The sequence below is a fragment of the Notamacropus eugenii genome, chromosome 2 (assembly GCF_028372415.1).
Source record: "Notamacropus eugenii isolate mMacEug1 chromosome 2, mMacEug1.pri_v2, whole genome shotgun sequence".
NCBI classification, from domain to species: domain Eukaryota; kingdom Metazoa; phylum Chordata; class Mammalia; order Diprotodontia; family Macropodidae; genus Notamacropus; species Notamacropus eugenii.
Window position 1 is genome coordinate 300,776,151 of NC_092873.1, and position 286,495 is coordinate 301,062,645.

Sequence of the window (286,495 nt, forward strand, 5' to 3'; positions counted from 1 at the left end):
CTTTTGCTTAAATACTGTTAAAAAAATTTCCTCCTTCGGAGAATAATCAGTTATCCTTGTAAAGTAATCACAAGGTGTTGTATTTTTATTTTTTTATAGGAAACAACAGTTTAAAATCCATCAAAATATTTTAGTTGGAAGATTTTTAAACACATTAGAAAATTCTGTTTCCTAGTTTTGTAAGTATGACCATATAAGAGTTTTAATGAATGATACAGTTTTGTCTTAAGAGACAAAGGAAGACCTGAGTTCAAATCCATCCTCAGACACTTCTTAGCTGTGTGACCCTAGGCAAGTCACTTAGCCTTGACTGCCTCGCCCCAATCCCCAAAAAGCAAAGTCTAATTATATCGTCATCGTTGCAGTTCTGTTTTGGTTTTTCTTTTGCTTTCTATATAGCTAAAGGGCTGAAATTTGGAGTAGGAGTTCTACCATTCACATTATTAGTATTGTCTTTCATTTAGTATTTCTTGATAGGAATCTTTTCAAGTCATTGGACGTTGTTGAGAAAATTCATTGCTGAGAAGATTCATTTAATTAAATTTAGATAACATATTCCATAAATCCACTTGACCCGGCATGTTAACTTCTATGCATAATATTCCTCTGAAAGCAAGTGATTAGTGAGGGTTGTTACAATGTTAATGTCTCCACATTGAGGCGCTTTCTTTCCTCTGGATGATCCATGGCATATGGCCCACAATTGTCCAACAGATGGGATTAATGAGGGCATTGGTTTCAATCTACACATTCTTATTAGTCAAGCTGAATTTCTTTCTTTAGATAATACAAGATAGAAACAGCAGTTCTGTTTTCTTCCAGCACATTGGTGGATTCTCTTTTGTACCCAGAAGGGCGTGCGCACTCCACTTTGGAGGCCAGTGCCCTAGGTGGCCATGGGTTTCTAGTTGTGTGTGTTTCTAATTTTGTTTCTTCCTTCCTTCAGTCTATAACTCCTTCTTGCTGTAACTGGGTCTCTTGCTTCCCTTTGACAGCCTAACTTTATGTATATTGTTTCATCAAAAGCCTGATGTTAGCTTCACCTCGATACAGGTTGTATGACACCTGTTTTCTTCACAGCAACTCAGACTTTTTTAATAGCTCTGTTCTAGATTATTATATCTTCCCGATATTTTTCCAATCCTTTTGTAGTACAGTGGATTTGGTGTCTGACCTCTCCCCATTCCCCTTTCCTGTTCCCTTCTTTTTTCTCTTTGGGTTGTCTCAATCCTACAAGCTACCCTCATCCTGGCAGGTCAGAAGTTCCAGAGTGAATGTGCGCACTGCTATAACTCACTCTCTGAGGGTTTTAGGGGACACTCTGCAATGCAGGAGCTAGTCTTATACTGCTCATAACTGGGGATCCCAAGCCCACACTGATATACTTCCCACTTAACATATCAGCCAAAATGAGCTCAATTAACTCAGAAACTTTTACTAAACAGAGGGCACATTCTAAGCTCAATGTACAAGTATCCACAGAGGGAGGTAAGTAGACACAAACTTACAGAAAGACAGCAGGGAGGTGCATCTCCTCCCTAGGAATGCCTGGACCTGCAACAATTTACAACTCTGGACTAAGGGCTTTTAATGTCCTTTATCCAAGGTAATGAGCACAAAAATTTAATAATGGGTGTTCATTTCTCTTCAGATTTAAAGTTTTTTTTGTAGTTATTGAAAGGGTTTCCTCCAATAAAATAACAAGTGTAGCTTAAGTATATGCAGCATCCCTCTGGATTCACTCTCCTAACTCCCACTCCAATAGACAGGTTGGGTCCTTAGAAAGCAGTGACTACTTCTTCCTTCAGGATTGTATCAGTAATCCTGAGGAGTTGTGTTGTCCTATACTACATATGTAAATCAGCTGTCATATTTCTGGTGTTCTTCCAACCACTTAAAGCTCCTTAGGTCATAACCTGTTCTGTTCTGTCTCTGATGTTTATTTACCTAAGATAAGGAAATAGACACAAAAAGAGAACAAAAACCCCATAAACCTCAATCTACTGTGCAATGAATTCATGACCATGTGGTGACTGGGTGTGGAGGTAGGGCACCTCTCCATGTGCCACTTTTCCTTAAAGGATCAGAACAATTCTTCCTTTCCACAATGCTGCCAGGAAGAGAGAGGGTTTTGTTCATTTAAGTCTTAAAAAAAACCCCAAAACAAGCATGTACATGACCTGGGAAAGGGCACTATCCTCATCTATTTCTAGAAATGGGCCCACCAAATACCCATGTGGATTGGCATGAGAAGAGCAAAGTGCACGTGCTCAAAGAACTGGGACTTTGTTGGCTAGCCCCCATGTTAGGGTAAGGAGGGGAAAACGCTCATGGGAAGTTGGGGCTCAGTAAAAGTTTTAAGGTTTCTGGAAATAATCCAGCCTGCTCTCTTCCTTTTCAACTCGGGGCCCAAATTAATGTCCCATTTGTACCATCTGAAGTGTGCGTGCGTGTGCGTGTGTGTGTGTGTGTGTTGTTGTTGTTGTTGTTGTTGTTGCTCAAAAAATCTATAGGACGTTCATTCAGATGCATGTTGAAACTCTAGGCAATAGACATTTTCAGCCATTTGGTCTTCCCTATGTGGATAGGTTAAATTCCTTTGAGTGATTTAAAATTTTTCAGGAGGCTCTGCAATGTTTTGGAGATTGATAAATCAATAAAATATCATCTGCAGACAAATATTTCTGGAGGATTTTACCCCCCTCATACTTTTGGAGAGTAAGCATCTCTGATGCCTCATCTGATGCGTATTTTCAAAGGGTCACCAAATCATAATTTCTGTTGTGACCTCTTCCAAGGGATTCTGAAAGATCTTGATGGATGGATGGGAAACTCCTTGTAAAAAGAGCTGGTTCTATTGAACCAAATGCTTTTCATAATCAGCAATAATAATTGTAGTTTGCATTTATATAGTGTTTCAGGGTTTGCAAAGTGCTTTACAAATGGGATGTAGGTGCTATTATTATCCCCACTTTATAGATGAGGAAGCTGAGGCAGACAAATGTTAGGTGACTTGCTCAGGGTCACATAGTTTGTATCTGAAGCTGGATTTGAATTCAAGTTTTCCTGACTCCAGGTTCAGTGCTCTATCTGCTGTCTTACATTCTACATCTTTCACTCAATTTTGATATTGATGTCAATTGTGCACATTGTTGAACATTGCTATAGAAAGTCTGCTTATTCCCTATTGTGTGTGTGTGTGTGTGTGTGTGTGTGTGTGTGTTCGTTCTTCGTTGCTGAAGAAGACCATGCCATCAGAGAAGTGATGACATGACTTGCACTTGACTTTGTTTGGAGTGAGAGAGGGCTGTGCAGGTCACCAGCCTCACTTCTCCTCCAGAGCCATCTGAATCCAGTGACCTGATGTTCATCAGGATGACTGGAGATGACCCAGGATGAGGCAATTGAGGTTAAGTGACTTGCCCAAGGTCACACAGCTAGTGAGTGTCAAGTGTCTAAGGTGAGATTTGAACTCACGTCCTCCTGACTCCTGCACTGCTGCTCTGTTCACTGCACCATCTAGCTGCCCCTATTAGTATCACCATCAAGGATAACCTCAATTCATGCTAATGATCTTCATAAAATTTTATATAGAGATAAGAGAGAATCAACATTTCTTTCTGCACTTTTGGTATCTTTTCCTCCTGCAGATACTTTGTACATCAATCCCTTAATGTCTTCACAATTGTATAATCTCCACAACAGATTTCTATATTTATGGAGTTAAATCCTGCTGCTTTTCCTATGTTTTGTTTTCTTTAGTGCCATTTTTACCTCAGGGACTATGATTTTAGGGTTGAAATACAGTACTAGGTTTAGAGGTCTGTTGAAATGACTTTTTGGTAAATCATTTCCATTTCTCTTTTATTTGTAATCTTCTTTTCCTTTTCATCCTTGAATGCCATTGGGATGACTTTGTTTAATTGGCTATCTTGCTAAGTTTTCTTTTAACTCCTTTGAGCCTCCCTTGCTTTTCACTGCTTTATGAGAAGGTATTCTTCATAATCACTTATAATTCTTCTTTATAACATTTTTATAGAGTTCATATTCTAGCCTTGTATTATCTTTGACAGATACTTCTCTGGCAAATCAAATGAGCATCAATGAGCAAGGCATTTTTATGGAGTCCTTCATTCTCTGTGTGGGAATTAATTCACATTGGATGAATGAATTGAATGAATTTCTGGATGAAATTATGTCAATGTCAGTCATTATTTTCCATGAAGAGGTTATAATACCCTTTTCTAAGTTGTCTTGCCTTTTGAAATGTAGACACTTTAATTTTTACTATGTTATTTGGTGCTCATCATATGCTGCTCCCACGAATTCTGAGGAAAGAGTTCATGAGAGAGAAGCTTATGGCTTCTGTAAAGTCTACAAGTCCGTGGGCTGGGCCATCTCTAGTTGTCTTGATTGTCTCTAGTTGTCTGCCCCTATACCCAGATGGTTCTGGAGAAGAAAGTGAGTCTGATGACTTTTCTCAGCCTTTTCTCACTCAAATCAAAGTCAATTGCAAGTCATATCATGATCTACCTGATGTCTTGGTGCTTTTTGAGAATGAAAGACAAACCACAATTCTCTGGATTTCCTCAGTTCTTTCTTTAAAACCATACTTGACCCCATATATCTCTCCTTTCTCATTTTGTCCCAAATTTGAATTAAAATCAACATTCACTCTGGCACTTGATGAATGCAAAGCTGGGAAAAAAGGTGAAAAAAGAGAGATGGATATAGTCAATTTTGGTTCAGAAAAAAGAACTGAGAAAGTTCAAAGACTTGTAGATTTTATAGAAGCCATAAGCTTCTGTATCATGAACACTTTCTTCAGAATTGTTGGGTGGAGGATATGGTGAGCCGCATAAATATAATAAAGAAGGAAACTCTACATTTCTTTAGGCAAGAAAGCTTATTATTGAAGTGGGAGCTATTCCCCAGTTAGCTGTCTGTGCACAGACTGTGAATTCTTCACAGTCTGATCAGAATTTATAATATACAAGAAAATTCATGAGAGATATTGCCTAAAAGAGAAGTCAGCAGAACCAGGAAAGCATTGTATAAAATAACAAGAAGACTGTATGAGGAGCAGCCATGAAGGACTTAGCTCAGAATGGCAATACAATGATCTAAGACAATGCCAAAGACTGTTTGTGAAAAATGCTCTCCATCTCCAGAGACAGAACTGATGAACTGAGTGCAGATAAAAGGAGACTTTTTAAGTTTCTTCGGTTTTTGCTTTTTGTTGTTATTATTATCTTTTTTTTTTTTACATCCAATCAACAATTTATTTAGCAGTGCTTCCAGTTGCAGAAATAAACTGGCATCAAAGTTCTCAGTAGTCAAGGATGCAGAACTTTGGTTTATACACAGTTAAAATACAATTTAGAGGGAATCACAAACAAGAAAAACAGAATTATAGGGCTTGAGACACCTGGGTTCCTATTGATGGAGTGGATCAGGTGAGAAGGCAAAGGGTAGTTTTGTGACATTCCTTAAGCTGGTAACCTTTGGGAGAGGGAGTAATCTTGTAACTTCTGGAAAATCAGGTAAAACTTAGTTTCACCAAGTGGTGGATAAAGGCAAAATGAAGTTACTAATGTTATTTTTGAAGTCATGCTGAGTATTTTCCTAGTATTATCTCATTTGATTCTCACAACAACCATATTTTTATCCCCATTTTACAGATGAGGGAACTGAGACAAACAAGCATTTGCCCAAGGTCATATAGTGTCTGAGGCTGAATTTGAACTCAGGTCTCCCTCACTCTAGGTCCAGAGCTCCATCCACAGCAGCACCACCTACCTGCCTTAAAGGGAATCTCCCTTTTCAGCATTTCTTTCAGTATTCTGTTGCATTCATAGGCCATCTTTGTTCTTCCATTCCCTAGTTAATGGTCACCCCCTTTGTTTCTATTCAATAAAAATGCTGTTCTGAATATTTTTGTAACCATGAACCTCGCCCTCCTCATTTTTTACCTAATAAGAAAATGAGCCCCGGAAAGATTCATTGATATGCACTGGGTCATATAGGTAGTAAGTGGACAAGTTGGAATTATAACCCAGGTCCTCCCAACTCCAAATCCAGGCTCCTAAATCTGTTGCCTCTGAGATAAAATGCAAACTCCTCAGATTCCCATTTAAAGCACTTCCTAGTCTGGCTTTATCATTCCATATGACTCTTCTTCCTAAATGCTGCATTGTAGTCCAAAGTGGCCCATTAGCCGTTCTGTAACCTCAACTTCCCATCTCCCATTATGTGCTACTGGGGCTATTCTCACCCCCTAGCATTACCTCCTTTCCTTCAGGTCTTAAAATCCAAGGCTCAGCTCAGTTAGTGGTCACCTCTTCCATGAAGCCCTTATGGATTTCCTCATGTCTTCTCTCCCTCCACTGCTCTCCCTTCCCCCAAAAAATCTTTCTCTATTTACACATTGTGTGCCCTAAGAATATAGAAACCTCTCCAGAAGAGGGACTTTTAAAAAATTCTTGTCTCTCTACATTCTCAGCAGCCAGCATGCCTTGCAGGCCAGCAATGCTGAAATGGATGCTGAATTGGCAGGCATCTAGTCTTCATGTTCAACCTCTTCTGGTTACACTTTGTAATAGCAGGACCCCGTATACATCGCAGGTGTTGTTTTTATTTTTTGCTACGTGGCTAATATGCAAATGTAAAATGCAAATCAGTACCACATTGCTTGCTTTCTTAAAGTAATGGGAAGGAGAGATCTTGGAAGTCAGTTGTTTTAAAAAAATGAATGGTAAAAATATTTTTAAAATGTAATTGGGAAGCAGTTAAGGAAATAAAAGTAGCAGTAGTTCATAAGATATAGCTTGAATTATTTAAGCAAGATCAGAAAACACAAACTGGGACACAGATAACACAGCTGCCACCGACTTTCCCCTCCCCAGGTCCTCACCTTCTCCCTCTGTCCAAGGGGAAGGCTAGACCCTAAGACCTCACCTGGCTCCATACTCAGAAGGTGAGGCTCGGGAGCAGGGAGGTCGCCCCACCCTTCCGCGGGCTCCGCCCCCAGGACCACGCCCACCGAGCCGCCTCCAGGATCATGGAGAAGAAGCCCTTCAGCCTGGAGCGTTACGAGCTGGGCAGGGACCCCGGCGGGGCCGCCGTTTTAGGAGGAGACGCGAACCCCCAACCCTTCTATTTCAGGACGCTGCGCTGCCCAGGAGAATGGGGCGGCTTCTTGCCGGGGGGCCGGCAGTCCCGGGGGTTTCTCGAAGAGCAGTGGGAGTAAGGCAGGGGATCCCGGGCTCCTGCTCGCCGTCTTCCCGGAGGGGCGGCGGCGGAGGAGGACAACCCCCCCCCACACACCACCCCAGGGCCCCCCGAGCCGTCATGGGCACACCACGAGCCAGCGGGTGCCAGGGGAACGCCACGGCTCCAAGTCCCACCGCGCCGATGGCGCCGTTGGCCAGGCGCACGCCAAGAGCACCCGCACAGTATGGTCGTGGGCAGCACGGAGGACCCGAGCGTGTTCAGCGTGTCCGACTCTGCGGTGTGGGCGCGCGCGTCGGGGGTTAGGGTGCCCTCGCCCCCTCCGCTGCCCCGGCCGTCTGCTGGTCAGTTTCTAGCCTGGTCAGTTGCAGCAGAACGCCTGGGCGCGCTGCCCTCCCGCGCTGTGCTAGACCTGGGTGTCTGACCAGGCTTCCGTGGGAGCCGCCTTTTAGGGTCTGAAGAGCTGTCATGGGTGGAAAATGGGTTAGAGCGAGACCTGGCAGGCTAGTGCAGCGGGGCAGATGAGGTCGGCTTAAGCCAGCGCGGAGGGGCCATCCTGGAAGGCCAAAGCAGGCCTTGGGCTCTAGGAGCATCCATTCTAGTGGAAGAGGATGTGGCCAAGGTTTGTAGGGACCAGAAATGAAAAGTGAAGGAGTTGTCTTGTCAGAGGAGTGGGGGAGGGGTTGAAGGCTTTTTGCAAATGTTAGGTTTTGATCTGAATCTGAAAGGAGGTGGAAAGGAGTAGGGACAGCCAGGTCAGAAGATGGGAGTATCCTGTTGGAGGACCAGCAAGCAGGTCAGTGTCACTAGATCAGAGAATGGGTGGAAGGGAGTGAAGTGTAGGAAGACTGCAGATGTAGGGAGGGGCAGGGTATGGAGGGGTTTAAAAGCCAACAGGAGCACACGTGTGTGTGTGTATATATGTATATATATGTATATTTATATATACATATATATACACACATATATATTATACACATATATCCTGGAAGTAATAGGGAACATTAATTTTTTTTTTAATTAATATACTTGTTGCATAGTCTTTTCTTACAGTTAGAAGAAGAGTACTAAGTAGGGGAGGGCTTTAGAAAGGTTGCTTTGGCTGCAGATTTAGGGGGAAATAGTGGAGAGAGCAAACAGCAGGTTGTTGAAGTAGTCCAGGCATGAGTTGATGAGCCAGGTGGTGACCGTTGGAGGAGAGAAGGGCACATATAGGAGAGTTGATTCTAAGGTAGAAACAAGCAGTCTTAGCTCCAGATTGGATGGATGTGTGGGCTGAGTGGAAATGCTGAATTTCAGTTGAAGGTTAGTGAAAAGTCAGAAGTGATTCTGTTCCCTTCCCCTCTAACAAGTTTATTGATTTTCTGAAATCCAGGGGGTAGAGGGGGAGGGGCTAGGGTCTCCCCAAAGGTCAGATATAAAGGTTACTCTTGAGATCCTTCTACAGTGACTGACTTGACAAGTAGAAGCTTTGGGGGAAACATTGACTTTTTTATTTGAAAAAGACCTGAGGGTTTTATTGGATCACAAACTCAGTATGAGAACAGTGTTACATAGCCTCAACAGGGATGGGGAATCTGTGGCCTCAAGGACACATATGGCCCTCTAGACCCTCAAGTGTGGATCTTTGACTGAATCCAAACTTTACAGAACAAATTCTTTTCACCATTTAATCCTTTAAGGGGATCTGTCTTTTCTCAAGTTCACAAAGCTATGATTTTCCCCCAGTACCACACTCTTCATTCTTGCTGATCCCTTCCCCAGCTCCCATTCCTCACTCATTTCATTTCAGGACAAAAGTTAGGGACACAGGTGAGGGTCCCTGTGAAGGGCAGTGGGTGTGGAGACCTTGTTTCCTGCCTTAGGCATAGGATTATCCAGAGATACCCTTTCTCTTTAGACCATGTGCCAAGATGCTCTCTTGGCTTGCCTTAGTTCTGAGTGAAGAAACACATTCAGAAGGTCCTGAAAATGTCAGGGTTTCTAAAGTGTGTTCTGTCTCATTGGAGATTCTCTCTCAGCTCCCTGTGGCAGACAAGAGAAAGCTCTCAAAGGGAGATCTTGTTGTTGAGCCTAGCTTCCTCAGTACTTATATTTGGAAAGCGTTCCCTGGCTTACCATTATAATATATGTATGTGTGTAGGGGTGGATGGGTGGGTTTAATATATATAATGTCATTATATAATTGACATTTCTGTAGTGCTTCAGAATTTATAGAACATTTTACATACCTCATCTTATTTGACTCTTATAAGTTGATGAAGCATGTATTGTATATATTTACCTCGTTGTACAGATGAGGAAAAACAAGTCTGAGAGCAGTTAAAGTGACTTACCCATGGTTACAAAGCTAATAAGTGTCAAAGGTAGGATTTGAACCCAGGTCTTCCTAACCCTTAAGTCCAGTCCTCTGACCATTGTGCCAGGCAGCTCTGGATGTAAGTTCACTCTGTCTTCCTTGGGTAGAGAAGGGAATTTCTTTATCCCCAAGTCTCTTGCCCTGAAGCTAAGACACAAGATGGCACTGTTGGTTCCTTAAGAACAGTGCACTGAACTCTTTATAAGATTTTTTTTTTTAATCCTCATTGCAAAAGTAACTTGACTTTGGCTTAGCATAAATCGTGGAGCCAATTTCACAGGAGATTGTTGAGGCTTGAAATTTTGCCAGGTATTAGTGGTCCTTTCCTTTTTACAGAGACATGCAGGTCATCTATCTAGCATTGAAGGAGACCAAAGCTGTTGCTGACTCAGAGGCTCCCAGACTGCCCAGGATGAACCCTTTCACACTAATAGGGCACCCATCAGGTCACTTTGGCTACCTCCTACTTATCCTGAGCTGAGCTTGGAAAAGACCTGTTGTCTTGGGAGTGTAGCCTTATTCATTCCCAGCATGCTGGCCAGGGTGAATCTGAGCTTGGTGGGGAGGGCAGGTATGGCCTGGTAATGGAGGGAGTGAGTGAAACTCACTAGGGACTTGGCTAATTATTGAGCTTAATTTGTGCTGTGTTGGGCACTTGAAAACATTTCCACCTTTGCACCAAAAATCTTGTATGGACACCCTAGTTTGGGCCCAGATGCCCTTTGCCTAGAGTGATATTGTTTAAACAGATGAAATTTTGGAATTTTGTTTGATGATATATGACATAAATTGAGTATTTCACAGGTCAGAAAAACAAAACTCGGATTTTTTTTTTCTATTACACAGTGATGTCTATTGCCAGGTTATTTGTTGCGATAGGATTGAACAAAGTTGTTGTCCTATCTAATGATCTCCGTATTCATGTTTTACATTTTTCATTCCTAACAAGTCTTAAGAGCACTGAAATGAGGAAGGGAAGGGGATATTCATGTTCTCTCTCAGGTCAGAGGCCTGAGGCTCAGTAATAGTGGGTTGTGGTGGTATCCTCTCTTCAGAATTCTCTACTCTGGCTGATGTGTGTGCTACCACTTTGCCAAGCTTGGAGGAAATAAATCTATGTTCAGCAACAAGGAAGATGGAAGCCAGCCATCTAGTCAGAATGGAATTGGTAAGGAGGGGCATGGTCATTATCTTTACACGTCTTTACTCTCTTCTCCATGGTTAGAACACTTTACCTGAATCTGAGAAGTATGCACAAAAATGGTTTTGGCCATCTGAGAGGAAGGGTCTAGAGCATGACCTCTTCTGATTTTTAAATGATGCCTTTATCTTCTGCCTTAGAGATTCTGATAAAGGTTTGGAAATGAGTGGCAAAGGCAAGGAATGGTTCTTTTAAGCTTTTTTGTTAGTCGTTTCCACAGAATTTCTGAGGGAAAACTGGCACATTAATAGAATGGGTTGTCTCAAGGAGTAAGGACTGTGAAAATGCCAGAACATGGTATGGGAACAGTGGGGGAAAGGGAGAGCAGAAAAGTTTGGTGTTCCTCTTGTGTACAACCTAAGGTCATGAGAGAGGTTCGAGGGTGGGTGGAGCTTTAGCCAATCTTAGAAACCTTGCCTCAGCCGTGGGTTTGCCAAACCAAGGCCAGATCTTAGGGATACCCAGGAGAAGGCATTCTCTTCCATTGTGTGTGCAGTGACCTCACTTTTAGGGTTTCCTATAGATACCCATTTCCTGGAGACAGGGTCACTCAAATTCAAATATCACTTAGAAGATGGCTCCTTGTAATTTGGTGAAATGTGTTTGACCATCTGCCTTCATTAACATAGACCTAGCTAGGCATTAGCTCTCCATCCCCATTTCAAAGAATTTAGACGTTTCCAGATGGAAACTTAGGAAGGAAGCATGTTTCTTAGGAGGTTCTTTAGTCTCTTTCCTACTCTCAACATTCCCAAATTTCTCCCTTCTTAGCAGACTGGTGTCTAGGAGACTAAGTTATAACCTCTGTAAACCATTTCTTGCTTCCTGCATGAGAGAATCTGCTGCTGCTGAGTTAAGATTGACATTTAGAAAGAGTCAAATCAGGGGAATGAAATGAATGCATTGGTTTAGGAAGCCTCTTTCAGTCATCTTTTCCTTGGGGGAAACTGATGCTGGACACAGGTGTTTATGAACCATTCAGTATTCTAGCACCTTCTCTAAATCTGAATCCTCAGTGGCTTGGATAGTACAAACCAACAAGGATACGAGCCTGAGTAGGTCATGAGTTTATTCTTAGTTATAACTTAAGAGCTAAATGCCTGCAATTGTTTATCAGCTGCTGCTAACTAGCTATTCACAGTATCAAAGTGGTATGTGATGGGTCAGGGCATTTGCTTCAGAGTGGACAGTTGCATAATTCAAGGCAGGAGGGTATGGGCCCTCTGTAAGAAAAAGACACCTTTTGGAGCATGAGGACCTAAGTTAACATTGAAAGAGACTTTCTGGGACTTGGATTTGGGACTTTCAGTCCTGAGTAGGTCCTTAGAAATCTTTGATACATTGGACTGAATTTAGTTGCTGTGCTAGTGTGCTACAGTAGGGGAAGGAAGAGTTGGGTTTTGTTTTTGTTTTTTTTTTTTTAATTAATAAATTTTTAGTTTTCAACATTCATTTCCACAAGATTTTGAGTTGCAAATTTTCACCCCATCTCTCCTTTCCCCCCACCCCAAGACACCATGCATTCTGATTGTCCCTTCCCCCAATCTGCCCTCCCTTCTATCACACATATCTTTTCCATTATCCCCATCTTCTCTCTTTTCTTGTAGGGCAAGATAGATTTCTATACCCCATTATCTTGTATTTCGTATTTCCTACTTGCATGCAAAAACAATTTTTGACATTTGTTCCTATTCTCTCTCTTCCTCCCACCCCACCCATCCCCACTGAGAAGGCAAGTAATTCAATATAGGCTCTAAATGTGTAGTTGTGCAAAGGACTTCCATAATAGTCATGTGAAAAACTAACGATGTCTCCTTCTATCCTATCCTGCCCCCCATTTATGCTGTTCTCTCTTTTGACCTTGTCCCTCCCCAGAAGTGTTTACTTTTAATTACTCCTTCCTCCCATTTGCCCTCCCTTCTGTCATCTCCCCCCTCACCCCACTTATCCTCTTGCTCCCCTACTTTCCTGTAGTGTAAAATAATTTTTCATACCAAATTGAGTGTGCATGTTATTTCCTCCTTAAGCCAAATATGATGCGAGTAAGCTTCAGTTTTTCTCTTACTGCTCCCCTTTTCCCCTCCTTTGGAAAAGCTTTTCTTGCCTCTTTTATGAGCGATAATTTGCCCCCTTCCATTTCTCCCTTTCTCCTCCCAATATATTCCTCTCTCACCTCTTAATTTTTCTTTTAGATATCATCGCTTTCTATTCAACTCACCCTGTGCCCTTTGTCTATACTTATGGGGAGGGGGTGTGTGTATATGTATGTAATCCCTCCAACTACCTAAATACTGAGAAAATCTAAAGAGTTACAAATATTATCTTTCCATGTAGGAATGTAAACAGTTCAACTTTAGTAAGGCCCTTATGATTTCTCTTTGCTGTTTACCTTTTCCTGCTTCTCTTGATTCTTGTGTTTGAAAATCAGATTTTGTATTCAGCTCTGGTCTTTTCATCAAGAATGCTTGAAAGTCCTCTATTTCATTGAATGACCATATTTTTGCCTATAGTATTACTCAGTTTAGCTGGGTGGGTGACTTTTGGTTTTAATCCTAATTCCTTTGACTTCTGGAATATAATATTCTAAGCCCTTCCATCCCTTAATGTAGAAGCTGCTAGATCTTATGTTATGCTGATTGTATTTCCACAATATTCGAATTGTTTCTTTCTAGCTGCTTGCAATATTTTCTCCTTGACCTGGGAACTCTGAAATTTGGTTACAATATTCTGAGGAGTTTTTCTTTTCATATATCTTTCAGGAGGTGATCTGTGGGTTCTTTTAAGATTTGTTTTACCCCCTTGTTCTAGAATATTAGGGCAATTTTCCTTGAGAATTTCATACAAGATGATGTCTAGACTCTTTTATTCTTCATGACTTTCAGGTAACCCCATAATTTTTAAATAGTGTCGTCTGGATCTGTTTTCCAGGTCAGTTGTTTTCCTCCACCTCTCTTACTTGATTTTCAAAATCATCTTTGAGCTCTTCCATGGCATGAGACCATTGCATATTTATTTTGGAGATTTTGGATGCAGATGCCTTGACTTTGATGTCTTCTTCTGATGGTATCCTTTGTTCTTCCTCATCTGAAAGGATGGAGGAAAATACCTGTTCACCCAGAAAGTAGCCTTCTGTAGTCTTATTTTTTCCCCTTTTTTGGGCATTGTCCTAGCATGTTACTTGTCTTTTGATTTCCTTCTCAAGTGGAAGGTCTCCTCTAGGGACTTGTAAGTTCTCCTTTCCTCCAAGGTGGCACCATCTACGGAGAGGATTTTGCTCCTCTCCTGGCCTGCAGTCTGGTCTGGGAGCAGCCAGAAGCTTTTCTGCCCAGCATCTGTGAGTAGAGTTCCCTCTCCATAACTGCTTCCACCTCCACCAAGCCAGTGCTCTTCCTCACCCCAGCGCTGCTACTTGATTCCCCCTGGAGCTTTAGGCAAAGGGCTTCTAAAATGGATGCTGCTGCCTCAGCAATGGCTCCTACCCTGGGCCCAGGGCCAAACCTTGTTCCCTTCTAACCCAGGTGAAAGCTTTCTCACTGACTTTTGAAGCTGTCCTTGGCATTTGTGGGTTGAGAAATCTGGGAGCTGCAGCTGCTGTCCAGGATTCCACACCCTAAAGCCTACTCCAGTCCTGTCCCTGGCGGTGTCACTCTGCCAAGGCTGTGCTATGCTCTGTTCTGAGGCTGGTGCGATATACCTTTCCTGTCAGCCTTCCACGCTGTCTTGGGCTGGAAATGTCTTTCATGCTGTTATTTTGTGACATCTGCTGCTCTAGAATTTATTTAGATTCATATTTTAAAGGTATTTTATGGGCTTTGGGGGGAGAGCTAGAGTAGGTCTGTTTTTCTACTCCACCCCTTAGATATATTGTTTTCTGACAAGGTTCTGTTTCACTTAGAGAAGATCTTTTCTTTAGCCATGGTTTCTTTGGCCATGGTTTTAAAGTTATTCCCTTTCCTTCTTTTAGAGGCTTCAAATGGCTCATTGGAGAAGGGGCTTCTCCCAGGTAATTCTCATACCTTCATGCCTTTTGCTTCAAACAGTATGTATGTGTTTAGAATTCTTTTCCCTAAGCCACTCCCTATTTTAGGTTTCATGTACTATCTCAGTCTCTTCAGAATAAGATTGAAGAGATCCCATTCTGACATTGTCATGAGGAAATTTAGAGAAAATCTCTCTGTTACTCCTTAAAGGAAAAGGTTAGAAGTATATGGGACCCAGGTAATGTTATCTTGTGCCTGTTGCTTTTTTTTGTTGTAGTCATCTCAAGCTTTTACTATTCAGAAATCAAGTTAGAAGAAATGGAAAACTCCTGATATGAAAGCTATTTGCCAATACAGCTGGTATAGTATAGACCTGTCAGATATCTCAGCCCCTCTGTATTTCCCTTTTCCTGAGTTGCATTCTCTATGGCTAGATGACCTAGTCTCTACCCATGCCACCCCAGAGGTTCCTAGCCACCAGGCTTGACAAACATCAGCCACTCTTCCGAAAGAAAAGAGTCAGGAGGGTCCTGGTGTTTCTTTAAGTCCCTCCCTCTCTTCTCCCTGTGGTAGGCACACAGCCATGATGGCTTACTTTCCCTGTTCTTCCAGGTTGGAACTGAATGGCATTTCTTCAGATATCAAGCTTAAAGTAAAAAGAGGGTGATGGAAATGAATAGAGAAGAGCATGAGTGAGGTTAACTACATAGGAGAGGGCACAGAGGTGACAAAGAAGCAGAATCCACATGTTATTTTAAACCTCAGCTCAAGCACCACTTCCTCTGTGGCGCTTATCCTCAACTTCCTCCCCCAGCTGCTAGTACCTTCCCCTCCAATGCTATTCTATTTACTTTTTATATATTATATATCTAATCTATGGGCACATTATGTTTTCTGTGATTGAATCTAAGCTCCCTGATGGCAGGAACATTTTTTTCTCCCTTTGTATCCCCAGTATTTAGCATACTGTATGACATATGGTAAATGCATATTGCTTGATAAGCCATAATGCATAGGAGGCATGGGGACATCATGGACACATTCATGTGATGGAACCTTTCGGTCTCCTTGCTCACTGGACATCTATCAGAAGGACAGGGACACGTAGAAACAGCTTCTTTTTTCCACCTTACTTCCCCAACTCCCTCTGATCTCCTGCAGTGCTTGCTGGAAACACCTAGATTGGTGGAATATGAACCTCTCCAAGTTCTTCTTCTCAAGCTTGGTGCTGTTTAGGCTTTCCTTGGTGTTCTTCAGGAGATTCTCTTGTTCGAATAATTTTTCTTTCAAGATGAGAATTTCTCCTTCTATTGACTCCTGCTAAATCAAAGATCAGGTTCTTGGTTAGAATGCCTAATAAAGCCCAAAGCAGGATTCCACACCCCTCTCAGCTGTAATTCTGGGATGATCTCCCTGCATTCTGCTAACCCAAGTAGTCTGGTCAGGCAGATAGAACTTCACAGGAATGGGCTTTTAAAATATCTGTAGCAGACATACAGATAAACTGGGAGCCTGAATGAAATAGGAAATGTCAGAATTTTAATTAAGAAAAACCACCTATTATCTTTTCCTTCTTTACTATTACCAGGGTTTTTTGGCATCCTTTGCAAAGTTACTGTGCCATTATATGAAGGGTAGGCATTCATTAAATGTGTGGTAATTTATTCAGCAATGGGACAATGAATGGACTGGGGAAAATTTGCTAATTGGCTGATATCAATTGGTCACATTCCTTAAAAACAGCAAACAGGCATTGAGCATGATGCACCTATCTGTAGCTGGATCTAGGACATTAATCCAATATCTAACCCCTACTAGCAGGAGAAAGAGGTACTGAACTCAATCTAGAGATTTTCTAGCTCAGGAACCCTTAAACTTTTGGGGGGCATGAACCCCTCTGGCAATCTGGTGAAGTTGATGAACCCTTTTCTCAAATTACATGTCACCTACATTCATATTTGAAAGGCATGATAAATTTCAGTTAGAAGTTAGTGGAAATAAAGGAGTAAATTATACTTCCATCCATTTCATGCATGCCTTGAAATATGTCCACTAACTCTGTTGTCCCCTGAAAGCCAGGCTTGAGCTCAGAGACAAGTCCTTGGAATGACTCAATTTCTTAGACCTTTCCTACCTCCTCCCCCAGAATCCTAAGATTCTAAAGCCATCCCAGGCTTTTGGTGTCTGTGCCTGGAAAGCCTTATGACTTAATGGGACCAGTTTGTGATCATGTCAGACTGCTTGTGTAGTACTGATGGCTATAATAGAAGAATTTAATTGAAGCCAAGTGGTGTAGCAGAGATGATGTCAGATCTGTAGTCAGGCAGACCTGAGTTCAGATAACTTACTAGCTGTGCTTAGTCAAGTCAATTAAACTGTCTGCCTCAGTTTTGTCTTCTGCTAAAGGCAGGGATAATAGCACTTACCTCCCAGGGCTATTGTGAGGATCAAATGATGTAATATTTGTAAGTGCTGTAGAGAAATGATGGCTGTTGTTATCATTAAAGGAGAAAGATGAATGGTGAATATTTGGCTCTTTCACTCTAGAAATCTCCAATGGAAAAAAATAGTAGCACATTTGTAATACTTCCAGGGGGTGTGTCCTTTCAATATTTCTCAAATCCTTTCTGTTTCTCTGGTTGAGTAGCTCATCCCAGGGGAAGAGGAAATCCATATGGAGTTACATATGGGGAACACAAGCTAGAAAGCCCTGTCTTGCATTAATTCTTCACATTCATACTCCCTGTCTCCAAAGCCTACCTCCTGGAAGTTCCCTTTCCCTGTTACTCAATCCCAGCTTTTCTTGTGGGAACACTTCAGTTTGTCCTAAAACATGTGCTACACATCCCTCCCACCTCTTACCACTTTCTTCTGGTGTGTAGGGCTGTTGGTACTGGGCAGGGCTTCTCTCCAGATCATGGTGATGGAGAGTCAGACTCCTTCCAGATCTGGTGCAGGGTTTTGGTGTTACCTCAGAGTTGGTAGCTGCTTCCAGAGGTCAGAACCTAGCAAAAGAGAGAAAGTAAACATGCTTCTAAGGTCTCAATATGTTCTCCATGGGAGAGTTGTGGCTGAGAGAAAAGGATCTTGGACCCCTAAATCCTTTTCTGATTGGATAACCCAGAATATGCAACCTTGAGTAATGACTTCCCTTATGGGAGAGTGTTGAACTGCTTCTAGCTCTCTAACCCTGACAGAGATTTTCCTCTATGTTTAAAGGCAGGTAGTGGCACAGGGGAGAGAGTGCTGAGATTGGAGTCAGGAAGACCCAAATTCAAATCCAGCCTCAAGGCACTTACTAGCTGTGCTACCCTGGGCTAGTCAACCTCTGTTTGCCTCAGTTTCCTCATCTGTCAAATGAGAGCAATCTAGCACCTACCTGATTGTTTTGTTGTATAGATCAAAGGAGATGTTTGTAAAAATAAATTGTAAAAGTGTCTAACGGTACGTGGCATATCTTAAGCGCTATATAAACACTTGCTTTCTTCTGTTCTTGTCCAGTTATGTCTCCTTCATCTGTCCTTGTGTCTCCTCTCCCCTCCTACTTCCATATTGTAACTGGTTATTGGGGCTCCATTGCCTCAGGACATAATCACCCCTCTGGTCAGTGAGGATGAGTTATGTGCATTTCAGGGTTTACAGGGACTACAAATTTAGGAACCCTGAGTTTTATTCTTGGCTTGTCATCACCTACTTCATTGACAACTTGGATTTGATCATAAAGTTGAATCTCTTTGTCATTCTAGGTCCGTAAAATAGATATTAGGCAAGTATTCCCCACCTCAAGCTCTCATACCACAGTCAATGATTGCTAAATAACATTTCCTCCATTCTCCTTTCCTGCCTTCCTCCATCTCCCCTTTTCCTTCCTTCCTTTTTCCTCCTCTTCTCCTCCCTTCCTGCTTTCTTTGATACATCCTCATTGGTATTTTGTGAGTTATGTTAATCCTCTACAAAATATCTACCTCTGACCTCTATGGTCAATTCACTTCAAGGCATGAGGCAAACTGCCTCAGTTTCCTCCTCTGCAAAATGGGGTGATAATAGCACTCATAATAGACTCATACCATAGACCTCACTTGCCGTTGTAGCAGTTCCCAGCCCAGGATTATTTCCTGCTACCCTTCTCCATCAACTACTTCTAATTAATATTGAGTATTTCACAGGAAGACCTTTCAGTCTCTGTCTCTCTGTCTCCATGTCTCTCTTTGTTTCTCTGTCTCTCTTGTTTTTATTAACGACCTTTGTCTTTTACAACATGTTGACTTCTGGATGCCATCATACTCACCAGTATCCCTGTGAACTCTCAGCCTTTGAAGTGGAAAAGAAAGGGAATTAAACAGAAACACCTGTACTGCAACTGTTCCTGAAAGAGTATGCAACATTCCACAATCATAATCCCCCACCTCTTCAACTCTATTTTCCCCAGAGACAATACTGTCCATCATAACTACTGTATTTGAGGTTTCATTTTAATTTTTAAGTTTGCATTTACTATAGTCTTTGTGTTGGTTTCCTGTTTCTACTTACTTCTCTCTGCATCAGTGCAAACAGTTCTTTCCATTTTTCTCTCAATATCTTACGGTCATCCTTTTTTTAGTTAAAAAATACTCCATTGTCTTCATATGTCAGGTAAACTATTCTCAATTAATGGACACCTTCCAGATTTTTGGTAAGATAAAAATTGCTATAACAAATAGAATAATAGTGTATTTGGCGCGTTAGTCTCCTTGGGGTTACATGCCCATAGGTGGGAATTTGGGCATAAAAAGGGATAAGCAGTTTAGCCATTTTTCTCACAATACACTAAATTGATTTCCATAATGATTGGTCCAATATGAACAATGTATTTTTGTGTCTGTCTTCCTAAATCCCTTCCAATGCTATCTCCACTTGTCAAAATCTATAATTTGATAGCTGTATGGTGAAACCCTAGATTTGTTTTAATGTGTATTTCTCTTATTTTTAGTCATTTGATGGTTATTATTAGTTTTAAGTTCTTATTTTGAAAGCTGATTACATCTTTTCACAGCTTCTTTTATGAACCTTTGCTCATAAATGCCTGTTATTTCTTTATATGTCAGACTTTTCTCTGATATATGTGCTGCAGAGATTCTTTCCCCCCCCCCAATTAACAGTTTTTTTGTTTATCCTAACTGCATTGCCTTTATTTATGCAAAAACTTTTTAAATTTTACGTAATCAAATAGGCCCGTTTTCTCTTTTATGGTCACTGCTCTCCATTGTTTAAGAGTCCCCTCCCTCTTTCCATTTTCCTCCAATTTTTTAATGATAGGATCTTTTACATTTAAGTTAAGTATTGGTTTGTAACTTACTGTACTATGTGGTATAAGATGCTAGTCTAAACCTAAACTGAACTGCTTTTCCAGTTTTCATGGTAGTTCTTTTCAGTTATGGAATCCTTGCCTCTAAAATTTGTGTTCCTGGAGTTATTGAACACGGTACTATCAAGTTTCTTTCAGATTCTTGCTTATCTTAATCAGTCCTGCTGAGCTATTTTTCCATTTTTTAACTAGCACCAAATAGTTTTGATGATTATTTCGCTGGAAGTACCACTCCCCTTATGTACCTAATTATTACTACTATTTCTCTTGAGATTCTGAATGTGTCTCTGAATGTAAATTTTATTATTTTCTCTAGTTCTGTAAAAGCCACACCTTTGTAGATTGATTGCCATGGTATTAAGTCTGTAACTGAATTCAGATAGTACCATATTTTTTATTAGGTTGATGGAGCCCTACTGTGGAGCAATGAATCTCTCTCCAAATGTTTATTTTTTTTTTATTTTTTATTTTTAGAAAGAGTGGCTGGTAATTGTGTGTATAGATATCGATAGGTATCTATATATAAATGTGTATGTGTCTTGGTAGGTTGACTCCAGAATATTTTATTCATTTTGTCATTATTTTTAGTAAGATTTCTCTATCAATTCTTTCTGGTATTTATTATTGTTCTACATAGAAGTATTGGAGAGGAGTGGATTTTGTATTCTGCTGCCTTACTGAAGCTACTGATCACTTCAGTTAATTTGCTGATTTGCCCCAGTCTTTACATTAGCTACCGTACACTCTGTAAATAAGAATACTTGCGTCTCTTCTTGATAAATATATATGCCTTTATTTCTAATGTCTTATTGCTAATTATTAGAATTTATAAAACTGTGTCAAATAATATAGCCTGTGCTTTTATCCCTGCATATATTAGGGAAGCTAATGTTTCTCCACTGTAACAATGTTAGCTTTTGATATTAGATATATACTTTAGTCATATTTTGGAAGGACCTATACTATGTTTTTGAGATTTTTGCACAAGCAGATGCTTTATTTTTTTCAAAGGCTTTTGCTGTATCTATTGATAGAATCATTTGCTTTCTGTTTTTATTTATTTTTATTTATGTTTGTTTATTTATTTTCAGTGTTCCACAATCACTACCATACAACCTAGATGTTTTCTTTCACTCCCTCCTGCTCTGTCCCCCCACACCTCTCCCCTCCCTTCCTGAGACGGCATACAATTTTGTGTAGGTTCTACACTTACATTCCTGTTAAATATATTTTCACCATAGTCATGTTGTATAGAAGAATGAAAATGAATGGGATAAATCCTATAACATACCAGTGTTTGCATCTAACATATACCCATCCTTATGTTAAGCACTTCAGAATCAGAAATGCCAAATAACAATATCTTTTCTCTTTAATCCTGATAGGAAGAGCATTCTCAGAGGCTGCTTGTTATTCCTTCAGGACAGATTTTAATTTGATATATCAAACCTGGATTTGCAATCATTAATGATAAACCTTTTAGCTGTCCTCTTTGTTTTTCAAATATTCTTGCTACTGAAAGAAGATGTTATTTATAACTTCTCACCATCTCTTTTTACTCTAATTCCTTCAAGAGGTGAAACCCCATCTTCCAGCTCCCCTCCCCGCTCCAAGGTCGACCAGACCAGGAGCTTTCCCAATTGACTCAGATTGGGAGGGGGCAGGGGTAACCTCTCCTGAGCACATGGTATAGGCACATCCATACTGCAGTCTCATCCATATTCTTTTGCCTTGGTAGTTTCAGGCTCTAGAAAGAGTTGAAATTCCACCTGCTCTCCTTAGGTTAGCATAAAATCCAGACAGATACCTGAGGAATCTCCATACTCACCCTCCTTGTGTTCATCCAGAATCTGGAGAGATTCAGTGCCTCCCAATGAAGTCACCAAAATTCCAAAGTGAACTTGCAATTTTAAACACACTGTTTGGGATCAGATACATTGACCCAATTCAAACCTAAAGTACAGATTTTAGCTTTGAAATCTCATCAGATCAAAACTCAACTTTGCCCTGCAGACTGCCTGAGGTTCATTTTCCCTTCTCTTTCTTTTCACATTTGAAAACGTGGCCTGGTGTTAAGAATGCAGAAAGAAAGATTTTCTTTTTAACAACTTTCAAAAAGTTTTCAAGTTCTCTATTAACACCATTCATGGGATAGAACAAGCAAAACAGTTTCCTACAAATTGGCCTGCCTCCAGCAGCCATAGGGCTGCATAAGAGACTTCTTCCTAGTTAAGAGGCTTCTTGGCTATCACCATCAGATTTAACTGCTGGCACACCCTGTTCTTGGAGGACCCTTACCTTGACCAATTTACATTTCCTCCCAGCAGGATCCCTGCCTAAACAAAACAAAAATACTTAATATTTCCCTCTATATTTTGGTTTTTCATCTCAGTTGCTAAGTCTGTTCCCCCAGGGACCATCCTCCAGAATGTCTGGAAATGAATTTTTGTGACCAGCCACCTTTAGTTGTTCCCTTCCCATGGCTAACAAGATCTTGCCTCCAAAGAAAAGAAGGCTCACTCAATCTTGCTATGAGAAGTCTGGAGGGAGTGGTGGAATTTACATCCAACCCCTTCTCCAACAGTCACCAAGAGGTCCTCACTTGATCTTGCCTGAGTTATCTGCTCAAGCTCACAAGATCTTGCTTGCCTGGGTTGTGCACACAACCCACGTGACTGAAATTCTAGCTGGTCTTCCCAGCTGAATTAATCAGCCCTGTCTTTGCTCCCAGAGTCTCCTTATTTTGCTCTTTATTTTCGTTTTTGCCTCTTCCTTCTTCCTCTCCTCAGGTGGTTACCTGATCAGAGTTGGATCTCACAAAACAATTCCAAGGAGCTCCAAGAAAAACCTTTTTCCCGTGTTAATGGTCTGGGAGACCCCTCATGAAGGGGAATACTCCCGGTCGAGCCCGCAAAACTTTGTGGGATACAGTAACCCTTACTCAAATTAAATTCAGAGGTTTCTCAAGGAAGAAGCCAAAAAGGAGTTTATTACAACTGGGAGACCATGGGTGGTATCAGCAAGGGAGTGCACCTGAGAGGAGCAGAGTACAATATTATATAGTCCCTAATGTGGAAGCCCACTAACCTCTCTTCCCATTGACTGGGAATCCAGGTGTACAGTCTCAGTGCAGGAATCTACCCCAGAGACAAATAACACGGAAAGGATTGTTGCTCAGCAATGAGGTTTTTGTTACCAAATGTGGAACTTAAGAGAAGAATGCTGATGTGGCATTAAGGGGGTGGTGAAGGGGAGGTACACCAGGTTACGTGACTGGAGGGGACTCCATACTGGAGCATTTTATTTTCCTAAGGGGAATACTTAGTTATTTTAGCTTTGGCAGGAAGGGTGGGGTTTTGGGGAATTCATGCCTGAGGGATCTTCACTTAACCTGATTTTCCTCATATCAAAAAGAAAAAAGGGGATGAGAAGAAAACCTGTGATTGAGTAACTATTGATTCCAAGGAGTTATATAAATCCACACTCCCTTATTATCCTGTAGAGGATGATTCCTCCACTGGACGGTTTTGGGTGTGAGTGGAAAAGATTTAGTGAAGACTTCTCAGATTGTAATTCTTCTCCCAGGGGTGAGGTAAGACCGAGAGGCTCAAGCTTACAATATTTTTAGAGTGGAATAATTCCATATAAGGATATAAAACTGTGTAGTACATTAGTGTCTCAGTGATTGGATGAAACTTACATAATTCTTCGATGTCTTCATTTCAAAAGGGATTGGTTAGATTTCGCGTCTAGAATGTAAGATCTTATTCTCAGCCAATGAGGATAATGGTCAGTGGAGGGAGGTGGGTCTTGCGTTAGGGTCTATAAATATCACTGCTTCTCCTTTGTCTTCAGCTTTCCTACTCCAGGTGAACTGGTATAGGATTGTCCTGCTTCTCCAGAATCAAATAAATAATCTTTCTGTCATCACTTTGAGAGACCTCTGAGTAATTAATTTAAGTAGGGATCTGAGCCATCCCACATAGTTTGGGGGCACGTACCGGGATCTGTGGCTTTTCAGAGAGACGGCTGGCAACTCAGTTCAAGGACAGGCGTGCCCGTGGGGAGATTTCCCGCCCCCGCCATGGTCCTTGAAACGGGGCACCAGGCCTCCCTCTCTACAAAGTAACGACCCGAAGCAGAGGAACTCAGTGAGAACAGAAAGAAAAGAGATAAGGACTCCAAAGACTCCGAAGCTGCGAAGTGTGTGAAAATGCCAACCAGTTGGTGTGGAAGGTTGCAGTCAGGCAACTTGTATGCCTATGACCCAGCGGTAAGCGCGGGGAGGGGGTCTGCGGGGGGGGGGGGGGTCTGGGGATCACTTTGTTGAGTCTTCAATAGACTTAGGGAGAAGGTGACAACTTCCAACCAAATTAGTAGACTGCAGGACCCCAGGGTGAAGGGCCCCCCCAAAAAACGTTTGCTGGGTGACTGCTAGTGAGTAGGCGACCCCCACTGAGAGCTGGCAAGAGAGCTAGCAAGGGAGCTAGCATAATTTGTTGAGTCTTAGACTCGGAGGTGTTGGTGACAACCCTCGTGCAAAAAAATGGTAAAAAAAAAAAAAAAAAAAGCAGTCCAAGAACCAAGCTTCAGAGTGGAGTCAGGAAGGGATACCAGTAAATAATCCTTTGGGAAATCAGTTACAGAATTGGCACAAATTACCAAATTATAGAGGAAAGGACAAGAAGAAGATGCTTAAATATTGTTGTTTCATATGGGATGAAAAGACATAGGAGGAGGAGGCACAATTTGGCCCAAATATGGTTCCTCTGAGGACTGGGTTTGCCAAAAATTTAAACCTACATGTACTATTCTATTCTGTTAAATGTTTTGTGTGCATATGTTGTGTTGGTATTTCTGTGTGAATGAAAGTCTGTGTCTCTGTTTTATCTGAGAAGGTTGTAAATTTAGCCAGCCAGCCAGCAGGAGCAGAAAGGCTGAGCTGAACTGTCCTTGAAATTCCTGTTACTCCTCTTCTTCAACCCCTCCAGATCAGTTTCAGAGGAGTGGAGGGAAAAGTAGGGAGAGAAAGGGAGAGAAAAATTATTTTACTGTTCAGTTTAGATGGTTGGTAACAGCAAGTAAAAGAATGTAGAAGTGTCAGGTTAGGAGTAGAAAGAAATTTTATGTGCAGTTTCAAAGGGGCTTGAGGGAAAAGCAAGAGAATTTAAGCAGGTAGAGATGATGAGAGGAGCAGGGGTACTGTGTAATCAGAAGGCTTGAAAGAAGTACAAACGGGAAGGAGGGAATTTATCTTTTTCCCTCAGACCAAAGAGGCATGCTAGCAAGCATTTAACCACTTCCTGTCTCACCCAAAAGAAGAAATTTTAGTGTAATGGGAAATAAGAGATGGTTAATTGAATTCATTCTGGTCATATTTGGAATTGTGAATGGGTGAAATGTGTCATTCTCAATTTAATGTTTAAGATAGGTTAGAATTTATTAAAATTTGGTGGAAGTAAGCAGAAGATTAGAAAGTAAAAAAAAAAAATCTCAAGTAAGCAACTTAGAGCTGAGAGTTTTGAATTTAGGTTTAATTAGGTCAATATATTTGATGCCAGACAATGTATTTAAAGTAAAAAAAAAAATAAGTTTAGGTTTTTCTTTTTCTTTGCAGAGTGGGAGAGCCAGAAGGGGGTGGCCTTGGGACTGGCATGAATAAGAGGAGGGCAGAGACACCCAGTGGCATTTCTGCCAAAAATGTTAGATCCACTAACAAAGGGATAGGTATTTGTTAGATGCAACATTAATCTAATGTAATTGTTACACGATTTTAAATTTGTAATTTATTACTTATAAATTGGGGTTTTAAAAGGATGTGATAGAAATTTGATAATTTGAAACTTATATTTGGTTATAAAAAAGGAGCTGAATAGGTTAATGGCTTCTTTTAAATTTTAAGTAAACTTAAATAAGTTTAAATTTTTAGGTAATCCATGTAAATATTGTATTAGGAATTACATTATTAAGTTAACTAATGAATTGGTTAAAAAGAGCTGTTATGAACTTTTTTGTAAGTTTCCTTGTTGTAGCATTCTTATTGAGAAAATGAGAACACTTTAAAAATGTACATGTATATATATATATATATATATATATATATATATATATATATATATATATATATATATATATATATATATATATATATATATATATATATATGTGTGTGTGATTTTCAAGCCTGTTCCATCTGAGGATGTATTATGTTAAAAGTTTATTTCTGCTGTTGAAAAGGAAATTTTAGCTAAAATTGTTTTTGCCATGAATCAAGCATTTACTCTAAAGTTATGTTTGTAAAAGAAAGTTTATGGGGAAATGTGAAAAGGCTTTGGGTTTAGGTCTTTTCTTGTGATTTCTGTCACTTAGTTTCAAGGGGATTGTGATAAATTGTAAACTGTTCATAAGAGAGGAAATATTTGTTGTATTAAGAAATATTTTGTAAACCCCTTTCTATGGTTTTTGGAAGGCCTACCTATCCAATTTGTATTTGTAAGTTACAAAAGTGGGAAGAATTTAGTTTCTCTAATAGGATATGAAAATGCAATTGATGTCATCTGAAATTTATTGTTTGGGTTCATAGCTAAAACAATTTGTTATCACTTATGAAAGTTATGTTTGCCATTGGTAATTCTAATGCTAAAACCTAAAGCTGGTACACTGTGTGTATATGTGGGGGAAAGAAGCAGTCCTCAGGCTAGTAACAAGTACAGCCCCAGTAGCTGAGGAGATTGTATATAGAACTTGCTTTGGTGAGAATTTGAAAATGTATAAGAAATGATCTTCAGTGATTGGCTTTTTAGGGCAAATTTAAGATCTAAGATGTAAATAAAATCCCTGGGAACATTCTTTCTAAAATTTAATGGGAATAAATAGATGTTGTATCATTGTTCCATAGAACAAGATTGGGATTTAAAGTTAACTGTAATTGTATTTTATTTACAGAGGGATTCAGGGAAAGGAGTCCCTTACAAAAAAAAAAGGGTGGTCCCAGGTGGTCTAGGAGCTCCAGGAATGGTCTTGATGGGAGTGGCCAGTAAACTGGAGATTTGGACTGATAGAATTAAGAGTGGGAAGTAGAATAGACTTGGGCATAGATAGAGTGGGCCTTAAGAGAACCAGTTCACGTGGGAAAAACAAGGAGTTTTCAAGGTGAGGTTTTCCAGGGCCTTTAGACAAATGGGACTAAAACTCTTTTGGGGTAATGGACAAAGGTCCCAACTTGGAATGAGATCTCTATGTGTTACAAAATGATGTAAAAGCAATTAGAATTAAAACAATTGACTGAATTAATTACTGAGACTAAATCAGAGACATCTTCAGTTTGGGGAAAAGAATTTCAGTCTAATTTTCTTAAGAGGTAGGTAGCCTCTGGTAATATTTGGCATTGAAAGTTAAATGATTGTTTTGATTTGAATTCATTACATGAACATAAAAATTCAAGTTAGTGTTTGAGCTTATCACATGTGTAGCTCATTCTTTTAGACTGAGCAGGGTTAGAAAGGGATAAAGTAGTTTGGGAAACAGATATAAATCTGTTAGAGCAATGACTTATGATTGCTATTCAATCAGGAACGAGAACATGTATAGAAAGTCTTGTAAGCTACTTAAGACTTGCTTCAAAAGATGTTCCTTGACCAATGTGAAATTAGTCATGTCTGAAACTGATTATTGGAACTTGCTATTTTAAGATTTTTGTGGGACTATTAACTGACTATTCTTCTGAGTCTAACTCCAGGTGTGGATAGCAAGAGAGGCGGTCTGAGCCACTGATCCATGATGCCAGTAAGCCTGTGAGATGCTGATATGAACTGCTAAAAGGTGATCTCATGGGAAGGTCGGGAGAGCGGCTGTTCAGCCTGGGCTGAGGTAGGATTCTCCTGACTCAATTTCCCCACTGACACCCTGGTAGACTTTAAGCCTGGCTGAATGCCAGTTGACAATCTGCTCCTGCCTGGAACTGACATGAAGTAAGGGAGATGTTGTTTCCCTGCAATGTCCCTACTCTTAATGGCAAATTCCTAAAATCAAAAGTTTTCTAAGTAATAATACCAGATCTATCGAATAATAGATTGTTGGTAGGGGAACATCTGAGGTTAAGTCTAAAATTAAGCTAATAGGTTTAGGACTTTAGACCAACAACAATAAGTTAGGGTCCTTTAATTCTTAATAATAGTGTGGAGATAATTAGGTCAAGGGCTTGTGAGACTAGCATACATAGTTATTATTTTGTCTCAGTTGGTTAATGTTAAATGAAAAATGGTTTGTGGTCTATGTTGTAAATGCTTTTAAAGAAGCATCACATGATCAGAAGTTGGAATTGTTTTATGATGTGATATGCACTGTGTTAAAAATGATTATTTATTGTATTTATGTAAGTACTGGAGCCTGGTATTGACTCCTTAGTGAAATCTCATCTTCCTAATGAGGGAATGAATAATGAATTACTGTGAAATGTAGAAGCTGCATTTTAATGTGAATTTCCTTTTTTTAAAAAAAAAATGACAATTTGTCCAAGTTTCAATTTTCATTTTTGTAAGAGTGATAGGAATGGTAATCTAAGATGGTATTAAGTTCAGTTTTGTAGGACAGTGGACATCTGGATTTCTACAAGAAGATAAAGAGAAGAAGATGCTGAGATGCTGTGCTGAAGATTGTTAGAAGGAACATCCAGACCAGAAAACTGCATAAGATAATACTTCTCCCCAGACTGCTGTATGAGATGGAACCTCTAAATGGACAGTTCATTAATTTACCTTTCCCTTTGAATCTCTGTATGAAGGGAAGGATTCATAAGGGAAAGAATGTGAAGAGGTATTTATTGATTGCATTTAGGTGTGCAAACAAGAATAAAATAAGAGGAGGGGAGGAATATGGGTGGGATGAGCTTGAATCTTGAACTATCTATTCCCCCATCCCAATTCAGAAAATGTTTAGCATGATTGGGAAACCAGTAGAGAAAGTTATGGAAGGTTATTGCATTTTTTAAAAAAATTTAAAGTTGTTTACTGTCATTTATAATTATTACTATTAGTTATTAAACTCCCAAGCCTCACGCTTGGAAGACATACTTTGTCAGTATTAAAAGCTCCGTTTAAAGCGTGTGTAAGAACACACAAAATTTGGAAAGGGATAGCCAAGGAGGCCTGTATATAAATTCATCGTATGTTTTGTTGTTTGGGGAACTATACTAGGATTATTATTGTTTGTTCCAAACAGAGCAGTACTACAACACAGATTGGTCTCAGATTATTTAATTGCAGAAGAAAAGGAAGTTTGTGGAAAACTCAATCTGTCCACATGTTGTTTGAAAATTCATGATAATGAAAGGATAGTGAAAGAGATCACCAGGAATATCAGGAAATTTTCCCACGTTCCTGTACAAACTTGGAACTCCCTTTTCAATACGTCCTGGTGGTCTTGGTTTGAAGGGAGCTGGTGGAAGAGACTACTGTGGTTTGGCCTCATAGCAATTAGTGGTATTATATTACTTCCTATTTGTTTACCTTGTTTGATTTCACTTATTACTAGAATAGTTAGAAATCCTCTACTAAGGCTTGCTAGAGTAGGAGAGAGAACCGAAGGAGCCATTTGGTTGATGATACTAAAGAAGGAAGGATGGGCACCTGTGGAGACAAAAACACAGGAGTGACCCTGATGAGAATGAAGAAAGCAATAGATAGTGTGAGATCATGTTACAGAACTTTGGTTGAAATATCCATGAGAAGTCTTCAGGTTAATAAATAAGAGGAGGGATTGAGTGGAATAGGTTTAATGAAGACTTCTCAGATTGTAATTCTTCTCCCAGGGGTGAGGTGAGACCGAGAGGTTCAAGGTTACAATATTTTTAGAGTGGAATGATTCCATATAAGGATATAAAACTGTGTAATATATTAGGGTCTCAGTGATTGGATGAAACTTACAGAATTCTTCGATGTCTTCATTTCAAAAGGGATTGGTTAGATTTCACGTCTAGAGTGTAAGATCATATTCTCACTCAATGAGGATAATGGTCAGTGGAGGGAGGTGGGTCTTGCATTAGGGTCTATAAATATCACTGCTTCTCCTTTGTCTTAGGCTTTCCTACTCGAGGTGAACTGGTATAGGATTGTCCTGCTACTGGAGAATTGAATAAATAAACTTTCTGTCATCACTTTGAGAGACCTCTGAGTAATTAATTTAAGTAGGGATCTGAGCCATCCCACATAGGTGTGACTCTCTGCAGCCCCCTCCTGTCCACCTGGTGCTCCTTCTAATTTTTCTTATTGATGAGGTTCATTTTGCAGTTAAGTTTTGCTCCCATGGGTAAGGCTCTTGTTCAGGGGCCCCCCAGTTGTCTGTTGACCTAGAAGCTCAAAAACTGCTTTCTGAAGAGTTCAAAATTCTCATTGTCATTGGGTCTAGAAACTCCCAAGTTCCTTGTCCATCAGGAAATCTTCCTTACAGTTCTAAATATGCAGGGCTTGGGACATGTGACATCCAAGTATAATGGGAAAATTAGGCACAGATAAGAATTGCAGAGAGGTGGGCAGTTAGTTCTCTTTTGAAAATAGGGATATCCAGTCCAAGATATCGGGCACTTTATAACACTAAATGGAGAGAATCCTCTGGGAATGAATGAGTAGATTTTTACATTATCCACTTTGTTCAGGCCCTACTCTGTTGTTTCATGATGTGTTGTGGTGGAACAATCTCAAAGAATGCAGAGTCAGACACTTTTAATATAAGAATAGGCATTTATTGAGATTGACGCCTCTCATGAAGCAGGCTAAGTTTCAAGAGGAAAGAACAACTTCAGAGAAGATAGATTTTTACAGGGCAAAGATACAGTTGCATAACAGAAATCATGAGTATTAAAAAGGCAGGAGAAGTTTGATAAGGGATTAGGTAATAGGGGAGGCATCCTAGCCACAGTGGAAAAGCACATTACCCACATTGCATATGGAAAAGCCATCTTGGGGGGTATGTATGTATGATAATGATATTATAAGAAGACTCTCTATGTCATAAGTTAATCTAAAAGATAGCTTTTGCTATTAATGTGCAGGTGCTTACTTAGGGAAAGTCCCTTCTATTGTTTTGGAGTCCACATCTTGCTCAGGCCTCCTGGTGGTTCTGCTTTCTGATTGGCTGGGTCTTGTGGTCCTGTTGGAGGCATGACTGTAGTTGTGGTTGAATGCATGGACACACCTGCTGTTTTGGTAAGAAATAGGACTTCATGGACACACCTGTTGTCCTAGTGATCAGTGAGATATATATGAAGTTAGTCCGTTGTTCATGAGGCTTATGAAGAAATTAGAATGTTGGGCCTGGGAGCAGCTTTATTAGAATTCCATCACTCTTGAATCATTTTCAGTTGTCTCTAACTCTTTGTGACCCCATCTGTGGTTTTCTTGGCAAAGATACTAGAGTGGTTTCCATCTCCAGCTCATTTTACAGATGATAAAACTGAGGAAAATGGGATTAAGTACTTTCCCCAGGGTCACACAGCTAGTAAGTGTCTGAAGCTGGATTTGAACTTAGGAAGATGAGTCTTTCTGACTCTATGACCTGCACTCTGTCCATTATGCAACCTAGCTGTCCCAATACAACTAATGAATATTGACGCAAAAAGAAAATTAAACAAAAGTCTAACATAAAGGCTTTAACAAAATAGTGAAAAAGGTTATTCACTGTGACCAAGCTGTGTTTCCATTAGAAATGCAATGGTGTTTTAACATTAGGAAACCAATGAACATAATCACTTCATACACCATAATTAACTGAAAATATGTGTAATCCATTTTTTACTTTGTCTGTATTTGTTTGGTTCTTGGGAAAATTTGATAAATATCTAATAGTGAAAATGATAAAATCCATCAAAGTACGTGTAAGTTTGGGGATCTTTGTAAAAATGCAGCAATTTATACTAGTTAAGTCATATTTTAAGAAAAATTAAAAGCAAGAATATTTGATGTAAAGCCCAATCTTTTGTTACATGATTCACAATATGGCAGAATAGGATTCACCAGATGGCAGAATAGTTGTTTTTAATCATAATTTCTTAGGCCCAAGCACTTGAAATCAAGGCAAAAACATGCATTATCAGTGGAAATTTAATCTTCCTGCAACTGGGAAGCCAGAAAAACCAACTGCAGGGGCTAAAAAGCTTTCTAAAATGACACAGGAGAACTGAGATATTTGAAGCTCCCACACAGCCTACACATCTCCAGTTCACCCTAGGTGCTGAGCTCAGTCAGCAGAAGCTCCCTCATAGGTTTTGGCCTTGAGTTTCTAGCTCTGCCTAGGATGACAACCCTCTCCCCTCACAGTACTGAACACAGTGGAAACCATTCAGGCCCACAAGTGGTAGGATACTTGATGGAAAGCAGGTCGCAATTATGGACAGGAGTTGCAGGAGATAATGTACCATGGAGTCACTTAGAGGGGAAGGGGTTTCATGACTATGGAAAGTAAGACGAGAGGACCACCTATCCTTTCCCTATAGAATTCATATCAATTTAGCTGTCCCTCATAACGACCAATATAGCATTAGGGTTTTGTGTTGGAGAAAATAGGGGGTATCACTGCAGTGGAAGAAGGAGAGGGGGACCTAGAATAGCAAAGAGATTAAACTTTGTGACCAGATCCAAGCTGTCAATCAAGTAGGTGATGACAAGCCAAGAATAAAACTCAGGGTTCCTAAATTTATGGTCCCTGTAAACCTTGAAATATATATAACTCATCTTCACTGACCAGAGAGGTGATCATGTCCTGAGGCATCTGAGCCCCAATAACCAGTGAGGAACTAGGAGGAGAAAGGTGATACAAGGACAGATGAAGGAGACATAAGTGGAGCAGAACGGAAGAGAATAAATGTTTATATAGGGCCTAAGATATGCCAGGCACTGTGTTAAGCAATTTTAAAATTTATTTTTACAAATATCTCCTTTGATCTTTACAACAAGACTATCAGGTAGATGCTAGATTGCTGTCATTTTATAGATGGGGAAAATGAGGCAAATAGAGGTTAAGTGACAAGCCCAGGGTCACAAGCTACTAAGTGTCTTGAGGCTGGATTTCAAATTGGGTCTTCCTGACCCCAGTCTCAGCACTCTCCCCCCTGCTCCACCAGCTGCCTTTAAAAATAGAGAAAAATCTCCATCAGAGTTAGAAGCAGATCAGTACCCTCCCAAAGGGAAGTCATTGCTCAAGCTTGGGTTATGCAATGAGAAATGGATTTAGGGGTCCAAGATAGTCTCCTCTCTCAGCCAGAACTCTCCCATGGAGGACATGTTCAGAACTTAGAAGTATGTTTCCCTTCTCTCCTTTACTAGGTTCCACCAACTCCAGTGTAACACCAAAACCCTGCACCAGATCTTGGAGGAGTCTGATGCTCTCCTCACCATGTTCTGGAGAGAAGCCCTGCCCAGTACCAACAGCGCTACATGGCAAATGAAAGCAGTAAATGGTGGGAGGGATGTGTAGCACATGTTTCAGGGCAGATTGAAGTGTTTTCACAAGAGAAGCTGGGACTGAGTAACAGACAAAGGGAACTGCCAGGAGATAGCCTTTGGAGAGAGGGAGTATGAATATGAAGGATTAATGCAAGACAGGGCTTTCTGGCTTGTGTTCCCCATATGCAATTCCATACGTATTTCCTCTTCCCCTGGGATGAGCTACTCAACCGGAAAAACAGAAAGGGTTTGAGAAATACTGAAATGACAAAACCCCCTGGAGATATTAAAAAATGTGGTACTATTATTTTTCCACTGGAGATTTCTAGAGTGAAAGAGTCAAATACTCACCATTCGTCTTTCTCCTTTAGTGATAACAATAGCCAACTCTTATCTGTAGCACTTTAAAGTTTAGCAAGTGTTTTATAAATGTTATCTCATTTGATCCTCACAATAGCCCTGGAAGGTAAGTGCTATTATCAAGCCCATTTTGCAGATGAGGAAACTGAGACAGTTTAAGTGACTTGACTAAGCCCAGATAGTAAGTGTCTAAACTCAGGTCTTCCTGATTACAGATCTAACATCATCTCTGCTATACCATCTGGTTTCCATTAAACTCTTCTATTACAACCATCAGTACTATACAAGTATTCTGACGTACTCAGAAACTGGTCCCACCAGGCACAGACATCGAAATGCTGGCATGGCTTTAGAATCAGGATTCTGGGGGAAGAGGTGGGGATGGTCTGAGAAATTGACAGTCATTCCAAGGACTATTCTCTGAGCTCAAGCCTGGCTTTCAGGTTAGAACAGAGTTGGTGGACATATTTGAAGGGGTCCATGAACTTTGATGGAAAAAAATTTACACCTTTATTTCCACTAACTTCTTTCTGAAATCTAACATACCCTTCAATTATGAATGTAGGTGACATGTAAGCTGAGAAAGGGGTCCATCAGTTTCACCAGATTGCCAGAGGTATTCATGCCCCCCCAAAGTTTAAGAGTACCTGAGCTAGAAAATCTCTAGATTGAGTTCAGTACCTCTTTCTCCTGCTAGTAGGGGTTAGATATTGGATTAATATCCTAGATCCAGCTACAGGTAGTCACATCAGGCTCAATGACTGCTTGCTGTTTTTAAGGGATTTGACCAACTTATGTCAGGGACTTGACAAATTTTTTTCAGTCTAAACATGCAAATTTTTCCCAGTCCATTCATTTTCCCAGTTGCTGAATAAATTAACACACATTTGATGAATGTCCACCCTTAATACAATGGCACCGCATCCATGCAATTAGGTCAAAGGACCCTGGTAATTGCAAATAAGGAAAAGATTATAGGAGTTTTTTTTTTTTAATTAAAATTTTGACATGTCCCATTTCATTCATACTCCCAGTTTATCTGTATGCCTGCTTTAGATGTTTTAAGCCCCCATTCCTGTGAATTCCTATCTGTAGAACCAGATTATCTTTGGTTACCAGAATGGTATTGGCTGTAATGGAGGGAAGTCATCCCAGAATTACAGCTGAGAAAGGTGTGGAATCCTGCTTTGGGCTTTATTAGGCATTCTAACCAAGAGCCTCATCTTTTATTTAGGAAGAGTGAATGAAAGGAGAAATTCGAGCTCTGAAAGAATGTCTAAAGACAACCAAATGGGAGAAGGAGAATTTGGAGCAGTTCATCGTCAAGCAATGTAGGTGTTTCCAGCCAGCACTGCTTGAGATCATGGGGGTTGGGGAAATAAGGTAGAATGAAGAAGGTGTTTATACATATCCCTGCCCTTCTGATAGATATCCAGCTACAATGGAGACCAAAGAGGGTCCATCACATGAATGTGTCCATGAATGGAGCTTTCTTGACACCTCCTATACATTATGTCCAATCAATCAATATGCATTTACTATGTGTCATACAATATGCTACATACTGGGGGAACAAAGAGAGAAATAAATGTTCCTACCCTAAGGGAGCTCAGATTCTATCATAGAAAAATGCACCCATATAATAGATACATAATATATAAAAAGGAAATAGAAAACAATTGCAGGGGAGCATACTAGCAGCTGAGGGAGGAAGATCAGGAAAAGCCCCATAGAGGAAGTGGGACTTGAGCTGAGGTTTGAAGTAAGATATGGATTCTATAACATGTAAGTGAAGAGGAGTCCAAGTATAAGGAAAACATACAACACACACACACACACACACACACACACACACACACACACAAAGACAAAATGGATGACACCAGCAGGAATGTCTGCTTGAATCATAATAGTATGTGAAGAGGAAAAAATATGTAATGGGACTGGAAAGTATAGGTTTGGGTCAGGTTGAGAAGAGCTTCAAGTGCTAAGAGAATTTGTATTCTATTCTATAAGTAATACAGAGTGATGGGAGCTTTTGAGCAGGGGAGGGACATAGTCAGACCTGTGCTTTAGGAATATCACTTTGGGAGCTGTGTGTTAAGATGGATTGGAAAAGGAAGAGACCAGAGGTAGGAAGAACCAAATAGGAGGCTATTATAATTGTTCTGGAAAGAGGTAATAAGGTTTGAAATTAACAGTGTGGTCACGTAAATGAAGAGAAGAGGTAGACTTGATATTGGTGATAGGGAATGAGGGTGATGTAAGAGTCAAAGATGGCATTGAGATTGTGAACCTGGATAAGTGAAAAGATGGTCTAGTATTCTCAACAGAAGAAGTAAGGCAGAGAGAGGTAGGTTGTTATGGAAGTATAATGAGTTCTGTTTTGGACATGTTGAGTTTGAGACTCCTTTAGTTTATCCAATGTAAAATTTCTTGTAGGTAGTTGGTGATGAATCTCAAGAACTGTATATATTAGAGTTCTATAGAGAGACATGTAAATTGAACCTAGAGGAGTTAGTGAATTCACATAGAGAGTAAACAGAGGGAAGAGGAGAGGATCCAGGACTGATCTTTTAGGTTTATCCATGATTACGGGATGGAACATACCTAACGATCCATCAAAAGAGACTAAGTAAATGTCAGATAAGGAGAAATGAGAGAATGGTATCTCAAAAAACTCCCCCAAACCCAAAGAGGACAGAGTAATCAGGAAAAGACAAATATCAAATGCTACTGAAAGGTCAAGATAGATGAGGACTGAGAAAAGATCTTTGGATATAGCAGTTAAGAGACCATTGTGAACTTTGGAGTGTACGTTCTCAGTTGAATGGTAAGGTCAGAATGTAGGTTTCAAAGGATGAGGAGTGAGACAAGAGGTGGTGGAAGCAAAAGGTAAAGACACTGGTGGTTTTCTCCCTTGAAGTTGGCTGTGAAAAGGAGGAAAGAACATAAAAGTGATAGATTGAAAGGGATGTTAGGTGACTTCTTTTAATGGATTCAGGCTACTGCCTGCTTTGGGAGTCCCTTCTGCTGCTGCCTCTACTGATGCCACCTGAGGAGGCCTGCGTTATGGGGACACCCAACTCCCCTCTTGGCCAGCCAAAAAGACCCTCTCACTGACCTTTAGCACCTATGGGTTGAGGGATCTGTGCTGCCACTGGAGATTCTGTCCCTGAAGCCTGCTGGGATCTGCTCCTTATGGTGCCACATGGCCAAGGCAGGGCTGGGCTCTATTCTGCCTCCCATGTGAGACAGACCTTTCCTGTCAGTCTTTCAGGTCTCTCTGGGACAGAAGTCTCCTCCACTCCATTGTTCTGTGGCTTCTGTTGCTCTAGAATTTGTTGAGAGGTCTTCTTTACAGGTATTTTATGGGCTGTGGGGTAAGAGCTAAGCATATGTGCTTCTTTCTACTGTGCCATCTTGGCCCCTTCCCCTTGATTGCAGATTAGAAAGACAGGATGACTGCTAGGAATTAGGAGTGAATGGGGTGAAGGTATGGATTCTTTAGTAGAATGGTCATGTCTCATCAAAGACTTGAATAAAGGAGGAAATAAGAGAAGTAAGTCCATGGGGATTTTGATGTGAAGAGTAGTGGTGAATGTTTTCTTTTATTAGCAAGGTGAGTTGAGAGGGAAGGATTCTGTGAGAGGCTGAGGAAGAGAAGTTTCAAAGAGTCTCCATGGAGAGTCTCTCTTGTAATGGAAAGCTGATTGGGGAAGAATGAAGAGACTTCCTTGCATTATCAAGGCCCCATTGAGATTAGATAGAATCACTGTTGCCCAGAGTCAGCATGGTTTCACGACTTCCTAAAGTACCATTCACCAGTGGAAGTGGATGAAATGACCAAGGTGAATATTCTGAGGTTGGGGATAGTCAGGCAAAAACAGTGATAGGATAAGGGGGCAAGGGATTTGGATAAACAGAAATCATGAATGAGGCAAGGTTGAGCCAAGATGGTGGGGTAGAAAGACAGACCTGTAGAAGCTCCCCCACATTGCCCATAAAATATCTCTGAAAAATGACTCTAAACAAATTATAGAGCAGCAGAAGCCACAAGACAACAGAGTGAAAGAGATTTCCAACCCAAGACAGCCTGGAAGGCTGACAGGAAAGGTATATCACACTGGGTTCAGAGCAGAGCACAGTCCAGCATGGGCCAAATGGTGAGGCGGGGACAGGACTTGGAAGAGACTTCGGAGAGACACCAGTAGCAGCAGTTCCCAGATTGCTCAACCCACAAATGCCACAGACAACTTGAAAGGCCAGTGAGAAAACTCCTTCACCCAGGAGAAGGGAACACATTCTGGACCACCAGCACCAGCCACTGCAGAGGCAGCATCCATTTTTGTAGCCTTCTGCCTAAATCCCCTGGGGGAAGTAAGCAGCTGATCTGAATCTCAGCCCTGAGCATGGCCCTGGGGTGAGGAGGAGTACTGAGTGGTGGAGCTGGAGGTGGTGGTGAGAGGGAATTATACTCTCAGACTCTGGACAGAATAGTTATTGGTTGCTCCCAGACCAGTGCTCAGGCCAGGAGAGGAGTAAATTCCTCTCCCTTGATTGTGCCACCTTGAAGGAACTGAGAACTTACAGGTCCCCAGAGTATACCCTCCTCTTGACAAAGAACTCAAAAGTCAAGTAACTGGCTGAGAAAATGCTCAAAAAAGGGACAAAATAAGACCATAGAAGGTTACTTTCTTGGTGAACAGGTATTTTCTTCCATCCTTTCGAATGAGGAAGAACAATGTATGCCGTCAGAGGAAATCAAGACTTCTGTACCCAAAACCTTCAAAATAAATATGCAGTAGTCTCAGGTCATGGAAGAGCTCACAAAGGATTTTGAGAATCAAGTAAAAGAGGTGGAGGAAAAAATGAGAAAAGAATGAGAGTGATGCAAGAAAATCATGAAAAGCAAGTCAACAAATTGCTAAAGGAGATCCCAAAAAATGCTGAAGAAAATAACACTTTTAAAAATAAGCTAATTCAATTAGCAAAAGATGCCCCAAAATTCAATGACTGGAAGAATGCTTTAAAGAGCAGAATTAGTCAAATTAGTCCAAAGGAGGTTCGAAAGTTCACTGAAGAAAATAGTTCTTTAAAAATTAGAATGGAGCAGATGGAAGCTAATGACTTTATGAGAAACCAAGAAATTACAAAACAAAAACAAAAGAGTGAAAAAATAGACGACAGTGTGAAATATATCATTAGAAAAACAACTGACCGGGAAGATAGATTCAGGAGAGACAATTCAAAAATTAAGGGACTACTTGAAAGCCATGGTCAAAAAAAGAGCCTGGACATCACCTCTCATGAAATTAACAAGGAAAACTGCCCTGATATTGTAGAACCAGAGGACAAAATAAATATTGAAAGAATCCACAGATCACTTCCTGAAATGGATCCAGAAAGAGAAAGTCCTAGAAATGTTGTAGCTAAATTTCAGTTTTCCCAGGTCAAGGAGAAAATACTACAAGTAGTTCGAAAGAAACAATTTCAGTATTGTGGAAACACAATCAGGATAACACAGGATCTAGCAGCTTCTACATTAAGGGACTGAAGGGCTTGGAATATGATATTCCAGAACTCAAAGGAACTAGGATAAAACCAAGAATCACCTACCCAGCAAAACTGAGCATAATACTTCAGGGGAAAAATTGGTCATTCAATGAAATAGAGGACTTTCAAGCATTCTTGATGAAAAGGCCAGAAATGAATAGAAAATTTGGCTTTCAAATACAAGAATGAAGAGAAGCATGAAAAGGTGAACAGCAAAGAGAAGTCATAAGGGACTTTACTAAAGTTGAACTGTTTACATTTCTACATGGAAAGATAATATCTGTTACTCTTGAGAGTTATCTCAGTATTTGGGTTGTGGGAGGGATTATGCATATATACACACACACACATACACACACGCATATATAGACAGAGATCGCAGGGTGAGTTGAATAAGAGGGAATGATATCTAAAAAAATAAAATTAAGCGGTGAGGGAGGAATATATTTGGAGAAGAAAGGGAGAAATGGAATGGGGCAAATTATCTCTCATAAAAGAGGCAAGAAAAGAGGTTTTCCATGGAGGAGAAAAGGGAGGAGATGAGAGGAGAAAAAGTGAAGCTTATTCTCTTCACATTTGTCTTAAGCAGAGAATAACATGCTCATTCAATTTGGTACGAAAATCTATATTACACTACAAGAAGGTAGGGGAAAAGAGGACAAATGGAATGGGGGAATGATAGAAGGGAGGGCAAATGGGAGGAAGGAATAATTAGAAGTAAACACTTTGGGGGAGGGACAAGATCAAAAGAGAGAACAGAATAAATGAGGGAGAGGATAAGATGGAGGAAATATAGTTAGTCTTATACAACATGACTATTATGGAAATCTTTTGCAAAACTACACATATATAGCCCTTCTCCGTGGGGATGAGTGGGGAGGAAGGAAGGGAAAGAAGTTGGAATTCAAAGTATTAGGAATGAATGTTGAGTATTGTTTTTGCATACAACTGGGAAATAAAAAATACAGGTAATGGGGTATAGAAGTCTATCTTGCCGTACAAAAAAAGAGGGAAGATGGGGATAAGGGAAGGAAGGGGTATGATAGAAGAGAGGGCATATTGATGGAAAGGGTAATCAGAATGCAAGGCATTATTGGATGGGGGGAGGGGAGGGATGGGGAGTAAATTTGGAACTCAAAATTTTGTGGAAATGAATGTTGAAAACTAAAAATAAATAAATAAACCATAAAAAAAAAAAACCAGAAATCATGAATGAGAGAAATGGAATTGACCAAACAAGGTAAGCCAAAGGAGCAAGTTTACAAAGCACCTATACTTTGTATGCTAAGGCAAGTGAGTCATTAGCAGACTTCTAATTTTGCCTTCCTATTGTTTCAGTAACTAGGTCACATGGGGTTTTGAAGAAGGCAAGAATAAATATTAAGGTAAGAGAACTGGCAGTGACCAGCTTAACCAGCTAATCATGGGACCCACTACCACCTCATCCCCCATTCTTTACACTTGTAACCAGGTGGCCACTAAAGCTGCAGTTTAACTTTGAAGGAAACCATGATCTTTCCACCACTTGCAATCATTATAGTGGGGCTGCTGTTCTGCTTCCCATTTCTTTGTCATCCCTTTGCCCTCTCTTATGATGTTAACCTCACTCATGCTCTTCTTTATTCATTTCCATCACCCCCTTTATGCTTTAGGCTTGGTATCTGAAGAAATGCCATTCAGTTACAACCTGGAGATATAGAGAAAGTAAACAGTCATGGCTGTGTGGCTACCAAAGGGAGAAGAGAGGGAAGGACCTAAAGAAACACCAGGACTCTCCTGACTCTTTTCTTTGGAAAGAGTGGCTGATGTTTGTCCAGCTTGCTGGGTAGGAATTAGGGGGTGGCATGGCTAGAGATTAGGCTGGCTAGCCATCCAACCAGCTAGGCTCAACAACAAGATCTCCCTGTAAGAGCTTTCTCCTGTTTGCCACAGGGAGCTGAGAACGTGACCCCATGAGGCAGAACACGAGTTAGGAACCCTTCCATTGTAAGGACCTTCTGAATGTTCTTCTTTACTCGGAAGCCTTCTTTACTTTAAAGCAAGCCAGAGAGCATCTTGGCACATGGTCTAAAGAAAAAGTGTATCTCTGGACAATACTATGCGTAAGGCAGGAAACAAGGTCTCCACATCCACTGCCCTTCACAGGTACCCTCACCTGTATCCCTAAATTTGTCCTGAAGTGAATAGAATGAGGAATGGAAACAAATCACCTTAAATGACTAAGTGATTAAGAGAATTTGTTCTGTGAAGTTTGGATTCAGTCAAAGTACCACACTTGAGAATCTAGAGGACCACATGTGTTCCTGAGGCCGCAGAATTCCCAGACCTGTTGAGGCTATGTAATACTGTTCTCTTACTGAGTTTGTGGTCCAATAAAACCCTCAGGTCATTTTCAAATAAAAAAGTCAATGTTCTCCCCAAAGCTTCTACTTGTCAAGTCAGTCACTGTAGAAGGATCCCAAGAGTAGCCTTTATATCTGGCCTTCTAGGAGACCCTAACCCCTCCCCCTCTATCCCCTCGATTTCAGAAGATCAACAAACTTTTTTGAGGGTAGGATACAAGAATCACTTTTGACTTTTCACTAACCTTTAACTGCAATTCAGCGTTTCCTTCAATTATTTGAAAACATTATTTTCAGGCAAGAGATCCATAGGCTTGCTTGGCAAAGAGGTTCATGACACACACAAAAATAAGAATCCCTGATTTAGACAGGCATTTCTAACTGGTGCATAGTTTCCTTTGCAATCCTCCCAGTCATCCAGGCTTCCAAGTTATCCTTAGCTCCTCACTTCCACTCAGCACATGTATCCATCCAATCTGGAGCTAAGGCTGCTTTTATCTACCTTAGAATCTACCCTCCTGTATGTGCCCTTCTCTCCTGCAACAGTCACCACCTGGCTCATCAACTCATGTCTGGACTATTTCAACATCTTGCTGTCTGCTCTTCCCCCTATTTCCCCCTAAATCTGCAGCCAAAGCAACCTTTCTAAATCCCTCCCCTACTTATTAAAGTATTCTTCTTCTCACTGTAAGAAAAGACTATCCAATAAGCAGAATAATTTAAAAAAAAAATTAATGCTCCCTATTACTTCTGGGATATATGTGTGTATATATATAATAAATATTATGTGTGTGTATATATATGCACACACACATATACACACACATATGTACTCCTGTTTGGCTTTTAAACCCCTCCATAGCCTGCCCTTCCCTACATCTCCAGGCTTCTTACACTTTACTCTCTTCCACCCATTCTCTGATCTAGTGACACTGGCCTTCTGGCTGGTCCTTGAACAGGATAATCGCATCTTCTGACCTGGCTGTCCCTATTCCTTTCCACCTCCTTCAAGATTCAGGTCAAAACCTACCTTTTGCAAAAAGCCTTTCCTCCTCATTACCTCCCCCCATGCCGCCCCGTCCCACCTCTGATGAGATATCCTGTTCGCTTTTCATATCTTGTCAGTACATAACTGTGGGCACATACTGTTCCATTACAATGGATGCTCCTAGAGACCAAGACCTACTTTGGGCTTCAAGGTTGGCCCCTCTGGGTGCTTGGCTTAAGTGAGCCAGCTGAGCTGACCTCAGCTGCCAGGCTGCATTAGCTTTCCAGTTCTTGCTCTAATTCATTTTCCACCCATAACAGCTCTTCAGACACTAAAAGATGGCTCCCAGAGAAGCCTCAGAAGACACCTAGGTCTAGCACACCGCGGGAGGACAGCGTGCCCAGGTATTGGGCTGCAACTGACCAGCTTAGAATCTGACCAGCCTAGAGACACCGATTAGCCTAGAAACCGACCAGCCTAGAATCTGACCAGCCTAGAGACACCGACTAGCCTAGAAACTGACCAGCCTAGAAAACCTGCAGCCTCCAAGGCAGAAGGACAGGGGAGCAGAGAAGAGGGGCGTGGAGCTGGGCTGAGGGGCGCATTTATGATGAGCACCAAATAACATAGTAAAAAATGAAAGTGTCTACATTTCAAAAGGCAAGACAACTTAGAAAAGGGTTTTATAACCTCTTCATGGAAAAAACAATGACTTTGACATTGACATAATTTCATCCAGAAGTTAAACCAATGTAACTTAATTCCCACACAGAGAATGAAGGAATCCAGAAAATGCGTTGGCCAACAAATGCTCATTTGATTTACCAGAGAAATATCTGTCAAAGGTAATACCAAGCTAGAATATGAACTCTATAAAAATATTATAAAGAAGATTTATAAATGATTGTGAGGAATACCTTCTCATAAAGCAGTGAAAAGCAAGAGAGGCTCAAAGGTGTTAAAAGCAAGTGTGGCAAGATAGCCAACTAAACAAAGTCATCCCAATGGCATTCAAGGATGAAAAGGAAAAGAAGATTACAAATAAAAGAAAAATGGAAACGATTTACCAAAAAAACATTTCAACAGACCTCTAAACCTAGTGGAATCACTGTATTTCAACCCTAAAATCATAGTCCCTCTGGTTGAAATGGCACTAAAAAAACAAAACATAGGAAAAGCAGCAGGATTTGACCAAGTAAATATAGAAATCTGTTCTGGAGATTATACAATTGTGAAGACATTAAGGGATTGATGTATAAAGTATCTGCAGGAGGAAAACATACCAAAAGTGCAGAAGGAAATGTTGATGGAGAGAACATCAGGGACCACTAACTCATATAGCTTCCTTCCTATCTATATATTAAATTTTATGAAGACCACTAGCATGAAATGAGGGTATCCTTGATGGTGATACTAATAGGGAATATGCAGATTTTCTATAACAATATTCAACAGTGTGCACAATTGACAACAATATCAAAATGGACTGAAATATGTAGAATATAAAATCCCAATGTGCTCATTGTTTGAGATAATGAGTTGGCTCAGCAGATAGAGCACTTGACCTGGAGCCACGAACACCTGAATTCCAATCCAGCTTCAGATATGAACTATGTGACCCTGAGCAAGCCACCTAACATCTGTCTGCCTCAGCTTCCTCATCTGTAAAGTGGGGTAATAATAGCATGTACATCTCATTTGTAAAGTACTTTGCAAAACTTAAAACACTATATAAATGTGAACCTTACTTATTATTGCTGATTATGAAAAGCATTTGGCTCAATAGAACCAGCTCTTTTTACAAGTTGTTTCCCTTCCATCCATCAAGATCTTTCAGGATCCCTTGGAAGAGGTTACAAAAGAAATTACTGTTTAGGAAACCTTTGAAAATAATCATCAGTTGAGGCATCAGAGATGCTTGCTCTCCAAAAGTATTTGCTATTGTAATAGAGATCTAGCACAGAGTCCAAGCTAAGGAGGGTAAAATCCTCCAGAAGTTCTCTTTTGCAGATGCTACTTTATTGATTTAATCAATCCCCCAAACATTGCAGAGCCTCCTGAAAGATTTTTAATCACCCAAGGAATTTAACCTGTCTGTAAACATAGGGAAGACCAAATGAAGGAAAACGTCTATTGCCTAGTGTTTCAACATGCATCTGAATGAACATCCTATGGATTTTTCCAACAACAACAAAAACTACACACACACACACGCACACACACACACACACACACTTCAAACGGTACAACTGGAACAATAACTTTGGCCCTGCATTGAAAAGGAAGAGAGCAGGCTGGATGACTTTCCAGAAGATGTCAAACTTTTCCTGAGCCCAAACTTCCCATGAGAGTTTTCCCCTCCTTACCAGAACTAGCTAGCCAACCAAGCCTCACCTCTTTGAGCATGTACAATATGCTGTGCTTGATGCCAATCAGCGTGGATATTTGCTGAACCTGTTTCTAGAAATATGTGAGGATAGTGCCTTTTCCCAGGTCATATGCAGGATTTTTTTCTTTTTTAAAAGTCTCCAATAAACAAACTCTTTCTTCGTGGCAGCAGTGTGAAAAGGAGGACATGCTCTGAGCCTTTAAGGAAAAGTGGCACAGGGACAGGTTCACTACCTCCACACCCAGTCACCACATGGCCATGAATTCAATGCACTGTGGATTGGGGTTTTGGGAGGGGGTTTGTCTTTTTGTGTCTATTTCTTTCTCTGAGATGAATAAGTATGGGAGACAGACCTAGGGAATTTGAAGTGATTGGAAGAACACCAGAAATCTGAGGGCTGATTTCCATATGTAGGATAAGAAGACACAATCCCTCAAGGTAACTACTACAATCGTGAAGGGAGAAATAGTCATTGCTTTCTGGGGACCCAACCTGTCTATTGGAGTGGGAGTTGGAAGAGTGAATCCAGAGAGATGCTGCATAAATTTAAACAATGTTTATCACTTCATGGGAGGAAACCCTTTCTATAACTACAATAAAACTTTAAATCTGAAGAGAAAATGACATACCCATTAGTAAATTTTTGTGCAGATTGTCTTTGATAAAGGACATGAAAAGCCCATAGTCCAGAGTTGCAAATTGTTGAAGGCCCAGGCATTCCTAGGGAGGAGATGTACCTCCTGCTATCTTTCTTTCAATTTGTCTATTTCCCATCCTTTGTGGATACTTGTACATTGAGCTTAGAATGTGCCCTCACTTTGCCTTCTGTTTTAGCAAAAGTTTCTGAGTTAATTGAGCTCATTTTGGTTGATTTGTTAAGTGAGAAGTATATTACTGTGGGCTAAGGAGCCCCAGTTATGAGTATCATAAGACTAGTTCCTGCACTGTAGGGTGGGAAATCCCCTAATACCCTCAGAGAGCAAGTTACAGTAGTGTGTACTCTCACTCTGGAACACCTGACCTGCCAGTATGAGGGTAGCTTGTATGATCTAACCAGCCCAAAGAAATAAAGAAGGGAACAGGAAAGGGGAATGGGGAGGGGTCAGAAACCACATCCACTCTGCCACATAAGAACTGGAAAAATATCAGGAAGATAGAATAATCCTGAACACAGCTATTTAGAAAGTCTGAGTTGCTTTGAAGAAAGCACCTGTCAGAGAATCCATCTCCAGGTGAAGTTGACATCAGGCTTTTGCTGAAATAATATACGTAAAGTTAGGCTGTCAAATGCAAGCAAGAGACCCAGTTACAGCAAGAAAGAGTGATAGCCTGAAGGAAGAAACAAAACTACAAATATACAGAACTAGAAAACCATGGCCACCTAGGGCACGGGTCTCCAAAGTGGAGTGTGCACACCCTTCCGGGTACAAAAGAGAATCCACCAATGTATTGGAAGAAAACAGAACTGCCATTTCTATTTTGTTTCATCTAAACAAAGAAATTAAGGTTTGCAAATAGGATTGTGTAGATTGAAACTGATGCCCTCATTCATCCCATATCTTAGAGAGTTGTGAGGCCATATGCCATGGGTCATCCAGAGGAAAGAGAGTGCCTCAAAGCAGAGACGTTAACTCTGTAACAACCCTCGTTCATTATTTGCTTTCAGAGGAATATTATGCATAGATGTTTATGTGCCTGGTTAAGTGGATTCATGGAATATATTATCTAGCTTTAATTAAATTAATCTTCCCAACAATGTTCTACATTCATATACAACTTGTTCAGTCATTTCTCTATTGATGTAAAAAGTTGCTATAAATATTTTTGTACATGTGGGTCCTTTTCCCTTTTTCATGATTTCTTTAGTATAAACACCTGGTAGTGATATCGCTGGATCAAAGTGTATGCACAGCTTTATAGCCCTTCAGACATGGTTCCAAATTGCTCTCCAGAATGTTTGGATCAGTTCACAACTGCACCAACAATGCATTAGCATCCCCATTTACCCACATCTTCTCCAACATTTACCATTTCTTCCTGTCAGTCATATCAGCCAGTCTAAGAGATGTGAAGTAACACCTCAGAGTTATTTTAGCAGGCATAGAATTTAAAAATAAATATTCATATATTGCGATTGCATGCTAAATTTTGTTTCAGTGATGGATGTGTGCTATTAGACAAATTTGTAGAAGCTGTCCTCCATGCATTCAGATAAGGGCAGCCAATCCCTAAACATATGAAGAAGCCTGGAGAATATCACTGAATTGTAACAGGAAGCTAACTAAAGATCCTGATGATGGCCCCAAGTCATTGAGAAAGCTGTGAATAATATTCAAAGGTCAGGAAATGAGTTTGCATTTCAATAAAATATTGATTTATTGCCTGTTGCATACAGATCCTGTTTGGGGAGTGGTCAAGTAGGAAGAAAAGCCTTGATTCCTGCCTTCACAGTGTTTACAACCTGTTAAGATTTTCTTTAGGAAGACTTAAAATAAATTTTTTTTTTAAAGTTTGGTGCATTGCAAGATCATAGACCCACAGCTGAAAGTACAGTATCAGCCACATGGTAGATATTTTTAAAAATTCTTGATGATTGATGGATGACAGGAGGAAAACTCAGAAGTCATTTAGTACAAAGCCCTTCACCCACCCCCATTTTTCAGGTAAGGAAACTGAGGCCATGAAGGGAAAATTAAGGACTTGCTTAAGCTAATAAATTTATGAAGTCCATCTTGTGACATAGACATGTACCTATCACCAACCAGTGTGTCAGAAGTTCTCCTCTGAACTCAATCTCTTAGCCTGTCAGTTAAAAACCAGAAATTCACAACATTATAGAAGGAAATTTTACTGACAAAAAAAAAAAATTGGGGGAAGATGAACAAGTCTGATTACTATGAATTCATATTAATTAGTTCCAAAGATTTAAATCACTCTCTACCATTTTTAAAAAAGTTTAATAGTTTTCCAGAACCAGATTTGCAAATAGGATGGGTCTTCTAATGTTGTGGTAGCCAGGGGATGGTCTGGTGTGGGCAGAGGCCCATAGCTCTCTGTTGCCTTCCACCTGTTCTGACACAGCTCGAGTCAAGTGGTTCTTCTTCAGTTCCTCAGGCTCCTCCACGTAAGCCCTCTCTCTCATTTGGTTGTTCTTTAGTTCAAAAGGTTTAAAAACATTTCTCTGTGGAGCAGAGCTTTTGATGTTCTTAGGCATGGTCTTAGCTACCAAGGGTGTAAAACCAAAAAAAAAATTTACAGGAGAGACAGTGTATCCATTAGTCTAGTCAGCCTCTGGTTACATGCCACTATCCCCAGAACCACAACTTAACTTGTTCTCCAGCTTTGAGAGAGTCCTTATCACTTTGAGAGGGTCAGGAATCAGTTCTACCTTCTGATATGATAACCACAAATCTTGATGTCTTTTCCACCTCCAACATCTGGGAGGAGCATCTTCCACCCAAGGCAACATTCCTGGATGATTTAGCAGCCAATGAAAGTAGCTCATTTTCTCTCTAGTAATCTTTCTTAAAGGACCTGGGTGAGATTATTCTGATTATCTATAGTGATCCAAAGTCATGGCCAGTTGCCACTGCTGCTTAGGGTGAAGTCTGGGTTTCTGAGAGTCCTCAGGGAGGCCTACCATCTGATTTGCCCTTTTGATTTTCCCAAGCAGTTCTGTAAGAAAAGAGAAAGGGGAGAAGAGCCCAGCACCTGCAATACCTGTTAAACTAGGTAACAAATTGATAATCTCTGCAAATTATACCAGACACACAGAGAGGCAGCTGTGGTATCAAGCTCAAACAAAAATGGGGGACCACTTAGGCCTAAAGATCCCTGAGAGCCACATGTAGACTTGGTTTTCCAGTTTAACATTATCTGTGTTTTATTGGATTTGAATCTATTTTGTTAAATCTTTCCCAATTACATTTGAATCTAGTTCAGACTGCACTTAGATGTGTGGTGAGCCTGCTGAGGTCTCTGCCTTCAGCTCTAAGCAACCTTCTAAGATCAGAAGGTGCCATTCTATACTGGTAGAAGTTCTCTCATCTGGAAGTTTACCTTTCCTTTTGTCCCCAGTGTAGCACAGTGCCTGGCACATGAGAGGATTTAATAGATGCTAACTGACTGTCAAAACTATCCATATTACATTCATACTAACAAGACCACAGGTCCAGTCCCTATCCATGTCCTACTGTTCATCATAAAAATCATAATAATGAGAATTTGCATAGCACTTGAGCTTTACAATGAAGTTTTACAAATGTTATCTCATTTTATCATATTCATACAAAACATGTTTATCTACATGTACATATATATATGTATGTATATGTATTATAGTCTGTAGGCAACTAAGTGGTGCTGTGGATAGTGCACCAGTTCAAATCCCCAGTTTAACAGGGTTAAAATTGTTCAAATCTCACCTTAGACACTTGACATTCACTAGCTGTGTAACCTTGGGCAAGTCACTTAACCCCACTTGCCTCATTCTGGGTCATCTCCAGTCATCCCGATGGATATCTGGTCACTGGATGCAGATGACTCTGCAGGAGAAATGAGGCTGGTGACCTGCACAGTCTTCCCTCACTCAAAACAAAGTCAAGTGCAAGTCATAGTCCTTATTTCTCTGATGCCATGGTCTTCTTCAGCAATGAAGGACAAACACACATACTTTATAGTCTGTGATACATATGAAATAAAGAATATATGAAACAACAATATTGTTGTAAGAATGATTTTGAATGAATGGGTCATTTTGACTATTATAAATCTCTGAATTAACCATAAAGGACATATGAAAAAGGATGCTATCTGCATCCAGATAAAGAACTGATTAAAAAAAAGAACCATATATAGAAAAGTTTTACATATATGTACCCATTTGTGGCTAATGGATACCATGTCTAGGGTGGGGGGCAGGAAGAAAGAAAGAGGATAAAAAGAAAAAAATTACATGAGAACTTTATCATATATTTAAAAGGAATAGTAAGTTGTACAAAATCAATTTTTGGTTTCATGTAAAATCATCCTTTTTTATTCTACTATGTTAGGGAAATGCTTGTTTTATTCCATGAATTAAAAAAATAAATGTGGGGAAAAAAGAATATATGATGTTTGTGCCTAGTATAATCCTACCTAGTAAACTTTATTCACACTCTCTTAGGTATCTGCCATTCTCCACAGGATGCAGTCTGCTCTCAGGGTCAGGCATCCCCTACTTGCTACATCTGTGACATCACTTCAATGGGCAGAGTTTCAGAGGCTACCCATAGAATCCAGGCACTAACTTGCTGCCACTACGTCCTGGTTTTCAGTCGTTAGGGGAGAAAAGTTTTGACCACCGTCAGTCACTCAGTAAGTATTTATTAAGCCCTACTATGTGCCAGGCCTGTACCACACCAGGAATACAAAGAAAGAAGTTCTTGAGGAGCCCTGTGCAGGCTAAGTAGAATATAATTGACTAGAATGAAGAGGGGATGGGAAAGGCTTCCAGTAAAAGGTAGGAATTTAGCTGGAACTTAAAGGCAGCTGGGGCAGCCAGGAGGCAGAGATTAGGAAGCAGAGCATTCTGGGAATTGGGGACAACCCATCAACATTCCCAGAGCTAAGAAATGAATTGTCTTGTGTGGGGAAGGCAGTGACGAGTAGACAAGCTGTGAATGTTCTGGATACTTGAGGATTCTCAGGTGTGTCTTCTGTAGAGAATCACATATTCACAGCATCTGTCTCACCAGGCAGGTGACATCCATCCATCTGCCTGTCGCTTAGCAGTCATGGTGGTGATGAGGGAATAGCCTCAGGGGGAGGGGGAGGAGAGCAACAAGGATTTAATAGGTGCCTACTGTGTGCCTGGCACGGCACTAAATGCTTTGCAGTTATTTCTGTTTATGCATACAACAATTTTAACCCTGTTAGTTAGGTGCTGCCATTATTCCCGTCTGGTGGTTGAGGAAATAGTTAAATGACTTGCCCTGATGTAGGTGTCTGAGGCTGGATTTGAACTGAGGTCTTCCTGACCCTAGGTCCAGTGCTTTATCTATTGCCTTAGGGAAATATGTGTGAATGTACATGTGTACATGCAAACACATATAGATACATACATATACACGTATGTGAGTATATATATGTGTATACATATATATTATATATGTGTATATATATATGTACACATATCATTTGAGGCTTGAGAGAGGCTGTTCTTAGTTTAATATCTTTCCTCAATTCAATTTAAAAAACATGTGTTAAATTCATACTACGTAGAAATCTTAGGAATGCAGAGATGACAGTGAGAGCATACTGAGGGGATAAGATACATACACAGGAAAATAAAACAAATACAGAGTAACACAAAGTTGCTGGATGAGGGCCTAGAGCCACTCCCTGGGGAGATCAGGATAGGCCACCTCTGGGAGGTGTCACCTGAAGGCTGAGCATTCTACAAGGCAGAGGTGAGGCACAAATTCCAGATCCTGCTAGTTACGGAAGGAGCGATCCACCTGTGCTAAGGAGGGGCAGGGAAATGTCACATGCAGAGAACAGGTAACTGGTTAGCTTGTAACAGAGAGTGTGAAGGGGAAAGATGGGAAATTAAAATGAAAAGGTAGGTGGGAATCAGACAGTGGACATGTGCAGGTGGTAGGCTAAGTATTCCTGTACCCTGTTGCTTGAGAGAATAGGGAGCCACAGTTTTTGAGTGTGGACACATGGATCTGATCGAGACATTCTTAGATCTGTGTTTCAAGAATGATTATTTGGAAGCTTTGTGGAGAATACATTTGATAGGAAAGAGGCTGGGGGTGAGGGGAGAGAGGGTAATCACGGGTTCTAGCTAGAATCCAAATGAGAGATGATGACATACTGAATAGGGTGGAGGTTATGAAACTGGAGAGAAGAGAGATTGGTTGGATAGAAAGGAAGAGATTTTGCAACTACTGGGGCCTGGGAGCTGAGGAGGAAGAGTTAGGAAAAAGGACAGGGGCAGTTTTCCTTTTGTCTCTGTACTGCCAGCACCCAGTATGGCATCTGGCATACAGTAGGAGAGCACATGGGGAATGGCCCTATGATTTCATTAGTACAGGAAATTCTTGTGCTCTCCTTCCTTTTAGTCCACCTAATTCCCCTATGATGCATCTAGGTGGTGCACTAGATAGAGCACTGGATCTGCAGTCAGGAGGACCTGAGTTCAAATCCTGCCTCAGATACTTACTGACTGTGTGACCTTAGGCAAGTCACTTGGCCCAGTCTGCCTCAGTTTTCTCATCTGTAAAATGAGCTGGAGAAGGAAATGGCAAACCATTCTAGTATCTTTGCCAAGAAAACCCCAAAAGGAGTCACAAAGAGTGGGATATGACTGAACAATGTTCTTTCCCAGGCAGTAAGTTAATGCACTGCATTGTCTTTGGAGAACCTGTCCCTTGCATTTGTTGTTTGATAGAATGACAGACTTCCTGACAACAGCAGCACCATGTCTTTTAAAAATACTTATTATGTGCAGGGCAGTGTGCTAAGCAATGGGGATGGGGGTGGGGAATATCAAGTTTAAAGAATATATAGTCACCACCCTCTCAGAGATCTGACAGAGCACTGCTTCTCAGCAATCCCCTGGCTTGTGTTTTCTAGTGACACTAAGATGATTTAACAGGACCTCCACTTACCTGGAATTCCTGACAACCTGATCATAAAAAGGCAGGTGAGTCCTATCAATATTCAATGCTAAAGCTATGGCTATCTTTCTGGGTGTCAGTTAGCCCAGTTACAAATCCAAGGCTGAGATCATTGAGAAGTTTTGCAATGTTGATACAATTTTTCCAAAGATTTTAGTAACCAATTAAAACTTAGTCACTCTTTCACCTCATGATAGTTCTTTGAGGGTGTCCAGTGCTTCTTTTTTCCCCCCAAGGTCAGTACTTACTGATTGAGTCAGTATATGCAATACCACTCATTCCAAGATGTTGGACAAAACTGAAGCTTCTCAGTGGATAGATAACTTTAGACTGGTCACCTCCAGTCTGCCTTATGGAGTCTTGCCTCTGGCTCTAACAACTTCTTTTCATCCAGGTAGGGCAGCCCTTCTAAGAAATTCATATTGCCAATCACTTTTCCCCGTGAATTGTTGAAAACAAAAAAATTGTTCGGTGTCTGAGAAATCTTTTACTTGAAGCCTTCACTGAAGTCAGAGGTTCTTAAACTGGGGTCCAAGAATCCCTATGGGGTCTTTGGATGGATTTCAGGAGATCCATGAATTTGGATGGGAAAATAATTACATCCTGATTTTTACCAACCTTTAGCTGAAGAAATTTCCTTTTTTTCCCACTGTGAATATAAGCAACAAAATATTCTGAGAAAGGCTTCATAGGCTTTAGGATCCTGCCAAAGGGCTAAAAGCCTTTGACTTAGATAAGTAGAGCTCTACTGGGTCAACATAGCCTTCATGTCACAGGGATCTGAAGGCTTTCTCTTTGGAATTATAAAATGGAGAATCACTGAATACCCAACAAGCAAGCCAAGGCAAACAGAACTCCTTGGCACAGTGGCTGGTCCATCTCCTCACAAGGTATTGTTCTTAACCCTACTATGGCTCATTTCTACGAAGGTCATGACCCTTTTCATCAATAGCATATTTATTTTCTAATCTTTCCATACAACTGGAAGACTTTTTACTCACCTCTTACCTGTAGTTTAGAATTAAACACAGATGTCTTTAGCATGGCCTCTGGCCCCAAGAGGCAGCTCAGGATCTTCAAGCAATCATGTGCCATACCAGAATAAGTGGTTTTCCATTTGAAGCATGAAATACATCAAATCTAGGTCTTCGGAGAATCTCCAGATGTTGTCTTAGTTTCTACTTTTGACACCTATGATTTCCATAACTTGGTAATTCAAGTTTCTCCACTCCTTCTAGGACAATAGTATCTCTAAATAGAATGACCACTTCCTGGGCCTATCCATTCAGGGTATAAATATCTCCCTCTATGTCTGCTCGAGGACCTTTCTATGCCACACTGAGAAGCGCAGTAAGTATGACATGCCTCACACCTCTCTCTTTCAAAAATATTGTGAAAGCATTTTCATGGGATCCTAGATCAGAGTCTCTGGATCAATCAGCATGAGAAACCTTCTCTCTCTTTAACTATCAATCCCTAAAAAAATGCAAATCCCTTTTCCTCCTAGTCAAAGTCCTAATCCTTTCCTTTGAAGAAATTGAATAATAAGATCAGAAATTCTGTTCTCCAGAATGACAAAAATCAGGCCCTTTATAACCTTTCCAATCTTCTGAGGCCCTTCTCCCTGTCCATGTTCTATGCAATCCAGTGACACTGTGGCCATACCCCATTCCTGGGCTTCCTGGGTTTCCTTTCCTCCTCATCTCTGTCTCTGAACTTCAATCATTTCCTCTCATCATTAGGAAGCTGTTCTTGACATTAAGCTTCAATGTGTTTCTTTATGATTTCCCTTCTCATTATTCCTGATTCTATTTTCCATGGCTTAACAGTTTCAGCTCTCTTCTGCACAAAATTCCTTTCAGTACTTGAAGACAGTTCCCATATTCTTTGGGTCTTCTCTTCCCCAGGCTAACTATTCTCAATTCCTTTAAGTGAGACTAATATGACAGATTCAAGGTCCTTCCTTATCCTGGTTATCATCCCTCACATAGCCCATCTCATCAATGTCCTTTTTCTACTTTGGTGATCAGACTGAACACAGTACTCTAGGGGTGGTATTACTGTCACTGTCTTGTTCTGGGAAATGTTTTTGCCTTGTATATCATAATGCTGACTCATACTGAGCCTGCGATCTACTGAGTCTCCAAGGTCATTTTCCGGCAAATTCTTGTTTCAGCTTTGACTCCTATACTTACATTTCAGTTTTTGATCTCAGGTAGAAGACTTTACATTTATCCCTATTGAATTTTATCATGTTGTTGCTGCTCAGTAGGGCCTGACCCTTTGTGACCCTGTGGGCACGCCAATGCTGTCCAGGAGGTTTTTTTGCAAAAATACTGGAGTGGTTTGCCATTTTCTTCTCCAGTGTATTAGGGCAAACAGTGGTTAAGTGACTTGTCCAGGTTCGCACAGTTAGTAAATGTTTGAGGCAGGGTTTGAATTCAGATCTTTTTGATCCACCTAGCTGCACCTTTATCTTATTAGATGTAACTTTTCAAGATTTCTATAGATAGTGACTGTCATTAAAATATGTTATGTATACCTTGCCATTTTGTATCATCTGTAGATCTAATGAACATTCATTTCATCTATGCCTTTCTCCAAGGCATTGATAAAAATACTCCACAGGACTCTCTCTCTGGAGGTCTCTACTGGTCACCTCCTGTGAAAGCAACAATAAAGTATTAATGACAACTCAGAGTCTGGCAAATCAATCAGCTTCACATCCATTGAATCGTATTACTGTCTAGTTCATGTTGATATTCTTGACTCATATCCCTACTTAGGAAACCTTACGAAAATCTGCATGCCTGACTTTCCAGTAATCTGAAACCAATTCCCCACTTGCGGGTATTCAGTTTATAACTTTGGGACAGAATCACCACTTGTAGGAGATATTGTAGGACTGTGTGTTCAGATAGGGATTACGTTCTGAGATATGGACCATCTTGGAAGCCCTTTCCAACTCAGAGATTCAATGACAGTATTTTTCTCATCATATTGTTACCTTTTGTTATCTGTGTATGTGCCATGGCCTCCTCTTAGAGGAGAGACTTCCCAGCATGTGTGATCTGATTTTAGTGTATATCTATTCCATTAGCACCATTCTGCAGTAATATTTGACTAAATATATACCTGTTTTTTAATGACCTAGTACTGAAGAAATCAGGGACAGTGAGTAGTCTGGTTTGGGGAAGGCTGCTCCATCTCTATTTATTCTGGCATTAACTAACACTGTTAATCAAGTTCAAGAAGAAAGATTTTCTAAAATGAATATCTGCTTACAAATCAAAAGTACAACTTTTTTTGCTTTGAACACTTAAACAAATTAAGATAATTGAAGAAAGTAAGATTGACTTCTAAGTGATGTAGTTATTCTTTTAGTTAACAAATGAGAAGATACTCGTCTCTCCAGGATATCTTAAATTTAGTTAGACATTCACCACATACAGCATCCTATCAATATCACTACATGAAACCAAAGAGCAGCTGAACATGTTTACAGAAGTTCAGGTCCAGCTTTATGTAGAGGTCTGCTTTTAATGTATTTTTACATATGTAGTAAAATAGCAACAGAAATGGTCATTGCCGTTTTAAAAACAGTAAGAAATGGTTACTTGGATTTTGTTTCCATAAGGTGGCTGATTTTGACCATGTTTACAGTATCACCTGTTAGATCATCAAACCCTTGGGATTTCTACACACTAATCTCTAAAGGAAACATGTGAAGGGCATAGTGTTGGGATTTCTAATTTGCTAGGACCTAAAAATTGACAATGTCCTGCGGATGTCTACTGTTTACATTTTTGCCTAGATCACAGAATCAAAATTTGCCATCAAAACACATGCAGAGCATATGTTATTTCACTCTAAGGTGGTATGAAATTCATAACATTTTTGCATTTGCCAGATTAAGGACCATATCAAATACTTCATTGTGATTTTTTAAAATATGTAAAAATAAAACATGTTCCATAATATTTAGATTTATGTAGTTTTCAAACTAAATTCTAAATAAGATTTTAAAAGTTCCTATTTTTCTAAAGACTGCATCTTACATTATTATATTGTTTTGCATACAGAGGCAAAGAACTGTATTTAAGTCTCTATGGATCCTACAGAGCCATGAAATATGTCAAGTTTATTATATTTGTATATGCTTGCAGATGAGACTGTTCCTACTTAAAGGAAAACATGACCACTTGTAATATTTTGAAATGATTTTTAAAGAAATATTTTTTATATTATATTTTTATAAGAATATTTTAAATGAAAAAAGAATCCAAATAAACCAATATCATATTCCAGAAGTGAAATACCCATGCAGTATGTGATGATGCTGATGATGCTACAAGACTCACAGGGACTGTGATAGAAACAATCATTCTCTCTCCTTGGCCAGGTGAGCAAGGGCTGAAAAAAGGAGAGCAAGCAGGTCCAGGCAGATCTTCAGGTCTTGGGATATGAGACATGTGGCCAAAGTGAGAATGACGCTGAAAGAGAAGCAATCACCAACCCTGGTAAAAAAAAAAAAAAAAAGAAAGAAAGAAAAGAAAAGAAAAATAAAGAATTTTATAGAGAGGAGATGGAGGAAGAGATTGAGAGTGAGAGTGAGAGAGAGAAAGAGAAAGAGTGAGAGATAGATAGTCAGATGGTAATGAGAGCACTTACCAAACTAAAAAAAAAAAAAAAACAGCTGCCAATCAAACTCCCAGGCTTAACCTTTACAAGGTATCATTCCACCTTTTTCCTACCCTGACCAAACCTCCCTTCAATTATCATATGCAATCCTGTTAATACATTGCAATTTCACACAAAGAAGTGAACTTTTCATTTCACTCTTTCAGGAATCACAGCCTGTAATATGATGACGGAACTTCATTTTTCACTTACAATCCCAAAATTATCAACTTTCTAAACAAAACAAAAGGACCTCCTTCTAAAGGTAGTTTTAGGAATTGAAAAAAATACACAAGAACTATTAAGGATGCAAAATATTTTGAGACCAAATCTATCACTGAATTATTTCTCTCTTTATAGTCTCCAGTGACTGATCATTGAAAAAAACTATAATCTTTCTGCCAGATTTCCCCACAAGTTCCCTCCAGGAAAGCACAAAATTACCTTGTATTTTATGCCAATATACCCTATTCCTTCATTGTGACATATGTATACTCTGTAAGAGTTGAAATGAGAGGCAGATGATCTGGGAGCAGTTTATGTGAGTGAGGCTCTCTTCCAAGCCAGATCAGAGTTTTCTGTTTCACCAAAAGAATCACATCAAATAGGTCTTTTTTGCAATTAACAGTTAGTTCTGCTTGTTACTCAAAGCATTGACTTTCTTCTATTACTCCACTTTCTTTTAAAGAGATGTATTCAGAGATTTAGTTATTGGATTTTCTAAGCTTAAGTGAGAGAGCCCTGGTCCCTTGTGTCAAGATGATAAACATTTTTTCCAGCCTTCATGGCTTTTTGCACAGAAAATCTTCCATTTGTCACAAAATTAAAAAAAACAAACACACCTTAATTGCTTGAAAAAATCATTCCCCCACCCTGTTCCATGGAGGTAATTCCAAAATTCATGAAAACAGCAGTTTTCTAAGTCAAACCTCCATTAAGGCATTCTAATAGTGCCAGTGAATGACCTTTTTCCAGGGCTGAGTTAAGTGAAAGTTCATGGATGGTTTTCTCATATCATCTAGTGCAGAGGTGTCAAATACATGGCCCACACTCAGGCTCCTCAGGGAGGCCTGAACCAGATTAAAATGTAATTGGTGAATATTTAACAAAATAAGTTCAAATTCAATAAATGATAGATGATGCTAGGTTATGGTTTTCTAAGCCAATATGTGATTTTTATGCCCTACTTGTGGCTCCTGTTTTGAGTTTGAGTTTGACACCAATTGACCTGCAGAGAGATCTCAAGGGAGCATTCCTCCTTTTGTTCAATCCTATGTAATATGTAGGTGCTGGGTTACTGTCCTTAGGACTAGGAGAAAAAATCCCTAAGGGTATGGTGCCAGTTCAGGTAACCTTGTAGTCTGAAAGATGTTGCATTGAGGGATCATCTTGGGGTAATGGTCTGAGTCCTTAGCTCATCTCTGAAATGAGTTTTCATCCCATTCCCCAGACACTCACAGGGATGACTTTCTCAGAGCATTTTACCATGGGCAAGAGACAACTGAGTCCCCCCATGGGAAATGGTCTGAATGTAACTGGAGATAAGTCCTCAACTCCCATTTATCACATCAACATTAAGCTACCAGAGTGACTTTTCTATGTGACAAAGTGGCCTTTATTTCTATTTTTCCTGCAGGAAATAGTGAAGTGAAGGGAAAAAAAAATTGGTAGGGTGGAAATTAAAATATCAGAGTTGTGTCCCATTTCAGTTGATGGAAGAGACTGCAGTGGGGAGGGTGGGGGCGGGGCTGTGAAAACAAAATGCATACAGCTATAGAAAATTCCCAAAGGAAACAACTCCAAAGTAGGCTTTGTTCCATTCTTCCTTTGGAATCTGCAAAATGGGATTCCAGAAATCACAATCTACATTCCACTGTTGTCTTTCTACTGTACCTACAATGCTAAGGGGGTCCATCAAACATAAAATGAGTATCTGCAAATGTTTGATTTCAATGAGTAATGCCAAGAGCAGGGATTTTGGCTGTGCAGCCCTCCTGACTGCCTGGGTAGATTCGGCTTCCCAATTCCTTTGGAAGAAGGAAATTGTTCAGGCAAATGAATGTGAACAGCCTCTGGTTGCCTTTTGTGTTTGCCTAATAATACAGCACTTGCTTTTCTAACTAATCATTGATGCTTCTTGGTCTGACAAAAACTTTCAATTGTTCTCTTAAGCTGTGGGCCTCAGAGGTGTGTTTGTATAAATTTGCAAAAGTGTGTTTGTATGAAATTTGACTTTTTTCCATCTCAGATTGCTCACTTTTGCTAGAAGTTTGTTGTTTCACTAACTTTTAACTTAAAACACTTTCCTGGGAATGCAGCATTGTATAGAGAACAGGAAAAGGTTTCTTGGTTTTTCTAGGCAAAAAGGAAGTGACATTTTATTGAACAATCAAGAAACTTGACCCATGTGTCTTTCCAGGATTTCCCCATCCCTGCCCCTTTTCCCAGGACATTTTCTTTTTCTTTTCTTTTCCTTTTTCTTCCCTTTTCTTTTCTTTTCTTTTCTTTTCTTTTCTTTTCTTTTCTTTTCTTTTCTTTCTCTCTCATTCAATTAATTTTTTTGGTGGCCATAGTGCTTTTTGGTCTGTTACATTCTCCATTTCAGGACATATGTTGTATTAGTTGTTATGTCTTTCAGCAGCTTCAAGTGATGCATAAACGTTCTTTCTATTGGCTCAATCAAAGCTGACAAGGATCAACACTAATGATTTGTTTTCATTGTGTTTAGGGAAAGTTCAGTTGTTGAGCATGTCAATAAAATTCCAAGCTAAAAACCTTTTAAAGTAAGAAACAGAGTGAGTTCGCGAGTATGTTTTTATTTCAAGGAGAAGGGGAAAGGATCTGATAGGATCATCTTGGAAGCCTCTAGCTGGAAAGTAGTGATGAAGAAGAAATTATGCGATGTCTTCTTCACACAGTTTGAAATGGGTGTCTTCAGCCCTGCTCTTCCTTAATGAAATAGATAAAAAAACAGGAAAGACTGAGAGAATCAGCTGTGAGGGAGTAGGATCTGCTTGAGAGAGATGTCTTGGTGCAGGGCAAAGACAGCTGGACTCAAAGTCAGTCATTAAGTCTTTATCAAGCAACAGACATTGTGCTAAGTTCAAAGGATACAAAGAGAGGCAAAAGTCATCCCCTGTTCTCATGGAGTCCACCTTCTAGTCAAGGACCATAGAAACAAAATATATACAGAATAAATTAGAAATAATTTAATTTATTAAATAAGTTAACTAACATTAAAGGGGATCAGCAAATACTTCTTGTTTAAAATTGGAGTTTAACTAAGACCTGATAGAAGCTGGGGAGGCCAGAGGATAGATCAGGAGGAAGAAATTTCCTGCTATGGGGGAACAGGTAGTAGGAATAGCTGGGGTTAAGAAATAAGAGTGTCTTGTGTGAGAAACAACAAAGAGGTCAATTGCACTGGATGATAGAGTACATTGGGGATGAAATAGGTGTAAGAAGACTGGAAAGGTAGGAAGGGATCAACTAAAATATAAAGGGGTTCAAAAGCCAAACCAGGGTCAAAGTTGACCCTGGAGGTCACATGATAGAGAAATAGTCCCATCTATGCTTTTTGGACAGAACCAGAAGTCCCAGATTTGTACCACTGTTCTTACTAGCTATGAAATAATTTCTCCTCTGTGAACTTTGGATTCCTCTGCAAAACATAATACTTGTTCTACTGTGTTGTACATAACACGCTATATAAACATGAGGGGGAAACATGGAAAACACTGCTTGTTTCCTGCTTTATGGAGAAAGACCAATATGCAGAATGAGAAATTTGGGAGAAACTGGAGTCTGGCTGATTGTGATTTATTTAAAATTAAGTTATTTCAATTACACTTTTGGAAAGGTGATCATCTTTCTGGCAAGTTTTCCAGGATTTCAAGTCTCCCAAAGTCTACTAAGATTGTGAATGGGTGGGCCAAGGAAGGATGGTGGAGTAAAAAGATACACATATGCCCCACACAGCCCATAAAATACCTGTAGAGAGGGACTCTCAACAAATTTTGGAGCAGCAGAAGTGGAGAACAACAGAGTGGAGGAGATTTCCAGCCCAGGGTGACTTGAAAGGCTCAAGGGAAACATCTGTTGCACCAGATGTGGAGCAGAGCCCAGTCCAGCCTTGGCCTCACTGCTTGACTAGGCTCTGGGAGGAGGACGCCTCGGAGACAGAATCTCCAGTCTCAGCAGTTCACAGATCCCTCAACCCACAGGCACCAAATGTTAGTGACAGGGTTTTTTCAGCTGGTCAGGAAGGGAGAAGAGCCATCCTATAGCTCTGGCCTCAGGCAGCAGCTACAGAGGCCACATCAAGCAGGCATCAACAGTTCCCAACACAGTCCCTACAGCAGCCAGATCATAAAAATCCTGGAGGCACTGAGGACCTGATTATTACCTCACCCCTGTGTAGAGGTCCTGAGGGAGCTGATGTTTATCTCACACTAATCTCAGCCCCCAGTGCTGGCTTGGTGAAACTGGAGGCCAGATGTCTGTGGAGAGGAAACTCTGCTAAGATTCTGGGTACAAAAATCTCTTCCTGCTCCCAGACCAGTGTACATGCTTTATTGTGCCACCTTGGAGGAACTGAGATCTTACAGATCTCCAGAGCATACCCTACTTTTGACAATGGACCCCAAAGTCAAGTAACTGGTTGGAAAAATGCTCAAAAAAGGGGAAAAGGTGATAACCTATAGAAGGTTACTTTCTTAGTGAACAGATATCTTCTCCCATCCTTTCTGATGAGGAAGAACAATACTTACCACCAGGGAAAGACATAAAAGTCAAGGCTTCTCTATCCTAAACATCCACAAGAAATATTCAGTGGTCTCAGGCCATGGAAGAGCCCAAAAAGGATTTTGAAAATCAAGTAAGAGAAGTGGGGGAAAATTGGGAAGAGAAATGACGGAGATGCAAGAAAAGTGTGAAAAGTGGGTCAACACCTTGCTAAAGGAGACCCAAAAAAAGTACCAAAGAAAATAACACTCTTAAAAACAGGCTACCTTAATTGGCAAAAGAGGTTCAAAAATCCAATGAGGAGAAGAAAGCTTTAAAAAGCAGAATTAGCCAAATGGAAAAGGAGATTCAAAAGCTCACTGAAGAAAATAGTTCTTTCAAAATTAGAATGGAACAGATGGAGGCTAATGACTTTATGAGAAACCAAGAAATCACAAAACAAAACCAAAAGAATGAAAAAATGGAAGATAATGTGAAATATCTCATTGGAAAAACAACTAAATTGGAAAATAGATCCAGGAGAGACAATATAAAAATTATGGGACTACCTGAAAGTAATGATAATAAAAAAGAGCCTAGACATCATCTTTCATGAAATTATCAAAGAAAACTGCCCTGATATTCTAGAACCAGGGGGTAAAATAAATATTGAAAGAATACACCAGTCACCTCCTGAAAGAGATCCAAAAAAAGAAACTCATAGAGACATTGTGGCCAAATTCCAGAGTTCCCAGGTCAAGGAGAAAATATTGAAGGCAGCTAGAAAGAAACAATTCCAGTATTGTGGAAATACAATCAGGATAACACAAAATCTAGCAGCTTCTACATTAAGGGATTGAAGGGCATGGGATATGATACTCCAGAAGTCAAAGGAACTAGGACTAAAACCAAGAATCACCTATCCAACAAAACTGGGTGTAATATTTCCAGGGAAAAAATGGTCTTTCAATGAAATAGAGGACTTTCAAGCATTCTTGATGAAAAGACCAGAGCTGAAAAGAAAATTTGACTTTCAAACAAAAGAATCAAGAGAAGCATGAAAAGGTAAACAGTAAAGAGAAATCATAAGGGACTTACTAAAGTTGAACTGTTTACATTCCTACATGGAAAGACAACATTTGTAACTCTTGAAACTTTTTCAGTATCTGGGTAGTTGGTGGGATTACACACACACACACACACACACACACACACACACACACACACAAACATAGAGAAAGAGAGACAGACAGCACAGTGTGAGTTGAATAGGATGGGATCACATCTTAAAAAAATGAAATTAAGGGGTAAGAGAGAAATATATTGGGAGGAGAAAGGGAGAAATGGAATAGGGGAAATTATCTCTCATAAAAGAGGCAAGTTAAAGACTTTTCAGTGGAGGGAAAAAGGGGAAAGGTGAGAGAAAAAACATGAAGCTTACTCTAATCACAATCAACTAAAGGAAGGAAAAAAATGCACACTCGTATTGGTATGAAAACTTATCTAACAATACAGGAAAGTTGGGGAGAAGGGGATAAGCGGGGGGGGGGGATGATGAAAGTAAGGGCAATGGGAGGAGGAAGCAATTAGAAGTCAACCCTCTTGGGGAAGGACAGGGTCAAAAGAGAGAATAGAATGAATGGGGGGCAGGATAGGATGGAGGGAAATATAGTTAGTCTTACACAACATGAATATTATGGAAGTCATATGCAAAACTACACAGATATGGCCTGTATTGAATTGTTTGCCTTCCCAATGGGGATGGGTGGGGAGGGAGGGCGGAAGGAAAGTTGGAACTCAAAGCTTCAGGAACAACTGTTGAGTATTGTTCTTCCATACAACAAGGAAATAAGAAATCCTGGTAATGGGGTATAGAACTTAATCTTGCCCTACAGGACAAAAGAGGAGATGGCGATAAGGGAAGAGAAGGATGATAGAAGGGAGGGCAGATTGGTGATGGGAGTAATTAGAATGCTTGGTGTTTTGGAGTGGGGGCAGGGGAGAAATAGGGAGAAAATTTGGAACTCAAAATTTTGTGGAAATGACTGTTGAAAACTTAAATAAATAAATAAATTTGAAAAAAAAGATTGTGAATGATAATAAATTAACCAGTGCTACAGAAGAGCAGAGGAAGGCAGTCATGGAAAGATGTCTTTAAGTAATTTACAATCTTAAGACTCCCAGGTTACTAGGGGAAGCAATTAGAGAGACTCGGGAAGTAACCGAGAACTCAAAGGGACTATATTGAGTCCCAGTTTGCTTGTGACACTCTTCCTTCTTGAGGAACTGATCTACCAACATCATCAGGGTAACTAGATAATGATGCTATCCTCCCAGTGGGGTCATTATAGGGCAACATGAAGAAGCCCATAGAAGGTTTCCTGATATTTTGGTAGGGAATGGGAGCAGGTGATGGTGCAGCTGTTTGGAGGAGGGCCACTCTAGCTTAGAGCAATCACTTACCAAGGATAGGAGAGTGTGGAAATGCAAGGTCCTTTTCCCCTTTGGACAGTAGTCAAAGTGTTGCTTGAGAATGGAATTCAAGTCCAGCTTTTCTGAGCTGTGCTAGAATAAGAGGATAGTAATTCAGGAAGAGATAAACTTTGGGATTCATACTGAGTGGGCTGGCCAAGAAAATGTATTGGGGAAGTGATTACTTTATTAGGAAGTGAATACTTTATTATTATTTAATTTGGAGCCTAGGACCTCCTTATAGGTAGCTAGAAGTTAGAGTAGATAGAGTGCTGGGCTTGGAGTCAGGAAGACTTCTCTTTCCAAGTTCAAATCTGGCCTCAGACACCTACAAGCTGTGTGACTCTGGGCAAGTCACTTAATCCTGTTTGCCTCAATTTCCTCATCTTTCAAATATGCTGGGCAAGGAAATGGCAAACCAGTCCAGTATCTTTGCCAAGAAAACCCTAAAATGACACAACATAAAAGTGCTCAGGCCTTCTAGTTTAATCTCATTTTATAGAGAAGGAAACTGACTTGCTCAAGGTCACATAAGCCTTAAGCATTAGTGGTGGGATTTGAACATAGATCTTCTGGCTCCAGAAGCCTTTCCCCCAATATCTTGTCAGTTCATAACATGGAATCCCCCCAACAGTCTTCAGTCATCATGTGGGAAATATCCATTACCTTCAGTTGGCATCTTTTATCAGTGGTCTAAAGTTTTTAAAATGACCCTGAGTGAAAGAGCCCTAAGGAAAGCATCACATAGGAACTTTAGTGTCAAGCAGAATTTGGTAAAGATAGTCTGAGACCTGATTCAAGGATGTATAGAAGTATGACTTGGTGCTTTTTATAAAATGACTAAGCCAATAGCACAGTCCCCTAGCCTGGAGTTAAGATACATGTTAGAGGTTACAGTTCAGCAAGGCTCAATCAGGCATCTGCAAAGTGCTTATTCTGCGCTAGGAACTAGCTCGATACTTTTTATACATTCTACTTAAAAAGCACCTACTCAGGAGAAATCCATCTTCTCTTCCTGATACCCCAACAAGCCTCCAGCCTCTTTGTAACACAAGAAGGGGAAAGTGTAGCATCTCAGGTAAACAATGGTACTTACTGACAAGTGAAAGAACTTAAATAAGATTCATCAAGTACAGAAGGCTCCTCCTTTCTCTCTGGTCCCTAGTGTTGTTCAGTTGTTTCAGACATGTCTGATTCTTTATGACCCCACTGGGATTCTCTTGGCAGTGTTACTGGAGTGGTTTGCCATATCCTTCTCCAGCTCATCTGACAGATGAGCAAACTGAGGTATACAAGGTTAAGTGACTTGCCCAGAATCACGCAGCCAGTAAGTGTCTGAGACTAGATTTGAACTCAGGAAGATGAGTCTTCTTGACTCCAGGCCTGACAATCTATGCACTATGGGACTACGAAGATTCTCCTCTCTGGCTTCTGAGGAAACGCACTGCCTGTACTTATTTGTGTCCAGTAGTAGCCATCTCTAGGGCGAGGCAAGGAAGGGGAAGGAAAAAAATTGTATGACAACTTTATTATATATTTAAAAGGAATTGCAAATTGTACACAAGAGATTTGCATTTTCATATGCAATCATCTTTTTATTATACTACATTATGGGATTGAAAGTTTTAGTCCATAAATTTAAAATTACATAACTTTAAATTAATTTAAAAAAAAAGACACTTCTAAGTAAAGGGATTTAAACAGGATTAATGGAGATCATAAAGTACAGAAAGTTTCTCCTTCCTCTCTGGAGGAAGTTTCAGCCCTAATTTAACAGTCACTCTTGAAACTTTCTAGTAAGTGCATCACTAATTATGAGGCCCTATTGAGAAAGAATAATAATTGGGGACTTCTTGTCTAAGTCATACTAATATGACTCTTTCTTCTTACAAAATGCTTGAAACTTTTAAAAACATTTTCACATCTTTCTATTTACATAACCAAACGTGTGTGCGTGTGCATGCATGAGCTTTGCATGTATGTTCAAATAGGTGAGGGAATAACATACTTCAAAAGATCCATAGTTTCCTAAGTTCTGATCTTCCCTCTACCAATGCAAATAGCAACCCTTAATAGATGATCTTTATAACTTGTTTTGTCAAAATAAAATCCTTCACTTAGTGGTCAACCTTCTTGTGATGAGTAAGCTTCTCCAAAATAGACACGTCTTCTAATGTTGACAAGACCTTCCATAAATGAAACCTTTCCAGTCTGGGGTTCAAACGACTAGCCAGCACTTGGACTATTTTGACTTAGCCTTCAAGGTCACCTTCATCCCAGGACAAGAAAGTAGAAGAGAGCCAGATTTCAATAGAACAGAAAATTGCCCTAGAATAACATTGGATAGACACTATGGCCTGGATTTGATGCTGCTGCATACCAAGTGTTAACACTTCCCATGGGTTATCTCATGTGATCCTCACCGAAACTCCAAGAAGTAGGTGTTATTTATTAGCTTCATTTTTCAAATGAGGATATTGAGGCTGGAGAGGTCAAGTGAATAGCCTAGGGTCACAGTGAATTCCTGAGAAGGATTTAAGCTCAGGTCTTCCTGAACCTATGGCCAGTCGGATCAGAAGTAATCCTTGGACCACACATTGAGAACCAGTGCCCTAGACCATAATCTTACTTCCTTAGGAAAATAAACTCAAAGTATAATGAGTAAAATCTGGTCATAGACCACTTCTTCAGATTTCAGTCTATTTGAGAACTACTTAGGCAATGATAGCTCTTTTTATTTCTAGGCTGCTACTGCTAAAGTTTCTGTTTGGAACAAGTATATTTAGTTGTATTCAGTGTAATCAATTTATCTTAGGTATTCCTAAGTCAGCACAATTTAATTTTGTAAGAAACAATTTTTCTAGCTGAGAGAAGTTTAATGATAGAAATTCTCAGGAAAGAGAGTCATACTCTTAAGGACATATATAAGATGAAAAATGAAGGAAGATGTTATGTTCAGTCATTTCAGTTGTGTCTGACTCTTCATGACCACATTTGAGGTTTTCTTGGCAAAGGTACCTGAGCTGTTTGACATTTCCTTCTCCAGCTCATTTTACAAGTGAGGAAACTGAGGCAAACAAGGTTAAGTGACTTGTCCAGAGGCACACAGCATAGAATGTCCATCTGACATGCATGAGATGAAGTTTCTGGCCTTGGAGCTAAGCCATGAATCTAAGCTCCCTCCTTTTACCCCTGCCACCATAGGAAACCTATAACTGAAAAATTATAATAGGTGACACTGTTTCAGTCATTCCTCTGTAAATGGAGTAGATCAATTCTCTTTATGGGAATTATCAAAAGTAAAGTTCCAATTTGTACTGTGTCATGTTGAAACACGGTATAAAATAAGCATTTGACAAGTACTCAGGCATTCACTAGCAAAGCCCATTTAATTAGGTTACAAGACCCTGAAACAGAAAAGTTGATTCCTCCCCAGGGATCATTCCAGTGAAATAACTCTAGGCCAGATTTGCCTGAAAGAGCATTGGTGATCTGTCTGGCTGCTCCTTGTAATGCAAATGTAATCTTCTTTTTAAATGAAGTGTTTTTCAATTAACACTCAATTTTCTTCTATCCCTCACCATTGAGAGGAAAAAGGAAAAAGGAAAAGAAAGAAAGCCCTTGTATCAAATCTGTATAATCAAGCAAAAGAGCTTCCTTCACTGGCCATGTCAAAGCAGTGTGGTCTACTAAGAGTTGCAACAGTGTAGCTTGGATGGCAATGCACCAGTCTGCAGTAACCTCCGCTTAAGGTTCTGCTCCCAATAGCTGTTAATTCACCTGGCTCAGGATAAGCAAAGCTGTGAGACTCAATGTGAGAGGTATCCCTAGAAAAAATGGCAAATTTACTACTAGTGTAGGTTCTGAAGTCACAGAGACCAAGAATTTGGAAATAGCTATAGCATCAGGTGACAAGCAACCACAGTAATGCCACATGTCCTTGTGAACCTCCTTGGCTGATAGTCAACACTTCCCTTGTTAGTCATACTGAGGTTTTCCTCCAAGGCTGTCCAGATTCAAGGTGCCATGTTGTTAAGTTCCCAAGGATCTCATGCCTGCATGTGATCTTTCTTCCAGGTGCCAATGAATGAGGTGGGAGCAAGAATGGTATGCACTCCGGTTATTCTCAGCTAGCTCAGAGTATATATAGGCATTCCACTTCCATTTTACTTCCATTCAAGCAACAAGTTTGTAAATACTGTGTGCTGAGCTTCCGTGTTTGGCTGCTGTTATTCTTCCTCAAGGTTGTGAAGGTTGGTAATTGCATAGGGGTGGTCCATCACGTAAGCCATGCAAGGATATGACGTCTCAAAGAGATTTCTCCCAAGGGCATCATGACCCTGATAACACGAGAGTTCTAGACCCCTTATACCATGTCTACATTTTCCAGGTGGAGAAGACAAGAGGAGGGTATTTATGAGATGAGACACCAGAAGAAATGGTGATTTCAGTGAAGTAGGTACAGATAGGGGATATTGTCACAGTACATTTGAACCTATATCTAAAGATACCAAGCACTGAATTTGTTCATCAGAGGGCCTGGTTGTCCTATCTTGGTCTTGAAAATTACTCTTTGAGTTGTCTTTTCCCAATCAGCAAAATAAAGAGGATTGAACTAGATATCAAAGTTCCTTCCAAGTCTATATTCCTATGTCACTGGAATTCCCATCACCTTCTGCAGAGCCAGGAGGTGTTTGTCATCATCAGTACTCATATTCCAATCTACTTCATAATGGCTCTATACCCTAATGCCCATTTGGGAAATCAGTGTGACAGCCTGGTGATAGAAGAAACATCCTTCACAAAAGCAGTCTCACAGAGCAACCTGGAGGTTGCCCTGCTGATGAGATAATAGACCAGGCTTGAGAAGGGGAAAGGCTTTCCAGTTTGGATTAACTCTCACTTGGGGAAAGAAATACCATGAAGAAGTAGGGACTTACAAGATGAAAGCCCTCACAACAAGGGAACTCCAAGGAAGTTCCATTTCCCCCAAGCAGATCGGTGGTGTAGTGGATAAAGCATTGGGCTTAGAATCAGGAAGATTCATCTTCATGAGTTCAAATCTGGCCTCAGATGCTTCTGATGTCTGGGACACTGGGAAAGTCAATTAACTCTGTTTGTCTTAGTTCACCATCTATCAAATGAGCTGGAGAAGGAAAAGACAAATGACTCCAGTATCTTTGACAAGAAACCCCCCAAAAAGGGTCACAAAAAATCAGACATGACTGAAAGAACTGAACCATTTGTCCAGCAGAGATAAGGATGGTAGAAAATTTAAATCCAATGAAGGTTACAGTTGGGGAAGATCTAAGAGAGTGAGAACGATGGCATATATGAAGCATATACACTTCTTTCTGTGTCCTCAAGTACAAATGCTTGAATGATCTTGACTTGGCCCAGTTCCCTCTTTGGGTCTGGGCTCTACTTGGGATTTTGGGTAGCCTGAGATCCTTGGAGGTAGAAGAGGAAGAGTCTTTGGACTGTCATTCCTTCAAATGTCAGCATTCCCAAGCAAGTAGAAAAGATAGGAGTTGGGTAGGTAGGCATATATTGGAGAAATTTACATTAGCAGGCATCAAAAAGCAATGAGTCTTCTTAGGATCTGGTAGGTGTAAGTTGATAGGTGGGGTGTGGTCCCATTTTATTGATGGGGAAAATGAAGTTATGAAGGGAGACAATGACTGAGCTGGGAAGAAAACCCATACTTTCTGGCTCCTGGTCAGCATCTGTGTTCACTTGCCTGCTGTAATGGTGAGTGTCTAATCCTTTGAGTCTATTCAGACAAGTCCAGTTTCAAGGACAGGTCTGGTTTTTTCATAGCTTGGTAACTCCACACCTGATATCTTACAAGGCTATCAATGACAAAACAAATAAATCCCAAAGTTCTAGTAGAAAGGTGTGGCTTTTCACTTCTTCCCTCAAGGATGTTAATGTTGGGTGGGGCTGAGTGTTGGTGGGAGATGAGGGGGACAGGAGTGCAAGGACTGGAAACAAAAAGAACTTGGTGAGTTTAGCTGCTGTTTAGGGAAAGGCCATGTTCTTTTCTTGGGTCCTTTTATCCAGGCACAGCTGTGAGTGAGAAAACCAAGGATACTAGCACTGAGTTCAGTGTTGAAGAAGAAGCCTCACACAGCAATACCGAGAAGCAAGTAAATAAGTGCCAGGTCCCAGGACACCTGGGAGGGGGGAGCTAAACTAAGCTTTGTGGGTCTGATGGTCTCCAGGGGCCTGTGGCAACTACAAAAGCAGCATTGTATCTCTGGACTGGAATAACCAGCCAGTATTTTCCCCCTCCTTTTGCACTTTTGGAAAAACTTATTCTCCCCCACTTACACCTCCCTTCTCCACCCCTCGTCTCTGTACTAGTGGCTTCAAGAATTCTCTTGCTTCTCATAGGGCACAGGCACCTTTGGCCTCTTTGAGCCAGAAACTTGTCTTTAAGAGGTTTTGGGGACTCAAGCAGAATGCAGACTGCTTCCTGAGGAGGTGCTCTGTGGGTAGCTCTGGGAGGCTTCCTATTCAGTGGAATCTGACAGAATGATTAGTGACTGTGTGGGATGGCTCAGATCCCTACTTTAATTACTCAGAGGCCTCTCAAAGTGATGACAGAAAGTTTATTTATTCGATTCTCGAGAAGCAGGACAATCCTATACCAGTTCACCTAGAGTAGGAAAGCACAAGAAAAGAATAGAAAGTGATTTCTATAGACCCTAATGCAAGTCCCTCCCCCCACACTGACCATTATTCTCATTAGCTGAGAATATGATCTTACATTCTAGACACGAAATCTAACCAATCCCTTTTGAAATGAAGACATTGAAGAATTATGTAAGTTTTATCCAATCATTGAGACCCTAATGTACTACACAGTTTTATATCCTTATATGGAATTATTCCACTCTAAAAATATTGTAACCTTGAGCCTCTCAGTCTTACCTCAACCCTGGGAGAAGAATTACAATCTGAGAAGTCTTCACTAAACCTATTCCACTCAGTGACCAACCAGCATCTCCTGGTTAGAAGGTAGTGAGGCAAGAATATGCCTCAAGGACTAGAACATACTTATAATCTTTTGGCAAAAGCAGACTCATCTCTGTCCACAGGAGTGCCTTATTTGCAAGCATGTACCTTATGTCTACATTTAATGTGTTTGAAAATAAATGCCACATGCCAAACAAGGACCTAGGCCAAAGACAGTCTCACCACCAGAGCAAGGGCACTTTCTTTCTTCCTCCATCTTGCATACATTTGGCATTATCCAAGGTAAAATTAGGCTATTAGAGTTATTACAGTCAGAGAATATGTTCTGAAGTCTCTTCCTTCTCAGAGACAATAATTAAATTACTTCTATCCTGGAAATTCAGGAGAAAAGGTAACTGTAATGGGGAGATGGTGGTGGCTTCATTTCATGGTTAAACACTTTCCTCTTCATAAGACTTACCCCTTAAGAGGCTAATTTCATATGTGTTGACTTTGGAGATGGACACCTAGGAGATGACATAGGGAGTAGGTGTGCCCCATTTCCCAGTGAGTCTTCTTCACCTTACACCATGATCCTCTTTCTGTTGCTTGCTTATATCAATCTAGACCTTTCTCTTGAAGTTATGCATGAAATTCCCTCCTTCTTGAGTATGAAATATTTCTATTCAACCCTCCATATACTAACCCAGGTTTCTTTCTTCAATTATGTCTACTGAGGCTGTTCTTTCTATTTAATTTTACTTGTCTCTTTCAGTCCTGGACTAGGGTCCCTACAAGATAAGTGAGAATGACCCTGAAGAGCATCATGGCAAGGACTGTGGCTAGGATCAATCTTAGAATTTAAAGGAAATAAGGTTGGCAGGGGCAAGAGACTGATGATCTACATCAACCACATGTGGGGGAGGTGGCCCAAGACTTAGCAGATCTTAGAATCCTTCACTATAGCTTCATCCTTGGGGAGCCCATATGCAGGTCATTTCCTCTGATCTTCCTCCCTATAATATAGAGAGTGCTCTGAACCACTTTGAGAAAGTTACTTTAATCCCATAGAAAACTTTTCCCCTTCTTTTTTCAGGATTTCTATCTTCCTTCTCTTCACCATGTCCGTACTCTTGAGACTTTTCTCAATCTTTGTGTAGTTGGAGGGATTATACACACACATACACGCACATATCTATATCTATATCTATGTGTATATGCAAATGTGTATATATAGATATATAGATATTTAGACAGGGAGCACAGGGTGAGTTGAATAAGAAGGACTGATATCTAAAAAAAGGAAAATTAAGAGGTGAGGGGGAATATATTGGGAGGAGAAAGAGAGAAATGGAATGGGGCAAATTACCTCACATAAAAGAGCCAAGAAATACCTTTTCAATGGAAGAAAAAAGGGAGGAGGTGAGAGGGAAAAAGTGAAGCTAATTATCTTTACATTTGGCTTAAGGAGGAATAACATGTTCAATCAATTTGGCATCAAAATCTATCTTACACTACAGGAATATAGGGGAGAAGGAGACAAGTGTGGTGGGGGGATGATAGAAGGGAGGGAAAATGGGAGGAGGGAGGAATTATAAGTAAATATTTTGGGGAGGGACAGGGTCCAAATAGAGAATAGAGTAAATGGGGAGGAGGACAGGATGGAGGGAAATATACTTAGTCTTACACAACAGAATTACTATGGAAGTATTTTCCAACACTACACATATATAGCCTATATTGAAATACTTGCCTTTTCAGTGTGGATAGGTGGGGAGGGGGGAAGGGAGGTAAGTTGGAATTCAAAGTTTTAGGAATGAATGTTGAGAATTGTTTTTGTATACTACTGGGAAATAAGAAACGCAGGTAATAGGGTACAGAAATCTTCTTCCCCTATAAGAAAAGAAAGAAGATAGGAACAAGGGAAAGGAGGGGAGTGAAAGAAGGGAGGGCATATTGAGGGAAGTGGTAATCAGAATGCAAGACCTTTTCAGTTAGGGGGTAGGGTGAGATGGGGAGAAAGCTGGGAACTCAAAATTTTGTGGAAATGAATGTTGAAAACTAAAAATAAATACATATTAAAAATGTAATATACTGACACAATATGAACACATGCTGTTGGAAAAATGGTCGTGATAAACTTCCTCAATGCATGGTTAGCACAAACATTCAATTTGTGAAATCAAACAAACAAAGTGCAATACTTTTGAAATAAAAGGAAGTGTATTAAAATGAAAAAATTAAAAAAAAATTTAAAAAGGGCCTGGACAGTATCTTCTAAGAAATCATCAAGAAAAACTGCCTATAAGTCCTAGATCCAGAGGGCAAAATAGTCATCAAAAGAATCTACTGTTCATCTCCTGAAAGGGATCCACAATTAAAAACACCAAGGAATGTTGTTGCCAAATTCCAGAACTATCAAGTGAAGGAGAAAATACTGCAGGCAGTCAGTAAGAAACAATTTAAATATTGAGGAGCTACAGTCAGGATCACACAGGACCTTGCAGCTTCCACATTAAGAGACTGCAGGGATTGGAATATGATATTCCATAAGGCAAAGGACCTTGGACTACAACTAAGAATCAATTACCCAGCAAAAGTAAGCATACCCTTTCAGGCAAGAAGATGGACATTCGATGAAATAAGGGATTTCCAGACCTTCCTGATGAAAAGGCCAGAGCACAATACAAAAGTTGGTCTTCAAACACAAAACACAAGACAGGCATGAAAAGAGACACGGGGGAACATGCTGTTATTCAGTATGGGCAAACTCTTTACATCCCCATAAGGAAGATAATAATTGTTAATCTTGAGAACTGTATATTTTTTATGATATTTAAAAGGGAAATACAGAGATAAATGGAGTGGGTATAAATTAATTGATGTGATGATAAAAATGTGATTTAAGTTTACAAAGGGATTGTAACAGGAGGTGTAAAAAGGAGGATGCAGAAAAAGGTAAATTACATCACAAGAAGAGGCACCACAATATATTACAGTAGAGGGAAAGAGATTATATGAGATTTACTCTCATCTGATTTGGTTCAAGGATAGAACAACAAACTCAGTTAAGTATAGAATTCTAAATAGCTCTATATGCAGTAGGAGGGGAAAGGGGAAAGAAAAGGGAGGAGAGGATAAAAGGGAGGGAAGAAGTAGTAAGAGAAAAGGGAAGTAAAAGGGAGGGGACCTAAAAGAAGGGAGGGAAGACTGAGGGAAGTGGTGGTCAAAAATTAAAACTCTCTCATGAAGGGGAAGCAAGAAGGGAGAACTAAAAGCATAAACGGGGGAAAGGATAGAGGGAAAGACACAGATAGTAATCATAACTGTGCATGTGAATAGGATGAACTCTCCCATAAAACAGAGACAGAAAGCAGAATGGAAGAAAAACTGTAATCCAACAATATGTTCCTTACAAAAAACTCATTTAACTGTGGGGGAGTACACACAGGGTAAATGTAGAAGGGTGGAACAGAATCCAAATCTCAGACAAAGCAAAAACAGAACGAGATCTAATCCAAAGAGATAAGGAAGGAAACTATATCTTGCTCAAAGATGCCATAGACAACAAAGCAATATCATTGCTAGACATCTAGGCTCCGAGGGGTATAGCATCCAGTTCTTAGAGGAGACGTTAAGGGAGTTACAGAAAAAAAAACAGACAACAAAGCTATACTAGTGGGGGACCTCAAACTCCCTCTCTCTGAACTTGATAAATCTGACCTCCAAACAAACAAGAAAGAAGTTAAGGAGGTGAGTAGAACTCTGCATAAGTTAGATGTGATAGATGCCTGGAAAAAATTAAATGGGGATAAAAAGGAATATATCTTTTTCTCAGCAATATATGGCACATATACAAACACTGACCATGTACTAGGGAATAAAAATCTCACAATGCAGTGCAGAAAGGCAGAAATAGTCAACTCACCCTTCATAGATAACAATGCAATAAAAATTACACACAAAATAAAAGACCAAGGAAAGATAAACCAAAAATTAATTGCAAACTAAATAATCTAATCCTTAAGGATCAATGGGTTAAACAACCAATGATATAAACAAGCAACAACTTCATTGAAGAGAATGACGATAATGAGATGACCTACGGAAACTTACGGGATGCTGCAAAAGTAGTTCTTAAGGGAAGTTTTATGTCTTTAAATGCCTACAGGAATGAAATAGAGATGGAGGAGATCAATGAATTGGGCAGGCAGCTGAAAAAGCCAGAAAAAGAACAAATGGAAAATCCCCAAGTAAGAATACCAAACTAGAGATAATGAAGAACAAAGGAGAGATTAATAAAATTGATATTAAGAAAACTATAGAACTAATAAATAAAGCAAAGTTGGTTTCACGAAAAAAAATCAATAAAATTGATAAACCTTTGGTCAAGTTGAGTAAAAAAAAATATTGAAAATGAAAAGGGTGGGCCCACCTCCAATTGAGAGGAAATTAAAAACTGTCCAACTGTACACCCATAAATTTCACAATCCAAATGAGATGGATGAATAATTTAAAAAATATAAATTGTCCAGATTAACAGAAGAGGAAGCTAAAGACAACCCCATTTCAGAAAAAGATATTGAAAAAGTCATCAATTAACTAACTACCTAAGAAAAAATATCCAGAGCCAGATGGATTTCCAAGTGAATTCTATCAAACCTTTGAAGAACAGTAAATTCCAATACTATATAGATTATGTGTGAAAACTGGTGAAGTAGTAGTCCTAAAAAATTCTTGTTATGAGAAAAATATGGTTCTGATACCTAAACCAGAAAGAGCCAAAACAGAGCAAGAAAATTACAGACCAATTACTCTAAGGACTATAGATGCAATATAGACAACAAATACTGCAACTTATCATGAGAGTAATCCATTAAGATCAAGTAGGGTATATACAGGGTTGGTTCAATATTAGGACAACTATCAGCATTATTGAGCATATCAACAACAAATCTAACAGAAACCACATGATTTTCTCAATAGATGCAGAAATCTTTTTTGAAAAAATTCAACACCTATTCCTATTGAAAACAATGGAGAGCATAGGAATTAAGGGAACTTTCAATAAAAGAATAAGCAGTATCTACCTACAACCATTAGCAATGTTACATACAATAAGAATAAGCTAGATGTGTTTCCAATAAGAGCAGGGGAGAAACAAGTATGTCCGTTATTACCACTATTATTCAATATGGTATGAGAAATGTTAGCTGTAGCAATAAGAAAAGAAAAAAAATTGAAGAAATTAGAATAGGCAAAGTAGAAACTAAGGTATCACTCTTTGCAGATGATATGATGATATGCTTACAAAATCCCAGAGAATCCAGTAAAAACCTACATGAATTTATAAATTTGGTAAAGATTCAGGTTAATAATTCATCCAGATAAATCAGCCGCATTTCTATATGATATTAACAAAGCCCAACAGCAAGAGATAGAAAGAAAAATTCCTTTTAAAAGTATGGGAGACACTATGGGAGTCTACCTGCCAAAAGAAACCCAGGGACCATATGAACAAAATTACAAAACACTTTTCGCACAAATAAACAAATAGTGTCTGTGATAAAGGTCTCATTTCCAATATATGTAGAGAACTGAGTCAAATGTACAAGAATACAAGTCATTCCCCAATTAATAAATGGTAAAAGGATATGAACAGAGAGCTTTCAGAAGAAAAAATTAAAGCTATGTATACTCAAACCAAAAAGTGCTCTACACTCACTATTGCTCAGAGAGGTGCAAACCAAAACAACTCTGAGGTACCACATCATACCTATCAGACTGGCTAATATGACAAAGGAGGAAGATGATAAATGTTGTAGAAGATGTGGGAGAGTTGGAACACTAATACATTGTTTTTGGAGCTGTGAACTGATCAAACCATTCTGGAGAACATTTTGGAACTATGCCCAAAGGGCCACAAAAATGTGCATACTCTTTGACCCAGCAATATCACATCTATATGCCAAAGGACTATATGGCAAAGAGATCATGAAAATGGGAAAGAGTCCCACATGTTCAAAAATATTTACAACAGCTCTCTTTGCGATGGTGAAAAACTGCAAATCAAGTTGTTGCCCATCAATTGGGAAATGGCTGAACATTTTATGGCAAATGAATGTAATGGAATACTATTGCACTATAAACAATGATGAATAGGAGGACTTCAGAGAGGCCTGGAAGGGCTTATATGAACTGATGCTAAATGAAAGGAGAAGAACCAGAAGAATTTAATACATAGCAACAACCACAGTGTGCCAGAAACTTTTTTGCTAGACTTAGTCCTTCACAGCAATGCAAGGATCTAAAAAATTCCCAATGGACTCTTGAGGCAGGATGCCTTTGATCTTCAGAGGAAGAAGAATGGAATTGAATCACAGAATGAAGCTGACCATCTTCTCTTGTGTTATATTATATTTTGTTTTATGGTTTCTCCCATTCATTTTATTTCATCTATGCAACATGATGAAGGGGAAAATGTATTTAATGGGAATGTATGTGTGGAAGAAATATAAGATTGCACGACGTCTCAGGAAGGGAAAGGGAGGGAGGAAGGAAGAATGGGAGGAAGGGAGAAAATCTAAGATATATGGAAGTGATTGGAGAAAATGGAAAACAAATAAAACAATTAAAAATAGAAATTGGAAAAAATACACATAGATCATTCATTAGGAAAAAATCCAATGAAAAGAACTGACTTATAAAGGTACCAAAAACAAGAGTCCTGAAGTTTCGTATGAAAATCCAGTACACATTACCAGGAAGTGGCACAAGAAACTCTAACTCCACAGAAATAAAAGGCCATTGGGAAAGTAACAAAAAGTGAGGTCCAGGAGACAAAAAGAAATGAATATAAAGAAATTGCATGATCCTAAAACAAGAAGATTAGAATGCCTCAAATTAGGATGGAGGGATAATTAGCAAGACACAAGGAAAGAGCTTCCCAAATACATACACACATTTAAAAAAGAGGGGAATAAGATATTCTTCCCTCCCACCTCCCCCAGATGAGAGCCACAATTTTTAGCATATTCACTTTTGCTATTTCAAAAAAAAAACCTGAATCAGGAATAGTGCCTAGTAAAATCACAGAATCAGAGAATTAAAGGGAAGTTACAGATCATCTGGTTAACAAGTTAGCTGGTGTATGAATTCTCTAAATATCCTACCAAAGTGGTCACTTAGCCACCATGGGAGGATCCTATAGTGATAGGAAAATCAGTATCTCCTAAGGCGATTTCTGTCATTTTGCTCTAGTTCTAGTGGATTTATTCCTTATTTTGAGGCCAAACGGACCATCCTGTAATTGCTCCCCATTGATACTAACTCTCCCATATGGGGTGTCAAGAAGTTCTCATCTTTCTGTCAAATTACAACTCTTCAAATATTTGAAGACAGCACGTTTTTTCCACTTCTACCCCATCATTCCCTGCTTTCCATTTTTCTCTTTTCCAGACTAACTAGACCCAGCTCTCTTAACCATTCTTCAGCATTTTGCTCCAAAGATACATACCCTCACAATCCTAGTCTTCCTCCTTTTCACTTTCTCTATCTTGTCAATTTTCTTTCTCAAATATAAACCCTAGAACTGAACCCAGCATTCCAAATGCCTTCATTTGACCAGAACAAGCACCCCAAAGACTATTGCCTCACCCATTCTGGACAACAGAAATAGAAACATGTTTTGAGGACAGGCTGGAAAATAATGGGTCCCATGTTAGGACAAGCTGAATATCAGATGCTTTTGGAACATCCTGACAGACGTGATATCCAGGAGGCAGTTAGATATGAGATAGTGGAACTCATGATAGAGGTGAAGACAGGATATAAAGAAGTAGGAATCATCTAGACAGAGGTGAATATTGAACTCAAAATCACTGACAGAAAGTGTAGAGAAAGGATGAGAAAACCCAATTCACAGAACTGGTGCCTAAACCGCAACGTAGAGCATAGGAGATGGATGATGATCATACAAAAGGACTGAGGAGGAGTCATCAGGTAGGAATAAGGAGAGAGCAGGGTCCTGGTTGAAATGGAAAAGTATGAGGGAGCACACACTATTCATCAGTGTCAGATCCTGTCCAGGATTTTTAAAGGACAAGTACTTTTGTAAGACCAAACAAAAGAACCTCACAGATACCTGGTAACATGGAAGAGACCATTTTCATTCCAATGGTAGAGTCGAGAACTAAACAGGGAGGGGTTTCCAAATGAGTGAAGTAGACACAATGAGTACAGAATATTTTATAAGGAATTTGACTGTAATCAGTAGAGGAAATATAGAATGAGATCTTGAGAGGTTGACTGGATGAAGCCCATTTTCCTTTGTAGACCCTAAAACACTCTGTAACAAATACTTGAATATAAGTGCTTTAAGAAGCACATATAGTATAGCATGCAGGTTAAGGGAAGTTAGAGGACCTGGGTTCAGATTTTGCCTCTGCAGCTTACTCTCTTTCACAAATAACATAAAACCCCTGGGCCTCTGTTTCCTCATCTGTAGAATGGGATGGTTTCTAGAGGGAATGGTTTCTGACTTCCTTTCCACTCAAGTAGTTTCTCTCCTTTGTATGTAAAGAATCAGGCTCAAACTGTTACATGATTCGCCTAAGATGCCCAGGGCAGCTAGGTGGTGCAGTGGAAAGATCACCAGGACTGGAGACAGGAAGATGCATCTTCCTCAGTTCAATTCAGCCTCAGATACTTACTAGCTGGGTGACCATGTGTAAATCATTTCCCACTAAGTTCATCTCAATTCCTCATCAGTAACATGAGCTGGAGAAGGAAGTGGAAACCATTCTAGTACCTTTGACAAGAAGACTGCAAATGGGGTCAGGAAGAGGCAGGTGTAACTGGAAAATGACTGAACACCACGAAAGGTCAAGAAAGCATAGGCATCTAGGATTTAGTTCATTGTTCTCGACTTCATGACCAACACTTTTGTGATATCACAGGCAGCATCTGTAGGATGAGTTGAAAGGTGGGCAGTCCTCCAGGGGTATACTAGAGCTAGCTTGGACCCATACTGATTGTCACATTTTCTGTGTGAGCTTTTACAGCTCGGAAATTAGCAAACACTACACACCAGGGCTTGATTTGTTGTTTGATTCTCTGAATGATTAAGAATAATTCAAGGTCCTTGGAAGGAAAGACAAGGCATTGGGGTTTTTCAGACAGGAAAGCCTGAAGGAAGATATTCACAGATCTAGAGTTACAAGGGATCTTAAAGTTCAACACATCATTTTATGGACAAAGAAATGAAGAGCAGCCCATAGAGATGAATGATGCTAGGTGTTGCCATAGTGCAGAGTGCTGGGCCCCTAATCAAGAAACCTCCCTTTCCTGAGTTCAAACCTGGCCTCAGACACTGAGTTGAAGTATGACTGTGGGCAAGTAGCTCAGCCTGGGTTTTCCTCAGTTCCTCATCTGTAAAATGAACTTACTAGCTGTGTGAACTTGGGAAAGTCACTTAATCCTGTTTGCCTCAGTGTCCTCATCTGAGAAATAAGCTAGAGGAGGTAAAGGAAAAACAATCCATTATCATTAGCAAAAACATCCTAAATGGGTTTATGATAGGTGTACACGACTGAAAAGGACCAAACAACACAAACATAGAGCTGAAAGCAATGAATGAGTCAATAAGGCTCTACTCCATGTACCTCATGCTGCCATAGGCACAGAACATAGTAAGGGGAGACTTTCCTCAAAGGACTAATTTGTTTTAAGGATCTCTGTGTGTGTATACACACATACATATATGTATATGTATGTGTACACACATATGTTTGTATGTATATGGGTATGATATCGGTATCCTTATATAGAGATGTCCATGTTCAGATATAAATAGTATATATAGATATGCACATATATGCACACATATATGTATGTGCACGTGTATATATATATACATATATATATATGTACAAACACACATATACAGATACAAACGTACAAAATGAATACAAGATGTTTGGAAGGGGAAAGACCTAGCAGCTGAGGAAATATTTGGTGGGAATTCCTGTGGTAAACAGCCCATGAGATGAACTTTGAAAAAATTGGAATACAGTTGGAGACTCTAAGGTGAGAAGGTGAGGAGAGAGTGAATTCTAGGCCTGGGGCACAGTCATGTACCCCAGATGTTTTAAGAAGAAGACACCTAACTGTTTACCCCAGGCAGTATCTGACTGAAGTCCAGTCACCTGCCTGAAGTTAAGGGGGTTGCTATGTTTCCGTTCAGTTTAGCATTCTGATTCTATGACTCTGTGACTTCAGTTCATTCCTCTGCCTTATATTCTATCGCCAAGGAGTTTGTTGTCATTTCTGCTTGGACAGCCCATAGGTTACCTTGTGTACCGATGCTGTACTAGCAGTACTGCAGTCCTTCACTGTCTTTTCTGGAAGCTACTCTAGGGGAACTTTCAAGCAGTAGGAACAAGAGAATCACAGTATCTTTATACCTCAACCTAGCTGAGGTATAAAGGAGAGGGACCCATTCCCTCTCCTTTAAAACCAAAAACAAATTGTTTTAGGTTTTATCGACTCTGTCAGCAGTAGTCCTAAAGTGACCTGTCCTGTCAGCAGTCATCCTAAAGTGACCTGTCCAATGGCGGTGTCTCTTCTTTCTTCTCTGGTATGTACATCCCATGCCCCACAAAGTCCATTCACTGCCATTATGTCCTGTCATTTCTATGGGCCAGCAAGGCAGTTTGGAAAGAAAGAAAAGGTCATGGGGTCTGACTACTTCTTTCTGTTTGGTGGTCTTCATTGTTGACCCCTTGGTTTGTGAATACTCTCTCGTTGGGTGACCTAACCAGTTTAAACCTTGATTTCTTTTCAGTATGTCAAAGAGGCTTTAGAGAAAAGCGTGGGGTCCCAGGATACCCAATATTCTAATCTAACTCCTCCTTACCCATCACGAGGAGACAAAAGCCATGACTTTGAGGAGGAAATAATCTGCCCAAAGGCAGAGATCCATCAGCTCCTGGAACAGAAGAGAAAAGCAGAAGGGGAACTGAAGGATCTGAAAGCCCAGCTTGAGGAAGCAGGATTCTCCTCTGTTTCCCATATCAGGTCAGAAATAGACACATGGCAAAGAGAAATTCTTCCAGGCCAGAACTATGATAGTCAAGAGGCTTGTTCTGCCCCAGCTGAGTGAGGCACTGGGCTACATGCAGGAGGAGCACTGGTCTTGGCACTTGGGAGACCTGGATTCTAGGAGGGAGGGAACAAACATTTGATAAGCACCTACTATGTGCCAGGCACTATGCCAAGCACTTAATATTATCTCATTTGATCCTCACAACAATGCTGGGCCATCATAGAGTTGAGAAAACAGTGCCAGAGAAAGGTGAATATATTATTATTATCTATGGATGTAATAGAATCCTAGTTATTGACGAGAGATTGGCATGTCATAGTGAATGGAGTAATGGACTTGGAGTTCTAGGCTCAGAAACTTAGAGGTGGAAGGGATCTCAGAGGTCTTTCAGTCCACCACTCTCATTTTACAGATGAGGAAACTGAGGCACAGAAGTGCTAAGTGACTTGCCCAGGGTCATATAAATAGTAAGTGACTGAGAAGGGCTTTGAGCCCTGGTCTTCCTGATTCCAATTCCAATGCCTTATTCATTGAGCCATAAACCTACTTTTATCATATGATACTGATACATACACCATGGTGTGTAATGGAGAGAGAGCTGGCTAGACCAGGATTTGAATTCCAAGTCTTACATGTCCTGACTGTATGACTCTGGGAAAGTCACTTGGTTTCTAAGTGGTCTAGACCACTCTCATAAGACTATAAGTTGCAAACAAGTTGGTGATCAGAATTAAGAGGTTGTTTCCACACTGATGCAATCAAAGGGCTGAATCAAAGGTATATTTGATGGAGAGTTCTCCTTGAAGACAAGATGACCTGGGTTTAAGCAGCATATACGGGCTGAGTAATCCTGGTCAACCTCAGGAGTCTAGGAAACTCTCTAAGGACTGTAAGATCTAGAAGCAGTGACAACATATATTGCAGGAGAAAATTTCCACTCTGGACAGTTCCCTATACCAGGGAAATCAGAGTTCCTCTCCCTGTCGTCTCTCCCACTCTGTCTCTGTGTCTGTGTCTTTCTGTCTGTCTCTCTGTCTCTCTCTGTCTCTCTCTGTCTCTCTCTCGCTCTCTCTCTCTCTCTCTCTCTCTCTCTCTCTCTCTCTGTCTCTCTCTTTCTTCCTGTATCTGTCTAGCTAATCTGTGTACCTATCAGACAGAGAGAGAGAGTATAAATAATACAGAATGCAAAGTTCAAATCATTTTGCTCTTCATCATTGCCTTGGTAAAGAATTGGGTAGAAGAGAAAGAGCCCTAATGTATTAGAAAAAACTTAGTTTCTTTGGAGCGCCCTGTGAATGTTATTGTGACTTCCCTCATCACAGTCATCAACTCCTGAGAAAACACCGCATGTGTATGAATAAAAAATCCCCTAAAACTCATGGGAATTGATATGTCCCAAGCAAGAATATTCTTGCTTTTTGTCTCACACAAGAAATTACAGATTTCTTTTTGAGAATTCAGAGGTTGTTGGCTCCTCAGCAACTGGGATCCAATCTTGCCCATTGTGGGAAAAAGCCTGAACCAAGAATCAGAAAACTTGATGGACTAGTCCTGGCTCTGCCATTTACTGTTAGTGGAACTCTCTGAGCCTTGTTTTTCTCATCCATGAAATAGGAAAATCTTTTTCACCCCTTCCACAACAAAATTTCTAGTTCTTTAACAGACTGTAATCACATAATTCAGTTTGTTAAGAAGAACATCAGAGTTGTTGTTGAGGTCCTGAGCCTGGTGTCCTGTGTTTGTGTGTGCATCCTGTAGGAACACCTTGCTGAGTGTGTACTTGGAGAATGTGGAGCTGAAGGAACAGATGGGAGAAGCAATGTCTGAAGGCTGGGAGATGGAGGAAGACAAGAAGAAGGAGGAAGAGTGGTGGGTGCAGAATGCCAGAGGGCCTTTCAAAGAAGGCAGCCAGTGTGCTGAGGTCAGAAAGGTGCAGGGGAAGCTCCAGAATGCCAATACCATGATCAGCCTCCTGAGAGACCAGCTGACCCTGAATAGCAAAGGAGGGGGCAAGAAGCTGAAGGCACAACTTATTATCAGACTGACCAAGGAGATTGACCGACTGAAGATGGAAGTCATTTGGACTCCCAGGGATCCCTCTGCTCTAGCAGAGCAGCTTCAAGACAGGGTGTCCAAAGGGTTGTATTCTGGACCCCAGATCATTGACCTCGTGTCTATCCTGGACTTAAAACGCAAGGATGACAACCAGGTAAGTATAGGCTTCCAGGAAAGAAACTTGAATGTGGAGTCCTTCCAACTGCCCTTAACTTGGTGGGGAAGCCAGGGAAAGGGGGATGTAGGAGGTAGGGGTAGGGTCCCTTAGAGCCTCCAAAGTTTGAAGTGTAGTAGTTAATCATCATTCCATTCTCTTCTGGGAACCACCCTCCCACTCCCCACCAATTGTTCTGGGAAATAATAGTGATGCTTCCCTCTGGCTTGCTCCACGTCTGACTTTCAAATCAAGATAGGGGTGTCCCAGGGGTGTCAATCAGAGAATCTCAGAGTTACAAGGGACCTTAGAGTTCTTTTAGCTCGGTCCTTATTTAATCCATGATATATACTGAGTCTTAATGTTTTTTTTTTTCTTACATGTGGCCTATAGCAGCGAAGGAGAGAAACCTGGCCCTGGAGACATCTTCCTGAGTTCAGTTCCAGGCTCAGACACTTACTAGCTGTGTGGCCCTGATCAAGCAAGCCACTTAACCCTGTTTGCTTCAGTTTCCTCATCTGCCCAATGAGCTAAAGAAGGAAATGTGCAAAGCACACCAATATCTTTGCTAAGAAAATCCCAAATCGGGATAGCCTGAATTAATTTCTTTACATATTGAGGGATTATAACTCCTTGCTGTCTAAAGGACTCTCAAAAGTCTAGTCCAGCACCACAGAGCAAAAGCATCACTTCTTCAGTTTTCAGCTTTCTTTAACAGTCCCACTCCCACAGGTGTATGTTAGAAAATGGAAAAACCATAGTTTTCCCCATATGGACCTTTGTCAGCAGGTGATAACACTGCTCATTAGCATGTTGTCCAGATGTGCTAAGTGTTTTATAATTACTATCTCATTGGATTCTCATACCAAATCTGGGAGGTAGGTGCTATCATTATTATCTCCACTTTACAGATAAAGAAACTGAGGCAAGCGGAAGTGAAGTGGCTTGTCCTGAGTCACACAGAAAATAAATGTCTAAGTCTGGATTTGAACTCAGGTCCCTTTGACTTCAGACACAGTGCTCTATCTACTGCACTACTTAGCTACGTTACTGAATAGCTATCCAGTCTATATTTGAAAACCAGTTTTGGGGAGCACACTAACACCCAAGGAAGCTTACTCCATTTTTGTCCAGATCTAAATATTTAGAAGCTTTGACTTTACCTTAAGACTACATCTGCCATGTGTTATCACTCTTCCACATTACCAAACACCATTCCAATCCTCCAAGATGTTGATTGGGCATCTGCTCAGTCTCTTCTGTTTTGGAGGTCTAATACCCATTCTTCTACTGAGCCTCTTTATTGACTAACTCTCCCTTTCTGGCTCTCTCAGGTGAACAGCCAAGGGCTGCTCAGTAGCAACATGTCACTAGAACAATCTAGTCTGCAGGAGTCAACTCACCATCTCCACTCCCAACTGGAGCAATATGAACAAGGCTACCAAGATCTCCAGGAGAAATTACTAGTGTCTGAAGCTACAGTCCAAACCCAGGCCAGCCAGCTAGAGCAATACCAAGCCTTGTTTCGTAAGTTCTGGGTTAAAAGTCATCAGACTGATGAATTGTGCATTACCTTAGAGGTTACTAAGTTATCTCGGATTTTTCTGAAAAGCTCAAAATACTTTATTGGTGTTTTCAAAAGTCTTTTACACTAATCCTGTCCTTGCCATATTTCTGGCAAGGAGGAAGGGGTATTTTTGACCCCATTTTATAGATGGGAAACCTCAGGCTCAGGGATATGAAGCAACTTGATGTGGGTTGCATCCTTAAGCAGAAATGGAGCTAAATCCAGACTTTGGTTTTTCTGAGAAAATCCCTAGGCCATTCTGTTTCTCTAAGAGGAGGCTAACCAGTTCCTCTTCATCCATATATCACATTCTGTTGTCCTTTGCAAACTACTGTTATGACCTCTGGTTCAGATTGGTTAAGATTTTCAGTTAGTTCCTCAAGTTCTCCTCACCCATCCTCAGAGCTGAAGCTTAAAACAAGTGCCTAAATAATACATGGATGTAAGCAGAAGGAAGCCTTAAGACAGATCTCACTGATGTCACACCTTCCATGGTTCCAACATGTTTTATGTATTTACCAGCCTTTTTAAGCTTGGCGGCTACTTTATGTGGTAGATCGTGTGGTGGGGGAATACCCATTTTTCAGATGAGAAAAACAGACTCAGAGCAGCAAAATGACTTCCCTGCTGTGACACACAGCTGGTAGAGGGCACAGGCAGCCCGCCCCTCTTCCAACTTCAAGCCTGGTACTACTTGCAAGTGTCCTCTGAGAGGCCTCCCCCTCATCAGTGACAGAGCAGGGACCACTTTCTTATGTAAGAATCCACATAAACCGGCTCCAGTCCTCCCTTCCCCTGCTTCTCTCTCTATACCCACTTCTCCTCACTCTCCCCCCTCCCACAGGAGGCCCCCCGGGCCCGGCCTAGCCCCGCCCCTCCCCCCAGCCTGCGGGGCAGGCACGAGAACCAGCTGGAGCTCCCTGAGGCCTGGGATGGAATGGGGGGTTGGGGGAGGTCGAGGTAAGAGGTCTGTGCGAGGAAGGGCCACGATGTGGACGACAACAGCCCAGGAGGAAGAAGAGGAGGAGAAAGAACAGGAAGAGGAAGAAGAGGAGGAGAAGGAACAAGAAGAGGAAGAAGAGGAGGAGAAAGAAAAAGAAGAGGAACAAGGGGCTCTCGCCATGGACGAGGACGAGGGGAGGAGCTGCGGGCCAGGCTTCCTGCTGCCTGTCCAGGGCAGGACGCGGCCTCGGGCTTGCCTGTCCCGCAGGCCCAGGAGGACACCCCGCAGGCTGCTCTGCTGGTCCTGCTGCACCTTCGTGCTAGAGCTCGGCCTCCTTCCCAATGCTGCCCAAGGAGAAGCAGGAAAGGCAGCTGTCTACCTTGGGCTTTTCCATCTGTCGTTTCACGTGTGTATGTGGTCCTCTTGGAAGAGTTTTTACACCTCATGTTTGCCCCTCCAGAGAGTTCTTTTTATCTCAGTCTGATGAGGAGCCTTATGGAAAGAAGAAAGACCTGAAGTACAGCAAGAAATGCTGAAAAGAGTAGCAAAAGAGTTACCTGTCTATACTTTGACTGCAACATGAATAATCAGATACTGTGACACATGTCAGCTGATTAAGCCTGATCGAGGTCACCACTGCTCTGTATGGAACAGATGTGTTCTTGAGATGGGTCATCATTGTCCTTGGGTGAATAAGTCTGTGGGATTTGCTAACTACAAATACTTCCTACTGTTTTTATTTTATTCCCTTTTTATATTGTATTCTGGGCACCCCGACTGTTTTAGAATATTTTATAAATTTCTGGACGACCAACCTAAGAATAACCCATGTACCCTTCCACGTCCTTTTTCTTTTCTTTGTGACTACAATGTTTTACATTGGCATCCTGTCACTTTTCTGTTACCACCTCTAGCTAGTTGGAAAAAATAGAACAACAATACAGGCATTCCATGCACCTGTATAAAGGACTTTGACAAAAATTGATTCTCTCTTGGATGGAGTAAAAATTGGAGACAGGTGTTTGGAGATGAAAAAAAAATTTAGTTATTTCCTATCTTTACAAGTTTAGGTGATGGTTTTAATTTCCCAACTTGCGTCATGATGGAAACAGACCAGGTTGCTGGCACAAACCACCATGAACACACCAGGGGTTCTGGTTCAACTTAAAACTTTCTTGTGGGGCCTCGTAGTGAATCAAAACCTTTCTTGTTGGCCACTGCATCAAAACAAGATAATCGGATCAGAGATCAGGAACCATGTTACAGTCTGATAGAAAGTTCATGATCTGCTAACCTTTGAATGAGAGTGAGGTTTATGCAACACATTCTGCTTGAATTCTTTCTTGTTTTATTGAAGAAGGGATCAGTGGCAGGAAACGAGGCAAATATTCCATGAGATGTATGAAAGTGAAGTCTCTGTACAGATAAGTTGTTGCTCATAAACATTACTGCTGAGCAGGAAGTAAGAGAGATGCCTCAAGAACCTTAAAGGTGTGTTATGCAAGATTGACTTATCCTGCTCCAAAAGGGACTTGGCTTTTTTTTAAATAGTGACTTCATAAAAAGCAATAATATGTTTTATCACACTGGATGTTTAACTTGGTGTATACGTTTTTTAAAGCATGAATAACATTACAGTTATCTCAGCATATATAAAAATTCATACTCCAGAAAAACAAGCAAATAGAATAATAGGAAGTAGATACAGGTACAGGCAGCTCGCTACATGGCTGAAATTCATTAATAAGAATAACATTCAGCATTGTACTGTATAAGGAATCAAACTGCAGAAAATTCTTGCTTTATATACTGAACATTTGCAAATTTTTAGATGATTTTATACTGTCATCATTTTTAATAAAGGCCTTCTTTTAGTGGTGGTTGTGAAGTACCACTCAGAAAGAATTCAAATACCTGACTCCAATCTTTAAATAAGCCAACCTTCATAGGTCCTAGTCCTTTGCCATGCAGAGAAGCATGTGACTGGAACTTAATACAAACCTGGCACTGTGGAGCTAAAAGGCTATGTTAGCCTCATTCTGCTTCCTGGAGATATTCAGGGGCTTTTGTAGAAGCAGGGAGACTCTGAAGTACATTTGCAGCATGAAGATTGTTACCTCCTGTTAGTGATATGGACAACACTTAGTAGATAGAGGAGCAAGGCATAAGTCACCTTGGGCAGGGCAGGGCAGTGACATTTTCCCTACATTTTTCTAGAGTGTAATTGAAAGTGTTTTAGCTGCATTTAAATTCCATTTAAAGGAGAACTTTATTAGGGGAAAGTATTCTGTTCCATTAATGAAGTGGAAACTGACTAAGCTACACTGTGTGGTCCATTACCACTTTAATCCAATATTCCCCCCTTCCTAAGACAGGAAATCTAGCTTTGAATGTTGGTTGGATAAAAACTTTTTAGAGGGAGGAGGGTTTTTTTTTAAACTCTAAGGAACGCACAGGTTGTGGATGCATCTTCATTGATATAAAACTTGTATTTGTTCATTGCAAATCAGTTCAGAATAGTTTCTGCTATTTTTCAAACTTTAGAATCTGATATAGTTCCCTCATCCCTGAGTCAAAACTACTCATTGTTTCTGGTAGTGAGTTTTTCAAAGATTAAGGGTATTAATTTATCTAAACAGAGGTGTCAGAAAGTTACCTCACACACCACCTCCCTCTCCAAAAAAACAAAACAAAAAAAGAGCCTATACATGCTGCCTGGTAAATACTTCCAAAAAGACCTAACCCCTTCAAGCATTATTATTTAATTCCATATTTTAGCACTAATTAGCACTGAATATTCTGGTCTCACTTTTCAGGTGATTTACCTAGTTTTTGAGTTATTCAACTAATATCAGCTTTCAAAATTATCTGCTTCCTTGAGAACAAGAGGAATAAATAAGCTTGAAAAATCCAGTTTGTTAACTGCAGAGTTTTAATTTCTGTCCTGTTTTATTCTTCAGTCTTATTAGCTTTGCTCAGATTTGGATGAGTCTTAAATAAGAGGTTAAAGGAATTGCATTACCAATCAAATGTACCAACTAATTTAATCTGACAGCATTCAGTTTAGGTCTTTATAGATAAATGTTGAAATGATTTGATTGTAATCAGAAATATTCTATTGGTACTTCTGTCCATTGTTCAGCCTTTCTTATTTAGGAAAACACATCTTTGTTCTGCATGATTTTCATCATCACGTTTGTGCAGGTACTTCTATGGTGCTTGGGATCTCTTTCAGATTCTTTGACTTCAGTTACTTTAATTCTTTGCAAAACTAGCACATTAAGTTCCAACTCCATCCCCTATTGTAAGCCTGTGTAGTTTGCATTTGACTTAGCAGCATGTGTGATCTGATCTTAGTGTATATCAATTCCATTAGCACCATTCTGGGGTAATATTTGACTAAATAAATGCCTGTTTCCTAATGACCTAGTACGGAAGAAATCAGGGCCAGTGAGTAGACTGGTTTGGGGAAGGCTGCTCCATCTCTCTTTATTCTGGCATTAACTAATACTGGTGATCAATTTCAAGAAGACAGATTTTGTAAAATGAATATCTGCTTACAAATCAAAAGTACAACTGTTTTTGCTTTGAACACTTGAACAAATTAGGATAATTGAAGAAAGAAAGATTGAATTCTAAGTGATGTAGTTATTCTTTTAGCTAACAAATGAGAAGATCCTTGTTTCTCCAGAATATCTTAAATTTCGCTAGACATTCAGCACCTACAGCATCCTATCAATATCACTACATGAAACCAAAGAGCAGCTGAACATGTTTGCAGAAGATCAGGTCCAGCTTTCTGTAGGGGTCTGCTTTTAATATATTTTTACATATGTAGTAAAATAGTAAGAGAAATGATCCTTGCCATTTTAAATCCAGTTTGTAATGGTTACTTGGATTTGGTTTCCATAAGGTAGCTGATTTTGACTGTTTACACTATCACCTATTAGATCATCAAACATTTGGGATTTCTACACATTAATCTCTAAAGGCAACATGTGAAGGCCTTAGTGTTGGGATTTCTGAATTGCTAGGACCTAAGAAATGACAATGTCCTAGGGATTTCTCCTGTTTACATTTTTGCCTAGGTCACAGAATCCCATTCTGCACATCAAAATACATGCAGAGCATATATTATTTCACTCTAAGGTGGTATGAAATTCATGACATTTTTGCATTTTAGCCAGAATAAGAACCATATCAAATACTTCGTTGTGATTTTTAAAAATATGTAAAAATAAAACGTGTTCCATAATATCTAGATTATGTAGTTTTCAAACTGAATTCTAAATAAGTTTTTAAAAGTTCATATTTTTCTCATGAATTCATTTTACATGACTATATTGTTTGGCATACAGAGGCAAAGAACTGTATTTAAGTCTGTATGGATCATAAAGAGCCATGAAATATGTCAAGTTTATTATATTTGTATATGCTTACAGATGAGACTGTTCCTATATAAAGGAAAACATGGCCACTTCTAATATTTTGAAATGATTTTTTGAAGAATGTTTTATATTATATATTTTATGTTTCATAAGAGATTTTAAAATAAAAAAGAATCCAAATAAACCATATTTCATGTTCCAGAAGTGAAATGTCCATGCAGTATGGGAAGATGCTGATGACGCTACAAGTCTCACAGGGAGTAGAGGCTGTGACAGATATAATCATTCTCTCTTCTTGGTCAGGTGAACGAGGGATGAGAAAGGAGAGCAAGGAGGTCCAGGTGCATCTCCAGGACTTGGGATATGAGACATGTGGCCGAAGTGAGAACGAGGCTGAGAGAAAAGCAATCACCAGCCCTGGTAAAAAAAAAAAAATAGAGAGAAGATGGAGAAAGAGATTGAAAGTGAGATTGAAAGACTGAAAGAGAGAGAGGGACAGAGAGAGACAGAGAAAGACAGAGAGAGAGAGAGAGAGAGAGAGAGAGAGAGAGAGAGAGAGAGAAAGACAGACAGAGAGAGAGAGAGAGAGAGAGAGAGAGAGAGAGAGAGAGAGAGATGTGTATGGTTGTGGGTATTTCCTTCCCTTCTTCCATGAAAACCAGCTTTACTGCTTGAATCCTTGGCAAAGCAGCCTTCTCCCTTCACCATTCAACTCAATAATGTGAAATGATTGTGGACAGAGGGTATTTATGGAGGTCATTGTAAGGAGAGGAAGACGGTGTGCTTCTCCTACTCTTTGTAGTTGTGGAGGTTTATGAATGTGAAATACTGCACACATACATACATATATACAGACAGAATTTTTATTTCATATGTTGCTTAGTTTTGCCAAAAGGTTTTTTCCGCTCTCAGTTATTTTTGTCAAAAGTAATGATAAAGAATGAGGTAAGGAGGAAAATATACATTGGGAAATGTGTAAACGTATAAAAAGAGAAGATCACCATACCATTTATCTCACTAAAAGAGTGTGTACCAGTTTCATATAGTCCTATCATCATGTTTTTTAACGCTGCCAACAAAGACATAAAATACTGAATCCCTTTATTTTTTGAGAATGAGAATAAAATAGCTGATAAAATAGTAAAACAAACATGATTGTCAGTCACTGAAATGGAAAAACCTTTTAGTCTTTGAAATATTGTAGAACTAAGCATAGGGTTTTGAACTTTCAAGAGTGCTAATCTGGTCTCAGACACTTCTGATCTGTGTGACACTGGGAAAGTCAGTTAACCCTCTGTCTTAGTTCCCCATCTCTCAAATGAGCTGCAAAAGGAAATGGAAAGGACTCGAATATCTTTGTCAAGAATGCTCCCAAAAAGGTCACAAAAAATTCAGTCCCAACAGAAACAACTGAACCATTTTCCCATGAGATATGAGGATGGTCGAAAATATAAATCCAATGTAGGTTATGGTCGGGGAGGATGTAAGAGAGTGAGAGAGATGACATATATGAAGCATATATACTTCTTTCTGTGTCCTCAAGTGCAAATGCTTGAATGATCTTGACCTGCCCCAGTTCCTTCTTGGCTCTGGGCTTTCCTTGGGATTTTGAGTAGCCTGAGATCCTTGGAGATGGAATCTTGAAGAGCAGCTTTCACTAGGTGTCTTTGGACTGTCATTTATTCAAATGTCTGCATTCCCAAGCAAGTGGTAAAGATAGGAGAAGTTGGGTAGGTAGGTCTATATTGGAGAAATTGACATTAGCAGGCATCAAAAAGCAGTGAGTCTTCTTAGGGTCTAGTGGGTGGAAGCAGATAGGTAGGGTGTGGTCCCATTTGATTGATGGGGAAAATGAAGTTAGAGATGGAGACAATGACTGAGTTGAGAAGAAAACCCATACTTTTGTGGCTCCTGGTCAGCATCTGTGTTGACTTGCTTGCTGTAATGGTGAGTGTGTAATCATTGGAGTCCATTCAGACAAGTCGTGTTCCAAGGACAGGTCTGCTCTTTTCATGGCTTAGTAGCCCCACACCTGATATCTTGCAAGACTACCACCGACCAAACAAATCTCAAAGTTTTAGTAGAAAGGTGTGGCTTTTCATTTCTTCTTCCCTCAAGGATGTTAGTGCTGGGTGGGGCTGAGTGTTGGTGGTGGTTGGGGAAGACAGGAGACAAGAGATTGGCAACAAAAGGAATTTAGGGATCTTAACTGCTGTGTAGAGAAACACCATGTGGGGAGTTACTTTTCTAGTTTCCTTTCTTCCAGGCACAGCTGTGGATGAGAACACCAAAGATGCTAGCACTGAGTCCACTGATAGTGTTGAAGAAGCAGTGTCACACAGCAATAACCAGGAGCAAGTAAGTCAGAACCAGGTCCTAGGGAACCCTGGGGGGAGCTACACTACACTTTGGGGGTCTGATAGTCCCCTGTGGCTGCTGGCAAAACAGCATTGGACCTATGGATTGGAACATTTCGCCAGTATTTTCCCTCTCCTTTTATCCTGTTTAAAAAATTTATTCTCCCCCACTTACCTCTCCCTTCTCCACCCCTCCTCTCTGCACCAGTTGCTTCAAGAATTCTCTTGCTTCTCACAGGGCTTCTCCCTCTTCTTATCTCTCTTCCCTCCCTTTGGCCTCCTCTCCCAGAAGGGCATCTTCAAGGGGACTCAAGCAGAACGCTGACTGCTTCCTCAAGAGGTGCTCTCTAGGTAGCTCTGGGAGGCTACCTATTCAGTGGAATCTGACAGAATGATTACTGACCAACCAGCATCACGTGGCCAGTAGATACTAAGGCAGTAGCATGCCTGGAGGGCTAGAACTTGCTTCCTATCTTGTGGCAAATGCAGACTCATCTCTGTCCACAGGAGTGCCCTATTTGCAAACATGTGCCTTAGGTCTATATTTCATGGGATTGAGAATAAATGCCACATGCCAACCAAGGATCTAGGCCAAAGACAGTCTGACCACCAGAGGAAGGGCACTTTCTTTCTTCCCCAATTCCACACACATTGGTTTTATCCAAGGTAATTGATGCAGGGTTTTAGAGTCAGAGCATATGTATTGAAGTCTGTTGCATCCCCCAGACAGTGACTGAATTCCTCATACCCTGGAAATTCAGGAGAAAAGGTAGCTGTAATGGGGAGAAGATGATGGCTTCCTGGAGTAGCTTCATTTCATGGATGTAATCTACCCTCTTTCTAAGTCTGACCCCTTAAGAGGCTAATTTCATGTACATTGCATTTGGAGGTGGCCTCCTAGTAGATGAGTAGAAGACTCCCAGTGAGTCTTCTTCACCTTACCCCATGATCCTCTTTCTGTTGCTTGCTTATATCAATCTTGATTCTTGTTGAACTCATAGGTGAAATTCCCTCCTCCTGGAACATGAAATGCCTCTGTTGAACCCTCCATATACTAACCCAGGTTTCTGTCTTCCACTATGCCTACTGAGACTGGTCCTCCTACTTATTTCTAGTTGTCTCTTTCAGTCCTGGGCTAGGGGGCCCTACCAAATAAGTGAGAATGACTGTGAAGTGCGTCATGGCAAGGACTGTGGCTATTATCAGTCTTAGAATTTATAGGAAATGAGGTTGGAAGGGAAGAGACACTGATGATCTAAATCAACCCCTGGTAGGGGAGCTGGCCCAAGGTTTAGCAGACCTTAGAATCCTTCATTGGAGCTTCATCCTTGGGGAGCGAATACGTAGATCATTTCCTCTAGTCTTTCTCCCTCTAATATAGATAGTGCTCTGACCCACTTTGAGAAAGTTACTCTAAGCTCACAGGAAACTGCTCTTCCCTTCTTCTTTAGATTGTGTATCTTCCTCCTCTTCACCACTTCCCCACCCACCCAAGAATCTACCACACTCCTGGGTAGATTAGGAAGTATTTATTAAATGATTGCTTAGGTCAGAGTCAGATGAATTAGATTGAAAAGTGATCTAAGGAAGGACCAGGTGGGCTGCTTAATGAAGATCCTCATAAACTGCTGTTATCCCATCATGTTGCTGACTTCACATGAAACTCAGAGTGTATAGCAAGAACCCAGCGATTATGAACCTTTGTAAACTCTCTTTGAGACCCTGTGGTCTGCAAAGTGTGATTTTGCCTGCTGGCAATGCAATGAAAGCTTGTTTTGACTTAAGCTGAAGGTGTCATAATGCTCCAACATGTGTTCATTTGCCTCTAGGGAAATAAGCATTGGACCCTGGGCATACAACATGCTTTTTTTTTTTTGATTGATTGCAGCCCTGGATGATGGACTGGATACATGCTTCCATAACCTCTTAAGTTCTCTCTAACATTCCATTAAGACACTTGACTTTTTGGTGCCCTATCAAGCTACCCACTTCTCACAGCTTCCGGGATGCTGCATCTGTGGAGGTTCATTTGTTCCTATTTTGTCAGAGTGCTTCCTCTTCACCCATGGGTTCAAGACCTATTAGGTAGTTGAATAGTTTTACACTGGTGTCTGAGTACTACCTCCATAGATCACCTCATCAAATAGAACTTGGGAGTACAACAAAGACAATTTCCTTGGCCTGAAGAAGTGATCTATTGATATGATACTGTATTCAAGATTCAAAGAGAAGGGAAAGTCAAAAGTTCCTAAGAAAAAGAGAAAATAATTGATGAACGCAAACTTATTAATACAAATAGATCTTTCATTAGGAAACATCCAAATTGAAAGCCCTGAGTAACAAAGTCCTGAAAGTTCATATGAAAATAAAATATACTCTGCTAGGCAATGGAAGAAGAAACTAGAACTCCATGGATATCAAAAGGCATTGGGAAAGTTACAAAACCTGAGTTAAAGGAGAAAAAATAATTGAGTATAAAGACATTGCCTGATCCTAGGACAATGATTAAAAATAGGAAGGAGGTATAATTAGCAAGACACAAAAAGAGAGCTTCCTAAATACATACATGCATTTTAAAAAGAGGAGAATAAGATAGTCCTCCCTCCTATCTTGCCCAGATGATAGTCACAATTGTTAGCATATTCACATTGATTATGTCAAAAACATATCCCATATGGGAATCCTGACTAATAAAAGGGCAGATAAAGATCATCTTGTCCACTATTTAGCTGAAGTATGAATTCTCTCTAATATATCCTACCAAAGTGGTCACTTAGCCTTCCCGGGAGGATCCCCTAGTCATTGGAAAATCAATACCTCCTAAAGCTACTCCTGTCATTTTGCCCTAATTCTGATGGATTTGTTCCTTACTTTGAGGCCAAATGTATCTTCCTGTGCCTTCTGCCCATTGATTCTAGCTCTCCCATATGGGGTGACGAGAAGGTGTAATCTTTCTCTCAAACTCCACCTGTTCAAATAGTTGAAGACAGCATGTTTTCTTCCACCTGTACCCCATTATTCACTGCTTTCAAGTTTTCTCTTTTCCAGACTAAATAGACCTAGCTCTCTTATCCATTCTTCAGTGTGTGCCTCCACAGACAGATACTCTCACTACCCTAGTCGTCCTCCTCTGGAATTACTCTGTCTTCTCAATTTCTTTCTCAAATATAAACCCTAGAACTGAGCCCAGCATTGTAACTGTCTATATGGGAAAAGAACAAGCACACAAAAGACTATTGCCTCCCCCAGTCTGGATGATGGAAATATCAGAATGCTTGGAGGACAGGCTGGAAGTGTTATAGTTCCATGTTAGGACATGTTGAATGTCAGATGCCTTTGGAATATTCTAGCAGCCATATGTCCAGGAGGCAGTTAGACATGAGATAGTGGAACTCAGGAGACAGGTGAAGACAGGATCAAGAGAAGTTGGAATCATTTAGACGAGGACGAAAATTGAGCTTTGTAGAGCTGATTAGGAAAGTGTAGAGAAAGGAAGAGAAAGTCCAGTTCAGAGCACTGGGGCCTAAGTCCAAACTTAGTGCACATAGAATGGATGATGATTGCACAAAAGAACTAAGAGGAGTCATCATCAGGCAGGAGTAACAAGAGAGCAGGGTGCTGGTTGAACTGGAAAAGTAGGGAGGAGGACACACTATTCTTCAGTGTCAGATCCTGTCCAGCATTTTTCAAGGATAAATCCTTTTTTCAAACCAGAAGAACAACCTCACAGATACCCAGTATCTTGGAAGAGATCCTTTTCATTCACATGGTAAAGTCAGGAGACAAAGAGCATGGGATTTCAAAGAGAGTGAAGTAGAGACAATGAGTAGTGAGTATTTTTTGAAGGAAGAAGGCTGTGAACAGGAGAAGAGATATAGAATGAGATCTTGAGTGTTTGGCAGATCCCGCCTATTTTACTTGATCAACCCCAAAACACTCTGTAACTTATGCTTTCACATAATTGATTCCAAAAGCACATACAGTGTAGGGTGCAGGTTAAAGGAAGACAGAGGATTTAGTCTATTGCTCCGATTTCATGCCCAGCACTTCCATGACATCACAGGCCACATCTCCAGGAGGAGTAGAAATGTTGTCAATCTGCCAAGGGTAACCAAGAGCCAGCCTGGGCCCATAAGGATTGTTAAATTTTCTGGATGAGCATCTACACCTTGGAAATTAGCAAACGTTATAGCCCAGGCCTTGATATGTTGTTTGATTGTCTCAGTCATTAAGAGTAATTCAAGGTCCTTGGAAGAAAAGACCAGGGGATTAGGGTTTTTCAGACTGGAAAGCCTGAAGGCAGATGTTCACAGATCTACAACTACAAGGGACCTTGCAGTTGAACACATCATTTTTTTATAGAGTTGACTGATGCTAGGTGTTGCCATAGTGCATAGAGTGCTGGGCCTCTAGTCAAGCACACTCCTTTTCTTGAGTTCATATCTGGCTTCAGACACTTGATAGATGTGTGACCTTGGGCAAGTGCTTAGTCTGGCTTTACCTCAGTTCCTCATCTGTAAAATGAGCTTACAATCGGTGTGACCTTACAAAAGTCACTTAATTTGGTTTGTATCAGTTTCCTCATCAGAGAAATGAGCTCAGGAAGGAAAAGGAAAAACAATTCAGTATCATTACCAAGAAAAACCTTCAATGGGATCATTATGAGGTGGATGAGACTCAAAATGATTGAACAACAAAAACATAGAATTGAAATCAATCAACCAATAAGGCTCTAGTCCATGTACCTCATATTGTAATAGGCACAGAAAACAATAAGAGGAGAGTTTCCTCATATAACTTACTTTATCTCAAAGTAACCTGTGTGTGTACATACAAACATGTATATAAATATATGTATCTATACACACACATACATATGTATGTGTATGTATATGTGTGTGATATAGGAGTCCACATATATAGATGTCCATATATTGATATCCGTAATATGTATAGATTTCCACATATACACACTTATATGTACACATACACACTATATATACATATATATATATATATATGGAGAGAGAGAGAGAGAGAGGGAGAGGGAGAGAGAGAGAGAGTTGCACACATACAAAATAAATAGAAGATGTTTGGAGTGGGGGAGGACCTAGCAGCTGGGGACATAAGGGAGGACCTCCTGTAGTAAACAGCCCTTGAGCTGATCTTTGAATGAATTGAAATCAAATGGAAGACTCTAAGATGTGGAGATGAGGAGAAAGTGAATTCTAGGCCTGGGACACAGCCATGTGTCTTTCCCAGATACTTTAAGAAGAGGACACTAACTGTGTGCCCTAGGCAGTTTAGGGTTCAACTCCAGTCACCTGCCTGAAGTGACAGGGGTTGCTATGATTCTGTTCAATTAAACATTCTGATTCTGTGACTTGTGTGACTTTAGTTCATTCCTCTGCTTTTATTCTGTCTCCAAGAGCTTGTTGTCATTTCTGCTTGAACAGTCCATGGTTTCCCTTGTGTACCAGTGATATACTAGCAGTACTGTTGCTCTTCACTGTCTTGTCTGGAAGCCACTCTAGGTGGACTTCCAAGCAGTAGGAACAAGAGAATCGTAGTGTCCTCACACCTCAGAGGTATAAAGGAGAGAGACGCAGTTTCTGGTATGCCCATCCCCTGTCCTGAAAGGTCTATTCACTGCCCTTGTGTGATGGCATTTCTATGGGCCAGCAAAGCACTTTGGAAAGAGAGAAAGGTCATGGGGTCTGACTACTTCTTTCTGCTTGGTGGTCTTCATTGTTAACCCCTTGGTTTGTGAATACTCTCTTGTTGGGTGACCTAACCAATTGAAAACTTGGTTTTTTTTCAGTACATCAAAGAGGCTTTAGAGAGCAGCATGGCAACCCAGGATACCCAACATTCCAATCTAACTCCTCCTCCCCCAACACGAGGAGACAAAATCCATGACCCTGAGGAGGAACTCTTTTGCCCTGAGGCAGAGATCCATCAGCTCCTGGAACAGAAGAGAAAAGTTGAAGGGGAACTGAAGGATCTGAAAGCCCAACTTGAGGAAGCAGGATTCTCCTCTGTTTCCCATATCAGGTCAGAAATAGGCACCTGGCAAAGAGGAATTCTTCCAGGTGAGAGCTATGATACCCAAGAAGCTTGCTCTGACCCAGCTGGGAGAGGCACTGGGCTACATGCAGGGGGGGGGCATTGGTCTTGGCTCTTGGGAAACCTAGATTCAAGGAGGGAGGGAACAAATATTTGATAAGCACCTACTCTGTGCCAGTCACTATGCAAAGTGCTTAACAAATTTTAAATTTTGTCTCATTTGATCCTCACAACAATGCTGGGCCATTTAATAGTAGAGAAAACAGTGGCAGACAAAGGTTAATATTATTTTCTACAGTTGGGATCAAAGCCTAGTTATGGAATAAAGATAGGGATGTGATAGTCAGTAGACTACTAGACTTGGAGTCCTAGACTCAGAAACTTAGAGGTGGAAGGGATCTTAGAGGTCCTCCAGTCCAGCCCTCTCATTTTACAGATGAGAAAACTGAAGCAGGGAAAAGCTGAGTGACTTGCCCAGGGTCATATACGTACTAAGTGCCTGAGAAGGGCTTTGAATCCTGGTCTTACTGTTTTCAATCTAATGCCCTATCCATTAAGTCATAAAACGACTTGTATATTATGATACTGATACATATACCATGGTGTGTAATGGAGAGAGAGCTGGCTACACCTGGCTTTGAGCCCCAACTCTTCCATTTCCTGATTGTATGACTCTGGGAAAGTCGCTTGGCTTCTAAGAGTTCCTGACCATTCTCTTAAGAATGTAATTTGCATACAAGTTGGTGATCCAAATGAAGAGAGATGACCTGGATTTAAGCAGCAATTCTAACATATAATGGCTGTGTGACCCAAGTCAAACTCAGGACCTTAGGAAACTCTCTAAGAGTATAAGGTCTAGAAGAGGTGACAACGCATATTGCTGGAGCAAATTTTCTCACTGTGGAGTTCCCTATTCCAATGAAATCAGAGATCGACTCCCTGTGTTCTCCTCTTCTCTGTGTGTCTGTCTGTCACTGTCTCTGTCTTTCCTCCTGTATCAGTCTAGTAAATCTGTCTACCTGTCAGACAAACGGGGAGAGACAGAAAGACAGAGACAGAGACAGAGAGACGGAGAAAGAGACAGAGACAGAGACACAGAGACACAGAGAGAAGACTCCAAATAGTAGAGAATGTAAAGTCCAAATCCTTTTGCTCTTCATCACTGCCTTGGTAAAGTGTTGGTTAGAAGAGAACAACAATAACTTAGTAAAAATGTGGTTTCTTTGGAATGCCCTGTGAATATGATTGTGACTTATCCTCCCTCATCTCAATCATCATCTTCTGAGAGTTTCCACATGTGTCTGAATAAAAAATCTCCTAAAACGCATGGGAACTAATTTATCCCACGCAAAAATATTCTTGGTTTTTGTCCCACAAAAGAAATTAGAGATTTATTTGCAAGAGTTCAGATGTTCCTCACCCCTCAGAACTGAGATCCATTCTTTCCCATAGTGGGAAAAAGCCTGAATCAAGAGTCAGAAGTCTTGATAGTCTAGTCCTGGCTCTGCCATTCACTGTTAGTGGACCTCTCTCTGCCTTGTTTTTCTCTTCCATGCAATAGGAAAGTCATTTTCCACCCTTTCCAAAATAAAACTTCTAATTCATTGAAAGCCTATAGTCACATAATGAAGTTCATCAAGGAGGCCATCAGGAATGTTGTTGTGGTACTGAGCCTGGTGCCCTGTGTCTGTTTGTGCATCCTGTAGGAACACCTTGCTGAGTCTGTACATGGAGAATGCAGAGCTGAAGGAGCAGATGGGAGAAGCAATGTCTGAAGGCTGGGAAATGGAAGAAGACAAGGAGAAGGAGGAAGAATGGTGGGTGGAGGATGCCAGAGGGGCTTTGAAAGAAGACGGCCAATGTGTTGAGGTCAGAAAGGTGCAGAGGAAGCTCCAGAATGCCAATAGCATGATCAGCCTCCTCAGGGAGCAGCTGGCCCTGAACAGCCAAGAAGGGGGCAAGGAGCTGAATGCACAGCTTATTATTGGCCTGGCCAAAGAGATTGACCGTCTGAAGACTGAAGTCGTTTGGAGTCCTAGGGATCCCTCGGCTCTAGGACAGCAGCTTCAAGACAGGGGGTCCAAAGGGCTGTATTCTGGACACCAGATCACTGATGTTGTGTCTGTCGTTGATGTCAAATGCAAGGATGACCAGCATGTGAGTCTAGGTTTCCAGGAGAGAAACCTGAATGTGGAGACATTCTATCTGTCTTTAACTTGGTGGGGAAGCCAGGGGAAGTGGGATGTAGGAGGTAGGAGGTAGGGCTCCCTAGAGCCTCCAAAGCTTAAAGTTTAGTACTTCATCATCATTCCATTCTCTTCTGGGAACCACCCTCCCACTCCCCACTATTTGTCCAGGGAAACAGTGGGGATGCTTCCCTCTGGTTTGCCCCAAGTCTGACTTTCAGATCAAAATAGGGGTGTCTCCATGTTGTTAATCAGAGAATCTCAGAGTTAGAAGGGACCTTAGAGTTCATTTAGCTCAAGCCCTTATCTAATCCATGATACATACTTAGTCTTAATGTTTTTTTCTCACGTGACCTAAAACAACAAAGGATAGAATAGGGGCCCTGGAGTTGTCTTGTTGAGTTCCAATCCAGCCCCAGACACTTACTAGCAGTGTGACCTTGATCAAGCAAGCCACTTCAACCTGTTTGCCTCACTTTCCTCATCTTTCCAATGAGCTAGAAAAGGAATTGTGCAAACCACATCAATATCTTTGCTAAGAAAATCCCAAAGGGGATAACAGAGTCAGACATGACTGAAAGATGACCCAAGAACAAAAACCTATTTAGTCTGGAGAAGAGGAAGAGCCAAAGAAGACATGAGAGCTCTCCTTCACTTTTGAAGGCATTGTTGTATGGAAGTGAGATGAGGTTTGTTCTCTTTGAACTCAGAGGGAAAATCCAGGAGCCGGTTAGAAGTAGGGAAGTGGCAAATTTAGGCTCAGTAATAAAGAAAATCTTTCTAATTAGAGCTGTCCAAAGGTTGAACAAGGTGGATGGGTTCCCAGACCTTTGTGGTGGGCCTAGGGCTGTCTTCAAGAAGTGGTCAGATGACTACTTTGTTTGGTATGTTAGAGTGGGGAACCTTGGTGTGTATGATTTGGACAAAATGGATAGTGATATCCCTTCTAAATTGCAAAGTTTGTGATTCTGTTCTCTTTTCTTCACAACTCTGACACTTGTCCACTTAACCATTTTGGTAATGGGGAATTTGGCTACCTTCTAAGGTATGCATACCATCTCCTTTTAGTATTAAGAAGTAGGTGAGTGGCTCCTCTAGGCAGGCAGACTGTAGCAAGTATAATACACAATTGCCATGAGTCTAGATAATACTTCTGATTATATGTTAGCACTCTGCCCACTACCCACATTTGCAGGTCTCCTGACTGTTCCTTGCTCACTGATTTTGTGGAAAATATAAATATTGTCTACTTTTTTGCATAACTATTTATACAATCTCTCCCTACTGTAGCATTTCACTCTGAGGGGTGGGGTGGGGTGGAAATGAGTAGGAATGATGGAGTAGTAGTTCCTAGGCTCATTATAGGATGATAATAATAATGACAGCCAACATTTATATAGTACCTTCTATGGGTCAGGCACTGTGCTAAGTTTGTCAGTCACCAGTCGTGTCTGATTTTTCATGTCCCCGTGCACCACACCACCAAAGATGCATTTCTATCCCCTACTCTCTTCCAAAGTCTGTCCATTTTCATGGTCAGTGTTTCCATGGCACTATCCATCTCATCATCTGCCATGCAGTTTTCCTTTTGCCTTCCATCTTCCCCAAACTCAGGGTCTTTTCCAGTGAGTCCCACCCTCTCATTATGTGGTCAAATTTTTAAGCTTCACTGTTGGACTTTCCAGTGATGGCCTGAATTAATTAATTTAATTATTGACTGATTTGATCTCCTTGCTGTCTAAAGGACTCTGAAAAGTTTTCTCCAGCACCACAGTTGAAAAGCATCAATTCTGCAGATTTCAGCTTTCCATAGTAGTTCAACTGTAACAGCTGTTTGTTACTACTGGAAAAAACACAGCTTTGTGTTTTCTCCACAGCATATGGACCTCAGTCACCAAGTTGATATCATTGCTTATTAGTTTGTTGTCCAGATTTTCTAAGTGTTTTACATTTACTATCTCATTTGCCCCTCATAACAACTCTGGGAGGTAGGTAATATTATTATTATCCCCACTTTACAGATAAGGAAAGTGAGGCAAGCAGAAGTGAAGTGACTTGTCCTGACTCACACAGACAATAAATGTGTAAGTCTGCATTTGAACTCAGGTCTTTTTGACTTCAAACCCAATGATCTATCTACTTGGCTACAATAATGAATAGCTATCCAGTCTGTATTTGAAAACCAGTTTTAGGGAGCACACTACTACCCCAGGCACTCTACTCCATTTTTGTACAGATATACTTATTTATAAGCTTTTACTGTACCTTAAATCTAAATTTGCCATGTATTATCACTCTTCCACATCACCAAATACCATTCCAGTCCTTGAAGATGCTGATTAGACACCTGCCCAGTCTCTTCTGTTTCCCAGGCCTAATCACCATTCTTCTGTTGAATCTCTTTATTGACTAACTCTCCCTTTCTGACTCTCTCAGGTGAACAGCCAAGGGCTGCTCAGTAGCAACGTGTCACTAGAACAATCTCATCTGCAGGGGTCAACTCACCATCTCCGCTCCCACTTGGAACGCTGTAAACAAGGCTACCAAGATCTCCAGGAGAAATTGCTAGTGTCTGAAGCTACAGTCCTAATGCAGGCCAGCCAGCTAGAGCAATACCAAGCCTTATTTCGTAAGTCCTGGCTTCAAAGCTGTCAGACTGATGAAGTGGGCATTACTTTAGGTGTTAGTAAGATTGCTTAGCTTTTCTGAAGAGCTCAGGATACATTATAGTTGTTTTTGAATTGAATTATTTTGTTGTCAGTGTTTGACAATCACTTCCACATATCTTACATTGTTTTCCACTGCCTCCCTGAGACAGCATACAGTCTTCTATAGGGTCTCCACATACATTCCTATTAAATGCATGATGTATAGAAGAATTGAAATGAATGCAGGCAACCATAAAGCAGAACAAAATGAAACATAATCAAAAGAAATGATCTCTTTCTATCTGCCATGAAATTCCATTGGTTTTTTCCTCTGGATGTGGAAGGTGTTTTGCCTCAAGGGTCCATTGAAAATTTTTGTTTCCTTTTCATTTTGTGATTTTTTATTATTTAATTTGTTTTCAGTGTTCTACAATCACTTCCTTTTATCTTAGATTTTTCCCATCCCTTCCCCCTTTCCCCACTACCCTCCACTCCTTCCCTGAGATGGCATCAAGTTTAATATAGGTTCTACTCAGACATTCCTGTTGAATACATTTTCACCTTAGTTATGTTGCATAGATGAATTAAAATGAATGGGAGAAATCCTAAAACAAAAATTAAAGCATAATGGAAAAGAAAATGATCTGCTTGATTCTGTGATCGATTTCCATAGTTCCTTCCCTGGATTTGAAAGGTATTTTGCCTTAAGAGATCATTGGGAATTATTTAAGTCCTTGCAGTGCAATGAAGAACTAAGTCTACCAGAAAAATTCCTTGAGCATTGTGGTTGATGCAATGTACAAAGTTCTCCTGGTTCTCCTCTTTTTACTCAGCATCAGTTCATAGAAGTCTGTCCAGGCTTTTCTGAAGTCTTACTATTCATCTTTTCTCATACCACAATAGTATTCCATTATATTCTTATACCACTCCTTGCTCAGTCATTCCCCAATTTCCTTGATTTCCAGTTTTTTGCCACCACAAAGAGAGCTGCTAGAAATATATTTCTACATGTAGGACCCCTTCCCATTTCTAGGATTTCTTTGGGACAGACTCCCAAAAGCGATATTGGTGGGTCAAGGGACAGGCACATTTTGTAGCCCTCTGGGCATAGTTTCAAATTACTCTCTAGAATCATTGGATCAGCTCACAGCTCCAAAAACAATGAATTAGTGGTCCAACTCTCCCACATCTACTCCAATATTTATCATCTTTCTACTTTGTCATGTTAGTCAAGCTGATAGGTTTGATGTGGTACCTCAGAACGGTTTTGATTTCATCTCTCAAAGCAATAGTGATTAGGGAGCATTTTTTCATGTGATTAAAGACAGCTTAAATTTCTTCCCATGAAAATTCCCTCTTTAAAACCTTTGACCATTTATCAATTGGGGAATGCCTTGTATTCTTATACATTTGACTCACTTCTCTATATGTTTTAGAAATGAGGCCCTTATCACAGACTTTTGTTGCAAAAAGCCTTTCCCAGTTTTCTGCTTTCCTCCTAATCTTTGTTGCATTGTGTTTGTTTTTACAAAAACTTTTCCATTTAACATAATCAAAATTGTCCACTTTGGACTTCCTAATGTCATTTATCTCTTGTTGGGTCATAAATTTCTCCAGAAGTATGACAAATACACTGTTCCTTGCTCCTGTAATGTGTTTATAGTATCAGTCTTTATACCTAGATCAGGTATCCATTTGGACTTTATTCTTGTGGACAGTTTCAGGCATTGGTCTATACCCACTTTCCTCCACACTGTTATCTAGTTTTACCATCAATTTTTGTCAAACAGTGTGTTCTTATCTTTGGTGTGTCAAACAGTAGATTGCTATATTCGTTACCTTCTCTGTCCTGAGTACCCAACTTATTCCACTGGTCTACCCCTCTATTTGTTAGCCAGTACCAAGTGGTTTTGATGATTGCTGCTTTATAATACAGTTGGAGATCTATTAGGGCTAGGCTACATTCTCTAACATTTTTTTCACGAGTTCCCTTGATATTCTGAACCTTTTGTTCTTCCAGAAAAATTTTGATATTATTATTTTTTCTAGCTCTCTTTGTTGTGGCCCAAAACTGGAAATCAAGGGGATGCCCATCAGTTGGGGAATGGCTTCATCCATGCAAAATGACTATAGTGAAAATGCATTTCATAGGAATGTATGTGTAGAGCCTATATAAAATTGCATGCCGTTTTAGGAATAGAGTGGGGAGGTAGGGGAGAAGAAGGGAGGGGGAGGGGCAAAAATCTAAGATAGAAGTGATTGTAGATCACTGAAAACAAACAAAATAAGAAAGTAAGAAAAAAGAAGATATTCAAATCTGCAATAACAAAAAGAAAATAATTCTCTGATACTTTGATTGGTATGGCACTGAATAAGTAAATTAATTTAGGTAGATTTCTCATTTATATTGTATGAGCTCGGCCCACCCATGAGCAACTGATATTTTTGCACTTACTTGGTGAAGTGTTTTGTAATTGTGGTTATCTAGTCCTTCATCTTGTTTTGGCAGCTAGACTCCCAGATACTTTCTAGTGTCTACCATAGTTTTAAACGAGATTTCTTTATCTATCTCTAGCTGTTGTGCTTTTGCTGGAGGATGTCTCCTTATTGTCACTCTCTTGAATGAAATTATTGATTGTTTCTGTAATTTGGAGTTTAACCCACTAGGAGTAGAGTGTTTAGTTTCCAGTGAGTTTCGGGTTTATATTTCCATGGCCATTGATTACATCTAATTTTTATGGCATTGTGATCTGAGAAGGATGCATTGATTATCTCTACCTTTCTACACTGGATTTTGAAGTTTCTCTTCCCTAGTACCTTGTCCCTTTTTGTATATGTGCCATGTCCTGCTGAGAAAAAGGTATATTCTTTTCTATCTCCATTCAATGTTCTCCAGAGATCTATCATATCTACCTTATCCAGAGTTTTATTCACTTCCTTAGCTTCTTTCTTATTTATTTTGAAGTTTGATTGACCAAGTGGAGAGAGTGGGAGGTTGAGGTCCCCCACTATAGTTTTGCTGTTCATTTCTTCCTGTAAGTCATCTAACTTCTCCTCTAAGAATTTGGAGGCTATACCACTTGAAGCATATATGTATAGTAATGAAATTCTTTCATTGTCTATGGTGCCTTTCCCCAGGATATACTTACCTTCCTTATGTCTTTTGTCTAGATCTATTTCTGCTCTTGCTTATTCTGAGATTAGCATTGCTACCCCTGCTTTTTTCTTCATCAGCTGAAGCACAAAATATTCTGTTCCATCCTTTTACAATTACCCTATGTGTATGTCCCCTTTTCAAATATATTTCTTGTAAACAACATATTGTTGGATCATGGTTTTTAATCCATTCTGCTATCTCTTTCCATGTCATGGGAGAGATCGTCCCATTCACATTCACAGTTATGATTACTATGTGTGTTTCCCTGCAATCCCTTTCCCCTTGTTTATGCTTTTATTTCTCCCTTCTCCGTTCCCCTGCATGAAACAGTTTTAATTTTTGACCACTGCATCCCTCAGTCTTCCCTCCTTTCTTTCAGCCTCCCTCTCTTTTAATCCCCTTTTCCCTTACTACTTCTTCCCTCTCTTTTTGCCTCCCCTCCTTTTTCTTTCCAGCTTCACCTCTTGCTTCCTCTGGAGCTAACTGCATTTCTTTACCTAACTGAGTTTGTTGTACCCTACTTGAATCCATTCAGATGAGAATACCTCTCAAACAATGCTTATCTCCCTCCCCTCTTTCCCTCTACTGTAATATATTTTTGTGCCTCTTCCTGTGATGGAATTTATTTTTTTCTGCCTCCTCCTTTTCACATTTCCCATTAGAATCCCTTTGCACCCTTGAATCACATTTGTTATCATCAGATCTTTTCATTTATACCCACCCCCTCTATCTATGTATATCTCTTTTATATTTCATAATAAATGTACAATTCTCAAGATTAACAAGTATCATTTTCCCTTATATGGATGTAAACAGATTGCCCATTTTGAGTAACAAGATTTTTTTTCCCCATTTACCTCTTTAGGCCTCCTTTGAGACCTGCTTTTGAAGATTGAATTTTCTGTTGAGTTCTAGCCTTTTCATCAGGAAGGTCTGGAAATCCCCTATTTCATGGAATGTCTATCTCCTTGCCTGAAATGTTATGCCCAAGTTTGGTGGGTCATTAATCCTTGGTTGTAGTCCCAGCTCCTTTGCCTTATGGAATATCATAAACCAGTTCTTTCGATCTTCTATTGTAGTACCTTCAAAGTCTTGTGTGATCCTGACTGTACTTCCTCAATATTGGAATTCTTCCTTTCTAGCTGTCTAGAGTATTTTCTCTTTCACTTGATACTTTGGAATTTGGCAACGATATTCCTTTTTTTATGTTTGGGGTCACTTTTAGGAGGGGAATGGTGGATTCATTTGATATCTCTTTTGTCCTCTGGATCTAGGACTTCTGAGCACTTTTCCTTGATGATTTCTTGAATGATATTGTCCAGGCTCTTTTCTTCCTCATGACTTTCTGGTAGGCAAATAATCCTTAGATTTTTCTCTGCTGGATCTATTTTCCAGGTCAGCTGTTATTTCTATTAGACATTTTACATTTTCTTCTATGTTTTCTTTCTTTAGATTCTGTTTGACTGATTCTCTATGCCTCTTATTGTCATCAGCTTCCACTTGCCCAATTGCAATTTTCATCAAATCATTTTCTTCAGTTAATTTTTCCATGTCCTTTTCCATCTGTCCAATTATTCCTTTGAAGCAGTTGTTTTCTCCAGGTAGATCTTATACTTCCATTTCCATGTGTCCAGTTGTCCTTTTAATTTTTTCTGTGATTTCTTTTTTCATATTTTTATAGTCATTGTTCAGGTTCTCTTCTGTTTGTCTAAACTGACTTTTCAAATCCTTGCTGGGCTCTTCCAAAAAGGATGTTTGTGCTATACACCAGTTCATATTTCCTTCTGAATTGTCAGATGGGAGTACAGTCTCAGTGATGACCTCACTGTTATTTGTGTTTTGGTCCTTGTCCCCATAGAAAGATTCTATGGTCTTTTTGCTTTGTTTCATGCTCATGATAATCACCCTTTTCCTGGCTTTTAAAGTAGATCACTGCATCTTGGGCACAGGGGACTCTATCCCACAGTTCCTGTGCCTAGAATGTGAGGTTTTGTTTGTTGTGGCCTCTAGTTCTTTCAACTGGAAGCTAAAATACTCCAGGTTAGCTGGTGCTGAGCTGGCTGGGCTTGGAAAGCAGACACCAGAAGAGGTCTTTTTGGTCTTCTCCACAGTTACCATGGAGCTAGCTGGTTGAGTGTTGAGCAGGGGTGGCCTGGCCACAGGAGATCTCCTCTGCTGAGCTAGAGCATAGGCAATGTCCATGGTTGGTGATGCTGACTGTGCTAGTGTCTTCCTGTTTACCCTAGGGTGCTGTGGCATGCCTTGAGTCCTGGGGTAGACAGTTGTTGGGCTCACATCACTGGGGCTCAGGATCTTCTCCAGATTTGCTGAGGTGGGGCTGTCTGGGACATCTCTGCTCCTCCACTGGTCCCCATCAGCCACGGTAAAAGGGACTCTCCTTTACAATCTCCCTTGACTCATGGGCTATGAGTATGTTTACACATTCTGCTGCTCCCACTCTACCAGGGTTTTTCAGAGGCAGATTTTTTCTGGGATTGTCAAGGTCAACAAGGGGAGGGAGATAGCAATTACTGATCACTCTGCCATCTTGGATCTTGGAACTGGAAATCCTTTATAGGTATTTTAAAAATTCTTTTTGATGAATTCTGTCTGTCCCACATTTCTGGCAAAGAGGATAGGGTATTTTTGACCTCCATGTACAGATGGGAAACTTGAGGCTCATGGATGTGAAGCAACTCGATCTAGTTTGCATTCTTAAAGGGAACTGGAGCTTAATCCAGATTTTGAGATTTCTGATAAAATCCTTAGGTCATTCTGCCTCTGTAATGGCCGGCTAACCAACTCCTCTTTATCCACGCACAACAATCTATTGTCTTTTGCAAACTAATGTCATGACTGCTGGTCACCCATCCTCACAGCTAAAACTTAAAACAAGTGTCTTAATGATATATGGATGTAAGCAGAATTAGCCATTAACACAGGGCTCATTAATGTCACAACTTCCATGGTTACAGCATGTTTTTTAATATATTTACCATCTTCTTTTAATCTGATGGCAACTTCATGTGGTACAGAGTGTAAGGTGGGAGGAAGACCCATTTTTCAGATGGGGAAACTCAGAGCAGCAAAGTGACTTCCCTGCTGTTATACACAAGTAGTAAATAGCACAGATGTCCCTCAGCTCTTCCAAGTTCAAGCATAGCATTACTTCCCCTTGTCCTGTGAGGGAGGAGTCTCCCTAATCAGTGATTGAGCAGGAACAAATTTCTTCTCTTAGAATCCAAATAAAGCATATGTGGTGTTCCAGAAGTGAAATGCCCACTCTGTATGTGATAATGTAGATGACACTACAAGACTCACAGAGAGTAGAGGCTCTGACAGACACAATCATTCTCTCTTCTTCTCCAGGTGAGCCAGGAGTGAAAAAGGAGAGCAAGCAGGTCCAGGTGGATCTCCAGGACTTGGGATATGAGACATATGGTGGAAGAGAGAATGAGAACAAGGAAGAAGAAACCACCAGTACTGGTAAAAAAAAAAATCAGAGAGGAGAGAGAGAGAGAGAGAGAGAGAGAGAGAGAGAGAGAGAGAGAGAGAGAGAGAGAGAGAGAGAGGAGGAGAGACAGAGACAGAGAGAGATGAGTATGGGTGTGGGCACTTCCTTCCCTTTTTCCATGCAAACCAATTTTCCTGCTTGAACCCTTAGAAAAGCTGCCTTCTTCCTTCAATGAGGTGTTGCAATCGGATACCATGGGGGTCTTCTCCTCTCCTGAGAGGCAGGCAAGAAAAGTACAAGAGAACCTCATCGAGAGAGTGTCCCTTTTGGAGGCTGAACTTCCAAAATCCCAGGTGGAAGGGAAGGTTGCAGTTGAGCTAAAATCAGCCACCTGGCCAAGGTAAGAAGGAAACCAATTTCAGGAGGGCAGAACCCAAGAGAGGCTGAGTTTCAGTGAGGAATATAATTACAAATTGAGACATGGAAAGGATCTTAGAGCTCTTTTCATCCACCACCCTCACTTAACAGCGCCACAATACGTCCCAGGTCAAGCTCTTTTGGTCATTTTTTCCACCATGATTGTTTCAGAATGAATATAAATAAAAGTTGTCTCTGGTTTAGCCAGAAACCCTAAGGTTCTTTCCCTCCTAGATTCATTTGTTTTAAAGTTTTCATTTATCTCTCTCTCTCTCTCTCTTTCTCTCTCTCTCCATCCATCCATCTATCTATGTAATCTATCCTTGAAAGAGAGGCAGGGGCAATAGGGAAGAGGTAATAGGGAATGCTGTTGTTTATTGAGGAGCATAGCTACCTGGTGAAAACTACATTTTTTAAATAAAAAAATTGGGGGATTAACAACAATCTATTTTCTCTCTTTCCCACATTCCCACTCCATGAGGAGGGGGTGTACAGAACAATGAAAATAAGCCCTTGTAATAAATGTCCATCATCAAGAAAAACACATTGCCTCTTTGGCCATGTCCACAAAAATATCTGCTTCTTTCTGCACCCTGAGTCAGACACATTTACAGTTTAGCAATTTGGGGACATAGTTCTGAATTGCTTTCCAGAATAGCTGTGGCAATTGCAAGTTTCACTAAGCCACATTGATGTGTGTAGTTACCCACAGCCTTTCCAGCACTTGTCATTCTTTCTTTTTATTAGCTTTACTGATCAGATGAATGTGAGGTAGAACCTCAGAGTTGCATTCATTTTCATTTCTCTATTGGTTATTTGGAGCATTTTGTTGTCATATGGCAGACCGACACTTAAGGGAAATGTCATTGGTAGCTGCATATGGAATAGATTGGAAAGGGAAAAATGAATGGGAAGATCAGCTAGGGGGTGCTCCCATTCTTCAGGGACAGGTTTGAACAGTACAGTTGAATCTCTTGAGAGATGGATAACTCAAAAACTGCCTTGCCTTAGAAAGAGATTTTGATTTAGAACGATTATACTTATCCAGGCAAAGGAAAAAACAATTTTTTTTGACCAGCTATTGCAGGGTTTTGGGTCTGCTAGTTAACACACATCCATCTCTCCAGTGCCTTGTGAACTCCTTGTATTTGCTTCATTGGCAGGTGTTCTGAGTCACTGCTTTCATCCTCTTCCCCTGCTCCCACCCAAGCCAAAAAGGTGTGATGGGGTGGGTTTTTTGGCTCTCCTGAAGGAATCCATCCTTCCTTCTGTCTCTGGGGTCCTTGTCATGAGCTTTCTAGTGGGGACAGCTTTGGCAGTGGTCACTTGTAGGCGACTATACCTTCATCCTCTGACCTTTCCTGACTGACAGGCTCAGCCAAGATCTCGAAGAAGAGGAAGAAGTGATTGAGGTCTTTCAGTCCCAACACATTGCTCGATCCCTGACTCCCTCCAGCAGCCACACCCTCACTGAAGCCCATCGCCCTCCAAGCAGAGTCTCTTTGCTCTCTTTTGAGATGGAAACCAGCTCAGACGAGGATTTGCCCAGTGAGTGTGCCCAGTATGAAGAACAGTGTGCAGACAAAGCTCCCCCCATCCTCCAGGGTTAAGGCTCAGAGTCCACGATGATTTTGAGAGGGAATTAGAGATCACTCTGAACTGCTTAAAGCACAGTGTTGTTAAGTTGGAGGATCATGTCCTGTTGGACCAGTTAGATGAAGAAGTGAAGGGACTGAGTTCCACACTTCCTTCCTGTACCACTGACCCCTAGGTTAATCCCATCTTCTCCAGCATGCTCTGGGAAAGGATCAGCCATCAGGAGAGAATGTTAATGTTATCTTCTCTTTCAAGAGCATTAATATTTCAAGACTTCTCTTAAATTATTGAATGACAAGCTTTCTTGTTAGAGGTGTGAGTCAGTAGATGTGAGAAGTAAGGTTTTTTGTTTGGCTTTGTTTGGGTAACTTCGTTCTTTTTATTTTTTAAATGTTTTTAAAATTTCTTTTGAATTTAAAGATAAATTAAGAAAAGAAAATTTGCCATTTCTACAGTAGAACTTATAAAAAGATTCAATATAAAGCAATAAATTTCCATTTCAAGAAAACATGTGTAGTAAATCCTACACATTGCTTTCAGAGCTATCCATATATTCTTTGCTTCCTACTAGGTGTTCTTTTGTTTTCTCCTGTACACTTTTTAATTTATTTTTTTCCTCTTTCCAACCCCCCCACTCCCCAGACAGCACAACTGAGTGTGGATATTTCATGTAGAGGTATATGTCTATATGTGTGTATATGTATACATACACATATACACATTTATATACACACATATATACATACACATATACATAAATGCATAAGTATCTGTAATCATACACACACATATACATGTACATATATATATATATAAACATATAGGTAAATTACATACTATGCTTATTTCCACTTGTGCTCTGTTTCTCTGAACGTGGATAGCATTTTTTTCATAAGTCCAAGTCTTTCCACACTTTTATGAATCCACCTGCTCATCATTTCCTATACAACAGAAATATTACAACTTTAAACTGCCTGTTTCTTTTCAATAGTTTAAGATAACATTTAAAATAGTTTAAAAATCAATTGAAAATGATCAATGTGGCTGATACATAGTATAGTTTCTCCTTTTTGTTCTTTTGATTAATTCTGTTTTAGCTTTAATTTTGCTGAGATCATGACTACTACCTCTGCATTTTGTTTTTACATAATTATGTGTATTCCTGACTTATATGTTATGAATTTGTGAATAGCTCATTTTTATAGCCTTTCTTCAAAGTAACATTTTTGAATTCCAATTTTTAATCTCCTGTTTCCATTTTATAGGTGAATTCACTCCATTCACATTCTAGATTAGAATTACTTGTTTATTTTCCTCACTCTCCTTCCTCTTCTCCCTCCTGACTCTTCTGCTTTATTCTTCTACCTGCTCTTTTCCTTTCTGTTCCTTACCCTACCCCCCTTCACGAATCCCTCCCTTATCCTCTCCCCAGACCCTATCCCCTTCCCCTCTTGTTTCTTTCTGAATTTCCAGGATTTTTATATCTTTGCACATATATCTGTTGTTCCTTCTTTATTCCATTCCTGTTCATCTACACACTTCTCTATACCCACCTATTCTCTCCCCCTTTTATTTCTATGTCAATTAAGAAGACTTTTATACTCTTCCAAATGGATATATGGTTCTCTCTTTTACCCAGATGTGATATGAGTAGGGTTCCCTCTAAGAATCCCTCCCTTGTGCTCTCCCTACTCTGTATACCTTTATCCTCTTATTTCTTTCTGAATATACCCTTCTAAATATATATGTATTGTTCCCTCTTTCACCCATTCCCAAGGAGAGCAGGGTTCTAGAACTACCAGCCCTATTCCCACATCTCATTCCTCTGTATCAATTCTTCTTTTTCATAGCATTTGTATGAGATAATTAGTCTTTTTGTCTTTTCTTATACCATTTTACTTTTTCAAATCACATCATACTCACGTTTATCATCATCTTTCTGTTGAACTACTCAATTCCTAATAAAAATTTCAGACATATAGCTTACATTTCCATGTGTAAGAAGTGAACAATCTGTCCTGATTGAGTCCCTTGTAATTTATTCTTCAATGTTTACCTTGGATTTTGTGTGTCAAATTTTTATTAAGTTCTGTTCTTTTTGCCAAAAAATCCTGAAAGTTAGTCAGTTCATTGAATATCATTTTATTTATTCAGCATTATATTATCCCTTGCAGGTTTTGATATTTTCAGCTACAACCCCAGTTCTTTTGCTCTTTGATATGTAGTGTTCCAAGACTTGCAGTCCTTTAGTGTAGCTGATACTAGGTCTTGTGTAATTCTAAATGTGGCTCTGTCATATTAGCAATTTTTGTTTTTTTCTTGCTGCTTGTCGTATTTGCTCCTTAACTTGGGGATTCCTGTATATGACTATGATATTTCTGTAGGTTTTCCTCCTCGGATGTGTTTCATGTGGTGATCAGTGAATTTTTTCCATTTAAATTTTCATTCTGAAACTAATCCTGAAGCATTAGTGATTTTCTTCATTTTTTTAGTGTATCAAGGTTCATTTTTTTAAATCATAGCTTTAAGTTAATCTCATTATTCTTATATTTTATTTTCTTGATTTATTCTCCAAATCAGTTGCATTATTTTATGAGATGCTTCACTTTCTCTTATGTTTCTTTTTTCATTCCTAATATTTTGTTTGAATATTTTTTGGTCTCTTATAACTTTGCTGACTACTCCATGCCCAATTCTAATTTTTAAGGAGTTGTTTTCTTCCTTAAGATTCTGGATCTCCTCTTCCAGTTGGTTGACCTTCTTTTCATAATATTTTATTAAATGGATTGTTATAATTTTTTTTCCTCCAACTTCTGTTTTTGATTTTTGAAGTCTTTTTGAGTTCTTCTAGGAATGTTTTTTTGGCAATTATTCACTTGATGTTACTCTTTGCTTCAGTATCCTACTCTGAACATTAACCCTGGTCTTTTCTGTTCCCATAGTAACTGTCTTTGGTTGGATTCTTTCTCCTTTCACTCCTCATTTTTTAAAAAAATATTAGCACCTTGTATTATAATTACCTGTAATAGTGGGGTTTGGTAAATGTTGCCTGTGGCTTCAGATCCTTCTTATTGTAATTTCTTGAGCTTTGCCCAGAGCCCAACCTCCCTATTCCTTTCCCCCTCCAAATCACAAGTAGGATCCCCAGGCTCACTATGCTGGAAATGTTCTTGCTCCCTGATGACCTTGCAGTGGTATAACATTCAGTTCTTCCCCATGTCCTGGAATGAAGATCAAGGACTCAGCTCTCCTGTAAGTGTCCACAGGCACCAGCATCCCTGCTCCACTGCTTTTGCACTCACCTGGTGTACACTGGTTCTTTCTTGCCCAAGATTGCATCTCATCCACACAGCTGGACCTAGTATTCCTTGTCAACAGCAACCTCCTTAATCTCTCCTTCCTCCCCACCCCCAGTGCAACTCTCCACTTTATCCAGGAGGTGAATATTCCCGTGGCTGAAGGTGAAGCTACCTCCCAGCCCAGCAGCTCCCAGGACTTTTTGTTGAGGTGTTTATACTTCCTTCCTCAGGGAATCTTTCTTTGGATCTTGTCCAATTGTCCCAGGACAAACACTGTTCTACCTATGTCTCTTTTGGCTGCTCTGTGTTCACTCTGAGCTACCATTTGTCTGGTTTGTGGAACAAATATGGAGAACTTGGAATTTTCTAAACTCTTCTGTCATCTTACAGAATCTTCTCTCTCTCTCTCTTTTTTTTTAAATAAGTGGGACCACTAGGCTTTCCCTATTGGGTGATTTCTCAGCATAAGTTGTTCAACAGATAAGTATAAATTCTATTCATACCTCCTCTGCCCAGTACCCCCAAACGCACATGGAATTGGGACAGCTAGGTGGCACTATGCAAAAAAACACTGGGCTGGCAGTCAAGAAGACTCATCTTCCTGAGTTCAAATCTGGCCTCAGACTCTTACTTACTGAGTGATCCTGGGTAAGTCACTTCACCTTGCTTGCCTCAGTTCATTTTTCTTTTAAATGAACTGAAGAAGGAAATGGCAAACCACTCTAATATCTCTGCCATAAAACCACAAATAGGGATCACAAGAAGTGAGAAAGCAATGAAATGACTCACCAGCAAAAATTTCCATCCACAAATCTTAGAACGTCATAGTGAAACTTCCCTTCAGAGTATCAATTTTCTTTATACAATTCCAGCTGGTGATCATCTAGCCTGTGAACAAAGGTCTCCAGTGAGGAGGGATAACTCACTACCAAAATCAGCAATTCTACTTCAAATCAACTATCAAGCAGTCTAGTCCCTATACATGGAGGCCAAATATGTCTCCTTGGAAGTCCCATTTCATTCTGCCCTCCAGGCTCCAACAGATGAAGTCTAATCCATTTTCTGTAGGAGACTACTTTCAATATTTGAAGACAGTGGCCATCCTTTAGTAATCCTCCCCAACTCCATCTTCACTCCTTCAGGCTACTCAGTCTCAGTCCCTTCAGCTGATGCTCCTAAAGCACACTTTTAAATCCTCTCACCATTCTGATTGCCTTGCTCTGGAAAAAATTGTTGAACACCAAACTCTAGATTTGCTCTGATCAGGGTAACTCATAATCAAACCACCACCTTCCTCTTTCTCAACACTAAACAGCCTAAGTCACACATATTCCCTTCTTGGGAGCTTGCAATACATTCACAGTCTTCACCCCTCCCCACCCTTGACTTTTTCACTCACACCATTTGCTAGTCAGAATAACTCCCTCTTCTTTATGTGTGCTCTGAAGGTTTTGTATATTTGTCTTGGCTAAGATGGCTTTTGTTGAAATTAGTCCCTTGTGTCAACCTCTGGAGACTTTTGGATTCCAATTCTCTTAGCTGGAGTTGTGAGCCCTTCCCATCCTTTAGCAGAACCCATCTCTACTCTTATTAGATTTTCAGTGTGAATTTTTCACCTTTCACCCAATGCAAGCATTTACACCATGGAACTTGGTAAAGGCCACACTTCATCTGGGAAATATGCACTTATCTGCAAATTTTGGTAATCATGATATCTATCCTCTCATTGAAATAACTAGAAAAATTCAATTTATTCAATGGATATTTATCATATACATGTTAGGGGATATTTGGTCCCACTGTTGTTCTCAAACAGGAAACCTTCCTTCTGATCAGGAAATGGACTACAAGTTTTCAGCAGGTTTCTTGACAAGAACCCAGGACCCCTTTTAAATTGTTCCCTCCATTCTTGCCTGTGTCTAATGGCTTCTTCTGTACCTCTCTATCCCTAGAGACAATTCAGCTGGGTGGTCTTATGCTCTGTGGGAGGGGGAGCACCATGACAGGAGGAAGGTGATGGCTATTGAAAATTGCCTGAAAACCAAGACTTACTGTGGACAGGTTCTTGCCCTTCAGTCAGTACTGAATCCATCTTGAATGACTGACTGACTGACAGGCACCCAGACTCTCCTTCACTTTCCTGTCAAGTTCCCTCCCAATTCCTATTTGTGTATCCTGATGGGACAAACACAGGGGCTAATTTGCTAGAGAAACATCTCAGTGAGACCTGGAAGCTCCACAAAAACCTGGAGGAATCTGTCTGCATTAATGACCTCCTTAGCGAACAGCTGGAGGACCAGCTCTCCTCTACCACAACGGTTGTGGGAAAGAAAAATTCAAATTAGCTCAGGCCCATTTTAATTCTGGGTCTTTCTTATAGTTCAAGGGTTACAGTGCTTGATCTGTGGCAAGTAAGGCACAGGGCCTGTCTTTTTAGGATTTTTTCCTGATGAAGGTGTTCATTGACATCTGTATAAATCTTTATATTCCTCACAGCTCTTCCTTAACATAGAACCATAGAGGTGGAAGGGATCAGTAAATCATCTTTTTCAGGCTCCTCCTTATTTGGTAGATGAAGAGGCTTCGAGCTCTAAAAGGCTAGGTGAACTTTATAAGGTCATATTCCCAATGAGTGAAAGACCCAAGACTAAAAGCCAGGGCTCCTGACTTGTAATTGATTATCTCACATCCATCATCTTCACAAAAACCTCATGAAATTGGAAGTATCTTGGATCTTGTTGTTCTCATTTTACAAGGCAGGGAACTGAGATTTAGAGAATCAGCAACCAAGTTCAGGTCTTTGGACCTCCAAGGTGGGTTTTTGGTTTGTTTCCTTTGTATTATTATTATTATTACCCTTACTCTTCTTTGTCATTCGATTCTCTCCACTTTGTTAAAGGTCTCTTGGTTGGGCAGTAGAGGTGTGTTCTAAGATGACCTCCCTCCCATCATTACCCATCTCCCTGCCCCTCAACTTTCTAATGACTCATCCCCTGCTATTTCCCTGCTGTAATCTTTCTTTCTATAACATCTCTGTATTGTCCCAATCCCTGCCATGTAGCAGTGAGCTGGAGTCAGATTCTATAAGCTTCAGGGAGTCAAATGTGAAATCTTCAATGTGAGCCTTTACATCATGGAAATCAGCAAATCAGAGCTTCAGTGCCTCCTGAGGTCTACAGCTGAGGATCATGGAAAGCTCTGTAGAGCTTCTCCAATGTGAACCAAGGCCTGGCTAGAAAGTGCAGTAAAGAGAATACTGACCCTGCAAGTCAGGAGAACTGAAACTCAAATCTGGCCTCAGAAATTTTTTATCTGTGTGACTCTGGGCAAGTCACTTCACCTTGATTTCCATCCCCCAAAAACAAGGAAAAAAAACAAGTGAACCAGAGTCGTCTTTTCCTCACATTTAATAACGGGCCAGGTTATTATTCATTTAGAGTGCTTATCCAAAATATTTGGATGAGAAGAATCAACTCAGTGGGCTTCCCATTCATGACAAATCATAGTATGAGCAATTATCTACTTGTCTACTTCAATATGCGCAAGATCATGACATCCACTCCATCTCTTTTTTTCTCTGTGTATGTTATTAGACTCACCTTCTTTGAATGGTCATATAATCTCACTGAGGAATGAAAAAATCACATTAGCTTTTTTTTAGCTGTTACATCATATCATTGATTCACACTAAGGTTGTAGCTCTCCAAAATTCCCCAGCTCTTTTCTCTATTTACTTGTCTCTTCATAGCTCCTCCATCCTATTGATTTTTTTTTGACGTCTACAAATAAGATTCTACATTCATCACTAAAAATTTGATTGGATTAGATTTTGAATTATCATTCTAGTCTTTCATAATCAGCACCTACTTCCTAGGATTGTGGTGAAGATCAAAGGAGACAGTATATATACTCTTAGTCTGTGCCCAGCATGTATTAGGTACTCAAGTAATGGTTGTTCTCTTCCCTTCCCTTGAACCTGACCTGACTCTGTCATTCAACATGTTCCCTATCCCTCTTACCTTGGAACTACCTGCAAATGAATTAAACATACCATTTCTTACTCCAAGGGCAATCCAGGTCATATGGAAAAATAGCGAATGCCCCAAAGCCAACGGCAGGCCCCTCAAGCACTCTCCCAGAGACTTCCTTACAAGTTCATGTTTATCTCTCTGCTTTAGTCCAGTCATTGAATCCATTTGAAATCCACCTACCTGTACTTTCAACTACTCCACCCCTCTCCATCCCATCCTCAAGGACAGTATGAGAAACTTCCTCCAATGCCTCCCTACAATTCTAAGTATATTTGGTTTACAGAATTCCCTAGAACTACCAGATAAATACCCTGTAAAGAGAAAAAGTGGGGTTGGGTGGACTTTGGCTGTGGTGGGTTGCAAGCACTGGGGATCAAGAAGGAGCCAGTCATTAAGTCAATACAGATGTTGTGTGTGCATAACTCAACTAAGTTGTCCAATGCTTCATTCCTGCAACAGGCTGCTCCTCTAGCATTCCCATTCCAAGCCTGGAGTCTGTGTCCCAGCTGGGCAAGGAAATCAGAATTCTCATGGCACAAAAGGGAAACCTACAAATTCAGCTGAAACACCTGTCCCAAGGTAAGAGGGACAAGACCCCAGACAATGTCGTCCTCCATCTGTGGGGGAAATCCTGAAGCTGCTTCCATTGCTCCATGATACTCAGAATTCTCACAGTGACATTGAATGTGGACTGCTTCTTCCATGAGAGAACATCCCTGGGTTCAGGGAGGGCATAGATGTGAACACTGTAGATGCCATAGCCCTGGTCAAGCTGCCTTAAGTGAGTCATGAGCTAGGGAGACGTATGATGTAAAGAACAAGCAGCCTTAGCAACACAAGGCTTAGGTTTGAGTCCTGATGTTGTCATTCCCTATTTGTATAACAGAGAATTTTCTCTCTCTTGCACCCTTAGACTTTGATTTTCATCTGTCAAAGTAAGATAATTATGATTTGCTCTACCTAAGCCTTAGTGTTGTTTTATCCAATATTTAATAATAGCTCACTATTATATAGTACTTCAAGGTCTTTTCAAAGATCCTTTATTATTTCTCTTTTAGCATTTTGAAAAATTCAAATTAAAAAATGATTTTCAGTTCCAAATTTTCTTCCTCTCTCCACTCCTCACCCACCCACTGAGAAGGCAAGAAATACAATACCCATCATAAACGAGAAGTTATCATGTTCTTAGTAGTTATGACTAGCCTCTGAATTCCAGATGAAATTGAGACTGAAAGCAGTTCAGGGAGGAGGGATTTGAATTCAGGTCCTCATGACTCTGCAGTCCAACTCTCTACCCATCAGGTTACCCAGCTCCCTCCAATGTGATGGTGCCTAAAGGGTATCTATTAATATAAGCTAGCAGTATCCTTATGATCTGGCTTCATGTACGAGCTGCATTGAATGTTGCATCCAGAGTCCTTACATTAGGAAGTCCTGAGTTCCAATCTGGCCTCAGATATTTATTCACTGTGTGACTCCAGGCAAGTCACTTAAACCCTGTCTGACTCAGTGTCCACATCTGTCACATGAGTTGGAGAAGGAAAGGACAAACCACTCCATTCATCTTTGCTAAGAAACTTATCTTTTCTAGGGAAACCAAATGGGGTCACCAAGAGTCAGACATAGCTGAGACCACTGCACCAAGCACCATAATCACTACAAGCGTTTTCAGCATGCCTTCTCAAGCACATTGTATAGAAAATTTTGCCAGAGACAAGCAGGTGGAGCTTTTCCATTCCAGGAGGCTAAGCTGAGTGCCCAATTGCTCCTTTGTTTTGAAGTCACTACCTGTGACTTAAGACTATGAAAGTACTGTCCATTTGCCCTTTGGTAGAGTCTGATGTTTTCCTACTCCTGATAGTCATCTGCAGGCATAGGGTCTCTCCCTCCCCTTTCCCCTTCTCTCAGTTTGCCAAGTCTCTTGTGGTAAAGCTCTCATCTTCTGTGGTGGGGCTTGGGAGATTCTGAGGGGTCTAGGTACCTCGGTGCCTCAGAAACCCACATCTGTCTTCTCTGCCCCATCAGAGCATTGTAGGGAGCTGCAGCATCTGAGGGAGGATGTGCTGGCATCACACTCCAGGCTTCAAGATGTAGAGGCCACGCTGGAGGTACAGAAGGCTGAGTGGTGGCTGCTGACTGAGGACCTGAAGGAGAGGCAGCAGGTGATCATGCAGTTGAGAGAGGAGCAGCACTCCCTCCAGGAGGAAAACAGCAGGTGAGCCAGGCCTGTCTAGGGGCACGGCAGCCCTCTGTCTCATACCGTCTGCCAGACTGCTGAGGCAGGCTGTTAGGAGATAGAGTTTCTTTCTCTGCCTCTGATCCCAACTACCCTTGTAACAAGTCCTGAGTCAGGAGTGTGCTGGATGCCATCGGGACGTGCTCCGGGACACAGATGGTCAGTTTTCACGGTGAGTATTTACACCTCAGAAATCAGCAAGCACTACATGTCAAGGCTTGATATAGTATTTTCTTCATGGTCTAGAGCAGTGCTTCTTCAACTGTGGTTTGCGACCTCACATGGGGTCTTGAAAAATTTGGCAATGACAAAAGATTTCTGAGCCTGTAACAACCAAAAATTACTTAAAAATCAAACCCATAATGGATCTGGAGTGTGTCTGGCAACGCTTCACTGTAGCCTTGGTTCTGAAGATAAAGCATGCACCCTATGCACTATGCATGCCAATGGGCCACAAAATGCCAACAATGATGCTAAAAGTTGAACAGGGTTCCTGGGTGGAAATACTTTAAAAAGTCCTGGTCTCAATTGAAGAAAGTGATAGAAAAAATGTTAGGAATGCATACGAAACTTGAAAGTCTGTGGTGTACAATTCTTTTAGGCAATTAAACTTTTACCAGTCCACCCCTGCCCTAAATGCATGAGAATCCCTCTTGACAAACCTCCAGTTCTTTCCATGTATGACTAGTGAGAGGCAGCTATATGCACAGTGAGGAGAGCACTGGTCCTAGAGTCAGGAGGACCTGAGTTGAAATCTGACCTCGAATACTTGCTGGCTTTGTGACCCCCAGGACAAGTCACTTAAACCTCAGTTTTCCTCATCTGTAAAATGAGCTGGAGAAGGAAATGGCAAACCATTCCAGTATCTTTGCCAAGAACACCCCAAATGGGGTCAGAAAGTGTTAGACACGACTGAACAACAAATTGGGGGCAGGGTGGCACAGTACGTAGAAGGCTTAGAGTGAACTAGAATCAGATAGATCTGAGTTCCCATTTTACCTCAGATATTTATCAGCCATGTAACCCTGGCCAAGCCATTTAACTTCAGTAAATCTCACTTTCCTTCATATCCTATTTCCCAGGGTGGTTGAAGATTCAACTAGATAAAAAAGATGATGATCATGATGATGACGATCATGATGGTTGCTAACATTTGTATAGCACTTACCATGGGCCAGGCACTGTGCCATGATCTTTACCATTTTTTTCTCATTGGTTTGTCATAACAACTCTGAGAGGTAAGTGCTATTATTGTCCCCCTTTTATGAGTGAGGAAACTGAGGTAAAGAGAGGTTCTGTGACTTTTCCAGGGTCACACAGAACGTATCTGAGACAGGATTTGAAGTCAAGTCTTTTGGGATTCCAGGTCCAGTACTTCATCCAATGCCCCTGTGTCAATACCTAGAATTCTATTGAGGGCCTCTTAATCCCCTCAGTGATATGCAGTGCATCTTTCTTGCTCTAACACTGAAAGACTTCATGGTAGCTGTTCTCTTTGTGTCCTACTCCAATTTAAGGCACCTACTTCTAGAGAGTATCACTAGCTCACAGTGATGCTGTGCTAATGGGTCTGTTTCCCTGTGGAATCCCAGGTGTTCCTAAGCCCTGCTCTTTTTCCTGGTAGGCTCCAACACAAAATCATCCTCTTCCAGCAACAGGGTGAGGAGAACCAGAGAGTCCTCCAGTCCCTGCAGTCAGAGCTGCAGATCTACCTAACCCTGTACCAGAATTCCAAGGAGATGCTGAAGGGTAAGTGATTTAGTCTCCGTCTGCTTCCTACCCCAGCTCTCTGCCTGGGAACTCCATCTTGCACAGAGATACAGCGTTCCTAACTGGAAAGATACCATGAAAGGGGCGTTGGGGTTGGGGGGAAAAGAGGAGAGACATTTTCCAACACAAAGCACAGGAATGAGCTGTCTAGGTTGTGATTAGGCTCATGTCTAGGCAGCCCTGACAGCAAGACAACACAATTCAACCTTATCCAGCCACGTTACTTAAGACAAATTCAGGGTGAATTCTTGAAATGCCCAAGTTATAGGCTGGATTTTAAAGAAATCTACTTGCATTGCCTTCAAGTAGAAGAATACTTCTGGATTCTTAGTTTCACAGTGAGATTTCAGGTACTCATGATGCAGACATCCAACCCATAGCCCAAACCCTGCAGCTCATCTTTCTTGTTAATACCTACTTGGTAGTTTGATCCAGAGCCCAGAAAAGCTGGGGGAGTCTTCTCCATCCACCATATGGGCAATATAATATTTCAAAATTGCAGTAGAATATGTTTTCTGTAGAGGCAGTGGGGTTTCTAAACCTAGACTGACTGACACTTGGCAAATACAATGTCCGTGATTTTCACCAAGACAAAATTGAATCAGGAATCTCATTGCTTACTGTCCCAGGAAGGGGGCTAGTAGTGGAATCAAATTTGGAACTCAAAACTGTCTCTTGAAATGTTTAAAATTTGTTTTATCATGTAATTGGGGGGAAAATAAAATATTGAAAAAGACTTAAGGGTCACTAACAAGGTGCTTAAGAGGGACAGTATGCCTTAGCAAATAGGGGGCTGGATTAAAAATTATTTAGTGGGGATAAGTTAAAACTTCAGATTTAGGTTACAAAATTTATTTGCTTAAATATAAAGTGAAGGAAGACTTGCCTTGAGGGTATTTCACATAAAAATGGTACAGGGGCTTTAGCTGAAACAATATTAATATGAGACAGCATTTTATGTGGCTTTTTTCTCCTTCCTCACACATCACCCTCTATCTCCCCTCTCTGCCTCTGCAATGATATGTCCCTGCACGTGATGTGCATTCCCTGCCCACCTATGTCTATTGAAATCCTAAGTTTCATTTAAGGCTCAATTTATACACCTGATTCTCCCCTAAATAATCTTATGTATTTTGTGATGTGGTGAAGTCAGGGAGGTCTGAGTCCCAATCCTCTTAACATTTACAGACTGTGGGACCTTGAGCACTTGTGTGAAATGCTAAGTTACAGATTGGCATTGGTGGTGGATGCTCCTATTGGGAGTTTCCTGAATAAAGGAAATCACGAGTTTGGGTTTAAAAAAAGTGAAGATGGATTAAAGAAGGAACTTAATGAAAGAAGTGTGTTTAACCAACACTTAATTTCCCTCCCTTTGAATAGAAGGAGAAAATAAAAACAGGAAGTTAGAGAAGGTGTATTGCACAAAAATGAGATGAGCTTGGTATGGAGAGGGTAAGATTTGGAGAAGTTGATAGAGAAGGAACAGCAACAGAGATGGAAATTTGTATGGTGCGTGTTGAAATGTAGCCTAGAGAAGACTGGAGTTGAGGGGCAGGGTGCATTATGGCTACACAAAGCTGTAATTTGAAAGAGGGTTTAGATGTTGTCTTCCAGATGTCAGAGGGTAAAATTAGTGGCAGGGCAGAGCAACTGCAGGAAGCAGGTAATGTGGGAATGGGATGATGATCTCTTGGAGAGAAGCAGCAATTGTTTGGTTGCTTGTTTTTCTTCTGTCCTTGAACAGGACCAAAATGATACGATGATGTTAGAGTGAAGTGACAATGAATCCGGCTATGACTGATCAGATGAATATGAGTTCAGAATGCTTGTAGTTCAAAAGGGATAGAAATGAGACATGTCAAAGAGAATATGAGTAGTACTTAATGATAGCTTGCATATAAGATGGGAAGGAGAGGAATGATGGATATTAAGATCATGCCAAAATTTCAAGCCTTCAGAGACTGGTGCCAATATTGGCAGATGTGATAAAGTAGGAAAAAAGGGAGTCAGCTGGGAAGGGTAGGAGGAGTTCTGTGAGGAGGATGTGACTCCACAGGATGTGACTCCCAAACAATTCCACCAAATTGTCCCTTGATCTTTCAGCTTGCAGAAGGGACATGTATCAGCAAGGGACTCTGAGGAGGGACTTGAACACCCTTGTGGCCGAGGTCCAGGCTCTTCGAGGTCAATTGCAATACAGCCTCCAAGCAAACAATTCCCTGCGGAAAGAACTAGAGCAGAAACTGGAGAGCAGTCCTGGGAAACCTATCCTCAGTTCTTCCCTCATGATCCAAGATTGCCAAGCAACTAGCCCTAAGAATGAGTGGAAATTTTTCCAAGGTAGGAAAACAAACCCTCACACAAACGTGGGGTTGATGAGTTGGGGATAAGGTGAGGTTGTTTTCAAAGAGTCTGTGGTGGAAACTCCTACACTGAGCCCTTAAGGGCTATAGATGACCTCATCATCCATCATTCATGATCATCCATGGGGAAGGTGGTCCATCCTCTGTTTCCTTAACTGCAAAGTGGGATTAATAGGGAAAATACTAGTCCCTCTCAAATGAGATTATAATTGTAAAGTGCTCAGCACAGTGCCTGGCACATAGAAAACACTTTCTAATATTATTATTGTGTAATTACATGATACTCCAGATAATATTCTTATCATTGCAAAGTACGTAGACCAGTATTATTTCAGATGCTTTACAGATGAGGAAACTAAGGTTAGAACAGCAGTGAGTTTTCCAAAATCAGTCTCCAACTAGTAAGTGGTAGAGGAAGGATTATGTTTGGTTGGTTGTTGTCCTTCTTCTTCAAAGAAGACCAAAATGACATCACCATAGTAAAGTGAAATTTCAGTGTGTCAGAATGTGGCTGATCAAACCAATAGGGGTTCTGAATGGTCTACCACAGGTTGGGCACACATAGTCCTTATGAAAATTTGGGGTGCGTATCCTAAATTTGGACATCCTGTGTTTATTTTGTGCTGTCTCAATTCTACTTTGCTCAAAGAGCACATCACCTTTTCTTATGTGGGCATGGCATTCTGAGCTGTCCTGTGCCAGTGTCTCCCAGGTTGAACAGTCAAATCCAAAGTTTCTGAGAGAGACCTTGAGAGTGTCCTTGTATTGTTTCTTCTGGCCACCATGTGATTGCCTACCCCATGCAGCTTCTCCATAAAATAGTCTTTTTGGCAGGCAGACATTTTTGCATCTGAACAACATGTCCAGCCCATCGGAGTTGCCCTCTCTGAAGCATAGTTTGAATACTTGGTAGTTAAGCTGGAGCAAAGATGTCAGTATCTGTTACCTGATCCTGCCTGGTGATCCTCAGAATCTTCTGAGGACAGTTCAAGTGGAAGTGATTCAGTTGCCTAGCATGGTGCTGGTAGACTGTCCATGCTTCACAAGCAAATGACAAGGAGGTCAGCACAACGGCTGTGTAGACCTTCAGTATGGTACTCAGTTAATATCTCTTCTCTCTCAAACCTTTCTTTTTTTTTATTTTTTCATGTTCTACAGTCACTACCATAAAACTTAGATTGTTTCCCACTACCTACCCCCAAAACCCCCTTCCCTCCCTAAGACGGCATACAATTCTATACAGGATCTACACATACATTCCTATTGAATGCATTTTCACTGTAGTCATGCTGTGTAGAAAAAGTAAAATAAGTGGGAGAAATCACATAACAAATCAAAACATAATACACATACATACACAAAAATGATCTGCTACATTCTGTGATTGAATTCCATAGTTCTTCCTCTGAATGAGGAAGTCATTTTGCCTTAGAAGACTGTTGGGATTTGTGTGTGTGTGTGTGTCCTTGCATTTCTATCAAGATCCAAGTCTACCAGAAAAAATTCTCTCACACTGTGGTCATGGCTGTGCACAAAGTTCTCCTGGTTCTGCTCCTTTTGCTCAGCATCAGATCATAAAAGTCTTTCCAGGCCTCTGTGAAGTCTTTTTGTTCATCATTCCCCTTGATTTCCACATTTTTGGCAACTACAAAGAGTGCTGCTGTAAATATTTTTGTACATGTGGGCCCCTTTCCCATTTTTATGATCTCTTGGGGATACAGTCCTAGAAACAATATTGCTGGATGAAAGGTTATGCACGTTTTTGTAGCCCTTTGGGCAGAGTTCCAAACCACTCTCCAGAATGTTTGGATGAGCTCACAGCTCCACCAACAATGAATTAATGTTCAAACTCTCCCACATCCTCTCCAACATTGATCATTTACCTGTTCTGTCATGTTTGCCAGTCTGATAGGTGTGATGGAGTACCTCAGAGTTGTTTTGATTTGCATCTCTCTAATCAAAAGTGATTTAGAGCTTTTTTTCATATGATTAGAGATATCTTTAATTTCTTCCTCTGGCAATTGCCTATTCATATCCTTTGATGATTTATTAATTGGGGAATGACTTGTATTGTTGTACATTTGAGTCACTTCTCTATATATTCTAGAAATGAGGTCTTTGTCCCCAAGATTAGCTGTAAAACTTCTTTCCCAGTTGACTATATCCCTCCAAATTTTGGTTGCATTGGCTTTGGTTGTGCAAAAACTTTTCAGTTTAATGTAGTCAAAATTATCCATCTTGCACTTCATAATGCTTTCTATCTCCTCTTTAGTCAAAAATTCTTCCCTTCTTCATAAATCTCATAGCTACATTATTCCTTGCTCCTCCAGTTTGTCCATGGTATCAGTCTTCATACCTAGATCGTGTACCCATTTGGACTTTATTCTTGTGTCCAGTGACAGGCATGGGTCTATGCCTAGTTTCCACCACACTGTTATCCAGTTTTCCCAGCAATTTTTGTCATACAGTGAGTTCTTATCCCAGAAGCTGGGGTCCTTGGGTTTATCAAACAGGAGGTTGCTATATTCCTTGCCTACTGTGTCTTGAGTTCCTAGCATATTCTGCTTGTCTACCCTTCTGTTTCTTAGCCAGTAACAAGTGCTTTTAATAATTGCTACTTCATAATACAATTTGAGATCTGCTAGAGCTAAGCCACCTTCCCTAGCTTTTCTTTTCATTAGTCCCTTTGATATTCTGGATATTTTATTCCTCCAGATGAATTTTGATATTATTTTATCCAGCTCTAGAAATAATTATCTGATAGTTTAATTGGTATTGCACTAAATAAATTAATTAATTTAGGTAGAATTGTCACTTTTATTGTATTGGCTTGGCCTACCCGTGAGCAACCGATATTTTTCCACTTGCTTAGATCTGATTTACATGTGTAAAAAGTTCTGGTAATTGTGTTCTTATAGTCCCTGGGTTTGTTTTGGCAGGTAAACTCCCCAAGTTTTTGTAGTGTCCACTCTAGCTTTAAATGGGATTTCTCTTTCTTTCTCTTGCTGTTGGACTTTGTTACTAATATATAGGAATCTAGAAGATTTGTGTGGGTTTATTTTGTAACCTGCAACTTTGCCAAGATTGTTTATCATTTCAAGTAGGTTTTGACTTGAATCTCTGGGATTCACTAAGTACATCATCATCTCATCTGCAAAGAGTGCTAACCTAGTTTCTTCTTTGCCTATTCTTATTCCTTCAGTTACTTTATCTTGTCTAATTGTTACAGCTCACATTTCTAGTATCATATTGAATAAAAGTGGTGAGGATGGGCATCTTTCTTTCACCTCTGATCTTATTGGAAATGCATCTAGCTTTTCTCCGTTGCCTATAATGCTTGCTGGACGTTTTAGGTAGCTACTGCTTATCATTTGATGGAAAGTTCCCTTTATTCCTATGTTCTCCAGCATTTTTAAGAGGAATGGGTGTTGTATTTTGTCGAAAGGTTTTTCTGCATCTATTGAGATAATCATGAGGTTTCTGTTAGCTTTGTTGTTGATGTGATGGATAATGCTAATCGTTTTCCTAATATTGAAGCAGCCCTGCATTCCTGGTCTGAATTCTACCTGATTATAATGTATTATTCTAGTGATAAGATGCTACAATCATTTTGCTAAAATCTTATTTAAAATTTTTGTATCTATATTCAGTAGAGAAATTGGTCTATAATTTTCTTTCTCTGTTTGCTCTCTTCCTGGTTTAGGTATCAAAACCATATTTGTATCATCAAAAGAATTTGGGAGGACACCTTCTTCCCCAATTTGCAAAAATAGTCTATATAGTATTGGAATTAACTGTTCTTGACATATTTGATAGAATTCACTTTTAAATCCATCTGGCCCTCGAGATGTTTTCCTAGGGAGTTGATTGATGGCTTGTTCAATTTCTTTTCTGAGAAGATTTGTTTCTTTAAGTATTCAACTTCTTCTTCTGTTGATCTGGGCAATTTGTATTTTTGAAAATACTCATCCATCTCCGTTTGATTGTTGATTTTGTGGGCACATACTTGGGCAAAGTAATTTCCCATTATGGTTTTAATTTCTTCCTCATTGGTGGTGAGTTTACCCCTGTCTTTTTTGATATTAGTAATTTGATTTTCTTCTTTCTTTTTTGAATAAAATTCAACAAAAATTTTATCAATTTTATTAGTTTTTTCATAAAACCAGCTATTGGTTTTATTTATTAATAAAATAGTTTTCTTAACTTCAATTTTATTAGTCTGTCCTGTAGTTTTCAGTATTTCTAATTTGGTATTTACTTGGGGATTTTCAATTTGTTCTTTTCATAACTTTTTCATCTGCATGCCCAAGTCATTGATTTCCTCTTTCTCTGTTTTATTTATGTGGGCATTCAAAGATATACAACTTCCCCTAAGAAGTGCTTTTGCATTATCTCGTAAGATTTGATACGTTGTCTCATTGTTGTCATTCTCTTGAATGAAGTTGTTAATAGTTTCTATGATTTGTTGTTTAACCCACTCCTTCTTCAGGATCAGAATATTTAGTTTCCAATTGATTTTTGGTTTATCTTTCCATGGCCTTTTATTCCATATAATGTTTATTGCGTTTAGATCTGTGAGGAATGCATTGATTATCTCTGCCTTTCTGCACTGGATTGTGAAGTTTTTGTGTCCTAGAACATGGTCAGTTTTTGTATATGTGCCATGTACTGCTAAGAGAAAGGTCGATTTCTTTCTATTCCCATTCAGTTTTCCCCACAGAGCTATCATATCTACCTTAACCAGAGGTTTATTTACCTTGTGGACCTCTTTCTTTTTTATTTTGAGGTTACATTTATCAGGTTCAGAGAGGGGAAGGCAGAGGTCCCCCACTAGTATAGTTTTGCTGTCAATTTCTTCCTGCAAGTCCCTCAACCTCTCCTGTAAGAATGTGGATGCTATACCAATCGGAGCATATATGTTTGGTAATGATATTGCTTCATTGTCCATGGTGACTTTTAGCAGGATATATTTCCTTCCTTATCTCTTTTGATTAGGTCTCTTTCTGCTTTTGCTTTGACTGCGATTAGGATTGCTAATCTGGCTTCTCTTACATCAGCTGAAGCATAATATATTCTACTCCATCCTTTGATCTTTACTCCGTGTGTATTCCCCCATTTCAAATGTGTTTCTTATAAACAACATATAGTTGGATTATGGCTTTTAATCCATTCTGCTAGATGTCTTTTTGAATCAGGGACCTTGAGAGGGATCCTTCCTCTCCACTACTAGAACCATCATGAACCATGTATTCCTAGGGTGCCCTATGCAATTCTTTATTTAGCCTCGTTGACTAGCTATTGTATCTTTACCCTGACACTGCACTCTCCAAACAATTCCCACAAAGTTCACATCTATTGTCTAAATAGGACATAGCTTGGTTCACTCTTCTGGCAGTAGGCATCTTTGCTGAGAAGAGTATAAATGTAGAAATTCCTTTTGCTAGTAGTTAGTTTCAACCAAGGGGTCCATGAAGTCCTAGATTCTTTTGTCATAAGGTTGCTTCTAAAACGAAAAACGACCATCTCATGATTACTGTTCAATCACCCAGGATTAGAAAAGAAACCCAAAGAAATGTCAGCCAGAGGACTGGTGTGCAGGCTCAAGTTTGCCATATCTGAGCAGCTATCATAGCCACTTTCTCTCCCCCAAATAATCCAAAGGAGAAGGAGCTTCCATAGAGTTCCCACAAGTTTAAGAAATAGGGAGAAAGTAAGTACCAGAGCATGGAATTACTTCTTTTAAGGTCTACTCTCCAGGATTTCCTCCTGATGCCTTCATGCAGGTCAGAAGATTGCTTTGAATTCTTCAGCACTGAGCACATATGTCCTTGAAAGTGTCTGGACAGCCCTGCTCAGCTCCATATAAGCTTCAGCAGCATCTGCTCCAGTCAGAATGGAATATTATGGGGCCTGACCACCCTCATTATACTCAAGTCCACTGCCTTTAAAGGGAAGTGCTGGCTAAGAAACTCTAGAGCTGCCCATGGAGGCCATGAGCCCAACCTTTTCATTATAAAGGAAATGCTCCTCTCAGAATTCTCTGCTGCTGACTTTAAAATATTTCATTCCAACTTTTCCTAGGTAACCTTCTTCATTTGGTACTATTTTCCATGCCTGTCCATGTTTTTCCAGGACAGTGAAGATCTCTTCTCTCAGAAGATCTGTTCCCTGATTTCCCCCAAATGTTGCGTGCTTTTCTCCAGGCAAGACAAGGCAATTGTCACGTTAGATTCTCCCTTCCCATCTGCTGTGCACTCATTCCCCCTTTCCTTGACTGCCAGGAAATAGCAAGACATTCTCTCTCCTTTCTTGATTATTTCTGCTTCAGCTCACATATCACAAAGAGCCTTTGGTGGAGACTGGGCTTCAATGTATTACAAAGCCAGCAAATTGCTCTTTGATCACTCTATTATATCTCTCTGAACATCCTTCTTCCATGCTCTCTCTCCAACAGGCCACCCTCAGTCTCCTATTTCCACTCTCTTTTCAGCAATTTGTCTGTAATTCCTGGAGAGTTTTTTCAGGCAGGAAGAGATTACAATACTTGTCTAGCGTTACATTGCTATTATGTATCAGAAGCAGGATTTCACCAGGTCTTCTGGATTCCAGTATTAGCTTTCTAATAAGCATTCAACATGGTCCCTCTATTGTAGGAAAACATAAACTAATCTAGATTCATTTTTCTGTCCCCAAAATGTTCGTAACAATTCTTTTTCTTTCTTTGCTTTTATTTTCCAATGATTAATATATCTGCCTATCTGATATCACTATATGAAATGAGAAAAGAGGATGTCACCAAGACTGGAAGAAATCACTTCAACTCACTTCGCCCAGGCCTGGACATTTCCCAAAGTTTATCTTTCCAGATGCCATTCCCTTTCCCTCTTAGTCTTTTGTTCTCTCAAATTAAATCATCAAGAGATTACACAAGGATGATCTTCAACTTGAGCTTTATTGTGTTTTTCAGAGTTGGGTTTCGATGTGTCCCCTAGAAAGGAGACCCATTCCATGCTGAAGGGGGATGCTCCCGACCATTCATTGGACAACCATGGGCATCACATGATTGGCAATATGGAAGACTTCAGTGCCCTGAAGCTACAGATTTCAGAAGGAAAGGAACTGGCTCATAAAATGCTTTCTCTCCTGCCCGGTATTCTAAACTCACCTGCCCTGCAAGACACTGAGGTAATCAGATCACTCATTCTTTTCTCTTCCCTTTCTTCTCACATCTGGGTGGTCCTCCTCTCTCATTCCCCAACATTTCTTCTTTTCCTGCAGGCATCTTGCTATATGCTGATCCCTCTGTCTTCTCATAGTTATTCCTTGGTTCAGCTGTCTCAGTATCAGACCGTCTCTTTGCTAGCTCGTGTTAGGAGGATACAACTGTATTGTTTCAACTGTCCAACACTCATCTTTTTCACCTTGCTTCTTTCACTGTCTTAAGGTCCCAAATTAGGAATCATCCTAAAGAGCAGGGCTGAGGTACTCAGGACTGTGTAAAAGCCACAAATGTCAGAGTACAAACATTAAGGTGATATGGATTCCTTGGCATCCTTGCAGGTTATGGGTAAGTTCATTCTAATGCTACAGAGTAGAGGATCAGAGAGATTACTCATGGGATCTTCACACTCACATGGAGCAGTGGAAGGTTCAAGGATAAGATCAACTTTTACAAAATCATTTGAGTGATGAGAGAGATTTTGAATGGGCTGAGTTGACTATTGGTGCTGCTTTGAACAGGTCTTATACTGGCTTGGAACATCTGATGTCCAAATATGAAGGGAAAATTAGGCACAGATAAGAATCACGTAGAGTTGGGCAGGTAGTCCTCTTTTGACAATAAGGATATTCAGTGCAACAAATCTGACACTTTAGAAGACTAAATGGAGAGAATTGTCAGGGAATGAATGAGTAGATTTTTTCATTATCCACTTTGTGCAGGTCCTACTGTGTTGTTTCATGATGTGTTGTGGTGGAATGATCTCAAAGAATTCAGAGTCAGAACACTTTTCATGCAAGAATAGTCATTTATTGAGATTGATACCTCTCATGAAGCAGGCTAAATTCCAAGAGGAAAGAAAAACTTCAGAGAAGATAGATTTTGATACGGCAAAGATATAATTGCTTAATAGAAATTACGTTTATTACAAAGACAGGAGAGGTTTATTAAGGAATTAAGTACTAGGGGAGGAGTCCTAGCCACAGTGAAATTGCACATTATCCACATTTCATAAGGAAAAACCCATTGGGTTGGTATGTATGTATGATAATGATATTGGAAGAAGGCTCTCTATGTCATCAGTTAGCCCAAAGGACAGCTTTTGCTATTACTGTTCAGGTATTTACTTAAGGAAAGGCCCTTCTGTTGTTTTGTCGTCCACATCCAGATCTGGCCTCCTGGTAGTACTGGTTTCTGATTGGCTGAATATTGTGGTCCTGTTGCAGACGTGGCTATGGTTGTGGTTGAATGCATGGACACAGCTGCTGTTGCTGTGGGAAATAAGAGTTCATGGACACACCTGTTATCCCAGTGATCAGTGAGACATATATGAAGACATTAGGCCATTGTTCATAGGGGCTATGAAGCAGTTAGTATACTGGGGCCAGGGGCAGTGTTAGTAGGATTTCATCACTCTTGAAGCATTTCCAGTTGTCTGTGACTCTTTGTGACCCCATCTGGGGTTTTCGTGGCAAAGATACTAGAGTGGTTTCCATCCCCAGCTCATTTTGCAGATGAGAAAACTGAGGAAAACAGGATTAGATGGGTTTCCCCTGAGTTACAGAGCTAGTCAGTGTCTGAAGCTGGATTGGAACTTAGGAGGATGAGTCTTTCTGACTCCATGACCTGCACCTTATCCATTATGCAACCTAGCTGCTCCAGTATAATTAGTGAATATTGATGAAAAAATGTAAACAAAAGTCTATCAAAAAGACTGTAGCAAAATATTGAAAAGGTTATGAACTGTGAACAAGTTGTGTTTCCAGTAGAAATCCAAGGGTGGTTTAACATTAGGAAATCAATGAACATAATCACTTTATACATCACAATTAACTGAAAATATGGCTAATCCAAGTTTGACTTCATATGTATTTGTTAGGTTCTTGGGAAAACTTGATAAATGACTAACAGTGATAATGATAAAATCCATCAAAGTATGTGTAAGATTGGGAATTTTTGCAAAAATGTAGCAATTTGTAGTTGTTAAGTCATTTTAAAAAAAAGTAAAAGCAAGAATGAATGATATAAAGCACCATCTTTGGTTACATGATTCACAATATGGCATAACAGGATTCAGAATTTGGGAGAAGAGTTGTTTTTACCATAATTCCTTAGGCCCAACCACTTGAAATCAAGGAAAAACATGCATTATCAGAAGAAATTTAATCTTCTCCCAGAAGTTGGGAAGACAGAAAAACCATCTGCATGAGCTAAAAAGATTTCTGAAATGACATGGGAGACCTGAGATATTTGAACCTCCCACACATATTGGAAGATGCCTATGCATCTCTAGTCTACCCTAGCTGCTGACCTCAGTCAGCACAAACCACCTCACCATTGTTGCTTTTGAGTTTCTAGCCCTGCCTAGCACGACAACCCTTTCCCCTCGTTGTACAGACCACAGTGGGACTCACTCAGGACCATAAGAGGTAGGATATTTGATGAAAAACAGGTCACAACGATGAACAGGAGTTGCAAGAGAAAGTGTACCATGGAGCCACTTAGAGGAGAAAGGATTCCATGACTGTGGGAAGGAAGACTAGATGACCAAGTACCTTTTCGCTACAGAATTTGCATAAATTTCGCTGTCCCTCATAATGCCCAATACAGCCTTAGGGTTTTGTGTTGGAGAAAATGGGGGATGTCACTGCAGTGGAAGAGGGGTAGGGATCAAGCAGGAAGGAAGCAAGTGTGAAATAAGCAATTATGAATTAGAAAAACAAAGGGCAAAAGTCCACCCAAGAAAGTCTGTGTATAAACTGAGCACACAATCATAAAAATGATCTAATAATGGGACTCATCAAGGCCGAAGAAAGAAGAGGTAAGAGATGGTTAAAATGCCTTCAGAATGATCAAGTAGTATACTGGAAACAATAAAAAAATGACAAGAAAGATAAAAATTCATGGCACTGAATAGAGGAAGAAGTCTTTTCCTCACACCCAGATGTTGTAACCGAAGTTAAAATGGGGTAAAGGAACAAGAGAGAAGATGGATCAATATAAATAATGAATATTGCTGCAAAAACTTTAAATAAAAATCGATCAAAAAGACTGTAGCAAAATACTCAAAACAGTTATTTCCTCTGCAGAAGTTGTTTCCAGCAGAAATGCAAGGCTGGTTTAACATTAGAAAACCACTTAATATCATCACATTAAAACAGAAAGCATGTGATTCTAGCAACAGGTACAGAAAAAGCCTTTGAAAAACATTAAGCATCTGCTTGTGCAAAAATCTTAAAAAGCATAGTAAATGTCCCTTCAAATCATGATTAACGTATATATCTAATATCCAAAGCTTACATTGTTGTAGCAGAGAAACATTAACTTCCCTTATAAAGGCAGGGATAAAAGCACTGGCTTCATAATTTGAGAGAGTTTTATAAATTCTAATAATTAGCCATAAGACAACAGAGAGAGAGGCACAAATATTTACCAATAAGAGATGCCAGTGTTCTTATTTATAGAGGGTATGGTAGCTAGTGTGAAGACTTGGGCAAATCAGTAAACTAACGGAGGGGATCAGTAGCTTCAGGAAGGTAGCAGGGTACAAAATCCACTCCTCTTCAACATTTCTATGTAGAACAATAAAAAATACCAGAAAGAATTAATGGAGAAATCCTACTCAAAACAGGTACAAAATGAATAAAACATGATGGAGGCAGTCTTCCGAGACACATTCACATTGATATATGTACACCTATTTATATCTTTCCATACAATTATTCACCACTCCTCATAAAAATAAGGAAAAATTTAACCGATTGGAGAGAGACTCATTGCTCCATGTTTGGGTTCCATTAACCTTACAAAAATATGCTATTCTTTAAATTCAGTAATAAAGTTCACATGCAGAGACACATTCAGAATCTGAAGAAAAATAGTAGGAAACATCAGGTACGTAAGGGGAGGAGTGCTTCTTGAGATTTCTTGAAATAGTTATCAAAACCATTTGGTGCTGGTTAAAAAAATGGAAAAGTATCCCAGTAGAAATGATGAAGATAAGCAAAAATCAGAAGCAAATTTAACCATTCCATGTTCAATAACCCCAGGAACACAAATTTTAGAGGCAAGGACTCCACAATTCATAAGAGCTACCATGCAAACTGGAAAAGAAGTTCAGTAAAATTTAGGTTTATTCTAGCATCTCATACCACGTAGGACAGTAACTTACAAACTGGTACCTAACTTAAATAGAAAAGATCATATCATTACAGAATTGGAGGAAAATGGAAACAGCTTTCATAACTATGTCTATGGAGTGGATTCTTGAACAATGGGGTGAAGTGAGCATAATTTGGATTGATGTCAGAAAAGTGGCTAAATTGCTTGTCCCTTTTTCTGCCCAAATTCCCACTTCTGGACATGTAACCCCAGGGAAATTCAAGCACCAAATACATTATTGTTCTATTTTCATAGCACTTGTTATCTTCTCAAAGACCTGGAATGAATGCCCAATAAATGAGAATAGTTCACTTGACATATGAAGACAATGGAATATTTTTTATGTATACCAAGGATGACCATAAGATATTCAGAGAAACATGGAAAGACCTGTCTGAACTGATGCAGAGACAATTAAATAGAACCAGGAAACCAACACAAAGACTACAGTAATACAAATTTAAAAATCAAAATGAAACCTCAAACACTGTAGTTAGGAAGAACATTATTATCTCTGGGGAAAATTGAGTTGAAGGGGTGGGAGACTGTGATTGTGCAGTGTTGCATCCTCTTTCAGGGACAGTTGTAGTACAGGTGTTTCTGTTTAATGATCGTTCTTTGTCCCTTCGATGGCTGAGGATTCACAAGGATTCTGGTGAACATGAGGGCATCCAGAAATCACCATGTGGTAAAAGATAGAGTTCATTAGTAAAAATAATAGAGACGGAGAAACCAAGGGAGATGTGGAGATAGGAGACAGAGAGGTGTTCCTGTGAAATAGTCAATATTAATTAGAAGCAGGTGATGGGGAAGGGTAACAGTCAATAATCCTGGGTTGAGAATTCCTATAATGGCAAGTGAAGTCTAGGGTATGAGGCTATTATGAGTCTTATTATCACCCTATTTTTCAGATGAGGAAACTGAGACAGATTACCTTATGCCTTGAAGTGAATTTGCCAAAGAGGGCAGAAGCAGATATTTTGTAGAGGGTTCGCATAACCCACAAAATATCAATGAGAATGCAGGAAAGAAAGGAGGAAGTGAGGGGAGGAGGAGGGGGAAGAGGGCAGGAAGTAAGGGAGAATGGAGGAAGGAAGGAAAGAAGGAAGGAACAAAGGATGGAAGGAAGGAAGGAAGGAAGGAACAAAGGATGGAAGGAAGGAAGGAAGGAAGAAAAGGGCGAGATGGAGGAAGGCAGGAAAGGAGGATGGAGGAAATGAAGTAAGAAAACATCTTTGTCATTTCAAATGTTATTTAGCACTCTATGACTGGGGTATTAAGGCTTGAGGTGGCCTACCATCTATTTTAGTGACCCTAGAATGGCAAAGAGATTCAAGTTTGTGACCCAGTCCCAGGTGTCAATCAATTAGGTGATGACAAGCAAAGAAAAAAACTCAGAGTTCCTAAATTTATGGTCCCTATAAACCTTGAAATGCACATAACACATCTTCACTGACTAGAGAGCTGATTCTGTCCTGAGGCAGTTGATCCCCAACAACCAGTGAGGATATGGAAGTAGGAGGGGAGAGGTGACACAAGGACAAATGAAGGAGACATAAGTGGAAAACAGCGGAAGAGAATAATTGCTTACATAGTGCCTTACGATATGCCAGGTACTGTGTTAAGCAGTTGAAAATTTATTTTTACACACATCTTCTTTGATCTTTACAACAAGACTATCAGGTAGATGCTAGATTGCTCTCATTTTATAGATGAGGAAAATGAGGGAAACAGAGGTTAAGTGACTAGCCCAGGGTCACACTGCTACTAAGAATCTTGATGCTGGATTTGAATTTGGGTCTTCCTGACTCCAGTCTCGCCACTCTCCCTCCTGCTCCACCAGCTGCCTTTACAAATAGAGGAAAATTTCCATCAGAGATAGAGAGCTAGAAGCAGATCAGTAGTCTCCCATGAGGGAAGTCATTACTCAAGGTGGCATATTCTGAGTTATGCAAGCAGAAACGGCTTTAGGGGTCCAAGATAGTCTCTTCTCTCAGCCAGAACCCTGCCATGGAGAACATGTTCAGAACGTAGAAGCAGGTTTCCCTTCTCTCCTTTACTAGGTTCTGACCTCGGGAAACATCCAGCAACTCCAGGATAATGCCAAAATCCTGGACCAGATCTTAGAGGAGTCTCATGCTCATCTCACTATGTTCTGGAAAGCAGCCCTGCCCAGCACTAACGGGCCTACATGTCAAATGAAAACGGTAAGAGTTGGGAGGAATGTGGTGTGCATGTTTCAGGACAGATTGAAGTGTTCCCACAAGAGAAGCTGGGACTGAAGAACAGACAAAGGAAATTGTCAGGAGATAGCCTTTGGAGAGAAGGAGGATGAATGTGAAAGATGAATGCAAGACAGGGTTTTCTGGCTTGTGTTCCCATATGCCAGTCCATATGGATTTCCTCTTCCCCTGGGACGAACTACTCAACCAGAGGAACAGAAAGGGTTTGAGGAATATTGAAATGACAAGCCCCCTGGAAAGATGAAGAAAGTGCCACTAATTTTTTTCCATTGGAGATTTCTAGAATGAAAGAGCCAAATATTCACCATTCTTCTTTCTCCTTTAATGATATCAGTAGCCAACATTTATCTATAGCGCTTTAAAATTTTGAAAGGGTTTTACAAAGATTATCTCAATTGATCCTCACAATAGCCCTAGGAGGGAAGTGCTATTATCACCCCTATTTTGCAGGTGAGGAAACTGAGGCAGACAGTTAAAGTGACTTGACTAAGCGTAGCTAATAAGGAATTGAACTCAGGTCTGCCTGACTAGAGATCTACCATCATCTCTGCTACACCACCTGGTTTCCATTACTCTTCCATGGCAGTTATCAGACTGCACAAGTAGTCTGACAAAATCACAAACTGGTTCCCTTAAATCTTAGGACTTCCCAGTCACAGACATCTTGAGCATTCTGGGGGAGGAGGTAGGGAAGGTGTGAGAAATTGAGTCATTCCAAGGACTCGTGTCTGAGCTCAAGCCTGGCTTTCAGGTGAGAACAGAATTGGTGGACGTATTTCAAGGCATGCATGAAATGGATGGAAAAATATTTATTCCTTTATTTCCACCAACTTCTATCTGATATTGATCATGCCCTTCAGTTATGAATGTAGGTGCCATGCAAGCTCAGAGAGGGGTTCATCAGCTTCACCAGATTGCCAGAGGGGTTCATGCCCCCAAAGTGTAAGGATCTTTGAGTTAGAAAATCCCTAGATTGAGTCCAGGACCTCTTTCTCCTCCTAGTAGGGGTTAGATATTGGATTAATGTCCTAGATCCAGCTACAGACGGTTGCATCACACTCAATGACTGTTTGCTGTTTTTAAGGGATTTGACCAATTTATATCAGCCTAAAAAGGCCAATTTTCCCCAGTCCATCCATTTTCCCATTGCTGAGTAAATTCACACACATTTAACGAATGCCTCACCTTCATTTAATGGCACAGTAAGTGTGTCAATGATGCCAAAACACCATGGTAATTGCCAAAAAGGAAAAGATTATAGGCGTTTTTTTAAATTAAAATTCTGACATTTCCAATTTCATTCAGGCTCCCAGTTTATCTGTATGCCTGCTATAGGTGTTTCAAAACCCCATTCCTGTGAAGTCCTATGTGCAGGACCAGACTTTCTTGGGTTAGCAGAATGGAGGGAGGTCATCCCAGAATTACAGCTGAGAAGGCTATGGAATCTTGCTTTCAGCTTCATTAGGCATTTTAACCAAGAACCTGAACTTTTATTTAGCAGGAGTCAATAGAAGGAGATATTCTCCTCTTGAAACGAAAATTATTGCAACAACACAATGTCCTGAGGACCACCCGTGAAAGATTGAACAGAACGAAGCTTGAAAAGGAGAATTTGGAGAAGTTCATTTTCCATCAATGTAGGTGTTTCCAGGAAGCAGTGCAGGAGATCAGAGGGGGTTGGGGAAGTAAGGTGGAAAAAAGAAGCTGTTTCTACATGTCCTTGTCCTTCTGATAGATGTCCAGTGAGCAAGGAGACCAAAAAGGTTCCATCGCATGAATGTGTCCGTGATGTCCCCATGCCTCCTATGCATTATGGCTTATCAAGCATTTACTATGTGTCATGCAATATGCTAAATACTGGGGATATAAAGTGATGAAGAAATGTTCCTGCCATTAGGGAGCTTCGATTCAATCACAGAAAACATAATGTGTCCATAGAATAGATACATAATATATAAAAAGTAATTAGAAGACCATAGGAGGGGAGGGTACTAGCAGCTGGGGGAAGAAGGTCAGGATGAGCACCACAGAGGAAGTGGTGCTTGAGCTGAGGTCTGAAGTAAGATGTGGATTCTAAGAGATGTAGGTGAAGAGAAGGAGTCCAGGTATAAGGAAAACTACAGAAAGGCACACACACACACACACACACACACACACATACACACACACACTCATAACTCATAACAGTGTGTGAAGAGGAAAAATGTGTAGTAGGGCTGGAAAGTAGAGGTTTGTGTCAGGTGGAGAAGAGCTTCAAGTGCTAGGAGAATTTGGATTCTATCATATAAGCAATATGGAGTGATGGGAGCTTCTTGAGCAGGTCAGGGACATAGACCTGTGTTTTAGGACTATTACTTTGGGAGCTGTGTGTTGATATAGATTGAAAAAGGAAGAAACTGGAGGTAGGAAGAACCAAAGAGGAGGCTATTCTAACTTGTCCCATAAAGAGTTAATGGTGTTTGAAACTCATAGGGTGGTCACGTAAATGGAGAGAAGAGGTAGACTTGACATTGATGATAGGGAATGAGGAAGATGGAAGAGATAAGGATGGCATTGAGATTGTGAACCTGGATGACTGGAAAGATGTGGTCTAGTATCCTCAACAGAAAAAGGGAAGTGAGACAGAGAGGGGTGGGTTGTTATAGAAACAGAATGTGTTCTCTTTTGGACATGTTGAGTTTGAGATGCCTCTACTTTATCCAATTTAAAATGTCTAGGAGGTAGTTGGTGATGGAACTCAGGAACTCTATATATTAGGGTTGTATAGATAGAAATGGAAATTGAAGTTACACAAGTTAGTGCCCTCGTCCTTGAGAGTAACGAGAGGGAAGGGAGAGGATTGAGGACTGGTCTTTTCAGTTTATCCATGATAAGGGGATGGAACATAGCTGAAGATCCATCAAAAGAGACTAGGAAAAAGTAAAATAAGAAGAAAGGAGAGATCGTTATCTACAAAAAGAAAAAAAGCTCCACAAACCAAAGAGGAGGGAGTAGCCAGCAAAAGACAAATATCAAATGCTATGGAAATGTCAGGATAGATGAGAATTGAAAAACGATCATTGGATATAGCAGTGAAGAGACCATTGTGAACTTTGAAGGGTGTGTTCTCCGCTGAAAATAAGTTAAGAATCTAGTTTTTAAAGGATGAGGAATGAGAGAAGGGAGGTGGAAGCAAAGTGTAAAGATAGTGAGGACTTTCCCTCTCAAAGTTGGCTGTGAAAAGGAGAGAACATTGAGTGATAGACTGAAAGGGATGTTAGGTGAGTTTTTGTAAATAAGGTCAAGGGGGATGGATTGCCGATTAGAAAGAAGGAACGATTGCTAGGAGATAGGAGTGGATGGAGTGGATGGGATGAAGGTCCACTTTCTTTAGGAGAAGAGTCATGTGTCACCAAAGACTTGAATGAAGGAAGAAATGAAAGAAAAAGTCCAGGGCGATTTTGATGTGGAGAGTAATGGTGAATGGTCTCTTTTTTTGTTAAGGTGAGGCGAGCAGGAACATTCCTGTGAGAGGCTGAGGTAGAGAAGTATGAAAGAGTCTCTGTGGAGAGTCTCTCTTCTAATGGAGATCTGATTGGGGAAGAATGAAAAGATTTCCTTGCAGTAGCAAGGGTTCATTGAGATTCCACAGAATCAATGTGGCCCAGAGTCTGCATGGTTTCCTGCATTCCTAAACCACCATTCTGTCATAGAATTGGATGTAATGGTCAATGTGAATACTCTGAGGTTGGGGACAGTCAGGCAAGAACAGTGATAGGATAAGGAGGCAAGGAAGTGGGATGAAGAAAAATCATGAATGAGAGAAATGGGGTTGACCAAGCAAGGTAAGCCAGAGGAGCAAGCTTACAAAGCATCTCTCCTCTGTATGCTAAGCCAAGTGAGTCATTAGCAGGCTTGTGATTTTTGCCTTCTTATTGTTGCAGTAACCAGAACAAAAGAGGTTTTGAAGAAGGCAAGAAGAAATCTTGAGGTAAGAGAGTTGGCAGTGACCAGCTGGATCCGCTAATCCTGGGACCCACTACCACCTCATCCCCCAATCTTTACACCTGTGATCAAGTGGCCACTAAAGCTGCAGTGTAGCTTTGAAGCAAACCATGATCTTTCCACCACTTGCACTCATCATAGTGGGGCCACTCTTCTGCTTCCCATTTCTTTGTCACCTCTGTGCCCTCTCCTATGTTGTTAACCTCACTCATGCTCTTCTCTGTTCATTTCCATGACCTCCGTTTTACTTTAAGCTTGATATCCAAAGAAATGCCATTCATGTCTAACCTGGAGGAAGAGGGAAAGTAAGCAATCATGACTGAGTGGCTACCACAGGGAGGAAAGAGGGAGGGATCTACAGAAACACCAGGACCCTGCAGTCTCTTTTCTTTCAGAAGAATGGCTGATGTTTGTCTAGCTTGGTGGGTGGGAATTGGGGATGGCACGGGTAGAGGTTAGGTCGGCTAGCCATAGTGAATACATCTCAAGAAAAGGGAGATGCTGAGGGGCTGAGATCTCTGACAGGTCTCTATTATACCAGCTGGATTGGCAAATAGCTTTCATATCAGCAGTTTTCCATTTCTTCTAACTTGATTTCTTAATAGCAAAAGCTTAAGATGACTACAACAAAGAAAAGCAGCAGGGAAAATACAACATTACCTGCCTCCCATACACTTCTATTACTTTAAGGAGTAACAGAGAGTTGCTGTAAATTCCTCATGACAAATTTTGAATGAGATCTCTTAAATCTTATTCTGAAGAGCCTGAGATAGTACATGAAACCTAAAATAAGGAGTGGCTTAAGGAAACGAATTTTAAACACACACACATATGTTTGAAGCAAAAGGCATGAAGGGATGAGAGTTAATTGGGAGAAGTCCCTTCTCAAAGAAGTATTTGAAGACACTAAAAGAAATAGAAGGAAGAACTTTAAAACCATGGGCAAATTATTCTCAACACAACTCCTGAGAACCTTACTCTTAGAAACCTGCAAGTGGTAACCTTGTGTAAAGACCACCTTCAGAGGAGATAGGGAATGACTTTGTTCTTCTCTTTGCTGACATCCCTTCTTTCTTCCTTGGACAATTCATTTCTCTCCTGAGCCCCTTCAGAACAGTACTTCCAAGATTAATTATGTAAAGCTTCATCCCTCTCCTAGTCAAGGTAACAATAGCAGGATCTCATATCTGGTTTTTTGACTGGGCTGAATAATTGGCACCTAAGCATAATGCTTGTTGCTCTCCTCTCCCCACCATGGGGCTACTCTGTCATCACCACCATGACTACTTGGTGACAGGTAGAGAGATGGGTGTCACCTTCCTGGTGACACAGGTACAGTGAATATGCGATTCTCTACAAAAGGCACACTTGAGAGCCCTTGGGTATCCAGGAGATCCACAGCTTATCTATTGGTCATTACCTTCCCAAACAAGACAATTGATTTCTTAGCTCTGGGAATTTGGATGGGCTGTCCCCCATTCCCAGAATGCTCTGCCTCTGGGCTTCCCCAGCTTCCTTTCAATTCCAACTCAAATCCTACTTTCTACTGGAAGCCTTTCCCACACCCTCTTCCTTCTAGCCAATGATTTTCTATTTAACCTGCACAGAGCTTGTTTGTCCATAGCTGTTAGCATGTTGCCTCCCCATTAGAACGTGAGCTCCTGAACAACTCCTTTCTTTGTATCCCAAGTTTCATACAGTGTCTGGCATATAATAAGGCTTAAACTATTGTTATTGACTGACTGACTGTGGTCAAAACTCTTCTCCCCTACAGATTGAAAAGCATGGCATAGTGGCAGCCAGTTAGTGCCTGGATTCTCTGGGTAGCCTATGATGCTCTGCCCGATGAATGAAGATGTCACAGACGTAGCAAGTAGGGGATGCCTGCTCCTCAGAGCACACTGCTTGCTGTGGAGAATGGCAGGCCACTAAGAGAGTTTGCATAAATTTACTAGATGTGGCTGTACTAGGCATGAACATCATATATTCTTTTTTCCCCATGTTTATTAATTTTTATTTTGTGGAATAAAAAAAGAATTTCTGTAAGGCAGTATCATAAAAAGATGATTTCACATAAAATTAAAATTCACTATGTACAACTTGCTATTCCTTTTAAATACATAATAAAGTTATCATGTGGTTTTTTTCCTTTCTATTTATTTGCTTTCTTCCTGCCCCTCCACCCTAGAGATGGTTGGCATTAGCCACAAGTGGGTTCATATACGTAAACTTTTTCTATATATGCTTCTTTTTTTTTAATCAGTTCTTTATCTGGATACAGATAGCGTCTTTCTTCATATGTCCTTTATACTTAATTCACATATTTATAATCATCAAAATGACTTATTCTTTCAGTTATTGTTAAAACAACATTGCTGTTTCATACATTCTTTCTGTCCTCTGTGTTACAGCCCATAATGTATACTTGTAAATAAATGTGTTTTGCATGAAAACAATGAAATAAATTAACATTTGTAAAAATTCTTTGGAATTCTTCAAGGGTTATGCAAACTCTCACTATTACGATTTTTATGCTGAACAGTAGAACATAGAGAAGGAAGGTAACCATGGTTTTCTTAGTATGAAGTTAGCATGGATAGTTTCCACAGTCAATAAGCGTTTATGAAATCCTCCTATGTGCCAGGCACTGTTCTAAGCAGGGGATAGAAGGAAAGGTAAGCTCCATATGAGAAAACTTCTACCAATATAGAATGGCACCTTCTGATCTTAGAAGGTTGCTTAGAGCAGATGACAGAGACCTCAGTAGGCTCACAACACATCCAAGTGCAGTCTGAACTAGATTCAAATGTAATTGAGAAAAGTTTAGCAAAATAGATTCAAATTCAATAAAACACAGATAATGTTACATTTTCAAACCATGAATATATGTGGCTCACAGGGCTGTTTGTGCCTAAGTGGTCCCCCATTTTTATTTAGTGTGATACCACAGCTGCTGCTCTGTAGAAACCATATCTGGTATAATTTGGAGAGATTCTCATTGTGTTACTCACTTTAGCAAATATTGCAGGTGCTGTGCTCTCCTGCCCTTTCTACTGAGCTGCTTGGGAAAATCAAGGGTGAGAACCAGATTGTAGGCCTGTCTGAGGACTGCTAGAAACACAGACCTCACCCCAGGCAGGACTGGCAACTGGCCAAGATTTCTGATAGCTATGGGGGATCAGAATAATCACCCTCAGGTCCTTAAGAGAGATGACTGGAGAGAAAATGGGCTACATTTGTTGACTCCTAAATAATCTAGGATGTTTCCTTGGGTGAAAGATGCTCCTCCCAGATGTCAGAGGTGGAAAAGACAACAAGATTGGTGGTTATGATATCAGAATGTAGAACTGATAAAACATGAGGACTCTCTCAAAACTGGAGAACAAGTTCAATCCTGCTTTTTGGGGATACTGGTATATAACCAGAGGCTGACTATATGGATACACTATATTTCTGGTAGAGAAAAAACTCTTTTTTTTTTTTTTCCCACTTGGTAGCTAAGACCATGCCTGAGAATAAAAAAAACTCTACTCCATAGAGAAGTTGTTTCTTAAACGTTTTGAGCTAACGAACAACTAAATGAAAAAGAGGGCTTACATGGAGGCGCCTGTGGAACTGAAGAAGAACCACCTGACTAGAGCTCTGTTAGAACAGATGGAAGGCAGCAAAGAGCTATGGGCCCCTGCCCACACCAAACTATCTCTTGCCTACCACGACATGAGAGGAACCATCCTATTGGCAACTCTGGTTCTGGGCATTTATAAAACATTTTCCAATAATAGACAGTGTTTTAAATCTTTGAGACTAATCAGTCTGAATTCATAGTTTTCAGGTTTGTTCATCTTCCCCTATTTTATGTGTCAATAAAATGTCGTCCTACAGTGTTTTGAATAGGTGGTTTTTAATTGAGGAGGTAAGAGAGAGAGTTCAGAGGAGAACCTCTGACACACTGGTTGGTGATAGGGATATGTCCTTGTTACAGAGATGGACTTTATAAAGCAAGTCCTTAAATTTTCCCTTTTGGGCCTCAGTTTTCTTACATGAAAATGGGCATGGGGATGTTTGTGTTTGGACCAAATGCCTTTCGATGTCTCCTGCCATCAATCGTCAAGAATTTTTAAAATATTTACTATGTGCCTGATACTGTACTTTTAGCTATGGATCTATGATCTTGTAATGCACCAATCTTTAAAAAACATTTTTTTAAGTTTTTACTTAATGTAAAATGTGAAACATTTTTTACAATCTTAACAGATTGTAAACTCTGTGAAGGCAGTAATCCAGACTTTTCTTACTTCTTTACCACTCCCAACACAGATCTGCATGCAACAGGTAGTAAATAAATATTTTTATTAAAATGCACACTCATTTCCTGACTTTCAAATATTATTTTCACCTTTCTTTATGACTTGAAGCCGTAATTTGGGTGTTTTGTTAGCCTACTGTTACAATTCAGTGGTGTCCTCCAGGCTTCTTCAGGTGTTTTGGGACTGGTTGTCATTATCTGAAAGAATCAAGGACAGTTTTCCAGTTTATTTGACTAGAACAAATCCCATCACTAAAACGAAGTTAAGCATGCAATCACAATGCATGTATGTTTCTTTTTAAATTCTCTGCCTGCTCAAACTACTCTGAGGCATTGCCTCACAAGTCTAAGACCTGGCTAATAAGACAGAGAAGAAGAAGTGATAATGTTGGAGAAGATGTGGGAAAAAAGGAACCCTAATGCATTGTTGGTGGAGTTGGGAACTGATCCAACCATTCTGGAGAGCAATTTGAAATCATGTCCAACAGGCTATAAAACTATACATACTCTTTTATCCAGCAATATCACTGCCAGGATTGTATCCTAAGGAAACCATAGAAAGGAAAAAAGACCCACATGCACACAAATATCTCTAGCAGCTCTTTTCGTGGTAGCAAGGAATTAGAAATTGAGAGGAGGACCATCAATTGAGGAAGGACTGAACAAGTTGTGGTATGTGAATGTAATGGAATCCTACTGTGCTGTAAGAAATGATGAGCAGCCAGATTTCAGAAAACCCTGGAAAGACTTATAGGAAGTAAAGCTGACTTAAGTGAGCACAAGTAAGAGAAGACTGTACACAGCAATAGCAACATTAGTGCAATACAATAGTGCAAGACAATTCCAAGGAGTAGTGATGGAAAATGCTACCTACATCCAGAGAAAGAACTACGGAGTCTGAATGCCAATGGAAGCATATATTTTCACCTTTTGTCTTGCTTTTTCTTTGTCATGGATTTTCCATTTTTTACTAGTTCTTCCTTCACAACTTGGTGAATGGAGAAATATACTTAAATATGATTTTACTTGCATAATCTGTATCATCTTGCTTGCTGTCTTGGAGAGGGGGAGGGAGACAAAATTGGAATTCGTAATTTTACAAAACTGGATGTTGAAAACTATCTTTACATGTAGTTGAAAAAAAATGCTCTTAGGAAAAAACATAAATTCTATACCTGCACTAATGTAATAATATATTATGTACAAATTATCAAAAATACATCCAAATAGAATTTTTCAAGTATGACATACTTCAAATACTTTTAGATACTTCAGATACTTTTATAAACAGTATTTTCAAATAATTTTTATTTTGCCTGTTACCAATACAAAACCTCTTTGTACTTTTCTCTTAAAATGTCAGGTGTAGTGAAAGCAACATAATCGGATGTTTTATTATTTTTTAACTCTTTCAACACTTTATGACATAGCAACTCAAAGTTTTGTTCTAAGTTTAGTTTAATGAAATACTTGCTGAAAGTAGGTGTCCAATGAAAAGAAAGAGATTCAAGTAGAAAAAGTGCATGATTGGCTGTCTTTACTAATGATGTGCATTTCTCGATCCCATTCACCAATGATGCTAAAGCTTTTGTTCAAATCGCACTTCAAAAATTTCCTCCTTCTGATACCAATTGGTTGTTCTTATAAACTATTCAAAAATGTGGTATTCTTATGTTTTTACAACAACCATCACTTTAAAAACCATTAACATATCTTAGTTGGAAGATTTTTAAATTCATTAGGAAATTCTATTTTCTAATTTTGTAAGTATGCCCATATAAGAGTTTTAAGAAATGATACAGTTTTCTTTTCAGCAAGAAAGGAGGACCTGAGGTCAAATCAGTCCTTAGACACTTATTAGCTATGGGACCCTAGGCAAGTCACTTATCCCTGATTGCTTCCAAAATAAAGAGAAAGAAAATTCTAGTTACATCATCATCGTTGGGGTTGTTTTGTTTTCTTGCCTTCTATAAAGCTATAGGGCTGAAGTCTGGAGTAGGAGCTCTGCTGCTCACTTTTAGTATTACCTATCATTTAGTATTTCTTGGTAGAAGCCTTTTCAAGTCATCAGACCTTGTTGGTTAGATTCATTTACTTAAAACTCGATAATATATTCCATCAATCCACTTAAGCAGGCATATAAACTTCTATGCATAACAATCCACTGAAAGTAAACAATGAGTGAGGGTTCTTATAGTGTCTGTTAATCTCTCTTTATTGTGGTGCTCTCTTTCCTCAGGATGATCCATGACCTATGGCACACAAGTGTCCAACATGTGGGATTAAGGAGGGCATTGGCAGAAATCTACACATTCTTCTTAGTAAAGCTGAATTTCTTTCTTTAGATAAAACAAAATAGAAACAGCAGTTCTGTTGTCTTCCAGCACATTGGTGGATTCTCTTTGGTACCCTGAAGGGTGTACCCACTCCACTTTAGAGACCAGTGCCCTAGGTGGCCATGGTTTTCTAGTTCAGTGTGTTTGCAGTTTTGTTTCTTCCCTCCGTCTGTAACTCCTTCCTGCGGTAACTGGGTCTCTTGTTTCCCTTTGATAGCCTAACTTTATGTACATTGTTTCACCACAAGCCTGATGTCAGCTTCACCTGGATATGGGTTCTATGACAGGTGTTTTCTTTATAGCAACTCAAACTTTTTAATAGCTCTGCTCTGGATTATTATATCTTCGTGATATTTTTCCAATCCAATATTTTTCCAGTATAGTGCAGTGGATGTGGTGTCTGATCCCTCCCCATTACCCTTTCCTGTTCCCTTCTTTTTCTCTTTTGGCTGACTCAATAATACAAGCTGCCCTCATACTGGCAGGTCAGGACTTCCAGAATGAGTGTGCACACTGCTGTAACTTACTCTCTGAGGGTCTCAGGGGACACCCTACAGTACAGAAGCAAGATTTATTCTACTCATAATAGCGGCTCCTGAGCCCACCCTGATATATTTCCCACTTAACAAATCCGCCAAAATGAGCTCAATTAACTTAGAAACTTTTACTAAACAGAAGGTAAACTGAGGGCACATTTCTATGTTCAAAGTATAAGTATCCATAGTGGGAGGAGTGTAGATACAAACTTGCAGAAAGAGAACAGGCTGGTGCATCTCCTCCCTGGGAACTCCTGGGCCTGCAGCAATTGACAGCTCTGGACTAAGGTCTTTTAATGTCCTTTCTCAAAGCTTATCTGCCCAAAACTTTACTCCTGGTTAGGCCATTTTCTCTTCAGATTTAAAGTTTGGTTGTAGTTATAGAAAGGGTTTCCTCACTGGGGTTTTCCCATACCAGTAAAATAACAAGTGTGACTTAAATATACACAGCATCCCCTCTGGATTTATTCTCCTAACTCCCACTCTAATAGGCAGGTAGCTTCCCTAGAAAGCAATGACCATTTCTCCCTTCGGGATTGTCCAAGTAAGCCTGAGAGGTTGTGTCTTCTTACACTGCATGTGGAAACCAGCTGTTAGATCTCTGGTGTTCTTCAAACCATTTAGAACTCTCTGTGTCATAGTCTGTTGTATCCTTTCTCTGATACTTATTCACTTAACATAAGGAAATCGACCCCAAAAATCTCCAAAACCCCAATCCACTGTGCAATGAATTCATTGTCCTATGGTGGCTGAGTGGGGAGGTAGCACATATGTCCCCGAGCAACTTCCTCTGAAAGACGCAGCATTTCTTCCTTTTCACTGAACGCTGCCAGCAAGAGAGAGTTTTGTTCATTTGAGTCTTCAAAAAATGCTTGATCTGTGAAAGGCACTATCCTCATAAATTTCTAGAAACAGGTTCACCAAGTATCCATATGAATCAACATCTGGCAGAGCATATTGACAGTTCTCAAAGAACTGGGGTTTTGTTTGCTAGCCCCCAATGTTGAGGACTTTGTTGGCTATTCCCACATGTTGGGGTGAAGAGAGGAAAACTCTCATGGAAAGTCTGGGCTCAGTAAAAGTTTGGCAGTTTCCGGAAAGTAATCCAGTCTGCTCTCTCTCTCTCTCTCTCTCTGTCTCTGTCTCTGTCTCTGTCTCTGTCTCTGTCTCTGTCTCTGTCTCTCTCTCTCTCTCTCTCTCTCTCTCTCTCTCTCTCTCTCTCTCTCTCTCTCTCTCTGTGTGTGTGTGTGTGTGTGTGTGTGTGTGTGTGTGTGTGTGTGTGTGTGTGTGTACTGCTGGAATAATCTAAAGGATGTTCATTCAGATGCCTGTTGAAACTCTAGGCAATATACATTTTCATCCATTTGCTCTTCCCTGTGTGGATAGACAGGTTTAATTCCTTGGAGTGAATAAAAATCTTCCAGCAGGCTCTGCAATGTTTTGGGGTTTCATGAAAGCAATAAAATATCATCTGCAAACACGAGCTTCTGGAGTGTGGGAGATGGCCTATAATGTAGTTTTCTCAGTTGAAGACTAGAAGGACTTTCCCCCTTTCGTTGTTTCTACAAGTCATCTGAAATCTTAGTAGCCCTTGGTAAGTTTCCATGAAATCCCCAGTACTCAGCAAATGAGGAAATGTATAAGGAGGGGGAATAGGGGACTTGCTTAGGGCTATAAAAATCGGCTTCTCCTGGCCAGGGAGTGCACTCCCTGGCTACAGCTAATTGAGCTTCAAGTGCTGTGGCCTTTCTCATGAGAAAGAATGAAGACCTTTTCTGATCTCTGAGTCAGACTCCAACATTTTTTTGAGTTAGTGATCTCTGTCCCACACAGTTTTGGAGCCCATGTGGGATCCCCCGAAAGAGGAGGGGGTCCTTCTAAACCAGACTGACTAGCAGGACATCCCTGCTAAGTTTTCTAGGCAGCCCTTGGTCAGGTTTGGAATTGAGTCTCCTCTGGAGGTCAAGGACCTGAAGGGAGACTAAAGCAGAGAGTACAAAATGATCAAAAGGGGACATGAAACACTTTCAGGATCTGTTGCTCATATAAGTCTGTGCACAGACCCAGGGGAACCTTTGTGATTTTGAAACCCTAGGTGACCTGATAGGGCAACACAGGAAGGACTGATCCTATTGAGTCTGTGAGATTGAGGGGTCCAAGAAACTTTGGGCAAGAAATAGGGAGCCTATTGTGGGTTAGTTCTGTTGAGTCTGCAGGGTTGAGGAGTCTAAGAAATCTGGGACAAGAAATAAGGAGTGTGTTGCTGGGTGAGAGCCCTTGAAAGAGCCATGGAAAATTCTCTGTCAGAGTCGAGTGCTGGGAGTCCCCTCCAAAAGGGACCTCTGAGAAGGTTTCTTTAAAATTGCCTGAAAATCAGTCTGAGTACACAGCAGTAAATTTTGACTGGTAATTCTGAATTTGAAATTGATGTGCACTCTACAATGTTTTGTCAAATATGTTGTCTTAATGTTTCTGTGTGAATGAAATTCTGTGTCTCTGTTTTATCTGACACTTTGTAAGGTTGCAAATTTAGCCAGCCAGTCAGTCATCCAGAGCAGAAAAGCTGAGCTGGACTGTCCTTGAAATGCCGAGTTACCTCCTTTTCTTCAAGCCTCTAAGATCAGTTTCAGAGGAGGGAGGAATTTTCTCTTTTTCCCTCAGACTAAAGAAAGGCAGGCTAAGCAGCATTTAACCCTTTTCTGCCTGAGTCAAAGGAGAAACTTTGTGTAATGGGATACAATCAAAAGTTAACTGAATTTATTCTAGTCATGTTTGGAATTGTGAAAAGGTGAAATGTGTCACTCTTAACTTAATGTTTAAGATGAATGAGAATTTATTAAGCTCTTGTGGAAGCAAGTGGAAGATAAGCATGTAAAAAAGCATCTTTCTGCATTCTTAAACCTGGCTACAGTCTTTGAATATGAAAATAAAGAAAAGGGAAAACAAGCCTCGGGCAGTCTGCAGAGAAATGGTGAGCTCGGATTTGGTGAGATCTCAAAGCTAAAATCTGTCCTTGAAGTTGGAATTGGGTCAACGTATCTCATACTGGACAATGTGTTTAAAATTGCAAGTTCACTTTGGAATTTCAGTGATTTCTTCTTGGAGGCATTTAAGAAAAGGAGTGTCCCTATTTGGGCAAGTCAGTTACTTACTGTTTTAAAATATGAAAGCTTCTGCCTTGAGTGACTGGCATATTTTAAATTAACCTGAGGAGAACAGGTGAGATTTCAAACTCTGTAGAGCCTGAAATTGTCAGGGCAGAACAGCAGTGCCCATGTGCTCAGGAGAGATTACCCCCTGCCCTTCTCAGTCTGAGTTAACTGGGAAAGCTGTATGTCTGGGGAGCCTTTGGAGGGAAGATGGAGCCACAAGGTGGAGTTTCAGCTGTTTAAGGAAGTAGAGTAAAAAAGTAAGGGAAAAGCCTTTTCAGTGCTGAGAATGACCTCAATGGAAGTTTGCTTTTAAGTAGCAAGTGTGTGTTCATCCTTTACTGCTGAAGAAGGCCATGCCATCAGAGAAATGATGACATGACTTGCCCTTGACTTTGTTTTGAGTGAGGGAGGGCTGTGCAGGTCACCAGCCTCACTTCTCCTCCAGAGTCATCTGTATCCAGTGACCACATATTCATCAGGATGAATGGAAATGACCCTGGATGAGGCAGTTGGGGTTAAGTGACTTGCCCAAGGTCACACAGATAGTGTGTTAAGAGTCTGAGGTGAGATTTGAACTCAGTTCCTCCTGACTCCTGCACCGGTGTTCTTATCCACTGGACCAACTAGCTGGACCAAGTAGCAATAGTATTTGTTTTAAGAAAGAAATAAAGAGGTGGTGGTGGTGGTAAAGTGTTTGATTATAAATCCAGATTTGATGTGAATCAAGTTAAAATCTACCCTACAAGAATAGAGAGCAGCATCTGAGAATGCTCTCCCTATTAATCTAATGTAATTGTTGCACTGTTTTCAAATTGGAATGTTGTTATATGGATTGGAATTTTTTTAAAGCACTTTGGAAATTTAAATTTTTTCCCAATTTATTTAGTTATTTATTCATTTTTAGCTCTCAACATTCTTTTCCACAAAATTTTGAGTTCCAGAATTTCTTCCCATCTCTCCCTTCCTCTTACCCCATAAGGCTTTGCATTCTGGTTATCCCTTCCCTCAATCTACCCTCCCTTCTCTCCCACCCCTCCCTTCCCTTATCCTTATCTTCTCTCTTTTCCTGTAGGGCAAGATAAATTCTTCTACCCCATTACCTGTATTTCTTATTTCCCAGTTACACGCAAAAACGATTCTCAACATTCATTCCTAAAATTTGGAATTCCAATTTCTCTCCCTTTCTCCTTCCCCACCCCACCAAGCAATTCCATATCGGCTATCTATTTGTAGTTTTGCTAAAGACTTCCATAATAGCCATGTTGTGAAAGACTAGCTATATTTTCCTCCATCCTATCCTATCCTACCCCATTTTTCTATTCTCTCTCTTGACCTTATCTCTCCCCAAAACTATTTACTTTTAATTACTCCCCCATCTCTTTTGCCTTGCCTTCTATCATCCCCCTCACTCCCCATTTATTCCTTTCTCCCCTGCTTTCCTATAGAGCAAGATAGATTTTCATACCAAATTGAGTGTGTGTATTATTCCCTTCTTAAGGCAATTGTGATGAACGTGGGCTTCACTTTTTCCCTTCACCCTTCTTCTTTTCCCCTCCATTGAAAAAGCTTTTTCTTACTTTTTTCTATGAGAGATAATCTGTCCTGTTTCATTTCTCCCATTCTTCTCCCAATATATTCCTCTCTCACCACTTAGTTTTATTTATTTATTTATTCACTCATTCATCCATCCATCCATCCATTCATTTATTAATTTATCTCTTGGTTTGTTTGTTTATTTATTTCTCATCCCTTCTTCTTCAAATCACCCTGTGCCCTATGTTTCTCTTGTTATATATACATATATGTATGTGTGTTTGTGTATGTGTGTGTATGTATGTATGTATGCATTTATATGTGTTTGTATAATCCCTCCAACTACCCAAATACTGAGAAAAGTTTCAAGAGCTACAAATATTACCTTTCCATGTAGGAATGTAAAGAGTTCAGCTTTAGTAACTCCCTTATGATTTGTCTTTCCTGTTTACCTTTTCATGCTTCTCTTGATTCTTGTGTTTGCAAGTCAGATTTTCTATTCATTTCTCATCTTTTTATCAAGAATGCTTAAAGGCCCATATTTCATTCAGTAGTCATGTTTTCCCCTGAAGTATTATAGTCAGTTTTTCTGGGTAGATGATTCTTGGTTTTGATCCTAGTTTCTTTGACTTTTGCAGTGTCATATTCCAAGCCTTTCAATCACTTCATGTAGAAAACTGTTAGATCTTGTGGTATCCTGTTTGTACTTCCACAATACTCAAAGTATTTCTTTCTAGCTACTTGCAATATTTTATCCTTGACCTGGGTACTCTGGAATTTGGCTACAGTATTCCTGGTTTGTGTTTTCAGATCTCTTCCAGGAGCTGACTGGTGAATTCTGTCAGTATTTATTTTTCCTTCTGGTTCCAGAATGTCAGGGCAGTTTTCCTTGATAATTTCATGAAAGATATCTAGGCCCTTTTTTTGATCATGAGTTTGGGGTAGTTCCTTAATGTTTAAATTGTCTCTCCTTCATCTATTTTCTAGGTCAGTAATTTTTCCAATGTGATATTTCACATTGTCTCCTTTTTTTTCATTCTTTTGGTTTTGTTTTGTAATTTCTTGGTTTCTCATAAAGTCATTAGCTTCCATCTGCTCCATTCTAATTTTTAAAGAGCTATTTTCTTTGGTGAGCTTTTGAACCTCCTTTTCCATTTGGCTAATTCTGCTCTTTCAAGCATTCTTCCCCTCATCGGTTTTTGAGCCTCTTTTGCCATTTGAGTTAGTCTATTTCTAAAGGTGTTAATTTTGTCAGCATTTTTTGAGTCACCTTTAGCAAGCTGTTGACTTGTTTTCCATGATTTTCTTGCATAGCTCTCATTTCTCTTCCCAATTATTCCTCCACCTCTCTTTCTAGATTTTGAAAATCCTTTGTGAGCTCTGTCATGACCTGAGATTATTGCACATTTATTTTGGGGGTTTTTCCTGCAGAAGCCTTGAATTTTAGGTCTTCCTCTGAAGACCTAAATTGTTCCTCCTCATCCCTAAGGATGGAATAAAATAGCTGCTCAACAGGAAAGTAACCTTGTATTGTCTTATTCTTTTTCCTTTTATGGGGAATTTTCCCAGACAGTGGTTTGAATTTTGAGTTCTTTGTCAAGGGAAGAGTATACTCTGGGGACCTATAAGTTCTCAGTTCCTCCAAGGTGGCACAATTAAGTGAGAGGAGTTTATTTCTCCCCTTGCCTGAGCTATGTTCTCTGAGCAGGATTCCCTCTAGAGAGCCTCCACCAGCTCCACCATGCTAACAAGCACTCCTCCTCAACCAGGGCCCCTAGTTAGAACTGAGGTCCAGATCAGCTGCTCAACTCCCTCAGGGGTTTTAGGCCAGGGCTCCAACAATGGAAGCTGCTGCTGCCTGGATCCAGGTCCAGACCACTGCTTTCCCTTCTCACTCAAGTGAAAGAGCTTTCTCACTGACCCTTGAAGCTGTCTTTGCCATTATTGGGTTGAGGAATGTGGGACCCACAACTGCTGCCAGTGACTTGGCATCTTGAGGCCTGCTCCAGTCCTCTCCTTGCCATGGTGAGGACCAAGCTGGACTACACTCTACTCTCTGCCTGTTCTGGGCTATAGATTAGAAGTTTTAAAGAACGGGATAGAAATTTGATAATTTGGAATTGATATTTGGTTACACATTCAGCTGAATGGGTGATGGCATGTCAAAATTTTACAAAAACTTAAATAGTTTAAATATTTTTTTCACTTTTATATGTTTAATGGAAAACCATTAAACATTGTTAAACATAATCCATTTGATAAATTAAATTATTTCTTACTTTAAACTATGTATATTTCTGGGTGCTGATTTGGCTTTGATATTGTTAAGGATTTTTTGGTCAATCCTATTGGAGAAGTCCTTCAAAATCTTTCTTTTTTAAATTTTTAAAAAATTTATTTATTTAACTTTTAACATTCATTTTCACAAAATTTTTGGTTTCCAAATTTTCTCCCCATTTCTCCCCTCCCCTCACCCCAAAATGCCAAGCATTCTAATTGCCCCTATCACCAATCTGCTTTCTCTTCTAACATCCCTCCCTTCCCTTATTCCCATCTTCTCTTTTGTCCTGTATGACAAGATGACTTTCTATACCCCATTACCTCTATTTCTTATTCCTAGTTGCAAGAACAATATTCAACAGTTGTTCCTAAAACTTTGACTTTCAACTTCTCTTCATCCCTCCCTCCCCACCCATCCCCTTTGGTAAGGCAAGCAATTCAATATAGGTCATATCTGTGTAGTTTTTCAAATGACTTCCATAATAGTCATGTTGTGTAAGATTAACTATATTTCCCTCCATCCTATCCTGCCCCCCGTTGCTTCCATTCTCTCTTTTGATCCTGTCCCTCCCCAAGAAGGTTGATTACTAATTGCGCCCTCCTCCCCCTGACCTCTCTTCCATCATCCCCCCCACCCTGCTTATCCCATTTTCTCCCACTTTCCTGTATTGTAAGATAGGTTTTCATACCAAAATGAGTGTTCCTTTTATTCCTTCCTTTAGTCAAATGTGATGAGAGAAAGCTTCATGTTTTTTCTCTAACCTCCTCTCTTTTTCCTTCCACTGAAAAGTCTTTTACTTGTCTCTTTTCTGAGAGATAATTTGCCCCATTCCATTTCTCCCATTCTCCTCCTAATATTTCTCTCTCACCACTTGATTTCATGTTTTTAAGATATGATCCCATACTATTCAGTTCACCTTCTACTCTCTGTCTCTCTGTCTCTCTGTCTCACTGTGTGTGTGTGTGTGTGTGTGTGTGTGTGTGTGTGTGTGTGTGTAATCCCAGTAACTACCTAGATACTGAAAAGAATTTTAAGAGTCACAAAAATTGTCTTTCCATGTAGGAATGTAAATAGCTCAACTTCTGTAAGTCCCTTATGACTTCTCTTTACTGTTTACCTTTTCATGCATCTCTTTTTTCTTGTGTTTGAAAATCAAATTTTCTTTTCAGGTCTGGTCTTTTCATCAAAAATGTTTGAAAGTCCTCTATTTCATTGAAAGACAATTTTTCCCCTGAAGGATTATACTCATTTTTGCTGCGTAGGTGATTCTTGGTTTTAGTCCCAGTTCCTTTGACTTCTGGAATGTCATATCCCATGCCTTCTGCTCCCTTAATGTAGAAGGTGCTAGATCTTGTGTTATCCTGATTGTATTTCCACAACACTTGAATTGTTTCTTTCTAGCTGCTTTCAATATTTTCTCCTTGACCAGGGAACTCTGGAATTTGGCCACAATGTTCCTAGGACTTTCTCTTTCTGGATCTCTTTCAGATGGTGATCAGTGGATTCCTTGAATATTTATTTTGCCCTCTGGTTCTAGAATATCAGGGCCGTTTTCCTTGATAATTTCATGAAAGATGATGTCTCGGCTCTTTTTTTGATCATGGCTTTCAGGTAGTCCCATAATTTTTAAATTGTCTCTCCTGGATCTATTTTCCAGGTCAGTTGTTTTTCCAATGAGATATTTCAGATTATCTTCCATTTTTTCATTCTTTTGGTTTTGTTTTGTCATTTCTTGGTTTCTCATAAAGTCATTAGCCTCCATCTGTTCCATTCTAATTTTGAAAGAACTATTTTATTCAGTGAGCTTTTGAAGCTCCTTTTCCATTTGGTTAATTCTGCTTTTGAAAGCATTCTTCTCCTCATTGACTTTTTGAACCTCTTTTGTCAATTGAGTTAGCCTATTTTTCAAGGTGTTATTTTCTTCAGCATTTTTTGGGGTCTCCTTTAGCAAAGTGTTGACCTGCTTTTCATGCTTTTCTTGCAACCCTCTCATTTCTCTTCCCATTTTTTCCTCCACATCTCTTACTTGATTTTCAAAATACTTTTTGAGCTCTTCCATGGCCTGAGACCATTGAATATTTATTTCAGATGTTTGGGATAAAGAAGCCTTGACTTTTATTTCTTTCCCTCATGGTAAGCATTATTCTTCCTCATCTGAAAAGGTGGGAGGAGATATCTGTTCACCATGAAAGTAATCTTCTATGGTCTTTTTTTCACCCTTTTTTGGGCATTTTCCCAACCAGTTATTTGACTTTGGGGTCCTATGTCAAGAGTAGGGTATACTTGCCGAATCTTTTAAATCTCAGTTCCTACAAGGTGGCACAATCAACCATGTACTGGTTTGGGTGCAAGGATGGATTTTTGTGCCCAGAATCTTAGCAGAGTTTCCTCTCCATAGCCACCTGGCCTCCAGTTGTGCCAAGCCAGCACTGGGGACTGGGATCCAGTCAAACTGTGAGGGGTAGGGCCATCCATCTCCCTCAGGGCCTCTACACAGAGCAGAGGCAAGAATCAGCTCCTCAGTGCCCCCAGGGGTTTTTGCAATCCAACAATGGTCTTGGGCTGCTGTAAAAACTCCTGCTGCCTGCCCAATGTGGCCTCTGTAGCCTCTGCCTGAAACCAGAGCTATGGGAAGGCCCTTCTCCTTTCCTGGCCAGCTGAAAAAACCCCTTCACTAACCTTTGGTACCTGTGGGTTGAGGGATCTGAGGACCTGGTGCTGCTGCTGTGACTGGGGATCCCGAGACTGGAGATCTCCCCCGTGAATTCTGTTCCCAAGCCATGCAGCATCGGGACAAGGCTGGGCTCAGCTCTGTGCTCTGCTCCACATCCCATGCAGCTGATGTGTCCCATGGGCCTTTCAGTTCACCCTGGGCTGGAAATCTCCTCTACTCTGTTGATCTCTATTTCTGCTGCTCCAGAATTTTTTAAGAGTCCCTGTCTACAGGTATTTTATGGGCTGTGTGGGGAGACTCTACATATGTGTGTCTTTCTAGTCTGCCATCTTCGCTCCGCTCCCCCCCCCCAGGTTAAATTTTTAGATAGTTGATTTAATTTTGTTACATTAGTAATTGCATTGTTAAATTAATGATGAATTGGTAAAGAAGCTGTTATGAATTGTGTAAGAAAGGAAAATGGATTGATGTATCCTACACAATGGCCTTTGTTGTACTCCCTCTCACAACCCCTTCTCAGGAAAGATTGTGAGATGCTTGTAGCAAGAACTGCTCTCTTAAGGCAAACATGAGGAGAGGCCATCCTGGAAGCCTAAAGCAGGCCTTGACCTCAAGGATCACTCATTGTAGTGGAGGAGAACAATCCTACAGCTATGTAGTGACAAGATGTGAAAAGTGAAGCAGATTTCTTGTCAGAAGTAGGAGTGAGTCTTTTTGCAAAAGGTAGATTTTGATCTGAATATTAAAGGAAGCCAGATGGTGAAAACAAGTAAGAGCAGGCAGGTCAGAAAATGGGAGTATCCTCTTCCAGGAACAGCAAGCAAGTAGGGCAATGTCACCAGATCAGAGAATGGGTGGAAGGAAATAAAGTGTAAGAAGACTAGAAAGGTAAGGAGGGCCAGGCTGTGGAGGAGTTTAAAAGCCAACAGAAACACACATGTGTATGTATACAAGTATATGTGTGTGTACATACATAGATGCAAACATAATACATATCTATGATACACATTTCTATCCTGGAAGTAATAGGGAGAATTAATTTAAATAAAAATGGTATTGGTTACACTTGTCTTACAGTGAGAAGAAGAGGACTTTACTAAGTAGGGGAAGGTTTTAGAAAGGTCACTTTGACTGTAGACTTAGAGAGAAATAGTGGGGAGAGTAGATGGCAGGTTGTTGAAATAGTCCAGGCATGAGTTCATACACCAAGTAGTGACTGTTGCAGGAGAGAAGTGCACTTATAGGAGAATTGATGTTAAGGTAGAAAGTAGCAGGCTTAACTACAGATTAAATGGATGCATTGGCTGAGTGGAAGTGAGGAGCTAAGGATGACTTGGAAGCCTGGGTGACTGGGAGGATTGCAAGGGAAAACTATTTATCAATTAGAATTGTCTGTCTAAATCAGAGATTCTTGTTTTTGTCTGTGTCAAGAACTTCTTTGCCAAGCAAGCCTATGGATATCTTGCCTGAAAATAATGTTTTTAAAGAACTGAAGGAAACATTGAATTTCATTTAGAGGTTAGTGAAAAGTAGAATGTAATTCTGCTCCATTTCCCCTCATACACATTTCTTGATCTTCTGAAAACCAGGGGGTGGAGGGAGAGGTCTAGGGTCTCCTAAAAGGCCAGATATAAGGGCTACTCTTGGGATCCTTCTACAGTGACTGACTTGAGGAGAAGGAGCTTTGGGGGAAATATTGACTTTTTGATTTCAAAAGGATCTGAGGGTTTTATTGGACCACAAATTCAATGTGAGAACAGTGTTACATAGCCTAAACAGGGTTGGGGAACCTGGGGCCTGGAGGACACATGTGGCCCTCTAGATCCTCAAGTGTGGGACTTTGACTGAATCCAAACTTCACAGAACACATTCTTTTAATCATTTAATCCTTTAAGGGGATTGGTTCTGGGAAGCTTGGATTCAATCAAATGTCTGCACTTGAGGACCTAGAGAGCCACATGTATGGTCTTGAGGCTGCAGTTGAGCCACCCCTGGCCTACGAAAATAATTCAGTCATTGTTTGTGTCTGGGTGGGGAATTGTGTAGGCGTTTTGGAGTATTGTATTCAGATCAAATTTACAGTTGAGGAAGACCATTGATGAGACACTGTGTTGTAGCGGAAAGAGCTCTGGACTTAGACCCATGGAGACCTGATTGAAATCTCACCTCCTTAAGTTTGACCCTGGCCAAATAATTCACTTGTTTTATCTTGTGCCTTAGTTTTCTCATCTGTAAAATCAGGGGGTTGGACTTGATAACGTCTAAGATCCCTCCTAGTCCTAAATTTATGATCTTCCCAAGCTGGAGAATGTCCAGAAGTACTCTAGGCAGGCCCTGCAGGTCATGCAACATGGCAATTGGATGAGGACCAGGACGATTGTTAGAAGTGAGCCCATCTAACAAGCCTCCAACAGGGAAAAAAATGTTCACCTTAAACAAAGAACAATACCTGTTCTGAAATCAGAAAAGTTTTTACCAATCTTTACATCCGTTCCCCCTGAATGAATTTGCTGAAAGAGAGAATTGAGTTCAGGGAAATGAACGAGTATGAGGTAAACCAAGCAGTTAATAAACAAAACCAAATATTTGAAAAAATAGAAGCTAATGTGAAACATCTCATTGGAAAAACAACTGACCTGGAAAGTAGATCCAGGAGAAACAATTTAAACATTATAGGCCTACCTGAAAGCCATGATCAAAAAAAAAAAAAGCATAGACATTATCTTCCATGAAATTATCAAGGAAAACTGCCCTGATGTAACAGAATCAGAGGGCAAAATAGATATTGAAAGAATCCACTCATAACCTCCTGAAAGAGACCCGAACAGAGAAAGTACTTGGAATATTGTGGCCAAATTTCAGAGTTCCTAGATCAAGAAGAACATACTGCAAGCAGCTAGAAAGAAACAAATTGAGTATTGTGGAAATACAATCAGGATAACACAGGATCTGGCAGCTTCAATATTAAGGAATTGCAGGGCCTGGAATGGAATATTTCAGAGATCAAAGGAACTGGGACTGAACCCAAGAGTCACCTACCCAGCAAATCTGAGTATACTATTTCAAGGGAATAAATGGTCATTCAATGATATGGAGGACTTTCAATCATTCATACTGAGGAAAAGTCCAGATCTGTATAGAAAATTTGACTTCCCATGAGAAGAATCAAGAGAAGCATGACAAGGTAAACAGGAAAGAAAAGTCATAAAACACTCTCTAAAGCTGAACTGTTTACATTACTACATGGAAAGAAAATATTTATAACTCTTGAATCTTTTCTCAGTATTTGGGTAGATGGAGAGACTGTATACACACACACACACACACACACACACACACAGATAGACAGTACAGGGTGTGTTGAAACAAAAAAGATGATAACCACATAAAACAATAAAATAAAATAAAATTTAACCCGGGAAGAGAAAGGGAGAAATGTATCAGGGCAAGCTTTAACTCATAAAAGAGATAAGAAAAATCTTGTTCAATGGAGGAGAAGAGGGAGAAGAGGAGAGAGGAAAAAAATGAAGCTACTCTCTCCAATGTGGCTGAAGGAGGGAATAACATGCTCACTAAATTTGATATGAAAATTTACAGGACACCAAAGGAAAGTAGGAAAGCAGGTGACAAGTGGGTTGAGGGGAATGTTAGAAGGGAGGGCAAATGGGAGAAGGGAGTCAAAAGATATAAAGACTTTTGAGAAGGAGCAAGGTCAATTGTGGGGGAAACAAAGGGAGTGATAGAGTAGGACAGTGAGCAATATAATTAGTATTACACAACATGATTATTGTGGAAGTTTTTTGCAAGACAACACATATTTAGTCTGTATTGAATTGCCTGTCTTCTCAGTGGGGCTGGGCAGGGATGGGGAGAGGGAGAGAAGTTAGAATTCAAAGTATTAGTAATGAAGGTTGAGATTTTTTATTGCATATAGTTGGGAAATAAGAAATACAGGCAATGGGGTATGGAAATTTATCTTGCCCTACAAGAAAAGAGAGAAGATGTGGATAAGGGAAGGGTAGGGTGTGATAGAAGGAAGGGTACACTGAAGGAAGGAGTAATCAGAATGCAAGGTATTAGGAAGTGAGAATGGGGAGTGATGAGGAGAAAAATTGGACATGTTATAAAGTGAGGTAAAAGCAATTAGTATTAAAACAGTTGACTGAATTAAATACTGAGAATAAATCAATGACATCTTTAGTTTGGGGAAAAGAATTTTAGTCTAAATTACCTAGAGGAAGGAAACTTTGGGTAAAATTTGGCATTGATGGGAAAGTTAAGGTTTTAATGATAAATTTGATTTTATGATTGCTATTTAATCAGGAAATAGAACATGTATAGAAAGGCATGTAAGCCACTTACCATTTGCCTCAAAAGATGTTCCTTAGCCAAAGTGAAATTATAATCATATTTGAAACCTAGTTATTGGAACTTGCCAGTTTTAGATGCTATGGGACTATAAAGTGACTGTTCTTCTGAGTCTAATCCCAGGTATGGATAGCAAGAAAGGTGGTCTGAGCCTCCAATCCTTGGTGCCAGTAAGTCTGTGTGATGCTGGTATGAACTGCAAAAGTTGATCTCATGGAAAGGATGGGAGAGCAACTGTTCAGCCTGGGCTGAGGTAGGATCCTCCTGACTCAATGTCCTCAGTGATACCTGGCAGACTTTAAGCCTGAGTGAATACAAGTGGACAATGTAATCCTGCCTGGAACTGACATGAAGTTGGGGAGATATTGTATCCCTGCAATGTCCCTAATCTTGGTAGCAATTTCCTATAGTCAAAGGTTTGTAAGCTTAATACCAGATCTATTAAATTATAGATTATTGGTAGGGGAACATCCGAGGTTAAGTCCAAAATTAAGCTATTAGGCGTAGGACTTTAGATCCACAACGATAAGTTAGCGTCCTTAATTCTTAGTAGTACTATGGAGATAATTAGGTCAAGAGTTTGTAAAGTTAGCAATACAAATATTACTTGTGTCTCAACTGGTTAATGTTTAAAAAAGTAAAATTCCTTTGTGGTCCATATTGTAAATGTTTTAAAAAAGAAGTATCCCCTGACCAAAAGTTTGAATTGTTTTATCTGTTACAAAATGTGTTAAAAATGAAAAATAAAATTAAAAAAAAAAAACCAAGAACCTTGGAAGAAGCCAACAGCAATTAAATAAATAAATGAAATAAAAACAAAACCCAATCTACATATATGTAACAAACTTTAAATTTAAAAATTGTGTAACAATTGATTTTAATTAGTGTTGCATCTGCACTTTACCATCATAAATGCTGAATAACAATATCTTTTTCTGCTTTATCCTGATAGGAAGAACATTGTCAGATGCTGCTTGTTATTCTTTCAGGACCAATTTTAACCTGTAATCTTATCAATCCTGGATTTATAATCACTAATGATTAATATTTCAGCCTTCCTTTTTTCTCTTCAAATATCCTTGCTACTTAAAAGAAAACTTCATTCATAACTTCCCATAATCTCTTTTTACTCTACTGCCTTAAAGAGCTGAAAGGCCCTTTTCCAGCTCCCCTCCCCTCTCCAGGGACCACCAGACCAGGAGCTTTCTCAATTAACTTAGCATGGGAGGGGTTAACTTCCCCCTTGTCCAAGTGGTCTGAACACATCCACAGAGTTAATGATTCTAAAAGAAATCACTGAGATTCTAAAGTGAATTTGCAGTTTCAAATACATTGTCTTCTGGCATCAGATGTACTTACCTAATTTAAACACAAAGTACAAATTTTAGCTTTGAATCTCATTAAATCAAAACTCAACTTTTCACACCCCACTGCCAGTAATTTACTCTGCTAATTTCCTTTACAAAAGAGATCATCCTTTAGGTGAGTTAGGGAATGGCCTAGCACTCTCCAGAGGGGGAAAGACCTTCTGAGTTTCAAAAGAAGGTTTTGAAACAGATCAATTAAAGAACCTCCTTGCCCAGGCAAAGGGGCCTAAGTTATTTAACACGGAAAAAGTGTGACTTCCAACCAGGAACCTTGGGAAATTAATAGCTAATAGCAGTAATTGCAAATCACAATAAACAATTTTAAATTTTTTAAATTCAAAAAACTTCCATAACTTGTTTATTGGTTTCCCTATCAGGCTAAACATTTTCATAAGTGGGAATGGGAGGAAGGGAGAACATGGTCTGAGCCCATGAACACTCCACCATCCTACTGAAATGCCCCCTCCTTTTTAAATTTGACACGAATCACTCACCAACTCTTCCAGCTTCCTTTTTCTATACAAAGTAATCTTAGAAGTGAAGATTCGAACAATTTAACTTATGCATAGAACCAAGCTTCTTTTTACGTTAAATATTCTGCAAAGAGCAAAAATCTTTTTCGTCTTCATGAACCTAGCAAGGGTTTAGAATGCAGAAAGAAACATGTTTTTTAAGCAACTTCTTAAAAGCTTTCCAGCTTTCTATTAACACTAACATCAAGCCAAACAGTTAAACATCTTTTTTTTTTTCTCTGTCTCTAGCTCACTCACTCCTCTGAGGCTGCTGTATTCCGGGAAGGAAGGAGTGGGGAGATTAAGACATAGCAGAATTCTAAGGGAAGTCCAGCTACTCCCTTAGCTACTCTGCTTGGCTGCATGGCTGCATTTACAAATTAGCAAAACACTTGACAACTACACAGACAAACAGAGGACAAAGAGAGCATTACAGTTCCTCTCTTTTTAGAAAACAAACTAATTTTAGATTAGACTTGTCAAAATTCAACCATTACTGTCAATTTAATTTGACTGATTTCAAGCCAATTTCAAAAGGATCCTTCCCAGAATCTAGAATCTCCTTCCCACCTCTTTCTCTGTGCTCTCTATCAAGAGTAGCCAGGACAAGGAATATGCCAATATTCCTTCAAATGGGCTTCTGAAGGAAAAGCCAGAGGATTACTCATCCCCTCCCAGGTAGCATGATCTTAAGAGCTCTCACTTCCCATCTTAGGACTTATGTTCTCAAGGTCCCCAAGGACTGGTTGTGCCAAAAATTCCAAGGCAGACAAGGGAGTGCTTAGCCACTGATTTTGCTGTCAGTACTCAGGCACCTGACTTATGCTGCCCCCTCCAGCTATTCAATCCATTGTTTTACCTGCATTCCTGAGTTCACAACAATTCCAAACAGTCCCAGAGAAGTTAGAAGTCAGAAGAGGGGGTCTAGAACACTGACAAATCAACGAGTGTGCTCCCATTCCCCACAAGCATGATTCCTTTACAATCTTTCAGATGCTAAAGATCCTGGATGAGCCCCCAAGATTTGTTAGAAATGAGTCTGTCCGAGGGAGCCAAGATGGCGGAGTAGAAAGACGCACATACACATAGCTCCGAAGCCACAACACATAGAACGGCTACAGGGAAGTAACTCACAGCGAATTCTGCACCCAGAGGCCACAGAATATTGGAGCGAGGGAGATTTCTGTTCCAGAGAGACCTGCAAACCTCTGGCGGGGGGTCCTTCGCGCTGCGGACTGGGTGCCGGGACTGAGAACTGAGTGCAGCCCTGCCACGGCCGCGGCACTGAGAGGAAAAGATCCGAGGTGGCTTCAGGGACGGGATCTCCAGGGGCCACGTGGGTCCCTCCACCCACAGAGGAACCTGCAAACCTCTCGCAAAAGGTATGTCGCGCTGCAGACGCGGAGTCCAGCCCAGACCTGCCGTGGCCGCGGCACCGAGAGATACAGATCCAAGCAGTCTTCAGGGATGGGATCTCCAGCGGCTGCACAAGTCCCTCCACCCACAGGTGACGGGGGTCGGTGAGAAAGTCTCTTTGGTGGGTTGAGAGGGGAGTGGGGTGCCCCCATAACTCAGGCCCACCCCAGGAGGTAGAAGCTGAGAGGCGGCTACAGACCGGGGCTCCCCAAGGGGGCAGGAGCCTGGATCCATTGTGGAAGGTCTGTGCATAAACCCCCTGAGGGAACGGAGCCTGAGAGGCGGCCCTGCCCCCACCTGAGCACCTGAACTTAATCTCACACTGAATAGCAGCCCTGCCCCCGCCAAAAGCCCTAAGGCTGGAAGCAGCATTTGAATCTCAGACCCCAAACGCTGGCTGGGAGGATCAGGAGGCGAGGTGGGTGTGAGGAGAATATTCAGAGATCAAGTCACTGGCTGGGAAAATGCCCAGAAAAGGGAAAAGAAATAAGACTATAGAAGGCTACTTTCTTGGTGAACAGGCATTTCCTCCCTTCCTTTCTGATGAGGTGGAACAATGCTTACCATCAGGCAAAGACACAGAAATCAAGGCTTCTGTGTCCCAGCCCACCCAATGGGCTCAGGCCATGGAAGAGCTCAAAAAGAATTTTGAAAATCAAGTTAGAGAGGTAGAGGAAAAGCTGGGAAGAGAAATGAGAGACATGAAGTCAAAGCATGAAGAGCAGATCAGCTCCCTGCTAAAGGAGACCCAAAAAAATGTTGAAGAAATTAACACCTTGAAAACTAGCCTAACTCATTTGGCAAAAGAGGTTCAAAAAGCCAATGAGGAGAAGAATGCTTTCAAAAGTAGAATTAGCCAGATGGAAAAGGAGATTCAAAAGCTCACTGAAGAAAATAGTTCTTTCAAAATTAGAATGGCACAGATGGAGGCTAATGACTTTATGCAAAACCAAGAAATCACAGAACAAAGAGAGAAGAATGGAAAAATGGAAGATAATGTGAAATATCTCATTGGAAAAACAACAGACCTGGAAAATAGATCCAGGAGAGACAATTTAAAAATAATGGGACTACCTGAAAGCCATGATCAAAAGAAGAGCCTAGACATCATCTTTCATGAAATTATCAAGGAAAACTGCCCTGAGATTCTAGAACCAGAGGGCAAAATAAATATTCAAGGAATCCACAGAACACCGCCTGAAAGAGATCCAAAAAGAGAAACTCCTAGGAACATTGTGGCCAAATTCCAGAGTTCCCAGGTCAAGGAGAAAATATTGCAAGCAGGTAGAAAGAAACAATTCAAGTATTGTGGAAATATAATCAGGATAGCACAAGATCTAGCAGCCTCTACATTAAGGGATCGAAGGGCATGGAATAGGATATTCCAGAAGTCAAAGGAACTAGGACTAAAACCAAGAATCACCTACCCAGCAAAACTGAGTATAATACTTCAGGGGAAAAATTGGTCTTTCAATGAAATAGAGGATTTTCAAGTATTCTTGATGAAAAGACCAGAGCTGAAAAGAAAATTTGACTTTCAAACACAAGAATGAAGAGAACCATGAAAAGGTGAACAGCAAAGAGAAGTCATAAGGGACTTACTAAAGTTGAACTGTTTACATTCCTACATGGAAAGACAATATCTGTAACTCTTGAAACATTTCAGTATCTGGGTACTGGGTGGGATCACACACACACACATGCACACACACACACATACACAGAGATAGAGTGCACAGAGTGAATTGAAGAGGATGGGATCATATCTTAAAAAAAAAAATGAAATCAAGCAGTGAGAGAGAAATATATTGGGAGGAGAAAGGGAGAAATTGAATGGGGCAAATTATCTCTCATAAAAGAGGCAAGCAAAAGACTCATTAGTGGAGGAATAAAGAGGGGAGGTGAGAGAAAAACATGAAGTCTACTCTCATCACATTCCACTAAAGGAAAGAATAAAATGCCCACTCATTTTGGTATGAAAACCTATCTTACAATACAGGAAAGTGGGGGATAAGGGGATAAGCAGGGTGGGGGGGATGATGGAAGGGAGGGCATGGGGAGGAGAGTGCAATTTGAGGTCGACACTCATGGGGAGGGATAGGATCAAAAGAGAATAGAAGTAATGGGGGACAGGATGGTATGGAGCGAAATATAGTTAGTCCTATACAACACAACTGTTATGGAAGTCATTTGCAAAACTACACAGATCTGGCCTATATTGAATTGCCTGCCTTCCAAAGGGAAGGGGTGGAGAGGGAGGGAGGTAAAGAAGTTGGAACTCAAAAGTGTTAGGATCAACTGTCGAGTAATGTTCTTGCCACTAGGAAATAAGAAATACAGGTAAAGGGGTACAGAAAGCTATCTGGCCCTACAGGACAAAAGAGAAGACGGAGACAAGGGCAGAGAGGGATGACAGAAGAGAGAGCAGATTGGTCATGGGGGCAGTTAGAATGCTTGGTGTTTGGGGGGGAGGGGATAAAAGGGGAGAAAATTTGTAACCCAAAATTTTGTGAAAATGAATGTTAAAAGTTAAACAAATAAATTTAATTAAAAATAAAAAAATAATAAAAAAAATAAAAATAAAAATAAAAAAAGAAATGAGTCTGTCCAACATTAGTTTTACCACTGCACCAAGTATGTCAGGCTCTGATTTAAATCTAGGGGAAGGAGTATAAATCTATGTTGAGTCATAAGTAGTTTTCTTTTGGAAGGGAGGCCATTTTATTTTTAAAATTTTTTTCCAATTCCACATAAAAACATATTTTAATACTCATATTTAAAATTTTTGAATTCCAATTTCCTCCCTCCCTCCTCCTTGCACGCCCTGAGGCAATAAGCAATTTGATATAGGTTATATGTATGCTATCATGCAAAACTTTTCCTTATTAATCATGTTGTGAAAAAAAAACACAGACCAAAAAGTAACCTACGAAAAAAAAATAAAAAATAGTATGCTTCACTGCATTCAGATTCTATCACTTTTTTCTCTAGAGGTGGATAGCATTTTTCATCATGAGTCCCTTGGAATTGTCATGGATCTTTGTACTGCTGAGAAGAGCTAAGTCTTTGACAGTTGATAATTGTACAATACTGCTGTTACAGCATACAATGTACTTCTGGTTCTGCTTATTTCAACTTGCATCACTTCATGTAACTCTCTCCAGGTCTTTCTGATATTCACCTACTCATCATTTTTATAGCATAATAGTATTGATTCACAATCAGTCCACAACTTGTTCAGCCACCCCCAATTGATGGGCATCCCCTTGACTTCCTCTTCATCAACACCACAAAGTGATGCTATAAATATTTTGTACAAGTGGTTCCTTTTCAGGGAGGTTCTTTTAAACAAGGAAGAGATGGGCATATAGTTGTCCAGAATCATCAAATAATCTGGGACCTGGAAAACCATAAAGATTCTTTAAACATCACGGGACTCTTATGTTATGCTTCCTTGACATTTTAAAAGTCTGCTTTAGTCTGCACTCAGTTCATCAGTTCTCTCTCTTGAGATGGAGAGGATTTTTCATAATTTGGAATTGTCTTAGGTCATTGTATTACTGTTCTCAGCTAAGTCCTTCATGGCAGCTCCTCATACATTCTTCCTGTTATTTTATACAATGCTCTCCTGATTCTGCTGACTTCTCTTTTAGGCAGTATCTCTCATGAATTTTCTTGTATATTATAAATTTTGATCAGACTGTGAAGAGTTAACACTCTGTGCACAGACAGCTAACTGGGGAGTAGCTCCCACTTCAAAAATGAGCTTTCTTGCTTACTGAAATGGACAGTTTCATTCTTTAGTATGTTTATGGAGCTCACCATATGATTTGAGGAGAGAGGGCTGAGAAAAGTTACCAGCCTCACTTTCTTCTCCAGAGCCATCTGGATATAGGGGCCAGATAACAACCAGGATAACTAGAGATGGCCAAGCCCAAGGACTTGTAGACTTTACAAAAGCCACAAGCTTCTCTGTCATGAACTCTTTCCTTAGAATTCATGGGTGCAGCATATGATGAGCATCAAATATAGTAAAAAATGAAAGTGTCTACATTTCAAAAGGCAAGACAACTTAGAAAAGGGTCCTGTAAGCTCTTCATGGAAAAAAGAAATGACTTCGACATTGACATGGACATAATTTCATCTAGAAGTTCATTCAATTCATTCATCCAGTGTGAATTAATTCCCACACAGAGAATGAAGGACTCCAGAAAAATGCCTTGCTCAATGAATGCTCAATTGATTTGCAGAGAAATATCTGTCAAACATAATACTAGGCTAGAATATGAACTCTATAAAAATGTTATAAAGAAGAATTAGAAATGATTATGGAGAATACCTTCTCATAAAGCAGTGAAAAGCAAGAGAGGCTCAAAGGAGTTAAAAGAAAACTTGGCAACTAAAGAAAGTCATCCCGATGGCATTCAAGGTGGAAAAGGAAAAGAAGATTACAAATAAAAGAAAAATGGAACCGATTTACCAAAAAATTATTTCAACAGACCTCTAAACCTAGTGGAATCACTGTATTGCAACCCTAAAATCAGAGTCCCTGAGTTAGAAATGGCACGAAAGAAAGCAAAACATACCAAAAGCATTTTTGCTTTGACCAAGTAAATATAGATTTGACCAAGTAAATATAGAAATCGGTTCTGGAGATTACACAATTCTGAAGACAATAAGGGATTGATGGACACAGTATTTACATGAGGAAAAGTTAGAAAAGTGCGGAAAGAAATGTTGATGGAGAAAGTATCAGGGACCACTAACTAACTCATGTAGCTTCCCTCCTATCTATATATTAAACTTTAGGATGATCAATAGCATAAATTGAGGTTGTCCTTGAGGGTGATACTAATAGGGAATAAACAGACTTTCTATAGCAATATTCAACTATGTGCACAACTGACAACAATATCAAAATGGACTGAAAGATGCAGAATGTAAGATCCCAATGTGCTCATTGTTTAAGATGAGGTGGCTCAGCAGATAGAGCACTGAACCTGGAGCCACGAACACCTGAATTCCAATCCAGCTTCAGATATGAACTATGTGACCCTGAGCAAGCCACCTCACATCGGTCTGCTTCATCTTCCTCATCTGTAAAATGGGGTAATAATAACATGTACATCCCATTTGTAAAGCACTTTGCAAACCTTAAAACGCTATATAAATGTGAACTTTACTTATTATTGCTGATTATGAAAAGCATTTGGTTCAATAGAACAAGCTCTTTTAACAAGGTGTTTCCCATCTATCCCTCAAGATATTTCAGGATCCCTTGGAAGCGGTTACAAGAGAAATTACTGTTTAGTGAAGCTTTGAAAATAATCATCAGATGAGGCATCAAAGATGTTTGCTGTCCAAAAATATTTGTGTTGTAATAGAGATCTAGCATAGAGTCCAAGCTAAGGAGGGTAAAAGTTCCTGTTTGCAGATTTAGGAATTTAACCTGTCTATCCACATAGGGAAGAACAAATGGATGAAAATGTCTATTGCCTAGAGTTTCAACATGCATCTGAGTGAACATTCTATAGATTTTTCCAAGAACACACACACACACACACACACACACACACACACACACACACACTTCAAATGGTACAAATGGGACAATAACTTGGGCCCAGAGTTGAAAAGGAAGAGAGCAGGCTGGATGACTTTCCAGAAGCTGTAAAACTTTTACTGAACCCAAAATTCCCATGAGAGGTTTCCCCTCTTTACCTAAACATGGGGGGCTAGCCAACAAAGCTCCAGTTCTTTGAGCACATACAATATGCTCTGCCTGATGCCAATCCATGAGGATATTCGATGACCCTGTTTCTAGAAATATATTAGGATAGTGCCTTTTCCCAGGTCATATGCAGGATTTTTTTTTCTTTTTTAAAAGACTCAAATGAACAAAACTCTCTCTTCCTGGCAGCATTGTGAAAAGGAGGAAAAGCTCTGAGTCTTTAAGGAAAAGTGGCACAGGGACAGGTTCACTATCTCCACACCTAGTCATGAATTCAGTGCACTGCGGATTGGGATTTGGGGGTTTTTCTTTTGTCTTTTTGTGTCTATTTCCTTATCTTAGGTGAATAAGTATCAGAGGCAGAACAGAACAGATTATGATCTAGGGAGCTTTAAGTGATTGGAAGAACACCGGAAATCTGAGTGCTGGTTTCTATATATAGGATAAGAAGACACAAGCCCTCAGGGTTACAGCTATAATCCTGAAGGCAGAAATAGTCATTGCTTTCTAGGGACCCAACTTGTCTATTGGAGTGGGAGTTAGGAGAGTAAATCCAGAGGGATGCTGCATATATTTAAGCCACACTTGTTATTTTATTGGAGGAAACCCTTTCTATAACTACAATAAAACTTTGAATCTGAAGAGAAAATGGCCTAACCATTAGTAAATTTTTGTGTAGATTATCTTTGATAAAGGACATTAAAAGCCCTTAGTCCAGAGTTGTAAATTGTTGCAGGTCCAGGCATTCCTAGGGAGGAGATGTGCCTCCCTGCTATCTTTCTGTAACTTTATGTCTACTCCCCTTCCTCTGTGGATACTTGTACATTGAGCTTAGAATGTGCCTTCACTTTGCCTTCTGTTTAGTAAGTTTCTGAGTTAATTGAGCTCATTTTGGTTGATTTCTTAAGTGGAAAGTATATTAGTGTGGGCTTGGGAGCCCCAGTTATGAGTAGTATAAGACTAGCTCCTGCATTGTAGGGTATCCCTGAAGACCCTCAGAGAGTGACTTGTAGCAGTGTGCACACACTCACTCTGGAACTCCTGACCTGCCAGTATAAGGGCAGCTTGTATGATTGAGCCAACCCAAAGAGAAAAAAGAAGGGAACAGGAAAGGTGATTGGGGATGGATCAGATAACATATCCACTGTACTACAAAAGGATTCGAAAAATATCAGGAAGATATAATAATTCAAAACAGAGCTATTAAAAAAAGTCTGTTTCTGTGAAAAAAACACCTGTAATGGAACCCATATCCAGTTTAAGCTATCATCAGGCTTTTGCTAAAGCAATATACATAAAGTTAGGCTGTCAAATGGAAGCAAGAGACCCAATTACAGCAGGAAGGAATGATAGCCTGAGAGAAGAAACAAAACTACAAACACACAGAACTAGGAAACCATGGCCACCTAGGGCACTGGTCTCCAAAGTGGAGTGTGCACACCCTTCCGGGTACAAAAGAGAATCTGCCATTGTGCTGGAAGAAAACAGAACTGCCATTTCTATTTTGTTTTATCGAAACAGAGAAATTAAGCTTTACTAATAAGGATGTGTAGATTGAAACTGATGCCCTCATTAATCCCATATGTTGGACAGTTGTGGGCCATATGCCATGGGTCATCCAGAGGAAAGAGAGCACTTCAGTACAGAGACATGAACACTGTAACAACCCTTGCTCATTATTTGCTTTCAGAGGAATGTTATACATAGATGTTTATGTGCCTCGTTATGTGGATTTATGAAATATGTTATCTAGCTTTAACTAAATTAATCTTCCCAACAATGTCCTATGACTTGAAAAGATTTCTACCAAGAAATACTAAATGAAAGATAATAAGTGAATGGCAGAGCTTCTGCTCCTAACTTCAGCCCTTTAGCTATATAGAAAACAAAAGGAAAACCAAAACAAAACAACTGCAATGATGATGATATAATTAGACTTTTCTTTTTTCCAGGAGTGGGGGGAGGCAGTCAAGGATAAGTGACTTGCCTACGGTCATGCAGCTAATAAATGTCCGAGGATGGATTTGAACTCAGGTCTTCCTTTGTTGATTAAAACAAAACTGTATCATTCATTAAAACTCTCATATGGGCATACTTACAAAACTAGGAAACAGAACTTTCCAATGTGTTTAAACATTTTCCAACTAAAATATTTTAATGGCTTTTAAACTGTTGTTTGGTGTAAAAAAAATAACAATGCAACACATTCTGATTAGTTGACAAGAATAACTGATTGGTATCAGGAGGAAATTTTTTAAGTGGGATTTGAACAAAAGCTTATGCATCATTGGTGAATGGGGTCAAGAAATGTATATCATAGAATGCATGTCATTAGTAAATACAGTCAGAGATACACTTCTTCCACTTAAATCTACTTCTTTTCATTGGACATCTTTTTTTCCAATGAGTATTGTAATAAAATAAACTTAGAAAGAAATCTTTGAATTACTGTGTCACAAAGTGTTAAAAAAAAAACTTCAAAAATAATAAAACATCCAATTATATTGCTATCATTATAACATGATATTTTATGGTAAAAGTCAAAAGAGGTTTGGTATTAGTAATAGCAAAATAAAAATTATTTTAAAGTACTGTTCTAACATCTTTATCTCATATTTTAAAAATTCTATTTGGATGTATGTTTTATAATTTGTACATAATGCATTATTACAGTAGTGCAGACATAGAATTTATTTTTTTCTTAAGAATATTATTTTTCCAGTTACATGTAAAGATAATTTTCAACATTCACTTCTCTAAAATTATGATTTCCAAATTTTTCTCCCTCCTCCTCTTCAAGACTGCAACCAATATGATGTAGATTACACATGTACAATGATATTTAAATATATTTCCCCATTAGTCAAGTTGTGAAAGAACTACAACAAAGTGGAAAAACCAGAAGAAAGAAAAAACAACAAAAACAACCAAAAAGTGAAAATAGTATGTTTGATCTGCATTCAGACTCCATAGCTCTTTCTCTGGAGGTAGGTAGCATTTTCCATCACTGCTCTTTTGGACTTGTCTTGCACTATTGTGTTATTGAGAAGAGGGAAGTCTGTCCTAGTTCATCATTGCACAATGTTGCTTTTGCTGTGTACAACGTTCTCTTAGTTCTGCTCACTTCACTCAGCATTAGTTCTTATAAGTCTTTCCAGGGGTTTCTGAAATGTGACTGCTCATCATTTCTTATAGCACAATAGTATTCCATTACATTCATATACCACAACTTGTTCAGTCATTCCTCAATTGACGGACATCCTCTCAATTTCTAATTCTTTGCCACCATAAAAAGGGCTGCTTCTTCTTTGGGATTAGATTGTTTTATTTCCAATTAGTTTTTGGTTTATATTTCCATGGCCTTTGATTACATATAATTTTTATTGCATTATGATCTGAGAGGGATGCATTGCCTATCTTTGCCTTTCTATACTGAATTGTGAGGTATTTATTCCCTAGCACATTTTCAATTTTTGTATATGTGCCATGTACCACTGAGAAAAAGATATATTCATTTTTATTCCCATTCAATTTTCTCCAAAGATATATCATATCTACCTTATCCAGAGTTTTATTTACCTCCTTAACTTCTTTCTTGTTTATTTTGAGGTTAGATTTATGAAGTTCAGAGAGAGGAGTTTGAGGTCCCCCACTAGTATGGTTTAGCTATCTATTTCTTCCTGTAACTCTCTTAACTTCTCTTCTAAGAATTTGGATGCTATACCACTTGGAACATATATGTTTAGTAATGAAATTGTTTCGTTGTGTATGGTGCTTCTCAGTAGGATATAATTACCTTCCTTATCTCTTTTGTTTAGATCTATTTCTTCTTTTTCTTTGTCTGAGATTAGGATTTCTACCCCTACTTTTTTGCATCAGCTGAAGCACAAAATATTCTGCTCCAACCTTTTGCCTTTGCTCTGTGTGTATGTCCTCATTTCAAAAGTATTTCTTGTAAACAACATTTTGTTAGATCATGGTTTTTAATCCATTCTGCTATCCATCTCCATTTTATGGGAGAGTTCATCCCATTCACATTCACAGTTATGGTTACTATCTGTGTGTTTCCCTCCATCCCCTTTCCCCTTGTTTATGATTTTAATTCTCCCTTCTCCTCCACAATAGAGTTTTAATTTTTGACCACTGCCTCCCTCAGTATTCCCTCCCTTCTTTCAGCCCCCCTCTCTTTTAACCCCCTTTTCTCTTACTACTTCTTCCCTCCCTTTTTGCCTCCCCTCCCTTTTCTTCCCCCCTTCCCCTCCTACTGTCTATAGAGCTACTTAGATTTATATACTTAATTAAGTTTGTTGCCCCCTCCTTGAATCCAATCAGATGACAGTACATCTCAAACAATGCTCATCTCCCTCCCCTCTTTCCCTTTGCTGTAGTATAATTTTGTACTTCTTCCTGGGATGTAATTTACCATTTTCTGCTTCCTCCTTTTCACATCTCCTGTTACAATCCCTTCATGTGCTTAAATCACATTTTTATCATCACCTCATTTACTTTATACCCATTCCCTTTATGTATACCCTTTTATATTTCATAATAGATATTCAGTTCTCAAGATTAACAATTATCATCTTCTCTTACAGGGAATTAAACAGTTTGCCCAAATTCAGGAACAAATTTTCTTTCTTCCTGTTTGCCTTTTTATGTCTCTCTTGAGACCTGCATTTGAAGATCGAATTTTCTATTGAGGTCTGGCCTGTTTTACATGAAGGTCTGGAAATCCATTATTTCATTGAATGTCCATATCCTTGCCTGAAATGTTATACTGAACTTTTCTGCGTAATTGATCCTTGGTTGTAGTCCCAGATCCTTTGCCTTGTGGAATATCATATTCCTATTCCTTCAATCTTTTAATGTAGAAGCTGCATGGTCCTGTGTGACCTTGACTGTAGCTCCTCTATATTTACATGTTCTCTTTATAGCTACCTGTAGTATTTTCTCCTTCACTTGATAGTTCTGGAATTTGGAAACAATATTTCTTGGTGTTTTTACTTTGGGATCCTTTTTGGGAGGGAATGATGGATTCTTTTGATGACTATTTTGCCCTTTGGATCTTTTGCTTCTGGGTAGTATTCCTTGAAGATTTCTTGGAAGATACTGTCCAGACTTTTTTTAATCATGGCTTTCTGGCAGGGCAATAGTCCTTATATTTTCTCTCTTGGATCTATTTTCCATGTCAGTTGTTTTTCCAATTAGATATTTTACATTTTCTTTTATCTTCTCATTCTTTAGATTTTGTTTGACTGATGCTTGATGTCTCATAGAGGCATTAACTTCTCCTTGTCCTATTCAAATTTTTATCAAACTATTTTCTTCACTTAACTTTTGCATCTCCTTTTCCATCTGTCCAATTATTCCTTTTAAGGAATTATTTTCTCCAGTTATTTTTTTGTACTTCTTCTTCCATTTGTCCAATTGTCCCAGTGAAGTTTTGTGCTTCCTTTTTCATTTGTCCAATTTTCCCAGTTAGGTTTTGTGCTTCCTTTTCTATTTGTTCAATTTTCCTTTTTAAATACCTGTTCTCTTCAGTGAATTTTTTTCATACTTTTAAAATCATTGACCATTTTTCTTCTGTTTCCTTCCTCAGCTCTTCCAAGAGTGCTCTTAGTTCATGCGAGTAATTCATAGTTCCTTCTGAAGTTTCAGATGGGAGCATAGTCTCCATGCTGACCTCTTGGGTATTTTTGTTTTGGCCCTAGTCCCCATAGAAAGATTCCATTGTCTTGTTCTTCCTGCTTTGCTTCTTTCTCACGATGGTGAAGCTTTGTGTGTTGTGGTCTCTGGTTCTTTCAGGTAGACACTAAAGAACCTGGTGCTGAGCTGCCTGGTGTGAGAAAGCAAAGGCTGGGTGAATTCTGTTTGTGTTTCTCTGGATTAAACCTGGAGCTAGCTTGTTAAGTGTGGAAGAGGGGTGGTCTGGTCACAAGAAATCTCCTCAGCTGAGATAGAGCAAAGGTAAGCTCAGTTTTTGGTGATCTCTGTCATCCCATTTCCCCTGGAGGACTGAGGCACACCTGTTGTCCTGGTGCAAGGCTCCATGACCCTGGTGCTCCAGATTTCCTCTCAGTTCATTCACTGAGGTGGGGCTATCTCAGACAGCTCAGGTCCTCTGCCACCGTAAGAGGAATCTTCTGTAGCGATTTTCCTGGCCTCAGGTGCTACAAGACTCTTTGCCCCTTTTGCTGATCCCACTGATCCAGGATTTTCTGGGGAAATATTTTATGGTTCTTTCAAAGTCAACAAGGGAAGGGGGAGAGAGCATTTACCCATCACTCCTCCATTTTGGTTCCTGGAAGTTCAAATAGGTGATGTTTAATCTGAAAGTCTCAGGAGCGGCTGCAGCTGATAGCTATGGCTCAGTGTCTGTCACTCACTTAGCCCTCTCCCACCCTGGGCTGCCATTCCACGTTCAGCTGTGCTGCTGCTTCCTCAGGCCTCTTTGGAGCTATCCTGCTTGGCCATGCCATGGCTGGATGTGCTGTGCAGTATGCCGTGGGCTCTTCTACATTTGCAGAACAGATCCTTCCTGTCGACCTTCCAACATGTCCTGGTTTGTAAGTCTGCCACAGTGTATCTCCTTTTGGATTCTGTACCTCCAAAATTTGGTCAGATTCTCTTTTTGGAGGTATATGAAGGAGTTTGTCTAAGAGTTTAGGCGAGTAGTTGCTCTCACTCTGCCATCTTGGCTCCTCCTCCCTCAGCAAATAGTTTTGATGATTATTTTAAGAAGTCTGGAAGTACTCCTCCCCTTATGTACCTAAGTTTTCCTACTATTTCTCTTGAGATTCTGAATGTGTCTCTGTGAATATTATTATTTTCTCTAGTTCTGTAAAAATGACACCTTGGTAGATTGATTGCCAAGGCACTGAGTCTGTAACTGAATTTAAATAGTACCATATTTTTTATTAGATTGATGAAGATCAACTATGGAGCAATGAGTCTCTCTCCAATTGTTTAAATTTCTCTTTATTTTTATGAAGAGTGGTTTGTAAGTGTATGCAAAAATATAAGTAATTATACATATATAAATGTGTATGTGTCTTGGTAGATTGACTCCAAAATATTTTATTTATTTTGTAATTATTTTGCATAGGATTTCTTTATCAGTTTTTCTGGTTTTTATTATTGTTCTACATAGAAATGTTGGAGGGGAGTGGATTTTGTATTCTCCTACTTCATTGAAGCTACTAGTCACCTTGGTTAATTTGCTGCTTTACCCAAGTCTTTACATTAGCTATCATATACTCTATAAATAAGAATACTTCCATCTCTTCTTGATTAAGGGTTTTTATGCAGTCCTGAGTCCCTCATTTGTGAACATAAGGCAGTGAAAAACAAAAAGTGAAAAAGATGAGAATTCAACAGTTGAAACAATGCTGCTTGTATGCCTCCAAACAGGATCAAGAAAAGGAATAGTCCAATCCTGAGGCAGCTGAACCAAGGAAAGACTTAGAGAAGACAGAGGGACCAGCAGATACAGGAAACCTAGAGGAAAAGAAGGAATGTTGGGGAATGAGAAAGGAGGACCACCCAGAGGTGAGAATAAAGGGATGAGAGGAGAATCTATGATCTGATTACCTCATTGGCTTGCAGGACAGGTTGGTGAGAGTAACCTGCATGACAGAGACCATTTTATGCACCAGGAATTTTCCTTCCAGGATCTGCTGCTTCAGGGCACTAAAGCCATCAGTATGGTCAATCAGGTGAATGATCACACTTATTGGTAAATGAACCATCAGGAGCATCCCCCTCCAGCATGGGAGTGGTCCCCTTTCCAGGGGACACATTCAAAGGCAACTCTGAAAAGCTCAATAAAGCTCAAGTCAAAGATTATCCCTCTGTAATCACTGGATGCTTTAGTTTAAGAGACCAAAAGATTAACAGGTAAAGGGGATGGCATCTGGAAAGTTAATTTCTGAGAAATGTCCAGGACTGGGGGAAATAAGTTGAAGCAATTTATTCTAATCTTGGTGACATCTTCTTTTACAATTCCGCATAGTGATACCAGATATAATAGTAAGTGGTGAATAAAAGCAATGAAAGAAAAATAATTGTAATAAATATTTTGGGGACAGAAAAGGGAACCTTGATACTTTATGCTCTCATACAATGGAGGGACAGTTTGGAAGAGTGATTAGAAAGCTAATATTGGAATCCAGAAGACCTGGTGAAATCCTGCTTCTGGCACATAATAGCTATATAACCCTAGACAAGTAATATAACCTCTTGGTGCCTATCCAGGGAATTACAGACAAATTGCTGATCTGCATTGATGGAGGGAGTTTCTACATTAACAGATTTAATGGTCCAAACTGAAAAAATATTAGGAAAACAGGAAGGGAGCAGAGGACTTTTGTTAGTTCTAAAGAGGAGGCATAGAAAGAAAACAAAACTGTAATGGTGGGAAATGCTTACCAGAGGTAACAATGACAGTCATAAAAGTATAAGAATAATCCACTGTAGAAGCAATCTGAATACTGATAATCAGGCTGTGATTATAACATTCATATTATTCCTACTAGTTATCACAGTTCATTTCAGCTGTCATATTTGTACCTTTTGTTCTCTGGAAGGGCAATGTCTGTAGGTCAAGAGCACTGGATGTGGCTGTCAAGTATCCTGAAGATGGAACATTCATACGAATGTTCCAAACTGAAGGAGAAGAAAGTGAATCTACACCAAAAAGACAACCATAGCCATCAGCATTTGCAGAAAGTACTTTACCAGGCATCTGCAAATCTAGTCTTTGCCTACTAAACCAGTATTATTCAATAATCACACATTCTACAGACACATGTGTGCATTTGTGCATGTTGGCAGGATGGGGCGCAGGGGAGGCAGAGATAGAAAGAGACAAAGATAAAAAAGACAGAGGTAGAGAGAGAGACATCTAGACATGAAGACACAGAGAAGCATTCAGAGCAAATCAGTCCTATTAAAAGTGAGCCTTCTGTGTCTTGGAGTAACCTTAAAACTTAGAAAAGATTTTTGGATCAGCACACACACACACATACTCTCTCTCTCTCTCTCTCTCTCTCTCTCTCTCTCTCTCTCTCAATATAAATACATAGACATATGTATGTGCATGGGTGTGTACGTTTATATGCATCTTGAAAGGCCCCTTATTCCATTTTAATAAAAAAATTGCTTTATGAATTATGAGCCTGTCAGACACTTGTGAAATATCTTATAAAGGAATCCTGAGACTAGTGGAAGAGACTGGAATCTAATTGTTCTTTTCTTTAAAAATAAAGCTTTCTCATATTTTAAAAGCATTCTGTAGAAAAACAACCTCAAGACCAAGATATACGGAATGAAAGCTCATTCCACTCACTCAGTCTGGGATAAAAACATACCATGTGAAGGGTATTAATACACACACACATACATATATACATACATACCTACATACATACATACATACATGTGTATTGTATATGAATGACTGAAAAAAGAAGAAGGGGGAAAAAGAGTGTAGAAATGGGAGACTGATGGAGGCCTGTTGGAGAGAGAGCATGGAAAAAGGAACTTCAGAGAGATATAATAGAGGGATCAAAGAACAATTTGCTGGCTATGAAATACATTGAAGCCCAGTGTCCTACAAAGGCTCTTTGTGATATGTGAGCTGAAGCAGAAATAAGCAAGATTTCCTGGCAGTCAAGGAAAGGGGGAATGAGTGCACAGGAGATGAGAAGGGAGAACCTGACGTGACAATTGCCTTTTCCTGCCTGGAGAAAAAAACAACATTTAGGGGAAATCAGAGAACAGATCTTCTGGGATGAGAGATCCTCACTGTCCTGGAAAGACAGGCACAGGCATGGAAAATAGTAGCGAATGAAGAATGTTACCTAGGAAAAGTTGGAATGAAATATTATAAAGTCAGCAGTAGAGAATTCTGAGTGGAGCGTTTTCTTTATAATTAAAAGATTGGGCTCATGGCCTCCATGGGCAACTCTAGGGTTTATTAACCAGCTCTTCCCTTTAAAGTCAGTGGACTTGAGTATAATGAGGGTGGTCAGGCCCCATAATACTCCATTCTGACTGGAGCAGATGCTGCTGAAGCTTATATGGAGCTGAGCTGGGCTCTCCAGACACTTTCAAGGACATATGTGTTCAGTGCTGAAGAATTTCAAAGCAATCTTCTGACCTGCATGAAGGCATCAGAAGGAGAGGAGCTGCATCAAAGCTGAGATACTGGAGAGTAGACCTTAAAAAAAGTAACTCCATGCTCTGGTACTTACTTTCTCCCTATTTATTAAACTTGTAGGAACTCTATGGAAGCTCACTCTTTCTTGGAGTTCTTGGGTGGGAGGAGAAAGTGGCTATGATAGTTGCTCAGATATGGCAAACCTGAGCCTGCACCCCAGTCCTCTGGCTGACATTTCATTTTGTTTCTTTCCTGAGCCTGGGTCATTGAACAGTAATCATGAAATGGTCATTTTTCATTTTAGAAGCAACATCATGGCATAAGAATCTAAGATTTCATGGACCCTCAGTTGGAATTAACTAGTAGCAAAAGGAATTTCTACATTTACACTCTTCTCAGCAAAGATGCCTACCAACAGAAGAGAGAACCAAGCTATGTCCTATTTGAACAAAAGATATGGATGAACTTTGTGGAAATTGTTTGGAGAGTGCAGTGTCAGGGTGAAGATACAATAGCTAGTCCACAACTCTAAATAGAAAATTGCATAGGGCTAACTAGGCACACATGGTTCATGATGGATCAAGTGGGAGAGAGGAAGGATCCCTCCCAAGGTCCCTACTTCAGAAATTTTCACTCCATGAGGCAACCTTAAGGATCAAGAATTCCAAGCAGTTTTTTTGTTGGCCCCTTGTTGGCAAAAGCAGACTGTGAAATCTACATATCTGAAGTTCAATTAAATAATCAAATTCAAGTAGCTTATCTGGAGCATGAATTCTGTGAAATGAATGTACAGTGTCAAGATATGAAGGATATCTAGAGCAGTAAAAGTCACTGTCCATTTCATTATGGAATTTATAATCCAGTAGGGGATGAAGGATAAGACATAAACTCAAATGAATATAAAATAGAGTATAAAAAAGAACCACAATCTAATACCAGACTTCAAAGGACAGAGGACTCTCTTTCTGTTTGGTAACCAGAAAACATTTCATGAAGGAAAAGAGAGTTTTACATCCTATAGGAGACAGAAACTTCACAAAATTTTTAATAAATCCCTGTCCTGAACGAGTTTGCATTACAGAAGTGTCATTACTATGCAAATAAACAAACAAAAAACAAGGAATACGTTGCTTTTTTTAAAAAAATGTTTTAAATATAAACTCTTGGGTTTTATAGGTTATGGATTCTAGTTTTGACTTTTGTCAATGTATGCTTATGAGTTTTTGTGTTTTAAAGAGCATTTCTTTTGTAGAAATGGAAATAAATTGTTGTCCTGTTATCTACCATGAACGTTGAACATCTTTCTCCTTCCTTTGGGCTAGACCCTTGATATAAGTCAAATCTTAACCTTAAGGTGCTTTATCCAAAGGGCTCTGGTTTAGGGGACACAGAGAGTCAAAGGAAAAAAGAATGTGACTCCCCCTCTTTAGAGGCCAGATTTTCCTTAGGACTGACTGACCTTGGAATATACATGAGCCCAGAGTTGAGGAACTCCTTATAGAATGGGGCCAATCTCTCCAGAAATGCAAGTGGTCTGATGTTTTATAGGAAAATGAAGATAATTATATGGAGAAACCAGGAGGTTGAGTGGTCACACCATTTCTTTGGCCATGCAAACCTCACATAAGCTTGCACTAGAGTCCAAAGAATCTCCATGTTTTTTCTGGATCCCAGATTAGTTGATGACTCTGGGCAACCAGAAGTCCCTCTCTTGCTTGTTTAAAATGACCTCCCTGGAAAGGTCCCACTTGTACAAAAATATTTCTACCATCTCTTTGTGGTGTTGGAGAATTGGAAATCAAGGGTATGCCCATCAACTGGGAAATGGCTGAACAAGTTGTGGTCTATGATTGTGATCTAATGCTATCATGCTATAAGAAATGATGAATAGGTAGATATCAGAAAAACCTAGAGGGACTTACATGAAATGATGCAAATTGAAATAAGCAGACCAGAAGAATATTTTACACTGTAACATCAGTGTTGTACGATGATTGATTATGAATGACTTAGCTATTCTCAGTAATATGAAGATCCAAGACAATTCCAAGGCACTCATGATGAAAAATGCTATCCCTCTCTAGAGAAAGAACTGATAGAGTCTCAATGTAGAGCAAAACTTACTATTTTATCATTTTGATTTTTTCATACTTTTATTTTTGGTCTGTTTTCTGGCACAGAATGGTTAATAAAGAAATGTTTTGCATGACAGCACATATATAACCTACATCAAATTGCTTATTGCCTCAGGGTGGGGGAAGGAGAAGGGAGGGAGAGAACTGGGAAATCAAAATTTTAAAACATGAATGTTAAAATTTGTTTTCATGTGGAAATCAGAAAAATTTGAAAGATTTAAATTACCTCCCTGGCAAAAGAAAATCATTTAGCACTCAGCATAGATTTATCCTTCTCCCATCTACATTTAAATCAGAACCTGAAACCCTGGTGCAGTGAGAAAGACTATGAATTTCAAATCATTGTTCTTCAGTCAGTTGCACTTGTGTCTGATGACCCTATCTGGGATGTTCTTGCAAAGATACTAGAGTAGTTTGCCATTTTCTTCTCCAGCTCTTTTTGCAGATGACAAAATTTAGCTAAACAGGGTTAAGTGACCCACCCACATTCCCACAACTGTTCCTTGACCCTTTCTGAAGCCACGCTGGCTTTCAGGTATATGCCCATCTTCCAGGTGAAAGATCAGCCTATTAAGAATGACTCTAGCAATAATTTTCCCAGCAATGACTCAGAAGGAGATTCCCTTGTGATTGTAGCAGGACAATCTGTTTCTTTTACCCTGAGAGACATGGACAATGGAGGCATCCTTGAAATCCTGAGGCATAATCTTCTCTTGCCATATAACCTGGAAAATTTCAGACAGCTTTTGTATGAGCAATGGTCCCCCTACCTTGTAAATCTCAGCTGGAACAGAATCAGCACCAGGTGCTTTGCCACATGAAAGGAGCCCAATGGCCCTCAAAACCTCTTGTTCACTTGGAAGATCAGCTAAGGAGGGATTGACTTCAACCTGAGGTAAATAGTCAATGGCCTCAGCATTGATTGATGATAGTGTGTTGAGAACACTATGGAAGTGGTCAGTCCATCTCTCTAGGATCATGTCCTTATCACTAATCAATGTGGCTCCATCAGCACTGAGTAGTTGTGATGCACCATAAGTTTCTAGTCCATAGATATTTTTCAGGGAATCATAAAAGTGCTTTGGATTGTTACTACAAGCAAAAAACTGAATTTCATCTGCCTTCTTACTGAGCCAGGAATCCTGCATCTCTCTAAGCTTTGCTTATACTTTGCTTTTGATGGAATTAAATGCTGTCTTCTTAGAGGTAGATGAACTATCCTGCTGGTAAATCCTGTGGAGTTCACATTTTTCATTTAGCAGCTTTTGAATTTCCTCATCATTTTCATCAAACCACTCTTGGTGTTTTTAAGTGTTCTGACCCAGATGAGCAAATGCAGTGTTGTACACCAAATCTCTGAGAGCTGCCCACTCCTTTTCTACTCCACTGTTGCCAGCTATATGTTGGCTCAACTATCCTTCCAAGTGAGCAGCAAGCTGTTCATGCTCAAGAGAAGAGCTCTAATTTGTTGACATTAATTGTTCTGGCAGTCATTTTGCCTTGGGGGAGGGGGGTAGCTCTTTTGATGAATGTGAATATTTAGCTTGGAAAGGATAAGTCTATAATCAGTCCAGCACTCTGCACCACACATTGCCTTTTTCACTGTCACATCTTGTCCATCTCTTCTTCTTACAATCATACAATCTATTAGATGCCCGTGTTTGCTGTGAGGGTGCATGCATGAAGTTTTATCGTGTTTCAGTAAATGAAGACAGTGTTGGTGATGAGAAGGTCATGTGATGCACAAGTATTCAGCAGTAAATGTCCATTGCCATTTACAAAAATTAACTGGAGAAAATAACTCCTTAAAAGGAACAACTGGACAGACGGAAAAAGAGATGCAAAAGTTAACTGAAAAAAACAATTTCATAAAAATTAGAATTGGGCAAGTAGAAACTCATGACTCAATGAGACAGCAAGAATCAGTCAAGCAAAATCTAAAGAATGAAAAGATAGAAGAAAATGTAAAATATTTAATTGGGAAAACAACTGACCTGGAAAATAGATCTGGGAGAGAAAATTTAAGAATTATTGGCCTGCCAGAAACCCGTGATGAAGAAGAGAGTCTGGACAATATCTTCCAGGAAATCATCAAGGAAAACTGCCCAGAAGTGCTAGATTCAGAGGGCAAAATAGTCATCAAAAGAATCCACCTTTCCCCTCCCAAAAGGGATCCCAAACTCAAACCCCAAGAAATACAGTTGCCAAATTCCAGAGCTGTCAAGTGAAGGAGAAAATAGTACAAGCAGCCAGAAAGAAACAATTCAAATATCAAGGAGATACAGTCAGGATCACACAGGACCTTGCAGCCTCTACGTTAAAAGACCAAAAGAATTGGAACCCAATATTTCGTAAGGCAAAAGAGTTTGGACTACAACCAAGGATCAACTACCCAGCAAAGTTCAGCATAACATTTCAGGCAAGGAGAAAGTCATTCAATGAAATAAGGGATTTCCCGAGCTTTCTGTCCAAAATGCCACAACTCAATAGACAATTCGATCTTCAAATGCAGGTCTCAAGAGAATCATAAAAAGGTAAACAGGGGGGGAAAACATAAACAAAAACAAAACAAAATTGTTACTCAATTAGGGCAAACTGTTTACCTCCCTATAAGGGAAGATGATAACTGTTAATCTTGAGAATTGTGCAGCTATTATGATAAAAGGGATATACATAGAGGGAATGGGTATAAAGGAAATGATGTCATGTCAAAAATATGATTTAAGGATGAGAAGGGATTGTAATAGGATGTGTGAAAAGGAGAAAGCAGAAAATGGCAAATTACACCACAGGAAGAAGTACAAAATTATAGTAGAGGGAAAAAGAGGAGGGAGATGAGCATTGCTTGAGAAGTACTCTCATCTGATTTGTTTAAAGGAGGGAACAATAAACTTAAGTAGATAATCCTTACTAGCTCTATAGGCAGTAGGAGGGGAAGGGGAAAGAAAGGGGAGGGAGGCTAAAAGGGAGGGAAGAAGCAACAAGAGTAAAGGGGAGCAAAAGGGAAGGGAGCTAAAAGAGGGAGGGGAAGACTGCAGGAGGAAGTGGTGAAAAGTGAATACTATTGAGGAGGGGAAGGGAGATGGGAGAGCTAAAAGGACAAATGGTGGGAAAGAGGATAGAGGGAAATACACGGATTGTAATCATAACTGTGAATGTGAATGGAATGAATTCTCCCATAAAACGGAGATGGATAGCAGAATGGATTAAAAGTTATAATCCAATAATATGCTGCTTACAAGAAACACATTTGAAACAGGGAGATACACATAGGATAAAGGTCAAAGGATGGAGCAGAATATATTGTGCTTCAGCTGATGTAAGAAAGGCAGGAGTAGCAATCCTAATCTCAGACAAAGCAAAAGCAGAAATAGATCTAATCAAAAGGGATAAGGAAGGAAATTATATCCTTCTAAAAGGCACCATAGACAGTGAAGCAATATCATTACTAAACATGTATGCTCCAAGTGGTATAGCATCCAGAACCTTAGAGGAGAGGTTGGGGGAGATGAAGAAAGAAATTGACAGCAAAACTATACTAGTGGGGGACCTCAACCTCCCCCTCTCTGAACTCGATAAATCTAACCTGAAAATAAACAAGAAAGAGGTTAAGGAGGTAAATAAACCTCTGGACAAGGTAGATATGATAGATCTTTGGAGAAAATTGAATGGGAATAGAAAGGAATATACCTTTTTCTCAGCGGTACATGGAACATTTACAAAAACTGACCATGTACTAGGACATAAAAAACGCACAGTCCAGTGCAGAAAGGCAGAGATAATCAATGCATCCTTCTCAGATCATAATGCAATAAAAATGACATGTAATAAAAGGCCATGGAAAGATAAAACCAAAAATCAATTGGAAACTAAATAATCTAATCTTAAGAAGGTATGGGTTAAAGAAGAAATCATAGAGACAATCAACAACTTCATTCAAGAGAATGACAATAATGAGACAACCTACCAAACCTTATGGGATACTGCAAAAGCAGTTATTAGGGGAACTTTTATATCTTTGAATGCCTACATAAATAAAATAGAGAAAGAGGAGATCAGTGACTTGGGCATGCAGCTGAAAAAGCTGGAAAAAAAACAAATTGAAAATCCCCAAGTAAACACCAAATTAGAAATACTGAAAACCAAAGGAGAGATTAATAAATTTGAAATTAAGAAAACTATTGAATTAATAAATAAAACCAATAGTTGGTTTTATGAAAAAACTAATAAAATTGATAAACCTTTGGTCAATTTGATTAAAAAAAGAAAGAAGAAAATCAAATTACTAATATTAAAAATGAAAGAGGTGAACTCACTTCCAATGAGGAGGAAATTAAAACAACAATTAGAAACTACTTTGCCCAACTTTATGCCCACAAATTCGATAATCTAAACGAGATGGATGAATATTTTAAAAAATACAAATTGCCCAGATTAACAGAAGAGGAAGTTGAATACTTAAACAACCCCATCTCAGAAAAAGAAATTGAACAAGTCATTAATGAACTCCCTAGGAAAAAATCTCCAGGGCCAGATGGATTCACAAGTGAATTCTATCAAACATTTAAAGAACAGTTAATTCCAATACTATATAGATTATTTTTGAAAATTGGGGAAGAAGGAAGTCCTCCCAAATTCTTTCTATGATACAAATATGGTTTTGATACCCAAACCAGGAAGAGACAAAACAGAGATAGAAAATTATAGACCAATTTTCCTAATGAATATAGACCCAAAAATTTTAAATAAGATTTTAGCAAAACAAATCCAGAATCTGACCACGAGATTAATACATTAAGATCAGGTAGGATTCATACCAGGAATGCAGGGCTGGTTCAATATTAGGAAAACTATTAGCATTATTGATCATATCAACAACAAAGCTAACAAAAACCACATGATTATCTCAATAGATGCAGAAAAGCTTTTGACAAAATCCTACCCCCATTCCTATTAAAAACACTGGAGAACATAGGAATAAAGGGAACTTTCCATAAAATAATAAGCAGTATCTATTTAAAACCTTCAGCAAGCATTATATGCAATGGGGATAAGCTAGATGCATTCCCAATAAGATCAGGGGTGAAACAAGGATGTCCATTATCAGCATTATTATTCAATATGGTACTAGAAATGTTAGCTGTAGCAATTAGACAAGATAAAGATATTGAAGGAATAAGAATAGCCAAAGAAGAAACTAAGTTATCACTCTTTGCAGATGAGATGATGATATACTTAATGAATCCCAGAGATTCAAGTCAAAACCTACTTGAAATGATAAACAATCTTGGCAAAGTTGCAGGTTACAAAATAAACCCACACAAATCTTCTAGATTCCTATATATTAGCAACGAAGTCCAACAGCAAGAGATAGAAAGAGAAATCCCATTTAAAGCTAGAGTGGACACTATAAAATGCTTAGGAGTTTACCTGCCAAAACAAACCCAGGGATTATATGAACACAATTACAAGACATTTTTTGCACAAATAAAGTCAGATTTCAGTAAGTGGAAAAACATCAGTTGCTCATGGGTAGGCCGTGCTAATATAATAAAAATGAAAATTCTACCTAAATTAATTTACTTATTTAGTGCCATACCAATTAAACTATCAGATAATTATTTTCTAGAGCTGGATAAAATAATATCAAAATTCATTTGGAAGAACAAAAGATCCAGAATATCAAAGGGACTAATGAAAAGAAATGCTTGGGAAGGTGGCCTAGCACTACCAGACCTCAAATTGTACTATTAAGCAGCAATTATCAAAACTACTTGGTATTGGCTAAGAAACAGAGAGGTAGAGAAGTGGAATAGACTTGGCACTCAAGACACAGTAGGCAAGGAATATAGCAACCTTCTGTTTGATAAACCCAAGGACCCCAGCTTCTGGGATATGAACTCACTGTTCAACAAAAATTGCTGGGAAAACTGGATAACAGTGTGGCAGAAATTAGGCATAGACCCATGTCTGACACCATACACAAGAATAAAGTCCAAATGGGTACATGATTTAGGTATAAAGATTGATACCATGAATAAACTGGAGAAGCAAGGAATAGTGTATTTATCAGATTTATGGAGAAGGGAAGAATTTTTTACTAAAGAAGAGATAGAAAGCATTATGAAATGCAAGATGGATAATTTTGATTACATTAAACTGAGAAGGTTTTGCACAACCAAAGCCAATGTAACCAAAATTTGGAGGGATGTAGTAAATTGGGAAAGAATTTTTACAGCTAAGCTCGGGGATAAAGGCCTCATTTCTAGAATATATAGAGAACTGACTCAAATGTATAACCATACAAGTCATTTCCCAATTGATAAATGGTCAAAGGATATCAACAGGCAATTTTCAGAGGAAGAAATTAAAGATATCTATAATCATATGAAAAAATGCTCTAAACCACTATTGATTAGAGAGATGCAAATCAAAACAACTCTGAGGTACCACATCACACCTATAAGATTGGCAAACATGACAGAACAAGAAAATGATAAATGCTGGAGAGGATGTGGGAGAGTTGGAACACTAATTCATTGTTGGTGGAGCTGTGAGCTCATCCAATCATTCTGGAGAGCAATTTGGAACTATGCCCAAAGGGCGACAAAAATGTGCATACCCTTTGACCCAGCAATATCACTACTAGGACTGTATCCCCAAGAGATCATAAAAATGGGAAAGGGTCCCACATATACAAAAATATTTAGAGCAGCACTCTTTGTAGTTGCCAAAAACTGGAAGTCAAGGGGATACCCATCAATTGGGGAATGGCTGAATAAATTATGGTATATGAATGTAATGAAGTACTATTGTGCCATAAGAAATGATGAACAAGAAGACTTCAGAGAGGCCTGTAAGGACTTATATGATCGGATGCTGAGTGAAAGGAGCAGAACCAGGAGAACTTTGTGCACAGCAACAACCACAGTGTGCGAGAGTTTTTTCTGGTAGACTTGGAAGTTCACAATAACACAAGAACTTATTTAAAAAAAAAAAATCCCAATGGTGGTTTTCTAAGGCAAAATGCCTTCCACACTCAGAGAAAGAAATATGGAAGTCATTTGCAGAATGTAGTAGATCATGTTTGTGTGTGTATGTGTTTTTGTGTATCAAGTTTTGATTTGTTATATGATTTCTTCCATTTATTTTAGTTCACCTACATAGCATGACTATAGTGAAAACATACTCAATAGGAAAATATATGTAGAATCTATACAGAATTGTATGCTGTGGTGGGGAGGGAGGGGGTTAGTTGGGGGTAGGTGTGGGGGGGAATAAAATCTTCATTTTATGGCAGTGATTGTAAAACATTAAAAAATAATAATAAAATTAAATTTTAAAAAAAGAAAAGCATGAAAAGGTAAACAGGAAAGAGAAATCATAAGGGATTTACTAAAGCTGAACTGTTTACATTCGTACATGGAAAGATAATATTTGTGATTCTTGAACCTTTTTATTTAGGCATTTGGAGGGATTACACACACACACACACACACACACACACACACAGAGAGAGAGAGAGAGAGAGAGAGAGAGAGAGAGAGAGAGAGAGAGAGAGAGAGAGAGAGAGAGGGCATAGGGTGAGATGAATAAGAAGGGATGATATCTAAATAAATAAATAAAATTAAGAGGTGAGAGAGGAATATATTGGGAGGAGAAAGGGAGAAATGGAACAGGGCAAATTATCTCTCATGAAAATAAAGCAGCAAAAAGCTTTTTCAGTGGAGGGGAAAAGGAAAAAGGAGAGGGAAAAAGTGAAGTCTACCCTCATCACAATTGGCTTAAGGAGGGAATAACAGGCACACTCAATTTGGTATGAAAAATCTATCTTATTCTGCAGGAAAGCAGGGGAGAAAGGGATAAGTGGGGAGTGGAGGGGATGATAGAAGGGAGGGCAAATAAGATGAGGGGGGTAATTAGTAGTAAACAGTTTTGAGAAGGGATGAGGTAAAGAGAGAATAGAAAAATGGGGGAGGAGAGGATAGGATGAAGGGAAATATAGGTAGTTGCTCACAACATGGCTATTATGGAAGTCTTTAGCAAAACTACACATATAGAGCCTAGACTGAATTGCTTGCCTTCTCAAAGGGGATGGGTGGGGAGGGAGTAAGGGAGAGAAGTTGGAACTTCAAATTTTAGGAATGAATGTTGAGAATTGTTTTTGCATATAACTGAGAAATAAGAAATACAGGAAATGGGGTATACAAATCTATCTTGCCCTACAGGAAAAGAGAGAAGATAGGGATAAGGGAAGGGAGGGGTGAGAGAGAAAGGAGGGTAGATTGGGGTAAGGGGTAATAAGACTGCAAGGCATTATGGGGTAGGGGGAGGGGAGAGATGGGGAGAAAATTTGCAACTCAAATTTTTGTGGAAATGAGTGTTGAAAGCTAAAAATAAATAAATAAATTGGGGGGGGGGGAGAAAATTTCCAAAGTACTTTAAAAAAAAATTCCAACCTACATAACAAAATCCAAATTTGAAAGTACTATAACAATTACATTAGATCAATAAGAAGAGCATTCTCAGATGCTGCTCTGTATTCTTTTAGGGCAGATTTTAATTTGATTCACATCAAACCTGGATTTCTAATCATTAATGGCAAACATTTTACCCCTCGCCCATTTTATTTGCTTTCTTAAATCAAATACTCTTGCTACTTAAAAGAAAACTTCCATTTAAAGAATACATGGCTGGCCATTCTCAGCACTGAATGGCCTTTTCCCTTATCTATTTTACCCTTCTTCCTTAAATAGTTGAAACTCCATCTTGTGACTCCATCCCCCCTCCAAGGGCTCCCCAGACATACAGCTTTCCCAGTTAACTCAGACTGAGAGGTGTAGGGGGTAATCTCCCCTGAGCACATGGGTGCTGCTGTTCTACCCTGGAAATTTCAGGCTCTACAGAGTTTGAAATCCCACCTGTTATCCTCAGGGTAATTTTAAATATGCCAGTCTCTCCAGGCAGAAGTTTTCATAGTTTAAAAGATTAAGTAATTGACTTGCCCAAATACACACCTCCCTTGTCTTAATTGCCTCCAAAAGAAATCACTGAAATTCCAAAGTGAACTTGCAATTTTAAACACACCGTCCAGTATCAGATATGTTGACCCAATTCAAACTTCAAGTATAGATTTTAGCTTTGAGATCTCACCAAATCAGAACTCAGCTTTTCTCTGCAGATTGCCCAAAGTTCATTTTCCCTTTTCTTTATTTTCACATTCAAAGAATGTGGACAGGGTTAAGAATGCCAAAGATGTTTTGTTTTTTATTTGCATGCTTGTCTTCCACTTTCTTCCACCAGAGTTTAATAAATTCTAATCCATCTTAAACATTAAATTAAGAGTGACACATTTCACCTTTTCACAATTCCAAACATGAGTAGAATAAATTCAGTTAACTTTTGATTGTATCCCCTTACACAAAAGCTTCTCATTTGTCTGAGGCAGGAAAGGGTTAAATGCTGGTTAGCCTGCCTTTCTTTGTTCTGTGGGGGAAAAAAAGAAATTCCTTTCCTCCTCTGAAACTGATCTTGGAGGGTTGAAGAAAAGGAGGTAACTTGGCATTTCAAGCACAGTCCAGCTCAATTTTTCTGATCTTGCTGACTGGCTGGCTGGCTAAATTTACAACCTTATAAAGAGTCAGATAAAACAGAGACACAGAATTTCATTCACCCAGAAACATCAACACAATGTATTTGACAAAACCTTACAGAGTGCACATCAATTTTGAATTCAGAAAAACCAGTTAAAACTTGCTGTTATTTATCTGATTGATTTCTAGATAATTTTAAAGAATCCTTCCCAGAGGTCCCTTTTGGAGGGGACTCCCACCCCTTCGAGTCTGACTGAGACTTTCCCATGGCTCTTTCAATTTCTGTCACCAGGCATCAGACTCCTCATTTCTTGTCCAAGATCGCTTAGACTCCTCAACCCTGCAGACTCAACAGAACTAACCCACAAAATGCTCCCTATTTCTTGCCCAAAGTTTCTCGGGCCTCTCGATATCAGCAGACTCAATAAGACTAGTCCTTCCTATGTTGCCCTATCTGCTCACCCAGGGTTTCAAATCAAGAAAGGTTCACCTGGGTCTGTGCACAGACTTACATGACCAACAGATTCCACAAGTGTTCCTTGTTCCCTTTCGATCATTTTCTGCTCTAGATTTCAGTCTCCCTTCAGGTCCTTTCCTGCCAGAGGACTCTCACTTTCAAACCTGACCAAGGGCTGCCTGGAAAACTTAGGGGGGATGTCCTGTTGGCCAGTCTGTTTTAGAAGGATCACCTCCTTTTTTAGGAGGATCCAATATGGGCCCCAAAACTGTGTGGGACAGAGATCACCACCTCAGAAAATGTTGGAGTCTGAATCAGAGATTAGAAAAGGTCTTTATTCTTTCTCATGAGAAAGGCCACAGCCCTTGAAGCTCAATCAGCTAAAGCCAGGGAGTGCACTCCCTGGCCATGAGAAGCAGATTTTTATAGCCCTAAGCAAGTTCCCTACTCCCCCTCCTTATCCCTTTCCTCATTGGCTGAGTTAATGGAAACTTGCTAGGTGCTACAGAGATTTCAGATGACTTGTAGAATCTTAACAAAAGGGGGAAAAGTCCTTCTAGTCTTCAACTGAGGAAACTACACTATAGGCCATCTTCCACACTCTAGAAGTCCTTATTGCACATGATATTTTATTGATTTATTGATTTCAATATTTGGGATCAAGCCCCAAAACAATGCAAAGCCTCCTGGAAGATTTTTAATCACTCAAAGGAATTTAACCAGTCTATACACATAGGGAAGATCAAATGGATGAAAATGTCTATTGCCTAGAGTTTCAACATGCATCTGAATGAATATCCTTTAGATTATTCCAACAGTACACACACACACACACACACACACACACACACACACACTCCAAATGGTCCAAATCAGACACTGATTGGGGCCCAGAGTTGAAAAGGAAGAGAACATGAAGATGGCAGAGTAGAAAGACACACGTACACAGGGTCTCCCGACACAGCCTATAAAATACCTGTAGAGAGGGACCCTCAACAAATTTTGGAGTAGCAGAAGTGGAGAACAAAAGAGTGGAGATTTCCAGCCCAGGGTGACCTGAAAGGCCCATGGGAAACATCGGTTGCACTGCACGCGGAGCAGAGCATGGAGCCCAGCCCAGCCTTGGCCACGTGGGGCAGTGAGATACGACTCTGGGAGGAGGACACTTCAGGGGTGGAATCTCCAGTCACAGCAGCAGGTCCTTAGATCCCTCAACCCACAGGTGCCAAAGGTCAGTGACGGGGTTTTTTCAGCTGGCCAGGAAGGGAGAAGGGCCTTCCCATAGCTACAGCCTCAGGCAGTGGCCCACAGAGGCCACATCAAGCAGGCAGCAGCCCCTATATCAGCCTGTGTACATTGTTGGATCTTAAAACAGCTGGGGGCACTGAGGAGCTTAGTCTTGCCTTGGCCCTGTGTGGAGGCCCTGGGGGAAATGGTCTTTGTCTCACACTGAATGGCAGCCCTGCCCATCCACCTTATCTGAAAATCAGCCCCCAGCACTGACTTGGCAGAACTGGAGGCCAGCTGTCTGTGGAGGGGTAACTGATAAGATTCTGAAAACAAAAATCTCTCCCTGCTTCCAGATCAGTGTACATGCTGGACTGTACCACCTTGAAGGAACTGAGATATTACCGATTCCCAGAGTATACCCTACTTTTGACAAAGGACCAAAAAGTCAAGTAACTGGTTGGGAAAATGCCCCAAAAAGGAAAAAAAAGAAGACTATAGAAGGTTACTTTCTTCGTGAACAGATATCTTCTTCCATCTTTTCTGATGAGGAAGAATAATGCATACTATCAGGGAAAGACATAAAAGTCAAGGTTTCTGTATCCCAAACATCCAAAATAAATATTCAATGGTCTCAGGCCATTAAAGAGCTAAAAAAGGATTTTGAAAATCAAATAAGAGATGTGGAGGAAAAATTGGGAAGAGAAATGAGAGAGATGCAAGAAAAGCATGAAAAGCAGGTCAACATCTTGCTAAAGGAGACCCAAAAACATGCTGAAGAAAATAACACCTTGAAAAATAGGCTAACTCAATCGACAAAAGAGGTCCAAAAAGCCAATGAGGAGAAGAATGCTTTAAAAAGCAGAATTAGCCAAATGGAAAAGGAGGTTCAAAAGTTCACTGAAGAAAATAGTTCTTTAAAAATCAGAATGGGACAGATGGATGCTAATGACTTTTGAGAAACCAAGAAATCACAAAGCAAAACCAAAAGAATGAAAAAATGGAAGGTAATGTGAAACATCTCATTGCAAAAACAACTGACCTGGAAAATAGATCCAGGAGAGACAATTTAAAAATTATGGGACTACCTGAAAGCCATGATCAAAAAAAAAGAGCCTAGACATCATCTTTCATGAAATTATCAAGGCAAACTGCCCTGATATTCTAGAACATGGGGGCAAAATAAATATTGAAAGAATCCACCAATCACTTCCTGAAAGAGATCCAAAAGAGAAACTCTTAGGAACATTATGGCCAAATTCCAGAGTTCCCAGGTCAAGGAGAAAATATTGCAAGCAGCCAGAAAGAAACAATTCAAGTATTGTGGAAATACAATCAGGATAACATAAGATCTAGCAACTTCTACATTAAGGGATCAAAGGGTGTGGAATATGATATTCCAGAAGTCACATGAACTGGGACTAAAACCAAGAATCACCTACCCAGAAAAACTGAGTATAATACTTCAGGAGAAAAAATGGTCTTTCAATGAAATAGAGGACTTTCAAGCATTCTTGATAAAAAGACCAGAGCTGAAAAGAAAATTTGACTTTCAAACACAAGAATCAAGAGAAGCATGAAAAGGTAAACAGCAAAGAGAAATCATAAGGGACTTACAAAAGTTGAACTATTTACATTCCTACTTGGAAAGACAATATTTGTAACTCTTGAAAACTTTTTTCAGTATCTGGGTAGTTGGTGGGATTACACACACACACACACACACACACACACACACGTAGAGAGAGAGACGGAGAGCACAGGGTGAACAGAATAGGATGGGATCATATCTAAAAAAAATGAAATTAAGTGGTGAGAGAGAAATATATTGGGAGGAGAAAGGGAGAAATGGAAGGGGGCAAATTAACTCTCATAAAAGAGGCAAGTAAATGACTTTTCAGAGGAGGGACAAAATAGGGAGATGAGAGAAAAAACATGAAGCTTACTTCACATTCAACTAAAGGAAGGAATAAAATGCACACTCATTTTGGTATGAAAACCTATCTTACAATACAGGAAAGTGGGGGAGAAGGGGATAAGCAGGGTGGGGGGGATGATGGAAGGGAGGGCAATGGGAGGAGGGAGCAATTTGAAGTCAACACTCTTGGGGAGAGATAGGATCAAAAGAGAGAATAGAATAAATTATGGACAGGACAGGATGGAGGGAAATAAAGTTAGTCTTACACAACATGACTATTATGGAAGTCATTTGCAAAACTTCACAGATATGGCCTGTACTGAATTGCTTCCCTTCCCAAAGGGAATGGATGAGGAGGGAGGGATGAAGAGAAGTTGGAACCCAAAGTTTTAGGAACAACTGTTGAGTATTCTTCTTGCAACTAAGAAATAAGAAATACAGGTAATGGGGTATAGAAATTTATCTTGCCCTACAGGACAAAAGAGAAGAAGGGGATAAGGGAAGGGAGGGATGTTAGAAGGGAGGGCAGATTGGTGATAAGGGTAATTAGAATGCTTGGCGTTTTGGTGGTGGTGGTAGGGGAAAAATGGGGAGAAAATTTGGAACCCCAAAATATTTTGGAAATGAATGTTGAAAAGTTAAATAAATAAATTTTTTAAAAAAAGAAAAGAAGAGAACATGTTAGATTATTTTCCAGAAACAGCAAATTTTTTACTGAATCCAAACTTCCCATGAGAGTTTTCCCCTCCTCACCTCAACATGGGGGGCTAGCCAACAGAGCCGAAGTTTTTTGAGCATGAACAATATCCTTTGCCTGATGCCAATCCATGTGGATACTTGGTGAGCCTGTTTCTAGATATTTATGATAGTGCCTTTTCCCAGATCTTGTGCAAGGTTTTTGGTGGAGTTTTTTTTTTAAGACTCAAATGAACAAAGCTCTCTCTTCCTGGCACCATTCAGTGAAAAGGAGGAAATACTGTGAGCCTTTAAGGGAAAGTTGCACAGGGACAGATGTCTCACCTCTCCCCGAAGCCACCACAAGATCATGAATTCATTGCAAAATGGATTGGGATTTGGGGGGTTTTTTTGTCTTTTTTGTGTCTATTTCCATATCTAAAGTGAGTAAGTATCAGAGACAGAACAGAACAGATTATAACTTAGGGAGTTTTAAATGGTTTGAAGAACACCAGAGATCTAACAGCTGGTTTCCATACATAGTATAAGAAGACATAGTCCCTCAGGCTTACTTATACAATCCCGAATGGAGAAATAGTTATTGCTTTCTAGGGACCCAACCTGCCTATTACAGTGGGAGTTAGTAGAGTGAATCCAGAGGGGATGCTATATATATTTAAGCCACACTTATTATTTTATTGGTATTGGGAAACCCCAGTGAGGAAACTCTGTCTATAACTACAACAAAAATTTTAAATCTGAAGAGAAAATCGCCTAACCAGGAGTAAATTTTTGGGCAGATTACCTTTGATAAAGGACATTAAAAACCCTTAGTCCAGAGTTGTAAATTGCTGCAGGCCCAGGCATTCCTAAGGAGGAGATGCACCTGCCTGCTCTCTTTCTGTAAGTTTGTGTCTACACTCCTTCCTCTATGGGTACTTGCACTTTGAACATAGAATGTGCTCTCAGTTTGCCTTCTGTATAGATGAAGTTTCTGAGTTCATTGAGCTCATTTTGGCTGATTTGTTAAGTGGAAAGTATATCAGTGGGGCCTTGGGAGCCCCAGTAATGAGTAGTATAAATCTAGCTCCTGTAATGTAGGGTGTCTCCAAAGACCCTCAGAGAGTGAGTTATAGCAGTATGCATACTCATTCTGGAAGCCTGACCTGCCAGTATGAGGGCAGCTTGCTGATTGAGCCAACACAAAGACAAAAAAGAAGGGAACAGGAAAGGGGAATGGGGAGGGGGTCAGACACCACATCCACTGCACTGCAAAAGGATTGTAAAAATATCAGGAAGATATAATAATCCAGAAGAGAGCTATTAAAAAGTCTGAGTTACTGTGAAGAAAACACCTGTCATAAAACCCATATCCAGGTGAAGCTAACATTAGGTTTTTGGTGAAACAATATACATTAAATTCGGCTGTCACAGGGAAGCAAGAGACCCAGTTACAACAGGAAGGAGTTATAGCCTGAGGGAAGAAGCAAAGCTACAAACACACAGAACTAGAAAACCATGGCCACCTAGGGCACTGGTCTCCAAAATGGAGTGTGCACATCCTTCGGGATACCAAAGAGATGTGCTAGAAGACAACAGAACTGCTGTCTCTATTTTGTTTTATCTAAAGAAAGAAATTCAGCTTTACTAATAAGAATGTGTAGATTGCAGCCAATACCCTCATTAATCTCACAGGTTGGACACTTGTGTGCCATAGGTCATGGATCATCCAGAGGAAAGACAGCACCACAATAAAGAGAGATTAACAGACACTGTAACAACCCTCACTCATTATTTGCTTTCAGAGGATTGTTATGCATAAAAGTTTATGTGCCTGCTTAAGTGGATTTATGGAATATATTATCTAGCTTTAACTAAATGAATCTAACCAACAACATCTGATGACTTGAAAAAGCTCCTACCAAGAAATATTAAATGAAAGATAATACTAAAATTGAGTGACAGAGCTCCTGCTCCAAATTTCAGCCCTTTAACTTTGTAGCTAAACAAGATAAGCAATAAAAAAAAAAAAACACAAACAACCCCAATGTTGATGATATAACTAGACTTTTCATTCTTTATCTTTTCTTTGGAAGCAATCAGGACTAAGTCACTTGCCTAGGGTCACACAACTAATATGTGTCTAAGGGCTGATTGGACCTCAGCTCCTCCCTTCTTGCTTAAAAGAAAACTGTACCATTTCTTAAAACTCTCATATGGGCATACTTATAAAACTAGGAAACATAATTTTCTAATGAGTTTAAAAATCTTCCAACTAAAATATTTTAATGCATGTTAAACTGTTGGTTGTCATAAAAACATAAGAATACCACTCCTTTTGAAGAGTTTATAAGAACAACTGATTGATACCAGAAGGAGGAAATGTTTTTAAGTGGGATTTGAACAAAAGCTTTTGCATCATTGGTTAATGGGATCAAAAACGGCATATCATTAGCAAAGACACCCAATGATGCACTTTTTCTACTTGAATCTATTTCTTTTCACTGGACACCTTTTTGTAGCAAGTATTGCAATAAACTAAACTTAGAAACAAAACTTTGAATTACTATGTCACAAAGTGTTAAAAAGTTAAAAAATAATAAAACATCCAATTATATTGCTTTCACTACAACATGTCATTTTAAGAGAAAAGTAAAAAGAGGTTTTGTATTGGTAATAGGTAAAATAAAAATTATTTTAAAATACTGTTTATAACATCTGTATCTCATACTTCAAAAACTATTTGGATGCATTTTTTTATAATTTATACATAATATATTATTACATTTGTGCAGGTAAAGAATTTGTTTTTTCCTAAGAGTATTATTTTTCCAACTACATATAAAGATAGTTTTCAACATCCAGTTTTGTAAAATTATGAATTCCAATTTTGTCTCCCTCCCCTTCTCCAAGACAGCAAGCAAGTACAATCATATTTAAGGATATTTCTCCATTCGTCAAGTCGTGAAGGAAGAACTAGTAGAAAATGGAAAATCATGAGAAAGAAAAAGCAACAAAAGAAGTGAAAATAGTATGCTTTTATCAGCATTCAGACTCTATAGTTCTTTCTCTGGATCTAAATAGCATTTTCCATTACTACTCTTTTGGAATTGTCTTGCACTATTGTACTACTGAGAATAGGGAAGTCTATCCTAGATCATCACTGCACAATGTTGCTATTGCTATGTACAATGTTCTCTTAGTTTTGCTCACTTCACTCAGCATTAGTTCATATAAGTCTTTCCAGGTTTTTCTGAAATCTGGCTGCTCATCATTTCTTGTAGCACAGTAGTATTCCATTACATTCATATACCACAACTTGTTCAGTCATTCCCCAGTTGATGGTCCTCCTCTCAATTTCCCAATTCTTTGCTATCACAAAAAGGGCTGCTATAGATATTTTTGTACATGTGGGTCCTTTTTCCTTCTTAAGATTTCTTTAGGATACAGTCCTGGAAGTGATATTGCTGGATCAAAGAATATGCATAGTTTTACAGCCCTTTGGACATGGTTTCAAATTGCTCTCCAAAATGGTTGGATCAGTTCCCAACTCCATCAATAATGCATTAGGATTCCTATTTTCCCACATCTTCTCCAACATTATCGCTTCTTCTTATCTGTCCTATTAGCCACATCTGAGACGTGAGGTAATGCCTTAGCGTTGTTTGAGCAGGCAGAGAATGTAAAAATAAATATACATATATTGTGATTTCATGTCAAACTTCGTTTTAGTGATGGGATGTGTGCTAGTTGAAAAAATTGGAGAAACTGTCCTTGATAGTTCCAGGTAAGGACAACTAGTCCTGAAACACCTGAAAAAGCCTGGAGGACACCATTGAATTGTAACAGTAAGTTAACAAAAAAATCCTAATGATGGCTTCAAGTCATAAAGAAAGATGTAAATAATATTTAAAAGTCAGAAAATGAGTTTGCATTTTAATAAAAATATTTATTTCATACCTGTTGTATATAGATCCTGTGATGGGAGTGATAAAGAAGTAAGAAAAGTCTTGGTTCCTGACTTCACAGAGTTAAATCTGTTAAGATTTTCCTTAGGAAGACTTAAGATAATTTTTTTTAAAATACTCATACATTACAAGATCATAGATCCATAGCTAAAAGCACAGTATAAGGCACATAGTAAATATCTTAAAAATTCTTGATGATTGATGACAGGAGACATCAAAAGTCATTTAGTCCAAATACTTCCACCCTCACCCCCATTTTCATATAAGGAATCTGAGGCCCTGAAGGGAAAATTTAAGGACTTGCTTTATACAGTCCTTCTCGGTAACAAGGACATATCCCTATCACCAACCAGTGTGTCAGAGGTTCTCCTGTGAACTCACTTTCTTACCTCCTCCATTGAAAACCAGCAATTCAAAACACTGTAGAAGGACAGATTTTATTGAAACATAAAATAGGGGAAGATGAACAAACCTGAAAACTATGAATTCAAATTGATTAGTCCCAAATATTTAAAACACTCTCTATCATTTTAAAAAGTTTTATAAATTCCCAGAGCCAGAGTTGCCAATAGGATGGTTCCTCTCATGTTGTGGTAGGCAAGAGATAGTTTGGTGTGGGCAGGGGCCTATAGATCTTTGCTGCCTTCCACCTGTTCTAACATAGCTCTAGTCAGGTGGTTCTTCTTCAGTTCCACAGGCTCCTCCACGTAAGCCCTCTTTCTCATTTAGTTGTTCTTTAGCTCAAAACGTTTAAGAAACAACTTCTCTATGGAGTAGAGCTTTGTTTATTCTCAGCCATGGTCTTAGCTACCAAGTGGGTAAAAAAAAAAAAAAAAAAGAGTTTGTTTTTTTTAACAGAAATATAGTGTATCCATATAGTCAGCCTCTCGTTATATACCAGTACCCCCAGAAAGCAGGATTGAACTTGTTCTCCAGTTTCGAGAGTCCTCATGTGTTATCAGTTCTACATTCTGATATGATAACCACCAATCTTGTTATCTTTTCCACCTCTGACATCTGGGAGGAGCATCTTCCACCCAAGGGAACATTCCTGGATTATTTAGGAGCCAACAAATGTAGTCCATTTTCTCCCTAGTCATCTAACTTAAGGACCTGAATGAGATTATTCTGATCATCCACAGCTATCAGAAATCTTGGCCAGTTGCCAGTCCTGCCTGGGGTGAGGTCTGTGTTTCTAGCAGTTCTCAGACAGGCCTACGATCTAGTTTTCACCCTTGATTTTCCCAAGCAGCTCAGTAGAAAGGGCAGGAGAGCACAGCACCTGCAATATTTGCTAAAGTAAGTAACACATTGAGAATCTCTGTAATTACACCAGATATGGTTTCTACAGAGCAGCAGCTATGGTATCAAACTGAAATACAAATGGGGGCTCACTTAGTCACAAACATCCCTGCGAGTCACATATATTCGTGGTTTGAAAATGTCACATTATCTGTGTTTTATTGAACTTAAATCTATTTTGTTAAATCTTTCTCAATCACATTTTAATCTAGTTCAGACTGCACTTGGATGTGTTGTGAGCCTGCTGAGGTCTCTGTCATCTGCTCTGAGCAACCTTCTAAGATCAGAAGGTATCATTCTATATTGGTAGAAGTTTTCTCATATGGGAGTTTACCTTTCCTTCTATCCCCTGCTTAGCACAGTGCCTGGCACATAGGAGGATTTCATAAACGCTTATTGACTGTGGAAACTATCCATACTAACGTCATACTAAGAAAACCACGGTTACCTTCCTTCTCTATGTCCTACTGTTCATCATAAAAATCATAATAGTGAGAGTTTAATTTTTGCAAATGTTATCTCATTTCATTGTGTTCATACGAAACACACTTATTTACATGTATATATTATAGTCTGTAATACATATGATATAAAAAATGTATGAAACAGCAATATTGTTTAAGAATAACTGAATGACTAGGTCATTTTGACTATTATAAATATGTGAATTAACTTTAAAGATGCCATCTGCGCCTAGATAAAGAATTGATTAAAAAGAGAAGTATATATAGAAAAATTTTACATATATGTACCCATTTGTGTCTAATGGTAACCGTCTCTAGGGTGGAGAGGCAGGAAGAAAGAAAAAGCATGGAAAGAAAAAAAATCACATGATAACTTTATTACATATTTAAAAGGAATAGCAAGGTGTACATACTGAATTTTTAGTTTCATGTGAAATCATCTTTTTTATTCTACTGTATTATAGAAATACTTGTTTTATTCCATAAATTAAAAATAAGTAAATATGGGGAAAAATAATTTATGATGTTCGTGCCTAGTGCAGCCACATCTAGTAAATTTATACACACTCTCTTAGTGGCCTGCCATTCTCCCCAGGATGCAGTGTGCTCTGAGGAGCAGGCATCCCCTACTTGCTACGTCTGTGACATCTTCATTCATCAGGCAGAGCATCATAGGCTACCCATAAAATCCAGGCACTAACTGGCTGCCACTGTGCCATGTTTTTCAATCTGTTGGGGAGAAGAGTTGTGACCACAGTCAGTCAGTCAATAACAATTTATTAAGTCTTATTTATTAAGCCAGGCACTGTACTAAACTTGGGATACAAAGAAAGTTGTTGAGGAGCTCACATACTAATGGGGAGGCAGCATGCTAACAGCTATGGACAAACAAGCTCTGTGCAGATTAAATAGAAAATAACTGACTAGAAGGAAGAGGGTATGGGAAAGGCTTCCAGAAGGAGGTAGGATTTGAGTTGGAATTGAAAGGAAGCTGGGGAAGCCAGGAGGCAGAGGATTCTGGGAATGGGGGACAGCCCATCCAAATTCCCAGAGCTAAGAAATCAGTTGTCTTCTTTGGGGAAGGTAATGACCAGTAGACAAGCTGTGGATCCCCTGGATACCCGAGGGCTCTCAGGTCTGCCTTTTGTAGAGAATCACATATTCACTGTACCTGTGTCACCAGGCAAGTGACATCCATCTCTCTGCCTGTCAGTAAACAATCATGGTGGGGAGAGGAGAGCAACAAGTATTATGCTTAGGTGCCAATTATTCAGCTCAGTCAAAAAAACAGATGTGAGAACCTACTATTGTTACCTTGACTAGGAGAGGGATGAAGCTTTACATAATTAATCTTGGAAGTACTGTTCTGAAGGGGCTCAGGAGAAAAAATGCATTGTCCAAGGAAGAAAGAAGGGATGTGAGGAAGGAGAAGAACAGAAATTCCCTATCTCCTCTGAAGGTGGTCTTTACACAAGGTTACCACTTCCAGGTTTCTAAGAGTAAGGTTCTCAGGAGTAGTGTTGAGAATTTGCCCATGGTCTTGAAGTCATTCCTTCTATTTCTTTTAGAGGCTTCAAATAGCTCCCTGGAGAAGGGGCTTCTCCCAATTAATCCTCACACCTTCATGCCTTTTGCTTCAAACAATATGTGTGTGTGTTTAGAATTCTTTTCCTTAAGCCACTCCCTATTTTAGATTTCATGTACTATCTCAATCTCTTCAGAATAAGATTTAAGAGATCCCATTCCAAATTTTCCATGAAGAAATTTATAGAAAATCTCTCTGTTATTCTTTAAAGGAAAAGGTTAGAAGTGTATGGGACCCAGGGAATGTTATAATTTGCCTGCTGCTTTTCTTTGTTGTAGTCATCTCAACCTTTTACTATTCAGAAATCAAGTTGGAAGAAATGGAAAACTCCTGATGTCAAAGCTATTTGCCAGTCCAGCTAGTTTAGTACAAACCTTTCAGAAATCTCAGCCCCTCTGCATTTCCTTTTTCTTGAGTTGTATTCACTATGGCTAGCCCACCTAATCTCTACCCATGCTACCTCCAATTCCTACCCAGCAAGCCTGACAAACATCAGTCATTCTTCAAAAAGAAAATAGACAGGGGGGTCCTGGTGTTTCTGTAGATCCCTCCCTCTCTTCTCCCTGTGGTAGCCACACAGCCATGATGGCTCACTTTCCCTGTTCCTCCAGTTTGGAAATGAATGGCATTTCTTTGGATATCAAGCTTAAAGTAAAAAGGAGGTGATGGAAATGAATAGAGAAGAGCATGAGTGAAGTTGACAACATAGGAGAGGTGACAAAGAAATGGGAAGCAGAACAGTGGCCCCACTATAATGATTCCAAGTGTGGAAAAATCATAATTTCCTTCAAAGCTACACTGCAGCTTTGGTGGCCACTTGATCACATGTATAAAGATTGGGGGATGAGGTGGTAGTGGGCCCCATGATTAGCTGGTCAAGCTGGTCACTGCCAACTCTCTTACCTCAAGACTTCTTCTTGTCTTCTTCAAAACCTCATGTGTTCTGGTTACTGGAACAATAAGAAGGCAAAAATCACCAGTCTGCTAATGACACACTTGTCTTAGAATACAGAGGAGAGATGCTTTGTAAACTTGCTCCTTTTTTTTACCTTCCTTGGTCAACCCCATTTCTCTCATTCATGATTTCTCTCCACCCAAATCCCTTGCCCCCTTATCCTATCACTGTTCTTGCCTAACTGTGACCATTACATCCAATTTTATGACAGAATGGTGCTTTAGGAATGCAGGAAACCATGTGGACTCTGGGCTGCATTGATTCTGTCTAATCTCAATGAATCTTTGCTACTGCAAGGAAATCTTTTCATTCTTCCCTAAACAGATCTCCATTATAAGAGAGACTCTCCATAGAGACTCTTTGATACTTCTCTACCTCAGCCTCTCACAGGAACATTCCTGCTCACCTCACCTTACCAATAAAAGAGACCATTCACCATTACTCTCCATATCAAAATCCCCCTGGATTTCTTTCTCACATATCCTCCTTTATTCAAGTCTTTGATGAGACATGACCCTTCTCCTAAAGAACCCATACCTTCATAGACCTACTCCATCCACTCCTATCTCCTAGCAGTCATTCCATTTTTTAATCTGCTATCAATCCCCCTTGACCTTATTTACAAAATCTCACCTAACATCCCTTTCAATCTATCACTCTATGTTCTCTCCTCCTTTTCACAGTCACCTTTGAGGGGGAAAACCCCAACTATCTTTACATTTTGCTTCCACCTCTCTTCTCTCACTCTGCATCCTTTGAAACCTAGATTCTGATCTTATGTTCAGCTAAGAACACATTCTCCAAAGTTCACAATGGTATCTTCACTGCTATATCCAATTATCTTTTTTCAGTTCTCATCTATCCTGACCTTTCCATAGTATTTGATATTTGTCTTTTGCTGACTACTCTCTCTTCTTTGGGTTTTGGGGGTATTTTTGTTTTTGGAGATAAGGATCTCTCATTTCTCCTTATTTAACTTTTCTTAGTCTCTTTTGATGGATCATCAGCTATATTCCATCTCCTTATCACGGATAAACTGAAAAGATCAGTCCCGCATCCTCTCCCTTCCCTCTCTTTACTCTCTAGGGCGAATGCACTAACTCCTCTAAGTTAAATTTCCATCTTTATCTATACAACTCTAATATATACAGTTCCTGAGTTCCATCACCAGCTACCTCCCAGGCATTTTAAATTGGATAAACTAGAAGCATCTCAAACTCAACATGTCCAAAAGAGAACACATTATGTTTCCATAACAACCCATCCCTCTATGCTTCACTTCCCTTTTTCTGTTGAGGATACTAGACTACATCTTTGCAGTCATCCAGATTCACAGTCTCAGTGCCATCCTTATCTCTTCCATCACCCTCATTCCCTATCACCAATGTCAAGTCTACCTCTTCTCTGCATTTACATGATGACCTTGTGAGTTTCAAACTTCATTACCCCCCAACCCAGGATTATTGATTGCTACCCTTCCCCATCAACTGCTTCTAATTAATGTTGACTATTTCACAGGAAGACCTCTCTGTCTATCTCCATATCTCCCTTTGTTTCTCTGTCTCTATTATTTTTAGTAATGAACTCTATCTTTTACCACATGATGATTTCTGGATGCCCTCATATTCACCAGAATCCTTGTGAATCCTCAGTCATCAAAGGGACAAAGAACGATAATTAAACAGAAACACCTATACTACAACTGTTCTTGAAAGAGTATGCACACTTCACAATCACAATCTCCCACCCCTTCAACTCAGTATATTCCCCAGAGACAATAATGTTCATCATAACTACAATGTTTAGGGTTTCATTTTGATTTTTAAATTTACATTACTGTAATCTTTGTGTTGGTTTCTGGGTTCTATTTAATTCTGCCTGTATCAGTTCAAACAGATCTTTCAATGTTTCTCTGAATATCTTATGGTCATAATTGTATACTTAAAAAATATTCCATTGTCTTCATATGTCAAGTGAACTATTCTCAATTAATGGACACTCATTCCAGGTCTTTGACAAGATAAAAAGTGCTATGACAAATAGAACAGTAGTGTATTTGGTGTTTTAATTTCCCTGGGGTTACATGTCCAGAAGTGGGAATTTGGGCAGAAAAAGGGATAATCAGTTTAGCTACTTTTCTTACATCAATTTAAATTATGCTCAGTTCACCCCATTGTTCAAGAATGCTCTCCATAGATATAGTTATGAAAGCTATTTCCATTTTCCTTGAGTTTTTTAATGATATGATGATCTTTTCTATTTAACTTAGGTGTCAATTTGTAAGTTACTGTCCTATATGGTATGAGATGCTAGTCTAAACCTAAATTTTACTGAACAGCTTTTCCAGTTTTCTTGGTAGTTCTTTTCAATTATGGAGTCCTTGTCTCTACAATTTGTGTTTCTGGGGTTATTGAACACGCAACGGTTAAGTCTGTTTCAGATTTTTGCATATCTTCCTCATTTCTACTGGGCTACTTTTTTATTTTTTTTAACCAGCACAAAATAGTTTTGATGATTATTTCAAGAAGTCTGGAAGTACTCCTCCCCTATTTACCTATTTTTTCCTACTATTTCTTTTGAGATTCTGAATGTGTCTCTGAATGTGAATTCTATTATTTTCTCTAGTTCTGTAAAAAGAACACCTTGGTAGATTGATTGCCACGGTACTAAGTCTATAAGTGAATTTAAATAATAGCATATTTTTTATTAGGTTGATGGAGCCCGAATACAGAGCAATGAATCTCTCTTCAATGGTTTGAATTTTTCTGTATTTTTATGAGGAGTGGTTAATAATTCTATGTAAAGATATAAATAGGTGTACATATATCAATGTGAATGTGTCTCGGTAGATTGCCTCCATCATATTTTATTCATTTTGTACCTGTTTCGAGTAAGATTTCTCCATTAATTCTTTCTGGTATTTTTTATTGTTCTACATAGAAATGTTGAAGAGGAGTGGATTTTGTACCCTGCTACCTTCCTGAAGCTACTGATCCCCTCCATTAATATCCTGATTTACCCAAGCCTTTACACTAGCTGCCATACCCTCTTTAAATAAGAACACTTGCCTCTCTCTCTGTTGTCTTATGGCTAATCATTAGAATTTGTAAAACTCTCTCCAATTATGAAGCCAGTGCTTTTATCCCTGCCTTTATAAGGGAAGTTAATGTTTCTCTGCTACAACAGGGTAAGCTTTGCATATTAGATATACACGTTAATCATGATTTGAATGGACCTTTACTATGCTTTTTAAGATTTTTAGCACAAGCAGGTGCTTTATTTTTTTCAAAGTCTTTTTCTGTACCTGTTGACAGAATCATATGCTTTCTGTTTTAATGTGATTATGTTAAGTGGTTTCCTAATGTTAAACCAATGTTGCATTTCTAGTGGAAACATAACTTGTTCATAGGAAATAACTTTTTTAATATTTTGCTATAGTCTTTTTGATTGATTTTTATGTAAAGTTTTTGCAGCAATATTCATTATTTATATTGATCCATCTTCTCTCTTGTTCCTTTACCCCATTTTAACTTCGGTTACAACAACATTTGGGTGTGAGGAAGAGATTTCTTCTTTTATTCAGTGGCATGAATTTTTTTCTTTCTTGTCACTTTTCATTGTTTCCAGTATAATACTTGATCATTCTTCAGGCATTTTAAAAAATTCTTACCTATTCTTCCTTCTGCCTTGATGAGTCCCATTATTAGATCATCTTTATGCTTGGGAACTCAGTTTATACACAGGCTTTCTTGGGTAGAATTTTGCCCTTTGTTTTTATGTTTTTTATTCATAATTGTTTATTTCACAGTTCCTTCCTTCCTGCTTGATCCCTCCACCTCTTCCACTGCAGTGACATCCCCCATTTTCTCCAACACAAAACATCAAAGCTGTATTGGGCAGTATGAGGGACAGTTAAATTTATGCAAATTCTATAGCAAAAAGGTACTTGATCACCTAGTTTTCCTTCCCACAGTCATGGAACCCCTTCTCCTCTAAGCAGCTCCATGGTACATTGTCTCTTGCAACTCCTGTTCATAGTTGTGACCTGCTTTTCATCAAGTATCCTACCTCTTATGGTCCTGAGTGGGTTCCACTGTGGTCTGTACAATGAAGGAAGAGAGTTGTCATCCTAGGCAGGGCTAGAAACTCAAGGCCAACACCTATGAGGTGGTTTGTGCTGACTGTGGTCTGCAGCTTGGGTAGACTAGAGATGCATAGACTGTGTGGGACCTTCAAATATCTCAACTTTCCTATGTCATTTCAGAAAGAGTTTTAGCTTATGCAGTTGGTTTTTCTGTCTTCCCAGCTACTGGAAGAAGATCTGATAATGCATGTTTTTGCCTTGATTTCAAGTGGTTGGGCCTAGGAAATTATGATAAAAACAACTATTCTGCCCTCTTGTGAATCGTATTCTGCCATATTGTGAATCATATAACAAAAGATGAGGCTTTATATCATTCATTCTTTCTTTACTTTTTTTTAAATATGACTTAACTAGTATAAATTGCTACAGTTTTACAAAAATTCCTCATCTTACGTGTACTTTGATAGATTTGATCACTATCACTATTAGACATTTATCAAGTTTTCCCAAGAACTGAACAAATACATACAAAGTAAAATATGGATTACACACATTTTCAGTTAATTGTGATGTATGAAGTGATTATGTTCATTGATTTCCTAATGTTAAACCACCTTTCCATTTCTAGTGGAAACACAACTTGTTCACAGTGAATAAGCTTTCTCAATATTTTGCTGCAGTCTTTTTGTTAGACTTTTGTTTACAATTCTTTCATCAATATTCACTAGTTATACTGGAGCAGCTAGGTTGCATAATGGATAGAGTGGAGGTCATGAAGTCAGAAAGACTCATTTCTTAAGTTCAAATCCACCTTCAGACACTTACTAGCTCTGTGACCAGGGGAAAGCCACCTAATCCTGTTTTCCTCAGTTTTCTCATCTACGAAATGAGCTGGAAATGGAAACCACTGTAGTATCTTTGCCATGAAAACCCCAGACGAGGTCACAAAGAGTCACAGGCAACTGAAAATGATTCAGAATGATGGAATCCTAATAAAGCTGCCCCCAGCCCCAATATACTAATTTCTTCATAGCCCCAAAGAACAATTGCCTAACTTCTTCATATATGTCTCACTGATCACTAGGATAACAGGTATGTCCATGAACTCCTATTTCCCACAGAAACAGCAGCTGTGTCCATGCATTCAACCACAACCACAGCCATGTCTCCAACTGGACCACAAGACTCAGCCAATCAGAAAGCAGCACCACCAGAAGGCCAGAGCAGGATGTGGACCGCAAAACAATAGAGGAGACTTTCCTTAAGTAAGTACTTGTACAGTAATAGCAAAAGCTGTCCTTTAGGTTAACTGATGACATAGAGAGCCTTCTTCTAATGCATTATCATACATACATACCAACCCAAAGGGTTTTTCCTTATGAAATGTGGATAATGTGCAATTCTACTGTGGCTAGGACTCCTCCCCTATTACTTAATCCCTTAACAAACCTCTCCTGCCTTTGTAATATACATAATTTCTATTAAGCAATTATATCTTTGCCCTATAAAAATCTATCTTCTCTGAAGTTTTTCTTTCCTCTTGGAATTTAGCCTGCTTCATGAGAGGCATCAGTCTCAATAAATGACTATTCTTGCAGGAGAAGTGGTCTGACTCTGAATTCTTTGAGATCATTCCACCACAACACATCATGAAACAACACAGTAGGACCTGAACAAAGTGGATAATGAAAAAATCTACACATGCATTCCCCAATGATTCTCTCCATTTATTCTTATAAAGTGTCAGATTTGTTGGACTGGATATCCCTATTGTCAAGAGGACTACCTGCCCAACTCTATGTGATTCTTATCTGTGCCTAATTTTTCCATCATATTTGGATATCAGATGTTCCAAGCCAGTATAAGACCTGTTCAAAGGAGCATGAGTAGTCAACTCAGATCATTAAAAATCTCTCTCATCACTCAGATGATTTTGTAAAAGCCTATCTTGTCATTGAAATTTCCACTGCTCCATGTAAATGTGAAGATCTCATGATTAATCTCTCTGATTCTCTACTCTGTATGATTAGAATGAACTTATCTATAACCTGCATGGATGCCAAGGAATCCATATCACCTTAATGTTTGTACTCTGACATTTGTAGCTTTACACAGTCCAGAGTACCTCAGCCCTGCTCTTTAGGATGATTCCTGATTTGGGAACTTAAGACAATGAAAGAAGCAAGGTGAAAAAGATGAGTGTTGGACAGTTGAAACAATACAGCTTGTATCCTCCAAACAGGAGCTAGCAAAGAAATGGTCTGATACTGAGACAGCTGAACCAAGGAATAACTATGAGAAGACAGAGGGATCAGCAAATATCAGGATGCCTAGAGGAAAAGAAGAAATGCTGGGGAATGAGAGAGGAGGACCACCCAGATGTGAGAAGAAAGGGATGAGATAAGAATCTGTGATCTGATTACCTCAGTGCCTTGCAGGGCAGGTGAGTTGAGAGTAACCTGCACGAGAGAGACTGTTTTATGCCCCAGGACCTTTCCTTCCAAGATCTGCAGCTTCAAGGCACTGAAGTCATCCATACGTCCAATCATGTGATGCCCATGCTTGTTGGCAAATGAACCATCAGGAGCATCCCCCTCCATTATGGAATCGGTCTCCTTTCCATGGGATCCATTGAAACCCAACTCTGAAAAACACAACAGAGCGCAAGTCAAAGATCATCTCTCTGTAATCACTTGATGATTTAGTTTAAGAGACCAAAAGACTAAGAGGGAAAGGGAATGGTATCTGGAAAGATAATCTCTGGGAAATGTCCAGGCCTGGGAGAAGTGAGTTGAAGCAATTTATTCCAGTCTTGGTGACATCTTCTTTTCCCATTTCATATAGTGATATCAGATAGTCAGATATATTAATAATTGGTGCATAAAAGCAATGAAAGAAAAATAATTATAATAAACATTTTGGGGACAGAAAAAAGAACCTTGATTAATTTATGTTTTCGTACAATAGAGGGACCATGTTGAATGCTTATTAGAAAGCTAATATTGGAATCCAAAAGACCAGGTAAAATCCTGCTTCTGATACATAATAGGGTTGTAACCCTAGACAAGTATTGTAAATTCTTCTTGCCTGAAACAACTCTCCAGGAATTACAGACAAATTGCTGATCTGCACTGATGAAGGAAGTTTCTACATTAATGGATTTAGTGGTCCAGACTGGAAAAAAATTAGAAAAATGTGCAGGGGTAGAGTACTTCTGTTGCTACTGAAGAGGAGGCATAGAAAGGAAACCAAACTGTAATGGTGGAAAATCCTTAACAGGGGTACCAATGACAGACATCAAAGCATAAGAATAAACCACAGTGGAAGCAATCTGCACACAGATAATCACCCTGAGACTACATCCATACCATTCCCAACAGTTATCACAATTCTCTTCAGCTGTCATATTTATACCTTTTGTCCTCTGGAAGGGTGAGGATCCTAGGTCAAGAGGACTGGATGTGGCTGTGGAGTATCCTGAAGATGGAACATCCATACCAATATTCAGAACTAGAGGAGAGGAGAGTGAATCTGCACCAGAAAGGCAACCATAGTCTTCAGCATTTACAGAAAGTGCTTGACCAAGCATCTGAAAATGTAGTCTTTGCCTCCTAAACCAGTAGAATTCAATAATTACACATTCCATAGACACATGTGTGCATCTGTGTGTGTTGGCAGGGTGGAGGGAAGAGGAGGCAGAGATAGAGAGACAGAGAAAAAAACCAGAAAGACAGAGATAGAGAGAGATATCTAGACATGGAGACAGAGAGAAGCATTCAGAGCAAATCCATCCTATTGAAAGTGAGCCTTAATTGTCTTTGGGTAGGCCTAGAACCCAGAAAAGATTTTGGGATCAGCACACACACACACACACACACACACACACACACACACATTCTCTCTCTCTCTCTCCTTCTCTCTCTCTCTCTCTCTCTCTCTCTCTCTCTCTCTCTCTCTCTCATATGTATATATATACACATAGACATGAGTAAGTGCAGGTGTGTGTACGTTTATCTCCCTACTCGATTTTAATAAAAAACTGCTTTATGAATTATGGGCCTGTCAGACTCTTGTGAAATATCTTCTAGAGGAATCCTGAGACTAGTGGAGGAGACTGGAATCTAATTATTCTTTTCTTTAAAAATAAAGTTTTCTCATTTTAAAAGCATTCTGTAGAAAAACAATCTCAAGACCAAGATGTAGGGAATGAAAGCCCATTCCACTCACGCAAACTGGGATAAAAACATAGCATGTGAAGGGTATTAATATATACATACATACATATGTGTGTATTGTATAGGAATGACTGAAAAAGAAGAATGGGGGAAAAGTGATTGGAAATGGGAGACTGATGGAGGCCTTTTGGAGGCAGAGCATGGAAGAAGGATCTTCAGAGAGATATAATAGAATGATCAAACAGCAATTTGCTGGCTTTGAAATACATTGAAGCCTAGTCTCCTACAAAGGCTCTTTGTGATATGTGAGCTGAAGCAGAAATAAGAAAGATTTCCTGGCAGTCAAGGAAAGGGGGAATGAGTGCACAGGAGATGAGAAGGGAGAATCTAACGTGACAATTACCTTGTCTTGCCTGGAGAAAAACACACAACATTCAGGGGAATCAGGGAACAGATTGTCTGAGAGGTGAGATCCTGACTGTCCTGGAAAGACAGGGACAGGCATGGAAAAGTGTAGCAAATGAAGAACGTTACCTAGGAAAAGTTGGAATGAAATATTATAGTCAGCAGCAGAGAATTTTGAGAGGAGTGTTACCTTTATAATAAAAAGGCTGGGCTCCTGGCCTCCATGAGCAGCTCTAGGGTTTATTAAACAGCACTTCCCTTTAAAGGCAGTGAACTTGAGTATAATGAGGGTGGTCAGGCCCCATCCTATTCCATTCTGACTGGAGCAGATCCTGCTGAAGCTTACATGGGGCAGAGCTGGGCTCTCCAGACACTTTCAAGGACATATGTGCTCAGTGCTGAAGAATTTCAAAGCAATCTGCATGAAGCCATCAGGAGGGGAGGAGCTGTGTCAAAGCTGAGATACTGGAGAGTAGACCTTAAAAGAAGTAACTCCATGGTCTGGAATTTACTTTCTCCCTACTTATTAAACTTGTGGAAACTCTATGAAAGCTCACTCCCCCTTGGACTATTTGGTGGGGAGAAAGTGGCTATGATAGTTGCTTAGATATGGCAAACCTGAGCCTGTGCCCCAGTCTTCTGGCTGATATTTCTTTTTCTTTCTTTCCTGAGCCTGGGTGATTGAACAGTAACCATGAGGTGGTCATTTTTCATTTTAGAAACAACCTTATGACATAGGAATCTAGGGTTTCATGGACCCCTCAGATGGAACTAACTCCTAGCAAAGGAATTTCTATATTTACACTCTTCTCAGCAAAGATGCCTACTGCCAGAAGAGAGAACCAAGCTATGTCCTATTTGGACAAAAGATATGGACTTTGAGGGAATTGTTTGGAGAGTGCAGTGTCAGAGTGAAGATACAATAGCTAATCGACAACTCTAAATAAAGAATTGTGCAGGGCTCACTAGGCACACATGGCTCACAATGGTTCAAGTGAGAGAGAAAGGAAGGATTCCTCCCAAGGTCTTTACTTCAAAAATTTTCACTCCAAGAGGCAACCTTAAGGATCAAGATTTCCAAATGGTTTTTTTTTTGGTGGACCTTTATGGTCAAAAGCAAACAGTGAAATCTAGATATCTGAAGTTTAATTAAATAATTAAATTCAAGTAGCTTTTCTGGAGCATGAATTCTGTGAAATGAATGTACAGTGTCAAGATATGAAGGATATCTAGAGCAGTTAAAGTCATTGCCCATTTCATCATGGAATTTATTATCCAGTAGGGGAGGAAGGATAAGGCATAAACTCAAATGAATATAAAATAGAGTATAAAAAAGAACCAGAGTAGAATACCAGACTTCAAAGGAGGGAGAACTTACTTTCTATTTGGTAACCAGAAAATATTTCATGAAAGAAAGGAGAGCTTTATATCCTGTAGGAGACAGAAACTTTACAAACTTTTTAATAAATCCCTGTCCTCAAAGAGTCTGCATTACAGAAAAAAGTGTCTTATTAATATGCAAATAAACAAACAAAAAATAAAGAATACAGTGCTTTTTAAAAAAATGTTTAAATATAAACTCTTGGGATTTATAGGTTATGGATTCTGATTTTGACTTTTGTCAATGTATGCTTATGAGTTTTTTATGTTTTAGAAAGCATTTCTTTTGTAGAAATGGAAATAAATTGCTGTCCTGTACCTTATCTACCTTGGACATTGAATATCTTTCTCCCTCCTTTGGCCTATACCCTTGATATAAGTAAAATATTAACCTTAAGGTGATTTACCCAAAGGGCTCTGGTTTAGGGGACACAGAGAGTCAAAGGAAAAAAGAACATGACTCCCCCTCTTTAGAGGCCAGATTTCCCTCAGGACAGACCTTGGAATATGCATAAGCCCAGAGTTGAGGAACTCCTTATAGAATGGGCCCAATTCCTCCAGAAAAGCAAATGCTCTGCTGTTTTATAGGAAAATGAAGATGGTTATGAAGAGAAACCAAGAGGTTGAACAGTCACACCATTTCTTTGGCCATGCAAATCTCATGTAAGCCTGCACTGAAGTCCAAAGAATCTCCATGTTTTTTCTGGATCCCAGCTTAGTTGATGACTCTGGGCAACCAGAAGGCCCTCTCTTGTTTGTTTAAAATGACCTCCCTGGAAAGGTCCCACTTGTACAAAAATATTTCTACCATCTCTTTGTGGTGTTGGAGAATTGGAAATCAAGGGTATGCCCATCAACTGGGAAATGGCTGAACAAGTTGTGGTCTATGATTGTGATCTAATGCTATCATGCTATAAGAAATGATGAATAGGTAGATATCAGAAAAACCTAGAGGGACTTACATGAACTGATGCAAATTGAAATAAGCAGACCAGAAGAATATTTTACAATGAAACAGCAATGTTGTATGATGATTGATTGTGAATGACTTAGCTATTCTCAGTAATGTGAAGATCCAAGACAATTCCAAGGCACTCATGATGAAAAATGCTACCTCCCTCTGGAGAAAGAACTGATGGAGTCTCAATGCAGAGAAAAACTTACATTTTATCATTTTACAACTTTATCATTTTGATTTTTTCATACTTTTATTTTTGGTCTGTTTTCTGTCACAGAATGGTTAATAAAGAAATGTTTTGCATGACAGCACATATAGAACCTACATCAAATTGCTTATTGCCTCAGGGTGGGGGAAGGAGAAGGGAGGGAGAGAACTGGGAAATCAAAATTTTAAAACATGAATGTTAAAATTTGTTTTCATGTGGAAATCAGAAAAATTTGAAAGATTTAAATTACCTCCCTGGCAAAAGAAAACCATTTAGCACTCAGCATAGATTTATCCTTCTCCCATCTACATTTAAATCAGAACCTGAAACCCTGGTGCAGTGAGAAAGACTATGAATTTCAAATCATTGTTGTTCAGTCAGTTGCACTTGTGTCTGATGACCCTATTTGGGATGTTCTTGCAAAGATACTAGAGTAGTTTGCCATTTTCTTCTCCAGCTCTTTTTGCAGATGACAAAATTTAGCTAAACAGGGTTAAGTGACTCACCCACAGTCCCACAACTGTTCCTTGACCCTTTCTGAAGCCACACTGGCTCTCAGGTATATGCCCATCTTCCAGGTGAAGGATCAGCCTATTAAGAATGACTCTAGCAATAATTTTGTCAGCAATGACTAAGAGGAAGATACCCCTGTGATTGTAGCAGGACAATCTATTCCTTTTACCCTTAGAGACATGGACAGTGGAGGCATCCTTGAACTCCTGAGGCATAATCTTCTCTTGTCATATAACCTGGAAAATTTCAGACAGCTTTTGTATGAGCAATGGTCCCCCTACCTTGTAAATCTCAGCTGGAACAGATCAGCTAAGGAGGGATTGACTTCAACCTGAGGTAAATATTTAGCTTGGAAAGTATAAGTCTATAATCAGTCCAGCACTCTGCACCACACATTGCCTTTGTCACTCTCACACCTTGTCTGTCTCTTCTCCTTACAATCACAAAATCTATTAGATGCCAGTGTTTGCTGTGAGGGTGCATACATGAAGTTTTATTGTGTTTAGGTAAATTTCAACATGTACCATACAAATTCCATCTCTTTTGCTTGTTGTTCTTATCTATCAGTTACTCCAAATCTTACCCTCTCCATACCAAGCTCATCTCATCATCCCTTCAATACACCTTCTCTAACTTCTTGTTTTTATTTTCTCCTTCTATTAAAAGGGAATAAAATTAAGTGATGCTTAAACACACTTCTTTCATTAAGTTCCTTCTTCAATCCATCTTCACTTTTTTTAAATGCAAACTCGTTATTTCTTTCATACAGGGAACTCCCAATAGGAATATACCACCACCAATGCCAATCTGTAACTTACATTTAACACAAGCGCTCAAGGTCCCATAGTTTGTAAATGTTAACAGGATTGGAACTCAGACCTCCCTGACTTCACCACATCACAAAATAGATAGGATTATTTAGGGGAGAATCATATGTATAAATTGAGCCTCAAAGGAAACTTAGAATTTCAATAGGCAGAGGTGGGCAGGGAATGCCCATCAGGCACAGGGACATTCCATTACAAAGGCAGAGATGGGAGATGGAGTGTCATGTGTGAGGAAGTATAAGAATACACATACAATACTGTATCATATTAATATTGTTTCAACTAAAGCTCATATATCATTATAACGTGAAATACTGTCAAGTCTTCCTTAACCTTATATTTAAGAAATTAAATTTTTTAACCCAAATCTGAAGTTTTAACTTATCCTCATTAAAGAACTTTTAATCCAGCCCCCATCTGCTATGGCATACTGTCCCTTTTAAACATCTTGTTAGTGACCCTTAAGTCTTTTTAATATTTTATTTTCCCCACAATTACACGGTAAAACAATTTTTAAAATTTAAAGAGACAGTTTGGAGTTCCAAATTCGATCCTGTACTCAGTCCCTCCCTGAGACAGTAAACAATCAGATTCCATATTCAATTTTGTCTTGTTGAAAGTCATGGACATTTTATTTGCCCAATGAAAGTTAGTCTTGGTTTAGAAACCCCACCACCTCTACAGAAAACACATTCTACTGTAATTTGGAAATATTATATTGTCCATATGATGGATGGAGAAGACTCCCCCAGCTTTTCTGGGCTCTGGACAAAAGTACAAAGCAGGTGTTAACAAGAAAGATGAGCTGTAGGATTTGGGCTACAGGGTTGGATGTCTGCAACATGAGTATCTGAAATCTGCTCATTGTGAAACTAAGAATCCAGAAGTATTCTTCTACTTGAAGGCAATGCAAGTGGATTTCTTCAAAATCCAGTCTATAACTTGGGCATTTCAATAATTCACCCTGAATTTGTCTTAAGTAACATGGCTGGATAAGGTTGAACTGTGTTGTCTTGCTGTCAAGGCTGACTAGACATGAGCCCAATCACAACCTAGACAGCTCGTTTCGGCGATTTGTGTCTGAAAATATCTCTCCTCTTTTCCCCCCAACCCCAACTCCCCTTTCATGGTATTTTCCAGGAAGGAATGCTGTATCTCTGTGCAAGATGGAGTTCTCAGGAATAGAGCTGGGGCAGGAGACAGATGGAGACTAAATAACTTACCCTTCAGCATCTCCTTGGAATTCTGGTACAGGGTTAGGTAGACCTGCAGCTCTGACTGCAGGGACTGGAGGACTCTCTGGTTCTCCTCACCCTGTTGCTGGAAGAGGATGATTTTGTGCTGGAGCCTACCAGGAAAAAGAGCAGGGCTTAGTCATAATTGGGATTCCACAGGGCAACAGAACCATTAGGACAACATCACTGTGAGCTAGTGATACTCTCTAGAGCAGGTGCCTTAGATTAGGGTAAGACAAAAAGAGAATAGCTACCATGAAGTCTGTCAGTGTTAGAGCAAGAAACATGCACTACATATCACTGAGGGGATTAATAGGCCCTCAGTAGAATTCTAGGTATTGGCACAAGAGCACTGGATGGAGTACTGGACCTAGAATCCCAAAAGACTTGAGTTCAAATCCTGCCTCAGATACCTCATAACTGCGTGACCCTGAAAAAGTCACAGAACCTCTGTTTGCTTCAGTTTCCTCACTCATAAAATGGGGAGAATAATAGCACTTACCTCTCACAGTTGTTATGAGAAACCGAGAAAAAAATGGTAAAGCTCTTGGCACAGCGCCTGGCCCACAGTAAGTGCTATATAAATGTTAGCAATCGTCATGATCATCATCATCATGATCATCATCATTTTTATCTAGTTGAATCTTCACAACTATCCTGGGAAATAGGATATGAAGGAAAGTGAGATTTACTGAAGTTAAATGGCTTGGCCAGGGTCACATCGCTAATAAACATCTGAGGTAAAATTTGAACTCAGATCTGTCTGACTCTAGGTCACTCTAAGCCTCCTATCTACAGTGCCACCCTGTTCCCGATTTGTTGTTCAGTCATGTCTAACACTTTCTGACCCCATTTGGAGTGTTCTTGGCAAAGGTACTGGAGTGGTTTGCCATTTCCTTCTCCAGTTCATTTTACAGATGAGGAAACTGAGGTTTAAGTGACTTGCCCTGGGGGTCACAAAGCTAGCAAGTGTCTGAGGTCAGATTTCAACTCAGGTCCTCCTGACTCCAGGACCAGTGTTCTATCCACTGTGCCACTAACCAGCTGTCACTAGTCATACATGGAAAGAAAAGGAATTCTCTAGGGAGGGATTCTCTTGCATTTAAGGCAGGGATCTACTGGTAAATGTTTAATTGCCTGAAAAAAATGTACACCACAGACTTTCAAGTTTCATATGCATCATTAACATTTTTTCTGTAACGTCCTTAAATCTACACTGGGATTTTTTAAAGTTTTCCACCCATGAACCCAAGTTTTAGCAGTATTGTTGGCATTTTGTGGCCTGATGGTACGTATAGTGCAAAGGGCGCATGCTTTATGTTCAGAACCAAGGCTATACTGAAGCATTGCCAAAAACACCCCAGATCCATTATGAATTTGATTTTTAAGTAATTTTTGGTTGCTGCAGGTTCAGAAACCTTGTGCTGTTCGAAATTTTTCAAGACTCTATGTGGGGTTGAAAACCATAGTTGAAGAAGTGCTGCTCTAGACCATGAAGAAAATACTATATCAAGCCTTGATATGTAGTGTCTGCTGATTTCTGAGGGGTAAATACTCACCCTGAAGATTGACCATCTGGCTCCCTGACATCCTGATGGCTTCCAGCACTCTACTGACTTAGGGCTTGTTACAAGGGTAGTTGAGATCAGAGGCAGAGAAAGAAACTCTATCTCCTAATGGGCCATCTCACCAGTCTTTGCAGAAGGTATGAGACAGAGGGCTGCCCTGCTCCAAGACAGCCTGGTTCACCTGTTGTTTTACTCCTGGAGGGAGAGCTGCTCCTCTCAGAACTGCAGAATCACCTGCTGCCTGTCCTTCAGGTTCTCAGCCATCTGCCACTGCTCAGCCTTCTGTATCTCCAGTGTGGCCTTCAGCTCTTGGAGTCTGGTTTGGGAGGCCAGCAGAGCCTCCATCACATGCTCCAGCTCCCTAGAATGCTCTGATGGGGCAGAGAAGACAGACATATTTGGGTTTCTGAGGCACCAAGGTGCCTAGACCCCTTGGAGACTCGCAAAACCCACCAAAGAAGATTACAGTTCCACCACAAGAGACTTGCCAAACTGAGAGAAGGGGAAGGTGGAAGGAGAGACCCTAAGTCTGCAGATGACTATCAGGAGTGGGAAAATAGTGGACTCTACCACAGGGCCAATGGACACTATTTTCGTAATCTTAAGTCACAGTTTGTGACTTAAAAACAAAGGAGCAACTGGGCACTCAACAGCCTCCTGAAACGGAAAAGCTACACCTGCTTCTCGCTGGCAAAATTTTCTATACAACATGCTTGAGAACACACACTGAAAACGCTTGTAGTGAATATGATGCTTTGTTCAGTTGTCTCAGTTATGTCTGACTCTTGGTGACCCCATTTGGGTTTTCTTAGTAAAGATAAGTTTCTTAGCAAAGATGAATGGAGTGGTTTGTCATTTCCTTCTCCAACTCATTTGACAGATGAGGAAACTGAGTCAAACAGGGATTAAGTGACTTGCCTGGAGTCACACAGTGAATAAATATCTGAGGCCAAATTTGAACTCAGGGCTTCCTAATGTAATAGACTCTCAATATAACATTCAATGCAGCTGCTACATGAAGCCAGATAATAATGATACGACTAATTTATATTAATAAACATACTTAGGCATCATCACATTTGAGGGAGCTGGGTAACCTGATGGGTAGAGAGTTGGATTTCAGGGTCATGAAGATCTGAATTCAAATCCCACCTCACTGAACTGCTTTCAGTCTCAATTTCATCTGTAAATCAAAGGGTAGTCATGAGTACTAAGAGATATGATAACTTCCCATTTATGATGGGTATTGTATTTCTAGCCTTCTCAATGGGTGCATGAGGAGTAGAGAGAGGAAGAAAATTTAGAACTGAAAGTCATTTTTTAATTTGAATTTTTAAAAATGGTAAAAGAGAAATAATAAAGGATCTTTTAACAGACCTTTAAGTGCTACATAAATGTGAGCTATTATTAAATACTGGATAAAACCACACTAAGGGTTAGGTAGAGCAAGTCATAATTATCTTACTTTGGCAGATGAAAATAAAAATCTAAGGGTGATAGAGAGAGAAAATTCTCTGTGTCATATAAGTAGGGAATGACAAAATAAGGACTCAAACCCAAGTATTCTATTGCTGTCTCTTTGTTCTTTCCATCATGCCTTTCCCTAAGGCAGCTTGACCAGGGCTATGGCACCTAGAACATTCACTTCTATGCCCTCCCTGAACCCATGGATGCTCTCTCATGGAAGAAGCAGTCCACATCCAATGCCACTCTGAGAATTCTGAGTATCATAAAGCAATAGAAGCAGCTTCAAGGATTCCCCCACAGACAGAAGAGACCATTATCTGGGGTATTCCCCTCTTACCTTGGGAGAGGTGCTTCAGCTCAGTCTGCAGGTTTTCCTTTTGTGCCAGGAGGATTCTGATCTCGTTGCCCAGCTGGGACACAGACTCCAGACTTAGCATGTGAATGCTAGAGGAGGAGCCTGTTACAGGAATGAGGCATTGGACACCTCAGTTGAGTTATGTACACACAGCATCTGTATTGATTTACTGACGGGCTTATTCCTGATCCCCAGTGGTTCCAACCCATCACAGCCAAAGTCCACCCCAATTCCACTTTCTATTTTTACAGGGTATTGGTCTGGTAGATTTAGGGAATTCTGTAAACCAAATATACCTAGAATTTTAGGGAGGCATTGCAGGAAGCTTCTCATACTATCCCTGAGGATGGGATGGAGAGGGGTGGGATAGATGAAAGTACAGGTAGATGGATTTCAAATGGATTGAATGACTGGACCAAAGCAGAGAGATACATATTAACCTGAAAGGAATTCTCTGGGAGAGTGCTTGATGGGCCTGCCCTTGGCTTTGGGGCATTCACTATTTTTCCATATGACCTGGATTGCCATTGGAGTAATAAATGGTGTCTTTACCTCATTTGCAGAAAGTTCCAAGATAAGAGAGACTGGGAACATTTTGGATGATATAGTCAGGTCAGGATTCAAGGGAAGGGAAGAGAACCACCATTTGTGATCATATACGGTGTGCTTGGCACACACCAAGAGTTTACATCTACTGACTCCTTTGATCTTCACCACAATCCTAGGAAATAGGTGCTGATTATGAAAGACTAGAATGATAATTCAAAATCTAATCCAATCAAATTTTTAGAGATGAATGTAAGGTCTTACTTTTAGTCATAAAAAAAAAAAATCAATAGGATAGAGGAGTTATGACCAGACAAGTAAATACAGCAAACAGCTGGGGAATTTTGGAGAGCTACAAGCTTAGTATGAATCAGTGATATGATATGACAGCTAAAAAAAGCTAATGTGATTTTTTTCATTCCTCAGTGAGATTATATGACCATTCAAAGAAGGTGGATCTAATAACATATGTAGAAAAAAAAAGAGATGGAGTGGGTGTCATGAACTTGCCCATATTGAAGTGGATAAGTAGATAATTGCTCATACTATGATTTGTCATGAATGGGAAGCCCATTGAGTTGACTTTCATCCAAATGTTTTGCACAGGCACTGGAAATGAACAATAAACTGGCCTATTATTGAATGTGAGGCAAAGACAACGCTGGTTCACCTTTTTTTTTTTTCCTTCTTTTTGGGGGGAGGAAATCAGAGTTAAGTGACTTGCCCAGAGTCACACAGTTAAAAAGTTTCTGAGGCCAGATTTGAATTTTGGTTCCCCTGACTCCAGGACCAGTGTTCTATTTACTGCACTATCTAGCTGGACCGTGGTTCACTGTTTGAGAAGCTGCAGCGAGCTTTCCATGATCCTTAGCTGTGGATCTCAGGAGGCACTGAAGCTCTGATTTCCCGATTTCTATGATGTAAAGGCTCACACTGTAGATTGAACAATTGGCTCTCTTATACAAGCTGACTCCAGCTCACTCTGACATAGAAGGGATTGGGACAATACAGAGATGTAATATAAAGAAAGATTACAGCAGGGAAATAGCAGGTGATGAGTCATGAGAAAGATGAAGGTCAGGGAGATGGCTGATGGTGGGAGGGAGGTCATCTTACAACACACCTCTACTGCCCCACCAAGAGACCTTTAGTAAAGTGGAAAGAATAGAATGAAGAAGAGTAATAATGATAATAATGATAATAAAAATAATACAAAGGAAACAAACCAAAAACACTCCTTGGAGGTTCAAAGACCTGAACTTGGTTGCTGACTCTCTAAATAAAATAATTAATAACAAGTCAGGAGTCTTGGGTTTTATTCTGGGGTCTTTCACTTATTGGGAATATGACTTTATAAAGTTCACCTAGCCTTTTAGAGCTCCAAGCTTCTTCACCTATCAAATAAGGAGGGGTCTGAAAAAGATGATTTCTGGTCCTTTCCACCTTTATGATTCTGTCAAGGAAGAGCTGTAAGGAATGTAAAGATTTGTGCAGATATCACTGAACATCTTCATCAGGAAAAAATCCTAAAAAGACAAATTTTGTACCTTACTCCCTACAAATCAAGCATTGTACTGCTTCAACTATAAGAAAGACCCAGAATTTGAATGGGACTGAGCTGATTTGAATTTTTCTTTCCAACAGCCCTCGTGGTAAAGGACAGTCTGTCCTCCAGCTATTTGCTAAGGAGGTAATTAATACAGATAGGTTCCTCAAGATTTTCATGGAGCTTCCAGGTCTCACTAAGATGTTCCTCTAACAAATCAGCCTCCCTGGTTGTTCCATCAGGATACAGAAATAGAAATTGGGAGGGAACTTGAGAGGGAAATGAAGGACAGTCTGGGTGCCTGTCAGTCAGTCAGTCAGTCAGTCAAGATGGATTTATTAAGTACTGACTGTATGCTAAGAACCTGTCCATAGTAAGTCTTGGGTTTCAGGCAATTTTCAATACCCATCACCCTCCTTCTGTCATGGTGCTACCACTCCCACAAAGCGTAAGACAACCAAGTTGAATTATCTCTAGGGATTGAGGTGCATGGAAGAAGCAATTAGACACAGGCAAGAATGGAGGAAACAATTAAAAAAGGGTCCTGGGTGCTTGTCAAGAAACCTGCAGAAAACTTTTAGTCCATTTCCTGATCTGAAGGCAAGGTTTCCTGTTTGAGAACAACAAAGGGACCACATATCCCCTAACATTTATATGATAAATATCTATTGAATAAATTGAATTTTTCTAGTTATTTCAATGAGAGTATAGATGTCATGATTATCAAATTTGCAGATAGGTACAAATTTCCCAGATAAATTGTGGCCTTTACCAGTTTCCAAGGTGTAAATACTTGCATTAGGTGAAAAGTGAAATGCTCACATTGAAAATCTAATAAGTGATAGAGATGGCTTCTGCTAAAGAATGGGAAGGGCTGACAATTCCAGCTAAGAGAAGTGGAATCCAAAATTCTCCAGAGGTTGAGACAAGGACTAAATCCAAAAAAAAGCCAACTTAGCCAAGACAAATGTAAAGTGTGGCACTTGTGTTACAAAAACTTAGAGCACACATAAGGCAGAGGGAATTATTCTGGCTAGCAAATGGTGTGAGTGGAAAAGTCGAGGGGGGGAGGGGTGAAGACTGTGAATGTATTGCAAGATCACAAGGAGGGAATATATGTAACTTAGGCTGTTTAGTATTGAGAAAGAGGAAGATGGTGGTTTGATTATGAGTTACCCTGATCAGAGCAAATCTAGAGTTTTGTGTTCAGCAATGTCCTCCAGAGGAAGACAATCAGTATGGTGACAGTATTTAAAAGTGTGCCTTAGGAGTATCAGCAGAAGGGACTGAGGCTAAGTAGCCCAGAGGTGAGAAGATGGAGTTGGGGAGGATTACTAAAGGATGGCCACTGTCTTCAAATATTGAAAGTACTCTCCTACAGAAAATGGATTAGACTTAATCTGTTGGAACCTGGATGGCAGAATTACATGGGAGTTACAAGGAGACATATTTGGCCTCCATGTATAGGAATTAAACTGCTTAGTAGTTGATCTGAAGTAGAATTGCTGATTTTGGAAGTAGTGACTTACCCCTCACTGGAGGCCTTTGGCCAGAGGCTAGATGATCACCTCCTGGAATTTTATAATTTATACTCTTAGGGGAAGTTTCACTATGAGGTTCTAAGATTTGTGAATGAAATATTTTGCTGCTGGTGATTCATTTCATTGTTTTCTAACTCTTTGTGATCCCCATTTGTGGTTTTATGGCAGAGATATTAGAGTAGTTTGCCATTTCCTTCTTTAGTTCATTCAAAACAAAAAGGAGCTGAGGCAAACAGGGTGAAGTGACTTACCCAGGGTCACTCAGTAAGTAAATGTCTGAGGCCAGATTTGAACTCAGGAAGGTGAGTCTTCTTGACTGCAAGCCCAGTGTTTTTTGCACAGTGCCACCTAGCTGCCCCAACTGTGTGCATCTTTGGGAGTATTGGGCAGAGGAGGTATGAATAGAATTTATACTTACCTATTGAACAACTTAAGCCAAGATTTCACCCAATAAGGAAAGCCTAGTACTTCCACTTATGAAGAAAAAAGAGAGGATTATGGAAAGATGGCAGAAGAGTTTAGAAAATTCCAAGATTGCCATATTTGTTGCACAAACAAGACAAATGGTGTCTCTGAATGAACACAGAGCAGCCAAAAGAGACATAGGTAGTATGGTGTTTGTCTTGAAACAATTGGAGAAGATCCAAAGAAAGATCCCTGGAGGTTCTGAGGAGTGAAGTATAAACACCTCCAGGCTACCTCCTCTGAACAAACAACAAGTCCTGGGAGCAGCTGGGCTGGGAGGTACCCTCACTTTCAGTAACAGGAATTTTCACCTCCTGGACAAAGTGGAGAGTTGGATTGGGGCTTGGGAGGAAGGAGAAATTAAGGAGGTCCCTGCTGACAAGAAATGCCAGGTCCAGCTGTGTGGATGAGATGAAATCTTGGGCAAGAAGGAAACAGTACACACCAAGTGAGTACAGAAGCAGTGAGGCAGGGATGCTGGTGCCTGTGGACACTTACAGGAGATCTGAGTCCTTGATCTTCATTCCATGACATAGGGGAGAACTGAGGGTTATAGCCACTGCAAGGTAATCAGGGAGCAAGAGCATTTCCAGCATAGTGTGCTTGGGGATCCTACTTGTGGCTTGGAGGGGGAAAGGAATAGGGAGGTTGGGTTCTGGGCAAAGCTCAAAAAATTACAGTCAGAAGGATCTGAAGGCTACAGGTAACATTCACCAAACCTCAGTATTACAGGTGATTCTAATACAAGGTGCTAATTTTTTTTAAAAAATGAGGAGTGAAAGGAGAAAGAATCCAACCATAGACAGTTACTATGGAAACAGAAAAGACCAGGGTTAATGTTCAGAGTAGGATACTGAAGCAAAGAGTAACATCAAATGAATAATTGCCCAAAAATCCTTCATAGAAGAACTCAAAAAGACTTCAAAAATCAAAAAGAGAAATTGGAATAAAACTAAAAAAAGAAATTAGAACAATCCAATAAAAACAAGATTATGAAAAGAGGGTCAACCAACTGGAAAAAGGAGATCCAGAATCTTAAGAAATTAGAATTGGAAATTAGAATTAGAATTAAATTAAATTAGAATTAAAAATTAGAATTGGGCAAAGGGAAGCCAACGAAGTTATAACACACCAAAAAAATATTAAAACAAAATATTAGGAAGGAAAAAAAACAGAAGAGAATGTGAAACATCTCATTAAACAATGCAACTGATCTGGAGAATAGATCAAGAAGATAAAACAAGAATAATCAGATTATCTTAAAGCTATGATTTAAAAAAAAGAAGAATCTTGATACAATAAAAAAAAAATAAAGAAAATTATTAATGCTTCAAGGATTAGTTCCAGAAGGAAAACTTAAGTAGAAAAAATTCATCGATCACCACATGAAACAGATCAAAGCAGGAAAACCTACAGAAATATCATAGCCAAATACAGAAATCCCCAAGTTAAGGAGAAAATACTATGAACAACAAGGAAAAAAAACCTTCCAAATGTGGTAGAGCCACAATTAGAATAGCACAAGACTTAGTATCAGCTACACTAAAAGACTGCATGTCTTGGAACACTATATATCAAAGAGCAAAAGAACTGAGGTTGTGGCTGAAAATATCATACCCAGCAAGGGTTAATATAATTGTGAGTAAATAAAATGATATTCAATGAATTGACAAACTTTCAGGATTTTGTTGCAAAAAGAACAGTACTTAATAAAAAAACTGACACACAAAATCCAAGGTAAACATTGAAGAATAAATTACGAGAGACTCAATAAGGACAGATTCTTCACTTCTAACACAAGGAAAAGTAAGCTATATGTCTGAAATTTTTGTTAGTAATTGGGTAGTTCAACAGAAAGATCATGATAAACGTGAGTAGGATGTGATTTGAAAAAGCAAAATGGTATGTGGTAAAAAAGACTAATTATCTTATATAAATGAGATGGAAGAAGAAGAATTGATACAGAGGACTGAGATGTGGGAGCAGGGCTGGTAGTTCTAGAACCTTGCTCTCCTTAGGAACGGGTTAAAGAGGGAACAAACATATATATCTAGAAGGCTATATTCAGAAAGAAATAAGAGGATAAAGGTATACAGAGTAGGGAGAGCACAAGGGAGGGATTCTTAGAGGGAACCCTACTCATATCACATCTGGGTAAAAGAGAGAACAATATATCCATTTGGAAGGGTATAACAGTCTTCTAAATTTATAAAGAAAATAGGTGGGTATGGAAAGGTATGTAGATGAACAGGAATGGGATAAGGAGGGAATGACAGAAACATTTTCAAGGATATAAAAGTCTTCCAAATTCAGACAGAAACAAGAGGGGAAGGGGATAGGGTCTGGGGAGAGGATAAGGGAGGGATTCGTGAAGGGCGGTAGGGTGAGGAACAGAAGGGCAAAAGAGCAGGTAGTAGGAAAGCAGAAGAGTGAGGAGGGATAAAAGTAAGGATAGTGAGGAAAATAAACAAGTAATTATATTCTAGAATGTGAATGGGGTGAATTCACCCATAAAATGGAAACACCAGATTAAAAATTTTAATTCAAAAATATGTCACTTTCAAGAAAGGCTATAAAAATGAGAGATTTACACATACATAACATATAAGTCAGGAGTAGACATTATTATGTAAAAGCAGAAAGCAGAGGTTGTAGTCATGATCTTAGACAAACTTAAAGCTAAAACAAAATTAATTAAAAGACCAAAAAGTAGAAACTATACTATGTGTCAGAAATATTAATCAAAATTGTTTCAAACTATTGAAAATAAACAGGCAGTATAAAGTTGGAATACTGCTGTGGTACAGGAAATGATGAGCTAGTGTATTTAGAAAAGTGTGGAATGACTTGGACTTATAAAAAAGATGCTATCCACCTTCAGAGAAACAGAGCACAAGTGGAAATAAGCATAGTGTGTAGTTTACCTATATGTCTACGAATATAAATATATGTGTATATATATATATATATATATATATATATATATATATATGATTACAGATACCTGTGCATATATACGTGTGTGTATGTATATATGTGTGTATATAAATGTGTATTTGTGTGTGTGTATACACATATACACACAAATATAGACATATACATCTATATGAAATGTCCACACTCAATTGTGCCATCTGGGGAGTGGGGGTTTGGAAGGAGGAAAAAAATAAATTAAAAAGTATACAGTAGAAAACAAAAGAACACCTAGTAGGAAGCAAAGAACATATGGATAGCTCTGAAAATAATGTGTAGGATTTACTACACATGTTTTCTTGAAATGGACATTTATTGCTTTATATTGAATGTTTTTATAAGTTCTACTGTATAAATGGCAAATTTTCTTTTCTTATTTTATCTTTAAATTTAAAAGAAAATCGGGGAGGAGCCAAGATGGTGGAGTAGAAAGATACACATATGCTAGCTCCTAACCCACAGCCCATAAAATACCTGTAAAGAAGAACTCCCAACAAAGTCTGGAGCAGCAGAAGCCACAGAACAACAGAGTGGAGGAGATTTCTGTTCCAGAGAGACCTGAAAAACCATCACGAAAGGTTTGTCGTGCACCGGACATGGAGCGGAGCCCAGCCTTGCCTTGCCTGCGCAGCACCGAGGGGAGCAGATCCAAACAGGCTTCAGGGACAGAATCTCCAGTGGCAGCGCAGGTCCCTCCACCCACAGGCGCCAAAGGTCAGTGAGAGGGTCTTTTCATCTCTCTAAGAGGGGTGCAGGGTGTCCCCATGACTCAGGCCCCCTCAGGAGACAGCAGCGGAGGCAGCAGTGGACAGGGGCTCCAAAGCAGGCAGGAGCCCAGATCCATTGTTGAAGGTCTCCTCCTAAACCCCCTGAGGGAACTGAGCCCTGTGTGGCGGCCCTGCCCCCACCTGAGCACCTGAACTTAATCTCACACTGAATAGCAGCCCCACCCCAAAACCCTGAGGCTGAGAAGCAGCATTTGAATCTCAGCCTCCAAGTGCTATCTGGACAGAACTGCAGGCGAGGTGGGTGTGGAGAGGAAACTGAGAGGTCAAGTAACTGGCTGGGAAAATGCCCAGAAAAGGGGGAAAAAAATAAGACCAAAGGAGATTACTTTCTTGGGAAACAGGTGTCTCCCCCAATCCCTTCAAATGAGGAAGAACAAGGCATACTGTCAGAGGAAGTCAAGGGCCCTCCCTCCAAAGGGGACTTAAACTTGGCTCAGGCAATAGAAGACCTTAAAAAAACAAGTTAGCAGCTTACTAAAGGAGAACCAAAAAAATGCTGAGGAAAATAGCAGCTTTAAAAAGAGGCTAACTCAATTGGAAAAGGAGGTCCAAAAAGCCAATGAGGAGAAGGAGGTTTTAAAAAGCAGAATTAGCCAAATGGAGGGGAAGGTTCAAAAGCTTACTGAACAAAATAATTCATTGAAAGAGAGAAATGAGTCCAGAGAAAAGAATGACTATGAGTTAAACCAAGAAGTTAGTAAACAAAACCAAAAATTTAAAAAAATAAAAGATGAGGTGAAAGAATTCATTGGAGAAACAGCTGACCTGGAGAATAGATCCAGGAGAAATAATGGAAAAATTACTGGACTACTTGAAAGCCATGATCAAAAAAAGAGCCTAGACACTATCTTCCATGAAATTATCAAGGAAAACTGCCCTGATGTTATAGAATCAGAGGGCAAAATGGATATTGAAAAAATTCATCGCTCACCCCCTGAAAGAAACCCGAACAGAGAAACTTCTAGGAATTTTGTGGCCAAATTTCAGAGTTTCCCAATCAAGGAGAAAATACTACAAGCAGCTAGAAAGAAACAATATGAGTACTGTGGAAATACAATCAGAATAACACAGGATCTGGCAGTTTCAACATTAAATGATCGAAGGACTTGGAGTAGGATATTTCAGAAGTCAAGGGAACTGGGATTGAAGCCAAGAATCACCTACCCAGCAAATCTGAATATAATACTTCAAGGGAAAAAATGGACATTCAGTAATATAGACAAATTTGAAGATTTCATGTTGAGGAAAAGACCAGATCTGTATTTAAAAATTTGACTTCCCAAGACAAGAATCAAGAGAAACATGAAAAGGTAAACAGGGGGGAAAAAAAGAAAAATCATAAAAGACTCTCTAAAGTTGAACTGTTTACCTTACTACATGGAAAGAAAATATTTTTAACTCTTGAATCTTTTCTCAGTATTTGGGTAGTTGGAGAGATTGTACACACACACTCACACACATACACATAGATAGATACAGAGTACAGGGTGTGTTACATCAGAAGAGATGATATCCACATACACACACACAGAAATAAAAATAAAATAAAATAAAATAAAAATTAAGGGGTGAAGGAGGAAAATTCTGGGAAGAGAAAGGGAGTAATGAAACAGAGCAGGCTATAACTCATAAAAGAGATAAGAAAAATCTTATTCAATAAAGGAGATAAGGGAGAAGGTGGGGGGGAATAAAGCTACTCTCCCCACATGTGGCTGAAGGAAGGAATAACATGCTCACTAAATTTGATATGAAAATTTATATCACACCACAGGAAAATAGGAGAGGAGGTGACAAGTGGGGTGAGGGGAATGTTAGAAGGGAGGGCAAATGGCAGAAGGGAGTCACTAGAAATAAACACTTTCAAGAAGGGACAAGGTCAATTGTAGGGGGGGAAAATAAGGGAGATAGGGTAGGTCAAAGGGCAATATAATTAGTATTACATAACATGATTATTATGGAAGTCTTTTGCAAAACAACACATGTTTAGTCTATATTGAATTGCTTCCCTTCTTAGTGGAGCTGGGGAGGGAGAGAAGTTGGAATTCAAAGTAGTAGAATGAATGTTGAGAATTTTTATTGCATATAATCAGGAAACAAGAATTACAGGGATAGGGGTATGGAAATTCATCTTGCCCTGCAAGAAAAGAGAAAAGATGTGGATAGGACAGGGGTGAGGTGTGATAGAGGGGAGAGTGCATTAAGAGAAAGAGTAATCAGAATGCAAGCTATTAGGAAGTGGGGCAAGGGGGATGATGGGGAGAAAAATTGGTCATGTTCAAAGTGAGGTAAAAGCAATTAGTATTAAAACAACAGACTGAATTAATTACTGAGAATAAATCAATGACATCTTTAGTTTGGAGAAAGAATTTCAGTCTAACTTTCCAGGAGGAAGGTAATCTCTGATAAAATTTGGCATTGATGGAAAAGTCAAGGTTTTAATGGTAAATTTGATTTTATGATTGCCATTTAATCAAGAACTAGAACATGTATAGAAAGACATGTAAGCCACTTAAGAGTTGCTTAAAAGATGTTCCTTAGCCAAAGTGAAAGTACAATCATACTTTAAGCCTGGTTATAAGAACTTGCCATTTTTAGATGCAATGGGACTACTAAGTGACTCTTCTTCTGAGGCTAACTCCAGGTATGGGAAGCAAGAAAGGCGATCCGAGCCTCCATTACATGATGCCAGTATGCTCATGAGATGCTGGTATGAACTGCATAGGTGATCTCAAGGGAAGAGTGGGCGAGCAGCTGTTCAGCATGGGCTGAGGTGGGATTCTCCAGACTCAATTTCCCCACTGACACCTGGCAGACTTTAAGACTGACTGAATGCAAGTGAATCTACTACTGCCTGGAATTGACATGAAGTTGGGGAGATATTGTTTCCCTGCTATGTTCCTATTCTTGGTGGCAATTTCCTATAGTCAAAAGGTTTGTAAGCTTAATAACAGATCTATTTAATTATAGATTATGGGTAGAGGAATATCTGAGGCTGTCTAAAATTAAGCTATTAGGCATAGGACTTTGGACCAATAACATTAAGTTAGGGTCCTTTTATTCTTAGTAATACTGTGGAGACAATTAGATCAAGAGCTTGTGAAGTTAGCAACATAAATATTATCTGTGTCTCAGTTGGCTTATGTTTAAAAAAAATAATTTTTTTGTGGTCCATGTTGTAGATGCTTAAAAAAGATGTATCACCTGACCAAAAGTTTGAATTGCTTTATCTGTTATAAACTGTGTTAAAAATAAGTATAAAAAATGTATCATATCAATTTCCAACTATACCAGCAATGTAATAATGTACTGCTTTTGAGAAAATAAATAAATAAAGGAATTTAAAAGAAATTTTAAACCCATTTGAAAAAATAAAAAGAAAGAAGTTACCAAAACAAAACCAAACAAAACACCTTACTTCTCACATCTACTGATTCACACCTCTAACAAGGAAGAAAACTTGTCAATAATTTAAGAGAAGGCTTAAAATGTTAATGACCGTGAAAGAAAAGATAACATTAACATTCTCTTCCGATGGCTGATCCTTTCCCAGAGCATGCTGGAGAAGATGGGATTTACCTAGGGGTCAGTGACACTGGAAGGAAGTGGGGAACGCAGTCCCTTCACTTCTTCATCTAACTGGTCCAATGGGACATGATCAACAAACTCAATAGCACTGTGCTTTAAGCAGCTCAGTGATCTCTAATTCCCTCTCCAACACATCATAGGTTCTGAGCATTAACCTGGGTGGTTGGGTGGAGCTTCGTCTGCACACTCTTCTTCATACCGGGTACACTCACTGGCCACATCCTCATCTGAGCTGCCTTCCATCTCATCAGAGAGCAAAGAGACACTGCTTAGAGGGTGATGGGCTTCAGCGAGGCTGTGGCTGCTGGAGGGAGTCAGGGATCAAGCAAACTGTTGGGACTGCAAGACCTCAATCACCTTTTCCTCTTCTGCTAGATCTTTGTTGAGCCTAGAAGTCAGGAAAGGTCAGAGGATGAAGGTATAGTCATCTGCAAGTAACCACTGCCACAGCTGTCCCTGCTAGACAGCTCATAACAAGGAACCCAGAGACAGAAGGAAGGAAGGATTCCTTCAGAAGAGCCAAAAAACCCACCTCATTACACCTCTTCATGTTGGTTGTGGGGAGGGGAAGAGAATGAAGAGCAGAAACTCAGAACACCTGCCAATGAAGCAAGAGCAAGGAGTTAACAAGGCATTGGAGAGACGGATGTGTGTCAAAGAGCAGACCCAAAACCTTGCAATAGCTGTTGAGAAAAATTTGTTTTTTTCTTTGCCTGGACAAGTATAATGATGGCCCATTCTAAATCAAAATTTTTTCTAAGGCAAGGCAGTTTTTGAGTTATCCATCTCTCAAGAGATTCAACTCTACTGTTCAAACCTGTCCCCGAGAAAAGTAAGCATCCCCTAGTTGATCTTCCTATTCATTTTTCCCCTTTCCAATCTATTCCACACGTAGCTACCAAAGACATTTCCCTAAAGTGTAGATCTGCCATATGAAAACAAAATGGAGAAGCCTAAAAACACCTCATCTGGCCTCTGCTTTCCAACACCAATCAGCTCAGCACCAGCTAACCTGAAGCATTTTAGCTTCCACCTGAAAGAATCAGAGGCCACAGCACACAAAACCTCAAATTCTAGGCTTGATAGAGTCCCCTGTGCCCAAGATGCAGTGATCTACTTTAAAAGCCAGGCAAAGGGTGATTATCATGAGCAAAGCAGAAAAGAAAAGACCATAGAAACTTTCTATGGGGACAAGGACCAAAAGACAAATACCAAAGAGGTCAGCATTGAGACTGTGCTCCCATCTGAAACTTCAGAAGGAAATATGAACCTGTCTATAACGCAAACAGCCTTTTTGCAAGAGCCCTGGAAGGATTTTAAAGCCAAATTAGAGAAACAGAAGAAAAACTTACCAATGACTTTGAAAATATGAAAAAAGGAAATCACAGAAGAATTTAAAAAGACAACTGGACAAATGGAAAAGGAAGGAGAATAACTAACTGGACAAAATAATTGCTTCAAAGGAATAATTGGACAGGTGGAAAAGGAGATGTAAAAATTAACTGAAGAAAACCATTTGATAAAAATTATAATTGGGCAAGTGGAAGCTAATGACACTAAGAGGCATAGAGAATCAGTCAAACAGAATCTAAAGAATGAAAAGATACAAGAAAATGTAAAATATCTAATAGGAAAAACAACTGACCTGGAAAATAGATACAGCAGAGAAAAATCTATGGGTTATTCACCTAGCAGAAAGACATGACAAAAAAAAGAGTCTGGACAATATCATCCAAGAAATCATCAAAGAAAACTGCCCAGAAGTCCTAGACACAGAGGACAAAGTAGTCATCAAAAGAATCCACCATTCCCATCCTGAAAGTGACCCCAAACGAAAAACAACAAGGAATATCATTGCCAAATTCCAAAGTATCAAGGGAAGAAAAAAATACTCTAGACAGTCAGAAAGGAACAACTAAAATATCAAGGAACTATAGTCAGGATCACACAAGAGCTTGAAGGTACTACAATAAAAGATCAAAGGAATTGGACTATGATATTCTATGAAGTTAAGGAGCTGGGACTACAACCAAGGATTAATGACCCAGCTGACTTGGGCATAATATTTCAGGTAAGGAGATGGACATTCAGTGAAATAAGGGATTTCCAAACCTTCTTGATGAAAAGGCTAGAACTCAATAGAAAATTTGATCTTCAAAAGCAGGTCTCAAGAGAGGCCTAAAAAGGTAAATAGGCGAAAACTTGTTACTTAGTATGTGCAATCTGTTTACATCCCTATAAAGAAAGATGATACTTGTTAATCTTGAGAATCGTATATTTATTATGAAATATAAAAGAGATAAATTATAAATTAAATGATCTGATGATAACAAATGTGATTTAAGGGTGCAAAGGAATTCCAATGGGAGATATGAAAAGGAGGCAGAAAAAAATAAATTTCATCGCAGGAAGAAGCACAAAAATATATTACAGTAGAGGGAAAGAGGGGAGGGAGATAAGCATTGTTTGAGAGGTATTCTCATGTGATTGGATTCAAGGAGGGTACAAAAACTTCAGTTAAGTATAGAAATACAGCTAGCTGTATAGGCAGTAAAAGGCGAAGTTGGAAAGAAGGGAGGGAAGGCAAAAAGAGAGAGAAGAAGTAGTAAGGGGAAAGGGGATTAAAAGAGAGGGAGGCTAAAAGAAAGGAGGGAAGACTGATGGATGCAGTGGTCAAAAATTAAAACTGTATCATACAGGGGAAGGGAGAAGGAAGCACTAAAAGCATAAACAAGGGGAAAGAGGATCGAGGGAAAGACACATAAAGTAATCATAACTGTGAATGTGAATGGGATGATCTCTCCCATAAAATGGAAACAGATAGCAGAATGCATTAAAAACCATGATCCAACAATATATTGTTTACAAGAAATACATTTGAAAAGGGGACATACACACAGGGTAAAGGAAAAAGGGTGGAACAGAACATTTTGTGCTTCAGTTGATGTAAAAAACTGCAGGGGTAGCAATGCTAATCTCAGAATAAGCAAAAGCAGAAATAGATCTAAACAAAAGAGATAAGGAAGGTAAGTATATCCTCCTGAAAGGCAACATAGACAATGAAATAATTTCATTACTATACATATATGCTGCAAGTGGTATAGCATCCAAATTCCTAGAGGAGAAGTTAAGGGAGTTACAGGAAGAAATGAACAGCAAAAGTATACTAGTGGGGGACCTCAACCTCCCCCTCTCTGAACTTGGTAAATCTCACCTCAAAATAAACAAGAAAGAAGATAAAGAGGTGAATAAAACTCTGGATAAGGTAGATACGATAGATCTCTGGAGAACAGTGAATGGGGATAGAAAGAAATACGCCTTTTTCTCAGCAGTACATGGCACATATACAAAAAGGTACAAGGTACTAGGGAAGAGAAACCTCACAATCCAGTGCAGAAAGGCAGAGATAGTCAATGCATGCTTCTCAGATCATAATGCAATAAAAATTAGATGTAATCAAAGGCCATAGAAATATAAACCAAAAACTCATTGGAAACTAACCACTATAATCCTAGTGGGTTAAATTACAAATTATAGAAACAATCAATAACTTCATTCAAGAGAATGACAATAAGGAGACAACCTACAACAAAAGCCCAACAGCAAGAGATAGAAAAAGAAATCCTGTTTAAAACTACGTTGGACACTATAAAGTATCTGGGAGTCTACCTGGCAAAACAAATGGTGGGACTAGATGAACACAATTACAAAACACTTCACACACATAGAGTCTGATCTAAGTAAGTGCAAAAATATCAGTTGCTCATGGGTAGGCCGAGCTCATATAATATAAATGAGAAATCTACCTAAACTAATTTACTTATTCAGTGCCATACCAATCAAACTATCAGTAAGTATTTTCTCTTTGTTGTTGTAGATTTGCACATCTTGTAAGATATGTTGTATGTCTTATTTTTTACTGTTTTTGTTATTTTATTTGCTTTCAGGGTTCTACAGTCACTTCTCTCTGTCCTAGATTTTTCCCCCTCGCCCTCCTTTCTTCTCCCCTACCTCCCCAATCTCTCCCTAAAACGGCATACAATTTTATACAGCCTCTACACATACATTCCTATGAAATGCATTTTCACCTTAGTCATGTTGCATGGATTCAACCATTCCCCAATTGATGGGCATTCCCTTGATTTCCAGTTTTTGGCCACAACAAAGAGAGCTAGAAAAAATAATAACATCAAAATTCTTCTGGAAGAACAAAAGGTCCAGAATATCAAGAGAACTAATGAAAAGAAATGCTAGAGAATGTAACCTAGCCCTACCAGATCTCAAATTTTATTATAAAGCAGGAATCATCAAAACCACTTGGTAGTGGATAACAAACAGAGGGGTAGGCCAGTGGAATAAATTGAGGACTCAAGACACAGTAGTTAATGAATATAGCGATCTATTGTTTGACAAATCCAAGGACCCTGGCTTCTAGGATAAGAACACACTGTTTGACAACAATTGCTGAGAAAACTACATAACAGTGTAGCATAAACTGGACATAGACCAATGCCTGAAACCATACACAAGAATAACATCCAAATGGATACATGATCTAGGTATAAAGATTGATACTATAAACACATTACAGGAGCAAGGAATAGTGTATTTGTCAGATTTATGGAGAATGGAGAAATTTATGACCCAACAAGAGATAGATAACATTATGAAGTACAAAATGAATAATTTTGATTGTTAAATTGAAAAGTTTTTGTAAAAACAAATGCAATGCAAATATGATTAGGAGGAAAGCAGATAACTAGGAAAGAATTTTTGCAACTAATGTCTGTAATAAAGGTCTCATTTCTAAAATATATAGAGAACTGAGTCAAATGTACAAGAATACAAGGCATTCCCCAATTGGTAAATGGTCAAAGGATATGAAGAGGGAATTTTCATGGGGAGAAATTAAAACTGTGTTTAGTCACATGAAAAAATGCTCTATAATCACTATTGCTTAGAGAGATGAAATCAAAACAGTTCTCAGGTTACCACATCACACCCATCAGGCTGACTAACATGACAAAGCAGGAATATGATAAATATTGGAGAAGATGTGGGAGAGTTGGAACACTAATTCATTGTGGGTGGAGCTGTGAGCTGATCCAACCATTCTGGAGAGCAATTTGGAACTATGCCCAGAGGGCTAAAAATGTGCATGCCCTTTGACCCACCCAATGGCTTTTGGTGGTCTATCCCAAAGAGATCACAGAAATGGGAAGGGGTCCTACATATAGAAAAATATCTATAGCAGCTCTCTTTGTGGTGGTGAAAAACTGGAAATCAAGAAGATGCCCATTAATTGAGGAATGACTGAACAAGTAGTGGTATAAGAATATAATGGAATACTATTGCAGTATGAGAAAAGATGAATAGTAAGACTTCAGAAAAGCATGGACAGACTTCTATGAACGGATGCTGAGTAAAAAGAGCAGAACCAGGAGATCTTTGTACACAGCAACAACCACAGTGCACAAGGAATTTTTCTGGTAGACTTAGTTCTTCAATGCACTGTAAGGACTTAAATAATTCCCAATGATCTCTTAAGGCAAAATACCTTCCACATCCAGGGAAAGAACTATGGAAATCAATCCCAGAATCAAGCAAACCACTTTATTTTGTATTATGTTTTAGTTTCTTTTTAGGATTTCTCCCTTTCATTTTAGTTCATATACGCAACACGACTAAGGTGAAAATGTATTTCACAGGAATGTATGTATAGAATCTATATAAAGCTTTATGCCATCACAGGGAAGGAGTGGGGAGTTGTGGGGAAAGGGAGAAGGGATGGGAAAACTCTAAGATATGTGGAAGTGATTGTAGAACACTGAAAACAAATTAAATAATAAAAAATCACCAAATAAAATGAAAAAAATTTTTCAATGGACTCTTCAGGCAAAACACCTTCCACATCCAGAGAAATTACTACAGAATTTCATCACAGATAGAAAGAGATTGTTTTCTTGTGGGTTACGTTTCATTTTGTTCTGTTTTATGGTTGCCCACATTCATTTTAATTCTTCTATGCACCATGCATTTAATAGGAATGTACGCGTAGAACCTATAGAAGATTTACGATGTCTCAGGGAGGGAATGTAAAAAAATCTAAGATATATGGAAGTGATTGTCAAACACAGAAAAGAAATAACATAATTCAATTAAAAACAACTATAAGGTATCTCGAGCTCTTCAGAAAAGTTAAGCTATCTTACTAACATTTAAAGTACTGCCCAATTCATCAGTCTGACAACTTTTAACCCAGGACTTACGAAATAACGTTTGGTATTACTCTAGCTGGCTGGCCTACATTTGGACTGTAGCTTCAGACACTAGCAATTCCTCCTGGAGATCTTGGTAGCCTTGTTTACAGTGTTCTAGTTGGGAGAAGAGATGATGAGTTGACCCCTTCAGACTAGATTGCTCTAGTGACACGTTGCTACAGAGCAGCCCTTGGCTGTTCACCTAAGAGAGCCAGAAAGGGAGAATTAGTCAATAAAGAGACTCTGTAGAAGAATGGGGATTAGGCGTGGAAAATAGAAGAGACTGAGCAGATGCCTAACCACCATCTTCAAGGACTGGAATGGTATTTTGTAATGTGGAAAAGCAAAAACACATGGCACACTTAGGTTTAAGGTAAAGTAAAAGCTTCAAAATAAGTATATTTGTACAAAAATGGAGTAGGCTGCATAGGGTGGTAGTGTGCTCCCCAAAACTGGATTTCAAATACATACTGGATTGCTACTCATTATTGTAGCTAAGTAGTGCAGTAGATAGAGCACTGGGTCTGAAGTCAAAAAGACCTGAGTCTATTTCTTTTAGAGGTTTCAAATAGGTCTTTGGAGAAGGGGCTTCTCCCAGTTAATCCTCACGCCTTCATGCCTTTTGCTTCAAACAATATGTATGTTTAGAATTCTTTTCCTTAAGCCACTCCCTATTTTAGGTTTCATGTACTATCTCAATCTCTTCAGAATAAGATTTAAGAGATCCCACTCCAAATTTGTCATGAAGAAATTTATAGAAAATCTCTCTGTTACTCCTTAAAGGAAAAGGTTAGAAGTGTATGGGATCCAGGGAATGTTATAATTTGCCTGCTGTTTTTCTTTGTTGTAGTCATCTCAACCTTTTACTATGCAGAAATCAAGTTAGAAGAAATGGAAAACTGCTCATATGAAAGCTATTTGCCAATCCAGCTGGTATAGTACAGACCTGTCAGAGATCTCAGCCCCTCTGCATCTCCCTTTTCTTCAGTTGTATTCACTATGGCTAGCCGACCTCACCTCTACCCATGCCACCCCCAATTCCTACCCACCAAGCTTGACAAACATCAGCCATTCTTCCAAAAGAAAAAAGACAGGAGGGTCCTGGTGTTTCTTTAGGTCCCTCCCTCTCTTTTTCCTGTGGTAACCACACAGCCATGACAGCTTACTTTCCCTGGTCCTCCAGGTTGGAAATGAGTGGCATTTCTTCGGATATCAAGCTTACAGCAAAAAGGAAGTGATGGAAATGAATAGAGAAGAGCATGAGTGAGGTTAACAACATAGGAGAGGGGCACAGAGGTGACAAAGAAATGGGAAGAATACTGGCCCCACTATAATGATTCCAAGTGGTAGAAAGATCATGTTTTCCTTCAAAGTTACACTGCAGCTTTGGTGGCCACTTGATTACAGGTGTAAAGATTGGGGGATGAGGTGGTAGTGGGTCTCATGATTAACTGGTCAAGTTGGTCACTGCCAATTCTCTTACTTCAGGGTTTCTTCTTGCCTTCTTCAATACCTCGTGTGTTCTGGTTACTGGAACAATAAGAAGGCAAAAATCACAAGTCTGCTAATGACTCACTTGGCTTAGAATACAGAGGAGAGATGCTTTGTAAGCTTGCTCCTTTGGTTTACCTTGCTTGGTCAAGCCCATTTCTCTCATTCATGCTTTCCCTCCACCCAAATCCCTTGCCCCCTTATCCTATCACTGTTCTTGCCTGACTGACCCCAACCTCAGAGTATTCACATTGACCATTACATCCAATTCTATGACAGAATGGTGCTTTAGGAAGCCAGGAAACCATGCAGACTATGGGCCACATTGATTCTGTCTAATCTGAAATGGACCCTTGCTACTGCAAGGAAATCTTTTCATTCTTCCCCAATCAATTCTCCATTACAAGAGAGACTCTCCATAGAGACTATTTCATACTTCTCTACCTCAGCCTCTCACAGGAACGTTCCTGCTCACCTCACCTTTACCATTCACCATTACTCTCCACATCAACATCCCCCTGGACTTCTTTCTCTCATTTCCTCCTTCATTCAAGTCTTTGATGACACATGACCCTTCTCCTAAAGAAAGCAGACCTTTATCCCATCTACTCCATCCACTCCTATCTCCTAGCAATCGTTCCATTTTTCTAATTGGCAATCAATCCCCCTTGACCTTATTTACAAAAACTCCCCTAACATCTCTTTCAATATATCACTCTATGTTCTCTCCTCCTTTTCACAGCCAACTTCGAGAGGGAAAACCCCCACTATCTTTACACTGCTTCCACCTCCCTGCTCTCATTCCTCATCCTTTGAAACCTAGATTCTTATCTTATGTTTAGCTGAGAACACACTCTCCAAAGTTCACAATGGTCTCTTCACTGCTATATCCTACGATCTTTTTTCAATCCTCATCTATCTTGACCTTTTCCCAGCATTTGATATTTGTCTTTTCCTAGCTACTCTTTCCTCTTTGGGTTTTCAGGTGTTTTTTTTTTCTTTTTGGAGATAACGATCTCTCATTTCTCCTTATTTGACTTTTTGTTAGTCTCTTTTGATGAATCTTCAGCTATGTTCCATCCCCTAATCATGGATAAACTGACAAGATCAGTCCTGGATCCTCTCCTCTTCCCTCTCTTTACTCTCTAGGGTGAATGCACTAACTCCTACAAGTTCAATTTCCATCTCTATCTATATAATCCTAATATATACAGTTCTTGAGTTGCAGCACCAACTACTTTTTAGACACTTTAGTTTGGATAAACCATAGGCATCTCAAACTCAACTTGTCCAAAAGAGAACTCATTATGTTTCTATAACAGCCCACCCCTCTCTGACTCAATTCCCTTTTTCTGTTGAGGATACTAGACCACATCTTTCCAGTCATCCAGGTTCACAATCTCAGTGCCAATCTTGTCTCTTTCATTACCCTCATTCCCTATCACTAATATCAAGTCTACCTCTTCTCTACATTTATGTGACCACCCTGTTAGCTTCAAACTTCATTACCTCTTTACAGGACAATTATAATAGCCTCCTTTTTGGTTCTTCCTACCTCCGGTTTCTTCCTTTTTCAATTTATATCAACACACAGCTCCCAAAGTGATATTCCTAAAGCACAGGTCTATGTCCCTGACCTGCTCAAGAAGCTCCCATCACTCCGTATTGCTTATACAATAGAATCAAAATTCTCCTAGCACTTGAAGTTCTTCTCCACCTGACCCAAACCTATACTTTCCAGTCCTAGTACACATTTTTGCTCTTCACACACTATTATGAGTCAACCAGACAATTCTGCTGGTGTCATCCATTTTGTCTTTGTGTGTGTGTGTGTGTGTGTGCCTTTGTATAGTTTTCCTTATACTTGGACTCCTCTTCACCTACATCTCTTAGAATCCACATCTTACTTCAGACCTCAGCTCAAGCACCACTTCCTCTGTGGTGCTCATCCTGACCTTCCTCCCCCAGCTGCTAGTACCCTCCCCTCCAATGGTCATCTATTTACTTTTTATATATTATGTATCTATTCTATGGACACATTATGTTTTCTGTGATTGAATCTAAGCTCCCTGATGGCAGGAACATTTATTTCTCCCTTTGTATCCCCAGTATTTAGCATATTGTATGACATATAGTAAATGCATATTGCTTAATAAAACATAATGTATAGAAGGCATGGGGACATCATGGACACATTCATGTGATGGAACCTTTTTGGTCTCCTTGCTCACTGGACATCTATCAGAAGGACAGGGACATGTAGAAACAGCTTCTTTTTTCCACCTTACTTCCCCAACCTGCTCTGATCTCTTGCAGTGCCTGCTGGAAACATCTATATTGGTGGAAAATGAACTGCTCCAAGTTCTCCTTCTCCAGTCTTTAGGCTTTCCTTACTGTTCTTGAGGAGATTCTCTTGATGGAATAATTCTTTTTCAAAGTGACAATTTCTCCTTCTATTGACTCCTGCTAAATAAAAGATCAGGTTCTTGGTTAGAATGCCTAATAAAGCCCAAAGCAAGATTCCATACCCTTCTCAGCTGTAATTCCGGGATGACCTCTCTCCATTCTGCTAACCCAAGAAAGTCTGGTCCTGCACATAGGACTGGGATGGGATTTTAAAACACCTATAGCAGGCATACAGATAAACTGGGAGCCTGAATGAAATAGGAAATGTCAGAATTTTAATTAAGAAAAACTGCCTATTATCTTTTTCTTCTTTACAATTACCAGGATTTTTTGGCATCATTTGCACAGTTACTGTGAAATTATATGAAGGTGAGGCATCCATTAAATGTGTGGTAATTTATTCAGCAATGGAACAATGAATGGACTGGGGAAAATTTGCTGTTTAGGCTGATATCAATTGGTCACATACCTTAAAAACAGCAGTCATTGAGCATGATGCAACTATTTGTAGCTGGATCTAGGACATTAATCCAATATCTAACCCCTACTAGGAGGAGAAAGAGGTACTGGACTCAATCTAGAGATTTTCTACCTCAGGGACCCTTAAACTTTTGGGGGGCATGAACCCTCTGGCAATCTAGTGAAGCTGATGAACCCCTTTCTCAGATTATATGTCACCTACATTCCTAATTAAAAGGCATGATAAATTTCAGACAGAAGTTAGTGGAAATAAAGGAGTAAATTATACTTCCATCCATTTCATGAATGCCTTGAAATATGTCCACTAACTCTGTTCTCACCTGAAAGCCAGGCTTGAGCTCAGAGACAAATCCTTGGAATGACAATTTCTCAGACCTTCCCTACCTCCTCCCCCAGAATCCTAAGATTCTAAAGCCATCCCAGGCTTTTGGTGTCTGTGCCTGGAAAGCCTTATGACTTAATGGGACCAGTTTGTGATTATGTCAGACTGCTTGTGTAGTACTGATGGCTATAATAGAAGAATTTAATCGAAGCCAAGTGGTGTAGCAGAGATGATGTCAGATCTGTAGTCAGGCAGACCTGAGTTCAGATAACTTACTAGCTGTGCTTAGTCAAGTCAATTAAACTGTCTGCCTCAGTTTTGTCTTCTGCTAAAGGCAGGGATAATAGCATTTACCTCCCAGGGCTATTGTGAGGATCAAATGATGTAATATTTGCAAGTGCTGTAGAGAAATGATGGCTATTGTTATCTTTAAAGGAGAAAGATGAATGGCCAATATTTGGCCTTTTTCACTCTAGAAATCTCCAATGGAAAAAAATAGTAGCACATTTGTAATACTTCCAGGGGGTGTGTCCTTTCAATATTTCTCAAATCCTTCCTGTTTCTCTGGTTGAGTAGCTCATCCCAGGGGAAGAGGAAATCCATATGGAGTTACATATGGGGAACACAAGCCAGAAAGCCCTGTCTTGCATTAATTCTTCACATTCATACCCCCTCTCTCCAAAGTCTACCTCCTGGAAGTTCCCTTTCCCTGTTACTCAATCCCAGCTTTTCTTGTGGGAACACTTCAATCTGTCCTAAAACATGAGCTACACATCCCTCCCACCTCTTACCATGTTCTTCTGGTGTGTAGGGCTATTGGTACTGGGCAGGGCTTCTCTCCAGATCATGATGAGGAGACAGTCAGACTCTTTCCAGATCTGGTGCAGGGTTTTGGTGTTACCTCAGAGTTGGTAGCTGCTTCCAGAGGTCAGAACCTAGCAAAAGAGAGAAAGTAAACATGCTTCTAAGGTCTCAATATGTTCTCCATGGGAGGGTTGTGGCTGAGAAAAAAGAATCTTGGACCCCTAAATCCTTTTCTGATTGGATAATCCAGAATATGCAACCTTGAGTAATGACTTCCTTTATGGGAGAGTGTTGAACTGCTTCTAGCTCTCTAACACTGACAGAGATTTCAGGGGGCAGAGTGCTGAGACTGGAGTCAGGAAGACCCAAATTCAAATCCAGCCTCAAGGCACTTACTAGCTATGCTACCCTGGGCTAGTCAACCTCTGTTTGCCTAAGTTTCCTCATCTGTAAAACAAGAGCAATCTATCACCTATCTGATTGTTTTGTCGTATAGATCAAAGGAGATGTTTGTAAAAATAAATTGTAAAAGTGTCTAACGGTACGTGGCATATCTTAAGCGCTATATAAACACTTACTTTCTTCTGTTCTTGTCTAGTTATGTCTCCTTCATCTGTCCTTGTATCTCCTCTCCCCTCCTACTTCCATATTGTAACTTGTCATTGGGGCTCAGTTGCCTCAGGACATAATCACCCCTCTGGTCAGTGAGGATGAGTTATGTGCATTTCAGGGTTTACAGGGACTACAAATTTAGGAACCCTGAGTTTTATTCTTGGCTTGTCATCACCTACTTCATTGACAACTTGGATTTAATCATAAAATTGAATCTCTTTGTCATTCTAGGTCTGTAAGATAGATATTAGGCAAGTATTCCCCACCTCAAGCCCTCATACCACAGTCAATGATTGCTAAATAACATTTTTAATGACAAAAATGTTTCCCTCCTTCCTTTCTTCCATTCTCCTTTCCTGTCTTCCTCCATCTCCCCTTTTCCTTCCTTCCTTTTTCCTCCCTTCCCCTCCCTTCCTCCTTTCTTTCATGCATCCTCATTGTTATTTCGTGAGTTATGTTAATCCTCTACAAAATATCTACCTCTGACCTCTATGGTCAATTCACTTCAAGGCATGAGGCAAACTACCTCAGTTTCCTCCTTTGAAAAAGGGGGTGACAATAGCACTCATAATAGACTCATACCATAGACCCCACTTGCCATTGTAGTAGTTCCCAGCCCAGGATTATTTCCTGCTAAACTTCCCCATCAACTACTTCTAATTAATGTTGACTCTTTCACAGGAAGACTCCACATCTCTCTTTGTTTCTCTGTCTCTCTTGTTTTTATTAACGACCTTTGTCTTTTACAACATGTTGACTTCTGGATGCCATCATACTCACCAGTATCCTTGTGAACCCTCAGCCTTTGAAGTGAGAAAGAAAGGGATTTAAACAGAAACACCTGTACTGCAACTGTCCCTGAAAGAGTATGCAACATTCCACAATCATAATCCCCTACCTCTTCAACTTTATTTTCCCCAGAGACAATACTGTTCATCATAACGACAGTATTTGAGGTTTCATTTTAATTTTTAAGTTTGCATTTACTATAGTCTTTGTGTTGGTTTCCTGTTTCTATTTACTTTTCTCTGCATCAGTTCAAACAGTTCTTTCCATTTTTCTCTGAAAATCTTATGGTCATCCTTTTTGTAGTTAAGAAATACTCAATTGTCTTCATATGTCAGGTAAACTATTCTCAATCAATGGACACCTTCCAGATCTTTGGTAAGATAAAAATTGCTATGACAAACAGAACAATAGTGTATTTGGCGCTTTAGTCTCCTTGGGGTTACATGTCCATAGGTGGGAATTTGGGCATAAAAGGGGATAAGCAGGTTAGCCACTTTTCCCACATAGTGTCAAATTGATTTTCATAATGATTGGTCCAATATGAACAATGTATTTTTGTGTCTGTCTTCCTATATCCCTTCTAATGCTATCTCCACTTGTCAAAATTTATAATTTGATAGATGTATGGTGAAACCTTAGATTTGTTTTAATGTGTATTTCTCTTATTTTTAGTCATTTGATAGTTATTATTAGTTTTAAGTTCTTCTTTTGAAAGCTGATTATACCTTTTCACAGTTTCTTTTATGAACCTTTGCTCATAAATGCCTGTTATTTCTTTATATGTCAGACTTTTCTCTGAGATATGTGCTGCAGAGATTCAAACCCCCCCCCCAATAACAGTTTTTTTTTTTATCCTAACTGCATTGGCTTTATTTGTGCAAAATCTTTTTAAATTTTACGTATTCAAAAAGGCCTGTTTTCTCTTTTATGATCACTGCACTCCGTTGTTTAAGAGTCCCCTTCCTCGACAAAGTTGTGAAAGCTATTTCCATTTTCCTCCAATTTTTCAATGATATGATCTTTTATATTTAAGTTAGATATCAGTTTGTAACTTACTGTAGTATGTGGTATAAGATGCTAGTCTAAACCTAAACTGAACTGCTTTTCCAGTTTTCATGGTAGTTCTTTTCAATTATGGAATCCTTGCCTCTAAAATTTGTGTTCCTGGAGTTATTGAACATGGTACTTTCAAGTTTATTTCAGATTCTTGCTTATCATAATCAGTTCTACTGGGCTACTTTTCCATTTTTTAACCAGCACCAAATAGTTTTGATGATTATTTCACTGGAAGTACCACTCCACTTATGTACCTAATTGTACGCTGCACAATCACAATTCCCCACGCCTTCAACTCAATTTTCCTCAGAGACAATAATGTTCTTCATAACTACAGTGTTTGTGGTTTCATTTTCATTTTTAAGTTCGTGTTACTTTAGTCTTTGTGTTGGTTTCCTGGTTCTATTTAATTCTCTCTGCATCCATTCAAACAGATCTTTCTATGTTTCCCTGAATATTTTATGGTCATCCTTTGTATAGTTAAAAAATATTCCATTGTCTTCATATGTCAAATGAACTATTCTCAATTAATAGTCATTCATTCTAGGTCTTTGATAAGATAAAAAGTGCTATGACAAATAGAACAATAGTGTATTTGGCATTTTAATCTCCTTGGGGTTGCATGCCAGAAGTGGGAGTTTGGGAATAAAAAGGGATAAGCAGTTTAGCCACTTTTCTCACATCAAGCCAAATTATGCTCACTTCATCCCCTTGTTCAAGAATCTTCTCTGTAGACATAGTTATGAAAGCTCTTTCCATTTTCCTCCAATTTTTTAATGATATGATAATCTTTTCTATTTAAGCTAGGAATCAGTTTGTAAGTTACTGTCCTATGTGGTATAAGATGCTAATCTAAACCTAATTTTTACTGAAAAGTGCTTTTCCAGTTTTCATAATGGTTCTTTTCAATTATGGAGTTCTCGCCTCTAAAATTTGTGTTCCTGGGGTTGCTAAAAATGGAACTGTTAAGTTTGTTTCAGATTTTTGCTTATCAATCATTTCTACTGGGTTACTTTTCCATTTTTTAACCAGCACCAAATGGTTTTGATGATTATTTCAAGAAATCTGGAAGTACTCCTCCCCTTATATACCTAATTTTTCCTACTATTTCTCTTGAGATTCTGAATGTGTCTCTGAATGTGAATTTTATTTTCTCTAGTTCTGTAAAAAGAACACCTTGGTAGATTGATTGCCATGGTACTAAGTCTGTAATTGAATTTAAATAGTACCATATTTTTTATTAGGTTGATGGAGCTTAAATATGGAGCAATGAATCTCTCTCCAATTCTTTAAATTTTTCTTTATTTTTATGAAGAGTGTTTATAATTGTATGTAAAGATATAAATAGGTATACATGTATAAATGTGTACGTGTCTCAGTAGATTGACTTCAACATATGTTATTCATTTTGTAATTATTTTGAGTAAGATTTCTCTATCAATTCTTTCTGTTATTTCTTTTTGTTCTACATATTTCTAGGCTACATAGACTAGGTTTGTTCTACAAATGTTGAAGAGGAGTGGATTTTGGATTTTGCTATTTTACTGAAGCAAGTGACCACCTCAGTCAATTTGCTGATTTACCCAAGTCTTTACATTAGTTACCATTTACTCCATAAATAAGAATACTTGCATCTCTTCTTGATAGATATTTATCCCTTTATTTCTAATGGCTTATTGCTAATCATTAGAACTTATAAAACTGTCTCAAATGCTGAAGACTGTGCTTTTATCCCTGCCTTTATTAGGGAAGTTAGTGTTTCTCCACTGCAACAATGTGAGCTTTGGATATTAGATATATACATGGATCATATTGTGAAAGGAGCTTTACTATGTTTTTTAAGATTTTTAGCACAAGCAAGTGCTTTATTTTTTTCAAAGGCTTTTTCTGTACCTGTTGATAGAATCGTGTGCTTTCTGTTTTCAATGTGATTATGTTAACTGGTTTCCTAATGTTAAACCAACCTTGCATTTCTATTGGAAACATAACTTGTTCATAGGAAATAACTTTTTTGAATATTTTGCTGTAGTCTTTTTGATAGATTGTTATTTAGATTTTTTTCACCAATATTCTTTATTTATATTGATCCATTTTCTTTCTTGCTGTTTTACCCTAGTATAACTTTGGTTACAACAACTTCTAGGTATAAGGAAAAGATTTCTTCTTTTATTCAGTGCCATGAATTTTTATGTTGCTTGTTGATAATACTTGATCATTTTTATGGCCTTTTAAAATATTCTTACCCATTATTCCTTCTGCCTTGATGAATCCCATTATTAGAACATTTTTATTCTTGGGAGCTCAGTTTATACACAGATTTTTTCAGGTACACTTTGGCCTTTTGTTTTTTTACTATTATTCGTAATCACTTATTTTATGCTTCCTTCCTTCCTGCTTGACCCCTTCCACTCTTGCACAGCAGTGACAGCCCCCATTTTCTCCAACACAAAACCCCAAGGCTGTATTGGGTGTTATAAGGGACAGTTAAATTTATGCAAATTCTATAGCAAAAGGATAGGTGGTCATCTAGTTTTCTTTCCCACAGTCATGAAACCCCTTCTTCTCTAAGTGGCTCCATGGTACATTTTCTCTTGCAGCTCCTGTTCATAGTTGTGACCTACTTTTCATCAAGTATCCTACCTCTTATGGTCCTGAGTGGGTTCCAATGTGGTCCATACAATGAAGGGAGAGGGTTGTCATCCTAGGCAGGGCTAGAAACTCAAGGCCAACACCTACAACTTAACTAGTATAAATTGCTACATTTTTACAAAAATTCCCAATCTTACACATACTTTGATGGATTTTATCATTATGGCTATTAGACATTTATCAAATTTTCCAAAGCACTGAACAAATATAGACAAAGTAAAATATGGATTACATATATTGTCATTTAATTGTGATATATGAAATGATTATATTCATTTATTTCCTAATGTTAAACCACCCTTTCATTTCTAGTGGAAATACAATTTGTTCACAGTGAATAAGCTTTCTCAATATTTTGCTGCAGTCTTTTTGTTAGACTTCTGTTTACATTTCTTTCATCAATATTCACTAGTTATATTGGAGCAGCTAGGTTGCATAATGGATAGGGTGCAGTTCATGGGGTCAGAAAGACTCATTTTTTAAGTTCAAATCCAACTTCAGACACTTACTAGCTCTGTGACCCAGGGGAAAGTCACCTAATCCTGTTTTCCTCTGTTTTCTCATCTGTAAAATGAGCTGGAGATGGAAACCACTCTAGCATCTTTGCCATGAAAACCCAGATAGGGTCACAAAGAGTCACAGACAACTGAAAATGATTCAAGAGTGATGGAATCCTAATAAAGCTGCCCCAGCCCCAATATACTAATTTCTCCATAGCCCCCCTGAACAAAGGCCTAATTTCTTCATATATGCTTCACTGATCACTAGGATAACAGGTATGTCCATGAACTCTTATTTCCCACAGAAACAGCAGGTGTCTCCATGCACTCAACCACAACCACAGCCATGTCTCCAACTGGACCACAAGACTCAGCCAATCAGAAAGTAGCAACATCAGAAGGCCAGAGCAGGATGTGGACCCCAAAACAATAGAGGAGAATTTCCTTAAGTAAGCACCTGCACAGTAAGCTGTCCTTCAGGTTAACTTATGACATAGAGAGCCTTCTTCTAATATCATTACCATACATACATAACCGCCATATGTTTTTCCCACATGCAATGTGGATAATATGGAATTACACTGTGGTTAGGACTCCTCCCCTATTACCTAATCCCTTAACAACACTCTACTGCCTTTGTAATATTCATAATTTCTGTTATACAATTATATCTTTGCCCTATAAAAATCTATCTTCTCTGAAGTTTTTCTTTTCTCTTGGAATTTAGCCTGCTTCATGAGAGGCATCAATCTCAATAAATGACTATTCTTGGATTAGAATTGGTCTGACTCTGAATTCTTTGAGATCATTCCACCACAACACATCATGAAACAACACAGTATGGCCTGAACAAAGAAGATAATGCAAAAATCTACTCATTCATTCCCAGACGATTCTATCCATTTAGAGTTATAAAGTGTCAGATATCTTGGACTGGATATCCCTGTTGTCAAAAGAGAACTACCTGCCCACTTCTATATGATTCTTATCTGTGCCCAATTTTCCCATCATATTTAGATATCAGATGTTCCAAGCCAAGAATCTCAGTATAAAATCTATTCAAAGCAGCACGAGTAGTTAATTCAGCCCATTAAAAATCTCTCTCATCACTGAAATGATTTTGTAAAAGCTGGTCTTATCATTGAAACTTCCACTGCTCCATGAAATGTGAAGATCTCCTGATTAATCTCTCTGATTCTTGACTCTGTAGGATTAGAATGAACTTACCCATAACCTGCAAGGATGCCAAGGAATCCATATCACCTTAATGTTTGTACTCTGACATTTGTGGCTTTTACACAGTCCAGAGTGCCTCAGCCCTGCTCTTTGGGATGATTCCTGATTTGGGAACTTAAGACAGTGAAAGAAGCAAGGTGAAAAAGATGAGTCTTAGACTGTTGAAACAATACAGCTTGTATCCTCCAAACAGGAGCTAGCAAAGAAATGGTCTGATACTGAGACAGCTGAACCAAGGAATAACTATGAGAAGACAGAGGGATCAGCATGTAGCAAGATGCCTGGAGAAAAAGAAGAAATGTTGGGGAATGAGAGAGGAGGACCACCCAGATGTGAGAAGAAAGGGAAGAGAAAAGAATGAGTGATCTGATTACCTCAGTGTCTTGTAGGGCAGGTGAGTTTAGAATACCCCTCAGGAGAGAAAGCATTTTATGAGCCAGGTCCTTTCCTTCTGAGATCTGTAGCTTCAGGGCACTGAAGACTTCCATATGGCCAATCATGTGATGCCCATGGTTGTCAAATGAATCGTCGGGAGCATCCCCCTTCAGCATGGAATGGGTCTCCTTTCCAGGGGACACATCAAAACCCAACTCTGAAAAACACAATAAAGCTCAAGTTGAAGATCATCCCTGTGTAATCACTTGATGATTTAATTTAAGAGACCAAAAGACTAAGAGGGAAAGGGAATGGCATCTGGAAAGATAATCTCTGGGAAATGTCCAGGCCTGGGGGAAGTGAGTTGAAGCAATTTATTCCAGTCTTGGTGACATCTTCTTTTTCCATTCCATATAGTGATATCAGATAGTCAGATATATTAACAATTGGAGAATAAAAGCAATGAAAGAAAAATAATTGTAATAAACATTCTGGGGACAGAAAAAGGAAACTTAATTAGTTTATGTTTTCATACAGTAGAGGACCATGTTGAATGCTTATTAGAAAGCTAATATTGGAATCCAGAAGACCTAGTGAAATCCTGCTTCTGATACATAATAGGGATGTAATCCTAGACAAGTAATGTAATCTCTTCATGCCTGAAACAACTCTCCAGGAATTACAGACAAATTGTTGATCTGCACTGATGAAGGAAGTTTCTACACTAACAGATTTAGTGGTTCAGCCTGGAAAAAAATTAGAAAAATGTGCAGGGGTAGAGGACTTCTGTTAGTACTGAAGAGCAGGCACAGAAAGGAAACAAAACTGTAATGGTGGAAAATCCTTACCAGGGTTACCAATGACAGACATCAAAGCATAAGAATAAACCACAGTAGAAGGAATCTGCACACAGATAATCAGTGTCAGACTACATCCATATCATTCCTACCAGTTATCACAATTCTCTTCAGCTGTCATATTTATGCCTTTTGTCCTTCTGGAAGGGTGAGGACCCTAGGTCAAGAGGACTGGATGTGGCTGTTGTGTATCCTGAGGATGGAACATTCATACCAATATTCAGAACCAGAGGAGAGGAGAGTGAATCTGCACCAGAAAGGCAACCATAGTCTTCAGCATTTACAGAAAGTACTTTACCAAGCATCTGCAAATGTAGTCTTTGCCTCCTAAACCAGTAGAATTCAATAATCACACATTCCATAGACACATGTGTGCATCTGTGTGTGTTGGCAGGGTAGGGGCCAGGGGAGGTGGAGATAGAGAGACAGAGACAAAAGCAAGAAAGACAGAGATAGAGAGAGAGAGAGAGACAGGGAGACACAGAGAAGCATTCAGAACAAATCCATCCTATTGAAAGTGAGCCTTAAGGGTCTTGGGGAAACCCTAGAACCTAGAAAAGATTTTTCGATCAGAACTCTCTCTCTCTCTCTCTCTCTCTCTCTCTCTCTTTCTCTCTCTCTCTCTCTCTCTCTTTCTCTCAGTGTAAATACATAGACGTATTACATGCATGTGTATGTACATTTTTAAAGGCCCCCTACTCCATGTTAATAAAAAATTGCTTTATGAGTTATGGGCCTGTCAGACTCTTGTGAAATGTCTTAGAGAGTAATCCTGAGACTAGTGGAACAGACTGGAATCTAATTGTTCTTTCTTTAAAAATAAAACTTTCTCATATTTTAAAAGCATTCTGTAGAAAAACAATCTCGAGATCAAGATATAGGGAATGAAAGCCCATTCTACTCACCCAATCTGGGATAAAAATATAGAACATAGCATGTGAAGGGTATTAATACATACATACATACATACATACATACATGTGTGTATTGTATATGAATGACTGAAAAAGAATGGGGGAAAAGTAATTGGAAATGGGAGACTGATGGAGGCCTTTTGGAGGGAGAGCATGGAAGAAGGATCTTCAGAGAGATATAATAGAGTGATCAAAGAGCAATTTGGTGGCTTTGAAATACGTTGAAGCCCAGTCTCCTACAAAGGCTCTTTGTGATATGCGAGCTGAAGCAGAAATAAGCACGAAACTGTACAGGAGGTCTTGCTATTTCCTGGCAGTCAAGGAAAGGGGGAATGAGTGCACAGGAGATGAGAAGGGAGAACCTCACATGACAATTGCCTTTTCTTGCCTGGAGAAAAACACACAACATTAAGGGGAAATCAGGGAACAGATCTTTTGAGAGGTGAAATCCTGACTGTCCTGGAAAGACAGGGACAGGCATGGAAAAGAATAGCAAATGAAGAATATTACCTAGGAAAAGTTGGAATGAAATATTATAAAGTAAGCAGTAGAGAATTCTGAGAGGAACATTTCCTTTATAATAAAAAGGCTGGGCTCGTAGCCTCCATGGGTGGTTCTAGGGCTTATCAGCCAGCACTTCCCTTTAAAGGCAGTGGACTTGAGTATAATGGGGGTGGTCAAGCCCCATAGTTTTCCATTCTGACTGGAGCAGATGCTGCTGAAGCTTATATGGAGCTGAGCTGGGCTCTCCAGACACTTTCAAGGACATATGTGCTCAGTGCTGAAGAATTTCAAAGCAATCTTCTGACCTGCATGAAGGCATCAGGAGGAAAGGAGCTGCATCAAAGCTGAGATACTGGAGAAAAGACCTTAAAAAAAGTAACTCCATGCTCTGGTACTTACTTTCTCCCTATTTATTAAACTTGTGGGAACTCTATGGAAGCTCACTCTTTCTTGGAGTTCTTGGGTGGGAGCAGAAAATGGCTATGATAGTTGCTCAGATATGGCAAACCTGAGCCTGCACCCCAGTCCTCTGGCTGATATTTCATTTTGTTTCTTTCCTGAGCCTGGGTGATTGAACAGTGATCATGAGAGGGTCATTTTTAGTTTTAGAAAAAACCTTATGACTAAAGAATCTAGGACTTCATGGACCCCTCCGTTGAAGCTAACTAGTAGCAAAAGGAACTTCTACATTTATACTCTTCTCAGCAAAGATGCCTACTGCCAGAAGAGAGAGCCAAGCTATGTCCTATTTGGACAAAAGATATGGACTTTGAGGGAATTGTTTGGAGAGTGCAGTGTCAGGGTGAAGATACAATAGCTATTCAAGAGCTCTAAATAAAGAATTGCACAGGGCTCACTAGGCACACATGTTCAGGATGCTTCAAGTGGGAGAGAGGAAGGATCCCTCCCAAGATCCCTATTTCGAAAATTTTCACTCCACAAGGCAATCTTAAGGATCGGGAATCCCAAATGCTTTTTTTGGTGGCCACTTATTGTGAAAAGCAAACTGTAAAATCTAGATATCTGAAGTTCAATTAAATAATTAAATTCAAGTAGCTTTTCTGGAGCATGAATTATGTGTAATGAATGTACAGTGTCAAGATTTGAAGGATATCTAAAGTGGTAAAAGCCATTGTCCATTTCCTCATGGAATTTATAATCCTGTAGGGGAAGAAAGATAAGACATAAACTCAAAGGAATATAATATAGAGTATATAAAAGAACTACAATCTAATACCAGACTTCAAAGGACAGAGGACTCCTTTTCTGTTTGGTAATCAGAAAACATTCCATGAAGGAAAAGAGAGTTTTATATCCTGTAGGAGACAGAAACTTTACAAATTTTTTAATAAATACCTGTCCTCTATGAGTTTGCATTAGAGAATAGAAGTGTCTTATTAATATGCAAATAAACAAAACATAAAGATACATTGCTTTTTAAAAAAATGTTTTAAATAAAAAGTCTTGGGATTTATAGGTTATGGATTCTGGTTTTCACTTTTGTCAATGTATGCTTATCAGTCTTTTGTGTTTTAATAAGCATTTCTTTTCTAGAAGTGGAAATAAATTGCTGTCTTGTACCTTATCTACCTCGGACATTGAACACCTTTCTTCTTCCTTTGGGCTAGACCCTTGATATAAGTCAAATCTTAGGCTTAAGGTGGTTTACCAAGGACTCTAGTTTAGGGGACACAGAGAGTCAAAGGAAAAAAGAACATGACCCCCCTATTTAGAGGCCAAATTTCCCTCAGGACTGACCTTGGAACATACATGAGCCAACCCTTGAGGGATTCCTTATACAATGACCACTATCCCTCCAGAGAAGCAAGTGGTCTGCTGTTTTATAGGAAAATGAAGATGGGTATAAGGAGAAGTCAAGAGGTTGAGCAGTCACACCATTTCTTTGGCCATGCAAACCTTACATAAGACTGCACTGAAGTCCAAAGAATCTCTATGTTTTTCTGGATCCCAGCTTATTTGATGAGTCTGGATAAGTAGAAACCCCTCTCTTGCTTTTTTAAAATGACCTCCCTGAAAAGGTCCCACTTGTACAAAAATATTTATACCATCTCTGTTTGTTTTGAAGAATTGGAAATCAAGGGGATGCCCATGAACTTGGGAAATGGCTGAACAAGTTGTGGTCTATCATTGTGATCTAATACTATCATGCTATAAGAAATGATGAGTAGGTAGATTTCAGAAAAACCTAGAGAGACTTACATGAACTGATGCAAATTGAAATAAGCAGACCAGAAGAACATTTTACACTGAAACAGCAATGTTGTATGATGATTGATTGTGAATGACTTAGCTATTCTCAGTAATATGAAGATCCAAGACAATTCCAAGGCACTCATGATGAAAAATGCTACCCCCCTCTAGAGAAAGAACTGATGGAGTCTCAATGCAGAGCAAAGCTTACTATTTTAACATTTTGATTTTTTCATACTTGTATTTTTCATCTGTATTTTCTTTCACAGAGTGATTAATAAGGAAATGTTGTGCTTCACAGCACATATATAACCTACATCAATTTGCTTATTGCCTTGGGGTGGGGGAAGGAGGAAGGAGGGAGAGAATTTGGAAATTAAAATTTTAAAATGTGAGTGTTAAAAGTTGTTTTCATGTGGAAATTGAAAAAATCTTAAATAATTAAATTACTTCCCTGGCAAACCAATTAGCACTCAACATAGATTTATCCTCCTTCCATCTAGATTTAAATCAGAGCCTGACACCCTGGTGCAGTGAGAAGACTATGAATTTGGAATCATTGTTGTTCAGTCACTTGCAGTTGTGTCTGATGACATCATTTGGGTTTTTCTTGCAAAGATACTAGAGTAGTTTGCCATTTTCTTCTCCAGGTCATTTTACAGATGAGAAAACTTAGATAAATAGGGTTAAGTGACTCACCCACAGTCCCACAACTGTTCCTCAGCCCTTTCTGAAGCCACAGTGGCTCTCAGGTATATGCCCATCTTCCAGGTGCAGGATCAGTTTATTAAGAATGACTCTAGCAATAATTTTGTCAGCAATGACTTAGAGGGAGATAGCCCTGTGATTGTCACAGGAAAATCTATTCCATTTACCCTTATAGAGATGGAGAATGGAGGCATCCTTGAACTCCTGTGGGATAACCTCCTCTTGTTCTATAACCTAGAAACTTTCAGTCAGCTTTTGTATGAGCAATGGTCCCCCTACCATGTAAATCTCAGCTGGAATAGAATCAGCACCAGATGCTTTGCCACAGGAAAGGAGCCTAATGGCCCTCAAAACCTCTTCTTCAGTTGGAATTTCAGCTAAGGAGGGATTGACTTCAACTTGAGGTCAATGGTCAATGGCCTCAGCATTGATAGATGATGGTCTGTCGAGAACCCTATGGAAGTGTTCAGCCCATCTCTCTAGGATCATGTCTTTATCACTAATCAATGTGGCTCCATCAGCACTGAGTAGTTGTGATGTACCGTAGGTTACTGGTCCATAAATAGCTTTCAGGGAATCATAAAACAACTTTGAATTGTTACTATCAGCATAAAACTCAATTTCATCTGCCTTCTTACTGAGCCAGGAATCCTGCATCTTTCTAAGCTTTGCTTGTACTGTGCTTTTGATGGAATTAAATGCTACCTTCTTAGAGGTGGATGAACTATCCTGCTGGTAAATCCTGTGGAGTTCTCATTTTTCATTTAGCACCTTCTGAATTTCCCCATCATTTTCATCAAACCACTCTTGGTGTTTGTGAGTGTTCTGACCCAGATGAGCAAATGCAGTGCTGTACACCAAATCTCTGAGAGCTGCCCATTTCTTTTCTGCTCCACTGTTGCCATCTGTATGTTGGCTCAACTTTCCCTCCAAGTGAGCGGCAAACTGTTCACACTCAGAGAAGAGCTCGAATTTGTTGACACTAATTCTTCTGGTAGTCATTTTGCCTTGGGGGCGACGCTTTTGATGAATGCGAATATTTAACTTGGAAAGGATGTTTACGATCAGTCCAGCGCTCTGCACCACACATTGCCTTTGTCACTCTCATATCTTGTCTGTCTCTTCTCCTTACAATCACATAATCTATTTGATGCCAGTTGTTGTGAGGGTGCATCCGTGAAGTTTTATTACATTTAAGTAAATGGAAGAGTGTTGGTGATGAGGTCATGCAATGCACAAGTCTTCAGCAGTAGATGACCATTGCTGTTTTTTAGCATGATGTTTTCAGCCATGTTGACAAATGCTTTCAATGAGAATGAACACGGCATCAAAGTCAACTACCATACTGACCATAAGTTCTTCAATTTCAAAAGATTACAAGTCAATGCTAAAGTGGAAGGGAGTGTAGGTGCATGATTTTCTGTTCACAGATGATTGTGCACTCAATGTAGCCTCTGAAGCAGAGATGCAACAAAGTATGGAACAGTTCTCTGCTGCCTGTGCTAATGTTGGTCTAATCATTAACATCAAATAAAACCACAGGTGCTCCATCAGCCACCACCACACTATTAATACTTGGAACCATCTGTTACAAAAAATGGAGAAGTTTTGAATGCTGTGGATAAGTTACTTACCTTGGTAGTGTACTTTCCAGGGATACACACATTGCCAATGAGGTTGATACACGCATTGCTAGACCTAGCTCAGTGTTTGGGAGGCTCTGAAGAAAGGTTTGGGAGAGAAGAGGTATTAGACTGACTACCAAACTGAAGATCTACAGAGTCGTTATGCTGATCCCATTGTTATATGCTTGTGAAACATGGACAGCCTACCAGTGCCATGCCAGGAAACTCAATCGCTTCCAGTTCAACTGTCTTCGGAAGATTTTGAGGATCACCAGGCATGATAAGGTACCAAACACTGAAGTTTTTGCTTCAGCTGAACTGCCAAGTATTCAACCTATGCTTCAGAGAGCTCAACTCCCACGAACTGGCCACATTGTTCAAATACAAAATTTACACTTGCCAAAAATATCATTTTATGGAGAACTTGCATGCGGCAGGTGATCACATGGTGGCCAGAAGAAACATTATAAGGACACTCTCAAGGTCTCTCTCAGGAACTTTGGATTTGACTATGCAACATGGGAGACACTGGCACAGAACCACTCAGCATGGTGTGCCCACATAAGAAAAGGTGATGTGGGGGGGGGGGGTGGAGCCAAGATGGTGGAGTAGAAAGACGCAAATACACATAGCTCCGAACCCACAACCCATACAACATCTGTATAAAGTAACTCACGGCGAATTCTGGAGGAGTGAGGCCACAGAACAGTGGAGCGAAGGAGATTTCTGTTCCAGAGGGACCTGCAAACCTCTCGCAAAAGGTCCGTCGCTCTGCAGACGTGGAGCCCAGCCCAGACCTGCCGCGGCCGCGGCACCGAGAGGAACAGATCCGAGCAGGCTTCAGGGACGGGATCTCCAGTGGCCGCACAAATCCCTCCACCCACAGGTGACGGGGGTCGGTGAGAGAGTCTCTTTGGCGGGTCGAGAGGGGAGTGGGGTGCCCCCATAACTCAGGCCCCCTCGGGAGGCAGAAGCTGAGAGGCAGCGGCAGACCAGGGCTCCCCAAGCAGGCAGGAGCCTGGATCCATTGTTGAAGGTCTGTGCATAAACCACCTGAGGGAACTGAGCCTGAGAGGCGGGCCTGCCCAGACCTGAGCACCTGAACTTAATCTCACACTGAATAGCAGCCCTGCCCCCTCCAAAAGCCCTGAGGCTGGAAGCAGCATTTGAATCTCAGACCCCAAACGCTGGCTGGGAGGATCAGGAGGCAAGGTGGGTGTGAGGAGAATATTCAGAGGTCAAGTCACTGGCTAGGAAAATGCCCAGAAAAGGGAAAAGAAAAAACACTATAGAAGGTTACTTTCTTGGTGAACAGGCATTTCCTCCCTTCCTTTCTGATGAGGAAGAACAATGCTTACCATCAGGCAAAGACACAGAAGTCAAGGCTTCTGTGTCCCAGCCCACCCAATGGGCTCAGGCCATGGAAGAGCTCAAAAAGAATTTTGAAAATCAAGTTAGAGAGGTGGAGGAAAAGCTGGGAAGAGAAATGAGAGACATGAAGTCAAAGCATGAAAAGCAGGTAAGCACCCTGCTAAAGGAGACCCAAAAAAATGTTGAAGAAAATAACACCTTGAAAAATAGGCTAACTCAATTGGCAAAAGAAGTTCAAGAAGCCAATGAGGAGAAGAATGCTTTCAAAAGCAGAATTAGCCAGATGGAAAAGGAGATTCAAAAGCTCACTGAAGAAAATAGTTCTTTCAAAATTAGAATGGCACAGATGGAGGCTAATGACTTTATGAGAAAGCAAGAAATCACAAAACAAAACCAAAAGAATGGAAAAATGGAAGATAATGTGAAATATCTCATTGGAAAAACAACTGACCTGGAAAATAGATCCAGGAGAGACAATGTTAAAATTATGGGACTACCTGAAAGCCATGATCAAAAAAAGAGCCTAGACATCATCTTTCATGAAATTATCAAGCAAAACTGCCCTGAGATTCTAGAACCAGAGGGCAAAATAAATATTCAAGGAATCCACAGAACACCGCCTGAAAGAGATCCAAAAAGAGAAACTCCTAGGAACATTGTGGCCAAATTCCAGAGTTCCCAGGTCAAGGAGAAAATATTGCAAGTAGCTAGAAAGAAACAATTCAAGTATTGTGGAAATACAATCAGGATAACACAAGATCTAGCAGCCTCTACATTAAGGGATCGAAGGGCATGGAATAGGATATTCCAGAAGTCAAAGGAACTAGGACTAAAACCAAGAATCACCTACCCAACAAAACTGAGTATAATACTTCAGGGGAAAAATTGGTCTTTCAATGAAATAGAGGATTTTCAAGCATTCTTGATGAAAAGACCAGAGCTGAAAAGAAAATTTGACTTTCAAACACAAGAATGAAGAGAACCATGAAAAGGTGAACAGCAAAGAGAAGTCATAAGGGACTTACTAAAGTTGAACTGTTTACATTCCTACATGGAAAGACAATATTTGTAACTCTTGAAACTTTTCAGTATCTAGGTACTGGGTGGGATTACACACACACACATGCACACACACACACACACACATAGAGACAGAGTGCACAAAGTGAATTGAAGAGGATGGGATCATATCTTTAAAAAAATGAAATCAAGCAGTGAGAGAGAAATATATTGGGAGGAGAAAGGGACAAATTGAATGGGGCAAATTATCTCTCATAAAAGAGGCAAGCAAGAGACTCATTAGTGGAGGGATAAAGAGGGGAGGTGAGAGAAAAACATGAAGTCTACTCTCATCACATTCCACTAAAGGAAAGAATAAAATGCGCACTCATTTTGGTATGAAAACCTATCTTACAATACAGGAAAGTGGGGGATAAGGGGATAAGCATGGTGGGGGGGGATGATAGAAGGAAGGGCATGGGGAGAAGGGTGCAATTTGAGGTCGACACTCATGGGGAGGGATAGGATCAAAAGAGAATAGAAGTAATGGGGGACAGGATAGGATGGAGGGAAATATAGTTAGTCTTATACAACACAACTATTATGGAAGTCATTTGCAAAACTACACAGATTTGGCCTATATTGAATTGCTTGCCTTCCAAAGGGAAGGGGTGGAGAGGGAGGGAGGTAAAGAAGTTGGAACTCAAAGTGTTAGGATCATCTGTCGAGTAATGTTCTTGCCATTAGGAAATAAGAAATACAGGTAAAGGGGTATAGAAAGCTATCTGGCCCTACAGGACAAAAGAGAAGACGGAGACAAGGGCAGAGAGGGATGATAGAAGAGAGAGCAGATTGGTCATAGGGGAAATTAGAATGCTTGGTGTTTGGGGGGGGGGGGGAGGGGACAAAAGGGGAGAAAATTTGTAACCCAAAATTTTGTGAAAATGAATGTTAAAAGTTAAATAAATAAATTTAATTAAAAAAAAGAAAGAAAGAAAGAAAAGGTGATGTGCTCTCTGAGCAAAGCAGAACTGAGACAACACAAAGTGAATGCAGGACGCGCAAATTTGCAATATCCACCCCAAATATTCAAATAGACTATCTGTGCCCAATCTGTAGTAGAGCATTCTGAACCCCTATTGGTTTAATCAGTCACAGTCGGATACACTGAAATTTCGGTTTACTAGGTGATGTCATTTTGGTCCTCTTTGAAGACGAAGGACAACAACCACCCAAACATAATCCTTCCTCTACCACTTACCAGTTGGAGACTGATTTTTGAAAACTCATTGCTGTTCTAACCTTAGTTTCTTCATCTGTAAAGTATCTGAAATAATACTGGTTTACCTACTTTGCAATGATAAGAATATTATCCGGAGTATCACATAATTACACAATTATTTTATATAGTGCTCATTATGTGCTGGGCACTGTGCTGAGCACTTTGCAATTATAATCTCATTTGAGCTTCACTCCAACTGTAAGGGCAAGTAAAGGAGGATCTTTTGCTGTTTTTGTTTTAGTATAATCAAGAAGTATAATGCCTCTATTTGAATGTGACTGAGGAGGATCTTTCCCACCCGTTGTCAGTCCTGGGAAGATTTGTGAGGTTTAAGCCTTTAGTTACTGAGGCACTGGTTCTTTAAGGGTGTGATGCCCTTTGACTATAAAAAGTGTATAAAGTCTCTGAGGTGCAGTTTTATTTTGGGGCTTAGTTTTGGTAAGAAAGTTTGAGTGCCAGAGAAGGACACTGGGAAGCTGCTAAGGAACCTCCTGGCTTAGAGAACTCAGATGTCATGCTTGCCTGACCAGACAGGTGTCTGTTGAATTATGGTCAGAGGAAACCATGTCTGTTGATTACTTTGGGGTCCCGGGTATTGACTCCCCTGAACCAGGTGAATGATATATGTGCTTGACTAAAGGATTGATAAAGGTGCTTGATGAAAGTCATTGTTAACCCCTCAAAAGTTGCCTTTCTTTTTATGAATGCAGATCTAAGAACCTGGGATAGAAGGTCCCATTGTGTATGTGGGGGTGCTTATTGTTACAACAACCATCCATGGGAAAGAGGGACTATTATTTTCCCCATTAACCCCACTTTACAGTTGAGGAAACAGAGGATGGACCACTTTCCCCATAGATGATCATAAATGATGGGTGATGATGTCATCTATAGCCCTTAAGGGCTCAATGTAGGACTCTCCACCACAGACTCTGAAAACAACCCCACCCTCTCCCCAACTCTTCACCCCCATGTCTATGTGAAGGTTTGTTTTCCTACCTTGGAAAAATTGTCACTTGTTCCCAGGGCTAGTGGCTAGGAAATCTTGGATCATGCAGGAAGATGAGGGTAGATTTCCCAGGACTGCACTCCAGCCTCTGCTGGGAATTGTTAACTTGGAGGCTGTATTGCAATTGACTTCGAAGAGCCCAAACCTCTGCTACAAGGGTGCTCAAGTCACTCCTCAGAAACCCTTGGTGATAGATATCCCTGCTGCAAGCTGAAAGATCAAGGGACAATTTGGTGCAATTGAATGGGAGTCACATCCTGTGGAGTTACATCCTCTTGACAGAACTCCCTACCTAACCCCACCCATCCAAGCTGACTCCCTTTTTTCCTACTTTACCATCTCTGCCAATATTGGCACTAGTCTCTGAAGGCTTGAAATTTTGGCATGATCTTAATATCCATCATTCCTCTCCTTCCCATCTTATATGCAAGCTATCATTAAGTACTACTCATATTCTCTTTGAGATGTCTCATTTCTATCCCTTCTTTTGAACTACAAGCATTCTGAGCTCATATTCATCTGATCAGTCATAGCCGGATTCATTGTCACTTCACTCTAACATCATCGTATGATTTTGGTCCTCTTCAAGGACAGAAGAAAAACAACCAACCAAACAATCGCTGCTTCTCTCCAGGATATCATCATCCCATTCCCACATTACCTGCTTCCTGCAGTTGCTCTGCCTTGCCACTAATTTTACCCTCTGACATCTGGAAGACAACATCTAAATCCTCTTTCAAATTACAGCTTTGTGTAGCCATAATGCACCCTGCCCCTCAACTCCAGTCTTTTCTAGGCTAAATTTCAACACGCACCATACAAATTTCCATCTCTGTTGCCTGTTGTCCTTCTCTATCAATTTCTCCAAATCTTACCCTCTCCATACCAAGCTCATCTCATCATGTTTGCAATACACCTTCTCTAACTTCCTGTTTTTATTTTCTCCTTTATTAAAAGGGAGGGAAATGAAGTGATGTTTAAACAAACTTCTTTCACTAAGTTCCTTCTTTAATTGTCACTTTTTTTAAACCCAAACTCGTGATTTCCTTCATACAGGAAACTCCCAATAGGAACATACCACCACCAATGCCAATCTGTAACTTAGCATTTCACACAAGTGCTCAAGGTCCCATAGTTTGTAAATGTTAACAGGATTGGAACTCAGACTTCCCTGACTTCACCACATCACAAAATAGATAAGATAATTTGGGGGAGAATCATGTGTATAAATTGAGCCTTAAAGGAAACTTAGGATTTCAATAGGCAGAGGTGGGCAGGGAATGCACATCGGGCACAGGGACATATCATTTCAAAGGCAGAGATGGGAGATGGAGCATGATTTCTGAGGAAATATAAGAAGGCCACATACAATGCTATCTCATATTAATATTGTTTCAGCTAAAGCCCATATACCATTTTAATGTGAAATACTGTCAAAACAAGTCTTCCTTAACCTTATATTTAAGCAAATAAATTTTTTTTAACCTAAATCTGAAGTTTTAACATATCCCCACTAAATAATTTTTAATCCAGCCCTCTATCTTCTATGGCATACTATCCCTTTTAAGCATCTTGTTAGTGACCCTTAAGTCTTTTTAATATTTTATTTTCCCCCCAATTACATGGTATAACACTTTTTAAACATTTAAAGAGATAGTTTTGAGTTCCAAATTCGATCCCTCTACTTGGCCTCTTCCTGAGACAGTAAACAATCAGATTCCCTATTCAATTTTGTCTTGTTGAAAGTCATGAACATTTTATTTGCCTAGTGTCAGTCAGTCTTGGTTTAGAAACCCCACCACCTCCATAGAAAACACATTCTACTGTAATTTGGAAAAATTATATTGTCCGTATGATGGATAGAGAAGACTCCCCCAGCTTTTCTGGGCTCTGGACAAAACTACCAAGTAGGTGTTAACAAGAAAGATGAGCTGTGGGATTTGGGCTACAGGGTTGGATGTCTGCATTATGAGTATCTGAAATCTGCTCATTGTGAAACTAAGAATCCAGAAGTATTCTTCTACTTGAAGGCAATGCAAGTGGATTTCTTTAAAATCCAGTCTATAACTTGAGCATTTCAATAATTCATCCTGAATTTGTCTTAAGTAATATATCTGGATAAGGTTGACCTGTGCTCTCTTGCTGTCAAGGCTGCCTAGACATGAGCCCAATCACAACATGGACAGTTTATTCCTGCAATTTGTGCCTGAAAATGTCTCTCCTCTTTTCCCCACAACTCCAACCCATCTTTCATGGTATCTTTCCAAGAACGAATACTGTATCTCTGTGGAAGATGGAGTTCCCAGGCAGAGAGCTGGGGCAGGAGACAGATAGGGGCGAAATCACTTACCCTTCAGCATCTGCTTGGGTAGAGGGCTACATAGAGGGTTATGTAGACCTGCAGCTCAGACTGCAGGGACTGGAGGACTCTGTGGTTCTCCTCATCCTACTGCTGGAAGAGGATGATTTTGTGCTGGAGCCTACCAGGAAAAAGTGCAGGGCTTTGGAACACCTGGGATTCCACAGGGCAACAGACCCATCAGGACAACATCACTGTGAGCTAGTGATACTCTCTAGAAGCAGGTGCCTTAGATTGGAGTAGGACACAAAGAGAACAGCTACCATAAAGTCTTTCAGTGTTAGAGCAAGAAAGGTGCACTGCATATCACTGAGGGGATTAATAGGCCCTCAATAGAATTCTATGTATTGGCACAGGGGCAGTGGATAGACTACTGGACCTGGAATCCTGAAAGACTTGAGTTCAAATCCTGCCTCAGATACATCATAACTGTGTGACCCTAGACAAGTCATATAACCTCTGTTTGTCTCAGTTTCCTCACTCATAAAATGGGGACAATAATAGCACTTACCTCTCAGAGTTGTTATGAGAAACCAATGAGAAAAAAATGGTAAAGCTCTGGGCACAGTGCCTGGCCCATAGTAACTGCTATATAAATGTTACCAATCATCATCATCATCATCATCATCATCATCATCATCATCATTCTTATCTAGTTTAATCTTCACAACCGTCCTGGCAAATAGGCTACAAATGAAATCGAGATTTAGTGAAGTTAAATGGCTTGTCCAGAGTCACATGGCTAATAAACTTCAAAGGTAAGATTTGAGCTCAGACCTTTCTGACTCTAGGTCACTCTAAGCCTCCTATCTACTGTGTCACCTTGCTCCCGATTTGTTGTTCAGTCGTGTCTAATACTTTCTGACCCCATTTGGGGTGTTCTTGGCAAAGGTACTGGAGTGGTTTGCCATTTCCTTCTCCAGCTCATTTTACAGATGGGGAAACTGAGGTTTAGGTGACTTGCCCTGAGGGTCACAAAGCTAGTAAATGTCTGAGGTCATATTTGAACTCAGGTCTTCCTGACTCTAGGAACAGTGCTCTATCCACTGTGCCACTAGCCAAATGTCACTAGTCATATATAGAAAGAAAAGGAGGTTTCTAGAAAGGAATTTTCATGAAGTTAGGGCAGGAGACTACTGGTAAATGTTTCATTGCCTAAAAATATATACAACACAGACTTTCATGTTTCATATGCATTCTTACCATTTTTACTATCACTTTCTTAAATCTAGACCAGGACTTCTTAAACTTTTTCCACTCATGAACCCTTTTCAAGTTTTAGCAGCATTGTTGGGATTTTGTGGCCCAATGGTATGTATAGAGCAAAGGGTACATGCTTTATGTTCAGAACCAAGGCTACAGTGAAGTGTTGCCAGACACACCCCACATCCATTATGGGTTTGATTTTTAATTAATTTTTTGTTGTTGCAGATTCAGAAACCTTTTCCCATTGTCAAATTTTTCAAGACCCTATGTGGGATCGAAAATCACAGTTGAAGAAGCTCTGCTCTACACCATCAACAAAATACTATATCAAGCCTTGATATATAGTGTTTCTTGATTTCTGATGTGTGAATACTCACTCTGAAAACTGACCATCTGGCTCCCTGAGCACATCCTGATGGCTTCCAGCACACTCCTGACTTAGGGCTTGGAACAAGGGTAGTTGGGATCAGAGGCAGAGAAAGAAACTCTGTCTCTTTACAGCCTGTCTCGCCTGTCTTGCAGAAGCTATGAGACAGAGGGCTGCCCTGCCCCTAGACAGGCCTGGCTCACCTGTTGTTTTTCTCCTAGAGGGAGAGCTGCTCCTCTCAGAACTGCAGGATCACCTGCTGCCTCTCCTTCAGGTCCTCAACCATCTGCCACTGCTCAGCTTTCTGCCTCTCCAGCGTGGTCTCTAGCTCTTGAAGTCTGGTGTGGGAGGCCAACAAAGCCTTGCTCAGACGCTCCAGCTCCCTAGACTGCTCTGATGGGGCAGAGAAGACAGATTTGGGTTTGTGAGGCACCGAGGTATCTAGACGCCTTGGAAACTCCCAAAACCCACCAAAGAAGATGAGAGCTCCACCACAAGAGACTTGGCAAACTGAGAAAAGAGTTAGGTAGAAGGAGAGACCCTATGCCTGCAGATGACTATCAGGAGTGGGAAAATATCGGACTCTACCACAGGGCAAATGGACAGTACTTTTGTAGTCTTAAGTCACAGTTAGTGACTTAAAAACAAAGGAGCAACTGGGCACTCAGCTTAGCCTCCTGGAACAGAAAAGCTACACCTGCTTCTCTCTGGCAAAATTTTCTATACAACATGTTTGAGAACACACACTGAAAACACTTGTAGTGAATATGATGCTTTCTTCAGTTGTCTCAGTTACATCTGACTCTTGGTGACCCCCTTTGGGTTTTCTTAGTAAAGATAAGTTTCTTAGCAAAGATGAATGGAGTGGTTTACCATTTCCTTCCGCAACTCATTAGACAGATGAGGACACTGAGGCAGACAGGGTTTAAGTGACTTGCCCAGAGTCACACAGTGAATAAATATCTGAGGCCAGATTGGATCTCAGGACTTCCTAATGTAAGGACTCTAGATGTAACATTCAATGCAGCTCCTACATGAAGCCAGATAATAAGGATAGTGCTAGCTTATATTAATATATATCCTTTAGGCACCATCACATTGGAGGGAGCTGGGTAACCTGATGGGTAGAGAGCTGGATTTGCAGAGTCATGAAGACCTGAATTCAAATCCCTTTTCCCAGAATTGCTTTCACTCTCAATTTCATCTGGAAATCAGAGGGTAGTCATAAGTACTAAGAGACATGATAACTTCTCGTTTATGATGGGTATTGTATTTCTTGCCTTCTCAGTGGGTGGGTGAGGAGTGGAGAAAGGAAGAAAATTTGGAACTGAAAATCATTTTTTAATTTGAATTTTTAAAAATCATAAAAAAATAATATTTAATAGAACTTTAAATGCTATATAAATGTGAGCTATTATTAAATATTGGATGAAACAACACTAAGGGCTAGGTAGAACAAGTAATAATTATCTTACTTTTGCAGATGAAAAATTTAAGGGTGAGAGAGAAATTTCTCTGTGGTCATAAAGTAGGGAATGACAAAATCAGGCCTCAAACCCAAGCCTTCTGTTCCTAAGGCTCCTTGTTCTTTCTATTATGTCTCTCCTTCGGTCACAGCCTGCTAAAGGCAACTTAACCAGGGCTATGGCACCTAGAATGTTGACTTCTATGCCCCCTCTGAACCGATGGATGTTCTCCCATGGAAGAAGGAGTCCACATCCAAAGCCACTCTGAGAATTCTGAGTATCATGGAGCAATGGAAGAAGTTTCAGGAATTCCCCCACAGATAGAGGAGGCCATTGTCTGGGGTCTTGCCCCTCTTACCTTTGGAGAGGTGGTTCAGCTGAGCCTGCAGGTTTTCCTTTTGTGCCAGGAGGATTCTGATCTCATTGCCCAGCTGGGAAACAGCCTCCAGACTTAGCATGTGAATGCTAGAGGAGGAGCCTGTTACAAGAATGAAGCACTGGACAACTCAGTTGAGTTACGTACACACAGCATCTGTATTGACTTAATGACTGGCTCATTCCTGATTCCCAGTGGTTCCAACTCACCACAGTCAAAGTCCACCCAACCTCACTTTTTATTTTTACAGGGCATTTATCTGGTAGATCTAGGGAATTCTGTAGACCAAATATATCTAGAATTTTAGGGAGGCATTGCAGGAAGCTTCTCATACTATCCTTGAGGATGGGATGGAGAGGTGTGGGGAAGATGAAAGTACAGGTAGGTGGATTCCAAATGAATTGAATGACTGGACCAAAGCAGAGAGATACATATTAACCTGGAAGGAAGTCTCTAGAAGAGAGCTTGAGGGACCTGCCCTTGGCTCTGGGGCATTCACTATTTTTCCATATGACCTGGATAGCCATTGAAGTAATAAATGGTGTGTTTACCTCATTTCCAGAAGGCTCCAAGGTAAGAGGGATAAGGAACATGTTGGTTGAGAGAGTCAGGTCAGGATTCAAGGGAAAGGAAGAGAACAAACTCCAGGGTAACTGTGGAGAAACCCAAAAACATCTCATCTGGGCTTTGCTTTCCAACACCAGCCAGCTCAGCACCAGCTAAACTGAAGCATTTTAGCTTCCACCTGAAAGAACCAGAGGCCACAACACACAAAACCTCAAATTCTAGGCACAAGAACAGTGGGACAGAGCTCCTTGTGCCTAGAATACAGTGATCTGTTTTAAAAGCCAGGAAAAGGGTGATTATCACGAGCAAGAAGCAAAGTTGAAAAGAAAAGACCATAGAATGGGGACAAAGACAAAAACACAAATATCAAAGAGGTCAGCACTGAGACTGTACTCCCATCTGAAACTTCAGAAGAGAATATGAACTGGTCTATACCACAAACAGCCTTCTTGGAAGAGCTCGGGAAGGATATTAAAAGTCAAATTAGACAAACAGAAGAAAAACTGAGAAATGACTTTAAAAATGTTAAAAAAGAAATCACAGAAGAATTTAAAAGGACAACTGGACAAATGGAAAAGGAAGTACAGTAACTAACTGGACAAAATAACTACTTCAAAGGAATAATTGGACAGATGGAAAAGGAAATGTAAAAGTTAACTGAAGAAAACCGTTTGATAAAAATTATAGTCAGGCAAGTGGAAGCTAATGACACTGTGAGCCATAAAGAATCAGTCAAACAGAATCTAAAGAATGAAAAGATACAAGAAAATGTAAAATAACTAATAGGAAAAACAACTGACCTGGAAAATAGATCTAGCAGAGAAAAACCTAAGGATTATTTGCATATCAGAAAGCCATGATGAAAAAAAGAGCCTGGACTATATCATCCAAGAAATCATCCAAGAAAACTGCCCAGAAATCCTAGAGCCAGAGGGCAAAATGATCATCAAAAGCATCCACCATTCACCTCCTGAAAGGGACTCCAAACTAAAAACAACAAGGAATATCGTTGCCAAATTCCAGAAATATCAAGTGAAGGAGAAAATACTGCAGACAGCCAGGAAGAAACAATTAAAATATTGAGAAATTACAGACAGGATCACACAAGACTTTGAAGGTACGACATTAAAAGATCAAAGAAACTGGAATACAATATTCCATAAGACAAAGGAGGTAAGGAGCTGAGACTACAACCAAGGATTAATGATCCAGCAAACTTGGGCATAATATTTCAGGCAAAGAGATGAACATTCAATGAAATAAGGGATTTCCAGACCTTCCTGATGAAAAGGCTAGAACTCAATAGAAAATGTGATCTTCAAAAGTAGGTCTCAAGGAGGCCGAAAAAGGTAAACAGGGGAAAAAAACTGTTACTCATTATGGGCAATCTGTTAACATCCCTATAAGGGAAAATGATACTTGTTAATCTTGAGAATTGTATATTAATTATGAAATATAAAAGAGATATACATAGATAGAGGGGGTGGGTATAAATTAAATGATCTGATGATAATAAATGTAATTTAAGGGTGCAAAGGGATTTTAATGGAAGATGTGAAAAGGGGGAGGCAGAAAAAAATAAACTCTATCCCAGGAAGAGGCACAAAAATATATTACAGTAGAGGGAAAGAGGGGAGGGAGACAAGCATTGTTTGAGAGGTATTCACATTTGATTGGATTCAAGGAGGGTACAACAAACTCAGTTAAGTATAGAAACACAGCTAGCTCTATAGTCAGTAAGAGGCTAAGTTGAAAGGAAAAGGGAGGGGAGGCAAAACAAGAGGGAAGTAGTAAGGGGGAAAAGGGATTAAAAGAGAGGGGTCTGAAAGAGGGGAGAGAAGACTGAGGGATGCAGTGGTCAAAAATTAAAGCTGTATCATGGAGGGGAAGGGAGAAGGGAGAACTAAAAGCATAAACAAGGGGAAAGGGAATGGAAGGAAAGACACACAAAGTATTCATGACTGTGAATGTGAATGGGATAATCTCTTCCATAAAATTGAAACAGATAGCAGAACGGATTAAAAACTATGATCCAACAATATGTTGTTTACAAGAAATGCATTTGAAAAGGGGACATACACACAAAGTAAAGGTAAAAGGTTGGAGCAAAATGTTTTGTGCTTCAGCTGATGTAAAAAGAAGCAGGGGTAGCAATCTTAATCTCAGAATAAGCAAAAGCAGAAATAGATCTAAACAAAAGAGATAAGGAAGGTAAGTATATCCTGCTGAAAGGCAACATAGACAATGAAATAATTTCATTATTGTACATATATGCTCCAAGTGGTAGAGAATCCAAATTCTAAGAGGACAAGTTAAGGGAGTTACAGGAAGAAATGAACAGCAAAAGTATACTAGTGGGGGACCTCAACCTCCCCCTCTCTGAACTTGATAAGTCTAACCTCAAAATAAACAAGAAAGAAGATAAAGAGGTGAATAAAACTCTGGATAAGGTAGATAGCATAGAATTCTGGAGAACACTGAATGGAGATAGAAAGAAATATACATTTTTCTCAGCAGTACATGGCACATATACAAAAAGGGACAAGGTACTAGGGAAGAGAAACCTCATAATTCAGTGTAGAAAGGCAGAGGTAGTCAATACATCCTTCTCAGATCATAATGCAATAAAAATTAGATGTAATCAGTGGCAATGCAAATATAAACCAAAAACTCATTGGAAACTAAACACTCTAATCCTAGTGGGTTAAACTACAAATTATAGAAACAATCAATAACTTCATTCAAGAGAATGACAATAAGGAGACAACCTACAACAAAAGCCCAACAGCAAGAGATAGAAAAAGAAATCCCATTTAAAACTATGTTAGACACTATAAAGTATCTGGGAGTCCAGCTGCCAAATCAAACTGAGGGACTAGATGAACACACTTACAAAACACTTCACACAAATAAAGTCTGATCTAAGTCAGTGCAAAAATATCACTTGCTTACGGATAGGAAAAGCTCATATAATATAAATGAGAAATCTACCTAAATTAACTTACTTATCCAGTGCCATAACAACCAAACTATCAGATAATTATTTTTGTTTTGTTGTTGTTGATTGGTATATCTTGTAAAATATGTTGTATGTCTTCTTTTTTATTATTTATTTGTTTTCAGTGTTCTACTATCACTTCTATCTTATGTTTTCCCCCTCCCCCTCCCTTCTTCTCCCCTACCTCCCCACTCTCTCCCTAAAATGGCATACAATTTTATATAGGCTCTACACATACATTTCTATTAAATGCATTTTCAACTTAGTCATGTTGCATGGATTCAGCCATTCCCCAATTAAAGGGCATCCCCTTGATTTCCAGTTTTTGGCTACAACAAAGATAGCTAGAAAAAATAACAATATCAAAATTCATCTGGAAGAACAAAAGGACTAGAATATCAAGGAAACTAATGAAAAGAAATGTTAGAGAATGTAGCCTAGCCCTATCAGATCTCAAATTGTATTATAAAGCAGCAATCATCAAAACCACTTGGTACTGGATAACAAACAGAGGGGTAGAGTAGTGAAACAGGTTGGGTACCAAAGGCATAATAGTTAATGAATATAGCAATCTACTGTTTGACAAACCCAAGGACCCCAGCTTCTGGCATAAGAACACACTGTCTGTCAAAAATTGCTGAGAAAACTAGACAACAATGCGGTGGAAACTGGGCATAGAGCAATGCCTGAAACTGTACACAAGAATAAAGTCCACATGGATACATGATCTAGGTATAAAGATTGATATTATAAACATATTACAGGAGCAAGGAATAGTGTGTTTGTCCAATTTATGGAGAATAGAAAAATTTATGACCCAAGAAGAGATAGAGAATATTATAAAGTTCAAAATTAATTAATTAATTAATAATCATAATTCTGATTATGTTAAATTGAAAAGTTTTTGCAAAAACAAACGCATTGCAACCAAGATTAGGAGGAAAGCAGAAAGCTGGGAAAGAATTTTTGCAGCTAGTGTCTGTGATAAAGGCCTCATTTCTAAAATATATAGAGGACTGAGTCAAATGTACAAGAATATAAGGCATTCCCCAACTGATAAATGGTCAAAGGATATGAAGAGGGAATTTTCATGGGAACAAATTAAAGCTGTCTTTAATCATATGAAAAAATGCTCTAAGTTACTATTGATTAGAGACATGAAAGGAAAACAGTTCTGAGGTACCACATCACACCCATCAGGCTGACTAACATGACAAAACAGGAAGATGATAAATATTGGAGAAGATGTGGGAGAGTTGGAACACTAATTCATTGTTGGTGGAGCTGTGACCTGATCTAACCATTCTGCAGAGCAATTTGGAACTATGCCCAGACAACTACAAAAATGTGCATGCCCTTTGACCCACCAATATCACTTTTGGGAGTCTATCCCAAAGAGATCATAGAAATTGGAATGGGTCCTACATGTAGAAAAATATTTATAGCAGCTCTCTTTGTGGTGGTGAAAACTGGAAATCAAGGGGATGCCCATTAACTGGGGAATGAATGAAGAAGTAGTGGTATAAGAATATAATGGAATACTATTGTGTTATGAGAAAAGATAAACAGTAAGACTTCAGAGAAGCCTGGAAAGACTTCTATGAACTGATGTTGAGTGAAAAGAGCAGAACCAGGAGAACTTTGTACACAGCAACAACCACAATACACAAGGAATTTTTCTGGTAGACTTAGTTCTTCATTGCACTGCAAGGACTTAAATAATTCCCAATAATCTCTTAAGGTAAAATGCCTTCCCCATCCAGGGAAAGAACGATGGAAATCAATCATAAAATCAAGCAGATCACTTTCTTTCTTATTATATTTTGGTTTTTTTTAGGATTTCTCCCATTCATTTTAATTCATCTATGCAACATGACTAATATGAAAATGTATTTAATAGGAATGTATGTGTTGAACCTATATAAAACCTTATGCCACCTCAGGGAAGGAGTGGGGAGTAGTGAAGAAGGGGGAAAGGGATGAAAAACATCTAACATATATGGAAGTGATTGTAGAACACTGAAAACAAATTAAATAATAAAAAATCAATAAATAAAATGAAAAAAACTTTCCAATGGACTCTTGAGGCAAAACACCTTCCACATCCAGAGAAAGAACTATGGAATTTCATCACAGATAGATAGAGATCATTTTCTTTTGTATTATGTTTCCTTTTGTTCTGTTTTATAGTTGTCCACATTCATTTCAATTCTTCTATGCACCATGCATTTAATAGGAATGTACGTGTAGAACCTATAGAAGACTGTATGCTGTCCCAGGGAGGGAGTAAAAAAAATCTTAAGATACGTGGAAGTGATTGTCAAATACTGACAACAAAATAATTCAATTAAAAAACAACTATAATGTATCCTGAGCTCTTTAGAAAAGCTAAGCAATCTTACTACCATCTAAAGTAATGCTCAGTTCATCAGTCTGACAGCTTTGGACCCAGGACTTACGAAATAAGGCTTGGTATTGCTCTAGCTGGCGGGCCTGGGTTTGGACTGTAGCTTCAGACACTAGCAATTTCGCCTGGAGATCTTGGTAGCCTTGTTTCACACTGTTCCAGTTGGGACCAGAGATGGTAAGTTGACCCCTGCAGACTAGATTGTTCTAGTGACAGCCCTTGGCTGTTCACCTGAGAGAGTCAGAAAGGGAGAGTTAGTCAATAAAGAGACTCAGTAGAAGAATGGGTATTAGACCTCTAAAACAGAAGATTCTGAGCAGATGCCTAATCACCATCTTCAATGATTAGAAGGGTATTTGGTAATGTGGAAGAGTGATAATACACGGTAGATTTAGGCTTAAGGTAAAGTCAAAGCTTCTAAATAATTAGATCTGGACAAAAATAGAGTAAGCTTCCTTGGGTGTTAGTTTGTTCCCCAAAACTAGTTTTCAAATGCAGACTGGATAGCTATTCATTAATGTAGCTAAGCAGTGCAGTAGATAGAGCACTGGGTCGGAAATCAAAAAGACCTGAGTTCAAATCCAGTTTTAGATATTTATTTTCTGTGTGGCTCAGGACAGGACACTTCACTTCTGCTTGCCTGAGTTTTCTTATCTGTAAAGTGGAGATAATAATGACAGCACCTACCTCCTAGACTTGGTATGAGGGTCAAATGGGATGGCAATTATAAAACACTCAGTAAATCTGTGCAGTGTTATCACCTTGCTGACAAAGGTTCATATGGTAAAACCTATGGTTTTTCCAGTAGTAACGTATGGCTGTGGGAGTGGGACTATTAAAGAAAGCTGAAAACTGAAGAACCGATGCTTTTGAACTGTAGTGCTGGACTGGACTTTTGAGAGTCCCTTAGACAGCAAGGAGTTCAAATCATTCAATACTAAAAGAAATTAATTCAGGTTCTCCCTATTTGAGATTTGCTTAGCAAAAATATTAGTATGCTTTGAACATTTCCTTCTCTAGCTCATTGGACAGATGAGGTAACTGAGGCAAACAGAGTTAAGTGGTGTGCTTGATCAGGGCCACGCAGCTAGTGTCTGAGCCTGGAATTGAACTCGGGAAGATGTCTCCAGGGCCAGTTTTCTCTCCTTTGTTGCTACTGTTCACATATAAAAAAAATCAGTAAGACTAAGTATATATCATGGATTAGATAAGGACTGAGCTAAAAGAACTCTAAGGTACCTTCTAATTCTGAGATTCTCTGATTAACACCCCTGGGACACCCCTATCTTGATGTTGAAGTCATACTTGGGGCAAACCAGAAGGAAGCATCACGATTGTTTCCCAGAACAATCAGAGGGAGTGGGAGGGTGGTTCCCAGAAGGGAATGGAATGATGATTAACTACTACACTTCAAACTTTGGAGGCTCTAGGGGACCCTACCTCTACCTCCTACATCCTACTTTCCCTGGCTTCCCCACCAAGTTAAGGACAGATAGAATGACTCCACATTCAGGTTTCTTTCCTGGAAGCCTATACTTACCTGGTGGTCATCCTTGCGTTTTAAGTCAAGGATAGACACAAGGTCAATGATCTGTGACCCAGAATACAGCCCTTTGAACGCCCTGTCTTGAAGCTGCTCTGCCTAGGAGTCCAAATGACTTCCATCTTCCGTCTGTCAATCTCCATGGTCAGGCTGATAATAAGCTGTGCATTCAGCTTCTTGCCCCCTCCTTTGCTATTCAGGGTCAGCTGGTCTCTCAGAAGGCTGATCATGGCATTGGCATTCTGGAGCTTCCCCTGCACCTTTCTGACCTCAGCACACTGGCTGCCTTCTTTGAAAGGCCCTCTGGCATTCTCCACCCACCATTCTTCCTCCTTCTTCTTGTCTTCCTCCATTTCCCAGCCTTCAGACATTGCTTCTCCCATCTGCTCCTTCAGCTCCACATTCTCCAATTACTGACTCAGCAAGGTGTTCCTACAGGATGCACATACAGGCACAGGGTACCAGGCTTAGGACCTCAACAACATTTCTGATGTTCTCCTTAACCAACTGAAGTATGTGATTACAGTTGATTAAAGAATTACAAGTTTTGTTGTGGAAGGGGTGGAAAATGGCTTTCCCATTTCATGGATGAGAAAAACAAGGCACAGAGAGGTCAACTAACACCGCATGACAGAGGCAGGACTAGACTATCAAGTCTTCTGACTCTTGGTTCAGGCTTTTTCCCACAATGGGCAAGATTGGATCCCAGTTGCTGAAGAACCAGCAACCTCTGAATTCTCAGAAAGAAATCTGTAATTTCTTGTGTGAGACAAAAAGCAAGAATATTCTTGCTTGGGACACATCAATTCCCATGAGTTTTGGGGGATTTTTTATTCATACACATGCAGTGTTTTCTCAGTAGGTGATGATTGTGATGAGGGAAGTCCCAATAACATTCACAGGGCATTCCAAAGAAACTAAGTTTTTTCTAATACATTAGGGCTCTTTCTCTTCTACCCAATTCTTTACCAAGGCAATGATGAAGGGCAAAATGATTTGAACTTTGCATTCTCTACTATTTATACTCTCTCTCTCTCTCTCCTCTCTCTCTCTCTTTCTGTCTCATAGGTACACAGATTAGCTAGACAGATACAGGAAGAGAGACAGAAACAGAGACAGAGACAGACAGACAGAGCTGGAGAGACAACAGGGAGTGCACCTCTGATTTCATTGGTGTAGGAGACTTTCCAGAGAGGCAATTTTCTCCAGCAATATATGTTGTCACTGCTTCTAGATCGTAAACTCTTAGAGAGTTTCCTAGAGTCCTGAGGTTGACCAGGATTATGCAGTCAGAATATGTCAAAGTTGCTGCTTAAACCTAGGTCATCTTGTCTTCAAGGAGAGTTCTCTATCACATATACATTTTATTCAGCCCTTTGATTGCATCATTGTGGAAACAACCTCTCCATTCTGATCACCAACTTGTATGCAATTTAGTCTTAAGACAGTAGTCTGGACCACTTAGAAGCCAAGTAACTTTCCCACAGTCATAAAGTCAGGACATGTAAGACTTGGAATTCAAATCCTGGTCTAGCCAGCTCTCTCTCCATTACACACCATAGTATATGTATCAGTATCATATTATAAAAGTAGATTTATGGCTCAATGAATAGGGCATTGGAATTGGAATCAGGAAGACCAGGGCTCAAAGACCTTCTCAGGCACTTACTACTTATGTGACCCTGGGCAAGTCACTTAGCACTTCTGTACCTCAGTTTCCTCATCTGTAAAATGAGAGTGGTGCTCTGGAGGACCTCTGAGATCCCTTTCACCTCTAAGTTTCTTAGCCTAGTACTCCAAGTCCACTACTCCATTCACTATGACATCCCAATCTCTATTCCATAACTAGGATTCTATCCCAACTGTACATAATAATAATATATTAACCTTTATCTGACACTGTTTTCTCAACTGTATAATGGCCCAGCATTGTTGTGAGGATCAAATGAGATAATATTCATTAAGCACTTCACATAGTGCCTGGCATTATGAAATGATTGTTCCCTCCCCACTAGAATCTAGGTCTCCCAAGTGCCAAGACCAGTGCTCCTCCTGCATGTAGCCCAGTGCCTTACCCAACTGGGGCAGAATAAGCCTCTTGGGCATCATGGCACTTGCCTGGAAGAATTCCTCTTTGCCAGGTGCCTATTTCTGATCTGATATGGGAAACAGAGCAGAATCCAGCTTTCTCAAGCTGGGCTTTCAGATCCTTCAGTTCCCCCTTCAACTTTTCTCTTCTGTTCCAGGAGTTGATAGATCTCTGCCTTTGGGAAGATTATTTCCTCCTCAAGGTCACAGTTTTTGTCTCATCTTGACGGGTAAAGAGGAGTTAGATTAGAATATTGGGTATCCTATGTCCCCACACTTTTCTCTAAAGCCTCTTTGATGTACTGATAAGAAATCAAGGTTTAAATTGGTTAGGTCATCCAGGATGAGAGTATCCACAAACCAAGGAGTTAACAATGAAGACCACCAGGCAGAAAGAAGTAGTCAGACCCCATGACCTTTTCTATCTTTCCAAAGTGCTTTGCTGGCCCGTAGAAATGACAGTACATAAGGGCAGTAAATGGACCTTGTGGGGCAGGGAGGGGATGTACATACCAGAGAAGAAAGAAGAGACTCCGCCATCGGACAGGTCACTTTAGCATGACTGCTGACGGAGTTGATAAAGCCTAAAACAATTTGTATTTTGTTTTAAAGGAGAGAAACTGGGTCTCTCTACTTTATACCTCAACTAGGTTGAGGTATAAGGATGCTATGATTCCCTTGTTCCTACTGCTTGAAAGTTCACCTAGAGTAGCTTCCAGAAAAGACAGTGAAGGACTACAGTACTGCTAGTACATCATCGGTACACAAGGTAACCCATGGGCTGTCCAAGCAGAAATGACAACAAGCTCTTTGGCCACAGAATAAAAAGCAGAGGAATGAACTGAAGTCACAGAGTCATAGAATCAGAATGTTTAACTGAACGGAAACATAACAGTCCCCTTAACTTCAGGCAGGTGACTGGAGTTCAATCATAAACTGCCTGGGGCAGACAGTTAGGTGTCCTCTTCTTAAAATATCTGGGGCGCATGACTGTGTCCCAGGCCTAGAATTCACTCTCTCCTCACCTTCCTTAGAGTCTCCAACTTTATTTCAATTTTTTCAAAGTTTATCTCATGGGCTGTTTATCACAGGAATTCCTCCCAAATATTTCCCCAGCTGCTAGGTCTTCCCCCACTCCAAACATCTTGTATTTATTTTGTATGTTTGTGTCTATGTATGTGTGTGTACATATATATATATATATACATGCACATACATATATGTGTGAATACATGTGAATATATATTCTTGATATCTGAATATGGACATCTATATATAAGGATACCTATATCACACCCATATACATATACATACATACATATGTGTGTGTGTATACTCACACAGATATCCTTAAAATAAATTGGTCCTTTGAGGAAACTCTCCTCTTAGCATTTTCTGTGTCTATTACAGCATGAGGTACATGGAGTAGAGCCTTATTGACTCATTCATTGATTTCAGCTCTATGTTTGTGTTGTTCAGTCCTTTTCAGTCATGTACACCTATCATAAACCCATTTAGGATTTTTTTGCTAATGATAATGGATTGTTTTTCCTTTACCTTCTCTAGCTTATTTCTCAGATGAGGAAATTGAGGCAAACAGGATTGTGACTTTCCCAAGTTCATACAGCTAGTAAGTTCATTTTACGGATAAGGAACCGAGGAAAACTCAGGCTGAGCTATTTGCCCACAGTCATAACTCTACTCAGTGTCTGAGCCCAGGTTTGAACTCAGAAAAGGGAGGTTTCTTGATTGGGGGCCCAGCACTCCATGAACTATGACAACACCTAGCATCATTCACCTCCATGAGCTGCTCTTCATTTCTTTGTCCATAAAATGATGTGTTGAACTTTAAGATCCCTTGTAACTCTAGATCTGTTAATATCTTCCTTCAGGCTTTCCTATCTGAAAAATCCCAATCCCTTGTCTTTCCTTCCAAGGACTTTGAATTATTCTTAATCACTGAGACAATCAAACAACAAATCAAGCCCTGGGGTGTACTGTTTGCTAATTTCCGAGCTGTAAAGGCTCACACAGAAAATTTGACAATCAGTATGGGTCCAAGCTGGCTCTAGTGTACCCCTGGCAGACTGCCCACCTTTCTACTCATCCTACAGATGCTGCCTGGGATGTCACAAAAGTGTTGGTCACGAAGTCAAGAACAATGGACTAAATCCTAGCTGCCTATGCTTTCTTGGCCTTCGTAGTGTTCAGTCATTTTCCAGTTATGTCTGCCTCTTCCTGATTTCATTTGCAGTTTTCTTGACAATGGTACTAGAGTGGTTTTCCATTTCCTTCTCCAGCTCATTTT

At 39.7% G+C, this 286,495-nt stretch overlaps 2 protein-coding genes, 2 long non-coding RNA genes and 1 pseudogene across 25 annotated transcripts; 3 read left to right on the forward strand and 2 right to left on the reverse strand.

The window, feature by feature from the left end:
- The first annotated feature begins 35,026 nt into the window (after positions 1 to 35,026).
- LOC140523922 (uncharacterized) lies at positions 35,027 to 58,129 on the forward strand. Of its 2 annotated transcripts, XR_011973512.1 has the most exons (6): positions 35,027 to 35,241; positions 40,805 to 40,851; positions 50,350 to 50,540; positions 52,806 to 52,875; positions 54,088 to 54,199; positions 57,252 to 58,129. It is a non-coding gene; the product is annotated as an uncharacterized lncRNA (long non-coding RNA). The 2 variants fall into 2 exon arrangements; XR_011973511.1 differs by lacking the exon at positions 54,088 to 54,199 and having other exon boundaries at positions 35,032 to 35,241.
- A 2,133-nt stretch (positions 58,130 to 60,262) lies between these two features.
- LOC140527565 (uncharacterized) lies at positions 60,263 to 82,683 on the reverse strand. The gene is made up of 3 exons (XR_011974854.1): positions 82,599 to 82,683; positions 64,715 to 64,816; positions 60,263 to 60,478 (listed from the first exon to the last, which is right to left on the reverse strand). It is a non-coding gene; the product is annotated as an uncharacterized lncRNA (long non-coding RNA).
- On the forward strand, positions 82,002 to 147,562 carry LOC140527558 (myomegalin-like). Of its 4 annotated transcripts, none has more exons than XM_072644579.1 (21): positions 82,002 to 82,319; positions 82,527 to 82,759; positions 84,546 to 84,996; positions 86,331 to 86,523; positions 92,198 to 92,314; positions 94,161 to 94,252; positions 100,073 to 100,305; positions 102,024 to 102,474; positions 104,940 to 105,132; positions 111,678 to 111,794; positions 111,973 to 112,162; positions 113,552 to 113,727; positions 121,565 to 121,684; positions 123,131 to 123,320; positions 124,966 to 125,090; positions 127,215 to 127,451; positions 134,442 to 134,659; positions 140,918 to 141,061; positions 142,596 to 142,734; positions 145,021 to 145,067; positions 146,856 to 147,562. In XM_072644579.1, the coding sequence occupies exons 1-21, from the start codon at positions 82,293 to 82,295 to the stop codon at positions 146,886 to 146,888; spliced, it is 3,726 nt and encodes a 1,241-aa protein (XP_072500680.1). In that variant the 5' UTR covers positions 82,002 to 82,292; the 3' UTR covers positions 146,889 to 147,562. The 4 variants fall into 4 exon arrangements, with proteins under 4 accessions (XP_072500680.1, XP_072500681.1, XP_072500682.1 ...); XM_072644580.1 differs by having other exon boundaries at positions 142,599 to 142,734; XM_072644581.1 differs by having other exon boundaries at positions 104,997 to 105,132.
- Positions 86,810 to 92,083, forward strand: LOC140527563 (palmitoyltransferase ZDHHC20-B-like; annotated as a pseudogene).
- A 56,561-nt stretch (positions 147,563 to 204,123) lies between the features above and the next one.
- Positions 204,124 to 285,042, reverse strand: LOC140527550 (myomegalin-like). 18 transcript variants are annotated; one of them, XR_011974836.1, is made up of 22 exons: positions 284,701 to 285,042; positions 282,097 to 282,531; positions 280,609 to 280,787; positions 275,136 to 275,237; positions 274,567 to 274,686; positions 272,946 to 273,135; positions 268,801 to 271,856; positions 250,101 to 257,547; positions 248,399 to 248,567; positions 246,094 to 246,140; positions 244,620 to 244,812; positions 238,883 to 238,948; positions 238,506 to 238,738; positions 234,452 to 234,535; positions 226,889 to 227,008; positions 226,148 to 226,267; positions 225,076 to 225,455; positions 217,230 to 223,629; positions 216,239 to 216,459; positions 213,402 to 213,618; positions 209,680 to 209,726; positions 204,139 to 207,920 (listed from the first exon to the last, which is right to left on the reverse strand). XR_011974836.1 is itself a non-coding variant. In XM_072644564.1 (20 exons), exons 16-18 carry the CDS (start codon positions 217,459 to 217,461, stop codon positions 213,613 to 213,615), a joined length of 459 nt encoding a protein of 152 aa, XP_072500665.1. In that variant the 5' UTR covers positions 217,462 to 223,629; positions 225,076 to 225,455; positions 226,148 to 226,267; positions 226,889 to 227,008; positions 234,452 to 234,535; positions 238,506 to 244,812; positions 246,094 to 246,140; positions 248,399 to 248,567; positions 250,101 to 257,547; positions 268,801 to 271,856; positions 272,946 to 273,135; positions 274,567 to 274,686; positions 275,136 to 275,237; positions 280,609 to 280,787; positions 282,097 to 282,531; positions 284,701 to 285,042; the 3' UTR covers positions 204,126 to 207,920; positions 209,680 to 209,726; positions 213,402 to 213,612. The 18 variants fall into 18 exon arrangements, 7 of the variants coding, with proteins under 7 accessions (XP_072500669.1, XP_072500665.1, XP_072500668.1 ...); XR_011974830.1 differs by having other exon boundaries at positions 204,133 to 207,920; positions 238,506 to 244,812; positions 250,101 to 250,244; positions 257,330 to 257,547; XR_011974831.1 differs by having other exon boundaries at positions 204,137 to 207,920; positions 238,506 to 244,812; positions 268,801 to 269,020; positions 271,161 to 271,856.
- Positions 285,043 to 286,495: the final 1,453 nt, after the last annotated feature.

What these genes read in the sequence shown, in the direction of transcription:
- LOC140527558 (XM_072644579.1), top strand. Translation starts at nt 82,293, where the DNA reads ATGGCGGTGTCTCTTCTTTCTTCTCTG. An exon ending in AAAAGCAATCACCAGCCCTG is followed by an intron (nt 92,315 to 94,160) that starts GTAAAAAAAAAA and finishes CCTTTCTTCCAG; the next exon opens with GCACAGCTGTGGATGAGAAC. An exon ending in CTGCCCTGCAAGACACTGAG is followed by an intron (nt 134,660 to 140,917) that starts GTAATCAGATCA and finishes CTCCTTTACTAG; the next exon opens with GTTCTGACCTCGGGAAACAT.
- LOC140527550 (XM_072644564.1), bottom strand. Translation starts at nt 217,461, where the DNA reads ATGGAATGTGTAATTATTGAATTCTACTGGTTTAGGAGGCAAAGACTA. An exon ending in ACCCTTCCAGAGGACAAAAG is followed by an intron (nt 216,460 to 217,229) that starts GTATAAATATGA and finishes TGTGTTTTTCAG; the next exon opens with AGTTGGGTTTCAATGGATCC.